Below are 288,358 nucleotides of genomic sequence, written 5' to 3' on the forward strand. Positions count from 1 at the left end.
GCCAACCAGCCACTGTGCACTGCATGCAAAACATAACAAGCGCAATGCTCATACAAAGCCCTGTTTAATCTATGAAACAAGTTATTTTTTAAGCCTGGCCTTAAAGTGTCACGTAGTATCAGTATTATTGTAGTGGGAGATGATTATAGCAGTTGGTATAACTTGCATGTTTTCTTCTTTGCCACCTGGCTAGTACTATGTGTCTGTCAGCTATTTGTTGAAACGCTACAGTCGTTGCATCCTGTTCTTTATGGCATCCATAACATGTTTATGCCAAATTTGAACTGGTTCTGTGCAATGACTGTAAAATTTAAAATAAAAATATAGGTCATCAAACTTCTTTCTTTGTAAATTGTATTTTTATATTACCCATATGTGGGGATTTTGAATACAATTAAAACTTTTTACTTGATCACCTTCCGTGTCTTAAAAGTTTATGTATCTAAATTTAACATGCAATTTAGTCAAATGTCTGTTTTGGATAATTTAACAAGATAATTACAATTTTCGACAAGTGTTTGTGAGGATGCATGTTTTTAAAGTATGTTCTATTTTGGATATCTTTGAGGTAGTTGCAAATTTTAACAGACTTTTAACTAGGATTTTTATAATTTTACTGCCGTAGAGAGATACAAGAGTTTATTAACTTATGGATCAACATGTGTGTGTGTGCATGCATCTGTGGGTGTGTGCATGCCCACCTCTATCTCTGACATGCCTGGTCTGATCCCATTCAAACTTCACACATATGTCACAATCATTTTTATGCTTAAAATGCATCAAGTATTTCTGCTATTTCAGAATCAGATCTTGTTTGTTTATGGATGGACTTCATTCAAACTTGATTCATACATTGAAGAATGCAGATGCTGTTCTATAGCCATGTCTGCCATACTATGGTTGATTGCAATCAAACTTTACAACTACATTATACATCATGACATTCGTTCCTTGTTTTTATTCAAAATGGCCGACTCATTTCAGTTTTGTTTACTAATGATCTAGCAGGGACTCTGTCATGACGTGACGTGACTTTTTAAATTCAAACTTTCATACATTCCTTTCATACTTTTAATGGAGATACCTGAAAAAACAACTGTTTTACCCTCAAAATGACGCAATTGTTATTATTCAGTGCATCACACTTATTGATAGCTGCACCATATAAGTTCAAAATCATTTACATTTCCATACACAGGTATGTCATCTGTAAAAAAAATAAACTCTATTCTAAACACATTTTTAATATATTACATATCAGAAATTTTGCTTTCTTACTCATATATTTGTATTGACTTTCTACTTTCATAACAATGTATATTTATTACAGAATTCTCTGTTCTCAAGATGTATGTATTTTGCTATTCAATGAATAATCTTGTATTATGTATTGTTGTATAAATTGATTTGATGGTTTGGTACTATCGTAGTTGATTCCCATTACTCATAACCAATCATTGTAATAAGCTGCAATTCATTTACATCATTCCTAGTTCAGGTTTCAATCAGACTGTTTTGAAACACTATATGAGAAATCAAGAAATAAAACACTTTTAATGACATGAAATATGAAGATTAAAGATTTCTATTAAACTTGAATTCAATATTTCATCACTGTCCAGAATTATGCTCACATTCTCTCATGTGATGTTAAAATTTGGATTAATAGGCCTAAAGTAATGTTTCTGGTCGCACCAAAAAAAAAGTGAACTTTGTTTTCTCTTATTTTGTTTCTGTGCCTGCCTTCAGTTGATAAATTGAGTAAACCTACAATATTTGTGAGGCCTTACTCCAAAACAGATTGACAATACGTCATACAATGTCTTAAAACTATACATACAAGGTGAAGAAATGATATTTTATAGACTGTGTGAACCTAATTTCTGTGTAAATGTTGCATCTACAAACAGGACCTGTCTGGTTAATAAGGTGAATTCCAGTGTAAATATTACCTTTACAAACTACATGTGTGGTTAATACAGTAAATGATTTATTTATTTATGAGAATGACATAATTAAAAGAACACGGTGCATATATTTTCAATTCAAATGAATTCAAGAATTTGTCTATATGATTCAGTATTGACTGGCTCGTGTTGAACAACAAGAACGTGCAAATTATGATTCTCCGAAAATTCAAATAAATTAATGTAAAGAATGCTGGGAAATTCAACTATAAATGGCATTGGACTTCACAAAGTGCACGTCATGAAACATTCTCTCTTGTGAAATAAAATCGGTTTACTGAAAGAACGTAAATCAGCAATTATGTGGTAAGCATTTTTTTATTGGTTTTTAAAGGGGATGCATTATTAGATTTGTTTACTTTGATATTTATCGAATAAATTTGTGTGAAATGTGAAGTTCAGAGTGACTTGTTTATTGCATTCAAAAACCTAATTGATTATGACAATAGCTTTCAAAATAAGGTTAATTAACTTTCATTAGTGTGTTATTGTGTGTGTGTGTTATTGTGTGTGTATTAGATATATTTGCATAATAGTCTAGTAGGAAATAGGGGTCCCCATGCACCCCAATGATATATTTTTTTAACTTATATTTTTTGAATCCTCAGGATGTCTAGTACAGGAATTTTGATGTTCCCATTGCCAAATTTTGTCCCATGACGTACGTCACTAGGTGGCCATTTTGACGGCCATCTTGGATTTTTACAGAAAACAATCGGTACAACTATTGAACTAGTCATCCTACAGAAACAAACAAATTTAGGCGAGGGTTCTTCGAACCCACCTATTCACATAGTTCATACCCACCATAGACTCCGGTCAGTCAAAATGACTATTTTGAACTGTAGGCATTAATCAGCGATTCTGCCGGTGACGGAGAGATAGAATCCAGGTCAGGGGAAGCCCCATGACCTCAAGATTCTTTTACCCCTTACGTCACGAACGGCAACGCCATAGGCAGCCGTCCATCACTCTGGTTCCTTTCTCTCCGCTTCAAGGACTTAGACCAACGCGACGGAAAGAGTGGGGAGGTTGGGGGGGGGGGACCCGGAGTCTATGGTGGGTATGAACTATGTGAATAGGCGGGTTCGAAGAACCCTCACCTAAATTCACTACGTTCAATTACCCACCATAGACTCCGGTCAGTCAAAATGACTATTTTGAACTGTAGGCAGAGTCAGACACCGATAGGTGGCAGGTTTTTCCGGCAAACAGAAAAAAAAAAAAGGAGAATGATGAAAGACTTTCCCCCAGTCCGGGATGAAAAACAAACCCAAAGACCTAAGTTAAGACCCAAGAAGGGTGGTGTCTTACCTTGCCTGTGCTGTCCCAGAAGCAAGAAGCCAATGCTGCTGTGGTGACAGGGTTCGGTGTGCCCGAGAAAGCTAGACCCAAGCCGAACTCGGGGGTGATAAGCTTGAAGTAGGACCGAAACAGTTCGCATGAGGGCGTAGGTCGACAGAAGCGAAACCTGGGAGCTTCCAGGAAGTGCTAGTGGAACAGACAATCTGCCCGCAAAAATGCAGAGACTGACTTATCGCCTATGCGCAGAGGCCCCTGCAGTCGTTCGGGCTGGGTCAGCAAACAAGGCCTGACCCGCTACGACGGGACCTAACCTGAAGAGACCCTGCTCAATAGATTGGGTGTCTCCTAGGTAGTAGTTGATGAAGACGTTCTGCGTTCTCCAGAAGCCTGCCCTCAGAATGTGTTTGAGGGGGGCACCTGACGCTAGCGCTAGTGAGTTAGCAATCGCACAGACCTCATGTTCTTGTACTTGGTGTCTCTGCAAGGTCTGTGTTGAGGAGGATAGTGTATTATAGCCCTCCAGTACAGTCGCAGTAATCCACCTGGGGATGGAAGTCAGGGAAACCGGCTTATCCCGCTTGTCAGGGCCGTAACACAAAACCATGTGTTTGGTTCCCCGTCTAGAAAACCTGGTACGGTTCTCGTAGCAACTCAGCGCTTGGACCGGGCAGAGAAGCAACTCCTCCTGATCTTCCGGACTGACAATATTTGCCAGCCGGGGGATGACGATCGGTTGAGGATCGTGTCCTGGGATTTGGTTCTTGGCGAGAACCCGATTCGTGTCTTAGTACAACTTGATCGCCCATAAAAGCGGCACAACCGTCTGCAAAGGATAGTGCGCGCCTAGCTTTGACCGGCGCCTACCTGAGGCGAGGGCCAGTAGGAAGACTATTTTCCACCTCAAAAAATTGAGTGGTGCTGATTGGAGAGGCTCAAAAGGCGGTCTGCTTAGAGCGGACAACACAGCCGACAAGTCCCAGTTGGGCAGTTCCCTTGCATGGGGTCTCAGCATCTGGAAAGCAGTAAATAGTCTCCTAATAGTAGGACAATCGGTTAGTCTTGTTCCCGTACGTTTGAATGGTGGGGCACAAGGCCAACCTGTAGCCAACGATCGCTGCGTAGGACAAACCCACTTCGTCAAACAGGTGGACGAAGGAGCCTGCTACCTGGCCAATAGAGGGATGGTATCGATCAATCTCCCTTCCGCTACACTAACCAGTGTATGCTCGCAGCCTAGAAATGTAGGCTGCATTGGTGGAATCCCTGTTCGCCCTGGCCAGGACGTTGGCAGCCCGCTCAGATAAAGCTTTCGTATGGGCGGGTCTAATGAGAGCCTCTATGCGGGTAAGTGATACCCGCTGGGCTCGTGGTAGTGCGCCATCTGGTTGGGACGGCATGTCCGGTAAGTCCGGAAGCACTGCTGGTGTTTCGACTATCGTTTCCAACAGAAGTGGAAACTAGGCCCTGTTCGGCCAATTGGGTGCAACCAATGATAATATGCAGGTGTGCACCTGTCGAAGTCTTCTCCGGTGCCCGGTGGACTAGCGGGAAGGGAGGAAAAGCGTACACAACTAAGTGGATCCGGGGGGTAGCAAAGCGACCCTGGCCCAGGCTCCTGGAGTCAGGAGTGTTACGTACGTCGGGAGCTTGGTGTTCCGGGGTGCGGCAAACGGTCTAACCTTGGACCGTCCACAGCCGAAACAGCCTGGAGGCTACCCACTGGGGTATCAGCCACTCCGTGTTCTGGAGACGGAGTCGCCCTGAAAGGGCGTCGCCAGACTGTTCCTCACCCCTGGAAGGTGGTGTGCGGTTAGCTCCCCATTGTATTCCAGGCACCAAAGGAGGATTTTGCTCCGCTAGGACTGACAATGATGGGGAATGCGTCCCCCCTCCTTCTTGAAGGAGACCACCGCTACGTTGTCTGTGCGGAGCAGGACTCTGTGGTCTCGAACTATGGGTAGAAAGCGTGGTAGTGCTAATTGTACACTGCTCACAGTTTGAGCCGGTTGATATGGTGGTCCCAAAACTATGCGGGAGCCATATCCTTGGGCTTGTTCGTCCAATAGATGCGCTCCCCAACCCTGGGGGGAGGCATTTGTTACCAGAGTCATACCTGCGGCGAGCGGGTCCAAGGGGGCCCCTCTGCCCGAGGTTGGTCAGTGACGACCACCAGGGCAGGGCTTCCTTCACTTGGTCCGAGATTGAAACCCGTCTATCTAGTTCCCATAGGAGAGCTCGGCGTTATAACAAGTGTTATACCGGGCGGCTGCGTAGTGCGGCCTGGGGAACGACCCTGGGAGGGACACCGAGGGAACGCTGACTAGGCATTCGGCTAGGCTGCTTAGCGCTAAGCAATATGCTTGAAATAGCTAAGCTAAGCTTACCTCTGTGTCAAAACTCCATGCCCAGGGACACCAACTGCGCGTTGGTTCGAGGTGGGACTTGTCGATTTACTAACGAGCCCAGCTGGTGAAGTAAATCCTGTGTTAGCCTGATGCGTTTGGCTATTACCCCTTGCCCGGGTTGTTGGTAACCATTAGTCTGGGTACGGATTGAGGTGTACCGACATCTGGTGAAGCAGCAGCACTACCTGTTTCATCCCTCTGGTGAACACGTAGGGCGCTGTGCCTAACCCGAACGGAGGGGGGGCACCGAAGTTTGAATACTTGGCCCAGCTGGGCGATTCGAAGGAGATGGCAACTCGCTAGGTGCATCGGTACGTGCAGGTAGGCCCCGCTTAAATCTAGCGGGGCTAGCCAGTCAAAACGGTGGATGGAGAGAAGAACCCTGAATGGTGTCTCCATGTGGAACCGATCGAGGGGCACGTACTGATTCAATCTGTCTAGGTCCAAAACTGGACGCCTGCCATTTGTAGATTTGGTACTACGAACACATTTGGGTAGAAGCCTGGACTTAGTTCCGGCTGATGTACCCTGTGTATGGCGTCTTTCCCCAGCAAACTGCTACTTCCTGTCTGATTGCTTCCGCCTTGCGGGAGTCCCCTGGCAGTGCCCAACAGGGGAGACACTGACGGGGGGAAGTGGAGATTTCAGCGGTATGCCGTAAATGGATGTCACCACCTGGGAAGGTCCAGGGGTCGGTCACCCACCGTCTCCAAACTGGACTACACCGGCGCAATCTGTGTACGACAGGGATGTGTGGCCATGTGTTCGGCAGTTGCAAGGGGGGAGGGTGCTCCCTTCCCCCATGAGGCGAGTTCCCCAAGGCCTGAAGTAGTCACTAAGTTGTGACCTGGCCACTCACCGAACACGTGCCTGTCTCCCCCGGTTGCAGAGGTGAGCGTCAAACATGCTTCCCCTGCTGCCGGGTAGACATCCGCCCAGAGAGGGTGAGGAGCCACCACCTGGCTCTTACCTCCCTGGGGGCACGCCACTACCCTTCCCTCCCATGGAAGGGTATAAGCGCTTGCCTCCTGGCTGACTCTGGCTAGCGGGCAATGCCCTAGGGCGTTGTGTTTTCTGTGCTTGGGGTGCCCTCCGCTTGCCCATGGCAGGACCAACTGGCTAGCGGATTCAATCTGAACCCTCTGATTCATTGCACTCCGAAGCTCCGAGACTGTACCCACCATTCCCTGAACAAAGAGGGTGGAGGGTGTCCAGTCTGCGTCACTGAGGTGGGGGACGTACCCCAGCTCAGCTTGTCGGCGAAAACACGTGCGTCTAAGGCCGCGTCTCGTAGCCCAGTAGTGGCCCTGGCCAAGCGAGCCAGGCAACACTAGGGGGTGTCGCACGTAGATGTGCGGTGGCCCACCAGTAAAAAAGTCGCCTGGTCTAGGAGGCTGGTGCGTTCTGCCTCCAAGGTCACCAGAGTGCTGGGCACGCATAATAATACGCTCAAGCAACTCTGCCCTCAGGGCTAGATGGGTCGTCCTCAATTGGCAAAGACACCCATGGAACGCAGCTATCCCCCTTTGCCCGGTTTGCCAAATTCGTGGTACCGGGGTCTGGGGAAGGAGCCTTGGAATCCTGTTGGGGGCGCGTTTTGGTCTCATCCCACGCTATGGGGTCTGATCCCGAAACACACCGACTGGGTAGCGTTTGGTCCAGTGGGAAGTGTTGCCTAACGTTATCCCCACCCGGGGGCCTTAAGCATTACATCCTCCGTGGCTGACCAACGCCGCCCATCAACACCGTTTGCGTGCTCTGCGCCCCACTCCGCACTCAGACGGACAGGGGAGAGATGTGCCGACGGGGTTGCTTTGGATCCCGACGCCCGTGATCCCATAAGCGTTGAAGCAACCTTAGGTGGTCGCTTTAGGATCAAGGGTGGGCGTATATACATCGTATCACTGGGAACGATGATACTCCGCCTCACCCCAAAAGCGTGGCTCACCGAGTCATACAGATGGAAGACTCTGAGGGACCGCCCGGAGTACCGGCTGTATCCAACGCGAGCGAACGCGTCTCCTTTAACTTAAAATATGTGAGAGGGAGCGTGTTCGACTGTGCGTCTCATGACAGGGTCGGTTCCCTCTGGGGACGCCCGTGGGTCGGTAAGAAAGGAGTCAAAACCCACAGCGGGGACCGGACACAAGGATAAATTCGTTACCGTTGTACCGTTACCGCGTGACGAACCCTAGCTGGCTGAAAGTGGGGGGGGGGGGTCAACGCGTGCCCTGCCCTGAAAGCCCTGCCCCGAGATCGGAGACTTGGCTGCCAGCACCCCGTTGGCATTCAGTGCCCGCCGATCCAGAGAAGGACCGGTGTAATTAGCCTGAGCCTCGGCCACCCCCCAAAATAGTGGGTGAGCCGTGACTGGGAACGGGGGTTCCCCGGAAGAGACGTGTTTGAATGCAAACATGCTTTCGTGTCTCTTCCTGCTTGCCCACCGAGGGGACACAGTGGAGACAGCTCGCTCCGACTGCGTCTGATCTACCCGGCCTGCCAGGGACGCAATTGCCCCGACAGTCCTTCGACCAAAGCCCTCAACTCGGAGGCAAACTCGGCGCCGTGCGAGGAAGGGTCCACGAAGAGACCCGCAACGGGCCCCATAGGAGGAAAGCCTCCAGGGGCACAGCCTCGCTGCAGCCGGTAAAATCGGGTAAAAAACACCCCCTGAAAAAACAGACTGTGAGGATGCCCTCCGATCAGGAGGGGAGACCGAGAAAATATCGGTACCTCCGCCGTCGGGCCTCTTACTCGACGTCCCGGTACATGAAGTACCGGTAGCCGAGCGTGAGGACTTTCCACTCATGCAAAACACGCAACTCACTTTAACCGATTTGTTTACTGGACGCACGACCTTGCTGTGACGCGGTCAGTGTCAGCGATTTTGATGGCTCTGAAAGAAAATCTCAGGCCTCAGAACTCCAGTGAAAAAAACACGCTTTCACGCAAAAAAACCCCCGGAACCCACACGTAGCCACGACAAAGCATCTCGGATGCGGGTTCTATGCTGGTAGATTCTGAATAAACCACTGTACGGTCGGCTCGAAAGACGAGGAGACTGGAAGAAAAAGGCAGCGAGCCTTGGAGCTGTCATTACATCGATATATTGCTAAATACATTAAAAATAAAAGACGACATGCATGAGGGAGACGAATTACAGTTGTAAAAGGTGCCGCCATGAAATCAACATGTGACTACGTAGTGGCGCCGGATTTTGATTTCTTTGCTGTGGAAAATACTACACACAAAGGGGAAAATGACACGAGGGTAAAAAAAGACAAGGAAAACTTATCCTACCAGCTACCATGTTGGATGCCGAGCAGCGGCAACAACCCAAGCTATAAATCCGGACAGGAAAAAAAGCAGGCGATCCAGCAGAGCTCGCTAGATTTCATCTCCACTCGAGGCGGAGAGAAATTAAGAGTGATGGACGGCTGCCTATGGCGTTGCCATGTGGCCTCGGTCACGTGGGTTCGTGACGTAAGGGGTAAAAGAATCTTGAGGTCATGGGGCTTCCCCTGACCTGGATTCTATCTCTCCGTCACCGGCAGAATCGCTGATTAATGCCTACAGTTCAAAATCTATGGTGGGTAATTGAACGTAGTGAATACATTTTTCCATTTAATTTGGACATGGGGAAATTCAATGAGAATGTTATTTGTATGATATAAAAAAAAAAAAATCATTTAAACCTGCAATAACTATTTCAAACTGTGTATAATTTTCAATAAAATGTCCGCATCGTAACATATATTCAACCTGACCAGTAACAATGATAAACATGTCATTTAAGTATATGCATATCTGATTCACACATTTCACTGTCACGCAATCTAATGCGATCCACGTGTAGAGTGCATGTATGTGCATGCATCGATGTACACATGTATTATTGCGCACGCATCGATGCACACATGAATTATCGCACACCCAGGCTGTGAAATGACGATTTTGTGCGTCCAAAGTGTAGTGAGTTTTTGTTGAAATAAGGCATGTTTGTGTTCTCAGTACATTAGTTTTCCAATTTTGGCGTAATAAACCTTTCCATTTATTTAAAGTGGTATAATTTTGCATTGTCAACCAAGGCGATCATAGCCTCTTTCATTGGGTCAACAAAACTGAATAGTCACCTCTATTGCAGTAACCATGTGTATATCCAATTTGTTTCTGTAATACAGAAGATATTTTTTTAGGATTCACACTACCTATTAATCCACAGGCACACAACAAGTCTGGTGCTGGTTGTGATAAAATCAGGTAATAGATTGGATTGTATAACCAAATTAGTAACATTTATACCAAATTGCATGGTATTTCAAAGCAATATTTTTTTCTGTCTTCAGAGTTTGGTGTGGTGTAAAACATATAGTAATCGGTGGTGGTGCTTGTGAACTAAACAATCTTAGCTAGTATAGAACAATAGTGTAGTGGTAGACAAACATGCCTAAATCTAGTAAGCGTAAGAGAGATAATGGTAGTGTGTCTAAAGATGTACACAAGCGTCCTCATGTAAGATGCATTTTGCATTTCATCATGGATATTTCACACCATTTAGTAAAATTAAAGGATCTGCAACAGACAAGCTAGCTCAGCTGCATGATATTCGTGACAAACGACTTTGTGAACCCAGAGATTCAAGAAATAAAATGGATGATATATGCAGTAACATTCCAAGAAGTCTTGTTGGTGTTAATTTAGACCAAATTGGCTATCACAGAGGCGGCTACCAAAACTTCACTAAAAACAAAGATCGTCTGAAGAGTTCTAATATGCCATCACGTTCTCCCCTAAAACCATCTTCTGTCATGTACATGTTCCCTCCAGAATGTATCTTTTGTGGAAAGCAGGAAGTTAAAGTATTAGGAAAAACTGAGCGATGTAGTAAATTCCCTGTATTTAAGGACAAGAGTGGAAACCTCTATGAACCAACCTGGAAACAGATAGAGTCTAGAGCACTAGAAGTGGGAAATATCTGTCTCCATCGGATGGTGCAAGATGAAGACTTGTTTGCACGAGAGGCAAATTCCCACCAGTCATGTCGCAAGTCATTCAATTTGCAGTATGTTAATCACATGCGTGATAAATCCCAATAATCTAGTTATGTGTACAACACAGAGCAAGGTCGCATCGCTGATGATCATCTCAAGGCTTTCAATACTGTATTTGATTTCATCAAGGACTGTGTAATTGAACAAACGGAGGTTGTGCAGCTAACATCACTGCGTCTTCTTTACATACAAGAGTTGGAAAGACATGGGTTTGCTAATCCAGCTTATAGGAGTGAGAAGCTAAAGGATTGTCTTGAGAACCATGACATTCATAAATCAATTGCCTTTGCAAAGGTCAATCCAGGTGACAAAGGCTGTATCACCTATAACCTGGTGTACAGTACCAACATGTCTGTTGCAGATGCAGTGACATATGCATATAAGCTTGGATCAAAAGACAAGTACCATGAAGTGGCCAGGCTTCTTCGTACTAAAATGAATCAAACATTCAATCAGTTACAACCACTTCCTTGGCCTCCTACAGCAGATGATCTTGAGTTGCACTCACCAGACGCACTTCTTCCCACTGAGTTAGTCAAGTTTCTTAATATCTCTGGTGATGCTGACATGGGTATATGTGAGAAGACTAGACGTATAGTGCTTTCAATTGGCCAGGTATGTAATATTAAGTCTGACACGTCTTAGTAATAATGTTATCCATAATTTTATAATAGTTTTGTGTCATTCCAGTTTCTCTTATTTTTTTTTTTTTGCAGGATATCTGTCGAGCTGTAACAAAAGGAGAGTGGAATTATCAAAACACTTCCTTCTTCATACGACACATGTACCGCAGTAGACAGCTCACTACTGTTCTCAACAGACTAGGTCACTGTGAGACATATGACTTCAGCTTGGAACTTGAGACTGCACTAACTCATGCTATTGATGAGGTTTCCACTTCCCTCACTCCAAAAATAATCACTGGTGAAGGGAATGATATGTTTCATCTTGAGTGGAACAACATGAACAAAATAACAACAAACATGCATGGCTCTAATGTCGTAAACAGTGCTGGTGGAATCATGATACAGGAGGTGAAACCAGGATTAGATGTAACCAGCCAAGATTGAATACTTCCTCTACTTCAATGAAGCAAGATACGCTCATAGAAGGTTGACACTCCTGAAACACTGATACCAATCCACATCTATAGTCGAGTGAGACCAAAATTTCCTGATGGAGCTGTGTTTACTCAACCCATGGTAAATAAAGAAGTGTACTTGAAGTGTATTCAAGAGTATCGAATCTGGTTATTTGCATGGGTTGTTGGAAGCAGTGGAGAAAAACAACTCATTCCAGGATTTGGTGGTTTTATGTCAGCAACTGGTGTCAAGCCTTCCAAAAAGTCAACCATCGATTACTTCACCCCAATTAATCAACCCTTCACCGAGTACTCTGTCATTAAGGAGCTGCTAAAGAGGTCTGAGGAGGCTACCATGGAGGTGGGAAAGGAGTATGTCCTCAACACATTCGACCTTGGAGGTTGCATGAAGGCACTACCACTAATTTGGAAGTTTCCAGATTAATACAAGATACACATTGTCACAATAGGGCTGTTCCACACTGGGATGAATTACATGGACATGGTAACTGGTCGCAAGTGTAGACGCTCAGGATACTCTGAAATACTAATTGGAGCTGAACTCATCACAAGTGGCTGCCTAGTTAGTGTGTTGAAAGGGAAGGCATACGCTTAAGCTCTCTTTTGTCTGAAAACTGTCAGTGAAGTCATGGAACGATTGTTGATTGAGCAATTCATTGAAGAAGAAGAAATTGAGATAACCAATCCTGCAGTTCTACTCAATCTTGTCCAGTCATGTAGTCGTGAGACCCTCAACCTTGCTTTGCAGGACCCCTCTACTCTCACCGTCCTTGAGAAGTATGTTGCCTATGAAGACAAAGTATGTACAGGCCACCTTGGCAAGACAGCAATCTTTTGGCTTAGTGTGATAGACCATGCACGTCTTATTCTAATGCTGCAGTATTCTGTGAAAACTAACAACTTGACTCTCTCTGGTAGGGGAGGATGAAAAGCTGACAAATAAATCAAAAGTGGATCTTTCCAGTAGGGACGATCTTGTTCCACATGTTGCATGTGTAAATTATCGGCTTGCCATCTTCAAGTGAGCTGACAAGTCTTTCTACTGGTCCCCCAAACCATATGATCCAGGACAGGGCTGGGCGAAGAATGAGAAAGGTATCTTGGAACCATTGTGGTCATGTGGTCCGATCCTCCCTTCTTCTCTAATTGACTTGCTGGTGAAAACTGTAGATGACGATCAGGAAGAAGAAGAAGAGGAGCAAGAGATTGATTATGAAGATTTTTTAAGTGATGACGACTAAATGATGACATTACCAAAACCTGTAGCGAAAAAAAATATATCATTTTTCTGTCAACTTTTATGTCAACTAAACTATGCTTTTGTGCTTTTCACTAACTTTAGTTTACAGATATACTGGTGAATAAATATTGTTTTGTATACATAATATTGTGTACTTATTTTTACTACTTATGCTAATTGACCAAAAAAGATATCTTGGCCTTTGGGCATTTATACTGCTTCAATATTAAAAATAACATTCTCCTTGTCCCCATGTCCAAATTATATGGATAAATGCATTTGTTTGTCTCTCTGGGATGTTTGGTTCAAAAGTTCTACCGATCATTGATTTCTGTAAAAAAATCCAAGATGGCTGCCAAAATGGCCACCAAGTGACGTCATGGGACAAATTTCGCAATGGGAACATAAAAATTCGTGTACTAGACAACCTGACGATTCCAAAAATATAAGTTAAAAAAATATATCATTGGGGTGCATGGGGACCCATATTTCCTACTCGACTATAATATGATCATCATTCGATGCCAAATACAAAATTGAATTCAAAATCGGATAAATAATTAATACAAAGTTGATGAGTCATGATTGTAGCAGCCATATCTGTACAGTACTGGCGATTTGGTAAATCTGCACGAGACCGAATAAGACGCCAATTATATTGCAAAACAGGAATTTGTCGTATCTTTGTGTATTCTTGTACAAATCTGAGTCAAAATCATGGATATATCTCATTCTCATTGCGTATTTTCATCACCAATTTGCTTTCCATGTTCACATTATTTCATCTCGTATTCATGTTTTCATTATCATCCATTTGTAATAGTGAAAAAGAAGTAAACTGATATTAACTGTAGATCTTTATTCAGGAGCACAATGTTTGTCTTTGGGCATTGGCAAAATCAGCTAAGCCCACAGAGTAACAGGAAGTATCTACTATGAGTCTAGTGTCAGTATATCCCCTGTGTGTTCTTTGACAAGCATTTTTATATGTAGAATCATGTGACCTCATGATGTCACCACGATGCTCAGAATAAGTAAATGTGATTGGTTAGTATATTAAAACTTGCCAAATAAAGAAGGCTATACAGTCAAGGCATGCACAATACATTGGAATGTTATCTCATAGATTAATCAAAGAAGGACGCTGGTGTCCCACCTCAATATCCTAAATTTGCTGTCTGCTTGACATACAATCGGTCAGCAGCAAGGGAGCAGATATCACCAGTAACTCCAGCTGACCTCATATCCCTCTCAACTGCCTCCTTCCATCTTGTCAGGTGCCTTACTCTATTCTGCCGGCCGCCTACGTTTTCTGGATTCCAATCCACCTGGGCCCTAGGTAGTCTCTCTCGCCCCATACGACATACATGTTCGAACCATCAGAGTCGCCTTTGCCGCAATCGTGGGGAGACTGGTGGCTGTTGAGTTCTCTGCCTGATGGCTGAATTCCGTACTCGATGGAACCATCGTACTCCCAGGATCCTTCTGAGGCACTGATTGTCAAAGGCATGCAGCTTGTGTTCTTTCGTGAGGGTGGTAGCCCACGTCTCTGCTCCATACAGTAGTGTGGTGATTATCACAGCATTGTATACGCGAAGTTTAGCCTTCAGGCTGGTTTTACTTCTCCACACTTTACTCAACTGCGCGTATATACATGGCTAAACCAATTAGTAAAGAAGCAACATTTGAACCAATATCTGATAAATCCAAGTCATTTACTTGCACACTTAATCCAAGTAACTTAATAAATATAATGGTTATATTTAATTAATTAGGTAAAGACTTTTATAGACTACATAGATAATTATGCACACGAACAGAAATAAATGCAGATATAGCAACTCCTGTAGTATCAGCAACACTAGTAACACTCATTGAGAACTCTTTGTGTTCAGGTTTCACCTGGAAAACAAATCAAATCATGAAATCCCATTAAATCAGCAGATATACACAATTAGTGAAATATGTCATTGAAAATGTTTGTCGTAGGGATATCAACTTTATCCTCACATAACTTGTTTGCTTGCTAATCTTAAAATATATTGAGTGTATAACTGCATACATGACTTACTTCCTTACTAATCCTAAAGAATGTATTGACATATGCAGCACCTCCAAGTAAACCTTCATAGAATATAAGTCCAAATATTATCCATATACTCGGTAAAAAATGAAAGAAGATTTGTAGGAGCATCAGAGCAACATTGCCAAACTGTAGAGCAGAGCAAAACAACATAGGTGAGAACATAATTCAGAGTGAACATCAGTGCAACATTGACAAACTGTAGACAACATAGGTGAGAACATAATTCAGAGTGAACATCAGTGTAACATTGACAAACTGTAGACAACATAGGTGAAAACATGATTCAGAGTGAACATCAATGCAACATTGCCAAAGTGTAGACAACATAGGTGTAAATACGATTCAGAGTGAACATCAGTGCAACATTGCCAAACTATAGACAACATAGGTGAAAACATGATTCAGAGTGAACATCAATGCAACACTGCCAAACTGTAGACAACATAGGTGAAAACATGATTCAGAGTGAACATCAGTGCAACATTGACAAACTGTAGACAACATAGGTGTAAACATGATTCAGAGTGAACATCAATGCAACACTGCCAAACTGTAGACAACATAGGTGAAAACATGATTCAGAGTGAACATCAGTGCAACATTGACAAACTGTAGACAACATAGGTGTAAACATGATTCAGAGTGAACATCAGTGCAACATTGACAAACTGTAGACAACATAGGTGTAAACATGATTCAGAGTGAACATCAATGCAACACTGCCAAACTGTAGACAACATAGGTGAAAACATGATTTAGAGTGAACATCAGTGCAACACTGCCAAACTGTAGACAACATAGGTGTAAACATGATTTAGAGTGAACATCAATGCAACACTGCCAAACTGTAGACAACATAGGTGAAAACATGATACAGAATGAACATCAGTGCAACATTGCCAAACTGTAGACAACATACGTGTAAACATGGTTCAGAGTGAACATCAGTGCAACATTGACAAACTGTAGACAACATAGGTGAAAACATGATTTAGAGTGAACATCAGTGCAACATTGACAAACTGTAGACAACATAGGTGAAAACATGGTTCAGAGTGAACATCAGTGCAACATTGACAAACTGTAGACAACATAGGTGAAAACATGATTCAGAGTGAACATCAGTGCAACATTGACAAACTGTAGACAACATAGGTGTAAACAAGGTTCAGAGTGAACATCAGTGCAACATTGCCAAACTATAGACAACATAGGTGAAAACATGATTCAGAGTGAACATCAGTGCAACATTGACAAACTGTAGACAACATAGGTGTAAACAAGGTTCAGAGTGAACATCAGTGCAACACTGACAAACTATAGACAACATAGGTGAAAACATGATTCAGAGTGAACATCAGTGCAACATTGACAAACTGTAGACAACATAGGTGTAAACATGATTCAGAGTGAACATCAGTGCAACATTGACAAACTGTAGACAACATAGGTGTAAACATGATTCAGAGTGAACATCAGTGCAACATTGCCAAACTATAGACAACATAGGTGAAAACATGATTCAGAGTGAACATCAGTGCAACATTGACAAACTGTAGACAACATAGGTGTAAACATGGTTCAGAGTGAACATCAGTGCAACATTGACAAACTATAGACAACATAGGTGAAAACATGATTCAGAGTGAACATCAGTGCAACATTGACAAACTGTAGACAACATAGGTGAATACATGATTCAGAGTGAACATCAGTGCAACATTGACAAACTGTAGACAACATAGGTGTAAACAAGGTTCAGAGTGAACATCAGTGCAACATTGACAAACTGTAGACAACATAGGTGTAAACATGATTCAGAGTGAACATCAGTGCAACATTGACAAACTGTAGACAACATAGGTGTAAACATGATTCAGAGTGAACATCAGTGCAACATTGACAAACTGTAGACAACATAGGTGTAAACAAGGTTCAGAGTGAACATCAGTGCAACATTGACAAACTGTAGACAACATAGGTGTAAACATGATTCAGAGTGAACATCAGTGCAACATTGACAAACTGTAGACAACATAGGTGTAAACATGATTCAGAGTGAACATCAATGCAACACTGCCAAACTGTAGACAACATAGGTGAAAACATGATTCAGAGTGAACATCAGTGCAACATTGACAAACTGTAGACAACATAGATGTAAACATGATTCAGAGTGAACATCAATGCAACACTGCCAAACTGTAGACAACATAGGTGAAAACATGATTCAGAGTGAACATCAGTGCAACATTGACAAACTGTAGACAACATAGGTGTAAACATGATTCAGAGTGAACATCAATGCAACACTGCCAAACTGTAGACAACATAGGTGAAAACATGATTTAGAGTGAACATCAGTGCAACATTGACAAACTGTAGACAACATAGGTGAAAACATGATTCAGAGTGAACATCAGTGCAACATTGACAAACTGTAGACAACATAGGTGTAAACATGATTCAGAGTGAACATCAATGCAACACTGCCAAACTGTAGACAACATAGGTGAAAACATGATTTAGAGTGAACATCAATGCAACACTGCCAAACTGTAGACAACATAGGTGAAAACATGATTTAGAGTGAACATCAGTGCAACATTGACAAACTGTAGACAACATAGGTGAAAACATGATTCAGAGTGAACATCAGTGCAACATTGACAAACTGTAGACAACATAGGTGTAAACATGATTCAGAGTGAACATCAATGCAACACTGCCAAACTGTAGACAACATAGGTGTAAACATGATTTAGAGTGAACATCAATGCAACACTGCCAAACTGTAGACAACATAGGTGAAAACATGATTTAGAGTGAACATCAGTGCAACATTGACAAACTGTAGACAACATAGGTGAAAACATGATTCAGAGTGAACATCAGTGCAACATTGACAAACTGTAGACAACATAGGTGAAAGCATGATTCAGAGTGAACATCAGTGCAACATTGACAAACTGTAGACAACATAGGTGAAAACATGATTCAGAGTGAACATCAGTGCAACATTGACAAACTGTAGACAACATAGGTGTAAATATGATTCAGAGTAAAGTGCAGTGCAATGTTATTACAATGAATGTTCTGGTTTCTGCTGTACAATTAAGTCCCCAGTGGCTATTTTTAGTCATCAGTTCTAATTCAGATTATTCAAATTTGACTACAACAAACTATAATTGGGCTAAAATGAATTCTGAAATGTAAATTCTTTAGAAATAAAATAATCATTTATAAACAACATGTCAGAATCAGAAACAGTAACATAAGTGGAAACACATGTTGGCAAGCCTTGCGTAGAGCTAGATGATATAGAAGAATAATACTTTCAACAAACCTGTAAAATTGATAATATCCATATATTCTTAAATTGGACAAGATTGACAGATGACCTTGATATGAACACGCCAATCTGGTAATCTACTTGGTACCTGGTAAATATTAATAACAATAATTAATAACACACGGTAATATGTCATATATAGCAAACAAATTGAATTGTTGGTCAACGAAAAAAAATGTTGAGTTGCTGACTATGAAGCCAGTCTTGTTGATTACAAAGCCATTATTACTAATTACAAGGTCAGTAATGCTGATTACAGGGTCAGTATTACTAATTACAATGCTAGCATTGCTGATAACAAGAACAGCATTGCTGATTACAAGTCAGTATTACTAATTACAAGGCTAATAACAAGGTCAGTATTACTAAATAAGGTCAGTATTGCTGATTACAAGGTCAGTATTGCTGATTACAGGGTCAGTATTACTAATTACAAGGCTAATAACAAGGTCAGTATTACTAATTACAAGGTCAGTATTGCTGATTACAGGGTCAGTATTACTAAATACAAGGCTGGTAATGCTGAATATATGGTCAGTATTGCTGATTACAGGGTCAGTATTACTAATTACAAGGTCAGTATTGCTGATTACAGGGTCAGTATTGCTGATTACACAGCCAGTATAACCAATTACAAGGTCAGTGTTACTAATTACAAGGCCAGCATTCCTGTTTACAAGGTCAGTATTGCTGATTACAAGGTCAGTATTGCTGATTACAAGGTCAGTATTACTGATTACAAGGTCAGTATTACTAATACAAAGTATAGTATTACTTATTATAAGGTCAGTATTACTAATTACAAGGTCAGTATTGATAATTACGAGGCTAGTATTGCTGATTACAAGGTAAGCATTACTAAATACAAGACTAGTATTGCTGATAGAAAGTCTAGCATTGTTCATTACAAAGACAGCACTGCTAATTACAAGGTCAGTATCGATAATAACAAGGTCAGTATTGCTGATTACAAGGTCAGTATTGATTATTACAAGGTCAGTATTGCTGAATACATGGCCAGTATAACTAATTACAAGACTAGTATTACTGACACAAAGACTAGAATTGTTCATTATAAAGACAGTATTACTAATTACAAAGTCACTATTGCTGATTACAAGGTCAGTATTACTAATTACAAGGTCAGTATTGATGATTACAAGGTCAGTATTACTAATTACAAGGTCAGTATTGATAATTACATGGTCAGTATTGCTGATTACAAGGTCAGTATTGCTGATTACAAGGTCAGTATTGCTGATTACAAGGTCAGTATTGCTGATTACAAGACTAGTATTGCTGATTACAAGACTAGTATTACTGACACAAAGACTAGAATTGTTCATTATAAAGACAGTATTACTAATAACAAGATCACCATTGCTGTTTACAAGATCAGTATTGATAATTACAAGGTCAGTATTGATAATAACAAGGTCGGTATTCTGATTACAAGATCAGTATTGATAATTACAAGGTCAGTATTGATAATAACAAGGTCAGTATTGATAATAACAAGGTCGGTATTCTGATTACAAGGTCAGTACTGATAATTACAAGGTCAGTATTGATAATAACAAGGTCAGTATTGCTGATTACAAGGTCAGTATTACTAATTACAAGGTCAGTATTGCTGATACAAAGACTAGCATTGACTTACCATCTATACTGCTCAGAATGAGTCAACCAAATATCCTCAAAATAAACCAACTCAAACTAGAAAACAAAAACAATATCCTTATTGCATCAAATAATATGACAGAAAGCTGTTGCCTAATCCTGACAAATATGGATTATCAAAGTAAATTTCACAAATGCAGTAAATGAAATGCAGCATAGATACATCACATAGAACATAGCTATGAAGTAAATGAAATGCAGCATGAACACATCACATAGAACATAGCTATGAAGTAAATGAAATGCAGCATAGATACATCACATACAACATAACTATGAAGTAAATGAAATGCAGCATGAACACATCACATAGAACATAGCTATGAATTAAATGAAATGTAACATGGATACATCACATATAACATAGCTATGAAGTAAATGAAATGCAGCATGGACACATCACATAGAACATAGCTATGATGTAAATGAAATGCAGCATGAATACATTCCATAGAACATAGCTATGAAGTAAATGAAATGCAGCATAGATACATTCCATAGAACATAGCTATGAAGTAAATGAAATGCAGTATGGACACATCACATAGAACATAGCTATGAAGTAAATGAAATGCAGCATGGATACATTCCATAGAACACAGCTATAAAGTAAATGAAATGCAGCATAGATACATTCCATAGAACATAGCCATGAAGTAAATGAAATACAGCATGCATACATCACATAGAACATAGCTATGAAGTAAATGAATTGCAGCATAGGTACATTCCATAGAACATAGTCATGAAGTAAATGAAATGCAGCATAGATACATCACATAGAACATAGCTATGAAGTAAATGAAATGCAGCATAGATACATCACATAGAACATAGCTATGAAGTAAATGAAATGCAGCATAGATACATCACATAGAACATAGCTATGAAGTAAATGAAATGCAGCATAGATACATCACATAGAACATAGCTATGAAGTAAATGAATTGCAGCATAGATACATTCCATAGAACATAGCCATGAAGTAAATGAAATGCAGCATAGATACATCACATAGAACATAGCTATGAAGTAAATGAAATGCAGCATAGATACATCACATAGAACATAGCTATGAAGTAAATGAAATGCAGCATAGATACATCACATAGAACACAGCTATGAAGTAAATGAAATGCAGCATAGATGCATCACATAGAACATAGCTATGAAGTAAATGAAATGCAGCATAGATACATCACATAGAACATAGCTATGAAGTAAATGAAATGCAGCATAGATGCATTCCATAGAACATAGCTATGAAGTAAATGAAATGCAGCATAGATACATCACATACAACATAGCTATGAAGTAAATGAAATGCAGCATAGATACATCACATAGAACATAGCTATGAAGTAAATGAAATGCAGCATAGATACATCACATAGAACATAGCTATGAAGTAAATGAAATGCAGCATAGATACATCACATACAACATAGCTATGAAGTAAATGAAATGCAGCATAGATACATCACATAGAACATAGCTATGAAGTAAATGAAATGCAGCATAGATACATCACATACAACATAGCTATGAAGTAAATGAAATGCAGCATGGACACATCACATACAACATAGCTATGAAGTAAATGAAATGCAGCATGGATACATTCCATAGAACATAGCTATGAAGTAAATGAAATGCAGCATAGATGCATCACATAGAACATAGCTATGAAGTAAATGAAATGCAGCATAGATACATCACATAGAACATAGCTATGAAGTAAATGAAATGCAGCATAGATACATCACATAGAACATAGCTATGAAGTAAATGAAATGCAGCATAGATGCATCACATAGAACATAGCTATGAAGTAAATGAAATGCAGCATAGATACATTCCATAGAACATAGCTATGAAGTAAATGAAATGCAGCATAGATACATCACATAGAACATAGCTATGAAGTAAATGAAATGCAGCATAGATGCATTCCATAGAACATAGCTATGAAGTAAATGAAATGCAGCATAGATGCATCACATAGAACATAGCTATGAAGTAAATGAAATGCAGCATAGATACATTCCATAGAACATAGCTATGAAGTAAATGAAATGCAGCATAGATACATCACATAGAACATAGCTATGAAGTAAATGAAATGCAGCATAGATGCATTCCATAGAACATAGCTATGAAGTAAATGAAATGCAGCATAGATACATCACATACAACATAGCTATGAAGTAAATGAAATGCAGCATAGATGCAACACATAGAACATAGCTATGAAGTAAATGAAATGCAGCATAGATACATTCCATAGAACATAGCTATGAAGTAAATGAAATGCAGCATAGATACATCACATAGAACATAGCTATGAAGTAAATGAAATGCAGCATAGATGCATTCCATAGAACATAGCTATGAAGTAAATGAAATGCAGCATGGATACATCACATAGAACATAGCTATGAAGTAAATGAAATGCAGCATAGATACATCACAAAGATCATAGCTATGAAGTAAATGAAATGCAGCATAGATGCATCACATAGAACATAGCTATGAAGTAAATGAAATGCAGCATAGATACATTCCATAGAACATAGCTATGAAGTAAATGAAATGCAGCATAGATACATCACATAGAACATAGCTATGAAGTAAATGAAATGCAGCATAGATGCATTCCATAGAACATAGCTATGAAGTAAATGAAATGCAGCATGGATACTCACAAAGATCATAGCTATAACATTGACCAGTTATGCTAATCATAACTTAACATGACCAATCCCACTCTCCGTCGACATTGCCTTTTCTATAAAAAAAACTTACAATTGTTGAATGAAGTATTAATCAATAATTTCAACTCCTTCTTTGGATATTACAAATATTAGGCATTACTCTAATCAAGCTTTGAACCACATAGACCATACTAGAAACCACATAGACCATACTTGAAATCACATAGACCATACTAGCAACCACATATACCATACTAGCAACCACATAGACCATACTAGCAACCACATAGACCATACTAGAAACCACATAGACCATACTAGAAACCACATAGACCATACTAGAAACCACATAGACCATACTAGAAACCACATAGACCATACTAGCAACCACATAGACCATACTAGCAACCACATAGACCATACTCACAACCACATAGACCATACTAGAAACCACATAGACCATACTCACAACCACATAGACCATACTAGCAACCACATAGACCATACTAGCAACCACATAGACCATATTAGCAACCACATAGACCATATTAGCAACCACATAGACCATACTAACAACAACATAGACCAAACTGGCAACAACATAGACCATGATAGCAACCACATAGACCATACTAGAAACCACATAGACCATACTAGCAACCACATATACCATACTGGCAACCATATAGACCAAACTGGCAACATCATAAACCAAACCGGCAACAACATAGACCATACTAACAACCACATAGACCATACTAGCAACCACATAGACCATACTAGCAACCACATAGACCATACTAGCAACCACATAGACCATACTCACAACCACATAGACCATACTAGCAACCACATAGACCATACTCACAACCACATAGACCATACTAGCAACCACATAGATCATACTAGCAACCACATACATAGACCATATTAGCAACCACATAGACCATATTAGCAACCACATAGACCATACTAACAACAACATAGACCAAACTGGCAACAACATAGACCATGATAGCAACCACATAGACCATACTAGAAACCACATAGACCATACTAGCAACCACATATACCATACTGGCAACCATATAGACCAAACTGGCAACATCATAAACCAAACCGACAACAACATAGACCATACTAACAACCACATAGACCATACTAGCAACCACATAGACCATACTAGCAACCACATAGACCATACTAGCAACCACATAGACCATACTAGCAACCACATAGACAATACTCACAACCACATAGACCATACTAGCAACCACATAGACCATACTAACAACCACATAGACCATACTAGCAACCACATAGACCATACTAGCAACCACATAGACCATACTAGCAACCACATAGACCATACTAGCAACCACATAGACCATACTAGCAACCACATAGACAATACTCACAACCACATAGACCATACTAGCAACCACATAGACCATACTAACAACCACATAGACCATACTAGCAACCACATAGACAATACTCACAACCACATAGACCATACTAGCAACCACATAGACTATACTAACAACCACATAGACCATACTAGCAACCACATAGACCATATTAGCAACCACATAGACCATACTAACAACAACATAGACCATGATAGCAACCACATAGACCATACTAGAAACCACATAGACCATACTAGCAACCACATAGACCATACTAGCAACCACATAGACCACACCAGCAACCACATAGACCATATTAACAGCCACATAGACTGTGACAGTAACAACATAGACCATACTAACAACAACATAGACCATGATAGCAACCACATATACTATACTAGCAACCACATTGACCATACTAGCAACAACATAGACCATACTAGCAGCCACATAGACCATACTAGCAGCCACATAGACCATGATAGCAACCACATAGACCATACTAGCAACAACATAGACCATACTAGCAGCCACATAGACCATACTAGCAGCCACATAGACCATGATAGCAACCACATAGACCATACTAGCAACCACATAGACCATACTAGCAACCACATAGACCATACTAGCAACAACATAGACCATACTAGAAACCACATAGACCATATTAGCAACCACATAGACCATACTAGCAGCCAAATAGACCATACTAGCAGCCACATAGACCATGATAGCAACAACATAGACCATACTAGCAACCACATAGACCATACTAGCAACCACACAGACCAAACTGGCAACAACATAGACCATACTAGCAACAGCATATATATCATATACTTACCAAGCCTTGATTTATGAAATACTCAGCCACATAAACTAACATCAAAGGCAACATGTATTTTAGTAATAGTTTCTGAAATTTAATAGAAATATTTAACAATAGTTACAAAAGATATTATGCGAATATGTACTTGATAACCCTTCGCTATATGGCATATAATCTGGGTTATAGAACAAGACCGGAGACTTCGCTATATGGCATATAATCTGGATTATAGAACAAGACTAGAGACTTTGATATATGGCATATAATCTGGGTTATGGAACAAGACCGGAGACTTCGCTATATGGCATATAATCTGGATTATAGAACAAGACTAGAGACTTTGATATATGGCATATATTCTAGGTTATAGAACAAGACCAGAGATTTCGCTATATGGCATATAATCTGGATTATAGAACAAGACCGGAGACTTCGCTATATGGCATATAATCTGGGTTATAGAACAAGACCAGAGACTTTGCTATATGGCATATAATCTAGGTTATAGAACAAGACCAGAGACTTTGCTATATGACATATAATCTGGGTTATAGAACAAGACCAGAGACTTCGCTATATGGCATATAATCTGGGTTATAGAACAAGACCAGAGACTTTGCTATATGACATATAATCTGGGTTATAGAACAAGACCAGAGACTTCGCTATATGGCCTATAATCTGGGTTATAGAACAAGACCAGAGACTTTGCTATATGGCATATAATCTGGGTTATAGAACAAGACCAGAGACTTTGCTATATGACATATAATCTGGGTTATAGAACAAGACCAGAGACTTCGCTATATGACATATAATCTGGGTTATAGAACAAGACCAGAGACTTCGCTATATGGCATATAATCTGGGTTATAGAACAAGACCAGAGACTTCGCTATATGGCCTATAATCTGGGTTATAGAACAAGACCAGAGACTTTGCTATATGGCATATAATCTGGGTTATAGAACAAGACCGGAGACTTCGCTATATGGCATATAATCTGGGTTATAGAACAAGACCATAGACTTCGCTATATGGCATATAATCTGGGTTATAGAACAAGACCAGAGACTTCACTATATGACATATAATCTGGGTTATAGAACAAGACCAGAGACTTTGCTATATGGCATATAATCTGGGTTATAGAACAAGACCAGAGACTTTGCTATATGGCATATATTCTAGGTTATAGAACAAGACCAGAGACTTTGCTATATGGCATATAATCAGGGTTATAGAACAAGACCAGAGACTTCGCTATATGGCATATAATCTGGGTTATAGAACAAGACCAGAGACTTCGCTATATGGCATATAATCTGGGTTATAGAACAAGACCAGAGACTTTGCTATATGGCATATAATCTGGGTTATAGAACAAGACCAGAGACTTTGCTATATGGCATATAATCTGGGTTATAGAACAAGACCAGAGACTTTGCTATATGGCATATAATCTGGGTTATAGAACAAGACCAGAGACTTTGCTATATGGCATATAATCTGGGTTATAGAACAAGACCAGAAACTTTGCTATATGGCATATAATCTGGGTTATAGAACAAGACCAGAGACTTTGCTATATGGCATATAATCTGGGTTATAGAACAAGACCAGAGACTTTGCTATATGGCCTATAATCTGGGTTATAGAACAAGACCGGAGACTTTGCTATATGGCATATAATCTGGGTTATAGAACAAGACCAGAGACTTTGCTATATGGCATATAATCTGGGTTATAGAACAAGACCAGAGACTTTGCTATATGGCATATAATCTGGGTTATAGAACAAGACCAGAGACTTTGCTATATGGCATATAATCTGGGTTATAGAACAAGACCAGAGACTTTGCTATATGGCATATAATCTGGGTTATAGAACAAGACCAGAGACTTCGCTATATGGCCTATAATCTGGGTTATAGAACAAGACCAAAGACTTTGCTATATGGCATATAATCTGGGTTATAGAACAAGACCAGAGACTTTGCTATATGGCATATAATCTGGGTTATAGAACAAGACCAGAGACTTTGCTATATGGCATATAATCTGGGTTATAGAACAAGACCAGAGACTTCGCTATATGGCCTATAATCTGGGTTATAGAACAAGACCAGAGACTTTGCTATATGGCATATAATCTGGGTTATAGAACAAGACCAGAGACTTTGCTATATGACATATAATCTGGGTTATAGAACAAGACCAGAGACTTCGCTATATGACATATAATTTGGGTTATAGAACAAGACCAGAGACTTCGCTATATGGCATATAATCTGGGTTATAGAACAAGACCAGAGACTTCGCTATATGGCCTATAATCTGGGTTATAGAACAAGACCAAAGACTTTGCTATATGGCATATAATCTGGGTTATAGAACAAGACCGGAGACTTCGCTATATGGCATATAATCTGGGTTATAGAACAAGACCATAGACTTCGCTATATGGCATATAATCTGGGTTATAGAACAAGACCAGAGACTTCACTATATGACATATAATCTGGGTTATAGAACAAGACCAGAGACTTTGCTATATGGCATATAATCTGGGTTATAGAACAAGACCAGAGACTTTGCTATATGGCATATATTCTAGGTTATAGAACAAGACCAGAGACTTTGCTATATGGCATATAATCAGGGTTATAGAACAAGACCAGAGACTTCGCTATATGGCATATAATCTGGGTTATAGAACAAGACCAGAGACTTTGCTATATGACATATAATCTGGGTTATAGAACAAGACCAGAGACTTCGCTATATGGCATATAATCTGGGTTATAGAACAAGACCAGAGACTTTGCTATATGACATATAATCTGGGTTATAGAACAAGACCAGAGACTTCGCTATATGGCCTATAATCTGGGTTATAGAACAAGACCAGAGACTTTGCTATATGGCATATAATCTGGGTTATAGAACAAGACCAGAGACTTTGCTATATGACATATAATCTGGGTTATAGAACAAGACCAGAGACTTCGCTATATGACATATAATCTGGGTTATAGAACAAGACCAGAGACTTCGCTATATGGCATATAATCTGGGTTATAGAACAAGACCAGAGACTTCGCTATATGGCCTATAATCTGGGTTATAGAACAAGACCAGAGACTTTGCTATATGGCATATAATCTGGGTTATAGAACAAGACCGGAGACTTCGCTATATGGCATATAATCTGGGTTATAGAACAAGACCATAGACTTCGCTATATGGCATATAATCTGGGTTATAGAACAAGACCAGAGACTTCACTATATGACATATAATCTGGGTTATAGAACAAGACCAGAGACTTTGCTATATGGCATATAATCTGGGTTATAGAACAAGACCAGAGACTTTGCTATATGGCATATATTCTAGGTTATAGAACAAGACCAGAGACTTCGCTATATGGCATATAATCTGGGTTATAGAACAAGACCAGAGACTTCGCTATATGGCATATAATCTGGGTTATAGAACAAGACCAGAGACTTTGCTATATGGCATATAATCTGGGTTATAGAACAAGACCAGAGACTTTGCTATATGGCATATAATCTGGGTTATAGAACAAGACCAGAGACTTTGCTATATGGCATATAATCTGGGTTATAGAACAAGACCAGAGACTTTGCTATATGGCATATAATCTGGGTTATAGAACAAGACCAGAAACTTTGCTATATGGCATATAATCTGGGTTATAGAACAAGACCAGAGACTTTGCTATATGGCATATAATCTGGGTTATAGAACAAGACCAGAGACTTTGCTATATGGCCTATAATCTGGGTTATAGAACAAGACCGGAGACTTTGCTATATGGCATATAATCTGGGTTATAGAACAAGACCGGAGACTTTGCTATATGGCATATAATCTGGGTTATAGAACAAGACCAGAGACTTTGCTATATGGCATATAATCTGGGTTATAGAACAAGACCAGAGACTTTGCTATATGGCATATAATCTGGGTTATAGAACAAGACCAGAGACTTTGCTATATGGCATATAATCTGGGTTATAGAACAAGACCAGAGACTTCGCTATATGGCCTATAATCTGGGTTATAGAACAAGACCAAAGACTTTGCTATATGGCATATAATCTGGGTTATAGAACAAGACCAGAGACTTTGCTATATGGCATATAATCTGGGTTATAGAACAAGACCAGAGACTTTGCTATATGGCATATAATCAGGGTTATAGAACAAGACCAGAGACTTCGCTATATGGCATATAATCTGGGTTATAGAACAAGACCAGAGACTTTGCTATATGACATATAATCTGGGTTATAGAACAAGACCAGAGACTTCGCTATATGGCATATAATCTGGGTTATAGAACAAGACCAGAGACTTTGCTATATGACATATAATCTGGGTTATAGAACAAGACCAGAGACTTCGCTATATGGCCTATAATCTGGGTTATAGAACAAGACCAGAGACTTTGCTATATGGCATATAATCTGGGTTATAGAACAAGACCAGAGACTTTGCTATATGACATATAATCTGGGTTATAGAACAAGACCAGAGACTTCGCTATATGACATATAATCTGGGTTATAGAACAAGACCAGAGACTTCGCTATATGGCATATAATCTGGGTTATAGAACAAGACCAGAGACTTCGCTATATGGCCTATAATCTGGGTTATAGAACAAGACCAGAGACTTTGCTATATGGCATATAATCTGGGTTATAGAACAAGACCGGAGACTTCGCTATATGGCATATAATCTGGGTTATAGAACAAGACCATAGACTTCGCTATATGGCATATAATCTGGGTTATAGAACAAGACCAGAGACTTCACTATATGACATATAATCTGGGTTATAGAACAAGACCAGAGACTTTGCTATATGGCATATAATCTGGGTTATAGAACAAGACCAGAGACTTTGCTATATGGCATATATTCTAGGTTATAGAACAAGACCAGAGACTTTGCTATATGGCATATAATCAGGGTTATAGAACAAGACCAGAGACTTCGCTATATGGCATATAATCTGGGTTATAGAACAAGACCAGAGACTTCGCTATATGGCATATAATCTGGGTTATAGAACAAGACCAGAGACTTTGCTATATGGCATATAATCTGGGTTATAGAACAAGACCAGAGACTTTGCTATATGGCATATAATCTGGGTTATAGAACAAGACCAGAGACTTTGCTATATGGCATATAATCTGGGTTATAGAACAAGACCAGAGACTTTGCTATATGGCATATAATCTGGGTTATAGAACAAGACCAGAAACTTTGCTATATGGCATATAATCTGGGTTATAGAACAAGACCAGAGACTTTGCTATATGGCATATAATCTGGGTTATAGAACAAGACCAGAGACTTTGCTATATGGCCTATAATCTGGGTTATAGAACAAGACCGGAGACTTTGCTATATGGCATATAATCTGGGTTATAGAACAAGACCAGAGACTTTGCTATATGGCATATAATCTGGGTTATAGAACAAGACCAGAGACTTTGCTATATGGCATATAATCTGGGTTATAGAACAAGACCAGAGACTTTGCTATATGGCATATAATCTGGGTTATAGAACAAGACCAGAGACTTTGCTATATGGCATATAATCTGGGTTATAGAACAAGACCAGAGACTTCGCTATATGGCCTATAATCTGGGTTATAGAACAAGACCAAAGACTTTGCTATATGGCATATAATCTGGGTTATAGAACAAGACCAGAGACTTTGCTATATGGCATATAATCTGGGTTATAGAACAAGACCAGAGACTTTGCTATATGGCATATAATCTGGGTTATAGAACAAGACCAGAGACTTCGCTATATGGCCTATAATCTGGGTTATAGAACAAGACCAGAGACTTTGCTATATGGCATATAATCTGGGTTATAGAACAAGACCAGAGACTTTGCTATATGACATATAATCTGGGTTATAGAACAAGACCAGAGACTTCGCTATATGACATATAATTTGGGTTATAGAACAAGACCAGAGACTTCGCTATATGGCATATAATCTGGGTTATAGAACAAGACCAGAGACTTCGCTATATGGCCTATAATCTGGGTTATAGAACAAGACCAAAGACTTTGCTATATGGCATATAATCTGGGTTATAGAACAAGACCGGAGACTTCGCTATATGGCATATAATCTGGGTTATAGAACAAGACCATAGACTTCGCTATATGGCATATAATCTGGGTTATAGAACAAGACCAGAGACTTCACTATATGACATATAATCTGGGTTATAGAACAAGACCAGAGACTTTGCTATATGGCATATAATCTGGGTTATAGAACAAGACCAGAGACTTTGCTATATGGCATATATTCTAGGTTATAGAACAAGACCAGAGACTTTGCTATATGGCATATAATCAGGGTTATAGAACAAGACCAGAGACTTCGCTATATGGCATATAATCTGGGTTACAGAACAAGACCAGAGACTTCGCAATATGGCATATAATCTGGGTTATAGAACAAGACCAGAGACTTTGCTATATGGCATATAATCTGGGTTATAGAACAAGACCAGAGACTTTGCTATATGGCATATAATCTGGGTTATAGAACAAGACCAGAGACTTTGCTATATGGCATATAATCTGGGTTATAGAACAAGACCAGAGACTTTGCTATATGGCATATAATCTGGGTTATAGAACAAGACCAGAGACTTTGCTATATGGCATATAATCTGGGTTATAGAACAAGACCAGAGACTTTGCTATATGGCATATAATCTGGGTTATAGAACAAGACCAGAGACTTTGCTATATGGCCTATAATCTGGGTTATAGAACAAGACCGGAGACTTTGCTATATGGCATATAATCTGGGTTATAGAACAAGACCAGAGTCTTTGCTATATGGCATATAATCTGGGTTATAGAACAAGACCAGAGACTTTGCTATATGGCATATAATCTGGGTTATAGAACAAGACCAGAGACTTTGCTATATGGCATATAATCTGGGTTATAGAACAAGACCAGAGACTTTGCTATATGGCATATAATCTGGGTTATAGAACAAGACCAGAGACTTTGCTATATGGCATATAATCTGGGTTATAGAACAAGACCAGAGACTTTGCTATATGGCATATAATCTGGGTTATAGAACAAGACCAGAGACTTTGCTATATGACATATAATCTGGGTTATAGAACAAGACCAGAGACTTTGCTATATGGCATATAATCTGGGTTATAGAACAAGACCAGAGACTTTGCTATATGGCATATAATCTGGGTTATAGAACAAGACCAGAGACTTTGCTATATGACATATAATCTGGGTTATAGAACAAGACCAGAGACTTTGCTATATGGCATATAATCTGGGTTATAGAACAAGACCAGAGACTTTGCTATATGGCATATAATCTGGGTTATAGAACAAGACCAGAGACTTTGCTATATGGCATATAATCTGGGTTATAGAACAAGACCAGAGACTTTGCTATATGGCATATAATCTGGGTTATAGAACAAGACCAGAGACTTTGCTATATGGCATATAATCTGGGTTATAGAACAAGACCAGAGACTTTGCTATATGGCATATAATCTGGGTTATAGAACAAGACCAGAGACTTTGCTATATGGCATATAATCTGGGTTATAGAACAAGACCAGAGACTTCGCTATATGGCCTATAATCTGGGTTATAGAACAAGACCAGAGACTTTGCTATATGGCATATAATCTGGGTTATAGAACAAGACCAGAGACTTCGCTATATGGCCTATAATCTGGGTTATAGAACAAGACCAGAGACTTTGCTATATGGCATATAATCTGGGTTATAGAACAAGACCAGAGACTTTGCTATATGGCATATAATCTGGGTTATAGAACAAGACCAGAGACTTTGCTATATGGCATATAATCTGGGTTATAGAACAAGACCAGAGACTTCGCTATATGGCCTATAATCTGGGTTATAGAACAAGACCAGAGACTTTGCTATATGGCATATAATCTGGGTTATAGAACAAGACCAGAGACTTTGCTATATGACATATAATCTGGGTTATAGAACAAGACCAGAGACTTCGCTATATGACATATAATCTGGGTTATAGAACAAGACCAGAGACTTCGCTATATGGCATATAATCTGGGTTATAGAACAAGACCAGAGACTTCGCTATATGGCCTATAATCTGGGTTATAGAACAAGACCAAAGACTTTGCTATATGGCATATAATCTGGGTTATAGAACAAGACCGGAGACTTCGCTATATGGCATATAATCTGGGTTATAGAACAAGACCATAGACTTCGCTATATGGCATATAATCTGGGTTATAGAACAAGACCAGAGACTTCACTATATGACATATAATCTGGGTTATAGAACAAGACCAGAGACTTTGCTATATGGCATATAATCTGGGTTATAGAACAAGACCAGAGACTTTGCTATATGGCATATATTCTAGGTTATAGAACAAGACCAGAGACTTTGCTATATGGCATATAATCAGGGTTATAGAACAAGACCAGAGACTTCGCTATATGGCATATAATCTGGGTTACAGAACAAGACCAGAGACTTCGCTATATGGCATATAATCTGGGTTATAGAACAAGACCAGAGACTTTGCTATATGGCATATAATCTGGGTTATAGAACAAGACCAGAGACTTTGCTATATGGCATATAATCTGGGTTATAGAACAAGACCAGAGACTTTGCTATATGGCATATAATCTGGGTTATAGAACAAGACCAGAGACTTTGCTATATGGCATATAATCTGGGTTATAGAACAAGACCAGAGACTTTGCTATATGGCATATAATCTGGGTTATAGAACAAGACCAGAGACTTTGCTATATGGCATATAATCTGGGTTATAGAACAAGACCAGAGACTTTGCTATATGGCCTATAATCTGGGTTATAGAACAAGACCGGAGACTTTGCTATATGGCATATAATCTGGGTTATAGAACAAGACCAGAGACTTTGCTATATGGCATATAATCTGGGTTATAGAACAAGACCAGAGACTTTGCTATATGGCATATAATCTGGGTTATAGAACAAGACCAGAGACTTTGCTATATGGCATATAATCTGGGTTATAGAACAAGACCAGAGACTTTGCTATATGGCATATAATCTGGGTTATAGAACAAGACCAGAGACTTTGCTATATGGCATATAATCTGGGTTATAGAACAAGACCAGAGACTTTGCTATATGACATATAATCTGGGTTATAGAACAAGACCAGAGACTTTGCTATATGGCATATAATCTGGGTTATAGAACAAGACCAGAGACTTTGCTATATGGCATATAATCTGGGTTATAGAACAAGACCAGAGACTTTGCTATATGACATATAATCTGGGTTATAGAACAAGACCAGAGACTTTGCTATATGGCATATAATCTGGGTTATAGAACAAGACCAGAGACTTTGCTATATGGCATATAATCTGGGTTATAGAACAAGACCAGAGACTTTGCTATATGGCATATAATCTGGGTTATAGAACAAGACCAGAGACTTTGCTATATGGCATATAATCTGGGTTATAGAACAAGACCAGAGACTTTGCTATATGGCATATAATCTGGGTTATAGAACAAGACCAGAGACTTCGCTATATGGCCTATAATCTGGGTTATAGAACAAGACCAGAGACTTTGCTATATGGCATATAATCTGGGTTATAGAACAAGACCAGAGACTTTGCTATATGGCATATAATCTGGGTTATAGAACAAGACCAGAGACTTTGCTATATGGCATATAATCTGGGTTATAGAACAAGACCAGAGACTTTGCTATATGGCATATAATCTGGGTTATAGAACAAGACCAGAGACTTCGCTATATGGCCTATAATCTGGGTTATAGAACAAGACCAGAGACTTTGCTATATGGCATATAATCTGGGTTATAGAACAAGACCAGAGACTTTGCTATATGGCCTATAATCTGGGTTATAGAACAAGACCAGAGACTTTGCTATATGGCATATAATCTGGGTTATAGAACAAGACCAGAGACTTTGCTATATGGCATATAATCTGGGTTATAGAACAAGACCAGAGACTTTGCTATATGGCATATAATCTGGGTTATAGAACAAGACCAGAGACTTTGCTATATGGCATATAATCTGGGTTATAGAACAAGACCAGAGACTCATTGACCTTAACTCTGTATGTGTAAACTTTGAATGTGATCAGTCAGTGCAGGCAAGTCAAACATACATACAGACAGTACAGTACAGACCCAAAAGTGGATACATGTGAATACAGAGATCAAAACACAAGTCCCTGCTTTTAACGCTGTTTGAACAGCTACTAAAAAATTGTACTCTGAAATTAATATGAGGTTATTACGAGAATACCTCAAAGTATGCATGGAGACAGTACAGCAAGAGTATTGACCGATGTACAACGGAGGTTGATGCGACGGCGTACTGTTTTCGTGCATACTTTAAGGTATTCTCGTAATAACCTTAATACTATACATCTTTTCCTTCCAAGGATCCACCATGGGAATGCTGAAATCTAAAATCCAGAATCAGCAAACTTCTTTGTGTGGAGTCTGGTAAAACATTAATTTGTTAACCTTTGGTTACCTTGAAATGTAAATTTGTTGACTTTGAAATGTTAATTTGTTTACCTTAAAACAATAATTTGTTTACCTTGAAAATTTTAATTTGTTTACCTTAAAACTATAATTTGTTTACCTTGAAATGTTAATTTGTTTACCTTGAAATGTTAATTTGTTCACTTTGAAATGTTAATTTGTTCACTTTAAAATAATAATTTGTTTACCTTGACAACTTTCATTTTTTCTGTGAATGTAAATGTAGGTGTTATCGTCCCTTCCATTAAAGGTTGGACATCTTCCTGATTGGCAGACCTAACATTACTTGGATGTCTTGTCAGTAAACCCCAATAACTGAAATGGAAAAACTAAATACTAACCAGGGGTGGATATAAACCATTATATACAGACATATATGAAACACAGATATCTACTTATATCGGTATTGCTATTTACACACTTATTATATATAAATAAGCTTTACTTCACTAAAAACCAAAAAAGAAATGTCAAATTTTTTTAAAGATGTACCTAATAAAGCAATTCTATTCTATATAGATCCCATGTCAGGACAGACATATATACATGTACACTCCATATCAGAACAGTCATATATTGTTGTATGTTTATTGAACATAGATAATGTAATTCAATGCATTATTTCGTGCCAAATATAATATACTATACTATACTATACTATATACGCCCCCATGTCAGAACAGTCATATATACACCCCATGTCAGGACAGTCATATATACATCCCATGTCAGAACAGTCATATAAACACCTCATGTCAGGACAGTCATATAAACACCTCATGTCAGGACAGTTATATAAACACCTCATGTCAGAACAGTCATATATACACCCCATGTCAGAACAGTCATATAAACACCCCATGTCAGGACAGTCATATAAAAAACCCATGTCAGGACAGTCATATATACACCCCATGTCAGGACAGTCATATATACACCCCATGTCAGGACAGAAATATATACACCCCATGTCAGGACAGTCATATATATATACACCCCCATGTCAGGACAGTCATATATATACACCCCATGTCAGGAAAGTCATATATACACCGCATGTCAGGACAGTCATATATACACCCCATGTCAGGACAGACATACATACACCCCATGTCAGGACAGTCATATATACACCCCATGTCAGGACAGTCATATATACACCCCCATGTCAGAACAGTCATATATACACCCCCATGTCAGGACAGTCATATATACACCCCCATGTCAGGACAGTCATATATACACCCCATGTCAGGAAAGTCATATATACACCCCATGTCAGGACAGACATATATACACCCCATGTCAGGAAAGTCATATATACACCCCCATGTCAGGACAGTCATATATACACCCCCATGTCAGGACAGTCATATATACACCCCATGTCAGGACAGTCATATATACACCCCCATGTCAGGACAGTCATATATACACCCCATGTCAGGACAGTCATATATACACCCCATGTCAGACATTTAAAGTGCCTGTGCAATGCCCACCCACACGCTTCCCATTTTAGATCTGTGCCCCACTGAAGTGGGCAATTATTGATTTTTTTGCTGAAAATGATTACTCGTATCCAAGTAAATTTGAGATATTTCCCGTGCTGTAGCCACGCCCACCTATCCTGAAACGGTCGACTGTTTCCGGATTTCCGACTCTCGCCGAAAGTGCGCCACCAAATGCAAAAATATGAGAGGAAGCCATACCCCTGGGCCGTACTTTTATATCACTGTGTCATTCAACGTACAACTGTACTTTTAAATGATATACATTTTTTAATCGGCGTTTCTTTTGTCTATTTTATTTTATTTTTGAGAGAGCAAATTTTTAGAAGTTGTTTTCACAACAAACTTTTATGATGGTTAAACGTTGTGTTGTGGGCGGTTGCAGTAATGCGTATAGTCATAGTGTAAGTATTTCCACGTTTCCAATCGATTTGAAGGTGCGAAATCGGTGGACGAAAGCCACGAAAATAACGAGAAAAGGTTGGGGTGGACTTCCTCGTAACAGCGTCATATGAAGTGTCCACTTCACCTCAGATTCTTTTTTTTTTTTGGAAAAACTGTCCTTGTCCATGACAAAACAACTAGGTTTTAACGAGAAATGCCGACAATACAAAACGTTTTTGAAAAAATAGATTCCGGACCAGCCCATGATCACTGAGACTGATTTCAGAAGGAAGAGAGACGTCGAGTATGTGTTTCAAATGATTTGATTTTTTTGCGATCCTGATTATCGCTTTATAGAGACCACCTGTGTTATGTAAAAAGGTAGCAGTAATTTTGATAATGACACGAAAACGAAGCGTCGGACAAACAGGAAATTACGCAGCTCTCAGGCTGTTTTCATTTTCGCAGGCTAAAAGTGTCTGAATTGTTTGGTTATTGGTGTTGAATGTCGAATTCACACCTTTGTTGCCTTTACTTGCAGCTTGATGGCGTAATAATTTACGGAATAAAAATCCGGGCTTGAGCTGTCAATGTATTTTTTTAATATGATGTCATAATCATGAAAATCACGCTAAATCCACTCTGAATTTGTATGTATGTGAGTCGCTCTCAATAATTTTTGTTATCCAATTAAACGCCGCCATTCACGCACTTGTCCCCCTCATGACCCGATGCGTTCACCCATTACAATGCGGCAGTCATTTATTCAGTAACTGTGTTTTGTCATTTTTTTAAAATTATTTCTCTATTTTATAAATCAATAGTGTCTAGTAACCTGCTAAATAACAAGACGATTCAGCCGTCAAATTCGATTTTGTCCAATGCCGGAGTCCAGCGACAGTGTACAAACGTGCTCCGGTGACGGTGACGACCACGGTGACTAGCGACACCAGACCGGACATATTTCGCATCTGACTCAACCCCATGCAACAAACTTGATACTATGTGTTCATTATGGTCCATTCTTCCTCGACGAACAAGTACATAAGTGGCAATTTAGTCAAAGACGAGAAAACAGCACAAGAAATTTGCCTTATTTACACGTATCGGCAATGCAAGCTGCCCAGCGACTTCCCCTTCTGACGTCACAAGGGGAATTTCTGTATGCAATGAGAAGCTAATGAGGAGCCTCGTTTTAAAATACACAAAAATAAAGTTTCCGTAGACTGAGTTAAAAACACATTTTTTCACTTAAAAAAATTATTTATGCTTAGAAACATAAAAAATAATAATATTTATGTATCAATTGATAATTTTAGGCGTGAAAATAGCAGCCATTTCACAGGCACTAAAATTTGTACTTGTATAGCTCTTACTTGAGGGCGCTGCAAATACACTGTCAAGTAACTAAATGATAATTCTATATAAGATATGTTGCCATAGTTACCTAATTGTTTGAATAACAGGTACAATTAACATTATTAAAACAGTGTGTTTTGGTGTAATGCCAATTTCTGTTAAACCAGCGTAGGATAAAGCACCAAATATTCCAGCACCTCCTGTGCCTGACGAAAATGTAGAAACAACATTCCTAGAAAATAATTAATATAAAAATTATATAAAACAAGTCATTGTTAATGACATAGTCCCTGTTGGAATTAGAGGGAATGTTATTCATGCCAAAAATATTGACCAAAATCATAGTTAGTAATAGTTAGTAATTGAGAATGAATAAATGGCTTGTCTAGTATCAACAGAAATTAGATGTATTAAATGACTTTTCCAAAATCAAAATATATATGGTTTCAAAATTGAATTTCATTTGTCCAGGCTCAAGTACAGAGATGTGTTAGTATCATCAAAAAACAAGGTTGCAGGCAGTCACTCATCTTTGATCTGATTGTCAAACTAGTTATCATGCACAGAGAAAAAAAAGCATGTCATAGATACATTTAAAAAAAAGATGGCAGCCAGTTGGTCATTTTGGATTTGAACACAAAACGAATCATAGTAAACATGTATTTCAACATGTATAATGTTTGTATCAAATTTGAACGAAAACAGACAAACCCTGTCCAAAATACCACATTTTCCAAAAAACAAAGTGAATGCCAGTCGGCCATCTTTAATCTGATTATGAAACAAACTGACAGGAGCATGTATTCCTATATTTACGATGCATGTGCCAAATATGAATAGAAATGGTCCAAAAGCCTTGGATATATAGTAGTATCATCAAAAATTTACAAAGCATGCATAAATACCACATTTAAAACAAGCAGCCTATCGGCTGAGATATCTCCGCTGTTAGCAATGCACATTTCAATTAAAGAACTGAAGACATCATTAGAAAATGAACAATATGAATAGTATCAAAGCAATCGGACTTACAAGAAGTCGAAAATATCACTTTTTACCAAAAATTACAAAAATATTCACCAAAATAAATAGAGAATTGAAGATATCATCACAAAACAAACAAATCTGAGAGAGGTCCACATGTAGTACCTATATATGTAATATCAAAGCAATCGGACTTACAGTTTTCAACAAGAAGTCGAAAATATCATTTTTTACCAAAAATGACAAAAATATTCACCAAAATTAGAGAACTGAAGATATCATCACAAAATGAACAAATCTGAGAAAGGTCTACATGTAGTATCTATATATGTAATATCAAAGCAATTGAACTTTTGGTTTTTAACAAGAAGTCGAAAATATCACTTTTTACCAAAAATTACAAAAATATTCACCAAAATTAGAGAATTGAAGATATCATCACGAAATGAACAAATCTGAGAGAGGTCCACATGTAGTACCTATATATGTAGTATCAAAGCAATTGGACTTGCGGTTTTTAACAAGAAGTCGAAAATATCACTTTTTACCAAAAATGACAAAAATATTCACCAAAATTAGAGAATTAAAGATATCATTACAAAATGAACAAATCTGAGAGAGGTCCACATGTAGTACCTATATATGTAATATCAAAGCAATTGCACTTGCGGTTTTTAACAAGAAGTCGAAAATATCACTTTTTACCAAAAATGACAAAAATATTCACCAAAATTAGAGAATTGAAGATATCAACATGAAATGAACAAACCTAAGAGAGGTCTACCCAAGGTACATATACACCAAGTATCAAAGCATTCAGGCTTGTAGTTTTCAAGAAGAAGTCGAAAAAGTAAAACATTGACACGGACGACGACTGACAATCACTCATATGATAAGCTCCGCTCGACAAAGTCGACAGCGGAGCTAAAAACAGAATGGCTGGCTGCCAGTCAGCCATCTTTGATTGAATCAGTAAACCACTGCATCTGCTTATGTCCCAAATGAAGTACATGCAAAAAAAAATGCACATGTAAATAGAGATTTGGTCCACAGAGTTCTGAAATATGACTTCAGATGGACGAACAGACAGACAAAGACCAAAGTAAAAAAATAAAATTATTAAAACTAACAAAATAATAATTATAAATGACTTAGTACATTTTTCATGCCTTTATTTTGAACACAAATTTTTCTTGAAATTTATTGCCAATGGTCACACATTATCATGGACCTTCTTATGTATGCATCTGTAACAACAAAATGAGCATATTGATGGACTAGGTCACAAAAGAACAGATTTTTTTGGTAAATAATAAATTTTGAAATATGGAATTCTAAATTTTAGAACACATTTTCAAAACTGATGTAAACAAAGTACTTAGAGAATATAGATGTAATAGAATGATCTTAACTTACTTATCATATAATGCTGTCAGACTTAGAAATGTGACCTCACCAAATCCTGAACCAATACTTGCACAGGCAACACCTACAAACAAACATGAATACATTGAATACCTTGTCTTTTTTAATTTCTTTATTAGATTATATTTTTGTAAGGTAATTCTCTCAAATAGTGCAGTTGCAGCTATTAGTTTCTAAAGTGATTATTTCCAGTTAATTTGTAAATGCCTCAATGTTATCACAGATTAAGCTACTCATACATGCAGCGGAGTATATTTCTAAGCCCCTCTCTAAGAGAAAATAATTAACAAACAATAAACGCACTAGAAATGACACAAGAGACTGATATGCGAGAAAAGTAGGGGGATCGAGAGCCTCAGCGTGCAAGCGTCTCTTGCAGATGACACCAGTTTAGCCTACATTATGTTAATGAAAAGTTGACTGGTGCGACTAATAACAAAACTGAATACCGGTATATACTATTCAGAGGTAAAAACACAAAAATAGCGACTTTTAGGAGTTTGACAATTACTCTACCATTGTTTAACAGCTATAATATACTTGACATATACAAACAACATCAGTTACAATTAGCCTTTATGGACATTTTCCTAATTCTATATCACAATTCTTTCATCATATAGCCAAACCTTATCATACTAGATTTGAAACCAATTTACTCATTTCATTAAAAATACTTGCCCAAACTCTGGAACCAGCTACCACAGAATATATATGACATTACATCAAGGAAATTAATCAAGTTAAAAATGAAAGAAAAATTAATTCAATAATCCTTATTTATAAATATTATTATTAGCTCCATACATATATATATACAGTTTCAGGTTATTATAAATCACCCTCTAATACAGTGTAATTCATTTGTTTCTGAGGAATCAGACTAGATTAGCTAACGACTATTTCTGGTTCCTATTTTACTTATTTGTAATTGATTCTTTTAATTTTTTTTGTAAATTACAAGTGTACACTATTAGGTAAAATAAATATTTGATTGATTGATTGATTGATTGATTGATTGATTGATTGATTGATTGATTGATTTTACAATATACTGGACTCACCTATAAGATTAATCCAGACAGGTTTGGTTAGACCAACTATGAGTAAACTTGCAGTACTAAACAAAATACAGACAGCAATACGGATACTACAGAAAAAACATAATTAATTGAACATTTATTATATAACTTATATTACCAACAATAAAACTCCATACTATAATACATTGAGATCAGTAGAAAATTTTGTACCTATACGCAATCCTATGCTGGAAGAATGGAGCTGTTGCCTTGACTATAAGCCCAGGTAAAATATCAGCCAATAAGATCACCTGTAAGAAATATAATATACTAAATACATATCAGCCAATAGGATCACCTGTAAGTAACAGATAAGATGAATATCAGCCAATAGAATACTAACATAGTAAACTGAACACAAAGTTGAAATTAGTTTCTTACAGTAAATTTTGTTAAAATACTTACCCCAGTAGACATGGGATTACATTCAAATCTATGTTGCCTTGGTGACAGTAGTGTTGCTTCAGATGTGGACTGAAATATTAACAAGTCATTGTTAATGACATAGTCCCTGCTGCAATTAGTGGAAAATTCATGCCTAAGATAAAGTAATATGGATAATAGACTGATCTAGTATCAATAAAAATCGGATTTATAACATGTATTTTAAATTTGCAACCTAATATATGATCACAAACTTTATACTTCCATTTGATAATTCTCATATTTATGTAATTTTTGTATCCAAACTCAAGTAAAGTACATATCTCCAGTATCATGAGTGTGAACTAGCTTATTTGTTACGGTGTTACCCAATGACACTGTTTCTAACAATGTTTTCATGGTGGGAAATTAGGGCACTTTACAATTTAATGAGAACGAAGCATAAGTCAAACATGAATGTGTACCAAGTAACATATAATGCATCTTTTAGAATATACAACTAGAAATTAAAGATATCATTATGACAAATATTATTCTTTATGGACTGGATACGGCTTTTGCGGCCCGAGGTCGTGCGGCGGAAGCGCCCAAGCTTGTGAGGGCGTGTAAGCCGTACGATCGAGGGCAGCAAAAGCCGTATCCAGTCCATAAAGGTTTTATCATATACCTTATATGAAAAAAAAGTCTTTAGTTATGTTATTTTTCGCTCGTCTGGCCCAAAAGAAAACCTATTCGATTTCATCCGGGTTTTGATACGGGCCTTTTTACTGGTGCGGATTTATACGATGGATTCTCTCACAATAGACCGGTACCGCATGACGTCAGTGACAGGGATCTATAGACAAACTAATGTCACCAAATATATCCACAAATTACATTTTAATGAAACATCAAATGAACATAAGTTTATAACAATATTTTAACGGTAATAAATACGAACTCATTATAAACTTTCTTTCTTAAGAATGGACACTACAGTCCAGCTAAGTTGGTCATTTACTAACCGTCCGACAACGGACGATTTCTTGGAGCTGATGTTGTAGCCACAGGTAAAGACGGGTGAAGACACGTTAATTTCACAGTTGTTAAAAACCTTAGTCAGTGAACGAGAAACAATTGCTTGACAAGAAGCAGTTTGGTTTACAGTTCCAGATTCTGGCGTAACCAAGAATATCTGAAATGTGCCGACGATCTTCCGTTGAGATACAGTATCGTCAGACAGTCAGCTGGCATCGGTGTCACTGGGTGTATCCCGCGACACCGATGCCAGCTAAATGTGAGTATTGTAGTGCTGTAAACTTGACACATTTTTGTGACCAGTTATATTTATGATTGATTGTGGTGGAATGCCGGCTTTCGTCAGGTTAATAATGAGTCCAACTTGTGTTTTCGGTATATTTTCCATCCACAGAATAATATCGTCAGCCATTATCGAAGCGCAGACGCAAATTACGCGCATTGTTTATAAACAGAAAGTAGTTCCAGGAAAAAGACGCGTTTACCAAATATGGTAAACGGGGCCCGGGCGTGATATGGAAAATTATTGCACGGCTCGCGCATCGGGATTCCCATAGCGTTACAAGGCCGGGCAATACGAGGTATATGATAAGACAGAGTTCTGCCCAAGATGCAGGCATATAAAATATTGTTTTACCTAAAATGACAGAAATAATGATCATAACAATGATCAAGTCTGTGAGAAGTCCAGCAGGTTTTTCAAGAAGTCATAAATTTTAAAAACTTGACGCAAAGTATAGCTCTGATCGATAAAGTCAACAGTAAAGCTAATATGTGATGAATTAGGTAGCCACCCCACTTCATGTGACTCTCCCTACACTGTTAAAGTGACACCACTCTACTTTTCAAGTGACACTACCCCTCCAGAATACTTACATTTTTATCAACAGATAATATATCATGAGCAGCACTCAACATAATCACGTAGGAATAATTATTACATAATCCAAAAATCCTGGAATGAAAAATAAAACATTATATTATTATGCTTCAATAAGATTCTTCAAGAAAAACTAAACAAGCTGAGATAGCTCCGCTGTTAGCAATGCACATTTCAATTAAAGAACAGAAGATATCATTAGAAAATGAACAATATTCAAAATTCAAAAATATCATTTTTCACCATAAATTATTGTGGTTTTTAACAAGAAGAAAATATCACTTTTTACCAAAAATGACAAAAATATTCACCAAAATTAGAGAATTGAAGATATCATTATGAAATGAACAAATTTGAGAGTGGTCCACATGTAGTACCTATATATGTAATATCAAAGCAATTGGACTTGTGGTTTTTAACAAGAAGGTGAAAATATCACTTTTTACCAAAAATGACAAAAATATTCATCAAAAAAGAGAATTAAAGATATCATCATGAAATGAACAAATTTGAGAGTGGTCCACATGTAGTACCTATATATGTAATATCAAAGCAAGTGGACTTGCGATTTTAAACAAGAAGTTGAAATTAGGCGAGGGTTCTCCGAACCCGCCTATTCACATAGTTCATACCCACCATAGACTCCTTTCAGTCAAAATGACTATTTTGAACTGTAGGCATTAATCAGCGATTCTGCCGGTGACGGAGAGATAGAATCCAGGTCAGGGGAAGCCCCATGACCTCAAGATTCTTTTACCCCTTACGTCACGAACCCACGTGACCGAGACCACCTGCCAGCGCCACAGGTAGCCAACCTTCACTCTGGTTCCTTTCTCTCCGCCTCGAGGACTTAGACCAACGCGACGGAAAGAGTGGGGAGGTTGGGGGGGAACCGGAGTCTACGGTGGGTATGAACTATGTGAATAGGCGGGTTCGAAGAACCCTCGCCTAAATTCACTACGTTCAATTACCCACCATAGACTCCGGTCAGTCAAAATGACTATTTTGAACTGTAGGCAGAGTCAGACACCGATAGGTGGCGGGTTTTTCCCAGCAAACAGAAAAAAAAGGAGAATGATGAAAGACTTTCCCCCAGTCCGGGATGAAAAACAAACCCAAAAACCTAAGTTAAGACCCAAGAAGGGTGGTGTCTTACCTTGCCTGTGCTGTCCCAGAAGCAAGAAGCCAATGCTGCTGTGGTGACAGGGTTCGGTGTGCCCGAGAAAGCTAGACCCAAGCCGAACTCGGGGGTGATAAGCTTGAAGTAGGACCGAAACAGTTCGCATGAGGGCGTAGGTCGACAGAAGCGAAACCTGGGAGCTTCCAGGAAGTGCTAGTGGAACAGACAATCTGCCTGCAAAAATGCAGGGACTGACTTATCGCCTATGCGCAGAGGCCCCTGCAGTCGTTCGGGCTGGGTCAGCAAACAAGGCCTGACCCGCTACGATGGGGCCTAACCTGAAGAGACCCTGCTCAATAGATTGGGTGTCTCCTAGGTAGTAGTTGATGAAGACGTTCTGCGTTCTCCAGAAGCCTACCCTCAGAATGTGTTTGAGGGGGGGCACCTGACGCTAGCGCTAGTGAGTTAGCAATCGCACGGACCTCATGTTCTTGTACTTGGTGTCTCTGCAAGGTCTGTGTTGAGGAGGATAGTGTATTATAGACCTCCAGTACAGTCGCAGTAATCCACCTGGGGATGGAAGTCGGGGAAACCGGCTTATCCCGCTTGTCAGGGCCGTAACGCAAAAACATGTGTTTGGTTCCCCGTCTAGAAAACCTGGTACGGTTCTCGTAGCAACACAGCGCTCGGACCGGGCAGAGAAGCAATTCCTCCTGATCCTCCGGACTGACAATATTTGCCAGCCGGGGTATGACGATCGGTTGAGGATCGTGTCCTGGGATTTGGTTCTTGGCGAGAACCCGATTTGTGTCTTAGTACAACTTGATCGCCCATGAAAGCGGCACAACCGTCCGCAAAGGATAGTGCGCGCCTAGCTTTGACCGGCGCCTACCTGAGGCGAGGGCCAGTAGGAAGACTATTTTCCACATCAAAAAATTGAGTGGTGCTGATTGGAGAGGCTCAAAAGGCAGTCTGCTTAGAACAGACAACACAGCCGACGAGTCCCAGTTGGGCGGCTCCCTTGTATGGGGTCTTGGCGTCTGGAAAGCAGTAAATAGTCTCCTAAAAATAGGACAATCGGCTAGTCTTGTTCCCGTACGTTTGAATGGTGGGGCACAAGGCCGACCTGTAGCCAACGATCGCTGCGTAGGACAAACCCACTTCGTCAAACAGGTGGACGAAGGAGCCTGCTACCTGGCCAATAGAGGGATGGTATCGATCAATCTCCCTTCCGCTACACTAACCAGTGTATGCTCGCAGCCTAGAAATGTAGGCTGCATTGGTGGAATCCCTGTTCGCCCTGGCCAGGACGTTGGCAGCCCGCTCAGATAAAGCTTTCGTATGTGCGGGTCTAATGAGAGCCTCTATGTGGGTAAGTGATACCCGCTGGGCTCGTGGTAGTGCGCCGTCTGGTTGGGACGGCATGTCCGGTAAGTCTGGAAGCACTGCTGGTGTTTCGACTATCGTTTCCGACAGAAGTGGAAACTAGGCCCTGTTTGGCCAATTGGGTGCGACCAATGATAATATGCAGGTGTGCACCTGTCGAAGTCTTCTCCGGTGCCCCGTGGACTAGCGGGAAGGGAGGAAAAACGTACACAACTAAGTAGGTCAGCGGGGTAGCAAAGCGACCCTGGCCCAGGCTCCTGGAGTCAGCAGGAGTGTTACGTACGTGAGGAGCTTGGTGTTCCGAGGTGCGGCAAACGGTCTAACCTTGGACCGTCCACAGCCGAAACAGCCTGGAGGCTACCCACTGGGGTATCAGCCACTCCGTGTTCTGGAGACGGAGTCGCCCTGAAAGGGCATCGCCAGACTGTTCCTCACCCCTGGAAGGTGGTGTGCGGTTAGCTCCACATTGTATTCCAGGCACCAAAGGAGGATTTTGCTCCGCTAGGACTGACAACGATGGGGAATGCGTCCCCCCCTCCTTCTTGAAGGAGACCACCGCTGCGGTGTCTGTGGGGAGCAGGACTCTGTGGTCTCGAACTACGGGTAGAAAGCGTGGTAGTGCTAAGTACACTGCTCTCAGTTCGAGCCGGTTGATATGGTGGTGCGGCCTGGGGAACGACCCTTCGAACCGAGGTCATCATTCCGATGATCCGCATTAGTTCACGGAGGGACACCGAGGGAACGCGGCTAGGCTGCTTAGCGCTAAGCAATATGCTTGAAATAGCTAAGCCAAGCTTACCTCTGTGTCAAAACTCCATGCCCAGGGACACCAACTGCGCGTTGGCTCGAGGTGGGACTTGTCGATTTACTAACGAGCCCAACTGGTGAAGTAAATCCTGTGTTAGCCTGATGCGTTTGGCTATTACCCCTTGCCCAGGTTGTTGGTAACCAGTAGTCTGGGTACGGATTGAGGTGTACCGACATCTGGTGAAGCAGCAGCACTACCTGTTTCATCCCTCTGGTGAACACGTAGGGCGCTGTGCCTAACACGACCGGGGGGGGGGGGGGGGGGGGGCACCGAAGTTCGAATACTTGGCCCAGCTGGGCGATTCGAAGGAGATGGCAACTAGCTAGGTGCATCAGTACGTGCAGGCAGGCCCCGCTTAAGTCTAGCGAGGCTAGCCAGTCAAAACGGTGGATGGAGAGAAGAACCCTGAATGGTGTCACCATGTGGAACCGATCGAGGGGCACGTACTGATTCAGTCTGTCTAGGTCCAAAACTGGACGCCTGCCACTTGTAGACTGGACGCCTGCCACTTGTAGATTTGGTACTACGAACACATTTGGGTAGAAGCCTGGACTTAGTTCCGGCTGATGTACCCTGTGTATGGCGTCTTTCCCCAGCAAACTGCTATTTCCCGTCTGATTGCTTCCGCCTTGCGGGAGTCCCCTGGCAGTGCCCAACAGGGGAGACACTGACGGGGGAAATGGAGATTTCAGCGGTATGCCGTAAACGGATGTCACCACCTGGAAAGGTCCAGGTATCGGTCACCTGCCGTCTCCAAACCGGACTACACCGGCGCAATCTGTGTACGACAGGGATGTGTGGCCATGTGTTCGGCAGTTGCGAGGGGGGGTGCTCCCTTCCCCCATGAGGTGAGTTCCCTAAGGCCTGAAGTAGTCACTAAGTTGTGACCTGGCCACTCACCGAATACGTGCCTGTCCCCCCCGGTTGCAGAGGTAAGCGTCAAACATGCTTCCCCTGCTGCCGGGTAGACGTCCGCCCAGAGAGGGTGAGGAGCCACCACTTGGCTCTTACCTCCCTGGGGGCGCGCCACTACCCTTCCCTCCCATGGAAGGGTATAAGCGCTTGCCTCCTGGCTGACTCAGGCTAGCGGACAACGCCCTAGGGCGTTGTGTTTTCTGTGCTTGGGGTGCCCTCCGCTTGCCCATGGCAGGACCAACTGGCTAGCGGATTCGATCTGAACCCTCTGATTCATTGCACTCCGAAGCTCCGAGACTGTACCCACCATTCCCTGAACAAAGAGGGTGGAGGGTGTCCAGTCTGCGTCACTGAGGTGGGGACGTACCCCGGTTCAGCTTGTCGGCGAAAACACGTGCGTCTAAGGCCGCGTCTCGTAGCACAGTAGTGGCCCTGGCCAAGCGAGCCAGGCAACACTAGGGGGTGTCGCACGTAGATGTGCGGTGGCCCACCAGTAAAAAAGTCGCCTGGTCTAGGAGGCTGGTGCGTTCTGCCTCCAAGGTCACCAGAGTGCTGGGCATGCATAATAATGCGCTCAAGCAACTCTGCCCTCAGGGCTAGATGGGTTGTTCTCAATTGGCAAAGACACCCATGGAACGCGGCTATCCCCCTTTGCCCGGTTTGCCAAATTCATGGTACCGGGGTCTGGGGAAAGAGCCTTGGAATCCGGTTGGGGTCTGATCCCGAAACACATGGACCGGGTAGCGTTTGGTCCAGTGGGAAGTGTTGCCTAACGTTATCCCCACCCGGGGGCCTTAAGCATTACATCCTCCGTGGCTGACCAACGCCGCCCATCAACACCGTTTGCGTGCTCTGCGCCCCACTCCGCACTCAGACGGACAGGGGAGAGATGTGCCGACGGGGTTGCTTTGGATCCCAACGCCCGTGATCCTATAAGCGTTGAAGCAACCTTAGGTGGTCGCTTTAGGATCAAGGGTGGGGTATATACATCGTATCATTGGGATTGATGATACTCCGCCTCACCCCAAAAGCGTGGCTCACCGAGTCATACAGATGGAAGACTCTGAGGGACCGCCCGGAGTACCGGCTGTATCCAACGCGAGCGAACTGCGTCTCCTTTAACTTAAAATATGTGAGAGGGAGCGTGTTCGACTGTGCGTCTCATGACAGGGTCGGTTCCCTCTGGGGACGCCCGTGGGTCGGTAAGAAAGGAGTCAAAACTCACAGCGGGGACCGGACACAAGGATAAATTCGTTACCGTTGTACCGTTACCGCGTGACGAACCCTAGCTGGCTGAAAGTGGGGGGGGTCAACGTGTGCCCTGCCCTGAAAGCCCTGCCCCGAGATCGAAGACTTGGCTGCCAGCACCCCGTTGGCATTCAGTGCCCGCGGATCCAGAGAAGGACCGGTGCAATTAGCCTGAGCCTCGGCCACCCCCCAAAATAGTGGGAGAACCGTGACTGTGTTTGAATGCAAACATGCTTTCGTGTCTCTTCCTGCTTGCCCACCGAGGGGACACAGTGGAGACAGCTCGCTCCGACTGCTTCTGATCTACCCGGCCTGCCAGGGACGCAATTGCCCCGACAGTCCTTCGACCAAAGCCCTCAACTCGGAGGCAAACCCGGTGCCGTGCGAGGAAGGGTCCACAAAGAGACCCGCAACGGGCCCCATAGGAGGAAAGCCTCCAGGGGCACAGCCTCGCTGCAGCCGGTAAAATCGGGTAAACCACCGCCTGAAAAAAACAGACTGAGGATGCCCTCCGATCAGCGGGGGAGACCGAGAAAAATATCGGTACCTCCACTGTCGGGCCTCTTACTCGACGTCCCGGTACATGAAGTACCGGTAGCCGAGTGTGAGGACTTTCCACTCATGCAAAACACGCAACTCACTTTAACCGATTTGTTTACTGGACGCGCGACCTTGCTGTGACGCGGTCAATCTCAGCGATTTTGATGGCTCTGAAAGAAAATCTCAGGCCTCAGAACTCCAGTGAAAAAAACACGCTTTCACGCAAAAACCCCGAAACCCGCACGAAGCTACGACAAAGTATCTCGGATGCGGGTTCTATGCTGGTAAATTCTGAATATAACCACTGCACGGTCGACTCGAAACACGAGGAGACCGGAAAGAAAACGGCAGCGAGCCCTGGTGCTGGCATTACATCTATATATTGCTAAATACATTAAAAATAAAAGACGACATGCATGAGGGAAACAAATTACAGTTGTAAAAGGTGCCGCCATGAAATCAACATGTGACTACGTAGTGGCGCCGGATTTGATTTCTTTGCTGTGAAAAATACTACACACAAAGGGGAAAACGACACGAGGGTAAAAATGACAAGGAAAACTTATCCTACCAGCTACCATGTCGGATGCCGAGCAGCGGCAACAACCCAAGCTATAAATCCGGACAGGAAAAAAAAAGGCAGGCGATCCAGCAGAGCTCGCTAGATTTCATCTCCACTCGAGCTCCACTCGAGGCGGAGAGAAATTAAGAGTGAAGGACGGCTACCTGTGGCGCTGCCAGGTGGCCTCGGTCACGTGGGTTCGTGACGTAAGGGGTAAAAGAATCTTGAGGTCATGGGGCTTCCCCTGACCTGGATTCTATCTCTCCGTCACCGGCAGAATCGCTGATTAATGCCTACAGTTCAAAATAGTCATTTTGACTGACCGGAGTCTATGGTGGGTAATTGAACATAGTGAATATATCAATTTTTACCAAAAATGACAAAAATATTCACCAAAATTAGAGAATTAAAGATATTATTACAAAATGAACAAATCTGAGAGAGATCCACATGTTGTACTTATATATGTAGTATCAAAGTAATTGGACTTGCGGTTTTTAATAAGAAGTCAAAAATATCACTTTTTATCAAAAATGACAAAAATATTCACCAAAATTAGAGAATTGAAGATATGATCATGAAATGAACAAATCTGAGAGAGGTCTACCCAAGGTACATATACACCAAGTATCAAAATATTCAGGCTTGCAGTTTTCAAGAAGAAGTCGAAAAAGTAAAACACTGACACGGTCGACGGACGACGACGGACAATCACTCATATGATAAGCTCCGCTTGACAAAGTCAACAGCGGAGCTAAAGACAGCTATCCTAAGTTAGAATTACATTCAGACTTTCTAACATGTAAAATCTTCACAGACAATTACTGTGTTTTAATCTAGTTCTGTTATCATTTGAATATGGAATGATTGTACTTGCTGTATGGAAATCCTGCTATGAAGAATAACAAGCAGACTGTTGGCTGAGATAGCCCTGCTGTTAGCAATGCACATTTCAATTAGAGAATTGAAGATATTAGTCATCACAAAATGAACAAATCTGAGACGGACTACCTGAGGTACCTATATGTATAACATAAAAGCAATCAGACTTGCGGTTTTTAACAAGAAGTTGAAAACATAGTTGAACTCTGGTGACCTTGCCCTTGGTTATATAATATAATTCCCTTTAACATATTTTGTTTCAATATAAATATGCATTGTCATAATTAATTTTGAGTACAAACAAGTTTTGGGGTTGAACCAACAGTGGGGAATCAGTCTACCGAATGTCCTTTAATGATGTAAATATCTTACAAAAACATTGGTGCCTTATTTGTTTAATTATTTTAAGGGACATAATTTCCAGTTTTATTCAAAGTAATTCAGATATTTTAGTATAAAAATGAATGCCTCATCGCAAAAAAAAGTGCTGCATTTAGACGTGAATAGATTCATAAAACATGCAAGATAACATAAAATCTTAGCTGGCTTTTGTCCAAGTATTTTGTACAGCTGTCTGTCAAAAATTAATGATTCACTGAGACAAATATGAACTGCCTCATTGTGTGACTACTGTATTATATGAAAAGTAAAAAAAAACACTCTTTATGAATAGCTATCATGTTGCAAGCTCTGCTTTGTATGCAAATCAACTTAAATAGTTGGTGTCCAGTGGAGGGAGAAGTCAACAGTACTGTTGCCTCCTGAGAAACTACATCTTCAAACACTGCAATCTCTGAAGTGCGTTTTTAAACTAGTATTATAAAAACTCTATCAATAATCATTCTGTTCTAATAGCTGAAACATATTCCTGTGAGTTTTCATTTGTCGAATGAACTGTTTGTCAAATACAGAATACATATATTTTAGAATAATTTTCTTTTTAAAATGTGGATGAAATGTTTTGCTTTTAATGTATTTTTTATGTATTGTTTTTGATTTGATAACTTTTGACTAAACAGATTTTCTATTAGCTTCAGATCTTGATCAAAGTTTGGCACCCAGTTCATAGCAGTGCTTATATTGATTTTCTGACATCTTGTTTTCTGTAAAGATTTTATTGGTAGGTTTGCAAATGTGTATCAGACTGTGTAATCTCTCCATGAGTTGGTTTTGAAACCCAGTATGGGATTCTGAGATACATTACCAAGGATATTATTACAAGATAAATCATTTGCTTCATTGAACACATACAACAATGCATATTTCCACTGAGATCAGTGACCTTTGATGTGTATCACCAGTGATCAGTCAAGTAGAAACAGTCAAAATATTTTATCAGATTTTCTCAATTTTTGCATGATATTTTCATACAGGACATCTGTTGTTCAAACTCAGGGAAGACTTTATACTGATCAATAAGGTGACCAAGTTTGATAAAGTTTGGAATAGAATTAGTAAAGTTATTATGCACACAATAACAATTATTAACGACGACGACAACGACGACGACGACGACGACAACGACGGACAAAATTTTTCCCTTAATATACCTTTCCCTTCCATCTTTGATGGTACGGGCAAGGTAAAAATGACTAAAATTTTCATCAAAATCAGAGAATTAAAGATATCATCATGAAATGAACAAATCTAAGAGAGGTCTGCTCAAGGAACATATACACCAAGTATCAAAGCAATAAGGCTTGAAGTTTTCAAGAAGAAGTCGAAAATGTAAAAAGTTAACACGGACAATGAAGGACAATCACTCATATGATAAGTTCCGCTCAACAAATTCGACAGTGGAGCTAAAAAAATATTAAAAATATATACAAAGAATGAACAGGCTGATAATAACAAGAAATAATATTTCAAAGCAAGTAAAGCATCATCCTTGCGTGGTCATGACAAGTAAAATAGTAGACTGGTAGACTTGTAGAACAGTAACTGGTAGAATAGTAATATAGTAGAATAGTGGTAGATGTAGATTAGTAGACTGGTAGATGTAGATTAGTAGACTGATAGATGTAGATTAGTAGACTGATAGATGTAGATTAGTAGACTGGTAGATGTAGATTAGTAGACTGGTAGATGTAGATTAGTAGACTGATAGATGTAGATTAGTAGACTGGTAGATGTAGATTAGTAGACTGGTAGATGTAGATTAGTAGACTGGTAAATGTAGATTAGTAGACTTGAAGATGTAGATTAGTAGACTTGAAGATGTAGATTAGTAGACTGGTAGATGTAGATTAGTAGACTGGTAGATGTAGATTAGTAGACTGGTAGATGTAGATTAGTATACTTGAAGATGTAGATTAGTAGACTGGTAGATGTAGATTAGTAGACTGGTAAATGTAGATTAGTAGACTGGTAGATGTAGATTAGTAGACTGGTAGATGTAGATTAGTAGACTGGTAGATGTAGATTAGTAGACTTGAAGATGTAGATTAGTAGACTGGTAAATGTAGATTAGTAGACTGGTAAATGTAGATTAGTAGACTGGTAAATGTAGATTAGTAGACTGGTAGATGTAGATTAGTAGACTTGAAGATGTAGATTAGTAGACTGGTAAATGTAGATTAGTAGACTGGTAAATGTAGATTAGTAGACTGGTAGATGTAGATTAGTAGACTTGAAGATGTAGATTAGTAGACTAGTAAATGTAGATTAGTAGACTGGTAAATGTAGATTAGTAGACTGGTAAATGTAGATTAGTAGACTGGTAAATGTAGATTAGTAGACTGGTAAATGTAGATTAGTAGACTGGTAAATGTAGATTAGTAGACTGGTAGATGTAGATTAGTAGACTGGTAAATGTAGATTAGTAGACTTGAAGATGTAGATTAGTAGACTGGTAAATGTAGATTAGTAGACTAGTAAATGTAGATTAGTAGACTGGTAGATGTAGATTAGTAGACTTGAAGACGTAGATTAGTAGATGTAGATTAGTATACTTGAAGATGTAGATTAGTAGACTGGTAAATGTAGATTAGTAGACTGGTAAATGTAGATTAGTAGACTTGAAGATGTAGATTAGTAGACTGGTAAATGTAGATTAGTAGACTGGTAAATGTAGATTAGTAGACTAGTAAATGTAGATTAGTAGACTGGTAAATGTAGATTAGTAGACTGGTAGATGTAGATTAGTAGACTGGTAAATGTAGATTAGTAGACTGGTAGATGTAGATTAGTAGACTTGAAGATGTAGATTAGTAGACTTGTAAATGTAGATTAGTAGACTGGTAAATGTAGATTAGTAGACTGGTAAATGTAGATTAGTAGACTGGTAGATGTAGATTAGTAGACTTGAAGATGTAGATTAGTAGACTGGTAAATGTAGATTAGTAGACTAGTAAATGTAGATTAGTAGACTTGAAGATGTAGATTAGTAGACTGGTAAATGTAGATTAGTAGACTGGTAAATGTAGATTAGTAGACTAGTAAATGTAGATTAGTAGACTGGTAGATGTAGATTAGTAGACTGGTAGATGTAGATTAGTAGACTGGTAAATGTAGATTAGTAGACTGGTAGATGTAGATTAGTAGACTGGTAAATGTAGATTAGTAGACTGGTAGATGTAGATTAGTAGACTTGAAGAATAATGGACTCATACAATACTAGAATACCAGTATTAGTAAACTTGTAGTAGACACACTTTGAGTGTCCACTCTGTTCATTCAGAATATTTGTTCCAATTCAGATGAACATTTATAACTTTTATATTTCACGATTATTTTGATGTGTGATAATCAATTAAACATTTATTTGGAGAGCTTGTTTCTGGAGTTATAGAATGGTACAGAAACCTTGAAACTCTATACATTATTCATCAGGGCCTATAATGGTACAATGTGGGGATATTTTAAAACTATTTGTAATTTATTAAAAAGTTAATGTTTTTCCTGGATATTTATCTATTACCCGGGGCAGCTAAACATACTGTACTCATATTTACTCAGATCAAAAACACAGTCAATACATCCCTTAGATGGTGATGTTCACTGATAAGGGGAACACTGGAGGGCTGAAAGTCCAAATAATTCAATCAATAATATTTATCATTATACATCTGTTACCATAACGGCATAAGCGTGCCATGATTTTGAGATATTTTATGGGGTATTTTCATCCTACCATATTAGGAAATGGGAATTCCAAATACGGAATGATTATGCGCATAAATGTCCGCTAATAATAAAAACAAACATGGCTGCCAACAGTTTGACCAGAATCTGTTCTAAACTTTTTGAATTTTGACATTCCCATGATATATCCTTGGATGGAAAAGATGTATAATAAGATTATTACGAGAATACCTCAAAGTATGCACGAAAACAGTATAGCTGGAGTATCGACCGACACGCAGCAGAGATCATTGCACGGCATACTGTCTGTACTGTCTATTCTCGTAATAACCTTATATTATTTTTTACTGGTACACCCGAGGTGAAAAAGAGTTATTACATGATAAGTTATTTTCTGAAAGTCAATAAAACACAATTGCATGCATCAATATCACCTGATCAGTATTTGTTTAAAGACTACATGTCTCTACTTTTCAAACATCTTAGTATTGAAATTGACAAAAATGGTCAGAAAACTTAAAATTCTGCAATTTGTTTTAATGAACTAAATTTAGGGATTGGTGAGAATTTGTGTATCTTCTGGTACCCTTGGAATTTTAATTTTTACAATTTAAGGTAAGAAATTGATAGTTGAATTCAACTCTGTATGGATATTAGAGTGGCTTATTATCAGACAAAATTTATGAATTAATATATTTATTAACCAATACTTACCAAAATGCAATCAGATTCCTTGCACTTTCTTTTACTATAAAATAAACAAATGTAGAAAAATGGCAACTGCATCTGAGTATGACAATGTCTGTTTCTGTATACATGTAATTGATAATTTCATCATGTGACAATTAAATAATGAGTTCAGATAAGCTCCACAAAAGTTTAGAGAGAATTTGAAAAAGAAATACAAGCTGGCTATCGGCTGGCTTTGCCATTTCATAATGATAGATTAACGGTTGATTTGATAAGTCATTTCTACCTGCTTCACTGCCAGGAACATGATTTTTAAGGTGAACAAGGAAATTTCAGTTCGTTCCCCACCTCTCGTCTGACTGATACTCATGGTCCCACATGTGCAGAAACTGCCACATGTAAGACTCGGCAGATGCAACCTTTTCATATATACTTATTATTATCATTCTCAACAATATTTTCAACTTATTGTTTGTATTATTTACATGTGTTACTGTGTTACTAATTTGACAGATAACTGTGCACAATTTAGATATGTGTCAGTTTTAAAATCTATCTAAATGTTAAGTTAGGATTGGACCGTACTATTTATGTGTATGCACCACTATTTACTTTAAATAATGTTGAATATGTATCCTAACATGTATGATATATTTACTAAATTTGAACAAAGCATTACCAAGATACAACATTACAAGAAAAAAAGAGACTGATTACAAACCACATCAAGGTTACGACTCGGTTAGCCTCGCTCAACTGGCTCATAACCAGTCTTGTGATTGGTTTTTGACAACTTCTGAAAAGGCCACGCCTCCAAATGTGTTGTTCGTTTTGGGCAAACCGTTAATTATTCATAAATGGAGTCAATTTGTGTAGTTTTCTTTATTTATTCTGCAGATATCGGTAAAATGTAGGTAAGGCTTTGGCGAAATTTGAAAAAGCAACTAATATTCTTCAACCTGGTATTTTTTTTTAGATTTTATTTTTCATTTTTTTTGACTGTTTTTTTCAGTTTAAAAAAAGTGAGCTGGCTGGAGCCTTCATCCCTTGTCTATTTCTTACATTAGATACCAGCCGATACCCTCCCCCCGCTCATAGGGAGTGCGTACAGTTTATCATAGTTCCTGGCCTCCCTGTGGTGAAACCCTGGTAACTGCAGTCCTTAGATTAAGGTTACACCCTGTGGGTTACACCACAGTCAGCTGACTGTAAGTATCACGGCCCTACGACAAACACTTGTATTCTTGTGGTTTATGGTTACAGGGAGGTCAGGATCGAAATCAGAACGCACATGAATATATCAACAATAACTTACCTATAATTCTACTTTGATTCGAAATGAAGTAGCCGTCATCGACATCAGATTGATGACGTTCTGATATTTCATCGTTTTCTTCAAGTTCATTGTCAAATTCCCCTTTCTGTATACTTGTGTTATTCTGCGAAAAGTCGTCCATTTTCAACTCAACTTCATTTCGCGGAATTAGTTCCATCTAAACTAATATCGTCCCAACTACATGAGGGATTTATACCAGTAACACACAAAACAGCTGACAATTTCATGTTTTGAATGCCGCCCTCGACGACGGAACTGAATTACAAAGTTAGAGGGCGCAGTTATAGCCGTTCCTTTCAATCGGCTGTTCATTTACCATTCAAAAACTATAATCTCCTCAAAAAATCTGGGTTTTAAAAAGTGTCAAAAAATGTAAATTTCCTTTAACGTTGTGTCCTATTAAATTGTTCTAAAATAGCCATTTTTGACAAATATTAGGGCATTGTCAAGTTTCTCAGAATACGTCACAGTAACACACAAAAAGATGCTATTGTATGATGCCATTGGAAATTAGCATCATTATTTTACATAATTTAATGAACATTGTCATGTGATTTATGATCAACTTTTTTTCAAAAATTATGAGTAGGTTTCTACTTTTATCTACCTAGTCAACAAGCGCAGTGTGCAATGACGTCATTATTGTCTTGGTGACAGTCACGGTTCTCCGATTTTAGTGAATATTTATTGTATATTTATTTATTACTATCTATAACTGCTCTTACGATTGTATATGTATCGTATTTGTTCTATTAAAAGCGCATATAAACAGAAATTACATTTGTAATTGGATTACTTTTTTATCATCGTTGTGAAGAATACTCACGATATACAACGTACGACAAATGATAAACGTCTACCAAACTGATTATTACATATTTTCACCATATGTAATCAAACCAAGTTGTGTGATATGGTGGAAATATTTTACCATAGCAACCAATGTAAACAGACTCGATAATCGATTTGTTATGGGTGCTTGACTTGTGTTTTGTCCGAAACGTAGTTTCATGACCCATGAAGTTTTTAACTCTAATTTGTGAACAGCATAAAATAAAATTATCGTGTAAACGGCAAGAAAATCTGACCATTTCTCATAATGGTAGCGAACAACCGTACACTGTTAAAAATAGATGCTCGAAGATAACTAATAGTTTTGCCTCCATGAGCTACAGTCTGAGATGCCTGAGTGACTCCATCTTCGGTAACAGTGGTCGATAGAGGGCGGACATCATTCTCACCTGGTATTATGATAGTGGTTGACACCGTTACGATGTTAATAAAGTTACCAATTTACTATAGTGTGTTGTTGTAAATCAATCCTGACATTCCATGTACGACCGGCACTATACTACAATATGATGCACAAGCTACAAGTTCGACATAGCAGTACAGGTAAGTTGGACAACTCATTGCTAGATATACATACATATACCGGTTTGTTGGGCTAAACTGAATGCCATCGACACTTTCTTAATTTATTCAACGAACCATGCTGAAATCAATAACAACGTATAATGCTGTTCCAAAGCGAACCATGGGCGTAGCGTGCATAAATAGAACATGAAACGAGGTCGTTCCATTTGTAGGATATGTTAACGCGAGTGTCGAGCCAGCAGACCCGGTGCATATACAGGCGATCTCAGATCTATTATCACGTTGACACCGTGTGCTGGGTACTACTGCAAAAATATCACATAGCGGTGATTTGAACATTGTTTTTACATGACTTTGACCCGAGTAGTGAAACTAACAGCTGTCTGAACTTTACTCTAAATAGATTTATACGGACTTGAAACAAGATGAGACATGTTCGCGAGGAATGTTGTTTATTGGTTTTCTATTGTTATTATTATAGCCTTGTGTTTTCTGTATATACAGGACAAGGCATGCATTTTATTAGTATAAAACACCCATGATATTCTTACAAGAAGAGTTCTGAAGTCAAAATAGAAATCACTGTCGGTAAGCTGTTTACTTTCATATGCTTTCTCGCGAGATTCCGTCAACGGACGTGTTATACATGGAGGGCATGTTGGTGTTCTCCTGAATACTTCACTAATATTTTCCCAATATCAAATTATATATTTGTCCCTCCCTAATCGATAGTCCACCGTAGTCTGGTTGACCACGCCCACTTTCATATACCTTGGTCGAAAGTTGGCCACGTTCACATTTAACGCCTAGGTCAAGTGAGCTGACCTCAATCACACGCTATAAATTGTGATCCTAATGACTTTGTGACTAAAAGACACAACATTCACCATTCATCTTCTTTCTATTTATAATATTGGGAATAGGGAACAAGGCGATATCATATAATACGGAACGTGGTGGTACAAACACAATAGCGATTTGTTTAATAGCATAGTTGTCAAATCTTATCACAAATACACGATCGTGTATCTAGGCTTTGTTGTTTGGACATACTTGCGTTGGTTGGCTTCAAAAATACATTTGGCTCCATTGACCCAATAACGCGATTAATTTTATGATATACATCGTAGAGACTTTCTTGTATGTATGTGTAAGTAGATTACGTTCCCACTTTGTATTATACGTAGAACACCGCAGATTATTCACCGACCACCGTGAGTAATAATAAAATCAGTTTGGCAACAAATCCTAAATTTGGGAACACCGAACTGACTTCTTGACAGTAACAATGTCATGGTATTTAATCACCAAATCAAATACGATTTTATTTTTTATTGGTGTAATTTGCATGTTTTAGGGCATCGTTAAATTCGATTCCGTGATTCTGAAGCATAAGATTTTTTATGAATTGCACCAACCCAAAACATTTTAATACATAATAAGAGACATCGAACGATTTTCTGCAGGTCTCACAAAGTGGAAATACAACTGTGTAACATGTATAACTGTGTAATTAATGACCATGAAGACAAGTTAATGCACAATCCCGGTGTAAACCAGGCCCGGTCGAACACGTATATATTCGTGCGACATCCATTAATGTATATATTGCAATCAGTGGCGTTGACTGTCCATTGTATGTGCACATTTACCCAGAGAAGAGATCTTCTCCTTTTTGGCGTTCAGTCCAAATCTGGGGTAATATTTGAACTATACCGAGGGTCACGGATCTGGTGAAACAACCACCGTTGTTCTTGAGAAGTTTGATACATCGTTGTTCGTACTCACCTGAGTGATGCTTTGTGTTCACATATATCTTGTTTCACTGTTGTGGTAGCGAATGACCTCGAACTAAATTTTAAAAGAAAGTATATGCCTAGCTAATTGTCTCTCTAGTTATTTGATTCGGTGAAAGCATGAATATATCACGTGACTTCGTTCAAATTTTATTTTTATATCGTCTAATATCACATTGACATTCCTTGTCAATTTTATTTTCCAAAATGATTTACGATTTACATGCACCATGCTGTACAAATACATAGAACTGTTGCTTTTTAGTTTGGTCTGGTTCATTCGTTAATAATTTGTTGCACGTACCTGTTATTACACATAAACTGTCGACACAGTTTGGATATTTTACCCACAATGCTTTTAGAAAACAGTAGCCATCCTATTTGTCTAATTTCAGAACATTTCTTGCACGAGTTATCGGTGATTGTTTTAAAGATCACGTGCAAGACAAGGAACACGTGACTGATATGCTATTTTTTGTCTCTCGTAGAATAAAATGGATGATTGGAATCATAGTATTTACAATGGCACGTCACTTACCCTGTACAATATGGGATTACAAACGTTTCCCATAGAACTATGCAACCGTACATCTCTCATCAATATCCGTATGATCGGAAACAGTCTCACAGATCTACCTGTGCAGTTTCGCAATTTCCAGGAAGTCATCTGGTTGGACATTAGCGAGAACGATTTTCAGGAAATACCATCACCAGTTATTGAACTGAGCTGTCTGAGATCAATATGGGCAAAATATAATAGAATTCAATATATTCCTTTCCAGATTTCAAGGTTGCATAATTTAATATCGTTGTTTCTCTACTCCAATGATCTGGAGTACATCCCGAATGGTATCCTGGCATTAAGGCAGTTGGAATACTTGGATTTAGCTTATAACCGGATTACTGACATCCCAGATGGTATCGCTAACCTTACTAATTTAACCGCTTTAGATATGCACGGTAATTTCTTGGAAATCATTCCTGATGCGATATGTGAATTATTCAATCTACAAAAACTCAGCTTTAGGAAGAACGATATTATTTCGCTCCCCGCCAACTTTGGACGAAAACTGTCTAAACTACAACATTTAGATTTGAGTGAAAATAAACTTGTCACTCTGCCGGATTCAATCTGTGATTTGGTATCTTTAGAAAGTCTATACTTAAATAACAATCATTTACAGAGTCTGCCGTTTTTGATGGGATGGCGCAGTCTTCCAAAGTTAACTCTAATCGAAGCCAACTATAACAACTTAGTCGAACTTCCCCAGGGAATATTCATGTTACGAAGGCTGAGGGCGCTGTTTGTAAAACACAACCAGATTGAGATGCTTCCAAAATACGTTGACCGCAAAACCACAGCCCTTCAGAAACTGATTGCAAGCGACAACCAGATATCAGTCATTCCAGTAGCCATCAACGACCTTATCAATTTGAATGAAATACAGTTAGATAAGAATAAAATTACATCGTTACCAAAACAGTTTGGTTGTACTTTGCCGTGGTTGGAGATATTGTGTCTGGAACATAATGAAATTACTTCCATCCCAGAAAGTATCGGTCGCGTTACCAGGCTGTTAACATTTCTTCTAAACAACAACAATATCGGCAGTTTACCGGGAAGCTTCGGAAAACTTCGACGTTTACAAACCTTAGACATTAGCTATAACAAGATTGCAAAGATTCCGATATCATTTAAAGATCTACGAAGTCTAGTCGATTTGAGGATACAAGGAAATAAGTTTGACAGTTTACCCGTCCAGCTGTTAGAAGAACTGATGGCACACAATCTGAAATACTTGGACTTAACAACTGAGTCTGCGCAGACCGATAACTATGTATCGGAGAACCAAGGTGACGACATCATTCTTCCAAACTCATGGCATATTCAGTATTATTTACAAATGACTAAAGTATCCAACATTCTCATGTAAAGGGTTAACCATTACTAATTAAATCGGGAAAGTCGTCACCTGCGCATGCGTCAAATGGCCATAGCGTGTCATTGTGTGTTGTTATCGTCGCTTGGGACCTTGCTTGGGACTGAATTCCTGCGCGTGCGCAGGTGACGACCCTCCTGCTTTAAACGTGATATTACAATCAAATGTGAATCATTTGTCCTCTTTCTTTAGCTAAATCTTCAGTTCTAGGCTGCTGTTGGTGGACACATTTGTTTTACTGCATTAACAATTCTAGTAATCGTCAGATCCTGGACACCATAGTTTTTGGGACAGGAATCCTAGTACTCCATTCACCAATATTTCAAGTTGTCACGTGACATATATTGACCGATTCACATCTTATTATTTGGATGTACTGTATTACGACCAGTGTTACAATATCAATTTATTTGTAATATGTTTATATTTGGTAGCTTTGGAGGACTCCGACGTTATGACTGAAGATGACATGGTTTCAGTCGGCGAAGCAACTGCGTCACAGTGAGATAGCCGAGGCAGAGTCGACCGGGTTTAGTATTACCACAGTACATGTTAATTATTTCATGGGTTGACATGAACGAACAGAGGAAAAGAGTAATACTACGTGAACAATAATGTATTTTGGGGGTGGGGTGGAGAGGGCGGCGTCTAACATTTAAATTTCCTAAATTAACATCTAAGTGTCGGAATATTATTCACGATCCTGATTGCAAGTATGATGACTGTGTATATAGAGGGCGCTGTATCATAATAGTCATCTTCCAGTTATGCAACCGCGATGCGACACGTGACGTATTCGTATAGGTTGTCGGATATTTGTGGGAAATAATTCAACTATAACTATGTACTAATAATACCACGTGACTAATACGTACTACTACGTCATGGATTGAGATCTTATCCGAAAACAAAATGTATAAATGTATAGCGGCATGAATGACTATGAGCAAAGCAGCGCATTGAGGGCGCTATCAGGTGTAACCATAGCATTACGAATACAATCATTACGTGAACCAAAGATTATAACATTTCGATGTATAAATATTTATAATTTTATGATCGTTTCATATTTATATATTGATTTCAGGATGAATATATTACATATTTATTATTCTATGTTATTATAATATATCTGTGTTATTATTTGTTTATAAATAAATATTAATTTGAATTGCATTAAACATAAATAATACAATTCCGGTTCTTTGTATTTATTTCAAGTGATACGATTGGATCTATAGTTGTTATATTGTACCACAGTCCCTGATGGACTGTGATTGTACACATTATGGGTATATTAAATACAAGGAGCATGTGAAGCAGGTAGACAGAGCTACGTCACGATTACAGTCGTTGCTAGGACGAATCATAAACAAGAACAGACAATGATTTTTCAGATTAACAATATTCCATTGTTGAAATTGACGTTCATCACAGACTTCTGTTTTGACGTTGTTGACTACGAATGACAAATGACGTTCTAATAAAATGAATAAATTGTTGCAACTTGTAATATTTCGGAATATGGATGTGTATCTTGCAATAATGTGTGTATACGGCATATAAGCATTGCAATTCCAGAGTTCTAATTGGCCAATTCAAGACAGCCATGGTAGAAATTTCGTTAGTTAGGAATATATATCCCGTCATGAATATGATTATACTAGGCTTTATGTGCTGCTTGTGACGTCAGAGATTCGAATTGAACATGTCCGTTCTTAAAACTCGTGCGCCCTCACAGTTTCCTATAGGAGAAGAACTCAGAAAGAGGCTTATGGGTGAAGAACTTTTTCGGGGGAAGTCATAGAAAACCATTCTCAGTTCCTTTCTCACAGAAACCTGTACGAATGCCGTACTTATAAAAAAAAAAGGCCTATTTAACATGTGTTCACTACATCAAACGTTATTTCAGTTGAACCTGTCTTTTTGAGTCAGTGGCTTGATTACGTAACGGGAAGAGCGTCTGCATACAATGGCGATGCGAATTTGCCAAGTTGCGAGTTCAAATCTCGTATTCCATGTTTCTATGTTCGTATACGTGCGTGTAATTTCGATAGTGGACAACAAAAAGACTTTTGCCTAAAGCTTTTAAATTAGAAATACAAGTCTAGTATATCATCTTTTGTAAAAATGTATTTTCAAAATAATGAGGTTTGCATTCATGGATTTCAATGTGATCCAGTGATATAAATGTAGTATGAAACCTACACATATAAGTACTAGGCCGGAACATGACAGGCTATCGGTACGGTTGTATCGGCTTCAATTTTAAATTCCTCTGAAAAGTACGTCGCTTTTTACAGCGATCCCACCCACCGGTCACATTTTGAGGTCAATCGTGTAAGTACTGTAGCTGTCAGTCAGTCCTGGAAATCATTATAATTAATTGTTGTAATTTAACAAAAATCCAATGCTTGCAAAAACAATCTCCTCGTTCGCTTTTTCCTAAAACATCTAGATCTCATTGTAGTCAACTTTGACCTAGTAGTATAGTGACTTGTATTGGTACTACAATGATAACTGTCTCAATTTGAACACCTACGGTAATTCTTACACTCTGCTACAAGTCTAACCAGGTTATTCCCGTGCACCGCACAGGGGATCAGTTGCTGAAATATCGCCACCAACGGTCTATCAAAAAAAAGCAGTGAAAAGTTTAGTAAAACTGGTTGACATACAGTAAGTTGTCGCACTGAATGATGGTCTACATGGGTCCCATACGATGTATAAAGCGCAAGGAAAATAAATTGTTTTTTTTCACCGAAATTCGAACAGGTTAAGTGAAACCACAGGGATCCCAGGAACTATAATCAACTTTACGCACTCCCTATGAGACAACAAAAACAATGGAGAATTAATAATTAATATTTTAAACAATAAGGATGAAAACATTATAAATGATTTGTTTATATACGATATTATTTAATTAAAAGTGAAATAATTAAACCAGCTGCTTTAGACAATACAAATCACCATTTTTTGTCTAGAAATTTGAGCGTTTTGTTTTGATTTTCCCCGTGTAGTTAGTGTTCGTTATTTTTCATATCTTTAGAATTTATTGTTTTTATTGTAAAACCCTCAAATACGGGGTATGATAGCAATACAGGTTCAATTCTATTCTATTTGATTCTATTCTATTCTATTCTATTCTATTCTATTCTATTCTATTCTATTCTATCCGCCAGCGGAGCTCGGTAACAATGCATTCTGGATTTTTGACCTCTGTGACTCAGATTTAAATCGTGATATGTATTTACACAAATCAGAATCAATGTATACGCCTGTACCAACGTGTTACTATGGCAATACGTTCCACATGGCGAGGTGTAGACGTGAACAAAATAAAATCCCATGATCCATTGCACGACTAAATTTATAACATTGAATGTAGACTCGAATAAAATGGTAACAACGACGTTATTATATGTAGATGCTATAGAATTCCTCTCAGTTTATTCCGATATGAAGCAAAGTAAGTCGTCATCGCGTGGGACCCACATCGAACCATGTATATCACGTGACGGAATCGTCACTAACTAATTTAATGAGTGTTATAAATTTATAAGTTATAAGATCACGTGATTTTCTTAGAAGCGTAAGGCAAGATACTAGCTTCGTTTTCGTGCCATTGTGCCATACAGTTGATATCGTATTGGGAAAGTTGAATAAATCCAATGTAAGAACCAATCAATGGGGAATTGACTTGATGGAAAGTCTTCGTACTTGCATACCAGTTCGATTAAAACGGAAACTACATTACGTTTGCGAGTCTACTGTAGTAAACAGTAATACAATGTACGGGTGGACAGGTAGGCTGACGTTTGACCTCGATCTCTCCCCTGTGGGCGATGCAAATTACTCGAGACCTGCCACGATTGACATAGATAAGGAGACTGCTTCGGATCGGTGTCATGACATCCCACCATCTCCATTCAGGCCGTATAAAAAGTACACAAACGAGTTTGGTACCGGCAACGATCACTGAAAAAAAACAAAAACATGTAAAGTCTGTCCGTTACCATGGATACGTGAATTATTTACTGTCACGTTTCCCCCAAAAAGTCAGAATATTTATTGACTTTATAACGGAATGAGTACAATAGAACTGAGTGTAACGTAAAGTTTATGATATTGACTTAGTTGGGAGAACGGTCAACTTTAAATGCTTGTCTTTTCCCAATTCTTTGTATACTTTGATTTGATTCAAACTATAGAATCTGGCGACTCCCGCTCACCATTCTTTGTCAGTGTGTTCTTTTCTCGTTTCTATTTTCAATTAACAACAATCGTTTGTGTGATTGCAATATGAATAGTGATTGCCCAGTCTAGGTCACGCGGTGGTTGATGAGTGTTGACAACGCATACTGTGGTGTGCGTACACACACAACGCCACATTACTATGGGATTCAGCAGCAGGTTTGTCAACTGTGCTTTAATAACAGGTGAGTTACTGATGCATTGTAGTTATTGTACATTTTAGTACAATTATACAAGGGTATTGTCAGATAATGAACGAAACCCTCGACTAAATTCCAAATATATTACCGTTATACTGTGAGTCGTCTCTGTGAGTACCTCTTGGCGCCATCACTGTGAATTTGGTTCATGAAGAATCAACATCAATGTCAGATGACATCGTGGATCATATACAAATTGGTAAAACAAAATAAACCCACCGTGATGATTACTAAAAAGGATTTAGTAACCGTACATGAGTGAACTATCGATAATAAAATGAAATAGCGCCCTGGTTGTAAGACACACAAGTTTGGCATTTTAAACTGTTTGCATTGTGGGTGGGAGTACACAGTGACTCTGACGCTGACAAAAATGTGCACCAATGTAGGGACCATTCTCATACAGAAGGAAATCTGTTAAATGACCAAACTACATTACACGTATATAAATTGATATTGAGTTTGAACAGTCATTAAAGTTAAACAGAATAAGATCCATCGTATGATGGTAACTCGAAAGGTCACTTAGAACAGTGCTAACATCGATCAGTATGCCATTTTAAGGTCTTACTAGTATTTGTCTTATATAATGTGTTGAATTGTTACGTGATTTGATTATGGCTGACTTGAAAAGCAACCGCTTTTAAGCTTTAAGAAATTTATATATTTAATATGTTGTAACAGGTTGTCATAGTAATATGTTGTTAGCATAACTATACATGGCATGAGCTTAAAATGGCGAAATGTACACGAGGAGGTGGGTGTGGTTATGTTATATCATTGTATAGTTTCATGCTTAAGTGAAAGCTGATGACCTGTATAGCGTTTATTGTACAGTGTCGTGCTTACGCGAGGGCTGTTGACTTCTATTGCTGTTATTGTGCAGTGTCGTGCTTATGTGAGGGCTGTTGACTTGCATTGCTGTTATTGTACAGTGTCGTGCTTATGTGAGGGCTGTTGACTTGTATTGCTGTTATTGTACAGTGTCGTGCTTATGTGAGGGCTGTTGACTTGCATTGCTGTTATTGTACAGTGTCGTGCTTATGTGAGGGCTGTTGACTTGTATTGCTGTTATTGTACGGTGTCGTGCTTATGTGAGGGCTGTTGACTTGTATTGCTGTTATTGTACAGTGTCGTGCTTATGTGAGGGCTGTTGACTTGCATTGCTGTTATTGTACAGTGTCGTGCTTATGTGAGGGCTGTTGACTTGTATTGCTGTTATTGTACAGTGTCGTGCTTATGTGAGGGCTGTTGACTTGCATTGCTGTTATTGTACAGTGTTGTGCTTATGTGAGGGCTGTTGACTTGTATTGCTGTTATTGTACGGTGTCGTGCTTATGTGAGGGCTGTTGACTTGCATTGCTGTTATTGTACAGTGTCGTGCTTATGTGAGGGCTGTTGACTTGTATTGCTGTTATTGTACAATCTCGTGCTTATGCGAGGGCTGTTGACTTGCATTGCTGTTATTGTACAGTGTCGTGCTTATGTGAGGGCTGTTGACTTGTATTGCCGTTATTGTACAGTGTCGTGCTTATGCGAGGGCTGTTGACTTGCATTGCTGTTATTGTACAGTGTCGTGCTTATGTGAGGGCTGTTGACTTGTATTGCTGTTATTGTACGGTGTCGTGCTTATGTGAGGGCTGTTGACTTGTATTGCTGTTATTGTACAGTGTCGTGCTTATGTGAGGGCTGTTGACTTGTATTGCTGTTATTGTATAGTGTCGTGCTTATGTGAGGGCTGTTGACTTGTATTGCTGTTATTGTATAGTGTCGTGCTTATGTGAGGGCTGTTGACTTGCATTGCTGTTATTGTATAGTGTCAAGTATGAGTGGTGCTAAAAAAGATTTAGTAAAATGATTCAATTCACAACAAATGAATGTTTCTAATGTTAGCCAATAATAATGTAATAATAATTTTATTGAATAAATAATATTAAAAGTCAAAACAGGCATCTTTCTCCAAAATAACAGACTGTTATGCTACAATGACCAGAGCGGGCGTTTTGGCGTAGTACTTTTCGACCGTTTGATAGTGTTTGACGTATGGTTAGGTTTGTTATTCCAATGGACCATCTCATTTGATATATTAGTTGAGTTGCCGCAGTCTGAGAAATTTCTAATCTAACATTGGTCAGACAATGGATGGTTTCTAAGTGACACTTTAGAAGTATGTACTAGGATAGTAGAACAAACAAACATCTAAGACCAAACATCATAAAATGTAAATGCGTAAATAATGTCCCACTTATGGACTTCACGTGACTTTTCAGTAGGCCGTCTGACACGCAGTAATTGCATAACATGCATGGAGATTAGGATTAATTTTATCTCTGATCACTTAATATCTCATGCGCGTGGGTTTTTCAGAATATAATCCGATGTACCTTGTACATTTACGTGATGTATTAAGTGATTATTCGTCAGAGGTCAACTTTATTGGATTGACCCTACAATAAATTGCCTTATATTATCGGTACTTGGGTTCGTATCGACTGGAATGTCTGATTATACGATTGTTTGACTACGCACGTGGGAGTCGCCCAGTTCTGGTCCGTACGGACACTGAGTTTTCAATTGAGTAATGGTTCCAAGAATAATAATCCCAAATATACTGTCAGTAATGATTTGATAGTGTATTATAGCCATGGTACGTGTGTATATCGGGTGCACACTGCATAGTATAATGTGCCGGTATTGATATGATAGTGTATTATAGCCATGGTACGTGTGTATATCGGGTGCACACTGCATAGTATAATGTGCCGGTATTGATATGATAGTGTAATATAGCCATGGTACGTGTGTATATCGGGTGCACACTGCATGGTATAATGTGCCGGTAATGATATGATAGTGTAATATAGCCATGGTACGTGTGTATATCGGGTGCACACTGCATAGTATAATGTGCCGGTAATGATATGATAGTGTAATATAGCCATGGTACGTGTGTATATCGGGTGCACACTGCATGGTATAATGTGCCGGTAATGATATGATAGTGTAATATAGCCATGGTACGTGTGTATATCGGGTGCACACTGCATAGTATAATGTGCCGGTAATGATATGACAGTGTATTATAGCCATGGTACGTGTGTATATCGGGTGCACACTGCATAGTATAATGTGCCGGTATTGATATGATAGTGTATTATAGCCATGGTACGTGTGTATATCGGGTGCACACTGCATAGTATAATGTGCCGGTAATGATATGATAGTGTATTATAGCCATGGTACGTGTGTATATCGGGTGCACACTGCATAGTATAATGTGCCGGTAATGATATGATAGTGTATTATAGCCATGGTACGTGTGTATATCGGGTGCACACTGCATAGTATAATGTGCCGGTATTGATATGATAGTGTATTATAGCCATGGTACGTGTGTATATCGGGTGCACACTGCATAGTATAATGTGCCGGTAATGATATGATAGTGTATTATAGCCATGGTACGTGTGTATATCGGGTGCACACTGCATAGTATAATGTGCCGGTATTGATATGATAGTGTATTATAGCCATGGTACGTGTGTATATCGGGTACACACTGCATAGTATAATGTGCCGGTAATGATATGATAGTGTATTATAGCCATGGTACGTGTGTATATCGGGTGCACACTGCATAGTATAATGTGCCGGTAATGATATGATAGTGTATTATAGCCATGGTACGTGTGTTTATCGGGTGCACACTGCATAGTATAATGTGCCGGTAATGATATGATAGTGTATTATAGCCATGGTACGTGTGTATATCGGGTGCACACTGCATAGTATAATGTGCCGGTAATGATATGATAGTGTATTATAGCCATGGTACGTGTGTATATCGGGTGCACACTGCATAGTATAATGTGCCGGTAATGATATGATAGTGTATTATAGCCATGGTACGTGTGTATATCGGGTGCACACTGCATAGTATAATGTGCCGGTATTGATATGATAGTGTATTATAGCCATGGTACGTGTGTATATCAGGTGCACACTGCATAGTATAATGTGCCGGTATTGATATGATAGTGTATTATAGCCATGGTACGTGTGTATATCTGGTGCACACTGCATAGTATAATGTGCCGGTATTGATATGATAGTGTATTATAGCCATGGTACGTGTGTATATCGGGTGCACACTGCATAGTATAATGGGCCGGTAATGATATGATAGTGTATTATAGTCATGGTACGTGTGTATATCGGGTGCACACTGCATAGTATAATGTGCCGGTATTGATATGATAGTATATTATAGCCATGGTACGTGTGTATATCGGGTGCACACTGCATAGTATAATGTGCCGGTAATGATATGATAGTGTATTATAGCCATGGTGCGTGTGTATATCGGGTGCACACTGCATAGTATAATGTACCGGTAATGATATGATAGTGTATTATAGCCATGGTACGTGTGTATATCGGGTGCACACTGCATAGTATAATGTGCCGGTATTGATATGATAGTGTATTATAGCCATGGTACGTGTGTATATCGGGTGCACACTGCATAGTATAATGTGCCGGTAATGATATGATAGTGTATTATAGCCATGGTACGTGTGTATATCGGGTGCACACTGCATAGTATAATGTACCGGTAATGATATGATAGTGTATTATAGCTATGGTACGTGTGTATATCGGGTGCACACTGCATAGTATAATGTGCCGGTATTGATATGATAGTGTATTATAGCCATGGTACGTGTGTATATCAGGTGCACACTGCATAGTATAATGTGCCGGTATTGATATGATAGTGTATTATAGCCATGGTACGTGTGTATATCTGGTGCACACTGCATAGTATAATGTGCCGGTATTGATATGATAGTGTATTATAGCCATGGTACGTGTGTATATCGGGTGCACACTGCATAGTATAATGTGCCGGTAATGATATGATAGTGTATTATAGCCATGTTACGTGTGTATATCGGGTGCACACTGCATAGTATAATGTGCCGGTAATGATATAATAGTGTATTATAGCCATGGTACGTGTGTATATCGGATGCACACTGCATAGTATAATGTGCCGGTAATGATATGATAGTGTATTATAGCCATGGTACGTGTGTATATCGGGTGCACACTGCATAGTATAATGTACCGGTAATGATATGATAGTGTATTATAGCCATGGTACGTGTGTATATCGGGTGCACACTGCATAGTATAATGTGCCGGTATTGATATGATAGTGTATTATAGCCATGGTACGTGTGTATATCGGGTGCACACTGCATAGTATAATGTGCCGGTAATGATATGATAGTGTATTATAGCCATGGTACGTGTGTATATCGGGTGCACACTGCATAGTATAACGTACCAGTATTGATATGATAGTGTATTATAGCCATGGTACGTGTGTATATCGGGTGCACACTGCATACTATAATGTGCCGGTAATGATATGATAGTGTATTATAGCCATGGTACGTGTGTATATCGGGTGCACACTGCATAGTATAATGTGCCGGTAATGATATGATAGTGTATTATAGCCATGGTACGTGTGTATATCGGGTGCACACTGCATAGTATAATGTACCGGTAATGATATGATAGTGTATTATAGCCATGGTACGTGTGTATATCGGGTGCACACTGCATAGTATAATGTGCCGGTATTGATATGATAGTGTATTATAGCCATGGTACGTGTGTATATCGGGTGCACACTGCATAGTATAATGTGCCGGTAATGATATGATAGTGTATTATAGCCATGGTACGTGTGTATATCGGGTGCACACTGCATAGTATAATGTACCGGTAATGATATGATAGTGTATTATAGCCATGGTGCGTGTGTATATCGGGTGCACACTGCATAGTATAATGTGCCGGTAATGATATGATAGTGTATTATAGCCATGGTACGTGTGTATATCGGGTGCACACTGCATAGTATAATGTACCGGTAATGATATGATAGTGTATTATAGCCATGGTACGTGTGTATATCTGGTGCACACTGCATAGTATAATGTGCCGGTAATGATATGATAGTGTATTATAGCCATGGTACGTGTGTATATCGGGTGCACACTGCATAGTATAATGTGCCGGTAATGATATGATAGTGTATTATAGCCATGGTACGTGTGTATATCGAGTGCACACTGCATAGTATAATGTGCCGGTAATGATATGATAGTGTATTATAGCCATGGTACGTGTGTATATCGGGTGCACACTGCATAGTATAATGTACTGGTAATGATATGATAGTGTATTATAGCCATGGTACGTGTGTATATCGGGTGCACACTGCATAGTATAATGTGCCGGTAATGATATGATAGTGTATTATAGCCATGGTACGTGTGTATATCGGGTGCACACTGCATAGTATAATGTGCCGGTAATGATATGATAGTGTATTATAGCCATGGTACGTGTGTATATCGGGTGCACACTGCATAGTATAATGTGCCGGTAATGATATGATAGTGTATTATAGCCATGGTACGTGTGTATATATAGTGCACACTGCATAGTATAATGTGCCGGTAATGATATGATAGTGTATTATAGCCATGGTACGTGTGTATATCGGGTGCACACTGCATAGTATAATGTACTGGTAATGATATGATAGTGTATTATAGCCATGGTACGTGTGTATATCGGGTGCACACTGCATAGTATAATGTGCCGGTAATGATATGATAGTGTATTATGGCCATGGTACGTGTGTATATCGGGTGCACACTGCATAGTATAATGTGCCGGTATTGATATGATAGTGTATTATAGCCATGGTACGTGTGTATATCGGGTACACACTGCATAGTATAATGTGCCGGTAATGATATGATAGTGTATTATAGCCATGGTGCGTGTGTATATCGGGTGCACACTGCATAGTATAATGTGCCGGTAATGATATGATAGTGTATTATAGCCATGGTACGTGTGTATATCGGGTGCACACTGCATAGTATAATGTGCCGGTAATGATATGATAGTGTATTATAGCCATGGTACGTGTGTATATCGGGTGCACACTGCATAGTATAATGTGCCGGTAATGATATGATAGTGTATTATAGCCATGGTACGTGTGTATATCGGGTGCACACTGCATAGTATAATGTGCCGGTAATGATATGATAGTGTATTATAGCCATGGTACGTGTGTATATCGGGTGCACACTGCATAGTATAATGTGCCGGTATTGATATGATAGTGTATTATAGCCATGGTACGTGTGTATATCAGGTGCACACTGCATAGTATAATGTGCCGGTATTGATATGATAGTGTATTATAGCCATGGTACGTGTGTATATCTGGTGCACACTGCATAGTATAATGTGCCGGTATTGATATGATAGTGTATTATAGCCATGGTACGTGTGTATATCGGGTGCACACTGCATAGTATAATGTGCCGGTAATGATATGATAGTGTATTATAGCCATGTTACGTGTGTATATCGGGTGCACACTGCATAGTATAATGTGCCGGTAATGATATAATAGTGTATTATAGCCATGGTACGTGTGTATATCGGATGCACACTGCATAGTATAATGTGCCGGTAATGATATGATAGTGTATTATAGCCATGGTACGTGTGTATATCGGGTGCACACTGCATAGTATAATGTGCCGGTAATGATATGATAGTGTATTATAGCCATGGTACGTGTGTATATCGGGTGCACACTGCATAGTATAATGTGCCGGTAATGATATGATAGTATATTATAGCCATGGTACGTGTGTATATCGGGTGCACACTGCATAGTATAATGTACCGGTAATGATATGATAGTGTATTATAGCCATGGTACGTGTGTATATCGGGTGCACACTGCATAGTATAATGTGCCGGTATTGATATGATAGTGTATTATAGCCATGGTACGTGTGTATATCGGGTGCACACTGCATAGTATAATGTGCCGGTAATGATATGATAGTGTATTATAGCCATGGTACGTGTGTATATCGGGTGCACACTGCATAGTATAACGTACCAGTATTGATATGATAGTGTATTATAGCCATGGTACGTGTGTATATCGGGTGCACACTGCATAGTATAACGTACCAGTATTGATATGATAGTGTATTATAGCCATGGTACGTGTGTATATCGGGTGCACACTGCATAGTATAATGTGCCGGTAATGATATGATAGTGTATTATAGCCATGGTACGTGTGTATATCGGGTGCACACTGCATAGTATAACGTACCAGTATTGATATGATAGTGTATTATAGCCATGGTACGTGTGTATATCGGGTGCACACTGCATAGTATAACGTACCAGTATTGATATGATAGTGTATTATAGCCATGGTACGTGTGTATATCGGGTGCACACTGCATAGTATAATGTGCCGGTAATGATATGATAGTGTATTATAGCCATGGTACGTGTGTATATCGGGTGCACACTGCATAGTATAATGTGCCGGTAATGATATGATAGTGTATTATAGCCATGGTACGTGTGTATATCGGGTGCACACTGCATAGTATAATGTGCCGGTAATGATATGATAGTATATTATAGCCATGGTACGTGTGTATATCGGATGCACACTGCATAGTATAATGTGCCGGTAATGATATGATAGTGTATTATAGCCATGGTACGTGTGTATATCGGGTGCACACTGCATAGTATAATGGGCCGGTAATGATATGATAGTGTATTATAGTCATGGTACGTGTGTATATCGGGTGCACACTGCATAGTATAATGTGCCGGTATTGATATGATAGTGTATTATAGCCATGGTACGTGTGTATATCGGGTGCACACTGCATAGTATAATGTACCGGTAATGATATGATAGTATATTATAGCCATGGTACGTGTGTATATCGGGTGCACACTGCATAGTATAATGTGCCGGTAATGATATGATAGTGTATTATAGCCATGGTGCGTGTGTATATCGGGTGCACACTGCATAGTATAATGTACCGGTAATGATATGATAGTGTATTATAGCCATGGTACGTGTGTATATCGGGTGCACACTGCATAGTATAATGTACCGGTAATGATATGATAGTGTATTATAGCCATGGTGCGTGTGTATATCGGGTGCACACTGCATAGTATAATGTGCCGGTAATGATATGATAGTGTATTATAGCCATGGTACGTGTGTATATCGGGTGCACACTGCATAGTATAATGTACCGGTAATGATATGATAGTGTATTATAGCCATGGTACGTGTGTATATCGGGTGCACACTGCATAGTATAATGTGCCGGTAATGATATGATAGTATATTATAGCCATGGTACGTGTGTATATCGGGTGCACACTGCATAGTATAATGTGCCGGTATTGATATGATAGTGTATTATAGCCATGGTTCGTGTGTATATCGGGTGCACACTGCATAGTATAATGTGCCGATATTGATATGATAGTGTATTATAGCCATGGTACGTGTGTATATCGGGTGCACACTGCATAGTATAATGTGCCGGTAATGATATGATAGTGTATTATAGCCATGGTACGTGTGTATATCGGGTGCACACTGCATAGTATAATGTGCCGGTAATGATATGATAGTGTATTATAGCCATGGTACGTGTGTATATCGAGTGCACACTGCATAGTATAATGTGCCGGTAATGATATGATAGTGTATTATAGCCATGGTACGTGTGTATATCGGGTGCACACTGCATAGTATAATGTACCGGTAATGATATGATAGTGTATTATAGCCATGGTACGTGTGTATATCGGGTGCACACTGCATAGTATAATGTGCCGGTATTGATATGATAGTGTATTATAGCCATGGTACGTGTGTATATCGGGTGCACACTGCATAGTATAATGTGCCGGTAATGATATGATAGTGTATTATAGCCATGGTACGTGTGTATATCGGGTGCACACTGCATAGTATAACGTACCAGTATTGATATGATAGTGTATTATAGCCATGGTACGTGTGTATATCGGGTGCACACTGCATAGTATAATGTGCCGGTAATGATATGATAGTGTATTATAGCCATGGTTCGTGTGTATATCGGGTGCACACTGCATAGTATAATGTGCCGGTATTGATATGATAGTGTATTATAGCCATGGTACGTGTGTATATCGGGTGCACACTGCATAGTATAATGTGCCGGTAATGATATGATAGTGTATTATAGCCATGGTACGTGTGTATATCGGGTGCACACTGCATAGTATAACGTACCAGTATTGATATGATAGTGTATTATAGCCATGGTACGTGTGTATATCGGGTGCACACTGCATAGTATAATGTGCCGGTAATGATATGATAGTGTATTATAGCCATGGTACGTGTGTATATCGGGTGCACACTGCATAGTATAATGTGCCGGTAATGATATGATAGTGTATTATAGCCATGGTACGTGTGTATATCGGGTGCACACTGCATAGTATAATGTGCCGGTAATGATATGATAGTATATTATAGCCATGGTACGTGTGTATATCGGATGCACACTGCATAGTATAATGTGCCGGTAATGATATGATAGTGTATTATAGCCATGGTACGTGTGTATATCGGGTGCACACTGCATAGTATAATGGGCCGGTAATGATATGATAGTGTATTATAGTCATGGTACGTGTGTATATCGGGTGCACACTGCATAGTATAATGTGCCGGTATTGATATGATAGTATATTATAGCCATGGTACGTGTGTATATCGGGTGCACACTGCATAGTATAATGTGCCGGTAATGATATGATAGTGTATTATAGCCATGGTGCGTGTGTATATCGGGTGCACACTGCATAGTATAATGTACCGGTAATGATATGATAGTGTATTATAGCCATGGTACGTGTGTATATCGGGTGCACACTGCATAGTATAACGTACCAGTATTGATATGATAGTGTATTATAGCCATGGTACGTGTGTATATCGGGTGCACACTGCATAGTATAATGTGCCGGTAATGATATGATAGTGTATTATAGCCATGGTACGTGTGTATATCGGGTGCACACTGCATAGTATAATGTGCCGGTAATGATATGATAGTGTATTATAGCCATGGTACGTGTGTATATCGGGTGCACACTGCATAGTATAATGTGCCGGTAATGATATGATAGTATATTATAGCCATGGTACGTGTGTATATCGGATGCACACTGCATAGTATAATGTGCCGGTAATGATATGATAGTGTATTATAGCCATGGTACGTGTGTATATCGGGTGCACACTGCATAGTATAATGGGCCGGTAATGATATGATAGTGTATTATAGTCATGGTACGTGTGTATATCGGGTGCACACTGCATAGTATAATGTGCCGGTATTGATATGATAGTATATTATAGCCATGGTACGTGTGTATATCGGGTGCACACTGCATAGTATAATGTGCCGGTAATGATATGATAGTGTATTATAGCCATGGTGCGTGTGTATATCGGGTGCACACTGCATAGTATAATGTACCGGTAATGATATGATAGTGTATTATAGCCATGGTACGTGTGTATATCGGGTGCACACTGCATAGTATAATGTACCGGTAATGATATGATAGTGTATTATAGCCATGGTGCGTGTGTATATCGGGTGCACACTGCATAGTATAATGTGCCGGTAATGATATGATAGTGTATTATAGCCATGGTACGTGTGTATATCGGGTGCACACTGCATAGTATAATGTACCGGTAATGATATGATAGTGTATTATAGCCATGGTACGTGTGTATATCGGGTGCACACTGCATAGTATAATGTGCCGGTAATGATATGATAGTATATTATAGCCATGGTACGTGTGTATATCGGGTGCACACTGCATAGTATAATGTGCCGGTATTGATATGATAGTGTATTATAGCCATGGTTCGTGTGTATATCGGGTGCACACTGCATAGTATAATGTGCCGGTAATGATATGATAGTGTATTATAGCCATGGTACGTGTGTATATCGGGTGCACACTGCATAGTATAATGTGCCGGTAATGATATGATAGTGTATTATAGCCATGGTACGTGTGTATATCGGGTGCACACTGCATAGTATAATGTACCGGTAATGATATGATAGTGTATTATAGCCATGGTACGTGTGTATATCGGGTGCACACTGCATAGTATAATGTGCCGGTATTGATATGATAGTGTATTATAGCCATGGTACGTGTGTATATCGGGTGCACACTGCATAGTATAATGTGCCGGTAATGATATGATAGTGTATTATAGCCATGGTGCGTGTGTATATCGGGTGCTCACTGCATAGTATAATGTGCCGGTAATGATATGATAGTGTATTATAGCCATGGTACGTGTGTATATCGGGTGCACACTGCATAGTATAATGTACCGGTAATGATATGATAGTGTATTATAGCCATGGTACGTGTGTATATCGGGTGCACACTGCATAGTATAATGTACCGGTAATGATATGATAGTGTATTATAGCCATGGTGCGTGTGTATATCGGGTGCACACTGCATAGTATAATGTGCCGGTAATGATATGATAGTGTATTATAGCCATGGTACGTGTGTATATCGGGTGCACACTGCATAGTATAATGTACCGGTAATGATATGATAGTGTATTATAGCCATGGTACGTGTGTATATCGGGTGCACACTGCATAGTATAATGTGCCGGTAATGATATGATAGTGTATTATAGCCATGGTACGTGTGTATATCGGGTGCACACTGCATAGTATAATGTGCCGGTAATGATATGATAGTGTATTATAGCCATGGTACGTGTGTATATCGGATGCACACTGCATAGTATAATGTGCCGGTATTGATATTATTTCGAGGCATTGCTCAGATAAATGAAACTGCAGCTTTCATTTATATGATAAATGAGGTCCGTTGATAGCATAATAGCACATGCTATAAGAGCCTACTTTTTCCCGACAAATCTTGCCATGGCAAATGACGTAATTTTATTACCAGTTGTTCGAATTATTCTGAAATATTGACGGAAATTACACGATACGCGGACAACGCTATCCTCGGGCGGACATCCGGGCATTTTCACCTCCTGGCAACCCGCGGCGGTGAAAACAAAGGCCAAAAACTCACAGAAACTCTTCTGAACAGTGTAACAAGATTAGCTCTACGTGTGTAACATATATATATTTGGTTGCTTGGGATTACTTCAAAGTTGAGTTTGTGTTGTTTTCTCGAATTTTCACCGACTCGACCGTCGTTCCACAGCAGCGCGCACAGAGCCCATAGAAATGCATGTACAGTGGTGCGCGTCGTAGCAACGTGGAACGTCTTGTGACGTAGCTCCGCCCCCGAGGATACAACGCGGGTCGACGCGTTGTATCGTCACCGGAAGCGCTGTCCCAGCACAATCGGTGTAGAAGACGCCGAACTGCAGCGTCATTGGGGTCGACGTTTATAGTGCGCGCGCGATTGTGAAATGAAATTTCTTATGTTTGGTATGGCGGAAATGGACGGTTTTCGGGTCTCTATATGGCGTTTCTGGCATATTTCGGTGGCACGGCACATAGGTATCAGCATAATAGTCGCTTCTCCGTATTTCAGTTTTGAATTAACAGGGGAATGTTTAAAGTACCAACATTATTTTGTTGTGTATCATTTTTTATGAATGCAGAGTTTTTTGTGAAATCCTTATTTTTACACGTGGCAGGTGCAGATTTGCAAAGATTTTTAGTCTCGTCTCTATTGGCTTGTTTTACAACTGTTTGTTTCTGCATAGCTGGTGTAAATTTTACGTGGGTTGAATCAATCTCTATCCATATGGCAGATACAAACCAGCTATTGTGTGTGTTATATAAGTTCAATCAGAGGTACATTACTTGGGGTTTGTAATTACGGTGACATGATACCAAGATCCCGTCACAATCTCGCTCTCGCATAAGCGTTCCAACTCAGAAAAAATGCGAATGCGCATGCCCGAGGTAACTAGGATACTGGGATGTCCAGGTGGATCAAAATAGCTGCCCACGATATGACGGATTACGAGAACTATATTTTCTGTACATTTTCGATGTATTACATTTTTCGCTATGATGGTGACAAGAAAAGTTTATTTTTTTCATTACAAACCTTGAACATTGATATGCGTCATGTCAGAAGGTCGTAGCCTCAGTCTCGCTATCTACGAGAAGAGACTTGAATGGAATCTTGACATGATGTCACCATACAGTACAATGCGAGTTGCAAACCCCAAGTAATGTACCTCTGGTTCAATGTATTACTAGCTGCTTTGCAAGTGTTGCCAATTAATTGCAGAAACGTTATAATTTTCAGACTTAGTATAAGTTTACGATGATTTGTCTTTCGATTTTACCTAGCAGTCACATCTCAGTGAATACCCGAGAAAACAATCCACCAACAACCAAGCATATTACCAAGAATGTACGTTATAGAAAATATCAAATGAAGTGAACTAGCATGTTCAGATGAATGGACTAGGTGGCGCTAAAACAACTATTTGGTTCACAACAACGCAACCTTCAAGTGTATATTTGTTTGGAAAACGTTATCGACACTTTTAGTAATATATACCACTAAACGTATTTACTAGTTGCAGATTATACTCCTAAATGTACAAATCACGTAAATTACCTGACTCAAATATTTTCTCCTAAAACACACAATTATCAGCGAGCGCCCGGGCAAACCACGGAGTGTACTCTCTATCAGTCACGGTTTCAACACGACACAACCACAGTGAGCTGGCATACCAGTGATAATACAATAAATGCGATTAATCTACCGTTGTTTACTATTTATTTTATCATCACTTGTACTTGAGCTGACTGTCACGTTGGGGGCAGCCACGTGATGATATCCGTATATTGGCCTGATTAAACTACCTTCTGTGAAATTAAGAAATGGTTTATTTTTAAATCTACCATTTCCATATTTGGAAACAATATATGGAAGCGACAATTTGGGCTCTAATGAGTGAATGAGCATGTTTAAGTAATTTAGTTTGATAATCTACCTGATAAGAAATTATGTGATTTATCATAATATATAAAATAGTATTTTTTTTATGAATTAGTAAGAACTTGATTTACATGTAATAGTCACAGTCAAGTCATGGTGTTTTGCTACACGAAACTTTACCATAATCAAACACAAATACTATTTCAACATTTTCAAAAATACAAAAAATTATGACTGTTCTAATTATTAAATTTGTTGATTATTATTATTATTATTATTATTAGAATTTACATTGCTCCTCTTAACTAAATCTCGAATACGGTTATCAAAAATGTAATTCATAAAAGTGTTACTTTAGTAAGTATTAGATCGTGTACTGTTACTTGTAATCAGTTTTTATTTCATTATTTTATTTCATTTCAGCCTAGTGAATTTGGATAATGGAGAACCATTGGTTATATGGCAGCAGGACACCGAGTACTTCGAACAGAAGTCGACGCACTGCACGCTCTGTTAGAAGTGCCAAAGGAAGCCGTTTACGAAGTCGTCATGGACGATATCTTTCTACACGAGAAAATGACACACAGGAAGCGGAAGAAGAAGACGCCCAATCACCACCAAGATACGATGTCACGTGCAAACCACATGGTCTAGCAGTGATTATTGCTGTGGAAAATTACAACAGAGACGAGGACTACAGACTAAGTCGTGAATTGCCGACAAGACCCGGTACTCAAGATGAAGTCGGTAAGAAGTTACAAATGTTTAGTGCTCCAAGCTGTTTCCACAAAGCCTCGGATTAAAACGAATGACATTGGGTTAGACAAAATACTCACCCAAAGTTACATAAGAGAATATCTTTATGAATATTAATTTAACACTACGAGTTGGTGCCCTGGAATCGATGTTGGAATCCCGCCAATAACACCTGTTAACTTCATAACACTTTGGTTCGTATGTCACCATGACAACAGTGGCAAAAGCAAAAATTTAAAAGCGATATTATCCATGCATTATACATTTATGTGTTACTATAGTAACGTGTGAATTTATGACAATCTTGCAGCGTTGCGCATTCTACCGACAAATATAGATCCAAGCAACTAGTCATCAGACAAGTATTTGGTCCGTCAAGTCTTAAACGATGATTCCTATTGTGAACTGAACATTTCTAAAAACAAAGGCATATTTTTGAAGATACTTTATTCATATATCATTGCATTTACTTATTTGTTGTAATTTGTATTTGTATTGAGTAACACAATTCTCCTGCTCACCCCAGTTTTCAAATTGGAAATCCCTTACCGTATTTCCATACTAAATTGTGTTTTTTTTTTCTCAACAGCTCGACTTCGTAGAATACTGGAAGATCTCGACTACACGGTACTGGTCTATCCCGACCTGACAGCATGTCAACTTAAAATGAAATCTGACATGATTGCTGAAAAGGATCATACGTCATACGATTCCTTTATTTGTTGTGTTCTGTCACGTGGCACAAATACACATGTGTACGGATCGAATGGAATTCCTGTCAGACTTCATGACTTTATTGGGAATTTTACCGGAAGTCGATGTCCTTCACTTGGTGGCAAACCCAAATTATTTTTTGTCGAATCTCATCCTGCCCCGAAAGTGAGAATTGATCGAATGCACGATGTTACGCACGTGTACGGAGAAAAACTACGAGTCAGATTTAGCGGATATCATTTGGATCTGAAATGTGATTTCATTGACTCTGATCCAGTAGTTGACATGGAAACCGACCCAAGTGACTTAGATTTTCTTGTTGCAAAATGTGTGTGGAAATATCGGACCAGGTATCCTCCTCTTGGGTCTTCATTTTTGACCCGAGTTGCGCATGCGCTAGAAAGAGCCAATAGTAAAAGAGATATGTTCCCTGCCATCAACGAAGCTGTTACCGCGTTTAAGGATGAAATCGGTGAAAGTGAGGCAAACGTAATGCTGACGTCAACACTTCGTAAAGAGCTTTATTTGAGAACAAATTGCAGAGCGAAAAGTGTGACATTTCGTGATTGAAAGGAGAGTTCCCACAATTCCAGCCATGTTGTCACGTGACACTGTACAAGTAGACAGTCTACACAAACACACTATATACTGTAAAGGGAGTAATTATTCACTGGGTTTTAATTTGGCTTATTTCGCTGACTGGAAAATGCGCTAAATAAAACCCAGTGAATATGTAAAATTTAGCATAGAACACATTATCTAAATGACAAAACCGTGAATTTAAAACCCACTGAATATGCCTGAAATGATAAATCAGTGAAATTTAAACCCAGTGAAAATTAGTCATTTTACAGTATGATGTCAAGGTCCCATAATGCATTAGTCGCATGCGATGAATCATTCGAAATATTGTAGCAAATTAATTAGCCCATACACAGATTGAGAGGACGCAACATTTTACAGTACGTCAGTGTTAGCCTGAAACCACGTGACGTTGTGAGAGTAAACGATATTTACATTTGGTAAGTTGAGTTCACTCAACTGTTGACAACCGAGTTTTGTCTAATCTTACAACACAGTAGATCAAAGGTTATGGCTTTCAGACTACATACAAGTTTCTACAAGTAAATAACACCTGATACTCAGTAAAGAGAAAATATTATTAATTCAAGTAAATATTTACTGCATGTATGACTTGAACGTACGGCATGACTACTTGTCTCGTTGACAACAATATCAACTCGCCGATGGAGCGATACAAGGGATATAGTTTTGCGCGATGTAATTCATAGTTTTAGTTTTGTACGATATAATTCATGGTTATATTTTTATTTTTGTGCGATCTCTTGACGAAATACATTAGTTGTTACTATTTACTTATTGGAACTACTTTGAATACTAAGTATGTATGACCACGCATGTAAACACGCTACAGCGCCCTCTTGTGACACATATAACCAACTTGATTAAAGCAATATTTTTTAGCACAGGCAGTGTTTTATTATGTATTTTCTATACATATCAATGTAGATTCTCTTGTTCTAGGATACCATGGGTTGACCCCTAGCATAAAAAGGCGAGTTTTTGAAACCTACCCAGCAGCCGCGGGGAGGCCAGTCTACTTAAAAAGAATCCACCAGGTATATCGATCAAAATGACGGTTTATTGATTAATATAAACGTGTTTATGAATAGCCCTCTGTATTTTAAAACTACCTCGGTTAACAGTACTCTGAATTGTGATAGATTTATTGACACGGAGGTTGGAAGGGTTCAAATATTGTGATAAAAAAGCAGACAATCTGCATAAAATACCACTTAACGCGGTACAAACAACAAAAAACGCCATTTGTCCTTTGACCCACACGTTTGAATTACGATAAATCAATACAGACTTGTGAGGTTGTTGGGGAGAGGTCGATTTGACACCAGTGTAAAGATTAAACAGATAAGAATATATTTACCGGATTATATAAAAAATAACTACAGTGAAGTTGATAGGTACTAGTATAGTAGTCGAGGATAGTGACGTCTAGCTGAGAAAAGTACAGCTTATTGACTACTCAGGTTTGTTACGTCATACCTATATTCCGTTCATTCCTATTACTGAGAATAGTGTTACTGTATATACATTATATTATAGTCTTTCCATGAGTATTCGTTTCAGCCACCTCTGTTTTAGGACCGTAAATATCATCGTACGGGCTATATTATGTGAAAGAGGCGGGTCCGTGGGAAGGGTGGCCTGGTGGAGCATTGTAAATCCCCACAAACTTCCAGACTCAGGCTGTTCGATAATTAAACAGGAGCGCATATTTGAAGTTAAGACTGCAAACGATCCGTGTTGATGCATGTTTGCGTGTATTATATGGGGATAGGGTTACGCTCGTGCATAATAGTCGTTCATTTCTAGTAGGAACTGTACAGATACAAATACAGCCAGCAAGAACGCCAATTCGTACGTTGACACAGACACATTACCACGGTAAGAAAAGTATATAAAAGCCGCGCTCTCAAAATAACCAAGTGAAATGGTGCATGGTCCAATTTTGCCAACTTGAAGATTACGGGAAATAAAATAAAGTGATTTTCATGGCGTCCGAATGCTGGCGATTGTTTCGATTTCCTAGCAGACTTTTATTCCAATTCTATTTTCAAGTGTTTCAATTGTGTTAAGTCTGTAGATTCAAAAAGAATCACGTCTTCCACAAATCACTGCGGTCGGCCAATCTGTGAAAATCTTTGAACATTTCGCACAAATTATTCAGACATTAAAATAATTCCCATATTAATAGTCCCATGAGAGAATATAGCTGTAAATATAATGATCTTACATTCATTTTACTCGTCGCCATGGGACCTATATCGAACACAACACGAGGACCACCACCGAGTCGTGTTATGTTCATTCACTTAGACGTTTGTGTTAAACCCAAGATTTGGGTGACTACAAAATATGGATGTAAAGTATGAAAGCAGCGTGAATTGACGAAGAAAACCTCCACGCAACTTTCTGGAGCGCAACCCCTAGCTAAGTTCTGCGGTGCAGATAGACCGCAGGCGTTCTCCATGGAGGAACTTTTCATTACGTAAACATTTTCTGAATGTAATGGCAACTGTTTTGTGTTTTGCCAAAGTTTTATGGATATATTCATCCATAAAAATCAAATTAAAAAAAGACCCATTTTGGAGATTATTTCAAATTTGGGAGAGTGGAAGTCGATGTAAGTGGTTTTTGTGTCTAGAAAGGGTCGTAAATGAAATTACGGCAAGAATCAACTAAAGGTAGATGCTATTATATTTGTCGAGGAGGTCGGTTGGAATCTGCAGTGAGATTAGTTATTATCGTATGTTGCTTGTGTGCACCGTAATAATGACTGCCGGTACGTTATTTCCTCCCTGTTAACGATATTCGGGTCACATTAATGAATATCACCTACTGGACGGACTGTATTTCTTCTAAAAGAGAGATGTTTTTTCTTAATTCCCGTTGTACCTTCTTTAAATACTTAATGTTTTAGTTATTGACTCGCGCGTTGCACCTTCAGTGAACCAGCATGACGTCACGGCGGCAAAAAACTGAAGAAAGCGTCATTTTATTTGCAAGCCAGTGATTTGTCACACTATACTATTGGAGAATGTCTGTCATTACTTGCTTGCTCAGCATGTCTGTATTGTCAACGATCTGACAATATCAAATACGCTGAGTTCCTATGTGAGTGAAGGACAATTAAATGTCAACGGCAGCTGGATAAATTAACATCGTATTACCATGGTGACACAATATCGTCCATCACATAACACGAATGTGTCATGGAAAAAGCTAACTCAACTTGACAATGAATTAACTTAGTAATGTCAGTAAGTTTTAACTCCTAACTTAACAGTGCCTGCATAGACACTGTACATGAAAGCGGTCTTTATATAACAGCGTCCTCTTGTGCCGCATCGGAACGTGCTGTAAGATACGTGTTAACAAAGAAATACGAACTTTTCGCAGTCGGCGCCTACAGTGACGCTGGGATAAGACCCCGGAGGAAACCAACCCGATAAAAGTATAACTGGCATTCGCTGATCCTGTTAGATGGTAATTGGGAAGAACACAGGTATATACACTGTGGATACGACAGATTACATAGGTGAGTGCGGTCACGTTGGACCCCTTGTCAGAACCGTGGCACATACTAAACGCTCCCAGAAGTGAGACAAGTTTGGTAAGAGAAATAGAAACATTTTATCGTACGGCTTATACTGTATCTCAGTGTGCAGGCGAGTAGGTTGTCATGGCATGGTCGCCGTGTGGCAAAATAGGCCAGACACGCGTGGTTCCGCTGAGACGGTGGATATACGAAATATCACATATGTGTTAGATGCATAGAGGTATTATTCTACGTATTTTCAGTCACGTTCGTTGCTAAATACATATGTAAGTATTACTATCATCATAGCGCAGTTGTCGACGTTGCTATGGAAACGTGAATTTATACAACAGTAATGATATGAACAGGAAAATACTAGAAAATATGTTCGTGTTTAGTTTTAACAGTGAGTTATACTCAATCACATTGTCAGACTTAGATAGGTGGATCATGGGAACGAGCCTCGGCTGTATATTTTTACTTGAGAGATACTTTTTGAAACGCTTTACCTGGCTTTAGTTCACTTTGCCTAAGGAGAATTCCATTTTACTCGGAATTAAGACTGCGCACAATGCTACATACACTTACATATGTACTGGTAAGTATACGTATCTGTTCGCCTTGGGCAGATACATATTTAGCTGACACCGTGTCACTGTTTTTTCGCTCACTACGTAAAGTATGTGGCCATTGTTATTAAATGAACATATCACAGTTCACTACACGTTGCCAAAGTCGATTAAAATATATCATTTATTGTCCCGATGAAATCAACAAGCAGAAAATGGAGTTGATTTCCACGTCCGCACAGAGAGAAAAAAACATGATATTTGACCCATAAGTGGAATTCATTATTGCTACGCAACTGGGTTAAGTCGGAGAAAATCCAGTCGGATTATAGTCTTTCATTAATTGTCTTCTAAAATACCTCTCTGTTATTTTTAGTGACATGCTGACAAGTAAGACGTTAATAGTCACTCTGTTAAGATTACAACAACGATATAAGTACAACGTTCACACAGGATGATGAATTCGGACCAAGTTGTGGTGTACGATTACAATAATGCTAAGGGTTCTACCGAATTAGACAGTGCAGGGATGGATCGCACGGTGTTAACGTCTCGTGGAGGTCGAAGTGATAGTCCACAGTACGCAATGAATAGAAGCCTTCGTGGTTTGGCTGTTATTATCGCTAATGTACATTTCAACAAAGACCCGGATAATCCAAGCAGTGTACAGTTAAAGGATTTACCAAATGTCAAGTATGAAGCGGGTAAGTTACACGTTTCCGGCATGCTTTGCCTGCTGGCCACGACTATCAAAGTAAAGAAGGTGGAATGTTGTAAACCCAGCACTTTAATTTACTGAATTTGGCGAGGCACCAAAAATGCGCAGCGATAAAAATTAAACTGTTTACATGTACAACCAATTTGCATTTCGTCCACAGCATCCACAGAATGCATTTCGTTTAAATCAGTGGCGTTTCCTATTTATCCATCCACCATAAGTAATGTTGATTAGAAAATATGAAAACTTGTTGGCTATAGATAAAATATATTTGGGAATTAACCCGGTACCGGAATACGTCACCGTCGTCGTCATACTTTGTTTAACACATGCCATTAGAATGTCCGGAATACTCCGAATAATACCGAATAATACCGAGAACTACAGCTTCAAAACATCGGAAATATCGGAATATCTGCATTTTACGTCAAACATTACATTGCCACGGTATTTTGAAAATATATTAAACTTCGCATCTGTCACGGTTTTGTTTTGTTTGATTTATTATTAGTAGATCATTAAAGCGGCAATAGCTATAAATAGTGATCCTTATTCTCCAATTTTTATTTTTAATAAATTATTTCCTGTGCCAATTTGTAACGTTCATCGACGAAATGTGGTTCCTAAAAGCAAAGCACACGCACTATATACCGACGTTTTACATTAAAGACTGGTAGTAGTCGCGCCACGCATGCGTGAGTTATATGGGTCTCATATAAACAAAGATGGCGACTTTAACTGTTGCGCAGATCAACGAGTACAAACTGAGACGTTGCGAAGCTTTAACTAGGTATTTTAGATGGTTGGTAATTAGTGCAAGTCGCGCCCAGGTAAAACCTCATACTTGTGATTTCCATTAGAAGAGCGCATTGGATTGTGGGAAAATCAATGTTTATCAACACAAATGTCGCACATGCGCAGCGCGACGACTGCCGCGCTTTAAATCACTTGTTAGTGAAAAAAAAAATGACGCAGGGTTGTCTTCAGCTCTCTGTTGAAATCAAGTTTTGTCAAGCGAACCTTAGGATTACGATACAAAATGACAGTTTATCGGGGCTAATCCTCTCTCTGATGGCCTATTACTGACAATTTTATGAGTCATTTCTCTTAATATTGTGCGTCGTGCATCATAATTTTCACAGGTCCATCACGTGACCGATTTTAACGAAATGGCGTCTACTCGACCTTAAGCCTACGTAACACATTTTCAGTGACATTGGCCTTGTTTAGGGTCACTTCGCCCATGCAATTGTGTATAAAACAATATTTGGGTAAGATTCGGTCATCTTTATGAGGTCATATTCAAACATAACAGTTCATATAGTGTGTGGAGAACTTTGTTGAAATCATTTCACGATCACTTTACCGGATATCCGCATTTACCGTCGTTATATCGGATATTACGTCACCATTTCAAGTACTAGTATCCGAAAATGTGTGTCCCGTTATTGACAATGACGTTCGTTACAGAATATTATCCATCTTCGACGGGAAACCTGTGGATAGTAATATCTTGAATTATTTAATGACAATTATGTAATTCAAAAAGAAATTGCAGGTAGAAAAACATGAGAATATCTCATTATTTGTAAAAAAAAAAAAAAAAGAGCGGGCCAGTTGTTACATTGTGAATAATCAATACATGAAAAAGGACAAATCGGCGGAACTTGCATTATGTTAATAATAGAAACAAACCAACAAACTAAATTATTAGACTTATTCCGCTATTGCACTGAGAACAACTTGATTGATATTATGGTAAATTCACTCATCATCAAAGCGGCGAGTGTTAACGAGTTAATATCACAACACATGTTCCAAATACCAGTATTATTGGGTTGTCTCCAATCTAAAAACATAAACACAAAACGCAGCAATCAGACGTGGCTTTTACTAGTACATTGTTTGTAGTTATATACAAGAAATCGTATAAACGGCGCAGTCCTGAATCATGTCATAGTTATTGATATGACCGCGTCACGTGAGGTAATTACCTTTGTTGGCTGTAATGGGAATCTCTGATAGTTGCACGTGTACAACATATACAGTGCTTACCACGTGCACATTAAAAACCCATACAGCTATAAACGGCGTCGTTAAAATGAATTAAATGCGCATGACGTCATGGTGAAAGAAATCCTTTGTATGGATTATTGTAATTTATTCGCAAAGCATTGCCACTCATTATAACCATGTACGATATTATAGGCCCCTGGATCTGTATCTTATTGATATCCCTGGATCTGTATCTCATTATATATCATAAGATATGTATCTCACGATATGATATGACACGACACGATACAATACAATACAATACGATAAGATATTTTATTTGGAACGCGCAGTAATGTAATGTCCAAAAAAGCAAAAGACATTCACTACAAGACTAAAACAATGTTGGAAAAGATAAACTTAAGTTGTCACAACTGGGGAGAATTTCTAAGAATAGATCGTCAATACTGAAATTTGTAAAAAGTGGCTCATAAATAGAGAAATTTCTTCCTACATTCTTAGATGATTCTATTTTGACAATGAAATAGATAATGTTTTTCATCTCCAATCTTGTTACAATCATAGATTTTACATAGTCTTTCTTTTCTCTTAATCTCTGAATGTCTCCCAGATTCAACTAGTAAGAAATGTGCCGATACTCCAAACCTTGTCAGAGCAATCCTGTGTTTTTTATTTGTAATGCCATCTCAATATTTTCTTCAACTTAGGCCACACTGATTTATTTTTATGGATGACATCCTCTGAAGACCCCAAAACTAATGCGAGAGGACGAAAAAAAAAATCCTGCCAAAAAAAAAAAAAATGTTGCTAAAATCACAGGACTACGGAGCTATTATTACGAATTGAACCGCAGTGTATCAAAAAACAACAAGTCTTAATTTGTAGGAGGCACATGTTGATGTACACATTTCGTACTGTATTACTGTCACAGGTATCATCACTTTTGATTTTGAAAAGGCAAGAGGATAAGGCAGATGTTAGCTTTGCCAAAGGCATACACATCAACTCAATAATAAAGAAAAATTTACTGTGTTGTATTGAAAAAAAAAAAATGAACAATAAGTTTGTCAACAGCAACCTGGAAATTAACTTCTTTGACATTCAAACTACAGCTTTGAAAGTGACACTTCAGATAGACTAAGTGTAGACACAAATGCTCTAGAACTACTTCAACTATGTAACAAATTATAAGAGGCTCGATATTGTAAAAAAACACCAACAGAGAGTCAACAAAAATTTGAATGCAGAAAATTATGTACATGTATCTTGATGAAAATTTGTCATATGATCAAAATATTACTGACTGTGTGTGCAAGTAAATTATCCTAATCAGAAAATGAAAAAAAAAAAATAATAAGGAACTTTTCTTCACCCCAAAAGGGGACTTCGGCTGTGGGGCTTTTGTTGCAGTTTTGTCGACTTCAATGCAGACAAAGCAACCGAACTGACTTGTCGTCTGACCGACTTTTAGGCCACCATACACCTCCATTCCTCTCCCATTCCGCTCATCGTACAGCTGTGTAAACGTCATACCTCCCAGGCCAACGTCAATTGCAGTCCACAACAATCCCTCCCTTATACCTCTGAACTTTTATGCTTACGTATTTTGGTGGTGTGGTCGCCATATTGGATCATTTATGAAAAAATTGGCATGTTTAGAGACAATTTCCTTCCCATAGGTCTTTGCGCTTTACGTAACGCGCATCTAACTGTGCGAAGTTTGGTTTTGAGGTAGTCCAAAACGAGTTTTACGACAAGTCGGCGCTTTGCGACAATATGAGTCGGCAAGTTCAGGACAGAAAACCGTTCTGTGGAGACTCGTCGTCGGAGATTTTTTTTTTTTTTTTTTTTTTTTTTTATGCGCGCGCGGATGTCATCCATAAAATTAAGTCGGTGTGACCTTATTTATCATTCCAAATTTCTTTGTTGAAGTCTAGTTTTTTGTTTGCACCTTTTGCACCCTCCGTTATGCATCTCATTATATACCCCTGGATGACATGAAAGTCACAAGCTATGTGCCCGATAACGGTTTTAGACCATAAATTGCTAGATCGAATAAAAAACTAAAAAAAAAAACGAACTGCGTCTTTAATTATATTTTGACATACCAATAATTGCATAATTGTGTTGTTTTTCTTGTTTGTTTTTCCAGATCAACTGTATAGTCTCTTCACAGCACTTGGATACATTGTTTGTATCTACCCGGATGTGACGTCAGAACAGTTGATACAAAAGTCAGAAACTTACAGTAGAAAGAATCACAGTGCATACGACTCGTTCATTTGTTGTATCATGTCACGTGGTACAGCTGCGCATGTCTACGGCAGTGATGGTATTGCTGTGAGTTTACAAGAATTCATCGACAACTTCACTGGTTGCAGATCACCAACTTTACACAATAAACCTAAACTGTTTTTCATAGAGTGCTTTCCCGGACACAAAGTAAGGTCAGAACATGTGTTGAATCATAGAGAATGGATACACATTGCATTTACTGGCTACTCTCTCAATTCGAGCTGCGAGGTTAAGTTGTCAAGGCAACTGGATACGGATTCTCTGCAGACGGATGATCCCGACTTTCTATTGGCTAACTGCACCTACGCAGGCAAGACTGCCCCTGTCAACGAATCAACTTACATGTTGCATTTATGTGATGATATTAAACGCAGGTCACGTGATACGCACGATGTTTTGAAGATTATAAATGACTTGCACATGGAGCTTTGTCACTATGGTGACAGTAGATCTAAAATATGCCTCTCACTCAAATCTACTTTGAAGAAGTTGTTTGTTCTCAAGAGTTCACCGCAGAGGGCGTGTCACGGCAAATAAACATTACTTTACGAAGAAATTTTGTAGTTAACTTAGCACACTTTCTTGCCTGCTCGTTACAAACATTCCCTGACAACTGACGAAAACCGCAACCATTCCTCTTGGCTGGTACTAGCAACGACTGAATGAGAAATTGAGAGAGCTGAACTACCATGTAATAATAGTATAATAATGGGATATTCCTACCACTGAGGGCGACAGCCAACGCGTACTACTAGGATTGTATGTGAGTTAAAAATAGTCAGTAATTATTGAACTAACCAGAAAGCAATAAACTTTTTTTTATTGTCAGTCATTTTACATTTAAATCACAGTCATGATTCGTCTGGTAAATAATGAACACCGAGAGATTCATAATGTTAATATTTGTGTTTCAGACCAAGTTGTTCCCATAAAGACAGCTGTCTCTGGTGACCTGGGACAGGATTTTTTTCTGTTCTTCATTCCATTTTTCACCAAAAATGTTATATAACACAGTTAAACAGCAACGCTCATGTCAGACAACAAACAAATTCAAACATCAGCCGGGTTAGGAATTTCTAAGAAATCTGCCTTTCCTTTAAGTAGCGCCCTCTGGCGACAAAATGCGGCTGTGATGTCGAAATTACGTGGATTGTTGAAAGCTTGCAATGTCGTTCACAGTGACAACTGTATTTAGTCATGATTTTTTGTATCGATTACAGATCAATATGTTTTCTACGCCTTAATATTAAACTTATTTGCATCACGAAAATGCTTCGTCGTTAGAGAGCTCTAATTAGTGTAGCTCTGAATGAATATACTGTAAAGGGATTAATTATTCACTGGGTTTTAATTTGGCTTATTTCGCTGACTGGAAAATGCGCTAAATAAAACCCAGTGAATATGTAAAATTTAGCATAGAACACATTATCTAAATGATAAAACCGTGAATTTAAAACCCACTGAATATGCCTGAAATGGTAAATCAGTGAAATTTAAACCCAGTGAAAATTAGTCATTTTACAGTAGTTTTTGTACCAAAGATTTTACTATATTGTAGGGTACAAGGTTATACTTTACTTTATTTATTGTACTTTATTCTGTAATTTATAAACTAATCAGAAGACAAGCAATTCAGGAAGAATAAATCTACACGACTCGATTAATTTACTCGCCTCTGACCAAAACTTTATATATGTAACCCAATACTAAGTTGTGGTGTTTCTAATACCAACAACCTGTCTGCCCTTAGATGTACTTGTCATGACATTATAAGTGTTACCGTTCTTCTCTTGTAAACATATTACAAAGAATGAATCCTTAGGATATCGTCTCCAACTTTTGTCACACTTCCAAGTCTTACATTACCCTAAGTTATCACCAATGCAATTGTTTATAGACATCTGACACGAATGAAAGAAATACAGTATTCTATTGAATCCATAAACTTAAGTCATGCATCAACAGTATAGTTTTAAAGACTCTAATTTACTTGACTTTATTTCTGTTCTTCCTGATATATATATATATATATGTTGTTATTTCTGCTGATACAGCTTCCAATAATATAGTTTTTGTTTTTATATAATTGTGAATGCCTCATTAAGGCACTTGGGCGTACTTATTATAATGCATGGTTACAAACTAATAATGTACAATATTTTGTTTGTATGGTAACAGTGAGTATAAAAGTCATGCAATGCAATAATGTATCTGAATATTTTGAGTGAAAAATACTTGCTACATCTTAGGTGTGAACAATTCTGACCAAAAGTGGACAAGAAAAATGAAGTCATCGTAACAACACACAACAAAATTAATTAATATTCATTTCCTTAAATAACACTATATGTACTGTAGTAATATGTTACTGTTATGTTTCTCATGTTTTATTCAATCCAATAATTGTCATTTCCTTTTTATTTTCTTCACAGTACTCATTTGAATCTAAAATAAAGCATTTATTTACTTAGCAGTCACATGACCACATAAAGGTTGTAACTAATGTTACATAGATTTTTAATTAGTGTGAATATGAGCTTTCATAAAATATATAGTTTGATATTCTTTTATGATAATTAGTGTGAACACTTTTGATTTCTACCCTGCATACCATGATAAAATAAAGATACAAAGTAAGAACATTGTAAATCAAGCATTTTTCAAAACAAATATAATTCTACTTAATTTTTTAAGACTGGTAATGACATTATCAGTATGCTAGAGTGACAATGTATTTGACAAATGTTGTCATCTCATTAGAAAATTCTAAGAAAAAAGACATGAATGTCACAGTCCCAGTTATTTAATTATAAAATACACATGTTAAAATAATACATGGAACATCTGCAAACATACATGTCTCATACATGCTCAAGAAACTGCATTCATAAATCTGAGTAAACCTTGATGTACCTTTAATAACAACTTGACTTCTTTGTTAATTCAGGTCTTTGTATATTACCAGGACCTGGGCTTGTTTCATTATCACCACTATAATTCCCATCAAAATGTAGCCCTGACACCCCTCTACATTTTCTACTGAGATTGGTAATGGTATGACCCATCTGTCACTGATTTAGATCAAGGAATGACCAGGTCATGACATCACTAAAATCCTAGCATTACAATCTATTAAAGCTAAATATTTATTCTGAGCATGCTCAGTTGTTCTCTCAGTACAGTGCGAAGAGGTAGTTTTGGATGAAAATCGTGAAAACGACCCACTTAGGATTTTCAGATCTGGAAAAAAAATTACATGCATAATCGACAGAAACTTGTTCATCAACCTGCCAAGTTTTATTGATATCTGTTGTTGTTGGAGACATAAATAGGGGTGGACGGAAGGAAACCAGAAATAATAGTCACCTTTCAGGCTATGCCTGAACAGGGACTAATTAGTTCAAAACAAAAGGTTCAATTGAAATTACAGGCACATATATGAACAAATAAAACACAAAATTCAACTCCCTGTTACACAACATCACACTGCCCCAAAAAAGACAGTATGAAATAGCCTGTAGTGAATGTGCACATACAATGACGAGTTGGATATGCACAATTCTCTGACATCACAATCAATGTAAAGAAGATATGCACAATTCTCTGACATCACAATCAATGTGAAGAAGATATGCACAATTCTCTGACATCACAATCAATGTGAAGAAGATATGCACAATTCTCTGACATCACAATCAATGTGAAAAAGATATGCACAATTCTCTGACATCACAATCAATGTGAAGAAGATATGCACAATTCTCTGACATCACAATCAATGTGAAGAAGATATGCACAATTCTCTGACATCACAATCAATGTGAAAAAGATATGCACAATTCTCTAACATCACAATCAATGTGAAAAAGATATGCACAATTCTCTGACATCACAATCAATGTGAAGAAGATGTGCACAATTCTCTGACATCACAATCAATGTGAAGAAGCCCATTATTATCATGGTCAGAACACATCAATGTTTTGATTTCACTGAGCAGTTAATCTGTCTCATCATTGTCAAATGAAAAACACATACATTTTGAGGATTCAAATAAAATACATGAATGAGTAAGTCACAAATAAGTTGAAAACAAATAAATCCATGAATACAAGAATTATTGATAAAAACTAGATTTTATTTTCCTGCTTTTATGTTACAGTGGAGAATTTAAAAAAAGACTGCCATCAAGGTTGCAACAGATGAAAATTCATTTGTGAACCAGACATTCTCTAAACACTACTAAGCAAACTACTATAGTATATATCATATAGTGCATCTGCTGTTAGTACCAGTGTTTGTTAGTACCAGTGTTTGTTAGTACCAGAGAGGTACACATGTAGTACCTATATATGTAATATCAAAACAAATGGACTTGCGGTTTTTAACAAGTAGTTGAAAATATCACTTTTTACCAAAAATGACAAAAATATTCACCAAAAATAGAGAATTTGAGATTTTGACATGAAATAAGAAAGAACCATCCAAGGTACTAGCATATCAAATTTGAAAACATTCTGACTTGCAGTTTCGAAGAAGAAGTTGAAATTGTAAAGTTGACGCCAACGGACAATCAGTAATATGAACAGCACCGCTGTGTCGACTTTGTCATAGATGTCTTCCAGTCTTCTAGTCTTACAAATGTTCTGAGTAATTTACAGGTCATTCAAATTACTGAAAGTACTTAAAAATAGTTTTTCAATAGCCAGAATAATAAAAAACTACAATAGCAAAATTGACAGCCAGATACTGTCAGGTAATACACACTACTGTGTCTGCCAATATCTAAACTTTCAGAAGATGTATAGTTTGTTATAGCAGCATGCTTAGTAATTTGTAGAGAATGTCTTAATCACAATTCAATTTTCATTTCACGTATTGCTACCTTATAATATAAATATAGTTTCTCTGCTATAAAAATGACTGTTGAGAATAGTCTACAATGCAATAGTTAACTAAAAGTAAATGAACATGACAATACGATCGGAAAGCCTTCTAAGCAAATTGCTAGAAAAATATTACATAATGAAAAATTGAAAATCTGAAAGTACTCGATGAAAGTACTACATGGTCACATGACTGGAGAGTGAAGGCACTCCCACTATCCCAGAAGCCTTTGCTTCACCTTGCATCTAAAATAGTGAGTCATTTATCACAATGAATGGCTCACCAACAGTGATTGGTCACTGAGTGTAGAGGATAAATATGAAATTACAAATGGGAATTGTTCCCTCCAAATAAATACTCAAAATAAACTAAAATAAAGCAATATATCTTTGGAAATTGCGAAAATTAAATTCACAAATAATTTAATAATACTCTTCTTCATCAGGATAACCCCTTTCGTTAGTTCAGTGATTTGTAATTGGCCATTTATTTATAAAACATAATGTTATTGGTTGTGAATCAAAACACGGATGTTTTGACAGTTTAAGTACAATGAAATCTCTTACTGGAGGTGAGAAGGTACTAAACAACAACTCTTTAGTACCCTATTACCGTAAAATCTGTATTAGAAGCCGTATCCCTAATAGAAGTCGCTACCATTAATTTTAAATAATTGAGAACCAAAAATTCATCATTTCTCATATGTTTAGATGCTCTAATACAAGCTGCGTCCCCTCTGTTTCTTTGTACAATTTTAATAGAAGCTGCAGTTTCTAATACAAATTTTACAGTATCCAAAATGGCAAGTCAACAATAAATGAAGGCAACATATACAATTACTTTTAAAATTTCCTGAAATACAGTTCCTGGATGTTGATATACTAATTATTTTCATTTTAATTGATTCCACATATATCACAATTTAAATAATGTTTAACAAGAATGGTAAAACAAAATGGCTGACACAATAAAATACCTGCTACAACAATGCAGTTACTATGTATTTTATCCTCTTCTATTTAAAAACTGTATTTTCTCTATTTGAAGAACATAAAAAATAACAAACACATTTTTCTCACTAATACATGGTATTTTTATGACATTACTGTAAAATATGCTAAGTAAATATGCGTATGTTATTGCTCATACACTCAGTTTACAGAATTTTCAGATGACTAGACTCAGAATAAACGTATTACAAAACAGAAATGGAGTGAGAAAAAACTTCCAAAACTGAAACATTTTTTAAACCTGTCAACTTTCTCATAGACTAGCTTATTGAAAAAAACCCTCTATAAACAAAAAACAGAAACATAGGTATGGTGTTCTGTTTAGCAGGTTTATACTTTACCCATTGCAATTGCAAATGTTATAATATTCACTACAACAGTGTGGATAAGAATTCCATTGTTTAATGACATTTTACTGTAGCAATTGGGTGATTTGATGGTTGGGTGATTCGATGGTTGGGTGATTTGATGGTTGGGTGATTTGATGGTTGGGTGATTTGATGGTTGGGTGATTTGATGGATGATTTGATGGTTGGGTGATTTGATGGTTGGGTGATTTGATGGTTGGGTGATATGATGGTTGGGTGATTTGATGGTTGGGTGATTTGATGGTTGGGTGATTTGATGGTTGGGTGATTTGATAGTTGGGTGATTTGATGGTTGGGTGATATGATGGTTGGGTGATATGATGGTTGGGTGATATGATGGTTGGGTGATTTGATGGTTGGGTGATTTGATGGTTGGGTGATTTGATGGTTGGGTGATATGATGGTTGGGTGATATGATGGTTGGGTGATTTGATGGTTGGGTGATATGATGGTTGGATGATTTGATGGTTGGGTGATTTGATGGTTGGGTGATTTGATGGTTGGGTGATATGATGGTTGGGTGATATGATGGTTGGGTGATGGTTGGGTGATATGATGGTTGGATGATTTGATGGTTGGGTGATTTGATGGTTGGGTGATTTGATGGTTGGGTGATTTGATAGTTGGGTGATTTGATGGTAGGGTGATTTGATGGTAGGGTGATTTGATGGTTGGTGATTAGATGGTTGGGTGATTTGATGATTGGGTGATTTGATGGTTGGGTGATATGATGGTTGGATGATTTGATGATTGGGTGATATGATGGTTGGATGATTTGATGGTTGGGTGATTTGATGGTTGGGTGATTTGATGGTTGGGTGATATGATGGTTGGGTGATTTGATGGTTGGGTGATTTGATAGTTGGGTGATTTGATGGTAGGGTGATTTGATGGTTGGTGATTAGATGGTTGGATGATATGATGGTAGGGTGATTTGATGGTTGGGTGATTTGATGGTTGGGTGATATGATAGTTGGGTGATTTGATGGTAGGGTGATTTGATGGTTGGGTGATTTGATGGTTGGGTGATTTGATGGTTGGGTGATTTGATGGTTGGGTGATTTGATGGTAGGGTGATTTGATGGTTGGGTGATATGATAGTTGGGTGATTTGATGGTAGGGTGATTTGATGGTTGGGTGATTTGATGGTTGGATGATATGATGGTAGGGTGATTTGATGGTTGGGTGATTTGATGGTTGGGTGATTTGATAGTTGGGTGATTTGATGGTAGGGTGATTTGATGGTTGGTGATTAGATGGTTGGATGATATGATGGTTGGGTGATTTGATGGTTGGGTGATTTGATGGTTGGTTATTTGATGGTTAAGAGATTTTGAATTATCCATGGCCACATATGGCCACATAACCAATATCAAATAAAATATGTAATACATATAGTTTTTCTGTGGGCTAACACTCTGGAAACACAAAATTGGTCTAAATTTATAGGTTTTGTAGGTTTGGCATTGTAGTTGAATCTAAATATTAAAACTATATACATTAGTAAGAGTACATACTGGGAAAACCACATTAAGTACACTATTATTTTGTTCCTTGCATGAAGAAATATGAAAGTGCAACTGTAGTGAACACTTATCTCACTATATTGCATTGCTTCAGTCGCATTTCCACAGAAATATCCATAAATATACAAAATGTCGCTTTTATTATTAAATTATTTCACATATAGACCATTTATTTATTCACTGTATTTACTGTCACTGATTGAAAATAATAAGGAAGACTGGAGAATAACATGCCATACCATCCTCATTACAAGTAATACCGTGGATACAAGGATCACCCTCATTACAAGTAATACCGTGGATACAAGGATCACCCTCATTACAAGTAATACCCTGGATACAAGAATCACTCTCATTACAAGTGATACCCTGGATACAAGGATCACCCTCATTACAAGTAATACCCTGGATACAAGAATCACTCTCATTACAAGTGATACCCTGGATACAAGGATCGCACTCATTACAAGTATTACCCTGGATACAAGGATCACCCTCATTACAAGTAATACCCTGGATACAAGGATCTCCCTCATTACAAGTAATACCCTGGATACAAGGATCACTCTCATTGCAAGTAATACCCTGGATACAAGGATCTCCCTCATTACAAGTAATACCCTGGATACAAGGATCACTTTCATTACAAGTTTAATGGTAAACTGGTCTAGTTTCAATAATATTCTCTTCTATTGTTAATAAACTATCATTGGTAATAGTCCATGCATTTTATCACAGTGATCTTTGTTGCTTTAATGTTCTTTGTATTGATCAGACTGTACCTTAAATACATATTGCAACATTCCTTGTTGTCGTGTTCATTCCTGCTGACTGAACTTATTCTTGTTACCTTCGTTGCGACATTCTCTTTTGTTGTTTAGATTGTACATTGGTCACAGGCATCTGACCTGACATCTTTCCCAATAAATTACACACTATTGCAGACTGAGAGCAAAGCAAAATAAAAATCAATTTATACAAATTTACAACAGATGCTTATGATGACATGAGATGATATTGACAGCCACATCTTATGTACTGAGATTTAAAGAGTTAGATGTGATATCATAGTCAGTCTCTACTGTGTCAAAAGTTAGGTTATTATATCAAGTCAATCTTGACTATGTCAAGAACTGGGTTACGAAATGCCAGTCAGTCTCTACTGTGTACATCACATAAACTACTAAACCATCAACCAAAGTGTGTTTACTTACCCACACAACAATTAGTGATCATATGTATTGGTCTGCCCCAATAAGAACAGTTTTTACAATCATATAAAATAGTCTGCACCAATGAGAACAGTTTTTACAATCATATAAAATAGTCTGCACCAATGAGGATATAATGTTACAATCATATGAATTCAACTACCAATGACTATGGTTATAAAACTGAATATTGACCAATGAGAACAATTTTTTTTTGTTTTTGTTTTTTTGAATAAATTTTTGTGCTGGGCGACAGTTTCTGGGCATTGAATGTCACTGTTGTCTCTTCTGACTTTTTTTTTGTATGTGCAAATTGCAAGTACTAGTGCTGACACATAGTGTAACAATGAACAAATGTTTCACTCATTGAAGCAACTCACCTGCTTTGTTTTGATTGTTATTGTGACTGGTCGGCCATCTTTTTTGGAACGAAGTTTGAAGTGTGCTTTATTTACTGCACATTCCCATTTCAAAACATCATAGCTTGCTGAGTAAATCATTTTCTGTGAAAAATAAACACAAATAAATTTCAATAGATGTTGCACTCTTAAACTGAGTAGAGGTATATTGAGAGGGGGGGGGGCATTGAATTCACATAAAATAAGGAGATATAAATTGTGCATTTTATAATTTGGGATGAGGGTTGAGAGTGAAAAGTAATTCTACATTCACACCTGTTAATAATATCTTTAATGTTTGATGCCAACCAGCCTTTTATTCTAATGAATAAACAAATCACATCTCCTGAATCTAGACCAATTAACTTACTTTTGTCTCACTCATATAAGCAATAATGAGGGTAAATTGAATCTGATGTAAACAGTGCCCTCTATAATTGTATCAAAAAACACTTACCCTTGTCTCATCTCGTATAAGATGTAATCCAAGTGAGTTAATTCCATGTAAACAGTGCCCTCTACAGTTCTATCTAAAACACTTACCCTTGTCTCATCTTGTATAAGATGTAATCCAAGTGAGTTGATTCCATGTAAACAGTGCCCTCTACAGTTCTATCTGAAACACTTAACCTTGTCTCATCTTGTATAAGATGTAATCCAAGTGAGTTAATTCCATGTAAACAGTGCCCTCTACAGTTCTATCTGAAACACTTACCCTTGTCTCATCTTGTATAAGATGTAATCCAAGTGAGTTAATTCCATGTAAACAGTGCCCTCTACAGTTCTATCTAAAACACTTAACCTTGTCTCATCTTGTATAAGATGTAATCCAAGTGAGTTAATTCCATGTAAACAGTGCCCTCTATAGTTGTATCTAAAACACTTACCCTTGTCTCATCTTGTATAAGATGTAATCCAAGTGAGTTGATTCCATGTAAACAGTGCCCTCTACAGTTCTATCTGAAACACTTACCCTTGTCTCATCTCGTATAAGATGTAATCCAAGTGAGTTGATTCCATGTAAACAGTGCCCTCTACAGTTCTATCTAAAACACTTACCCTTGTCTCATCTTGTATGAGATGTAATCCAAGTGAGTTGATTCCATGTAAACAGTGCCCTCTATAGTTCTATCTAAAACACTTACCCTTGTCTCATCTTGTATAAGATGTAATCCAAGTGAGTTGATTCCATGTAAACAGTGCCCTCTACAGTTCTATCTGAAACACTTACCCTTGTCTCATCTCGTATAAGATGTAATCCAAGTGAGTTGATTCCATGTAAATAGTGCCCTCTATAGTTCTATCTAAAACACTTACCCTTGTCTCATCTCGTATAAGATGTAATCCAAGTGAGTTGATTCCATTTAAATAGTGCCCTCTATAGTTCTATCTAAAACACTTACCCTTGTCTCATCTTGTATAAGATGTAATCCAAGTAAGTTGATTCCATGTAAACAGTGCCCTCTACAGTTCTATCTAAAACACTTAACCTTGTCTCATCTTGTATAAGATGTAATCCAAGTGAGTTAATTCCATGTAAACAGTGCCCTCTATAGTTGTATCTAAAACACTTACCCTTGTCTCATCTTGTATAAGATGTAATCCAAGTGAGTTAATTCCATGTAAACAGTGCCCTCTACAGTTCTATCAAAAACACTTACCCTTGTCTCATCTTGTATAAGATGTAATCCAAGTGAGTTAATTCCATGTAAACAGTGCCCTCTACAGTTCTATCTGAAACACTTACCCTTGTCTCATCTTGTATAAGATGTAATCCAAGTGAGTTAATTCCATGTAAACCGTGCCCTCTACAGTTCTATCTGAAACACTTACCCTTGTCTCATCTCGTATAAGATGTAATCCAAGTGAGTTAATTCCATGTAAACAGTGCCCTCTACAGTTCTATCTAAAACACTTACCCTTGTCTCATCTTGTATAAGATGTAATCCAAGTGAGTTGATTCCATGTAAACAGTGCCCTCTATAGTTCTATCTGAAACACCCTTGTCTCATCTCGTCCAAGATGTAATCCAAGTGAGTTGATTCCATGTAAACAGTGCCCTCTACAGTTCTATCTGAAACACTTACCCTTGTCTCATCTCGTATAAGATGTAATCCAAGTGAATTTATTCCGATGTGGACAGGTATAGGATTCCTTCCGCCCTGCGGAGGAGGAGCAAAGCCAAAGAAGAATGCTGATCCATAGGCACGGAAATTATTTCTACAATAGTCCAAATACATCAGCTGAAGTTTCTACAGAGAAATAAAGTGCAATAGATTAAGGATATTTTCCTCTTATGGTAGAGCATATTAAGAGAATGGACAGTAGATTATAGCAAATATTATCTATGTATGGTCTAAACACTACACAAAGTGCAATAACAATATGACTCAACACATAAATAGAATTTATGCTATAATTACATGTACATTTCCAACAACACCAAAGTTAACACACACACACACACACCCACACACACACACACACACACCAACAACACCAAAGTTAACACACACACACACACACACACACACACACACACACACACACACCAACAACACCAAAGTTAACACACACCTTTCAAAAAACAAAGCAGTATTTTATTTATTTCTATTCCAAACGTGCCTTCCAGACAGGTGAGAATGTATTGTGACTAATACTACAGCACAAATAATCATTAAAGATCAAGTTTATTAACATTTACAGCATTATTACAAGCCATTGTAACAGATATTGGCATAGAGTGTACAGCTTTAGCTGTGTGTTATTTTTCCTTATTTTGGCGCCAGCTAATCATGCAATATGAAAACCCAGGGAATATGCAAAGTCAATAATAGAATATAATGTTTTCTCCAGTAACTAGTGAATTTAAAACCTAGTGAATATCCCTGCAACTTTAAATTCACTAAATCTGAAACCAATAGATATTTTCCTCTTTACAGTGTATCACATGTCTTTCCTTACCACGTTGTCTTTAACTCCTTTGGCAGTGATTACTTTATGTTGCTGTGCTATTTTATGAGCCCAGTTGATACTCTTTCCACTGTGAGATCTTCTCATTAGCTTCATGGCAGGAATAAAATGTCTCAGATTTATGTTACTAAAAAGAAAGCCAAACAATAATAATATGCTAATGATATAGCTAGCAAACTAAAAGAGATCAGAAGTTTAACCCAGTGAGTTCAAGAGCAAAAACTAGTGTACGAAGGATTTCAAGAGCAAAAACTAGTGTGCTAGGGAGTTCAAGAGCAAAAACTAGTGTGCTAGGAAGTTCAAGACCAAACACTAGTGTGCTAGAGAGTTCAAGACCAAAAACTAGTGTGCTAGGAAGTTCAAGACCAAACACTAGTGTGCTAGAATGTTCAAGAGTAAAAACTAGCGTGCTAAGGACTTTAAAGTACAAAAACTAGTGTAATAAGGAGCGAAGAGCAAAAACTAGTGTGCTAAGAAGTTGAAGAGCAAAAACTAGTGTGCTAAGAAGTTGAAGAGCAAAAACTAGTGTACTAGGAAGTTAAAGAGCAAAAACTAGTGTGCTAGAGAGTTAAAAAGCAAAAGCTAGTGTGCTAGGAAGTTAAAGAGGAATCAAAGAAAGCTTAGAAAGAATTCCCATGTGCTGAGAGTATTGGAGACACATTAAATATAATTCAAAATTACTTGTACTTGATTGAGATAGTGATGGAAAAGCTGAAAACTAATAATGCAAATCAGAAAATTATAATATGAACAGATTTGAGTGTAAAACTGATTGGAACCAAAAAAAATTATGAATTATTATGCTAATTAGGGAATTAAAATAAACAGATTTTAACCCCAAACTAATCTGGTTTGTACATTGTCCTAGAGCATCTTTGTACCAAGTTTCATTGAAATGGAATAATTAGTACTTTAGATATCAGTGTGATAGCTTAAAAGTGGTTAATTATGCAAATTAGTAATTAATATGTACAGATTTTAACCCACAATTATTCAGTCTATTGTCCCACAGCATCCATGTACAAAGTTTCATTGAAACGTGATGATTAGTACTTGAGAAATCAGTGTGAAAGCTGAAAATTAATTAATTAATTATGCAAATTAGGTATTTAATATGCCCAATTATTTACCCTAAAACTAATCAGGTCTTTGGATAGTCCTGAAAGATCTATGTACCAAGTTTCATTGAAACGTGATGATTAGTACTTGAGATATCTGTGAAAAAGCTGAAAATTAACTAATTATGCAAATTAGGTAATTAATATGCACTGATATTACCCTAAAAACTATCAGGTCTGTGCAGTGTCCTATGACATCTATGTACAAAGTTTCATTGAAATGTGATGATTAGAACTTGATCGGTGGAAAAACCAAAAATTCATTAATCATTATGCAAATTAGGTAATTAGTAATTAGGTAATTTTTACCAAAAACTAATCAAAACCTAGCATTAGTTCAGAGCATCTATGTACCAAGTTCCATCAAAATCCAATGAGTGGTTGTTTAGATATCAGTGGAACAGTCAGGGAACAGCTAAAAATTAGCTAATTATCATGCAAATTAAGTAATTAATATGCATGGATTGTTACCAAAAACTAATCAAACCTGCGCACAAGTTCAGAGCATCTATATACCAAGTTTCATCAAAATCCAATGAGTGGTTCTTTAGATATCAATGGAACAGTAATAAAACAGCTAAAAATTGGCTTATTATCATGCAAATTAGGTAATTAATATGCATGGAATTTCACCAAAACCTAATGTGCTAGGGAGTTCAAGAGCAAAAACTAGTGTGCTAAGAAGTTAAAGAGCAAAAACTAGTGTGCTAGGTAGTTAAAGAGCAAAAACTAGTGTGCTAGGTAGTTAAAGAGCAAAAACTAGTGTGCTAGGTAGTTAAAGAGTAAAAACGAGTGTGCTAAAAAGTACAAGAGCAAAAACTAGTGTGCTAAGGAGTTCAAGAGCAAACACTAGCGTACTAGGGAATTAAAGAGCAAAAACTAGTGCGCTAGGAAGTTAAAGAGCAAAAACTAGTGTACTAGGAAGTTAAAGAGCAAAAACTAATGTGCTAGGGAGTTAAAGAGCAAAAACTAGTGTGCTAAGAAGTTAAAGAGCAAAAACTAGTGTACTAGGGAGTTAAAGAGCAAAAACTAGTGTGCTAGGAAGTTAAAGAGCAAAAACTAATGTGCTAGGGAGTTAAAGAGCAAAAACTAGTGTGCTAAGAAGTTAAAGAGCAAAAACTAGTGTGCTAAGAAGTTAAAGAGCAAAAACTAGTGTACTAGGGAGTTAAAGAGCAAAAACTAGTGTGCTAGAAAGTTAGAGCAAAACAATCAAAATCACTGATAGTCAAATATATTCATAATATAAACTTACTTTAAAAAACCTGATTTGTGTTTCTTAGAATCATAATCTCCATAAATGATCTGAAAACAAACATTATCTATTCATTTGGGGGTTCCTTAATTGATTGCATTTGCATGTTCATCATTTGTGCAGTTGTGGATATCGTATTACCTGGAGTCAACAAACCGGAAGGTAGGACAGATTTTGAGTGTTCCAAACACGCAGAGTCGCAGTGCACAGAACATCATTGTTTCCAGCTCGCAACATAAAAAATCCCCTGGAATAAAACTGCCATCATCTTTCATACCAGCCTCTGAAAATTTACACACTATTCTACCTAAGCAAGAATAACGAGCATGCAAATTATCTTTGGCTATAGCGTAATATTTACATATTTTTGCGGATATTTTGGAAGTTGAAAAACTATGACAAGATCATATTTTAAAAATCATTTTTTTCAACTGGAAATCCATGTTTCTCAGCCATTTTAAATAGTTTTTCTCGCCACCCACATTCACTCCGCTATCTTTAAAAAACTGTTCAAAATATGCCGCTGACTTCTTCCGGGTTGCATGTCTACCTGTGCTCTTTTGCTAGGTTATTAAATAGACTACATCGCGTCTGACGATAATTTGGGAATTGGGATGCAGAGAATGAATGATAATTGTTGGGTGCAGTGAAACTTGGTTGAAAATGTCAAACTATCCCACAATGCATTACTCTTTAACATGTACTTCAATTCAACTCAAACTCCCACAATGCATTGTCATCTGCTCAGTAACATGCTTAGTAGAAAAGAATATTGAATTTAACTAAAATTCCCACAATGCAATGCCTTATGCAAATCTAAAACTCAGTTCACACTGACCTGCATCAATATTGCTGCTAAAGATATTGCATCTTCATCTGTAGCTGGGTACATTGACTTTAACACATTTACTAGGCACTCATCAAATAGCAATTTTATAGCCTGAGGATCCTTAACCTGTTAAAAATTCAAAAACCACTTAACTTTATGCATAATCAGCAGTGATCACTTACTGCTTTTCAAACACATATAGACTATACTATTATGTATAGAGGGGTGATAGGCATTCAAGGGTAGGACATGCTACAGGAAGAGAAAGTTATAACTAGTTCTGACTGAATGAACACATCACAAGATGTTGCAAACCATTGATTTCATCAGAAATTTATGCAATTTGTTGATCAAAGAGTATTTTTGATGATGCCACTGTCTTAAAGCTGCAATAGAGTATATTTTGTTTGTAGCATGCAACAATTACAGTATTCACAAAATATTCAGATCAGATGTCAAGTACGGAGCAAATTCTGTTGTGATTGATTTTTCTTCCAACAATCATGAATGCCACAACTACTGATTTTGGTTGACAGCTCATGTGTGCCCACATAAATACACAGCTAAGCAAGAAGAACTTTGTATCTAAAAGATAACTTAATGGCAACATTTAGTTACTTTTGTAAGTTTTGGGTTCACTTTAAACAAGTTAGTACCATATGATTTAAAACAAAAAAATAAAAATAAAAGCAAATAAATCCCATCCATGGTATTAGTAAGGCAAGGTGATAATATAAAACACACACAGGACATGACATACACACATAGGACATGACATATACACACATAGGACATGACATCTACACACATAGGACATGACATCTACACACATAGGACATGACATCTACACACATAGGACATGACATCTACACACATAGGACATGACATCTACACACATAGGACATGACATCTACACACATAGGACATGACATACATACATAGGACATGACATCTACACACAGAGGACATGACATATACACACACAGGACATGACATCCACACACATAGGACATGACATCTACACACACAGGACATGACATCCACATGCATAAGACATGACATGAAATAAAAATACACCAAATGCTTGAAATATGAACATATGCACCTGCGATGCTCAGCAATGTACAAATGTAGTCTGGTGCATTTATCAGAAAAAGTTAAAACTTAAACAAAAGAAAGTGAATCATTCAACAAAAAGTTATGAATAATAGATGCAAAAGAAGTATTGCCAATTTGAATTTAGAATATGCAAATCTGAATTTAGGATATGCAAATTTGAAGTTGCAATATGCAAGATAGAAATGAAAATGTACAAATCTGAAATGAGGATATGCAAATTTGATGGTTAACTCATTGAAGAAAAGAGCAGCCCCTCCTTGAACTACATAGTGGAGGAAGGCATGAGAAAATTTGTAGTTCTTTATACGATCTTAATTAAAAAGACCTACTACTATGGAAAAAATATTATACTGCATTGACAGTTGTAATCATAGTGGTATGTTATTAGGAATGACTAATTTTACTTTATTTTTGATATTAGTGGAAGGAAATGTGCAACATTTAAAGTGTTCCCAAACTATATCCCAAACATACCTTATTTTCAACCGATAAGGCTAACCTAGCATCTCGTCGTAAATACAATCGTGGCTTCTCAGCCTCAGGTTTGTAGTTAGTTAATTGTTTAACAATAATGTCCCATGATTTCATGTGAAGTAAAGGCTTATGTTCCGCTCTCATTTGTAAATCTGAATAATATTAATTAAAAAGATAGTCTGCTTAATGTCATTCATGGGTTATAAACCCATTACACCATACAATAACAGGTTATAAACCTATTATTTCAGTCATTCATGCATTATTTAATAAACCTTCACAACAAAGATGTGTTGTATTATGAAAACAACTTACTTCATACAGCAGTTTTGGTATTTGATAAAACAAATGAATTTTTTAAACTGTCCATGCCAGTATGTATAATGCCAGCACATCTTTAACTGTCCATGCCAGTATGTATAATGCCAGCACATCTTTAACTGTCCATGCCAGTATGTATAATGCCAGCACATCTTTAACTGTCCATGCCAGTATGTATAATGCCAGCACATCTTTAACTGTCCATGCCAGTATGTATAATGCCAGCACATCTTTAACTGTCCATGCCAGTATGTATAATGCCAGCACATCTTTAACTGTCCATGCCAGTATGTATAATGCCAGCACATCTTTAACTGTCCATGCCAGTATGTATAATGCCAGCACATCTTTGATGAGAAGGCCAGTAACCATTTATCACCTACCTTCAATTCAAGCTTCAATGGAATTAAAGCATTTCTTCTCAAGAACAGATATGGTTTTTGTCGTTCTGGTTTATGATATGAATACTGTGATATGGTGTTTTCCCATTCCCTGACTTCCATCACTGGTTTATGTGAGGACCTTAATTGTAATTCTAAATGCACACAGTGAGCAAGCAAGGAGTAAACTAGGGAGCCAATGTGCAATGAATACATGCAACAACCAATTACAGTTATTAAAATAAAGACCCCTTATGTTCTATTGTAAAAACATGCACTCCTTAGGTTAAGGCGAAATATTATTATACAGAAGTATGTTGAGATATATGACAGGAAAGTAGTTGTTATATACTAAAAGACATAAAATATATTTCAATTTTGAGTATTTTGAGTTTTTGCAATTATTGAGGAGACAAATGTTAGTTAGTTGGAATGTGCAAGTGCCCTGTATACTCATCAGTGTATATTGTATGACTCAACCATGAATAAATTCAAGGTACTTGTCCGGAGATGTTGATAATGAAGATGGGTGTACCCTCAACAATAAAGTCTGATACCTGTAACTGTCAAAGTCTGGTACTAGTAAGTGAACATTGGCAAGGTCTGGTAATAACAAGTGACCCAGTCTGGTAACCGACATTGGCAAAGTCTGGTAATAACAAGTGACCCAGTCTGGTAACCGACATTGGCAAAGTCTGGTAATAACAAGTGACCCTAGTCTGGAACACATTATTGGCAAACTGGTACTAGCAAAAAAACCCTAGTCTGGAAACCATCAGAAAAATCTGGTACTAGCAAGTGACCCAGTCTCGTACCTGTCAGTGGCAAAGTTTGATGATAAAAAAGGTCCCCAGACTTGTAGAGTATGATTAATAACTTACGTAAATTCTTTGAAGCGATCCATATTGCAAAGAGATGTTCACAACCATTGGGTAAATCAAGTTGCTATGGTGATAACAGAAAGAAAAAACATCATGCTTATATGATATGATACAAATAATACTGCATCAGTGACTTCACCAAGCAATAATGGGATGCAGTATTCAATTAAAAGAACCCTTACCCTGAGTAATTGATGGACTGTTGTATTATTCCCAGAGACTAAATCCAGGACGACATGAGAACTATCCAGATCCAGTAAATGAACATCTATCTTGGGAGCCTACGAAGTAAGGTAAGTTAGGGGTTAGAAAATAAGTTTAGCATCCAGAATCCACCCAGAGCTTACCCATCAGTTGCCTCATACCATCCAGAACTTACCCATCAGTTGCCTCATACCATCCAGAACTTACCCATCAGTTGCCTCATACCATCCAGAACTTACCCATCAGTTGCCTCATACCATCCAGAACTTACCCATCAGTTGCCTCATTCATCCAGAACTTACCCATCAGTTGCCTCATACCATCCAGAACTTACCCATCAGTTGCCTCATACCATCCAGAACTTACCCATCAGTTGCCTCATACCATCCAGAACTTACCCATCAGTTGCCTCATTCATCCAGAACTTACCCATCAGTTGCCTCATACCATCCAGAACTTACCCATCAGTTGCCTCATACCATCCAGAACTTACCCATCAGTTGCCTCATACCATTCAGAACTTACCCATCAGTTGCCTCATTCATCCAGAACTTACCCATCAGTTGCCTCATACCATCCAGAACTTACCCATCAGTTGCCTCATACCATCCAGAACTTACCCATCAGTTGCCTCATACCATCCAGAACTTACCCATCAGTTGCCTCATACTATCCACAACTTACCCATCAGTTGCCTCATACTATCCAGAACTTACCCATCAGTTGCCTCATTCATCCAGGACTTACCCACCAGTCTTTTCATGCCATCGAGGAGTTACCCACCAGTCTCTTCATACCATCTAGGACTTACCCACAAGTTTTCATTCATCCAGGACTTACCCACCAGTCTCTTCATACCATCCAGGACTTGCCCACCAGTCTCTTCATACCATCGAGGATTTACCCACCAGTCTCTTCATACCATCCAGGACTTACCCACCAGTCTCTTCATACCATCCAGGACTTACCCACCAGTCTCTTCATATAATCCAGGACTTACCCACCAGTCTCTTCATACCATCAAGGAGTTACTCACCAGTTGTCTAATACCATCCAGGACTTACTCACCAGACTCCTCATACCATCCAGGAATAACTGACCAGTCTTCTCATCCATGCAGGACTTACCCACCAGTCTCCTCATCCATCCAGGAGTTACTCATCAGTATCCTTATTCATCTAGGACTTACCCACCAGTCTCTTCATCCATCTAGGACTTACCCACCAGACTCCTCGTGCATCTAGAACTTACCCACCAGTCTCCTCATTCATCCAGGACTTACCCACCAGTCTCCTCATCCATCGAGGACTTACCCACCAGTCTCCTCATCCATCCAGGAGTTACTCATCAGTATCCTCATACCATCCAGGAATTGCCCACCAGTCTCTTCATACCATCGAGGATTTACCCACCAGTCTCTTCATACCATCCAGGACTTACCCACCAGTCTTTTCATACCATCCAGGACTTACCCACCAGTCTCTTCATATAATCCAGGACTTACCCACCAGTCTCTTTATACCATCAAGGACTTACCCACCAGCCCCTCATCCATCTAGGACTTACCCCACCAGTCTCCTCATCCATCTAGGACTTACCCACCAGTCTCCTCATCCATCCAGGAGTTACTCATCAGTATTCTCTTCCATCTACGAGTTACCCACCAGTCTCTTCATCTATCTAGGACTTACCCACCAGTCTCCTCATCCATCTAGAACTTACCCACCAGTCTCCTCGTCCATCTAGGACTTACCCCACCAGTCTCCTCATCCATTCAGGACTTACCCACCAATAACCTCACACCATCCATGATTTACCCACCAGCCCCTCATCCATCCAAACCTTACCCACCAGTCTCCTCATCCATCCAGGACTTACCCACCAATAACCTCACACCATCCATGATTTACCCACCAGCCCCTCATCCATCCAGGACTTACCCACCAGTCTCCTCATCCATCTAGGACTTACCCCACCAGTCTCCTCATCCATTCAGGACTTACCCACCAATAACCTCACACCATCCATGATTTACCCACCAGCCCCTCATCCATCTAGGACTTACCCACCAGTCTCCTCATCCATCCAGGACTTACCCACCAATAACCTCACACCATCCAGGATTTACCCACCAGTCTCTTCATCCATTCATCATTTACTTACCGGCCTCCTCATAGCATCCCTCAGTAGTTTGGAGACAGCTTCCCATTCATTTTGTCGGCATTCTTCACACAGATGTAAGGGAGTTTTACCATCCTTGTCTAGAGCTCCCTAGATAGTAACAAAATAATTAAAAGAATGAATGCTATATTGTAAGCTTGTTTGCAGTACACAGATTCCTAAACTTTAAAATGAGTGACATGTGCACAAAGCTTGTTTGATGCATTATAATGACTGTGACTCACTAGCATTGAACAAAAAATAACATTAATAATTGGATTGTAACCATAGAAGCAAGAGTTGAGTCTCTTACAAATCAGACAGGATTGTCTATTTGTTTAGGATGAAATCAGTGAATCTTGTTGGTTGAGATTAGCTAAAGTGTCACAATCGGATTTATATGGCCTGAGACCCATATCAAATATGACGTCAGTGGTTTGTTAATTTTTGAGGGTCGTAACAAATTTGGATTTCAATGATGCATAGCAACATGGCAACAAAGCTTAGAGGTCAATAGAATAGTTAAGTATCTCTCTTTTGTCAGTTATGGTAGTGTGGCATCTAGTCCTGTTCATGTACAATTTAGTCTAAAAATTCATGTCTTATTTTCAAAATTACGAAATGTTTTAATGTTACCAAAACATTTTTAGATAAGTAAATTTTTATATGAATTAGGTTTTTTGATTGCGTCAATAAGACGTCAATATCACTATTTAATGTTGCGTCATTTGGTTTATGTCAGTGACGCATAAAAATGACTTATTAGACACACTGCCTGGCATATATAAACAAAAGTATTAGAATAATAAATTAAACTTAGTAACAAGCCTATGCATGTATGACTTTTTATTTATGTATACCTTATCTATCTCTTGGTGTGCCAGTAACAGTTGAACTACCTTGGGATATCCTCTCATTGCTGCAAAGTGAAGTGGTGTTGAACCGTTCTCATTTCTATAAAACAACAATAAAATTAATTGAATTTAATTGCATAGTGTAAATGTAAGTATGGTTTGACACAAAAAGTAGTGCTATAACCAAGAATAATTACCATTCAGACAACTGAATACTAACATAATTGCCTGAACAGATTATAGTGAATATATTGGAAACATACATTTCAAACAAGTGAGATTAAAATGTCATGCCCTAAAAAGTTATTTATTGGTGATCTGCTGCTAGGATTGCCCTTATAATCACTTGTGTGTGGGTGTGTGTATGTATCTGTGAGTGGCATCTTCACATATTAATTCTTCTGGCAGGCAGGTCATACCTCCACTTTAGTTAGACGATAAAATTGAAAAAAAAATTCTTGGCCCACTGCCACCATGACAGCAGCCAAAAAACATGTCAAATGTATCTCCTCCTACAAATCTTGGTTAAAAACCATATCTTATTCTACTCAGCTTAAGTGGGGAAACATTTGCCAGGACTGGTTTTTTAACTTTTGGGGGGTGGGGAAAGCGAAACTGGGCCAATATTTGTCAAACTGACAAGCAGGTCACACTTGCACTCTAGAAAAGTGGACAAATTTAAAAAAAAAATAATTTGATTGTAGCTTCGTGCAAATGTATCCTCATACAAATCTTTGATTCAAAATCTCATTCTAATTTGCTTGAGTGTGTGCCTAAAGTTACTATTTTGTTTTTCGAGTCACTACCATGGCAACACCTGAAAAGTTATTTTTTTTAGTGGGGCGGATCACCAATCAGCCTATCAGCTTGTTAATTAGTGGGGCGGATTACCAATCAGCTTATCAGCTTGTTAATTAGTGGGGCGGATCACCAATCAGCTTATCAGCTTGTTAATTAGTGGGGCGGATTACCAATCAGCTTATCAGCTTGTTAATTAGTGGGGCGGATCACCAATCAGCCTATCAGCTTGTTAATTAGTGGGGCGGATCACCAATCAGCTTATCAGCTTGTTAATTAGTGGGGCGGATCACCAATCAGCTTATCAGCTTGTTAATTAGTGGGGCGGATCACCAATCAGCCTATCAGCTTGTTAATTAGTGGGGCGGATCACCAATCAGCTTATCAGCTTGTTAATTAGTGGGGCGGATCACCAATCAGCTTATCAGCTTGTTAATTAGTGGGGCGGATCACCAATCAGCTTGTTAAATAGAAGTTATAAATGACAAGCAAGGATATTGTAGTGGATATAAGACCTACCTGGGTAAAATTAGCATATTTGAAGGCAGATAATAACTGAGCGTACGTACACAAATGAAGCAAACAAGCAGCCTGTCGGCTGAGATAGCTACGCTGTTAGCAATTCACATTTCAATTAAAGAACAGAAGATATCATTAGAAAATGAACAATATGTATAGGCTCAAATCAATGGGACTTGCTGTTTTCAACAAGAATTCAAAAATATCACTTTTTACCAAAAATGACAAAAATATTCATCAAAATTAGAGAATTGAAGATATCATCATGAAATGAACAAATCTGAGAGAGGTCCACATGTAGTACCTATATATGTAATATCAAAGCAATTGGACTTGCGGTTTTTAACAAGAAGTCAAAAATATCACTTTTTACCAAAAATGACAAAAATATTTACCAAAATTAGAGAATTGAAGATATCATCACAAAATGAACAAATCTGAAAAAGGTCCACATGTAGTACCTATATATGTAATGTCAAAGCAATCAGACTTGCGGTTTTTAACAAACGGTTTTTAACAAGAAGTTGAAAATATCACTTTTTACCAAAAATGACAAAAATATTCACCAAAAATAGAGAATTTGAGATTTTGACATGAAATGAACAAATCTGAGAAAGAACCATCCAAGGTACAAATTTGAAAACATTCTGACTTGCAGTTTTAGAAGAAGAAGTTGAAATTGTAAAGTTGACGACGACGGGCAATCAGTAATATGAACAGCTCCGCTGTGTCGACTTTGTCGACAGCAGAGCTAAAAAGTCAGGGGTCACCAGCCCTTTTTCAAGAAATTGATGGTTGTATTTTAGTGGAAAGTCTCCATTTTGACACTATTATAACACTTTTACCTCAGGTTCCTATGGTAGTGATATTATGCAATATCTCAAAATCTAGCCTGGTGACATGGGCTGACAAAATCATATATTGTTAATGATGGAGTACTTTATTTTGTTATTCTGAATTATTTAAAAAATCTTGGTTTTAAAAAGTGTCAAAAATGCATTTTTCTCTAACAATGTGTTCTATGGAATTGTTTTAAAAATAACAATTTTCAAGAAATATTAGGACACGTTTCTCAAAAAGCTTAACTGTAATACACAAAATAATGCTATTTCATTGTACCATGAGATATTAGCTTCATGATTGTACATAATAAACTAATGAACATTGTCATGCGATTTATGACCAATTTTGTCAAAAATTATGACTAATAAATATTACTTACTCTACAGTTGGTGAGCATCTTCCTTGTTGTAATATTACTTTAACTGTTTCACTTTTACCATACCTATAATAACAATATAGTTCATTTATTACATACCTTCAGACAAGGTCATATTTCTTCTATTTATTTAGGTATAACTTTACAATCAACTGGAAAGTTCCAAGAAACAAGACAACATTTAGCAGACAAAGCTACTAGAGCAATGTATGCACTGTTGAAAGCAATGCCAAGAGAGACTGACTGTAGAACATTTATGCACCTTTTTCAGATATGTATTAAACCAATTTTGTTATATGGATCAACAACTTGGGGACATGACATACTAGACAATAACAGATGGGACAAAACACCAATTGAACAGTTACATTTGAAATTCTGCAAAAAAATACTAGGTGTGAGTAAATTCTCCTCAAATGCAGCATGCAGAGCTGAACTTGGTAAATTCCCATTACTTATAGATATTCAGGAAAATCTTATTAAATACTGGTATTGTATTAGTGCTTTACCAGACAGTAATATTACAAAACAAGCCTTTGAAGAACAAAAACAACAAAATTTAAATTGGTTTACAGCAGTAAAAAACATGGTCTCCGAAAATATTACAAACTTGTCCTTGTCTGTCTTACATGTACCTCAAAAATTACCACACAGTAAAATAAAAAACATACAAAAAAACATCCAACAAAGGTATGTAGAGTTCTGAAAGTTGAGTGTAACAAATGATAATAGAAAACTGAGAACGTATATAAAGTTTAAAGACTCGTACACTTTTGAACCATATTTGCTTTTATGTAATCTGAAACATAAAATCTTATTGACTCGTTTCAGAATAAGCAGTCATGTATTAGAAATAGAGAAGGGTAGACATACCCAATCCAAAATACCTTTAGAAGACAGAATCTGTAAGCAATGTTCCCAGATCAAAATTGAAAATGAAGAACATTTCTTCATGGAATGTCTTAGGTACCAAAAAGAAAGACAAAAGCTATTTAATAATATCAGTATTCCAGAAGAATTGAAAAGTGATGACCAGATATTTAAATATATTATGAGTTCAAGAGAAGACGTACTAATAAGACAAGTTGGTGAATACTTATACAAAATATTTGAAATCAGAAATAACAATAACTGACATTTTACTTTAGTTATATATGTATTGTACTTTATTACTAACATTTTATTGCTGTCAACCAATGGAAATTATTTCTAAGGATGCAATAAATTCATTATTATTATTATTATTAATTTAATAACTAATATATGGTATGTGTACTCACATTCATACATGGTATGTGTAATCACATGCATACATGGTATGTGTACTCACATGCATACATGGTATGTGTACTCACATTCATACATGGTATGTGTACTTACATGCATACATGGTATGTGTACTCACATGCATACGTGGTATGTGTACTCACATGCATACGTGGTATGTGTACTTACATGCATACATGGTATGTGTACTTACATGCATACGTGGTATGTGTACTTACATTCATACGTGGTATGTGTACTTACATGCATACGTGGTATGTGTACTTACATGCATACATGGTATGTGTACTTACATGCATACATGATATGTGTACTTACATGCATACATGGTATGTATACTCGCATGCATACATGGTATGTGTACTTACATGCATACATGGTATGTGTACTTACATGCATACATGGTATGTGTACTTACATTCATACGTGGTATGTGTACTTACATGCATACGTGGTATGTGTACTTACATGCATACGTGGTATGTGTACTTACATGCATACGTGGTATGTGTACTTACATGCATACGTAGTATGTGTACTTACATGCATACATGGTATGTGTACTTACATTCATACATGGTATGTGTACTCACCTGCATACATGTATGTGTACTTACATTCATACATGGTATGTGTACTTACATGCATACATGGTATGTGTACTTACATGCATACATGGTATGTGTACTTACATGCATATATGGTATGTGTACTCGCATGCATACATGGTATGTGTACTTACATGCATACGTGGTATGTGTACTCACATGCATACATAGTATGTGTACTCGCATGCATACATGGTATGTGTACTGACATGCATACGTGGTATGTGTACTTACATGCATACATGGTATGTGTACTTACATGCATACATGGTATGTGTACTTACATGCATATAGTATGTGTACTCGCATGCATACATGGTATGTGTACTGACATGTATACGTGGTATGTGTACTTACATGCATACGTGGTATGTGTACTTACATGCATACGTAGTATGTGTACTTACATGCATACATGGTATGTGTACTTACATTCATACATGGTATGTGTACTCACCTGCATACATGTATGTGTACTTACATTCATACATGGTATGTGTACTTACATGCATACATGGTATGTGTACTTACATGCATACATGGTATGTGTACTCGCATGCATACATGGTATGTGTACTTACATGCATACGTGGTATGTGTACTCACATGCATACATAGTATGTGTACTCGCATGCATACATGGTATGTGTACTGACATGCATACGTGGTATGTGTACTTACATGCATACATGGTATGTGTACTTACATGCATACATGGTATGTGTACTCACATGCATACATAGTATGTGTACTCGCATGCATACATGGTATGTGTACTGACATGCATACGTGGTATGTGTACTTACATGCATACATGGTATGTGTACTTACATGCATACATGGTATGTGTACTTACATGCATATAGTATGTGTACTCGCATGCATACATGGTATGTGTACTGACATGTATACGTGGTATGTGTACTTACATGCATACATGGTATGTGTACTTACATGCATACATAGTATGTGTACTTACATGCATACATGGTATGTGTACTCACATGCATACATGGTATGTGTACTCACATGCATACATGGTATGTGTACTCACATGCATACATGGTATGTGTACTCGCATGCATACATAGTATGTGTACTCGCATGCATACATGGTATGTGTACTTACATGCATACATGGTATGTGTACTTACATGCATACATGGTATGTGTACTTACATGCATACATGGTATGTATACTTACATGCATACATGGTATGTGTACTTACATGCATACATGATATGTGTACTCACCTGCATACATGGTATGTGTACTCACATGCATACATAGTATGTGTACTCGCATGCATACGTGGTATGTGTACTCGCATGCATACGTGGTATGTGTACTTACATGCATACATGGTATGTGTACTTACATGCATACGTGGTATGTGTACTTACATTCATACATGGTATGTGTACTCACATGCATACATGGTATGTGTACTCACATGCACTCGCATGCATACGTGGTATGTGTACTCGCATGCATACGTGGTATGTGTACTTACATGCATACATGGTATGTGTACTTACATGCATACGTGGTATGTGTACTTACATGCATACGTGGTATGTGTACTTACATGCATACGTGGTATGTGTACTTACATGCATACATGGTATGTGTACTTACATGCATACGTGGTATGTGTACTTACATGCATACATGGTATGTGTACTTACATGCATACATGGTATGTGTACTTACATGCATACATGGTATGTGTACTCACCTGCATACATGGTATGTGTACTCACCTGCATACATGGTATGTGTACTCACATGCATACATGGTATGTGTACTCACATGCACTCGCATGCATACGTGGTATGTGTACTCGCATGCATACGTGGTATGTGTACTTACATGCATACATGGTATGTGTACTTACATGCATACGTGGTATGTGTACTTACATGCATACATGGTATGTGTACTCACCTGCATACATGGTATGTGTACTCACATGCATACATGGTATGTGTACATACATGGTATGTGTACTTACATGCATACATGGTATGTGTACTTACATGCATACATGGTATGTGTACTCACATGCATACATGGTATGTGTACTCGCATGCATACATAGTATGTGTACTCGCATGCATACGTGGTATGTGTACTCGCATGCATACGTGGTATGTGTACTTACATGCATACGTGGTATGTGTACTTACATGCATACGTGGTATGTGTACTTACATGCATACGTGGTATGTGTACTTACATGCATACGTGGTATGTGTACTTACATGCATACATGGTATGTGTACATACATGCATACATGGTATGTGTACTCACATGCATACATGGTATGTGTACATACATGCATACATGGTATGTGTACTTACATTCATACATGGTATGTGTACTCACCTGCATACATGGTATGTGTACTCACATGCATACATGGTATGTGTACTTACATTCATACATGGTATGTGTACTTACATGCATACATGGTATGTGTACTTACATTCATACATGGTATGTGTACTCACATGCATACATGGTATGTGTACTTACATTCATACATGGTATGTGTACTTACATTCATACATGGTATGTGTACTTACATGCATACATGGTATGTGTACTTACATGCATACATGGTATGTGTACTCACCTGCATACATGGTATGTGTACTTACATGCATACATGGTATGTGTACTTACATGCATACATGGTATGTGTACTTACATTCATACATGGTATGTGTACTCACATGCATACATGGTATGTGTACTTACATTCATACATGGTATGTGTACTTACATTCATACATGGTATGTGTACTTACATGCATACATGGTATGTGTACTTACATGCATACATGGTATGTGTACTCACATGCATACATGGTATGTGTACTCGCATGCATACATGGTATGTGTACTGATATGCATACGTGGTATGTGTACTTACATGCATACATGGTATGTGTACTTACATGCATACATGGTATGTGTACTTACATGCATATAGTATGTGTACTCGCATGCATACATGGTATGTGTACTGACATGTATACGTGGTATGTGTACTTATATGCATACATGGTATGTGTACTTACATGCATACATAGTATGTGTACTTACATGCATACATGGTATGTGTACTTACATTCATACATGGTATGTGTACTCACATGCATACATGGTATGTGTACTCACATGCATACATGTTATGTGTACTCGCATGCATACATAGTATGTGTACTCGCATGCATACATGGTATGTGTACTTACATGCATACATGGTATGTGTACTTACATGCATACATGGTATGTGTACTTACATGCATACATGGTATGTATACTTACATGCATACATGGTATGTGTACTTACATGCATACATGATATGTGTACTCACCTGCATACATGGTATGTGTACTTACATTCATACATGGTATGTGTACTTACATGCATACATGGTATGTGTACTTACATGCATACATGGTATGTGTACTCACATGCATACATGGTATGTGTACTTACAATATACTTTAAACTATTTAATTTTCGCTGCTAGAAATATTCACGATTTCAGGATCGTGCAGCATTTGTGAAAACAAAATTTTGCGAAAGTCACTGAGACTCCATGTTGTAGGACCACAGAGAAATTGTCACTGTTCAAAACTTGCGGGATTTGTGAATTGTGATGACAAAATGTTGGGAAAGTCACTGAGACTTCACTCACTGTAGGACCACAAAGAAATTGTCATTGCTACATGTACAATGTTTTGGGAAAGTCACTGAGACTTCACTCACTGTAGGACCACAAAGAAATTGTCATTGCTACATGTACAATGTTTTGGGAAAGTCACTGAGACTTCACTCACTGTAGGACCACAAAGAAATCGTCATTGCTACATGTACAATGTTTTGGGAAAGTCACTGAGACTTCACTCACTGTAGGACCACAAAGAAATCATCATTGCTACATGTACAATGTTTTGGGAAAGTCACTGAGACTTCACTCACTGTAGGACCACAAAGAAATCGTCCTTGCTACATGTACAATGTTTTGGGAAAGTCACTGAGACTTCACTCACTGTAGGACCACAAAGAAATCGTCATTGCTACATGTACAATGTTTTGGGATGTTCACAGACTCATAAATGTTGTTACTCGCAAAATTAAAACAGTTTACAGTATAGCTGATCTGGTGACATAGAAATCAAAGTAAGATACAAGCCATCAATATCTGCAGGAAACAATGAAAATGAACAATGTATTGAATTTCCATACATACCAACAACTGTAATGTATTGGTGTCCATGATTCTTTGTCTTGTTGGTGAGGATTATAACCATCAGATAGTAGTTGTTTTATTCGTGGTATATCTCCTTCCAGGGCTGCACTATGTAGAGGGAATTCATCAACCCAACTTTTACTGAAAATAACAAACACATGATTATAGTTGTAACATGAAATTAGACAGAGGGTTTTCAACCTGCCTATTCACATAGTTCATAACCACTATAGACTTTGGTCAGTCAAAATAACTATTTTGAACTGTAGTCAGACGCCGAGAGATGGTGGTTTCTGAGCAAAAACAGAAACAATAAAGGGTGTCCCAGCTCGGGACAATATTCCCTACTTACGACCGCCACCTAGTTAAGACTAAGACAAACGGTGTTTTACCTTGCCAGTGTCGTCCCCATAACAAAAGCAACTGCTGATAGGGTGACAGGGTCGGCATGCCCAAGGACGCTAGACCCAAACCCAAATTCTGGGGTAACTAGCATTCCAAAGAAAAGAAAAGAGGCCGAAACAGTTCTGCAGTTTGGCAAAAATGCCCTAGGTGTCAGCACTTGCAATTTGCACATACAAGAAAAATGTCAGGAGAGACAACAGTGACAATCAATGTCCAGGAATGTTGCCTGGCACAAAAAAAAGGAGCGCTGATGGGAGAAACTTTTCCGCACAAATCTGTAGAAGAGACTACTCTATCGACTTCGCGCAGGAATCCCTGCAGTCATCCAGGCCAGGTCAGTAACCAAAGTCTGACCCGCTCCGTAACAACGGAACCCACTCTAAAAGAACCCTCCTCAATGGTTTGGGTGTCTCTTAGGTAATAACTGTTGAAGATGTTTGCGTTCTTCAGAAGCCTGCCCTCAGTACATGCTCGAAGGGGGCACCTGATGCAAAAGCGAGTTAGCGATCGCATAGACCTCATGTGCTCGTACTTGATGTCTCTGTAGACCCTGTGTCGAGGATGCCAGATGGTCGTAAACCATAAAATAAAACGGACGTAAAACAGTCATTTTGACTGACTGGAGTCTATGGTAAGTAATTGAAGATAGTGAATTGTCTGGCAAAACATTTCTTGTCAACATACCTAGTCAATCATATCTTGTTAACAAGCCTAGTCAATCATATCTTGTTAACATGCCTGGTCAATCATATCTTGTTAACATGCCTGGCAAAACATGTCTTGTTAACATGCCTGGCAAAACATGTCTTGTTAACATGCCTGGTCAATCATATCTTGTTAACATGCCTGGTCAATCATATCTTGTTAACATGCCTGGCAAAACATGTCTTGTTAACATGCCTGGCAAAACATGTCTTGTTAACATGCCTGGTCAATCATATCTTGTTAACATGCCTGGTCAATCATATCTTGTTAACATGCCTGGCAAAACATGTCTTGTTAACATGCCTGGCAAAACATGTCTTGTTAACATGCCTGGCAAAACATGTCTTGTTAACATGCCTGGTCAATCATATCTTGTTAACATGCCTGGTCAATCATATCTTGTTAACATGCCTGGTCAATCATATCTTGTTAACATGCCTGGTCAATCATATCTTGTTAACATGCCTGGTCAATCATATCTTGTTAACATGCCTGGTCAATCATATCTTGTTAACATGCCTGGCCAATCATGTATTGCCAACATGCCTAGTCAATCACATCTTGTTAACATGCCTGGTCAATCATATCTTATTAACACGCCTGGCAAAACATGTCTTGTTAACATGCCTGGCAAAACATGTCTTGTTAACATGCCTGGCAAATCATATCTTGTTAACATGCCTGGTCAATCATATCTTGTCAACAAGCCTAGTCAATCATATCGTGTTAACATGCCTGGTCAATCATATCTTGTTAACACGCCTGGCAAAACATGTCTTGTTAACATGCCTGGCCAAATATGTATTGTCAACAAGCCTAGTCAATCATATCTTGTCAACAAGCCTAGTCAATCATATCTTGTTAACATGCCTGGTCAATCATATCTTGTTAACATGCCTTGTCAATCATATCTTGTTAACATGCCTTGTCAATCATATCTCGTCAATATGCCTGGTCAATCATATCTTGTTAACATGCTTGGTCAATCATATCTTTTTAACATGCCTTGTCAATCATATCTTGTTAACATGCCTTGTCAATCATATCTCGTCAATATGCCTGGTCAATCATATCTTGTTAACATGCTTGGTCAATCATATCTTGTCAACATGCCTTGTCAATCATATCTTGTTAACATGCCTTGTCAATCATATCTCGTCAATATGCCTGGTCAATCATATCTTGTTAACATGCTTGGTCAATCATATCTTGTCAACATGCCTTGTCAATCATATCTTGTCAACAAGCCTAGTCAATCATATCTTGTTAACATGCCTGGTCAATCATATCTTGTTAACATGCCTTGTCAATCATATGTTGTTAACATGCCTTGTCAATCATATCTCGTCAATATGCCTGGTCAATCATATCTTGTTAACATGCTTGGTCAATCATATCTTGTCAACATGCCTTGTCAATCATATCTTGTTAACATGCCTGGTCAATCATATCTTGTTAACACGCCTGGCAAAACATGTCTTGTTAACATGCCTGGCCAAATATGTATTGTCAACAAGCCTGGCCAAATATGTATTGTCAACATGCCTAGTCAATCATATCTTGTCAACAAGCCTAGTCAATCATATCTTGTTAACATGCCTGGTCAATCATATCTTGTTAACATGCCTTGTCAATCATATCTTGTTAACATGCCTTGTCAATCATATCTTGTTAACATGCTTTGTCAATCATATCTAGTTAACATGCCTTGTCAATCATATCTTGTCAACATGCTTGGTCAATCATATCTAGTTAACATGCCTTGTCAATCATATCTTGTTAACATGCCTTGTCAATCATATCTTGTTAACATGCCTTGTCAATCATATCTTGTTAACATGCCTTGTCAATCATATCTCGTCAATATGCCTGGTCAATCATATCTTGTTAACATGCTTGGTCAATCATATCTTGTCAACATGCCTTGTCAATCATATCTTGTTAACATGCCTTGTCAATCATATCTTGTCAACAAGCCTAGTCAATCATATCTTATTAACATGCCTTGTCAATCATATCTTGTTAACATGCCTTGTCAATCATATCTTGTTAACATGCTTTGTCAATCATATCTTGTCAACATGCTTGGTCAATCATATCTAGTTAACATGCCTTGTCAATCATATCTTGTTAACATGCCTTGTCGATCATATCTCGTCAATATGCCTGGTCAATCATATCTTGTTAACATGCTTGGTCAATCATATCTTGTTAACATGATTTGTCAATCATATCTCGTCAACATGCCTTGTCAATCATATCTTATTAACATGCCTTGTCAATCATATTTCATCAACATGCCTTGTCAATCATATCTTGTTAACATGCCTTGTCAATCATATCTTGATAACATGCCTTGTCAATCATATCTTGATAACATGCCTTGTCAATCATATCTTGTTAACATGTTTGGCCAAACATGTCTTGGTAACATGTCTGGTCAATCGTGCATTGTCAACATGTCTGGCCAATCATGTATTGTCAAAATGTGTAGTCAATCATGTATTGTCAACATGTCTGGTCAATCATGTATTGTCAACATGTCTGGCCAATCATGTATTGTCAACATGTCTGGCCAATCATGTATTGTTAACATGTCTGGCCAATCATGTATTGACAAAATACCTGGTCAATCATGTATTGTCAACATGTCTGGCCAATCATGTATTGTCAACATGTCTGGCCGATCATGTATTGTCAACATGTCTGGCCAATCATTTATTGTCAACATGTCTGGCCAATCATGTATTGTCAACATGTCTGGCCAATCATGTATTGTCAACATGTCTGGCCAATCATGTATTGTCAACATGTCTGGTCAATCATGTATTGTCAACATGTCTGGCCAATCATGTATTGTCAACATGTCTGGCCAATCATGTATTGTCAACATGTCTGGTCAATCATGTATTGTCAACATGTCTGGTCAATCATGTATTGTCAACATGTCTGGCCAATCATGTATTGTCAACATGTCTGGCCAATCATGTATTGTCAACATGTATTGTCAACATGTATTGTCAACATGTCTGGCCAATCATGCATTATCAACATGTTTGGCCAATCATGTATTGTCAACATGTCTGGCCAATCATGTATTGTCAACATGTCTGGCCAATCATGTATTGTCAACATGTCTGGTCAATCATGTATTGTCAACATGTCTGGCCAATCATGTATTGTCAACATGTCTGGCCAATCATGTATTGTCAACATGTCTGGCCAATCATGTATTGTCAACATGTTTGGCCAATCATGTATTGTCAACATGTCTGGCCAATCATGTATTGTCAACATGTCTGGCCAATCATGTATTGTCAACATGTCTGGTCAATCATGTATTGTTAACATGTCTGGTCAATCATGTATAGTCAACATGTCTGGCCAATCATGTATTGTCAACAAGTCTGGCCAACCATGTATTGTCAACATGTCTGGCCAATCATGTATTGTCAACATGTCTGGCCAATCATGTATTGTCAACATGTCTGGTCAATCATGTATTGTCAACATGTCTGGTCAATCATGTATTGTCAACATGTCTGGTCAATCATGTATTGTCAATCATGTAATATCAAAGCCTAACATGCCTAGTCAATCATATCTTGGTAACATGTCTGGTCAATCATGTATTGTCAACATGTCTGGTCAATCATGTATTGTCAATCATGTATTGTCAACATGTCTGGTCAATCATGTATTGTCAATCATGTATTGTCAACATGTCTGGTCAATCATGTATTGTTAACATGTCTGGCCAATCATGTATTGTCAAAATATCTGGTGAATCATGTATTGTCAACATGTCTGGCCAATCATGTATTATCAAAATACCTGGTCAATCATGTACTGTCAACATGTGTGGTCAATAATGTACTGTCAACATGTCTGGCCAATCATGTACTGTCAACATGTCTGGCCAATCATGTATTGTCAACATGTCTGGCCAATCATGTATTGTCAACATGTCTGGTCAATCATGTATTGTCAACATGTCTGGCCAATCATGTATTGTCAACATGTCTGGTCAATCATGTATTGTCAACATGTCTGGCCAAACATGTATTGTCAACATGTCTGGCCAATCATGTATTGTCAACATGTCTGGCCAAACATGTATTAATAACATGTCTGGCCAATCATGTATTGTCAACATGTCTGGCCAATCATGTATTGTCAAAATACCTGGTCAATCATGTATTGTCAACATGTCTGGTCAATCATGTATTGTCAACATGACTGGCCAACCATGTATTGTTAACATGTCTGGTCAATCATGTATTGTCAACATGTCTGGCCAATCATGTATTGTCAACATGTCTGGCCAATCATGTATTGTCAACATGTTTGGCCAATCATGTATTGTCAACATGTCTGGCCAATCATGTATTGTCAACATGTCTGGCCAATCATGTATTGTCAACATGTCTGGGAAAACATGTATTAATTAATAACATGTTTGGCCAATCATGTATTGTCAACATGTCTGGCCAATCATGTATTGTCAACATGTCTGGTCAATCATGTATTGTCAACATGTCTGGCCAATCATGTATTGTCAACAAGTCTGGCCAACCATGTATTGTCAACAGGTCTGGCGAAACAAGTCTTAATAACATGTTTGGCCAATCATGTGTTTTACATACCCTAGAAAAATTCATTTATTTAATGAAAAGTAGTGACAAAAATAGAAATAAGCTATTACTGATTTTAGTCACAAACCTTTTACTTTGAGAAATGAGCATTCTCTTCTTAATTATTTTAGTCATTTTGATACATATTGCTATACTTTCTAAGGATGCAATAAGGATATTATTATTATTACCACATTGGACCTACTATAATGACTGTGAAGTCAACACATAGATCATGCTTACCTAAAACTAGTTTCTGATGGTGGTGTTATTCTCTCATAGTTTGGTATACCAAGACCGTAAAAGTGATTTTGAACAACATGGTCTACAGAACAAAACCGATTGATCTCCTAAAATGTAATAAATATATATGTATGAAGGTAATCAGTACTGCATCACACTTGGACAAAATCAAACAAGAAAATGGTACTGCATCAGAGTTAGTCAAAATCAAATGAATAATTGGTACGTCAGACTTAACAAGCAAGCAGCCTCTCGGCTGAGATAGCCCCGCTGTTAGCACTGCACATTTCAATTAAAGAACAGAAGATATAATTAGAAAATGAACAATATGTATAGTATCAATGCAATGGGACTTGCTGTTTTCAACAAGAATTCAAAAATATCATTTTTCACCAAAAATGATTGTGGTTTTTAACGAGAAGTTGATAATATCACTTTTTACCAAAAATGACAAAAATATTCACCAAAATTAGAGAATTACAGATACCATTACAAAATGAACAAATCTGAGAGCGGTCCACATGTAGTATCTATATATGTAATATCAAAGCAATTGGACTTGCGGTTGTTAACAAGAAGTTGAAAATATCACTTTTTACCAAAAATGACAAAAATATTCACCAAAATTAGAAAATTAAAGATATCATTATAAAATGAACAAATCTGAGAGAGGTACACATGTAGTACCTATATATGTAATATCAAAGCAATTGGACTTGCGGTTGTTAACAAGAAGTCGAAAATATCATTTTTTACCAAAAACGACAAAAATATTCACCAGAATTAGAGAATTGAAGATATCATTACAAAACGAACGAATCTGAGAGAGGTCCACATGTAGTACCTATATATGTAATATCAAAGCAATTGGATTTGCGGTTTTTAACAAGGAGTCAAAAATATCACTTTTTACCAAAAATGACAAAAATATTCACCAAAATTAGAGAATTAAAGATATGATCATGAAATGAACAAATCTGAGAGAGGTCTACCCAAGGTACATGTACATATACACGGAGTATCAAAGCATTCAGGCTTGTAGTTTTCAAGAAGAAGTCGAAAAAGTAAAACATTGACCCGGACGACGACGACGGACAATCACTCGTATGATGAGCTCCGCTCAACAAAGTCGACAGCGGAGCTAAAAAAAGTAATCAGTATTCCATCTGATTTTAGACTGTAGGTGTAAAGATACTGTGAAATATGTCTTTTTAGCTAGCATGTTATCTGTAATTTCACTAATTCAATAAGTCGCTAATTTAAAAGAAAGTTATTGTTTTACAATTAGATTGTTAGCACTCTAGCTTAATTAAAATACTGTTAATACATGCATTGACCCAAATTCACTAGAATTACATATAGCTATTTTAAAGTGTTTCACAGTAGTTGGCTGTCATCAAAACAAGTGATCAGATTTCCTCAATGTTTACACAACAGATTTATTTCATGTTGTTGTTCACATAACCCAGATTACAGTCCTTCAAAGGTTTTGAGACTGTGCCCAGATAAAAAAGAACTGCTTTTTTGTACAAACCATTAGTTACTATATTAAATATAAAAAAATGCTATGTATTAATAAGATGGGTACTTACATGTATGGTTGTTAAGAATTATAAGGACATTATTTCTCATTTTATGAATATTGCTTTAAAATGTTAGAACCACACAAAAATATGATGAGTAACATTTAAACATGTACTGTATAAAGTTGTAAATCAAAATGATTTCATAGATCGGTGATGTTTAGTTTGAAAAGATATGCCAATAAATAGAATATGTTAATTAAAATTAAGAAATCCACTGCGAATAATAGTTTTGTTGATAAATAATAATGGTTTGCTTTTTCAGAGTCAATTCACACATACATAGGTGCAACAAAGTCACCGTAATCCAACAATACAATTTAACATGACACATTTTCTGTTTTAGTCGAGTACTTGTGGCAAGTATTGACCCCACCATTCTTGTGCACAACAAACTTTAATTTTAGTGAACGGTTCATCTGATTTTTTAATTTTAACTAATAAAATCAATACTTCTCTCGGTACAATTATTAATTCGTACCTCAATAAGAGGAAGAGATTTATGTTTAAGAAATGCATTTTTGATGTAATTAGCAATGAATCAGATGTGATCATCAACCTATTAAATATACTGAATTTCGATCCCTGAATACTATTTCTTCTACATGAGAGGCAAATGTGAGAAATGATTTCATTAATTTGTACATGTACAAAATTGGGTGGTAGTTGGTCATGTAAAAAATGATAATATTTACTTTTCATAAAATGTTCCTGTGACAAAATGTTGTAGGTATATACTATGCTGTATCCTGGGTAAAATACTAAACATGCTAAAAAAAGTATCTACATTTCTTTTCTATAATTACTTTCAACAGCATGCATACCATTTCCAGAGGTTACTTTAATTTATTAACAATGATTGTATTTATTTATTTATTTATTTATTTATTTATTTATTTATTTATTTATTTATTTATTTATTTATTTATTTATTTATTTATTTATTTATTTATTTATTTATTTATTTGTTTGTTTGTTTAGTAAGTTTACTTTGTACTATCACATACTTCAACTACATGTATCTGGCTGTTATGCAATATACATAATGTACATCTAATCTAGTCTTGTTATCATCCTATTGTTTTATGGGTCCTCTCTACAATAGTTTGATAATGCCTAGATTTCGCTAGTGAAAATATCGTATTTAATGTTATGTTGAATGAACTTTATATTGATCTGAGAAAAACATGTGACTAGGCTAATAGTAATAAACAGATTTGTTACTGTCTTACTTTTCAAAATATTTCATTAAAATTTTAAAATAAAAGTGAAACAAGTATCTGAGTTATTGCAACATCCCAGAACCACAGAGACTTACTATATTTGCACTGCTTTGGTAAATCAGCATAAAATACAGAGAAATTACAGTGTACATGCACAAATACAACAAATTACAGTTTTCAGTAAATAAATTCCGACTGAATTAACTTTATTTCAATAACTTGTAATTTACTTTTTTTATATATTTTAGTTGTTGGAATACTGAGCACCTTTGATTGTATAAAGTATATAACGGATATTTATGAAAAGATTTATAGATCGAGAAAAATATGACGTAGTTACGGTTATGCACTATTCCAAGTCATATAATACTCACCGGGTCAGAAAAAGGCAGTTCACAATGAAACACAGGATTAATAACAGTAATGTCACATAGGTCATACGTCTTCATGTGTTTTAAAGCATCTTCAGCTGAGCATCGTGAATCTGATTGACTTATCTCAGTTACATACACAGGGTTTGTCACATGTACTTTGACTTTGTAACGTTCGTCTGACAGGGAATGCGATGAAGTCGACGCCACCGCCGCTGCCATCTTAGACCAAAAACGTTGAGTTTAGTCTGAAGGCACTCGTAATTTTAAAATGTTACGTATAGTTTGTGCGATGTTATCCCCCGATTGGCACTATCTCTGTACTTTAGTAGAATGTTTCACAATGAACAAGTAGAACAGGAGTAAATTCCGAGATTTTGAACACATGTTAGTACTGGATGTAGCGAACACGGAGTACCGATAGGTATGGTTGGGTGTGGTCGCTTAGATCTCAGCAAATATCCGACCTTGGTTAGTCCATTAATGTTGCAATGATGGTCCAATGATATATGCATGTTTCTACGTAAAATCTGAAATCATACCATTCCTAAAAAAGAAATAGCATAAAGTTGAATTTTATAGGTAGTAAATGAACACACAATAACTATTTAAAACTTCCGCGCAACGCGAAGGCTCCGGCATGCAGTGACATTTAACCAAGTTATAAGAGATTAAAAAACACAAATCAAATGAAAGTACTAGTGCATAACACGCCTTTCTATTACCTGACGAGAAACAGTTACAATTTTTCAAAATAAGTCAAAATATCGCAATCAAAACAAAAATACAATCGCGACTTCAAAACACATCACCATTTTGTGCACTGGCAGCTGGGATACATCAGGGTGAAAGGTTATGTTGTGTCATGTGACTGTCATGTGACAGGTGGCTAATGTTTAATGGCGTGACGCTCAGTCTGTGCCCAGCCAGCTTGTTATAAATAGTCAGACGTTGTCGCCAAATCACCATCCGCCATGTGAAAGGGTGTCGATTACTGTTTAAGAAGGTAAGAAACAACTAAGAATATGTCAGACGTGTCAAATTTGCAATAAAACTCGTTTGATTTCGAAACAAATTGCAATTTGTTTCACACTGAACACAGCTAAGTACTGCTATTTGCTGTAATGCAAGGGTTCAGATTGTTTTAGTCACATACATCGGCTTTATCATTATTATATGACATGACGACAGTCGGATCAGCGTACCAAGAATTTTCAATGTATATATGACTTTGTTTGCATAAATATTACCAACGCCACTGTCGATTGACACTGTTTTCTTCAATAATGGTGGCATAGTATTTTCATATTCCATGACCTCAATTGACCTAGACGATTTATTGTGGGATACAGTAGACCATTGTAATGACACAGAGTCTCCGTGAGGGACGCCATTACATAACACGTTACAGTCCATACAATTTTGACTCATTTATTTTGTGAATACTTACATGGGTTGGGTGACTGTCGACCTTCTGAATATTCATAACTTGTCCTCATCTGTTACATATCAAAAATTACCACACAGTAAAATAAAAAAACATACGAAAAAACATACGACAAAGGTATGTAGAGTTCTGGAAGTTGAGTGTATCAAATGATAATAGAAAACTGAGAACGTATATAAAGTTTAAAGACTCGTACACTTTTGAACCATATTTGCTTGTATGTAATCTGAAACATAAAATCATAATGACTTGTTTCAGAATAAGCAGTCATGTATTAGAAATTGAGAAGGGTAGACATACCCAACCCAAAATAGCTTTAGAAGACAGAATCTGTAAGCAATGTTCCCAGATCAAAATTGAAAATGAAGAACATTTCTTCATGGAATGTCTTAGGTTCCAAACAGAAAGACAAAAGTTATATAAATATTCCAGAAGAATTGAAAAGCAATGACCAGATATTTAAATATATTATGAGTTCAAGAGAAGATGTGCTAATAAGACAAGTTGGTGAATACTAGTACAAACTATTGGAAATCAGAAATAACAATAACTGACATTTTACTTTAGTTATATATGTATTGTACTTTATTACTAACATTTTATTGCTGTCAACCAATGGGAATTATTTCTAAGGATGCAATAAATTCATTATTATTATTATTATTAATTTAATAACTAATTTATTATTTATTACAAATAATTTAAAAATCTGAACATAAAAGTATGTTAACTAAATTATTTGATTTATTATATCCTCTCATGTTTCTCTATTTGTATCACTCAATATAAAATTTGTTTATTTTGGAAATACATGTATGGTATCAATGGGAACTATTTTAAACACTGCCCCGGTAATGTGTACCAGTTATGATTTCTGTAAAATTCTGTATTTAATTTAAAGATCAAAATAATTTGTACATAAATGAAAATCCCCTGTTATTTGCTAAATGTATGTGTGCAATAAAGGCACAGTTTATACATTGAGAAGTTATTATGAAATATAAACCTTAACCTTAGTACACATATCTATCTGAAAGGTGGACCCAGACAGCATAATGTAGTGATTCTAACGCTCACTGGACATAAGCAGTTTCTTGGTATGTTTTCATTGCCTAGGTATTTTCTGTTTAATTTAATTACATCCAAAATATAATTAGAAATGTCATATATCGCTAGTTGTCATTTTGGATGAATGTCCTTGAAGCTATTTGTGAGAAGCTTGAACTGTAATGTGTGTATCACAATGCTAATGTTCAGTCTGCAATATAGTCTGTAATGTGTGTATCACAATGCTAATGTTCAGTCTGCAATATAGTCTGTAATGTGTGTATCACAATGCTAATGTTCAGTCTGCAATATAGTCTGTAATGTGTGTATCACAATGCTAATGTTCAGTCTGCAATATAGTCTGTAATGTGTGTATCACAATGCTAATGTTCAGTCTGCAATATAGTCTGTAATGTGTGTATCACAATGCTAATGTTCAGTCTGCAATATAGTCTGTAATTAACTCAACAAAAATGACTGTGTATGTTTGCTTGTTGTCACATTACATGCTGACGTGGTATTCATATCTGCTATACATATAGGCTTTCAGAAGACAAAATGTAAATTTCATTTACTGTCCAAATTATTTAACTTCTTTGTTTTAAATCAATTTCACTGTTATTTAATTTTGCATTTTCTCTTGGTTTTAATTTCGTAAATTTCAAGATCATTAGGGCAATAACAATTTACAGTGGACAAATTTTTGCTGAAATGTCTTTTTGTATGGAATTTATTTTCACTGATTTTTGATGAATTGAATATAAAATATAGGAAAAAAGGTTTATTCGCTAGATTTTATTTTCACTAAATCATTCTTTTTGTATTTTACTGTATGTTAGTTGTACAGCAGTTGTTGTAAATTTCTTATAGAATCCTTTAATCTGTGAATGTAAGGTTTTTGTACATTGTCAATAAATTCACAGCTATCATTTGCCAGTGAGGGTTGTAATTCAGACCAGTTAAGACTGCTTTGTAAAGTGAACAAGTATTGACCTATGTCATATTAACATGCAGATGTAACTAAATATATAGTGTAAGTTGAGTAATTCAGGTCATGGCCTAGATTTAAGATTACTTTGCTGTATATTTTCTTGTTATTGGAGTTTTAGAAAACTGCTGCAAGTTTGTACAACCTTAAGTATATTAGGATTTTAATATGCTCAACATTCCAAGTATTGTTGTAAATCTCGTTACCCGGTAAATGGAAAGTGGAAGTATACATTCAATAATTTATGACCTTCAATTTCTAGGAATAGACTCTGTTTGTATACTGATATCTAGTCCATTAGTGATAACAAATTCAGGGGTCAGTCAAACTTAAATTTAAAAATCACAAAATAAGTTTCCAATTTTGTCTAAAATTTGTAGCTAGCTGATTGATTGGGAATTGTCTGTGGCGAATGAATGAATTTGATTTCCTTAGCTACCAAAATAATGCCAACTTAGAGGGCATGATGTTTAATAATAAATATATTGATGGGCGTGAGATTTCTCCAACTATAATAAAAGTAGTACTTCTGTGTTTGGTCTTGTACTTCTGTTTAGACCAATGAAGTATGAAATGTGCTGTACAAATATCATTGTTTCACAAAAACCATACTGTATGTGTAAGTCATGACATACTATTAGTAAATGTAACAACCAACACATGGCTGAAGACGATTAACTTACACTGTGGGTGTGTGGGATCATATTCATTCAATGAAATTACCTTATACTATTTAGTGGGGTTTAGTCATGTGCCCAGATGATTTGACACATGTTGTCTCATTGTTTGTGGTTAATACACAGGGAGTTGGACAAACTTATATATTTTAATAAATTATTAAATAATAAAATGTTATTTAACTTTTCTTTTACCCCTCCCTCCTGGTATCGATTTCAAGTAATCACTGATCTTTGTTTATACCACTCAGTCTTTATCATAATCTTTATTTAACAATACTTTTCCTTTTTTTATTATTCTTTGTTACCTGCTAATGACTATATGCAATTGTTAATGCGTGATGTACACACAACATTCACACCCTATTATAGTAAAATAGTATTTACCAGGAAGGGAACATTTTATTATTTAATAATTTATTAAAATACATAAGTTTGTCCAACTTCCTGTGGTTAATATAACTAATAGAAAATGACTCAACAATAGTCATTGTCTAGATCCCATGTGATATTGTGCAACTCTATATTTAGCCTGCAGGAAATGCCCACCAATATAGTACATGGTAGATATGTAAGTTAGTGTCACTGTTAATTTGAGATTATTCTGCAGGTAGGTAACAGTGTAACATAAATTATTTTCACGTGATGGGATGACATTATTGTTGTTGCAAATTCACAAAATAACATTTTAAGACCAAATTTGATGTTTTCAATACTGGGTAGGAAGGCATGTGTTTTTAATGTCACTTTATTAGTCCCTGTTTGGACGCAGTCCAAAAACGGGACTTATGTTTTGACCTCCGTGTGTGCGTGCGTGCGTGCATGTGTGCGTCCGGACCTGTATCTTAGAAATGCCTGGACCAATCGCAATCAAACTTCACACATACATCACGCATGATATTATACATATTATACATGATATTATACATATTATCAATTTGTTTCACGATCTGATTTAAGATGGCCGAATGGCGGCCATTTTTGTGCTAAAAATCATCAAAATCAAGCATTTCCCAGCTGTTTATAGATGGATTTTGTTCAAACCTTGTATATACGTTGGACATTATAGGACCTTGATGCACAACATGTTGTTTTACGATCTGATTTATGATGGCCGAATTGCGTCCATTTTTGTGCTGAAAAATCCTAAAAATCCAGGATTTCTCGGCTGTTTACAGATGGATTTTGTTCAAACTTTGTATATACATTAGACATTATGGGCCCTTCATGCAAATCATTTTGTTTTTCAGATAAGATTTAAAATGGCCGGCTGGTGGCCATTTTGTTTTAATGAATGTGGTTCTCGTGCCATATCTCTGACTTGTTTTGACTGATTATGTTTAAATTTTAAATATTCATTATACATCATGTCATAGATAAACAGATATATTGGTTCGACGATCATATTCAAAATTGCCGAATGGTGGTCATTTTTGTGCTAAAAAATCATCAAATATCAAGCATTTCTGGCATTTATGGATGGATTTCAGTCAAACTTGGTACATACATTAGACATTACTGGTTCCTGATGCACGTCATTTTATTTGTCAGATTGGATTCAAAATGGCTGACTGGCGGCCATTTTGTTTTAATGATTGGGCTTCTGGAGCCATATATCTTAAACGCTTTGACTGATTATATTCAAATTTTATATATTAGTTATACATCATGTTATATATATACATGTATTCAAAATGGTTGATTTTGAATGCTGTTCCAGAGCAATATCTCTCAATATGGACAAGTACTTGTTTGACGATCAGATACAAATGTCAATTATTTTAATGTTAAAAAATCATATTTCTGACATGGTTATATTCCAGCTATATTACTATAAACAAAACTATATATCTTAAATTTGATAACTAACGGGGACTGTGCCATGCATGGCTTGTTTCTTTATGTTATTAATGAGCTAAACTCTAAAGTTTTGTTTTGGGCTACCAAACAAAGCCATGGAATCCAATTTATACTAATTCAAAATTATTGAAATAGCACATTTTAAACCCCAAGGCCAAATGATAAGACCTGTATCTACATATATGGTATCTCAATATTACTCACTTGATACAGAAATATTTTCACTTATATTGCACAGTATTTAAATTTCTGTTATTTATTGTTTGTTTACTTATCCTGTACATTACAACATGTACATGAATTTACAAACTGGGTCTTTAACTGAGAAATGTTTCAATTGACTCTTTAAATGTTATTGGACTGAATGAGGTACACTGGGTGTTTTCACAAAGCTTTATCTTTTTTCTCACCAAGTAATTTATGTTTCTCAGTGAATTTTGGAAATGTTGAGAAACTTGTTATTCTCTTTTATTTTGTATTATGTTTTTAGTTTTGTTTGTCAAATGCTTAAATTTTGTTCCCCTTTTTAAATAGTGGCAGTCATCGCACAGTGGTGTTCAAATTTTATGTAAATAAACAATGTATCAGTACATTGTATATTACACATGTTATGTATGGGTCTACGAGGCTCGCCAACCACTGCTCTTTAAAGTTAAGGTCTTGTATATTTTCCCACCTGGTAATTATTGCGTAATTACTTTATTTTTTTTTAATTTTTATTGTTGTGCATATTAATATATAATTTTCATGCATCATAAATGTAATAATATCATATAATTTTATTTACCATTTTAACAAGGCATGAAAATAATTATTCATAGTGGGACATGTGTCAATAATCTAGTAAGGTGTATCTATCTTACATTTTTTTTTCTCAGAAATTGAACAGTAGTGAAACAGTAAGATAGGAAAGCACTACCATCACACATGAGACTAATGAGACTACAAGTAAAGGTGTCTGACATGATGTAAGTGTCTGCTTGATGTGTTAGCCTGTATGTGGCTTGTTTACTGCCAAACTATATTACAAATATGAAGGTGGATAAAACGATATCACATGATGAGAACAGTGACCAATCACCATACAATACCAATCCACATGTCAATATCTGTAATACTTTTTGGAGACCTAGTTTAACTTTTCATCCATACAAACATGGAAGTCAGACTTTAGTTGAGTTTGGATCACTCTGGCCAGAAGGTGAAGATTTACAAGTGCTGGTACGAGATGTCTTTGCTCAATCTGCTCTACGAGAGGCTGTTATTGAGTGTGCTAAGTTAGTATTAAGGTGTGGACCACTACGAGTGTTGAAAGAGTTGCTGAGATGTAGAATTATTGGTGAGTTGATTATTTTTACTATTGACCCCCATCCAGACAAAGTCTGTTTCATCACAATTTAAACTTGACACATACATCATGTATCAGTTTCATGATCCAATTCATTATATGGTTCTATGAGAATGATTTTGAAAATAAAAATGCATCAAAATCAAGCATTTTGTTCAAATTCATACTAAGTTGAACTTAATCATGCTATACAAGAATACTCAAAATTTCAGGTCATTTGCTACAGCGCCCTCAATCAAGTCTCCAAAATGTGCATTTAAGCAAGAAAAAAAGCCCAAAAAAAAGCCTCACCCCATTTTTGAAAAAGCAATTCACCAGAACATTCTTATTTTGTGAGGTCTTAAATAATTATTATTGTTCATATTTCTACATGTTTTGTTACATGTTAAGCTGGAAAGTTGCACAAAGTGTTATATTTTTTACATTTCTTTTTTTGGGACAACAAATGTTCCTGATCAAAATTTTCACCTAAATATTAGATGAATTATTTTCTTGACTAAAAATTTTTTGACAGTGGTTATGAAAAGATTAAGGAATGCAAAATTCTCATTCAAATTGTGTACAACAATATTATTTATTTCTAGTATCTAATGTAGACTAACAAAGTATAATCTTTGACAATTCCTTTTGATTACATGTATGTTCTACCCTCACCCCAATTGTACATTATGTGTTAAGCAATATGGTTGAAAGAAACAAACAGGGACTATGTCATGTTTTGAATCTAAGATGCCATCAAATTTGACAAAAAATTATAAACAGATGTAATGCATACATCTCACTTACATTTCTGGACATGCATTTATTTCAAGTTGTGATTTCAAATAACATTTCAGTTTACATAATAAGGACTGTGTCATTTTCAATGACTTGTTATCAGTGGTAAACCCAGACAGAGGTGTTACATATACATAGATATACTGTTTCTATCTGCCATGTAGACGTGATATTATATCAGTAGTATACAAATGTATTGCTATATCTAATGTGTCTACAATTACACATATCTAGTGACATTATAATCTATCTGGAATGGCATTTAATATTAATTTATTTTGAAAAACACTATTTGTATTTGTGTGGAAATATGTACTGTTATATTATTTGATTGTGTAAAGTAAAAAAATATAATTTTTGTTATAAATGTCGATATCTAATCAAGTAATGTTTTGTTCACAGGTCTAAGTCAGCGATTTGAACCAGTGGGAAATACAATGTTACATATAGCTTGTATTGCTAGGAACTATGAAGCTGTTGACTTCCTAGTCTCATTAGGAATTTCAACAAGAGCAACAGATAGACTTGGTATGTTTGTACTGGGGTCAGAGGTCAGAGGGCATAAAGTTATTGGCACCATTACATAGTTCATATAATCACATATTATTACTGCACATATTCTGATACAGTTTTTGTAATGTAATATTTTGTGTTGCATTGCATCCTGTTCAAGTTAATGCCAGTTACATTGACATCATCAATGTGTCATAGCTTACTTAGTAACAGAAATCAAAGAAATCATTGATCTCAAGATTAACTAATATTATTTTTACTGGCCCAGTCATGTATCAGTAAACAATGAAGAAAATTTACTGAGGATATCAGACATTTCCATTTTTAAATAGGGGTGGAAGTGATTAGTTGGAGGGACTAATTACTCACACTATCAATTAATTGTATACCTTGCTATTTATAATAATAATAATAATAATGAATTTATTGCATCCTTAGAAATAATTTCCATTGGTTGAACAGCAATAAAATGTTAGTAATAAAGTACAATACATATATTTATATGATGGCTTTTGTCTGTATTTATTTTTTCAATTTGAAGAAATAAAATTTAAAATCAATTCAAATTTGTATTCCCAATTTTGTATAAATACAATAAATACTCCAGAAACAGTGCAGCACATACCTCACATTAAAACACAAACATATTTTAATATATCTATGTTTATACTAACTTAGTGTTCTCTACAGTTCAGATTGTATTTTAGGTTTTGACATGACCACAGCAATGAGATTTTTTGCCAGTAATTTATGTTACAAGATGTAGAATAAAAAAAATGGACATTCATATTATGATTACATTCATTTTATTATTTTAAGTTTTTATTCATGAATCTACAACTTAGGATAAAACTAAAATGCATATTTTGAAACTGCCATATTATGCTAAAATATAGTAAATCTATCTTTTTTTAAATTTATTAATTTAAATTATTATTTATTTTGTTTTAATTAACAGTATTTTATTGTTTTTTAGCATTTTTACATGGCAGTGCATCAAAATATTTAAACAATAAAATACTGTAAATTAAAACAAAATAAATACATAATAATTTAATAAATTTAAAAAAAAAGTCAGTACCGTACATCAGATTTGAATCAGAATGTGGTAGAACAAGTTGAGAAACAAACTTTCCAAAATAAAATATCACCTTTTAATTATCATTAATAATTCAGTTCATGTTTAATCAAGATGGGTATAATATTTTATTTTACAGGTAGAACAGCTGACCAAATATGTTTTTGTAGTAGAACTAAAAAAAGTCTGCAGATAAGAAGTAGTACTCCACTGAATAGACCACCTACACCTGCATCACTGCAAGACAAAGATACTTTATTTACCTGGGTTAAAAGTGGTAAAAATTATGACGAAATTCAAATTAAATTACAGGTAAATAAATATAAGAGTAACTTTTTAAGAATAGTACTTACAAGCGATGTGCTCCATACATGCAAGGAGCATTACCTCTTGGAAATGTTTGCTCCCAATTCAAATTTTGGCATCCACTTTGCATAGAATTTCCATAGTATTTCCAATCCATGTAATGGTAAAATACCATCTTATTTAAAAACATAGCAAATGATACCAATATGTCAATTTATTCAAACCTTGCAACAACAATATTCCCATGACAATGATGAAAAACATATTAAACCAATAAAAAAAAAGACACAAGCATTTTTTGGACCTCCATAGTTCCTTAATTTGACTGTTGACCTCATAATTTGTTCATCTTCAGTAATATGAACACAACATGAATGAAAAGATCAACATCAACTGCAGTAGGTAGCACACATTAATTGTTTTTCTTTTTTAATTATATTTGATTCCAGAGTTTAGAATTTAGTGTTAATCAAGAAAAGAATTCCACTGGTGATACACTTCTACATACTGCGGTCAGAGTTGGTAAGAACTGAATATGCCGTTTGATTAACCCATTGACCTTTGAACCCTAGCCTATATAGCATGACATTCATTGTAGCACCATTACTGTTTGTAACTATGATGATGTATTTGCTAATATATGCAAAGTAATAATATTCTGATATGTTAATGTTAAATTTGACACTTATATGATATGCTAATATATGCAAATTTGATATGCTTGGTCATATTTGTAAATTCTGGTTATATGATATGCTAATGTTGGCAAATTTGAGTTATGTTATTTGTTAATATATGGTAATTTACCAGTTATGTGGTATGTTAATATATGGTAATTACCAGTTATGTGGTATGTTAATATATGGTAATTACCAGTTATGTGGTATGTTAATATATGGTAATTTACCAGTTATATGGTATGTTAATATGTGGTAATTTACCGGTTATGTGGTATGATAATATATGGTAATTTAACAGTTATGTGGTATGTTAATATATGGTAATTTACCAGTTATGTGGTATGTTAATATATGATAATTTACCAGTTATGTTGTATGTTAATATATGGTAATTTAACAGTTAGGTGGTATGTTAATATATGGTAATTTACCAGTTATGTGGTATGTTAATATATTATAATTTACCAGTTATGTGGTATGTTAATATATGCAAATTTAACAGTTATGTGGTATGTTAATATATTATAATTTAACAGTTATGTGGTATGTTAATATATGGTAATTTACCAGTTATGTGGTATGTTAATATATGGTAATTTAACAGTTATGTGGTATGTTAATTATATGGTAATTTAACAGTTATGTGGTATGTTAATATATGGTAATTTAACAGTTATGTGGTATGTTAATATATGCAAATTTAACAGTTATGTGGTATGTTAATATATTATATTTTACCAGTTATGTGGTATGTTAATATATGGTAATTTAACAGTTATGTGGTGTGTTAATATATGGTAATTTACCAGTTATGTGCTATGTTAATATATGATAATTTACCAGTTATGTGGCATGTTAATATATGGTAATTTAACAGTTATGTGGTATGTTAATATATGGTAATTTACCAGTTATGTGGTGTGTTAATATATGCAAATTTAACAGTTATGTGGTATGTTAATATATTATAATTTACCAGTTATGTGGTATGTTAATATATGCAAATTTAACAATTATGTGGTATGTTAATATATTATAATTTAACAGTTATGTGGTATGTTAATATATGGTAATTTACCAGTTATGTGGTATGTTAATATATGATAATTTACCATCTTATGTGGTGTATTAATATATGGTAATTTACCAGTTATGTGGTATGTTAATATATGGTAATTTAACAGTTATGTGGTGTGTTAATTATATGGTAATTTAGCAGTTATGTGGTATGTTAATATATGGTAATTTAACAGTTATGTGGTATGTTAATATATGCAAATTTAACAGTTATGTGGTATGTTAATATATTATAATTTACCAGTTATGTGGTATGTTAATATATGGTAATTTAACAGTTATGTGGTGTGTTAATATATGGTAATTTACCAGTTATGTGCTATGTTAATATATGATAATTTACCAGTTATGTGGTGTGTTAATATATGCAAATTTAACAGTTATGTGGTATGTTAATATATTATAATTTACCAGTTATGTGGTATGTTAATATATGCAAATTTAACAGTTATGTGGTATGTTAATATATTATAATTTAACAGTTATGTGGTATGTTAATATATGGTAATTTACCAGTTATGTAGTATGTTAATATATGCAAAATTATGTGATAACAAATTAATGATTTGTAAAAGTATATCTGCATTGATGGGCTACTAATTGTCATTTTGCCTACAGGAATATCCCAGTTAGCTTTGATTCTGTCTTTAGTTTACATACAATATGCAGAGGTGGAAGAATACACAAGATATGGGATGACTCCATTATGTATCGCTGCTGAGTGTGGATATTCTGTTATAAGTGAGGTAAGAACACATAATATGGTTTAACTCCATTATGTATCACTGCTGAGTGTGGATATTCTGTTATAAGTGAAGTAAGAACACATAATATGGTTTAACGTCATTATGTATCACTGCTGAGTGTGGATATTCTGTTATAAGTGAAGTAGGAACACATAATATGGTTTAACGTCATTATGTATCACTGCTGAGTGTGGATATTCTGTTATAAGTGAGGTAAGAATACATAATATGGTTTAACTCTATTATGTATCACTGCTGAGTGTGGATATTCTGTTATAAGTGAGGTAAGAATACATAATATGGTTTAACTCTATTATGTATCACTGCTGAGTGTGGATATTCTGTTATAAGTGAGGTAAGAACACATAATATGGTTTAACTCTATTATGTATCTCTGCTGAGTGTGGATATTCTGTTATAAGTGAGGTAAGAACACATAATATGGTTTAACTCCATTATGTATCACTGCTGAGTGTGGATATTCTGTTATAAGTGAAGTAAGAACACATAATATGGTTTAACTCCATTATGTATTACTGCTGAGTGTGGATATTCTGTTATAAGTGAGGTAAGAATACATAGTATGGTTTAACGTCATTATGTATCACTGCTGAGTGTGGATATTCTGTTATAAGTGAGGTAAGAACACATAATATGGTTTAACTCTATTATGTATCACTGCTGAGTGTGGATATTCTGTTATAAGTGAGGTAAGAAAACATAGTATGGTTTAACTCCATTGTATGTATTACTGCTGAGTGTGGATATTCTGTTATAAGTGAGGTAAGAATACATAGTATGGTTTAACGTCATTATGTATCACTGCTGAGTGTGGATATTCTGTTATAAGTGAGGTAAGAACACATAATATGGTTTAACTCTATTATGTATCACTGCTGAGTGTGGATATTCTGTTATAAGTGAGGTAAGAAAACATAGTATGGTTTAACTCCATTGTATGTATTACTGCTGAGTGTGGATATTCTGTTATAAGTGAGGTAAGAACACATAATATGATTTAACTCCATTATGTATCACTGCTGAGTGTGGATATTCTGTTATAAGTGAGGTAAGAACACATAATATGGTTTAACTCTATTATGTATCACTGCTGAGTGTGGATATTCTGTTATAAGTGAGGTAAGAAAACATAGTATGGTTTAACTCCATTGTATGTATTACTGCTGAGTGTGGATATTCTGTTATAAGTGAGGTAAGAACACATAATATGATTTAACTCCATTATGTATCTCTGCTGAGTGTGGATATTCTGTTATAAGTGAGGTAAGAAAACATAGTATGGTTTAACTCCATTGTATGTATTACTGCTGAGTGTGGATATTCTGTTATAAGTGAGGTAAGAACACATACATGTAATATGGTTTAACTCCATTATGTATCACTGCTGAGTGTGGATATTCTGTTATAAGTGAGGTAAGAACACATAATATGGTTTAACTCTATTATGTATCTCTGCTGAGTGTGGATATTCTGTTATAAGTGAGGTAAGAATACATAATATGGTTTAACGTCATTATGTATCACTGCTGAGTGTGGATATTCTGTTATAAGTGAGGTAAGAATACATAATATGGTTTAACGTCATTATGTATCACTGCTGAGTGTGGATATTCTGTTATAAGTGAGGTAAGAATACATAATATGGTTTAACGTCATTATGTATCACTGCTGAGTGTGGATATTCTGTTATAAGTGAGGTAAGAATACATAATATGGTTTAACGTCATTATGTATCACTGCTGAGTGTGGATATTCTGTTATAAGTGAGGTAAGAATACATAATATGGTTTAACGTCATTATGTATCACTGCTGAGTGTGGATATTCTGTTATAAGTGAGGTAAGAATACATAATATGGTTTAACGTCATTATGTATCACTGCTGAGTGTGGATATTCTGTTATAAGTGAGGTAAGAAAACATAGTATGGTTTAACTCCATTGTATGTATTACTGCTGAGTGTGGATATTCTGTTATAAGTGAGGTAAGAACACATACATGTAATATGGTTTAACTCCATTATGTATCACTGCTGAGTGTGGATATTCTGTTATAAGTGAGGTAAGAACACATAATATGATTTAACTCCATTATATATTTTTGTTGTCAGGTTTTGATTTGTTGCCTTGGTGCCAATCCTAACAGTGTCAATCCCAGTAATCGATGGACACCATTACACTATGCTGCCAGAAATAACAAGTTAGATGTTGTCAAGTAAGTGGTCCTTGAACATGTTAATTTTGTTTTGTATAAAACAGCTATATATCTCAAGGAGCAATTGAGTGTTTTGGATGAGCACAAAACAGTTGACCAAGAAGATATCAATTAATGCACCATTTTACCAACTTTACCAATTGCATATATTAAGTGTAAGACCAGTCATAGATTTGTCACCTCTGAACTCAGTCATTCTAAAGTTATACAAGATAGTTACTGTATGAGCTATCTGTCACAATCTTTGGTGCCCCTGGATCTCAAGGACTCGTACCTATATATACACCAATGAACCCAGCAAGCCAACCACTGTTGAGCTCTGTGGTAGAAGAAATGACATACCAGTTTTGAGTACTTATAATGATAATAATAATGATAACATTTTCTTGAGCGATGCATCACACACCATTATACATGAATACAATTTTTTAACAATTTTTAACTATGCTGTCAACTTTGTCGAGTGGAGCTTATCATATGAGTGATTGTCCATCGGCGTCCGTCGTCCGTGTTAATGTTTTACTTTTTCGACTTCTTCTTGAAAACTACAAGCCTGAATGCTTTGATACTTGATGTATATGTACCTTGGGGAGACCTCTCTTAGGTTTGTTCATTTCATGTTGATATCTTCAATTCTCTAATTTTGGTGAATATTTTTGTCATTTTTGGTAAAAAGTGATATTTTCGACTTCTTGTTAAAAACCAAAAATTCAATTGCTTTGATACTGCATGTAGACCTTTCACAGATTTGTTCATTTCGTGATGATATCTTCAATTCTCTAATTTTGGTGAATATTTTTGTCATTTTTGGTAGAAAGTGATATTTTCGACTTCTTGTTAAAAATTGTAAGTCCGATTGCTTTGATACTATACATACTGTTCATTTTCTAATGATGTCTTCAGTTCTTTAATTGAAATGTGCATTCCTAACAGCGGAGCTATCTCAGCCGATAGGCTGCTTGTTTTATATAAAAATAAAAGTTTTAAAATACTTTGAAAATAACTTTAAATTACCATTAAAATCCGAACTGTCATCTAAACAGATGAGTTTTCAGACCTCTCTTAAAAAATATTGATTGACTGACGAATGGAGAGTGGGAAATCATTTCACAAAAGGGGGGCATATTTGCTAAATGAACACCAACCATATGTTTTTTAGTACATTGAATCTTGTCTTTTCAATATCAAAATATCAGTGTTAGATGACCTGAGGCCAAATCTGATTAATATGGTGCCCCAAATGGCCATCAGTTACAAAATGGACTTCAAGATTACGGACTGAGCTAGAAAGATTTATGTCAGATTCTCAATGAGTTCAACATTTCAATGTACTTTTTAAAGTAACATGAAAAATGAATAACTTGCCAGGGTTGAGAATCAACATGTTCGATTTCAGCCAGGCCAGAATATTTTCAATACATATCTGGATGAGATTATTTGAATCAGATTGTTTATTACAAGTTACATATAGCATACAATCAATATCATAATGGTTAAATATGTCCTCAAGGCCATATGAAGTGTAAACAGAATCGGACCAAAGACGGAGCCTTGAAGATCACAGAATAACAAATTAGATGGTGACGATGATAATAAGGAGTCAAATGAGATATTGAATGAACGATCTGTAAGATAGTAAATGAATCATTGTAGAACTGTGCCTGTAATACCAAAATGATGTTGAAGATGATGAATTAGAATAGAGTGATCAAAGGTATCAAATGCGGAGGAAAGAACGAGCCTGACAAACATAACGTCTTTTTCAATGTTAAGTGCTTTCATTATATCATTATGAATCTTCAATATCGCAGTTTCTGTACTGTGTTCTCCAAACAGCACATGCTCGAATTCCATGTAAATGAACAATGTATTTTACATATGTCGTGTACGTCGCTATGACTCCCATTTCGAACAGGACCTGGCGCGACGAGCATCTCCCTTTAAGCAGCTGAGCAGAAGCATGAATCTAGAATCACTAAAAGTCATCACAAGAGGGCGCTGTATTCAATTTCAAGTCTCAACATGGGCATCATAAGTTATTCATACCTTTGTTTCATTGAAGTGTTTTAATCAAGAGGGGTGCTGATGTGAATCTAGAAAGCATTGATCTTATCAGAGCAGATGATTATGCAAAAAAATATGGACATGAAGATTGTGTTGATGCCATAGTAACTAAACGAATACAGAGATGTGAACTCCTTAGCAACAGGGCTGAAAATGTAAGTTGTCAAAATCATTGATATTTTCCTTATAGTTTTATAACATATAATGAATACATAATTATATTTGCTCTAATAGGAATGCACACAAACCTCAAAATTGGGATCTTGGGATGTACATATCATGCATATATCTTGTGCATATTATGCATATACACTGTATCATGTGCATATCATGCATATATCATGTGCATATCATGCATATATCATGTGCATATCATGCATATATCATGTGCATATCATGCAGGAATCATAATGATAGACAATTCAATTGACTAAGGTCGGATATAAGTAGATATCCCATGAATTGACTAAGATCTAACTCTAAGACTAAGAGTAGCATATTACCTCAAAATATTCTGATAGAACTTGATACAAAATTATCCAGATGAAATTATATTATGATAACTACTTGTAAAATAATTATTATAAATAAAAGTTGTGTTTGAAAATTGCATGTAGGATTTGCATGTAGGAAAGTGATTCCTTTTGTATTCAATTATCAGTAAACACCCAGAAACTCCTCCTAATATCTCCTACATGTAGTTCTCATTGCATGGCTCTAATAACAGATATTTTCAATTGATGTGATGAGAGTTGTATGCCCTTATCTCATTCATCCTTGAAAAATAAATTTGACAAAAGTTTCTGTTTGTTAGGAATCACACTCCTCCTCTCTGTTTCAAGTAGAAGACGATGAAGGACTTGACCATTTGGTGAGAAAATAATTTCTCATTTTAATGAATAAAATCAAATTTGAATAATGTACATTTGGTGTGAGAATAAACATAATAAATATGATTATTACACTTATTACATCATCCTTTATCATACATCAGTTCTGTGCATCTTCAGATTGCCAATATAATTTTTAAAACATCTTGAATATGTAGCACTCTTTTTATCTTGATAGAAGGAAGGCTACAATGTATATGAGGAGAAAATGTCTGTTATCATTGTTATCATTGTAGAGTCAATTTTGTTACTCTTGCCTAAAATAATTATTTTTTAAGTACCGTATTTACCGTATTTAGGTATTTACTGATAATTTCTTTTTCAATCTTGGACCAGCTGGACATTATTTCCTAATACTATAAACGGTACTGTACATTAGGCAAAGATATGCATCTTGTCAATTTGTTTTCTGAAATAGATGTGTGTGAACAGCTTTTGACTTTCAATCTAAAATTATTAAATTATCATTAAATTTGTAATTTTTCATGAAAATTTCATATTTTCGTAAATTCTACAAAAATCCTTAAAATAATCTTGTGACATGGATGTTCCTATATAACATGTGTCTTTACTGATGCATTGTAATTATAGTATGAAGTCAAGATAAAGTGAAGATGTTTATTGTTGTCTTTGCCACTGTTGTTGTCATGGTTAACATTAAATGCAAACATTTTTGTATTTTAGGCACAGTTAAAGGAGCATGATCTGAGGGAATCTGATTTATTTCTTGTTGACAACAAAGGAAGAACTTTATTAATGGTGGCTGCAGAGTATAACAGGTAACTATAGCAACAACATTATATTGGTAGCTGCAGAGTATAACAGGTAACTATAGCAAAAACATTATATTGGTAGCTGCAGAGTATAACAGGTAACTATAGCAACAACATTATATTGGTAGCTGCAGAGTATAACAGGTAACTATAGCAACAACATTATATTGGTAGCTGCAGAGTATAACAGGTAACTATAGCAACAACATTATATTGGTAGCTGCAGAGTATAACAGGTAACTTTAGCAACAACATTATTATTGGTAGCTGCAGAGTATAAGAGGCAGTTATAGCAACAAATGTTATTAGCAGTGGAGTATACATGTACAAGTAACTATAGCAACATACATTGTAGTAGTGGAGTATACAGGTAACTTTAGCAACAGTAGTTATTATTGGTGATGGAGATTATAACAGGTATTATAAAATATAGCAACAAATGTTACAATGAAGGCAGCGAAGTATAGCAATTGTGAATCAATCAATCATAATAAGTTCTGTTCAAAGGCGTTGAGAGAGTTATTCCATGCTGTAGGCTTGAATAAATATGTTTTGAGTTGACTGACATGTCAGTTGGAAGGGTGTTCCAAAGTTGAGGAGAATCATGGGAAAACATTACTAGTATGTGTTATATTATGTTAATCAGCAAATATCTGGCACTGATGTGTTCCCATTATTGCTTCACTTTGTGTGTATCAGGATCATAATATATAAACACTTGAACGAATACTGATGTTATTTATATGTACATAGTATGTCTGTACATAAATGTGGTATATCTGTACATGTATGTGGTATATCTGTACATTAATGTGGTATATCTGTACATGAATGTGGTATATCTGTACACGTATGGTTAAATGTATATCTGTACATGAATGTGGTATATCTGTACATTAATGTGGTATATCTGTACATATATGTGGTATGTTTGTATATTTTTGTCCCAGTTACTGCACTTTTGAGACTTGTTTGGTGAAATGATCCTGTGGATGAAGACAATTTCTTTAACCCTCGGAATGACAACTTTTTGTAACCTCTCACAAAATAAATCTTATACCTTTTCTTGGGTGGTACTTGTATAGGTTTGACTTTTTCGCAAACATTTTCTATCTCTTATAATCTGGTAATGCTATATTTTCATTTATGTATCTCTACTTGTTATTTGACAATCCAGGGTAGATAATCTTCGGTTACTACAACAATTTGAAGGATGTCCTATCAACGCACAACATCCATGGGTGAGTCTCTCATTAATATTTAGTTATTTATGAAAAACAAAAATATTTAAAATGAGGTTGAAGTAATTGCAAAGACGCATAGTTATTAGATTAGGGTCAGTCAATGCTATGATTCAGTACTGCCAGAATGCATAGTATGCAATATTGGAAATATACCCTATTTATTCTGTAGCCCATACACTTACCTAAATCACACAAGGTAATGTAATTTTTGGTTTATATGTAATTTTATTAAAGAAGATGTACTTCAAATTCCATTCTATACTGTTTACATCCAATGTAAATAATTGTAATAATGACATCATAACACTTATGGACACATCACTTTATATATGGTTAAATTCAGGTGTATAATATAGAATTACCATAGAGACATCAGTTTATGTATGGTTAAATTCAGGTGTATAATATAGAATTACCATAGAGATATCAGTTTATGTATGGTTAAATTCAGGTGTATAATATAGATTTACTATAGAGACATCAGTTTATGTATGGTTAAATTCAGGTGTATAATATAGAATTACCATAGAGACATCAGTTTATGTATGGTTAAATTCAGGTGTATAATATAGAATTACCATAGAGACATCACTTTATGTATGGTTAAATTCAGGTGTATAATATAGAATTACCATAGAGACATCAGTTTATGTATGGTTAAATTCAGGTGTATAATATAGAATTACCATAGAGACATCACTTTATGTATGGTTAAATTCAGGTGTATAATATAGAATTACTATAGAGACATCAGTTTATGTATGGTTAAATTCAGGTGTATAATATAGAATTACTATAGAGACATCACTTTATGTATGGTTAAATTCAGGTGTATAATATAGAATTACCATAGAGACATCACTTTATGTATGGTTAAATTCAGGTGTATAATATGGAATTACTATAGAGACATCAGTTTATGTATGGTTAAATTCAGGTGTATAATATAGAATTACCATAGAGACATCAGTTTATGTGTGGTTAAATTCAGGTGTATAATATAGAATTACCATAGAGATATCAGTTTATGTATGGTTAAATTCAAGTGTATAATATAGAATTACCATAGAGACATCAGTTTATGTATGGTTAAATTCAGGTGTATAATATAGAATTACCATAGAGACATCACTTTATGTATGGTTAAATTCAGGTGTATAATATAGAATTACCATAGAGACATCACTTTATGTATGGTTAAATTCAGGTGTATAATATAGAATTACTATAGAGACATCAGTTTATGTATGGTTAAATTCAGGTGTATAATATAGAATTACTATAGAGACATCACTTTATGTATGGTTAAATTCAGGTGTATAATATAGAATTACCATAGAGACATCACTTTATGTATGGTTAAATTCAGGTGTATAATATGGAATTACTATAGAGACATCAGTTTATGTATGGTTAAATTCAGGTGTATAATATAGAATTACCATAGAGACATCAGTTTATGTGTGGTTAAATTCAGGTGTATAATATAGAATTACCATAGAGATATCAGTTTATGTATGGTTAAATTCAAGTGTATAATATAGAATTAACATAGAGACATCAGTTTATGTATGGTTAAATTCAGGTGTATAATATAGAATTACCATAGAGACATCACTTTATGTATGGTTAAATTCAGGTGTATAATATAGAATTACCATAGAGATATCAGTTTATGTATGGTTAAATTCAGGTGTATAATATAGAATTACCATAGAGACATCACTTTATGTATGGTTAAATTCAGGTGTATAATATAGAATTACCATAGTAACATCAGTTTATGTATGGTTAAATTCAGGTGTATAATATAGAATTACTATAGAGACATCACTTTATGTATGGTTAAATTCAGGTGTATAATATAGAATTACCATAGAGACATCACTTTATGTATGGTTAAATTCAGGTGTATAATATAGAATTACCATAGAGACATCAGTTTATGTATGGTTAAATTCAGGTGTATAATACAAAATTACCATAGAGATATCAGTTTATGTATGGTTAAATTCAGGTGTATAATATAAAATTACCATAGAGACATCAGTTTATGTATGGTTAAATTCAGGTGTATAATATAGAATTACCATAGAGACATCAGTTTATGTATGGTTAAATTCAGGTGTATAATATAGAATTACCATAGAGACATCACTTTATGTATGGTTAAATTCAGGTGTATAATATAGAATTATTATAGAGACATCACTTTATGTATGGTTAAATTCAGGTGTATAATATAGAATTACCATAGAGACATCAGTTTATGTATGGTTAAATTCAGGTGTATAATATAGAATTACCATAGAGATATCAGTTTATGTATGGTTAAATTCAGGTGTATAATATAGAATTACCATAGAGACATCAGTTTATGTATGGTTAAATTCAGGTGTATAATATAGAATTACCATAGAGATATCAGTTTATGTATGGTTAAATTCAGGTGTATAATATAGAATTACCATAGAGATATCAGTTTATGTATGGTTAAATTCAGGTGTATAATATACCATAGAGACATCAGGATTGTTGACACAAATGTACCCAGTAGTTGATCTTTATGTAACAGTATATTCAATAGGAATGCAAAATTATAAATAAAATGTTTTCATCAACATTTCATCAGAACTCAATGAACAATGCAGTCTATCTCAACCCATGGTGCTATCCAGGATAATTCCATTTCATATATCATGCAATGATAGCAACGAACCGGTAGAGAAAAGGAAGCAGTGTTTTTACAGCATCCTGACAGAAAACTAACTCTAAACTGAGTGATGTAAAGAAATAATTTGTATGGTTTTCTACCTTCTTCTCTCTAACCTATGTTCCCTGTGAATTGATGTACTTATAATTGTACAATATTTATTTCTTCAGACTGGTAGAACATCACTATCTATTGCAGCCAGGAATGGTAATGTTAGATCAGTACAGGTATTATTACAGAGTTCAGCAGATCCATCAATCAAAGACATTGATGGATATCTACCATTGCATTATGCATGTAAATATAATTATCATAATGTTGCACAGACAATTCTACTCTATGATACAGGACTCACTGTAAGTGTCATTTACATTTACTTTCATCATACACATCCAATATTATGCACTTTACATGTATTTCATAATCCTCTATAATTAACACACTGATAAACCAGTTAATGAACGCAGTCACAGTCAGCTTAGACCATAAACCACCTTGGTTGATTGGAGATATTATTAGTATAAGTGTATAAAACTGACCAGTGAATGGAGAATATTTTGACTTCCATCGTTCTGGTTAAGCCAGCCCATTGTTTATGAATTTTGAATACATTTTGTATACCTAATAAGCCAAATTGACATATTTGCAACTATTTGCATGGAATAAATTTTGCCTGGAGTCTTTTTACCACTTATGACTTAAAGCTAAATCATATTTTGTGCAAATATTTACAGGGTTTGGAAGCTGCATTGAAGTATTGCAACGACCCTGATATGCGTGAATTCATCAAAAAATCTATGCATAAAAGACAAAAACAGATTGTCAATCCAGCATTATTTGAGTGTGCTGCTAATGGTAATGCTAATCGTTTATATTGTACGTTGGAAGACGGTGACGATGTCAATCCAATTACAGGGGCTGGTGATTGGCCGCTTATGGTGGCTGCTGAAAATGGACATCTTGAGGTTATTAAAATGCTCTATGAGGTAAGAAATGAATAACAATTGATAGTTCAGCTTTGTTGAATCAATTTGTGTTACCATAAAAATAAGTCATATTTCAATGATTCTGCAAAAAATAAATGCAAATTTTCGGATGACCATATTTGGCAACTGACTTCCTCATTTGGTTATGACATGCTTTAAAAAAAAATTGATGTCATATTATCAAACAAATTTGTTACATTATTATCCATATTTGGTATACAGCCTTCTTATTTGGATTCCCATATTTGGTATTTATTTGTCACTCTGAGATCCCTTATATGGTAATTATTTCCTATGTATGTATGTTTGTTTATTAGAGGGGCGGTGATGTAAGTCGTCGTCATCCTGCCACGAATGCTACAGTATTACATGCAGCATGTGCTAGAGGACACCTGGCAGTCGTCAATTGTTTACTATATTTCTGTAAACGAGATGGATTACTAGGTCCAGGAAAATCTGATATTTCATTCTACCAGGAGTTGGACATCAATGCTATGAACAATTCAGGACTGACTGCTTTACAAATGGCTGCAGCTAAAGGTAAGATGTTTTATTTTACCAGGAATTAGACATCAATACTATGAACAATTCTGGACTGACTGCTCAATTGCTTTGATAATTGGTTCAATCTTGGGTGAAGGAATCTCCAGTTCTCTAGTTTTGATGAATATTTTTGTCATATTTAGTAAAAAAATGTTGGCTTGAAAACTACCAGATGAATTGCTTTGATGCATGAGATTTGTAACAAGATTGTAATTGTCATGGCAACAATCAAATAAACTACCATGGTAATGATGATTGTAGAAACACTAAAAAGCATGGCAAATAGTGAATACACGTATTTTATCATTTTGAGGAAAACATTAATTCTTCAAAAACAGCTGTAGTATTCGACCATTATGTCACTTGCACTTTGAAATACCACTATAATTTAATTTTAATATAATTGTAGGTTTCAGTAAAGTGGTGAAGTCTCTTTTGATGAAAGGTGCTAGTTCATCTGTTCTGGATGCAAATGGACTTTTATATAAATGCAGTGAATTTGAAGGTGTTCAAGTTTTGATTGAAACACATCGAAAAGAAAGAGCCATGAAAATAATGTCATTGATCAGAGATAGGAAGGGTTTATTTAAACTCATGAAAGTCTGGAAGGTAAGGTTTGGGCTAACCATACAATCAGTGTTATGTTCATTACACAAAACATATATTTGGGCAAATCACATAAAACATTGTCCAGTAAATAAATACTGACTATTTTCACCAAACTGTCAGAACTGTCAGAAGAATGGCACTGATAACTTGTATATGCAAATGAAAGGTTTTCAAAACAAACTGAGATGAGCTTTAATCATGTCTTTAACTGACAAACTCATTTTTTTTTTTTTAAATGTGTGTTCTCATCAGGCACTTGTCTACTTTAGTTTCATCACCAGTTCCCTTTTTTCATCAAAAAATTTATAAAATAGTCCCGTTTATAATTTGCACTTTTCTTAAAAGATTGGGTCAAACATTGCCAAATTTTTTGTCAGTAAAAACTGAAAATTGACTCAAATTTTGTCTGTTGGGTCCAGAATTAGGGTTCATTTTCAGAAATATTGAAGAATATAAAAAATTTGGGGGAGAAAGTCGGGTAGTGAAAATGACAGGAAATCATTTCAACTTGTAAATTACAAAATAACCACTAATAATCAACAAAGAATTGATTCTAAGTTATAGTTTCTATTTTCTGGCTCTAACCTTGGTTTTTGACTCCCATGTGCGAAGCACAAAATGGGAGTCTTTGCAGTTAGTGTGTCTGTATGTGTGTATGTGTGTATGTGTGTATGTGTGTATGTGTGTATGTGTGTATGTGTGTATGTGTGTATGTGTGTGTGTATGTGTGTATGTGTGTCCGACTGTTCCACTGCTATCTCAAGAACCATACATCGGTTTTTGATGAAACTTGGTGCATAGATGCTCTGGGCCAATGCGCAGATTTGATTAGGTTTTGGTAAAAATCCATGCTCGTTAATTACCTAATTTGCATGATAATTAGCTAATTTTTAGCTGTTCTATGACTGTTCCACTGATATCTAAAGAACCACTCATTGGATTTTGATGAAACTTGGTACATAGATGCTCTGAACATATGCGCAGATTTGATTAATTTTTGGTAAAAATCCATGCATATTAATTACCTAATTTGCATGATAATTAGCTATTTTTTAGTGGTTCCATGACTGTTCCACTGATATCTAAACAACCACTCATTGGATTTTGATGAAACTTGGTACATAGATGCTCTGAACTAATGCTAGGTTTTGATTAGTTTTTGGTAATAATCCGTTTATACTAATTACCTAATTTGCATAATGATTAGTCAATTTTCGGTTTTTCCACTGATATCTCAAGTACTAATCATCACATTTCAATGAAACTTGGTACATAGATGTCATACGACACTGCACAGACCTGATAGTTTTTATGGTAATATCAGTACATATTAATTACCTAATTTGCATAATTAATTAATTTTCAGCATTGATATAAGTAGTTAGCATTACATTTCAATGAAACTTGGTACTTACATACTCAAGGACTATGCAGAGATTGATTGTTTTCGATAAATATTTGTGCATATTAATCACCTAATTTGCATAATTAGTTAATTTTCAGCTTTTCCACGGGTATCTCAAGTACTAATCATCGCATTTCAATGAAACTTGGTACATAGATCCTTTAGGACTATGCAGAGACCTGATTAGTTTTAGGGTAAATAATTGTGCATATTAATTACCTAATTTGCATAATTAATTTTCAGCTTTTCTACTGATATCTAAAGTACTAATCATCACATTTCAATGAATCTAGAATTATGCAGACCCAATTAGTTTCCGGTAAATATTTGTGCATATTAATCACCTAATTTGCATAATTAACCAACTTTCACACTGATATCTCAGGTACTATACATCACATATCAATGAATGTACATGGATGCTGTAGGACAATAGACAGACCTGAATAATTGTGGGTTAAAATCTGTACATATTAATTACCTAATTTGCATAATTAACCAATTTTAAGCTTTCACACTGATATCTAAAGAACCGTAAAAACTCCAAAATTTCGACCGGTTTTAAATAATTGGTGTTAGAAATGTGACGTGTTTTTAGTCAAAATTAAGGTGCATTTTCGGACGGTCGAATTTTTCAGAATAGAAATCAGCAAATGAAAAAATGGGGATGATAGACAGTGTGCTTCATTAGTTTTTAAAAAATGCAATGTCCGTCAATTGACGTAAACTTCCCCATGTTTCACGGTAAAAGCAAAGGTCGTGGCCGAGTTGTAACTCAAAATCTAAACAAAGTCATCAATCAGTGAGTATTATGACAAGCAAAACAAAACATCAAGACGCGGAAAAGAGGTCAGCACAAAACTAATAGGTCAAAAGACAAAGCTGTCTCGCACTACCTAGGAAAACTTGCGAATGTTCGAAGTACAGGTACCCATTGGACAAAAGATACATGGAAGTTTAGCAAACTATCTCCCCGACCCAGTGCAATGTATCCGGTTAGAATCAAAGCTCACGTGTCCCTTACTTGAGGGACCAAATTCTGCCGTAAATTCGCCCTTGGATTAAAAAATAAAATGGGATTTAAGAAAATAAAATGGGACTTTTAAGGTGTATTTTGGCGTCATTTTTCGAACATTTCAATCAATCCTGCCGGCTAAAATAGAGTAAGTTTTACCGTAGTCATTGGCGTCTGTCTATTCAAGAGTACACGTGTATGATTGTTATCGTGACTAGCGTGAGCGGGTAAGCTTCCTTTCGAGAATGAGCTGTTATCACTGTGAACAATGTTAAATTATTCTTCAGATGACCAGTTAATTTTTTAAAAACAACTAATTTTTTTATTTAAAAAAAATCATGCCGTTTTTGCATCTAAATCCAAGCCAAAATATCGTACTACAACATCAATCTCTTTTGCATTGCGTTCAATAACATTAACATATTTAAATAAGCTATGGTAATTTGAACACGTTGGCATCATCCAGCTTTTTGATTGGTTAATTAGCGATTTGACCTATTTGACCTAAGAGAACATGGCGGATATCCTACAGCATCAAACGTTTATACGAGACCGGAATCATTCGCTTACGATGAAACTAAGTTGACTTTTATTTGTATTTCATAACCATTCAACAAATTTATTTTGTGTACATTATTATAATCACTACTGAGTACAGTAATAATCAACAATTCAGAAACGCAGCATGCCGAGATTTTTGTGTTCGTTTTTATTTGAAACTTCGTTTATTTAGAATATATTTTTGTTACCAATAAAATAAAAATCTCTCAGTCAATCAGAAACCCGGATTCATGCCTTCGAGGAAGGTCCCGTTTGAACGCTCACATCGGGTTTTTTTTCGTTTGGGGGAAAACTAAAACTGGTCGCAATTTTCGAATAAGAATGAGTCGGCAATTTTTAGTGGAGTCGAAAATTTGGAGGTAAATAAAACACCGAAACCCGGCAAATAAATAGGCGATCAAATTTTTAGAGGGGTCGAAATTTTGGAGTTTTCACGGTACTAATTATTCCATTTCAATGAAACTTAGTACAAAGATGCTCTAGGACAATGTACAAACCTAATTAGTTTGGGGTAAAAATCTGTTCATATTAATTCCCTAATAAGCATAATAATTCATAATTTTTTGGTTCTAATCACATTTCAATTAAACTTGGAGACATAGATTTTCTGTTACATTGTGCAGACCTCATTAGTTTTACACTCAAATCTGGTCATATTAATTTTCTGATTTGCATAATTAGTTTTCAGCTAAGTAATTTCGAATTATATTTAATGTGTTTCCAATACTCTCAGCACATGGGAGTTCTTTCTAAGCTTTCTTTGATCAATATTTTTTATGGTCAGTGCACAGTCCCACTATAGACGTAAAGGAACTGTGATCAGTGTGACTCTATTTCGTATCCTAGTTGTGTGCCTTTCTCTTATTATTGACTTTAGCAGTTTGTATATACAGTTGATATTTGCATTTAATCTTTTTTCAGCCTCGATTTGATCACAATTTACGTGATTTAAAAGATGATTCACCATTGATGGCTGCTTGTTACTATGGAAGGGTTGATGTTGTCAGGTTTTTAGTGCAATCTGCAATTCACCGACAAGTGGAAGATGGTAACATGGACAGGTAAGAATTCAAATGTTAAAATTATGTATCCAATGATAAAAGAAAATTACTATATGAAGTTTGCATGACGAATTTGACCAATTTCACCCTTTTCAGCAAATATTAGATTTATATTTTTAATAGTAACAAAAATATTAGTGTAAACATTGCGCTTGCTAAATTGATTAATAAATACATCAACACCTCAATTCATAGATGCATTTGATAGTGTTTACTTTGTTTTTGACTTCCATGTGCGATATACACATTGGGAGTCTTTGCAGTTAGTGTGTCAGTATGTGTGTCTGCGTGTCTGCGTCTGCCTATTCCACTGATATCTCATAACCATACAAGAACTGATTTTTGATGAAACTTCATGCATAGATGCTCCAGGCTAATGTGCATATTTGATCAGGTCTTGGTTAAATCCATGTATATTAATTAATTTTAACTACCTAATTTGCATGATAATAAGCTAATTTTTAGCTGTTCCATGACTGTTTTAATGATATCTAAGAACTTCTCATTGCATTTTAATGAAACTTGGTACATAGCTGCTACCAATACATGTAATATTACATATCACTGGTGATAGATATCCTATCTTTTGTAACATGGTGCTTTGTGTGACCCTGTCTGCTTAGGTCTGTTTAAATTGATGTCTAACAGTACTGGCCTGTTTGGGATTGATGATTCGTTTTGTGTTTTGTATCTCTGTACATGAGCCTGGACAAATGAAATTCAGTTTTGATACAAAAAAATGCATGAATAGCATATCCTGTTTAGTTTCTGACCATATATTACGATTTTGGAAACTTTTTATACCATTCAAGTTATATTATTCTATGAGGAACATTGAGATTATTACAGTACATGTTGTAGTTGTGATGACTTTTTTAGTCTGTATTTTCTTTGCAAAATGCTTAGATAATATATTATTGCATTGTTTCAAGACTTCTATACTCACTTTTTCCAAGCAAGTTAGTTAGCATCGTTAGTTTACTATCAATCTATACATTTGTAATATTTAATCCATGTTCTCTATGGACAAGGTTGTAACAGTTACGCTATGTTTTAATAGTTGGGATTGCTGTGAATTGTGAACCATGTTCTCTCCTAGTAAATGGGCATTGTTGAGAACAATTAAACTAGTAAATGAGAACTGTTTGGAACACAAAAAAAGTACTTTCTTTGTAAATTCTGAATGAAAACCGTCTGTTACTGCATATTATAAAATTTCAAGCATGGTGATGGAAGACCACATCTTACATCTCAGTCTTTATCTTAGTAAAACACAGCATTAAAAGTAAACTCTAAACTTAAAATGATTCCCCTTCTATGCTAGACAATAAATTCTAATTTTTGTATTTGCAGTAATTGGATTCCTGAAAACTCTGATGATTCCGGTGCGTATGTAGATAATAACTCCTCAACTATGGTTATATCGAGATATCTAGGTAAGAAAAACAATTTACATCATTTGTTATCACATTATTTGTACTCATTGTATTATTTTTTGTTGTCATAAACCGATAAACACATATGTATATTTCTAAAAATTTAATAAAAGTTATTATTAGGTGAGTGAAATCTCTGACCATTCAAATGGATGCTTATAAGTTCCTACAAAGTCAAGTCAAAAAAGGTGACTACATGGATGTAAAAATGTGCATATTTTATTAGCCCTACAAATTCCAGATATTACAGTGCTATTTCCATCAAATAAATGTGAAAGAGAAAATTTAGGAAATTGCTTTCGTGGAAATGAATGTCTCTGTAATTCCCTTATTGCATTAAACCCTACCTTGGCAGCCATTTTGAATTCGAAAATTGGAAAAATAGATAAAGGTTCCTAATTTAAACAGTCATGCAAGTAGCATACCACAAGCTTTTTTTTGGGGGGGGGGGGGGGTTAAAACAGCAAAACTCAGGGAATAATTTAGCAAAATCTCAAGAAATTCCTGTATGTTGCACCCTCTAGTGACAATGGGCTTGCTTTAAGGAAGGATGAAAAGAAGTCTCTTCACAGTGCCCATAATACTTTTATGTGCAATGAACTCTTTGTCACTTTTTTGAAGTAGTAACCCTTGACAACAAAAGGCTTCCAGAAGAAGTTGTGTAATCCTGAGTAGTAGTTTCACATAATTGTAATACATTGTATATCCTTGCTAAGCAAGCAACTTGTGTAAAGTGTATGAAATTGGTTTGCCCTTCTGTTGGTTTTATAGTTGATCAGAGCAGAGCTGTTCATATTACTGTCTATTGGCATCAACTTTACATTTTTAATTTCTTCTTGAAAACAGCAAGTCCATTTTCTTTGATACTTGATATGTACCTTTGATGGATCTCTCTCACATTTGTTCATTTCGTGAAGATATCTTCAAATCCAAGTTGTGACATCGCATAACAGCTGACCCAAGGCACAGCTAGGCAGTAAAACAAATGCACTCATGAAGTTCTCTTTCAATAAAAAAAAAATGTTAAATGACAAATATTGAACAACTGAATCTGGTTGATATGGTACTTAAAAAAACCACACCAAATCAAACTAAGTAAAAATTACAGTAAATATTGCAACCTGATTCAAAATTGGTGACAGATGGCCACTTTAATTTGTCACTATATCTCATATTTTGTGATTTCATTAAATATCCAAATATTTCGACATGTCTCAATGATTCAGTGGCAAATGTTTTGATGTGAGCTACACTGTAAATGTTTTATAATGACTTAAGGTTGTATATTTGTAGGTACACGTACTGATGTGAGCTCAGCATCTGAACACAGTGACACAGAGAGTACATTTATGTATAATAATCCAAGACGTTGTAAGACACCATCTGGTTTACTACAGTCTGGTGAATTCAATGCATCTGGTAACTTTTCAATGAGAAACTGGTTCTATAGAGTGAGTCCTATGTTGAAACTACCCTACAGCCCTGGTAACTCAGACACAGATGAAATGGCTGGTGAGTGTAAAAAAAATAAACAAATGAGGCACCAAGTTGGTTGCAGAATGCTACCACCAGACAAATATCAAATATGCTACAAAATATAATATTTCAATTTACCATGCCTATGTCTATAGAGGTAACACAAGAATGCTATCATTATCATTAAAATAAATATTCTTACGAAAGGGGTGTGGTAACTTGAGAGAAAAAAGGCAACAGTTATTTATAAATTTTAAATATCGTATGACTGGAAGGTATTTTCTCTCATTGTTGCAGCTTTGTGGATTGAAGTTTCTTTGAGACTTCACATTAGTTCAATTATTACCATATCTGAAGACGTTTCTTCTTATTAAAACAAAGTTACTGATTTGTAAATTTAATGTAATTTTTCGTTATGTTTTTTAATTTACTTGTTATTGTTCAGTGCACGGAGAAGCAGTATATTTAGTGTGTGATTAATAAGTTATTGTAATAAATAATAATAAATTTATGTTGTTACTTTGTTTCAGCTGTAGCCGCCGCTGCCAGGCATCAAAGAGCCATTGATCCCAAAAGAGAGTTTAACAGACGTGAACAGGCATTTCAAGAAGCTGTTGGTCCTGACTCAGATCTTAGGAAAGATGAAATATATCTAACAAGTTTTAGTGAGCATAATAATCCACCGTACAATCTATCAGCTGGTAAGTAGTAACACAATTAATACCATATACAGTGTATTGTCATGTATGTCAGTAACATTGAAATAGTTGACCATCATTCTTTTTTGGTTGTGAATCAAATTCTGTTCTTTGTTATAGTATTTTAATAACAATTTCAGTTGTGACAGTGATTTCCTTGTGGTTAGCAGGAATTTGCTGAGGTTAAAATGAGTTAAATATCAAGTCCAACTTATAAAAAATTAGATTCGGATGGAAATTAGTACTAGTCTGCTATTTTAATAATACCTCCAGTACCAGAATATGTCACCTTTGGGGTCATTAGGTGCATTAGAAACTCATTAGAAAGTAATAATGTGAGATATTTGGATTTCTAAATACTAAATGTAACTAGTAATCTTATGTTGTATTGATTTCAGTATTAAAGAGGATTTTAAATCACATATGTGACTACAACAGCAGAGATGGTTGTACAGCATTACATCGTGCAGTGGATTGTAACAATGAAAATAAGTCTTTGGAAATAATATCGTTATTACTAGATAAAGATAGATCATGCATTAATATTCAGGATTTCAGTGGGATGACTCCTCTACATCTTGCGTGTCTACAACAAAAGAAACAAATTGTTAAATTTATTACTGTAAGTTGTCATTGGTTGTTTAAGCTGAGCATGTAATACTGATTTAAGTCTGTTGTACTTTGCACTGTTCATAGGAAAACCCCTGAATCACACTGATTTATTTATGTGCACTGAATCACACTGATTTATTGTACCCTGAATCACACTGATTTATTGTACACTGAATCACACTGATTTATGTATGTGCACTGAATCACACTGATTTATTGTACACTGAATCACACTGATTTATTTATGTACACTGAATCACACTGATTTATTTATGTACACTGAATCATACTGATTTATTTATGTGCACTGAATCACACTGATTTATTGTACACTGAATCACACTGATTTATTTATGTACACTGAATCACACTGATTTATTTATGTACACTGAATCATACTGATTTATTTATGTACACTGAATCACACTGATTTATTTATGTACACTGAATCATACTGATTTATTTATGTACACTGAATCACACTGATTTATTTATGCACACTGAATCACACTGATTCATTTATGCACACTGAATCACACTGATTTATTTATGTACACTGAATCACACTGATTTATGTATGTGCACTGAATCACACTGATTTATTCATGCACACTGAATCACACTGATTTATTTATGCACACTGAATCACACTGATTTATTCATGCACACTGAATCACATTGATTCATTTATGTACACTGAATCACACTGATTCATTTATGTACACTGAATCACACTGATTTATTTATGTGCACTGAATCACACTGATTCATTTATGTACACTGAATCACACTGATTCATTTATGTGCACTGAATCACACTGATTCATTTATGTACATTGAATCACATTGATTCATTTATGTACACTGAATCACACTGATTTATTTATGTACACTGAATCACACTGATTTATTTATGTGCACTGAATCACACTGATTTATTTATGTGCACTGAATCACACTGATTTATTTATGTGCACTGAATTACACTGATTTATTTATGTACACTGAATCACACTGATTTATTTATGTGCACTGAATTACACTGATTCATTTATGTACACTGAATCACACTGATTTATTTATGTGCACTGAATCACACTGATTTATTTATGTACACTGAATCACACTGATTTATTTATGTACACTGAATCACTCTGATTTATTTATGTACACTGAATCACACTGATTTATTTATGTGCACTGAATTACACTGATTCATTTATGTACACTGAATCACACTGATTTATTTATGTGCACTGAATCACACTGATTCATTTATGTACACTGAATTACACTGATTTATTTATGTACACTGATTTATGTGCACTGAATCACACTGATTCATTTATGTACACTGAATCACACTGATTTATTTATGCACACTGAATCACACTGATTTATTTATGTACACTGAATTACACTGATTTATTTATGTGCACTGAATCACACTGATTTATTTATGTACACTGAATCACATTGATTCATTTATGTACACTAAATCACACTAATTTATTTATGTACACTGAATCACAATGATTTATTTATGTGCACTGAATTACACTGATTTATTTATGTGCACTGAATCACACTGATTTATTTATGTGCACTGAATCACACTGATTTATTTATGTGCACTGAATTACACTGATTTATTTATGCACACTGAATCACACTGATTTATTTATGTACACTGAATTACACTGATGTATTTATGTGCACTGAATCACACTGATTTATTTATGTACACTGAATCACATTGATTCATTTATGTACACTAAATCACACTAATTTATTTATGTACACTGAATCACACTGATTTATTTATGTGCACTGATTCACACTGATTTATTTATGTGCACTGAATCACACTGATTTATTTATGCGCACTGAATTACACTGATTTATTTATGTGCACTGAATCACACTGATTTATTTATGTACACAGAATCACACTGATTTATTTATGTACACTGAATTACACTGATTTATTTATGCACACTGAATCACACTGATTTATTTATGTACACTGAATAACACTGATTTATTTATGTACACTGAATCACACTGATTTATTTATGCACACTGAATCACACTGATTTATTTATGCACACTGTATCACACTGATTTATTTATGTGGACTGAATCACACTGATTTATTTATGTGCACTGAATTACACTGATTTATTTATGTGCACTGAATCACACTGATTTATTTATGTGCACTGAATTACACTGATTTATTTATGTGCACTGAATTACACTGATTTATTTATGTGCACTGAATCACACTGATTTATTTATGCGCACTGAATTACACTGATTTATTTATGTGCACTGAATCATACTGATTTATTTATGTGCACTGAATCACACTGATTTATTTATGCACACTGAATCACACTGATTTATTTATGCACACTGTATCACACTGATTTATTTATGTGCACTGAATCACACTGATTTATTTATGCGCACTGAATTACACTGATTTATTTATGTGCACTGAATCACACTGATTTATTTATGTACACAGAATCACACTGATTTATTTATGTACACTGAATTACACTGATTTATTTATGCACACTGAATCACACTGATTTATTTATGTACACTGAATAACACTGATTTATTTATGTACACTGAATCACACTGATTTATTTATGCACACTGAATCACACTGATTTATTTATGCACACTGTATCACACTGATTTATTTATGTGGACTGAATCACACTGATTTATTTATGTGCACTGAATTACACTGATTTATTTATGTGCACTGAATCACACTGATTTATTTATGTGCACTGAATTACACTGATTTATTTATGTGCACTGAATCACACTGATTTATTTATGCGCACTGAATTACACTGATTTATTTATGTGCACTGAATCATACTGATTTATTTATGCACACTGTATCACACTGATTTATTTATGTACACTGAATCACATTGATTCATTTATGTACACTAAATCACACTAATTTATTTATGTACACTGAATCACACTGATTTATTTATGTGCACTGAATTACACTGATTTATTTATGTGCACTGAATCACACTGATTTATTTATGCGCACTGAATTACACTGATTTATTTATGTGCACTGAATCATACTGATATATTTATGTGCACTGAATCACACTGATTTATAAGCACACTGAATCAAAACTAATTCAATAATTGTCATATTTTCATTCTTTGACAGGATTTAGAGTATGTTGATATAAATATGAGGACATTGGAAGGTAAACTGCCAGAAGAAATGACGACGAACAAAACAATACAAAAAATGGTTTTACATGCGAGGGAATTACAGCCATACAAGTAAGTAGTGGTAGATGTGATTGTTATGAATGTATGTATGCCATGCCATTACATGTAGAATACACCACTGGCTCATATGCCATTACATGTAGAATACACCACTGGCTCATATGCCATTACATGTAGAATACACCACTGGCTCATACATGTATGCCATTACATGTAGAATACACCACTGGCTCATATGCCATTACATGTAGAATACACCACTGGCTCATATGCCATTACATGTAGAATACACCACTGGCTCATATGCCATTACATGTAGAATACACCATTGGCTATATCATTACATGTAGAATACACCACTGGCTATGCCATTACATGTAGAATACACCACTGGCTATGCCATTACATGTAGAATACACCACTGGCTATGTCATTACATGTAGAATACACCACTGGCTATGCCATTACATGTAGAATACACCACTGGCTGTGTCATTACATGTAGAATACACCACTGGCTATGTCATTACATGTAGAATACACCACTTGCTATGCCATTACATGTAGAATACACCATTGACTATGTCATTACATGTAGAATACACCACTGGCTATGTCATTACATGTAGAATACACCACTTGCTATGTCATTACATGTAGAATACACCACTTGCTATGTCATTACATGTAGAATACACCACTGGCTATGTCATTACATGTAGAATACACCACTGGCTATGTCATTACATGTAGAATACACCACTGGCTATGTCATTACATGTAGAATACACCACTTGCTATGTCATTACATGTAGAATACACCACTTGCTATGTCATTACATGTAGAATACACCACTGGCTATGTCATTACATGTAGAATACACCATTGGCTATATCATTACATGTAGAATACACCACTGGCTATGCCATTACATGTAGAATACACCACTGGCTATGCCATTACATGTAGAATACACCACTGGCTATGTCATTACATGTAGAATACACCACTGGCTATGCCATTACATGTAGAATACACCACTGGCTGTGTCATTACATGTAGAATACACCACTGGCTATGTCATTACATGTAGAATACACCACTTGCTATGCCATTACATGTAGAATACACCATTGACTATGTCATTACATGTAGAATACACCACTGGCTATGTCATTACATGTAGAATACACCACTTGCTATGTCATTACATGTAGAATACACCACTTGCTATGTCATTACATGTAGAATACACCACTGGCTATGTCATTACATGTAGAATACACCACTGGCTATGTCATTACATGTAGAATACACCACTGGCTATGTCATTACATGTAGAATACACCACTGGCTATGTCATTACATGTAGAATACACCACTGGCTATGCCATTACATGTAGAATACACCACTGGCTATGTCATTACATGTAGAATACACCACTGGCTATGTTATTACATGTAGAATACACCACTGGCTATGCCATTACATATAGAATACACCACTGGCTATGCCATTACATATAGAATACACCACTGGCTATGCCATTACATGTAGAATACACCACTGGCTATGTCATTACATGTAGAATACACCACTGGCTATGTCATTACATGTAGAATACACCACTGGCTATGTCATTACATGTAGAATACACCACTGGCTATGCCATTACATGTAGAATACACCACTGGCTATGTCATTACATGTAGAATACACCACTTGCTATGCCATTACATGTAGAATATGCCACTGGCTATGTCATTACATGTAGAATACACCACTGGCTATGCCATTACATGTAGAATACACCACTGGCTATGTCATTACATGTAGAATACACCACTTGCTATGCCATTACATGTAGAACCACTGGCTATGCCATTACATATAGAATACACCACTGGCTATGCCATTACATGTAGAATACACCACTGGCTATGCCATTACATGTAGAATACACCACTGGCTATGTCATTACATGTAGAATACACCACTGGCTATGTCATTACATGTAGAATACACCACTGGCTATGCCATTAGATGTAGAATACACCACTTGCTATGCCATTACATGTAGAATACACCACTGGCTATGTCATTACATGTAGAATACACCATTGACTATGTCATTACATGTATAATACACCACTGGCTATGCCATTACATGTAGAATACACCACTTGCTATGCCATTACATGTAGAATACACCACTGGCTATGTCATTACATGTAGAATACACCACTGGCTATGCCATTACATGTAGAATACACCACTGGCTATGTCATTACATGTAGAATACACCACTGGCTATGTCATTACATGTAGAATACACAACTGGCTATGCCATTACATGTAGAATACACCACTGGCTATGTCATTACATGTAGAATACACCACTGGCTATGTCATTACATGTAGAATACACCACCGGCTATGCCATTACATGTAGAATACACCACTGGCTATGTCATTACATGTAGAATACACCACTTGCTATGCCATTACATGTAGAATACACCACTGGCTATGTCATTACATGTAGAATACACCATTGGCTATGTCATTACATGTAGAATACACCACTGGCTATGCCATTACATGTAGGATACACCACTTGCTATGCCATTACATGTAGAATACACCACTGGCTATGTCATTACATGTAGAATACACCACTGGCTATGCCATTACATGTCAAATACACCACTTGCTATGCCATTCCATGTAGAATACACCATTGGCTATGCCATTACATGTAGAATACACCACTGGCTATGTCATTACATGTAGAATACACCACTTGCTATGCCATTACATGTAGAATACACCACTGGCTATGTCATTACATGTAGAATACACCATTGACTATGTCATTACATGTAGAATACACCACTGGCTATGCCATTACATGTAGAATACACCACTTGCTATGCCATTACATGTAGAATACACCACTGGCTATGTCATTACATGTAGAATACACCACTGGCTATGCCATTACATGTAGAATACACCACTGGCTATGTCATTACATGTAGAATACACCACTGGCTATGTCATTACATGTAGAATACACTACTGGCTATGCCATTACATGTAGAATACACCACTGGCTATGTCATTACATGTAGAATACACCACTGGCTATGTCATTACATGTAGAATACACCACTGGCTATGCCATTACATGTAGAATACACCACTGGCTATGTCATTACATGTAGAATACACCACTTGCTATGCCATTACATGTAGAATACACCACTGGCTATGTCATTACATGTAGAATACACCATTGGCTATGTCATTACATGTAGAATACACCACTGGCTATGCCATTACATGTAGAATACACCACTTGCTATGCCATTACATGTAGAATACACCACTGGCTATGTCATTACATGTAGAATACACCACTGGCTATGCCATTACATGTAGAATACACCACTTGCTATGCCATTCCATGTAGAATACACCATTGGCTATGCCATTACATGTAGAATACACCACTGGCTATGCCATTACATGTAGAATACACCACTGGCTATGTACACTCAAACAGTTCAACACAACTTTATTATAGGTATAAATGCTTTTTTTTTTTTTTCAGGCCATTAAGTCTTCCAACACCCCCTGGTAGTAGTGTTGGTGGAGCCAGTATTGATTTTGACAGACTGACTGATAGATTCAATGAATTATTAAGAAGTCATGACTCATTTTAATTATCCCAACACAATAATATACTACAAAACAATGTTCTCACCTACAGAATATCATTTGAATGAAACACTGGATTCTGCCGTTATCAAGGGGAGTTTAACCTTTGACCTAAGCACTCTCATCACACATGACATCTAATCATACATATTTACTTTTTCACCAATGTGCCCTCTACCAGAAATGATTTGTAAGGATACCAAGTCAAAATGGAATAGAGTCAGTTTGTTAACTGCTAGGGAAAAAGGTTTCCAAGAAAAAAATTAAATTTTATGTTAATGTATAGGCAACCAGATTTTCTACATTTTACACTTATTTTATTTAAAAATGTGAATTACAAATTCTGTATAAGTAAGATGTATTTCAAGATCGCTATGTCAATGTATGACAATGCGTCAATGAAGCTACATCACAAGTATTGCATCATATGTCAATGAAGCTACATCACAAGTATTGCATCATAATGCATCATATGTCAGTGAAGCTACATCACAGGTATTGCATCATACTGCACCATATGTCAATGAAGCTACATCAGAGGTATTGCATCATAATGCATCATATGTCAGTGAAGCTACACCACAAGTATTGCATCATAATGCATCATATGTCAGTGAAGCTACATCAAAGGTATTGCATCATAGTGAACCATATGTCAATGAAGCTACATCAAAGGTATTGCATCATAATGCATCATATGTCAGTGAAGCTACACCACAAGTATTGCATCATAATGCATCATATGTCATTGAAGCTACATCACAAGTAGTGCATCATAATGCATCATATGTCAGTGAAGCTACATTACAAGTATTGCATCATAATGCATCATATGTCAGTGAAGCTACACCATAAGTATTGCATCATAATGCATCATATGTCAGTGAAGCTACATTACAAGTATTGCATCATAATGCATCATATGTCAGTGAAGCAACATCACAGGGGTTGCATCATAATGCATCATATCAGCTAAGAGGACACACTGCTCTTTACTCATATCAGATTACTCCTAATTAACTAATTCTATCACAATTACATTTGGATTGTTGTCATTTAAATGCTCTATTTTTTGGTAAAATGCATTTTTTCTCACACATTTCATGTTTTTAAAAGTAAACTGCGTCTTAGTAATTTTCAGTCTCAGCATTGTGAGTTACAATATGCAAAACTAACTTTCTAACTCTGGTTTTAGAAATTGTAAACACAGAATCCCATGGCTGAGTTGAAGCTAAAACTAAAGACATAAGATCCATGCATGACTACACCCAATTAAGCGTCTTACCATACTTACATATTACCCCCTTTCATCACAACTCATGCTCCCAGCATACCCATCTATTCAATACTTTCCAAATGGAATAACCCATATCTATCATCTAGACAAACACAATAATATGGCTACTACATCCTATTATCCAACATGTTGCTCAGATTCTCACATTTATAGTATTCACAACTCACACTATTTAGCTTATCATAGCATTATATAGTAGAATGGCTCTTATGCATTTTCTCTATTATACGTACTATGATGGCTTGATATTACTAAATTAAATGATAATTCAGTATTACCACTGATATGATGTTGATATCTACAATAGTGCAATACTTGCATACTTTCTACTCAGCTGGCTTAGGACAATGAGGGCTGAGAATTCTCTCTGAAGATTTGTTAGAATTTTAATTTTATTTAATAAATGAAGTAAGAACATATTAAAAAAGTCAATTTTCCTTGCTAATTGTAAAGCATATTCACACAGTTCAAAGGTCAAACTGTAGTAGTCTGAATGTCAAACTATTTCATATGAATGCTTAGTGTCGATCTGTTAATTATTTGCTCAAATTTAAAAGGATTTCTTTCTAATTTCAACTAAGTTATGATTAACAACTGAATAATATTTATGAAAACAAACATTGAACATTATTTCAATAATTCATACTTATACTGCATCTTATCAACTATGTTGTGCATCTTATCAACTATGTTGTGCATATTATCAACTATGTTGTGCATCTTATCAACTATGCTGTGCATCTTATCAACTATGTTGTGCATCTTATCAACTATGCTGTGCATCTTATCAACTATGTTGTGCATTTTATCAACTATGCTGTGCATCTTATCAACTATGTTGTGCATCTTATCAACTATGCTGTGCATCTTATCAACTATGTTGTGCATCTTATCAACTATGTTACATTGATATTCTGAGGCTTACTGCTTGTATTTTCAGGTATTTCATAAACACTCGTTGTAGCAAATAACTCAATAGTTTGTTTAGCTGCATTCATGAATTTATCCTAGGTGAACCTTTTAATTATTTATGAATTTTTGTAAGTTTGCAATGCCATTATATTAGTATTCAGTGTAAACTCTGATGTTGCTTGGTTTGCTAGAGAGCTAATATTTTGATAATTACATCTTGTTTTTTTTCTGTAAATAACCTTTATTTATACTCTAGATATAAAAATTAATAAACTTATAAAGTTTGTGTGTACATGTATTTTTTTCTCCCCCCCCAAAAAAACTAACTTGTCATTGTTTACATTGTACCAAGACTCTCCTGAGATCTTTGCTGACAGCTTTGCCATTTTCATTTTTCAATGCTTTGATTTGAGCACTTTTGAATTTTTCTGACTTGATTTCACAGCTTGTAACTCTGCAATGTACTAAAATTCACATATCATTTGTTTGATTTATACTCATTACATTGTTTTACTTCAACAAAAAAACAACAACAAAAAACAAGGGTTTAATACGAACATTTATGGATACACGTATCTAGTTGCGCTATGATTCTGTGCCATCGAGAAAATTCATACTATGTCCGATTCTGGGTTCAAGCTTATTAAAAATGATAGAAAACGTCGACGAAATTATTATAGCCTGTTTATCAATGCAATCAAGATATTTTCACATAAAATACTATTATAACATTTGTAGGGGCATCGAATAGAGCGAAACTATTGCCTAATAGTTGGACTATCATTCTACGCCATTGAAAAACAATGCAAGGTTGTTTTATAGGACGCAATCTTGGTCTACCGTTCCGTAGTTGAAACTATGTTTCACAGACTTCATTGTACCGCTCATCCCTTCGGGTCCACTTTTTGTATTTCATCATGCGATTTCATCAAGTTTCGATTCCAACACATTTCGATTCCACAATTGTGTTTCTCTGTACGAGTACTAGTATTTTATAGTGAATCCATTGTTTACATTTCGTCCAGACAATTACGTGTACAGAGAATATAAAAACACAGTCGATATATAACAAAACCACGCGTGTTCTTGGCAGACACAATCGGAATTCGCATTGTTTCATAACTCTAATATATTGTATGATCTCACAAAATTGTAGTCACGCGACAGGTGCAACCCAACAAATTAAGCAAAATTTCAAGATTTTATTTATTTACTTATTGACTCTTAGTAATTGATAGATAGTAAATGTAATTGAACAGCAATTGCTTAGAATGTTAATCAAGTTGATTTGCTACAATAAAGATTGTTTCGAAACATTCCCGACACACCCGGACTTCAAGTCGAACTTCGAGTCACGTGTTCTGTTTAACTGTTTTCGTTTTTATGATTCGACCACTAAAATCATACCCATGATAATGACCTTTCAAAATGTAATTTCCGTTTTTCTTCTAATAATTCAGCCACTCAAAAAGATGATGTTTGTTTTCATTGTTTCGGAACCTTAGAATTACTAGGATGTGTTATCGGGCCCTATTTCACACGCAATGAGTGTTTACAAACACTTTCAGGTAGCAATAAATTTACCGATATTTACTATATCGGGCCACCATATTGAAACTTAACAAAGACATGTGTCTAATATTTTAATTTTCCGCCATACAATAGAGAAGGGGACAAGGGGGGATAGCTGGTACAGGTTACAGAAAATAAAAAATGCATTTTACGTTTTTACAGGAAATAAAATGGAAAGTTCCATTTACAGTAAAAATAGGTTTTTACACTTTACAAATTAAGCAAATTCCTAATTACATTTTTACAATTTGTGTTTAAGAATCAAAGTTTGAAATTGCGCACGAATTACGGCATTTTAAAGTGGAAAATGCTTTATATGCTTACAAACAATAAGATCTTTGTACAAATTACGAACGAATAAAATAGCTGATTACATTTTACAACTTGGCCATGATGTCTACGAATTTACGTTTTTTATTTATTTGAATTACCTTATTACGAAAATAAAAATAATTGATTACCACTTACGGAAATACCCCTTGCCGACCCTCAATAATTGCAATGTTGGGGGTTATGTGAATCGAGGACAAAACAATAGGTTTTTCTTCTCACCATCGAGTTTGAAAGCTACGCCTAGTGCATTGTTTTGGCAACTGTGTGCATCGGTAAAGAGGGCCAAATATGATATAATAGAGAAATGTTCAAATATCAAATTAAAGTTTGTTTTGAATCTCGTAATGTCCGCCCACCAGAGGGCACTATCGGGCATACCCCGGTTTTTTTTTTCATTGGCCAATCCGTCCGTCCGCGCGCGTCTTCCGTTTGTTGTTCTCTGCGCGTATTCTAACGGTTCAATGGTTGTCACCTCGCAACCGTGGACGCACTGGCCTATCTTTACACGTCATAGACTACGTTTGTTCTCGCAAAGGTCATTTACTTTCTGAACGGTTGTATGAGAATATTTTTGAAAACAACGGCAGCCGATTTACACTCATGTCGTCGGCCAGTCGGCGTGGCGGAATAATGTTACAAATGCCTCAACCCACTGAAGGCGTGTCATCAACGGATTTATTAGTTCAACGCGCTTCATTCGTCGATGAATATCGGAGCAATCGAACCCCGCCACACCCCAACACCGTCGCCGATAAACCGGATTTTGCAATGGAAACGCCACGACCACCACGCCGAGGAAAACGAACGTCTCTAAAAGTAAGCAGTTTGTCTCCTCGGTATAAAAAAAGTATATGTACAATAGTGACAACCACGAAAACTTTAAATAAAAAGAAACGTGATCACGGGCTAACAGAACAACAGGTAGAAGGTATGTCAAGTTACTTTTTATGTCAAATTGGGGAGGTTTTATTCGGTGCATTGGCGTTCCAAACCAATTTTAACTTATTTCAAATAAGGTATGCTCGAAATATATGTGCAAATTTGTTGTCTGTAACAAAATGGGCTTGAAAAACAAACGACACTAATTATTTACGTAGAATTCAGAATTAACGAAATCGAATTACGTAGGAGTAAACCCCAAACTAAACCAGTAGAACAATCTGTGCAAAAATGCAAATCTAATACTGTTGACAATGAAGAATATTTCATACCAACTTGTATTTCAAAAATAAAACGCATATAAATGTGACGCAGATTTCGGGACGTGACTGCGTTGTGTGATTTTTTGTGTTATAGACTTCTGCGATCACATAAAATAAATAAATAACAGAGACGGGGCTTCAATGCTCTGGAGGTAGTGGAAAGTTCTTTATTCACTTGCGACATCATCAATGGCAATTCCTGCATAGAATGACGCCATATTGGGATCAAAAAGTAAAAATACGGAAGAATACATTAATACAGAATTCTCACTTGACAGGTTGTTGGCAATATGCACTGCAAATATGCACATATCGAATAGTCACAAAAGTTTCTCAAAATCATAGTTTCAGAATACACAGCATGCATCCCAATGTATTTCTTAGCTACCTGGCATCAATAGGCCAGCTGATCACTGACAACAAAGTCCGAAAATGTCTAAATAAATCTATGACAATTTTGGTTGTCAAGGACAACGGTACGCTATACATTGGGATACAAACCTCATAAAAACATATATCAACAAATGTAAATAACTGGGAAAATATGAGACATCCCATCCTCAAAACTACATCTGAGTGTTATCTAAACTCTGGCAGTAACAGATTGATCAGATTCAGCAATGGATGGCAAAGTTGTACAGTAAATATATTCAGATTAAATCTGCATATGAAAACAACACTGACCTGCATAGAATGACGCCATATTGGGATGAAGCCTGTACAGGGTTCACCACTTGAGGGCGCTTTCCCAATATCTGCTCATATCTAATGCATTGAGTCAGATACTTTATAATGGGTTAGCATACATTAAACTTTGTTTAAAAAAAAAGCAAGATTGTTACATAAAAAATAAATAAAAGGAATAAATAATAAGTTCATGGTCACACACTCCTCCTGTTTAAAAAAACGGTGTCCTCAGCGTTTGCTTTAACGATCTAACTAACAACTACAAAAATTAACATTGGAACTTCAAAATATTACAGTAGTTACGCTCACCATGTAATTGGAAGAGTGAACAGAAGAGAGTACTCGAAATTTAAACTTCAATAACAGGATTAATACAAGTTTCTGGAGTATTACTTCCTACAACTCCAGCTACGAGAGACATAATATACGATCCTAATCTTTTTGGGGAATTTCGCTGTCTCTGAGGGTATCTATGACAGGTGGTAGGCCTTTCTGGTACATCAAAATTACAATTTACATTAAAATTACTGTCTACAGTTCTAGGCAAATCTGATGAAGAATTATACTGCTGAGGAGTTGATATGTCTGGTTTTGGCGTTAAAGTATTATTGGTTTTAGAAGATTCCTGTATACGTGTGGAGGTTTGTGTATTTAAAGGCGATGGTATAGGGCTATCAAGTGAAGCATTATGTGAAACCAGGTCTTGTATTAGAAGGGTGTCATTGTTGTGGTGTTCCATTAGTGGTGAGGCTACAAGCGCAGGACTAACACTGACTTCTACTACATCTCCTTCTGAATCAGAGTTGTTGGCTGATATGCTTACATCCTCTGCAGTGGTGATGGATGGATCGGTAGTAGTTACATGAGGTTGGTGGAGCTTGATGTCTGTGTTGATTGGTAGGAATGAGCAAGGTTTGAGTAAATTGCGGTGGACTGTTCGTTCTTTGCCATTACCCTCTGATTTGATGACATAGACAGGTAGATCAGGTTGTTTCTTAACGATAACATAGGGGGTGTTTTCCCATCGATCACCTATTTTGTGTTTACCAGTTTCTTTTAGTTGTACAAGTACTCTGTCACCTGGAAGTAGTTGATCTGGCTGTGTCTTATGGTCATAGTGTTTCTTCTGTCTCTGCCTGGCTTTATCTGCATGAGCATTGGCCGTGCTATATGCCAGCTGTAACCTGTCACGAAGTGCTTGCACATAGTCAGAATACTCAACATGTTCGTTAGAGTCTGAAGAGGTATTGAAGATTAGGTCTACTGGAAGACGTGGATTGTGACCGAATAGGAGAAAGTAAGGTGCATAACCGGTGGACTCGTGACGTGTACAGTTATATGCATGGGTGAGAGTTTCAAGATGATCTTTCCAGTCCTGTTTCTCTGATGGGTTTAGAGTACCTAGCATGTTTAATAGGGTTTGGTTGAATCTCTCAGTCATGCCATTTCCTTGGGGATGGTATGGAGTAGTGTGAGTTTTAGTAATGTTGGTGAGCTTACATAGTTCTTTGATGAGGGCACTTTCAAAATTTCTGCCTTGGTCTGCATGAATACGTTGTGGAATTCCATACTGACACATGAAGTTCTTCCAGAGAACTTTTACGACTGTGGATGCCTTTTGGTTAGCAGTTGCGTATGCCTGTGCATACCTCGTGAAATGATCTGTGACGACTAAGATGTTTTCAATGCCTCCTTTTGATGGCTCAAGTGTTAGGAAATCTATGCAAATGAGTTCCATTGGTTCAGTGGTTCGAATGCTGACCAGGGGAGCACGAAATGTTTTAACTGCTGCTTTCCGCAAACAACAACGCTCACACTGCTCACACCATGCTTTTACTTGCAGAAACATCTGAGGCCAGTAATACCTCTTACGGATCAGATCTAAAGTCTTGTCAAAACCTAAGTGTCCCATCTCGCTATGTAATTTCTCAAATGCGATTTTTCTATACACGCATGGAAGGATCAACTGATGTATCTCGGCCTGATTAGGTGGACAAACTTTCCTGTAGATAACACCTTCTTTTATGGTCAATCTGTCCCACTGATGGAGCAATAACCTAGTCTCTTTAGACTCATCCCTTAGCTGTCGCTTGCTGGGTTTCCTAGTAGAGTCTCGAAGAACCTTTGCTCTGCCAACTGATGGATCCTCCTCCTGACACAACTTCAGTTCTGGACTAGTCATACCAGGTAATGTCTCTGAAGCAGCTGCAGCTTTTGTTACATGTCCAGTTGACTCAGACTCACAAATACGGTTCTTTGTTTTCTTCATTACACTGCATACAGCACGAAGTTTGTCAGATACTTCTTCTGGTGGCATTCTGGAAAGTCCGTCAGCATTGGCATTGCTTTTACCTGGCCTGTATTTGATCTCAAAGTTGAATAGGGATAGCTGTGAGACCCAGCGCTGGCCTGTTGCATCCAGCTTCGCCGTAGACATGACATAGACTAGAGGATTATTATCTGTAAGTACAGTGAAGTAGTTTCCATACAAGTAGTCTCGCAGTTTGTCAGTAACAGCCCACTTGAGGCATAAGAATTCTAGCTTGTGAGCAGGATATCTTGTCTCTGAAGGGGATAGACCCCGACTGCAGTAAGAAATGACTCTGTCTATTCCATCTTGTTTCTGTACAAGAACAGCACCCAGACCTTCCTGTGAAGCATCGGTCTGTACTATGAATGGTTGTGAAAAATCAGGGTAGCCCAGAATTGGGGCAGACAAAAGATTATGCTTAAGGCATTGGAATGCATCTTCACACTCATTAGACCAGTTGAATGGGGGAACTAACTTCTTGTGATCTTTTGCACAAGTCTTTCCCTTACGCTTCCTCCTAGGGTCTCCTGACGTGAGTCTGTACAATGGTGCTGCTATCTTACTGTACCCGTTGATGAACCGCCTGTAGTACCCTGTGAATCCAAGATATCTCAGAAGTTCCTTTCGATTCTTAGGATGTGGCCAGTCACGCACTGCCCGTAACTTGTCGGGATCGGTACTAATGCCCTCTGCTGACACTACATGACCAAGATAACCCACTTTTCTCCGGAGTAGGTTACACTTCTGAGGTTTCAGTTTCAATCCATGCTGACGTAATCTGTCCAACACCATTTGCAATCTGCTTAGGTGTTCCTCAAAGGTACTCGAGAAGATGATGATGTCATCCAGGTAAATTAACACGGTGGAAAAGTTCTGATCACCCAGGCAAGCCATCATAAGCCTACAGAAGGACGCTGGGGCGTTAGATAAGCCAAAAGGCATCCGGTTTGCCTCAAACAGACCCATGGGTGTTGTGAATGCCGTCTTCGGTTTATCCTTTTCAGCTATTTCCACTTGCCAATACCCTGAGGTGAGGTCAAGTGTTGAGAAGAACTTTGCATTCCCAAGTGATTCCAGTGCATCATCAATACGCGGAAGAGGGTAAGCATCTCTGATAGAACGCTGGTTGAGTTGTCTGTAATCAATACATATTCTAGGAGTGCCATCTTTTTTCCTAACAATCACAATTGGTGATGCATACGGACTCCTGCTTGGCCTTATCACTCCTGCAGTCTCCATGTCTTCAATGTGCTTTTTGATTTCCTGATATTGAGCAGGAGGGATGCGACGTGGTGGCAAGCGAAAGGGCTGGTTGTCCACCAGTGGTATCTCATGCTGAATGGTTGTCGTTCGTCCATAGTCTAATGAGTGTTTTGAAAATACATCAGTATTTTTCAACAACAGCTGCTTTAGTGCATTTAGCTGACTAGGACTATCAACAGCAGCACTGCTTAAGTCAACAGGGGGAAGATTGTTCTCTGATGTTTCAGCCATGCTATGGCACTGCAACAGAGGACTGGAAGATACTTTAAGTTCGCTGCCTAGAGCCATTGTAGGTTGCCGTGTAGAGAACTCTTCTTCACTGATTATCGCATGCAGCTCTGCTACACAAGTCTTGGGCCAGATAACAAAAGGTTTTGAGGAATAATTACATGCCCTTACATTGGTGTGTCCATCCTCCACATCAGTCACCACTTTTCCAATTGCTAAACCATCAGGCAGTACTCTAGTGCGTGGGCCTTCGATGAGGGTAGTATACATTGACTTTGCTGGTCCTTTGGGAACCAGGCAAGGGATGTGAACTTCTTCCCCAGGAGGTATAGTCATGGGTCGACGGCCACTGTATTTGGCTTGTCCAATGAATCCCGTTTTACCACCTAGTTCCACTTTCCATATGTCTTTGTATGCTGAGTACCATACCTCCGAGGACTGTTTGACACGACTGTGGTAGCAACGACCATGAAAGGCTCTCAAGTCATTTTGGCTAGTCCTGATGACATTTGTTCCAATCAACAAAGGCACTTGTTCACGGTACTCAGTTGTAGGAACCACGAATGCAGGGACCCGTTTATATGTTCGACCTAGAAATGTCAAGTTCAAACGAATCACACCATAATGCGGTACATTTTGTCCTGCTGCCCCTTCAATGGTAATATTAGTAGATTCATGCTTCATACTGGATAGTTGAGGATGACTAGTGAGGAAAGCTTTGGTTATGGTCGTTACCTGTGAACCGGAGTCAACTAGTGTACGACAAACGATACCATTTACTTCCACCTCTGTCTCGTTCAAAGGCCCAACAAATTGTTGTACCACCTCCACTCCAGCTTGGTTCAGAGACGAATCTAACATAGATTGATTAGGGGGACAAGCTTTAACAACACCTGCGAAATGTCCCTCTTTCGCAGGCACTATTCGTTTAATGATTTTGGCGATGTAGATTTCGGTTGAAAGGATCGGTTGGCCGGAACATAGGTTGGGAGCGGTTTGGAACAGCATCCTCGAACTACATGACCTTTGTTACCACATCGATAACATGCTGTGTCCTCGGGCAACTGCTTCAAGGTTTTGTTTCTGGACGGTGCTGTTTTGTCATAGGTAATGGATTTGTTGTGCTGGATGGTGTCAGTGCCAATTGAAGGTTGATCGCTTTTGTTTATTTTCTGCTCCAGTTTGGCTAACCTGTCAGCTTGCTGCTCCTGACTCAATGCAATTTGCTGTAGCAGTTGAGTCACCTGGGTCATATTTTGGTCTTCAGGTGTGGATGATGTAACTTTAACTGGAGAATCATGAATTTCATTATTTCTCACCCAATGTGGTTGACTTTGTCCTTTCTTGGTTTTGGTTGATGTGGGTCTCACTTCTCTGGCCAGAAGTCGGAGCTCAGCTCGAAGCTCAGTGAAGGACATTTGTCTTGGCTTCATTGGTGCTAATCGTGAAAAAACTGTCTGGTCGTGTAGCCCTTTCATGAACTGTTGAGTGAGTTTATAGTCTCTGTCAGGGTATGGTTGTCCATGATGCACTTTCTCTTCTACCTTGCGTAGTAGATCTTCCAGGGCAATGGCATAAGATCCTGCAGATTCGTCCGCTAACTGTTGCCGCTCATAAAAGTTACCCATGGGGTCCATGGACAGTCCACCATCACCATACTCTGCTCGGAGCTCCTCAAAAGCACGGCTGGGAGACTGCTGACCGGGTGGTAGGTTAAGTACTAACTTCCGGGCTTCACCACTAAGATGCCTTACAATGGTAGAAAACTGTAGTGGGTCAGGCATCATCCCTGCTGCAAATAAATATTCCATGTCTCGGATCCAGTCTTCTACCAACACTTTAGCCTCTGGATGACCACTAAACACTGGAACACCACGTACTTGGTGTGATGATGTCAGTCTGTATTGCTGGGTTGGTTGTTGCTGAGGGGCTGGAGGTTGATAATATACTGGTGGGGATGTTTGTATTGGCGGGTAAGGTGTGGAATTATAATATGGTTGCATTGGGTTGGTTACCCCAGTCGGAGTATTTAAGGGATATGCAGGCTGTATAACTGGTGGGGTATGCATGTGGCTATGGTAGCCCGAGCTTGTCTGTGGCGGCAAGTCTGCAGTCGCTATGGTAACTGGTGTGTGGCCCTGTTGGCCTGGTGGTGTATTGGTATACTGCATAACAGGTGTGTTATCAAACCCTACTTGGTCAAATGTGATTAATTCGTTACTTGGAGTATGTTGCATGTTGGGTTGTATGGTTACTAAAGTTGCGAGCAAAAATCTAAGTTATACGCAAATTCTATACAATACAGAATATTCTTTTAAGAAATATGGATACACATTAAAGGCATATGCAATAGTTAAAGTAAACAGCAATCAAGTGTAGGAAACTAAGGTTTGCGCTAGTTAATGTACATCAAATTAAGATAAGTATTACTGAATAAATGTCAAGCTAGGCAAATATCAAGCACTATACTGATATAAATAAAAGCATATGCATTATAGGCAATACAGAAGCAAGAAATTATGACACTACTGCTTACACTAATATCCATGTACATAACACACTGCTGCAAAGGCCAGGTAATTTCAATTACATGCGATCTCCAAAAAAACTATTTTGCACTGACAAACTGTCAAAACACTACACACACTATAGCACTAACTATGAATAAGGACTAATGCCATGCATGTACATGTACAAGCAGAAAGTTACACAATGTGTACATGTGACATGTATAAACAAACGTTCAGAATATGACCCAAAAAAAAAAACAACAAAAAAAAAAATCAAGGGTCTCTAGGAAACTGTTCAAATATAGGTGAATAATAAATCTTGAGTTTACACTGCACTGGTCACTGTTCAATTTGACAAGTCAGTATAAACAGGCATGGTACAATATAGGCAGCTCAGTAAAACCAGCAACTGTATTAATTTGACACGATGAATGGTCTTCTTGGTCGTCACAGCAGCTATTCATTCACTTCTCAACAGCAGATAATAGCATTAAATGTTAATACAGACAAGGATACTGCTGGGAACTGCTTACTGTCCATTAATGAAAACCCAGATCCTGGTCTCGGCACCAGATGTGACGCAGATTTCGGGACGTGACTGCGTTGTGTGATTTTTTGTGTTATAGACTTCTGCGATCACATAAAATAAATAAATAACAGAGACGGGGCTTCAATGCTCTGGAGGTAGTGGAAAGTTCTTTATTCACTTGCGACATCATCAATGGCAATTCCTGCATAGAATGACGCCATATTGGGATCAAAAAGTAAAAATACGGAAGAATACATTAATACAGAATTCTCACTTGACAGGTTGTTGGCAATATGCACTGCAAATATGCACATATCGAATAGTCACAAAAGTTTCTCAAAATCATAGTTTCAGAATACACAGCATGCATCCCAATGTATTTCTTAGCTACCTGGCATCAATAGGCCAGCTGATCACTGACAACAAAGTCCGAAAATGTCTAAATAAATCTATGACAATTTTGGTTGTCAAGGACAACGGTACGCTATACATTGGGATACAAACCTCATAAAAACATATATCAACAAATGTAAATAACTGGGAAAATATGAGACATCCCATCCTCAAAACTACATCTGAGTGTTATCTAAACTCTGGCAGTAACAGATTGATCAGATTCAGCAATGGATGGCAAAGTTGTACAGTAAATATATTCAGATTAAATCTGCATATGAAAACAACACTGACCTGCATAGAATGACGCCATATTGGGATGAAGCCTGTACAGGGTTCACCACTTGAGGGCGCTTTCCCAATATCTGCTCATATCTAATGCATTGAGTCAGATACTTTATAATGGGTTAGCATACATTAAACTTTGTTTAAAAAAAAAGCAAGATTGTTACATAAAAAATAAATAAAAGGAATAAATAATAAGTTCATGGTCACATAAATAATGTACTTAGGAGAGATTTCCCATCAGGACAAACTTACTGACTGTTATATCCCAGACAAAAAATATAACCCATACTTACATATAATCATGGCACACCACAGATACATATATCGTTTGCTGATAACAGTTATATTTATTGTGTATTGATTTGTTAATTACAGCTTTCCGTGAAGTGTTTGACTTATTTGATAGCAATGGTGGTGGTAGCATTGATGCTGATGAGTTTTCTCAAGCCCTTGACAGTGTTGATATTCAGATACCACCAAATGAAATCGCTGAAATCATGGCAACTATTGATAATGATGGTAAGTCATGTGACTCAATTTGTAATACATCGCCAAGGCTTCACAAATAACTGATTTAAATCTTATTTATACCTTATTTTGAATTCATTCGTACTTATGATTTACATGCAGTATATTTATGATACATTTATTAATATATGCTTTAGTTATTTGCATAATGTTATTGTTATTATTCCGTTGCATAACTTTATATTTATTGTTATTTACTAAAATAGTTTTATTCACTTCTGACAGGTAATGGTGAGATTGACTTTGATGAGTTTTTGCTTTTAATGACGAACACCGAACGTTTTTTAGAAACATTTGGTAAGTAAAACTTAGTATTGATTCAAAATTTGTCTATTTAAATGAATCAAGATATTTTAGATGCAAGCAATCACTGTCAAAATACTTCCAAATAAGTGACTTTTCATCTGGTGCTATAATCATTACTGTAATAATCTTTTAAATGCGATAAGGCCAGACTTTCATTATCCCTTGTTTCGCCTCTCCGATCAATGATCTCACTTACAATTCTTTGAGAATCACACAAATCTAATGGAAAAAATTTTTATTTTTTTTCTGCCCTCCTCAAAAAAATTGCCTTATAAAAACTTGAGAAACAAGGAATAAAAAAAGTCTGGCCTAAGCTTTCAGGATAAAATGTTGACCCAATATTTTGTTCATTTTTATGTATTTTCTATCATTTTGGATAGTTAAGAAGATGTTCTGTTGGCTACAGACTTGATCAATATCACAAATTTAATAGAATATTATAATAAACAGGATGAGCCAGTGACAGTGCTGTCAATAAGTCGTCAAGCAGGAAGAATTCCACAATAATATCAGAAACAATAAAACATTTGTTCCTATATTTGTTGAGAACCAATTAACATACTCACCTCTGGTGATGGTTATTAGTCCCTGTTTGGACACGTCAGAAAACCGAGACATTCATCTATCTAAGCGTGCATCAAAAATGTTATCACGATGGTTAAATAAAATGGGCCCTCGAATTAGCACACAATGATTTTAGATACATTGAGCAGTGACACCTGCATGCACTGTGTTGCGAGGTTTATACAAGAAGTTTCTTGTTAGTGACAAATATTGATATATGTAAAGTTATCGTAATTTTAAAAAAATCAGCACCGAATGCTCAGTTGCATTTTGAGGATCAGCAAAACTTCAGGGTTGATGAACAAGCCAGACAGCAGTCATTTTTTTTCATTTGTGTAGTTCTGAAAAATGATTTTTCTCATGCTTCACTTTTGAACCCCAAATAATTAGAAATGCAATTATCTTTATTATGTGCGATGACTGCAGTAGTGCAAAATAATATTTTTTTGTCAATTTTGAAAAAAAAAAAAAATTAATTAATTCAACCTTATTATGTGTTGTTCATGTTTGGGGCCTAGACTTTTAAACATGTAAAACCATGATAGTTAATTTAACCATGGCTTACATAATTAAAATCACACTCTTAGCCAATCAGAATGACATATTACGACCATGTGAACTGAACTTTACATTGAATTTGACATCTCTTGAAAGTGGTAACTTGAGAGCAATTCCTGTTCCCAATTGCATGTTGAACCAATTGTCCAGCACGAATGGCAACCTTATTGTATAACTCCATCATGTATAATGACATTTTACAGTAGCATCTTATTAACATGATTACTTTGTATAAAATTCTATACTTAATTGTTGTTACTAGAAACACACTATTTATTTTATGTATTTTATTTGTTTAGTTGAAAATAAAGATGGCTCAACTATCGATCCAAACCACAGAGAGACCCTGTTATTTGATGCACTCACACAGTTTATGAAAAAATCTGCATTGAAAGCTATGGATGAAATTGTTTGGTAAGATATTATTTAATTTGACCGATGTAAGCAAGTTATGTAAGCTATTCTTTGATTGGACCTTCGCTTCAAAAGATTATGAGTAAATAAAATTTGATTGGACTATAATGTCACAATGCAATCTGTTAATGTTAGCTCTGATTTGATTAAACTGTTATGTCAGAATGCAATGTGGTAATGTAAGCTGTTACTTGATTGGACCATTATGTCAGAATGCAATGTGGTAATGTAAGCTGATACTTGATTGGACCATTATGTCAGAATGCAATGTGGTAATGTAAGCTGTTACTTGATTGGACCATTATGTTAGAATGCAATGTGGTAATGTAAGCTGATACTTGATTGGACCATTTTGTTAGAATAACATCTGGTAATGTTATAGCTATAATTCGATTAGAACAAGATGACTGATTTTAACTGAAATGAATTTTCAATAATGCAAACAAAGCAACATGAATTTAAAATATTAATATCTAATAAATTATTCATGACTTGTATTTTATAGTTACTACAAGACCAAATATAAAAAAGCTCAGATACCACACGTTGTTGGGCACTATGCTGCTGGGGCAAGACTAATAGGACTGACTGAGAGAGAACTTATCAGACATCTTGAATTATTGAAAGCAAACCATGCAGGTACGATACCTTTTTGAGTTCACTCTGTGGTGCCACCAATCCCATTCAATGCCAACCAGGGGTTGTTATGTAGGTAAGATACCTTTTTGAGTTCATTCTGTAGTGCCACCAATCCCATTTAATACCAACCAGGGGTTGCTGTGCAGGTAAGATACCTTTTTGAGTCACTCTGTAGTGCCACCAATCCCATTTAATACCAACCAAGGATTGCTGTGTAGGTAAGATACCTTTTTGAGTTCACTCTGTAGTGCCACCAATCCCATTCAATGCCAACCAGGGGTTGCTGTGTAGGTAAAATACCTTTTTGAGTCACTCTGTAGTGCCACCAATCCCATTCAATGCCAACCAGGCGTTGCTGTGCAGGTAAGATACCTTTTTGAGTCACTCTGTTGTGCCACCAACCCCATTCAATGCCAACCAGGCGTTGCTGTGCAGGTAAGATACTATTTTGAGTCACTCTGTGGTGCAACCAATCTCATTCAATGCCAACCAGGGGTTGCTGTGTAGGTAAAGTACCTTTTTGAGTTCACTCTGTGGTGCCACCAATCCCATTCAATGCCAACCAGGGGTTGTTATGTAGGTAAGATACCTTTTTGAGTTCATTCTGTAGTGCCACCAATCCCATTTAATACCAACCAGGGGTTGCTGTGCAGGTAAGATACCTTTTTGAGTCACTCTGTAGTGCCACCAATCCCATTTAATACCAACCAAGGATTGCTGTGTAGGTAAGATACCTTTTTGAGTTCACTCTGTAGTGCCACCAATCCCATTCAATGCCAACCAGGGGTTGCTGTGTAGGTAAAATACCTTTTTGAGTCACTCTGTAGTGCCACCAATCCCATTCAATGCCAACCAGGCGTTGCTGTGCAGGTAAGATACCTTTTTGAGTCACTCTGTTGTGCCACCAACCCCATTCAATGCCAACCAGGCGTTGCTGTGCAGGTAAGATACTATTTTGAGTCACTCTGTGGTGCAACCAATCTCATTCAATGCCAACCAGGGGTTGCTGTGCAGGTAAGATACCTTTTTGAGTCACTCTGTGGTGCCACCAATCCCCTTCAATGCCAACCAGGGGTTGCTGTGTAGGTAAGATACCTTTTTGAGTCACTCTGTAGTGCCACCAATCCCATTCAATGCCAACCAGGGGTTGCTGTGTAGGTAAGGTACCTTTTTGAGTCAATCTGTAATGCCACCAATCCCATTCAATGCCAACCAGGGGTTGCTGTGTAGGTAAGATACCTTTTTGAGTCACTTTGTAGTGCTACCAATCCCATTCAATGCCAACCAGGGGTTGCTGTGTAGGTAAGATACCTTTTTGAGTCACTGTGTAGTGCCACCAATCCCATTCAATGCCAACCAGGGATTGCTGTGCAGGTAAGATACCTTTTTGAGTCACTCTGTAGTGCCACCAATCCCATTCAATGCCAACCAGGGGTTGTTATGCAGGTAATATACCTTTTTGAGTTCACTCTGTAGTGCCACCAATCCCATTCAATGCCAACCAGGGGTTGTTATGCAGGTAAGATACCTTTTTGAGTCACTCTGTGGTGCCACCAATCCCATTCAATGCCAACCAGGGGTTGCTGTGTAGGTAAGATACCTTTTTGAGTCACTCTGTGGTGCCACCAATCCCATTCCATGCCAAACAGGGGTTGCTGTGTAGGTAAGATACCTTTTTGAGTCACTCTGTGGTGCCACCAATTCCATTCAATGCCAACCAGGGGTTGCTGTGTAGGTAAGATACCTTTTTGAGTCACTCTGTAGTGCCACCAATCCCATTCAATGCCAACCAGGGGTTGCTGTGCAGGTAAGATACCTTTTTGAGTTCACTCTGTGGTGCCACCAATCCCATTTAATGCCAACCAGGGGTTGCTGTGTAGGTAAGATACCTTTTTGAGTCACTCTGTGGTGCCACCAATCCCATTCCATGCCAACCAGGGGTTGCTGTGTAGGTAAGATACCTTTTTGAGTCACTATGTAGTGCCACCAATCCCATTCAATGCCAACCAGGGGTTGCTGTGTAGGTAAGATACCTTTTTGAGTCACTCTGTAGTGCCACCAATCCCATTCAATGCCAACCAGGGGTTGCTGTGTTGGTAAGATACCTTTTTGAGTTCACTCTGTGGTGCCACCAATCCCATTTAATACCAACCAGGGATTGCTGTGTAGGTAAGATACCTTTTTGAGTCACTCTGTGGTGCCACCAATCCCATTCAATGCCAACCAGGGGTTGCTGTGTAGGTAAGATACCTTTTTGAGTTCACTCTGTGGTGCCACCAATCCCATTCAATGCCAACCAGGGGTTGCTGTGTAGGTAAGATACCTTTTTGAGTCACTCTGTAGTGCCACCAATCCCATTCAATGCCAACCAGGGGTTGCTGTGTAGGTAAGATACCTTTTTGAGTTCACTCTGTGGTGCCACCAATCCCATTCAATGCCAACCAGGGGTTGCTGTGTAGGTAAGATACCTTTTTGAGTTCACTCTGTGGTGCCACCAATCCCATTCAATGCCAACCAGGTGTTGCTGTGTAGGTAAGATACCTTTTTGAGTCACTCTGTGGTGCCACCAATCCCATTCAATGCCAACCAGGGGTTGCTGTGTAGGTAAGATACCTTTTTGAGTCACTCTGTGGTGCCACCAATCCCATTCCATGCCAAACAGGGGTTGCTGTGTAGGTAAGATACCTTTTTGAGTCACTCTGTGGTGCCACCAATCCCATTCAATGCCAACCAGGGGTTGCTGTGTAGGTAAGATACCTTTTTGAGTCACTCTGTAGTGCCACCAATCCCATTCAATGCCAACCAGGGGTTGCTGTGCAGGTAAGATACCTTTTTGAGTTCACTCTGTGGTGCCACCAATCCCATTTAATGCCAACCAGGGGTTGCTGTGTAGGTAAGATACCTTTTTGAGTCACTCTGTGGTGCCACCAATCCCATTCCATGCCAACCAGGGGTTGCTGTGTAGGTAAGATACCTTTTTGAGTCACTATGTAGTGCCACCAATCCCATTCAATGCCAACCAGGGGTTGCTGTGTAGGTAAGATACCTTTTTGAGTCACTCTGTAGTGCCACCAATCCCATTCAATGCCAACCAGGGGTTGCAGTGTTGGTAAGATACCTTTTTGAGTTCACTCTGTGGTGCCACCAATCCCATTTAATACCAACCAGGGATTGCTGTGTAGGTAAGATACCTTTTTGAGTCACTCTGTGGTGCCACCAATCCCATTCAATGCCAACCAGGGGTTGCTGTGTAGGTAAGATACCTTTTTGAGTTCACTCTGTGGTGCCACCAATCCCATTCAATGCCAACCAGGGGTTGCTGTGTAGGTAAGATACCTTTTTGAGTCACTCTGTAGTGCCACCAATCCCATTCAATGCCAACCAGGGGTTGCTGTGTAGGTAAGATACCTTTTTGAGTTCACTCTGTGGTGCCACCAATCCCATTCAATGCCAACCAGGGGTTGCTGTGTAGGTAAGATACCTTTTTGAGTTCACTCTGTGGTGCCACCAATCCCATTCAATGCCAACCAGGGGTTGCTGTGTAGGTAAGATACCTTTTTGAGTCACTCTGTGGTGCCACCAATCCCATTTAATACCAACCAGGGGTTGCTGTGCAGGTAAGATACCTTTTTGAGTTCACTCTGTGGTGCCACCAATCCCATTTTATACCAACCAGGGGTTGCTGTGTAGGTAAGATACCTTTTTGAGTCACTCTGTGGTGCCACCAATCCCATTCAATGTCAATCAGGGGTTGCTGTGTAGGTTAGGTACCTTATTGAGTCACTCTGTGGTGCCACCAATCCCATTCAATGCCAACCAGGGGTTGCTGTGTAGGTAAGATACCTTTTTGAGTCACTCTGTAGTGCCACCAATCCCATTCAATGCCAACCTGGGGTTGTTATGTAGGTAAGATACCTTTTTGAGTTCACTCTGTAGTGCCACCAATCCCATTCAATGCCAACCAGGGGTTGCTGTGTAGGTAAGATACCTTTTTGAGTCACTCTGTAGTGCCACCAATCCCATTCAATGCCAACCTGGGGTTGTTATGTAGGTAAGATACCTTTTTGAGTTCACTCTGTAGTGCCACCAATCCCATTCAATGCCAACCAGGGGTTGCTGTGTAGGTAAGGTACCTTTTTGAGTCACTCTGTAGTGCCACCAATCCCATTTAATACCAACCAAGGATTGCTGTGTAGGTAAGATACCTTTTTGAGTTCTCTCTGTAGTGCCACCAATCCCATTCAATGCCAACCAGGGGTTGCTGTGTAGGTAAAATACCTTTTTGAGTCACTCTGTAGTGCCACCAATCCCATTCAGTGCCAACCAGGGGTTGCTGTGTAGGTAAGATACCTTTTTGAGTCACTCTGTAGTGCCACCAATCCCATTCAATGCCAACCAGGGGTTGCTGTGTAGGTAAGATACCTTTTTGAGTCACTCTGTAGTGCCACCAATCCCATTCAATGCCAACCAGGCGTTGCTGTGCAGGTAAGATACCTTTTTGAGTCACTCTGTTGTGCCACCAACCCCATTCAATGCCAATAAGGCGTTGCTGTGCAGGTAAGATACTATTTTGAGTCACTCTGTGGTGCCACCAATCTCATTCAATGCCAACCAGGGGTTGCTGTGCAGGTAAGATACCTTTTTGAGTCACTCTGTAGTGCCACCAATCCCATTCAATGCCAACCTGGGGTTGTTATGTAGGTAAGATACCTTTTTGAGTCACTCTGTAGTGCCACCAACCCCATTCAATGACAACCAGGGGTTGCTGTGTAGGTAAGATACCTTTTTGAGTCACTCTGTAGTGCCATCAATCCCATTCAATGCCAACCAGGGGTTGCTGTGTAGGTAAGGTACCTTTTTGAGTCACTCTGTAGTGCCACCAATCCCATTTAATACCAACCAAGGATTGCTATGTAGGTAAGATACCTTTTTGAGTTCACTCTGTAGTGCCACCAATCCCATTCAATGCCAACCAGGGGGTTGCTGTGTAGGTAAAATACCTTTTTGAGTCACTCTGTAGTGCCACCAATCCCATTCAATGCCAACCAGGGGTTGCTGTGTAGGTAAGATACCTTTTTGAGTCACTCTGTAGTGCCACCAATCCCATTCAATGCCAACCAGGGGTTGCTGTGTAGGTAAGATACCTTTTTGAGTCACTCTGTAGTGCAACCAATCCCATTCAATGCCAACCAGGCGTTGCTGTGCAGGTAAGATACCTTTTTGAGTCACTCTGTTGTGCCACCAACCCCATTCAATGCCAACCAGGCGTTGCTGTGCAGGTAAGATACTATTTTGAGTCACTCTGTGGTGCCACCAATCTCATTCAATGCCAACCAGGGGTTGCTGTGCAGGTAAGATACCTTTTTGAGTCACTCTGTGGTGCCACCAATCCCCTTCAATGCCAACCAGGGGTTGCTGTGTAGGTAAGATACCTTTTTGAGTCACTCTGTAGTGCCACCAATCCCATTCAATGGCAACCAGGGGTTACTGTGCAGGTAAGGTACCTTTTTGAGTCACTGTGTAGTGCCACCAATCCCATTCAATGCCAACCAGGGGTTGTTATGCAGGTAAGATACCTTTTTGAGTTCACTCTGTGGTGCCACCAATCCCATTCAATGCCAACCAGGGGTTGCTGTGTAGGTAAGGTACCTTTTTGAGTCACTCTGTAGTGCCACCAATCCCATTTAATACCAACCAAGGATTGCTGTGTAGGTAAGATACCTTTTTGAGTTCACTCTGTAGTGCCACCAATCCCATTCAATGCCAACCAGGGGTTGCTGTGTAGGTAAAATACCTTTTTGAGTCACTCTGTAGTGCCACCAATCCCATTCAATGCCAACCAGGGGTTGCTGTGTAGGTAAGATACCTTTTTGAGTCACTCTGTAGTGCCACCAATCCCATTCAATGCCAACCAGGGGTTGCTGTGTAGGTAAGATACCTTTTTGAGTCACTCTGTAGTGCCACCAATCCCATTCAATGCCAACCAGGCGTTGCTGTGCAGGTAAGATACCTTTTTGAGTCACTCTGTTGTGCCACAAACCCCATTCAATGCCAACCAGGCGTTGCTGTGCAGGTAAGATACTATTTTGAGTCACTCTGTGGTGCCACCAATCTCATTCAATGCCAACCAGGGTTTGCTGTGCAGGTAAGATACCTTTTTGAGTCACTCTGTGGTGCCACCAATCCCCTTCAATGCCAACCAGGGGTTGCTGTGTAGGTAAGATACCTTTTTGAGTCACTGTGTAGTGCCACCAATCCCATTCAATGCCAACCAGGTGTTGCTGTGTAGGTAAGGTACCTTTTTGAGTCACTCTGTAGTGCCACCAATCCCATTCAATGCCAACCAGGGGTTGCTGTGTAGGTAAGATACCTTTTTGAGTCACTCTGTAGTGCCACCAATTCCATTCAATGCCAACCAGGGGTTGCTGTGTAGGTAAGATACCTTTTTGAGTCACTCTGTAGTGCCACCAATCCCATTCAATGCCAACCAGGGATTGCTGTGTAGGTAAGATACCTTTTTGAGTCACTGTGTAGTGCCACCAATCCCATTCAATGCCAACCAGGGATTGCTGTGCAGGTAAGATACCTTTTTGAGTCACTCTGTAGTGCCACCAATCCCATTCAATGCCAACCAGGGGTTGTTATGCAGGTAATATACCTTTTTGAGTTCACTCTGTGGTGCCACCAATCCCATTCAATGCCAACCAGGGGTTGCTGTGTAGGTAAGATACCTTTTTGAGTCACTCTGTGGTGCCACCAATACCATTCCATGCCAACCAGGTGTTGCTGTGTAGGTAAGATACCTTTTTGACTCACTCTGTGGTGCCACCAATCCCATTCAATGCCAACCAGGGGTTGCTGTGTAGGTAAGATACCTTTTTGAGTTCACTCTGTAGTGCCACCAATCCCATTCAATGCCAACCAGGGGTTGCTGTGCAGGTAAGATACCTTTTTGAGTCACTCTGTGGTGCCACCAATCCCATTCCATGCCAACCAGGGGTTGCTGTGTAGGTAAGATACCTTTTTGAGTCACTCTGTAGTGCAACCAATCCCATTCAATGCCAACCAGGGGTTGCTGTGTAGGTAAGATACCTTTTTGAGTCACTCTGTAGTGCCACCAGTCCCATTCAATGCCAACGAGGGGTTGCTGTGTAAGTAAGATACCTTTTTGAGTCACTGTGTAGTGCCACCAATCCCATTCAATGCCAACCAGGGGTTACTGTGTAGGTAAGATACCTTTTTGAGTCACTCTGTGGTGCCACCAATCCCATTCAATGCCAATCAGGGGTTGCTGTGTAGGTAAGATACGTTTTTGAGTCACTCTGTAGTGCCACCAATCCCATTCAATGCCAACCAGGTGTTGCTGTGTAGGTAAGGTACCTTTTTGAGTCACTCTGTAGTGCCACCAATCCCATTCAATGCCAACCAGGGGTTGCTGTGTAAGTAAGATACCTTTTTGAGTCACTTTGTGATGCCACCAATCCCATTCAATGCCAACCAGGGGTTGCTGTGTAGGTAAGATACCTTTTTGAGTCACTCTGTGGTGCCACCAATCCCATTCAATGCCAACCAGGGGTTGCTGTGTAGGTAAGATACCTTTTTGAGTTCACTCTGTAGTGCCACCAATCCCATTCAATTCCATCCAGGGGTTGCTGTGTAGGTAAGATACCTTTTTGAGTTCACTCTGTTGTGCCACCAATCCCATTCAATGCCAACCAGGGGTTGCTGTGTAGGTAAGATACCTTTTTTGAGTTCACTCTGTGGTGCCAGCAATCCCATTCAATGCCAACCGGGGTTGCTGTGCAGGTAAGATACCTTTTTGAGTCACTCTGTAGTGCCACCAACCCCATTCAATGACAACCAGGGGTTGCTGTGCAGGTAAGATACCTTTTTGAGTTCACTCTGTAGTGCCACCAATCCCATTCAATGCCAACCAGGGGTTGCTGTGCAGGTAAGATACCTTTTTTGAGTTCACTCTGTGGTGCCACCAATCCCATTCAATGCCAACCAGGGGTTGCTGTGTAAGTAAGATACCTTTTTGAGTCACTTTGTGGTGCCACCAATCCCATTCAATGCCAACCAGGGGTTGCTGTGTAGGTAAGATACCTTTTTGAGTCACTCTGTGGTGCCACCAATCCCATTCAATGCCAACCAGGGGTTGCTGTGTAGGTAAGATACCTTTTTGAGTTCACTCTGTAGTGCCACCAATCCCATTCAATTCCAACCAGGGGTTGCTGTGTAGGTAAGATACCTTTTTGAGTTCACTCTGTGGTGCCACCAATCCCATTTAATACCAACCAGGCATTGCTGTGTAGGTAAGATACTTTTTTGAGTCACTCTGTGGTGCCACCAATCCCATTCAATGCCAACCAGGGGTTGCTGTATAGGTAAGATACCTTTTTGAGTTCACTCTGTAGTGCCACCAATCCCATTCAATGCCAACCAGGGGTTGCTGTGTAGGTAAGATACCTTTTTGAGTTCACTCTGTGGTGCCACCAATCCCATTTAATACCAACCAGGGATTGCTGTGTAGGTAAGATACTTTTTTGAGTCACTCTGTGGTGCCACCAATCCCATTCAATGCTAACCAGGGGTTGCTGTATAGGTAAGATACCTTTTTGAGTTCACTCTGTAGTGCCACCAATCCCATTCAATGCCAACCAGGGGTTGCTGTGTAGGTAAGATACCTTTTTGAGTTCACTCTGTGGTGCCACCAATCCCATTTAATACCAACCAGGGGTTGCTGTGTAGGTAAGATACCTTTTTGAGTCACTCTGTGGTGCCACCAATCCCATTCAATGCCAATCAGGGATTGCTGTGTAGGTAAGGTACCTTTTTTAGTCACTCTGTGGTGCCACCAATCCCATTCAATGCCAACCAGGGGTTGCTGTGTAGGTAAGATACCTTTTTGAGTCACTCTGTAGTGCCACCAATCCCATTCAATGCCAACCAGGGGTTGCTGTGTAGGTAAGATACCTTTTTGAGTTCACTCTGTGGTGCCACCAATCCCATTTAATACCAACCAGGGATTGCTGTGTAGGTAAGATACCTTTTTGAGTCACTCTGTGGTGCCACCAATCCCATTCAATGCCAACCAGGGGTTGCTGTGTAGGTAAGATACCTTTTTGAGTTCACTCTGTGGTGCCACCAATCCCATTCAATGCCATCCAGGGGTTGCTGTGTAGGTAAGATACCTTTTTGAGTCACTCTGTGGTGCCACCAATCCCATTCAATGCCAACCAGGGGTTGCTGTGTAGGTAAGATACCTTTTTTGAGTTCACTCTGTGGTGCCAGCAATCCCATTCAATGCCAACCGGGGTTGCTGTGCAGGTAAGATACCTTTTTGAGTCACTCTGTAGTGCCACCAACCCCATTCAATGACAACCAGGGGTTGCTGTGCAGGTAAGATACCTTTTTGAGTTCACTCTGTAGTGCCACCAATCCCATTCAATGCTAACCAGGGGTTACTGTGTAGGTAAGGTACCTTTTTGAGTCACTCTGTAGTGCCACCAATCCCATTCAATGCCAACCAGGGGTTGCTGTGTAGGTAAGATACCTTTTGTGAGTTCACTCTGTGGTGCCACCAATCCCATTCAATGCCAACCAGGGGTTGCTGTGTAGGTAAGATACATTTTTGAGTTCACTCTGTGGTGCCACCAATCCCATTTAATACCAACCAGGGATTGCTGTGTAGGTAAGATACCTTTTTGAGTCCCTCTGTAGTGCCACCAATCCCATGCAATGCCAACCAGGGGTTGCTGTGCAGGTAAGATACCTTTTTGAGTTCACTCTGTAGTGCCACCAATCTCATTCAATGCCAACCAGGGGTTGCTGTGCAGGTAAGATACCTTTTTGAGTCACTCTGTGGTGCCACCAACCCCATTCAATGCCAACCAGGGGTTGCTGTGCAGGTAAGATACCTTTTTGAGTTCACTCTGTTGTGCCACCAATCCCATTCAATGCCAACCAGGGATTGCTGTGTAGGTAAGATACCTTTTGTGAGTTCACTCTGTGGTGCCACCAATCCCATTCAATGCCAACCAGGGATTGCTGTGCAGGTAAGATACCTTTTTGAGTCACTATGTAGTGCCACCAATCCCATTCAATGCCAACCAGGGTTTGTTATGCAGGTAATATACCTTTTTGAGTTCACTCTGTTGTGCCACCAATCCCATTCAATGCCAACCAGGGATTGCTGTGTAGGTAAGATACCTTTTGTGAGTTCACTCTGTGGTGCCACCAATCCCATTCAATGCCAACCAGGGGTTGCTGTGTAGGTAAGATACCTTTTTGAGTCACTTTGTGGTGCCACCAATACCATTCCATGCCAACCAGGTGTTGCTGTGTAGGTAAGATACCTTTTTGAGTCACTCTGTGGTGCCACCAATCCCATTCAATGCCAACCAGGGGTTGCTGTGCAGGTAAGATACCTTTTTTGAGTTCACTCTGTGGTGCCACCAATCCCATTCAATGCCAACCAGGGGTTGCTGTGTAAGTAAGATACCTTTTTGAGTCACTCTGTGGTGCCACCAATCCCATTCAATGCCAACCAGGGGTTGCTGTGTAGGTAAGATACCTTTTTGAGTCACTCTGTGGTGCCACCAATCCCATTCAATGCCAACCAGGGGTTGCTGTGTAGGTAAGATACCTTTTTGAGTTCACTCTGTAGTGCCACCAATCCCATTCAATTCCAACCAGGGGTTGCTGTGTAGGTAAGATACCTTTTTGAGTTCACTCTGTGGTGCCACCAATCCCATTTAATACCAACCAGGGATTGCTGTGTAGGTAAGATACTTTTTTGAGTCACTCTGTGGTGCCACCAATCCCATTCAATGCCAACCAGGGGTTGCTGTATAGGTAAGATACCTTTTTGAGTTCACTCTGTAGTGCCACCAATCCCATTCAATGCCAACCAGGGGTTGCTGTGTAGGTAAGATACCTTTTTGAGTTCACTCTGTGGTGCCACCAATCCCATTTAATACCAACCAGGGATTGTTGTGTAGGTAAGATACTTTTTTGAGTCACTCTGTGGTGCCACCAATCCCATTCAATGCTAACCAGGGGTTGCTGTATAGGTAAGATACCTTTTTGAGTTCACTCTGTAGTGCCACCAATCCCATTCAATGCCAACCAGGGGTTGCTGTGTAGGTAAGATACCTTTTTGAGTTCACTCTGTGGTGCCACCAATCCCATTTAATACCAACCAGGGGTTGCTGTGTAGGTAAGATACCTTTTTGAGTCACTCTGTGGTGCCACCAATCCCATTCAATGCCAATCAGGGATTGCTGTGTAGGTAAGGTACCTTTTTTAGTCACTCTGTGGTGCCACCAATCCCATTCAATGCCAACCAGGGGTTGCTGTGTAGGTAAGATACCTTTTTGAGTCACTCTGTAGTGCCACCAATCCCATTCAATGCCAACCAGGGGTTGCTGTGTAGGTAAGATACCTTTTTGAGTTCACTCTGTGGTGCCACCAATCCCATTTAATACCAACCAGGGATTGCTGTGTAGGTAAGATACCTTTTTGAGTCACTCTGTGGTGCCACCAATCCCATTCAATGCCAACCAGGGGTTGCTGTGTAGGTAAGATACCTTTTTGAGTTCACTCTGTGGTGCCACCAATCCCATTCAATGCCATCCAGGGGTTGCTGTGTAGGTAAGATACCTTTTTGAGTCACTCTGTGGTGCCACCAATCCCATTCAATGCCAACCAGGGGTTGCTGTGTAGGTAAGATACCTTTTTTGAGTTCACTCTGTGTTGCCAGCAATCCCATTCAATGCCAACCGGGGTTGCTGTGCAGGTAAGATACCTTTTTGAGTCACTCTGTAGTGCCACCAACCCCATTCAATGACAACCAGGGGTTGCTGTGCAGGTAAGATACCTTTTTGAGTTCACTCTGTAGTGCCACCAATCCCATTCAATGCTAACCAGGGGTTACTGTGTAGGTAAGGTACCTTTTTGAGTCACTCTGTAGTGCCACCAATCCCATTCAATGCCAACCAGGGGTTGCTGTGTAGGTAAGATACCTTTTGTGAGTTCACTCTGTGGTGCCACCAATCCCATTCAATGCCAACCAGGGGTTGCTGTGTAGGTAAGATACATTTTTGAGTTCACTCTGTGGTGCCACCAATCCCATTTAATACCAACCAGGGATTGCTGTGTAGGTAAGATACCTTTTTGAGTCCCTCTGTAGTGCCACCAATCCCATGCAATGCCAACCAGTGATTGCTGTGCAGGTAAGATACCTTTTTGAGTCACTGTGTAGTGCCACCAATCCCATTCAATGCCAACCAGGGGTTGTTATGCAGGTAAGATACCTTTTTGAGTTCACTCTGTGGTGCCACCAATCCCAATCAATGCCAACCAGGGGTTGCTGTGTAGGTAAGATACCTTTTTGAGTCACTCTGTAGTGCCACCAATCCCATTCAATGCCAACCAGGGGTTGCTGTGTAAGTAAGATACCTTTTTGAGTCACTCTGTAGTGCCACCAATCCCATTCAATGCCAACCAGGGGTTGCTGTGCAGGTAAGATACCTTTTTGAGTTCACTCTGTGGTGCCACCAATCCCATTCAATGCCAACCAGGGGTTACTGTGCAGGTAAGGTACCTTTTTGAGTCACTCTGTAGTGCCACCAATCCCATTCAATGCCAACCAGGGGTTGCTGTGTAGGTAAGATACTTTTTGTGAGTTCACTCTGTGGTGCCACCAATCCCATTCAATGCCAACCAGGGGTTGCTGTGTAGGTAAGATACCTTTGTGAGTTCACTCTGTGGTGCCACCATTCCCATTTAATAACAACCAGGGATTGCTTTGTAGGTAAGATACCTTTTTGAGTCCCTCTGTAGTGCCACCAATCCCATTCAATGCCAACCAGGGATTGCTGTGCAGGTAAGATACCTTTTTGAGTCACTGTGTAGTGCCACCAATCCCATTCAATGCCAACCAGGGGTTGTTATGCAGGTAAGATACCTTTTTGAGTTCACTCTGTGGTGCCACCAATCCCATTCAATGCCAACCAGGGGTTGCTGTGTAGGTAAGATACCTTTTTGAGTTACTCTGTGGTGCCACCAATCCCATTCCATGCCAACCAGGGGTTGCTGTGTAGGTAAGATACCTTTTTGAGTCACTCTGTGGTGCCACCAATCCCATTCAATGCCAACCAGGGATTGCTGTGTAGGTAAGATACCTTTTTGAGTCACTGTGTAGTGCCACCAATCCCATTCAATGCCAACCAGGGATTGCTGTGCAGGTAAGATACCTTTTTGAGTCACTCTGTGGTGCCACCAATCCCATTCAATGCCAACCAGGGGTTGCTGTGTAGGTAAGATACCTTTTTGAGTCACTCTGTAGTGCCACCAATCCCATTCAATGCCAACCAGGGGTTGCTGTGCAGGTAAGATACCTTTTTGAGTTCACTCTGTGGTGCCACCAATCCCATTTAATGCCAACCAGGGGTTGCTGTGTAGGTAAGATACCTTTTTGAGTCACTCTGTGGTGCCACCAATCCCATTCCATGCCAACCAGGGGTTGCTGTGTAGGTAAGATACCTTTTTGAGTCACTATGTAGTGCCACCAATCCCATTCAATGCCAACCAGGGGTTGCTGTGTAGGTAAGATACCTTTTTGAGTCACTCTGTAGTGCCACCAATCCCATTCAATGCCAACCAGGGGTTGCTGTGTTGGTAAGATACCTTTTTGAGTTCACTCTGTGGTGCCACCAATCCCATTTAATACCAACCAGGGATTGCTGTGTAGGTAAGATACCTTTTTGAGTCACTCTGTGGTGCCACCAATCCCATTCAATGCCAACCAGGGGTTGCTGTGTAGGTAAGATACCTTTTTGAGTTCACTCTGTGGTGCCACCAATCCCATTCAATGCCAACCAGGGGTTGCTGTGTAGGTAAGATACCTTTTTGAGTCACTCTGTAGTGCCACCAATCCCATTCAATGCCAACCAGGGGTTGCTGTGTAGGTAAGATACCTTTTTGAGTTCACTCTGTGGTGCCACCAATCCCATTCAATGCCAACCAGGGGTTGCTGTGTAGGTAAGATACCTTTTTGAGTTCACTCTGTGGTGCCACCAATCCCATTCAATGCCAACCAGGGGTTGCTGTGTAGGTAAGATACCTTTTTGAGTCACTCTGTGGTGCCACCAATCCCATTTAATACCAACCAGGGGTTGCTGTGCAGGTAAGATACCTTTTTGAGTTCACTCTGTGGTGCCACCAATCCCATTTTATACCAACCAGGGGTTGCTGTGTAGGTAAGATACCTTTTTGAGTCACTCTGTGGTGCCACCAATCCCATTCAATGTCAATCAGGGGTTGCTGTGTAGGTAAGGTACCTTATTGAGTCACTCTGTGGTGCCACCAATCCCATTCAATGCCAACCAGGGGTTGCTGTGTAGGTAAGATACCTTTTTGAGTCACTCTGTAGTGCCACCAATCCCATTCAATGCCAACCTGGGGTTGTTATGTAGGTAAGATACCTTTTTGAGTTCACTCTGTAGTGCCACCAATCCCATTCAATGCCAACCAGGGGTTGCTGTGTAGGTAAGATACCTTTTTGAGTCACTCTGTAGTGCCACCAATCCCATTCAATGCCAACCTGGGGTTGTTATGTAGGTAAGATACCTTTTTGAGTTCACTCTGTAGTGCCACCAATCCCATTCAATGCCAACCAGGGGTTGCTGTGTAGGTAAGGTACCTTTTTGAGTCACTCTGTAGTGCCACCAATCCCATTTAATACCAACCAAGGATTGCTGTGTAGGTAAGATACCTTTTTGAGTTCACTCTGTAGTGCCACCAATCCCATTCAATGCCAACCAGGGGTTGCTGTGTAGGTAAAATACCTTTTTGAGTCACTCTGTAGTGCCACCAATCCCATTCAGTGCCAACCAGGGGTTGCTGTGTAGGTAAGATACCTTTTTGAGTCACTCTGTAGTGCCACCAATCCCATTCAATGCCAACCAGGGGTTGCTGTGTAGGTAAGATACCTTTTTGAGTCACTCTGTAGTGCCACCAATCCCATTCAATGCCAACCAGGCGTTGCTGTGCAGGTAAGATACCTTTTTGAGTCACTCTGTTGTGCCACCAACCCCATTCAATGCCAACCAGGCGTTGCTGTGCAGGTAAGATACTATTTTGAGTCACTCTGTGGTGCCACCAATCTCATTCAATGCCAACCAGGGGTTGCTGTGCAGGTATGATACCTTTTTGAGTCACTCTGTAGTGCCACCAATCCCATTCAATGCCAACCTGGGGTTGTTATGTAGGTAAGATACCTTTTTTAGTCACTCTGTAGTGCCACCAACCCCATTCAATGACAACCAGGGGTTGCTGTGTAGGTAAAATACCTTTTTGAGTCACTCTGTAGTGCCATCAATCCCATTCAATGCCAACCAGGGGTTGCTGTGTAGGTAAGGTACCTTTTTGAGTCACTCTGTAGTGCCACCAATCCCATTTAATACCAACCAAGGATTGCTATGTAGGTAAGATACCTTTTTGAGTTCACTCTGTAGTGCCACCAATCCCATTCAATGCCAACCAGGGGTTGCTGTGTAGGTAAAATACCTTTTTGAGTCACTCTGTAGTGCCACCAATCCCATTCAATGCCAACCAGGGGTTGCTGTGTAGGTAAGATACCTTTTTGAGTCACTCTGTAGTGCCATCAATCCCATTCAATGCCAACCAGGGGTTGCTGTGTAGGTAAGATACCTTTTTGAGTCACTCTGTAGTGCAACCAATCCCATTCAATGCCAACCAGGCGTTGCTGTGTAGGTAAGATACCTTTTTGAGTCACTCTGTAGTGCCACCAATCCCATTCAATGCCAACCAGGGGTTACTGTGCAGGTAAGGTACCTTTTCGAGTCACTGTGTAGTGCCACCAATCCCATTCAATGCCAACCAGGGGTTGTTATGCAGGTAAGATACCTTTTTGAGTTCACTCTGTGGTGCCACCAATCCCATTCAATGCCAACCAGGGGTTGCTGTGTAGGTAAGGTACCTTTTTGAGTCACTCTGTAGTGCCACCAATCCCATTTAATACCAACCAAGGATTGCTGTGTAGGTAAGATACCTTTTTGAGTTCACTCTGTAGTGCCACCAATCCCATTCAATGCCAACCAGGGGTTGCTGTGTAGGTAAAATACCTTTTTGAGTCACTCTGTAGTGCCACCAATCCCATTCAATGCCAACCAGGGGTTGCTGTGTAGGTAAGATACCTTTTTGAGTCACTCTGTAGTGCCACCAATCCCATTCAATGCCAACCAGGGGTTGCTGTGTAGGTAAGATACCTTTTTGAGTCACTCTGTAGTGCCACCAATCCCATTCAATGCCAACCAGGGGTTGCTGTGTAGGTAAGATACCTTTTTGAGTCACTCTGTAGTGCCACCAATCCCATTCAATGCCAACCAGGCGTTGCTGTGCAGGTAAGATACCTTTTTGAGTCACTCTGTTGTGCCACCAACCCCATTCAATGCCAACCAGGCGTTGCTGTGCAGGTAAGATACTATTTTGAGTCACTCTGTGGTGCCACCAATCTCATTCAATGCCAACCAGGGGATGCTGTGCAGGTAAGATACCTTTTTGAGTCACTCTGTAGTGCCACCAATCCCATTCAATGCCAACCTGGGGTTGTTATGTAGGTAAGATACCTTTTTGAGTCACTCTGTGGTGCCACCAATCCCATTCAATGCCAACCAGGGGTTGCTGTGTAGGTAAGATACCTTTTTGAGTCACTCTGTGGTGCCACCAATCCCATTCCATGCCAAACAGGGGTTGCTGTGTAGGTAAGATACCTTTTTGAGTCACTCTGTGGTGCCACCAATCCCATTCAATGCCAACCAGGGGTTGCTGTGTAGGTAAGATACCTTTTTGAGTCACTCTGTGGTGCCACCAATCCCATTCCATGCCAACCAGGGGTTGCTGTATAGGTAAGATACCTTTTTGAGTCACTCTGTGGTGCCACCAATCCCATTCAATGCCAACCAGGGGTTGCTGTGTAGGTAAGATACCTTTTTGAGTCACTCTGTAGTGCCACCAATCCCATTCAATGCCAACCAGGGGTTGCTGTGTAGGTAAGATACCTTTTTGAGTTCACTCTGTGGTGCCACCAATCCCATTCAATGCCAACCAGGGGTTGCTGTGTAGGTAAGATACCTTTTTGAGTCACTCTGTAGTGCCCCCAATCCCATTCAATGCCAACCAGGGGTTGCTGTGTAGGTAAGATACCTTTTTGAGTTCACTCTGTGGTGCCACCAATCCCATTTAATACCAACCAGGGATTGCTGTGTAGGTAAGATACCTTTTTGAGTCACTCTGTGGTGCAACCAATCCCATTCAATGCCAACCAGGGGTTGCTGTGCAGGTAAGATACCTTTTTGAGTCACTCTGTAGTGCCACCAATCCCATTCAATGCCAACCAGGGGTTGCTGTGTAGGTAAGATTCCTTTTTGAGTTCACTCTGTGGTGCCACCAATCCCATTTAATACCAACCAGGGATTGCTGTGTAGGTAAGATACCTTTTTGAGTCACTCTGTGGTGCAACCAATCCCATTCAATGCCAACCAGGGGTTGCTGTGCAGGTATGATACCTTTTTGAGTCACTCTGTAGTGCCACCAATCCCATTCAATGCCAACCAGGGGTTGCTGTGTAGGTAAGATACCTTTTTTGAGTTCACTCTGTGGTGCCAGCAATCCCATTCAATGCCAACCAGGGGTTGCTGTGCAGGTAAGATACCTTTTTGAGTCACTCTGTAGTGCCACCAACCCCATTCAATGACAACCAGGGGTTGCTGTGTAGGTAAGATACCTTTTGAGTCACTGTGTAGTGCCACCAATCCCATTCAATGCCAACCAGGGGTTGTTATGCAGGTAAGATACCTTTTTGAGTCACTCTGTGGTGCCACCAATCCCATTCAATGCCAACCAGGGGTTGCTGTGTAGGTAAGATACCTTTTTGAGTTACTCTGTGGTGCCACCAATCCCATTCCATGCCAACCAGGGGTTGCTGTGTCGGTAAGATACCTTTTTGAGTCACTCTGTGGTGCCACCAATCCCATTCAATGCCAACCAGGGGTTGCTGTGTAAGTAAGATACCTTTTTGAGTCACTCTGTAGTGCCACCAATCTCATTCAATGCCAACCAGGGGTTGCTGTGCAGGTAAGATACCTTTTTGAGTCACTCTGTAGTGCCACCAATCCCATTCAATGCCAACCAGGGGTTGCTGTGTAGGTAAGATACCTTTTTTGAGTTCACTCTGTGGTGCCAGCAATCCCATTCAATGCCAACCAGGGGTTGCTGTGCAGGTAAGATACCTTTTTGAGTCACTCTGTAGTGCCACCAACCCCATTCAATGACAACCAGGGGTTGCTGTGTAGGTAAGATACCTTTTTGAGTCACTCTGTAGTGCCATCAATCCCATTCAATGCCAATCAGGGGTTGCTGTGTAGGTAAGATACCTTTTTGAGTTCACTCAGTAGTGCCACCAATCCCATTCAATGCCAACCAGGGGTTGCTGTGCAGGTAAGATACCTTTTTGAGTCACTCTGTGGTGCCACCAATCCCATTCGATGCCAACCAGGGGTTGCTGTGTAGGTAAGGTCCCTTTTGATGTACCTTTTTGAGCCACTCTGTAGTGCCACCAACCCCATTCAATGCCAACCAGGAGTTGCTGTACAGGTGAGATATGGATGTATAAAAATGTTGATCTATCAGTGAAAATGCATTGTAGACATTGTATTCATAGTTCATAATGTGTAAATTGCATATAGGTTTTAAAACTCAGCAAGCATTTTCCTTAACAACAGTTGTAACTTAACCAACTTAATTTGTTATATGTGTCCAAGATACAGACAACTTCATAAAGTTATGGTTGAAATCTTCCTGTCTGAAATAGGTGGACAGGCCTTAATTAACTCCCACATAAAAATAATATTGCAATATGTGCATTGACTCTACATTAGGGATTCTATATATTTCCTATATAACCCCTGTTTAATTTGTTGCCATATTTCATGTTGTTCTAGGTGAAAATCAAAATAGTCCATATGCTCAACCGCTGCATATTTTTCTTACTAAGAAGAAGACTAAATCTCAAACTGTACCTAGAAGAAAAAAGTGTGGCCGAATCATGCTTCGTATCAATTTTGGACTACATTCGCCCCAGGCACAGCTGCCAACTACACATGAACAATTACCTGATTGTGAAAAGGTAAGTATAGTTTTAGTGAAGATGTCCCAGCTGCTGTATCTTTCCACAAACTAATAGTGTACATGTGTATGTCAGGATTAATTGTTAGAAGGTGTTGCACCTTGTTGAGTTGTGTTTTGTTAACATATAACTGTTGTGATGTATTAGCATACTGTTGTGATGTGATAACATACTGTTGTGATGTGTTAGCATACTGTTGTGATGTGTTGGCATACTGGTGTGATGTGTTAGCATACTGTTGTGATGTATTAGCATACTGTTGTGATGTGTTGGTATACTGTTGTGATGTGTTGGCATACTGTTGTGATGTGTTGGCATACTGTTGTGATGTATTAGCATACTGTTGTGATGTGTTGGTATACTGTTGTGATGTGATAACATACTGTTGTGATGTGTTAGCATACTGTTGTGATGTGTTGGCATACTGTTGTGATGTGTTGGCATACTGTTGTGATGTGTTAGCATACTGGTGTGATGTGTTGGCATACTGTTGTGATGTGTTGGCATACTGGTGTGATGTGTTAGCATACTGTTGTGATGTGTTGGCATACTGTTGTGATGTGTTGGCATACTGTTGTGATGTGATAACATACTGTTGTGATGTGTTGGCATACTGTTGTGATGTGTTGGCATACTGTTGTGATGTGTTAGCATACTGTTGTGATGTGTTGGTATACTGTTGTGATGTGATAACATACTGTTGTGATGTGTTGGCATACTGTTGTGATGTGTTGGCATACTGTTGTGATGTGTTGGCATACTGTTGTGATGTGTTGGCATACTGTTGTGATGTGTTGGCATACTGTTGTGATGTATTAGCATACTGTTGTGATGTGATAACATACTGTTGTGATGTGTTGGCATACTGTTGTGATGTGATAACATACTGTTGTGATGTGTTGGCATACTGTTGTGATGTGTTGGCATACTGTTGTGATGTGTTAGCATACTGGTGTGATGTGTTGGCATACTGTTGTGATGTGTTGGCATACTGGTGTGATGTGTTAGCATACTGTTGTGATGTGTTGGCATACTGTTGTGATGTGTTGGCATACTGTTGTGATGTGATAACATACTGTTGTGATGTGTTGGCATACTGTTGTGATGTGTTGGCATACTGTTGTGATGTGTTAGCATACTGTTGTGATGTGTTGGTATACTGTTGTGATGTGATAACATACTGTTGTGATGTGTTGGCATACTGTTGTGATGTGTTGGCATACTGTTGTGATGTGTTGGCATACTGTTGTGATGTGTTGGCATACTGTTGTGATGTGTTAGCATACTGTTGTGATGTGTTGGTATACTGTTGTGATGTGATAACATACTGTTGTGATGTGTTGGCATACTGTTGTGATGTGATAACATACTGTTGTGATGTGTTGGCATACTGTTGTGATGTGTTGGCATACTGTTGTGATGTGTTAGCATACTGTTGTGATGTGTTGGTATACTGTTGTGATGTGATAACATACTGTTGTGATGTGTTGGCATACTGTTGTGATGTGTTGGCATACTGTTGTGATGTGTTGGCATACTGTTGTGATGTGTTAGCATACTGTTGTGATGTGTTAGCATACTGGTGTGATGTGTTGGCATACTGTTGTGATGTGTTAGCATACTGTTGTGATGTGATAACATACTGTCGTGATGTGTTGGCATACTGTTGTGATGTGTTGGCATACTGTTGTGATGTGTTAGCATACTGTTGTGATGTGTTGGTATACTGTTGTGATGTGATAACATACTGTTGTGATGTGTTGGCATACTGTTGTGATGTGTTAGCATACTGTTGTGATGTGTTGGCATACTGTTGTGATGTGTTAGCATACTGTTGTGATGTGTTGGCATACTGTTGTGATGTGATAACATACTGTTGTGATGTGTTGGCATACTGTTGTGATGTGTTAGCATACTGTTGTGATGTGTTAGCATACTGGTGTGATGTGTTGGCATACTGGTGTGATGTGTTGGCATACTGTTGTGATGTGTTAGCATACTGGTGTGATGTGTTGGTATACTGGTGTGATGTGTTGGCATACTGTTGTGATGTGTTGGCATACTGGTGTGATGTGTTAGCATACTGTTGTGATGTGTTGGCATACTGTTGTGATGTGTTGGCATACTGTTGTGATGTGTTAGCATACTGGTGTGATGTGTTGGCATACTGTTGTGATGTGTTAGCATACTGTTGTGATGTGTTGGCATACTGTTGTGATGTGATAGCATACTGTTGTGATGTGATAACATACTGTTGTGATGTGATAGCATAGATATTGAATCTTTAGTTTCAAGACTCAATTCAAGGTGGCCAAATGGCCAACATTTTAATCTCTGAAGTCATATATGATTAGATTTTATTCAAACTTGGTACATATATTGGACATAATGAGGGCTTTATTTTTCATTCAATTGTGAGTGCACATCAAGATCGAATTTAAAATGGCTGACTGGTGACCATTTTGTTTTAACAAATGCTGTTCCAGAACCATATCAAATTTTATGTATGCATTGTGTCACACATTATATGCACATGCATTTGTTTTTCATATTCAAGAAGGGATGGCCAAATAGTGACCATTTTAATGTTAAAATGCATCAAATATAGCATTTCTGCCATTTGGGACACAGATCTCTGTCATAAATAGTCAGCTGTTGTTCAGATTTGGTACATAAATCAGAGATACAAGCAACTACAAGATTCTTCCTAGATGCTAGTCTATAAGCATCTGAAGAATTATCTGAAATGATCATTATATAAGGCAGTTACATTATATGTGTGTTCGCTTCTGTAGAACAATCAACATTTACTCATCAAGAAAACTAAGCGTATACCAAGTGAACATATTCCACGCCTTGGAGCCACGAATCAGAGGTTAAAGGTCGCTGAAATCCACCTTCCACAAATATACCAGCGGAAGAAGGATGCTACAATGTTAACCTATGATGATTTAAAGAAAATAAGAACCAGTGTAAGTGTCAGATTTTTTTTTACAATCAGTTTCCTTAATTGTTAATTGTGATGAATTATTACTGACTGAAATTGTTAGATTCAAAAAATATGATATAAATACTTAGTAGATCTCTGCTCACACAGTTTAAAAAGTAATTTGTCAGAATTCAATATGTACCCATAATTTTAAATGTAATAAATTGGAAAGATCTAGCATTACAGTTTTACGCTTTAAATTTAAAAGGTAACTTTGTTGCAAATTACAAAAGTCAGAAAGATGATCGCATTACAATATTAAAAGTATATTTGTCTCAAATTATATAGGTTTGAAATATGATCGTGCATGATTAAATGAACTACAATTTAAAAATTATGTTGTCTTAAATAAATAAGTCAGATAGATCTCGCATTACTATATTACGTCTGAATAAATTTTAAAAGTATGTTTGTTTCAAATAAATAAATCCAAAAGATCACACATTATACATGTAATATTATGTTTAAAAGTGCATCGGCCTGGAATTGAACAAGTCTGAAAGATTGAACATTATTAAATGTTATGTTCGTGAAATTCAAACAAGTCACGAATTAAACAAAGTGGATAAATTATTACATTGCAATAACATTTAAATAGTAAATATGTGTGTTATTAAATAAGTTGAAATTTTTGCACACTAATAAATATTCACATGATCGAATATTAAATATCTAATTTGCATAATAATACACTCACAGTTGATACACATGGGGTGTACAATACTAGTACTAAACTAACATGACTAATTTGGAGTTACATCTTTGTATATCACTCACCTAATTTACATTAATTGGATTATTTGCTGTCCCAAAGGTATTTCCAGTATTTACTCTTAGGTTTTACACATGCCTGTTTAGTTTATGAATAAATTCTGTGCTTATTAATTACTTAATTTGCACAAATTAGCCAGCTTTCTGTTACCTCATCAGAAACTTAACATGAATGAAATATAAACATATGTGGTGTTGGGTTTCCACAGACTTGTTTAGTGTACGGATGGTGTTTCTGCATAGTACACCTAATAATTTAAAAATAAAAATTTATTCTATTTGTTTGCAATATTTTTAGTTATATTTTTATTAGTGATCTGTGAATCTGATATTCTTTGATCTTAAAAAGCTAAGGTACATTAGTCAACATGTTTAATAGGCTAGTCTTAAATGTGATCGGGTAATGTTAATTTATTTTATGCTTCAGGACACAAAAGATTTTTCTAAGTCTTCTTTAATCCATGATGTTTGTGAATTGGCTGAGCAGTTTGTAATTGGACTATAAGCTAGCATGGCTCTTCACATTGCACTGCCAGTTTTTAGCATATATTATGAGTATAAGCTAGCATGGCTCTTCACATTGCACTGCCAGTTTTTAGCATGTATTATGAGTATAAGCTAGCATGGCTCTTCTCATTGCACTGCCAGTTTTTAGCATATATTATGAGTATAAGCTAGCATGGCTCTTCACATTGCACTGCCAGTTTTTAGCATATATTATGAGTATAAGCTAGCATGGCTCTTCTCATTGCACTGCCAGTTTTTAGCATGTATTATGAGTATAAGCTAGCATGGCTCTTCACATTGCACTGCCAGTTTTTAGCATGTATTATGAGTATAAGCTAGCATGGCTCTTCTCATTGCACTGCCAGTTTTTAGCATATATTATGAGTATAAGCTAGCATGGCTCTTCACATTGCACTGCCAGTTTTTAGCATATATTATGAGTATAAGCTAGCATGGCTCTTCACATTGCACTGCCAGTTTTTAGCATGTATTATGAGTATAAGCTAGCATGGCTCTTCTCATTGCACTGCCAGTTTTTAGCATGTATTATGAGTATAAGCTAGCAAGGCTCTTCTCATTGCACTGCCAGTTTTTAGCATATATTATGAGTATAAGCTAGCATGGCTCTTCACATTGCACTGCCAGTTTTTAGCATATATTATGAGTATAAGCTAGCATGGCTCTTCTCATTGCACTGCCAGTTTTTAGCATATATTATGAGTATAAGCTAGCATGGCTCTTCTCATTGCACTGCCAGTTTTTGGCATATACCCGGTATTATGAGTATAAGCTAGCATGGCTCTTCACATTGCACTGCCAGTTTTTAGCATATATTATGAGTATAAGCTAGCATGGCTCTTCACATTGCACTGCCAGTTTTTAGCATATATTATGAGTATAAGCTAGCATGGCTCTTCACATTGCACTGCCAGTTTTTAGCATATATTATGAGTGTAAGCTAGCATGGCTCTTCACATTGCACTGCCAGTTTTTAGCATGTATTATGAGTATAAGCTAGCATGGCTCTTCTCATTGCACTGCCAGTTTTTAGCATATATTATGTGTATAAGCTAGCATGGCTCTTCTCATTGCACTGCCAGTTTTTAGCATGTATTATGAGTATAAGCTAGCATGGCTCTTCTCATTGCACTGCCAGTTTTTAGCATATATTATGAGTATAAGCTAGCATGGCTCTTCACATTGCACTGCCAGTTTTTAGCATATATTATGAGTATAAGCTAGCATGGCTCTTCTCATTGCACTGCCAGTTTTTAGCATATATTATGAGTATAAGCTAGCATGGCTCTTTACATTGCACTGCCAGTTTTTAGCATGTATTATGAGTATAAGCTAGCATGGCTCTTCTCATTGCACTGCCAGTTTTTAGCATATATTATGAGTATAAGCTAGCATGGCTCTTCACATTGCACTGCCAGTTTTTAGCATATATTATGAGTATAAGCTAGCATGGCTCTTCTCATTGCACTGCCAGTTTTTAGCATATATTATGAGTATAAGCTAGCATGGCTCTTCTCATTGCACTGCCAGTTTTTAGCATATATTATGAGTATAAGCTAGCATGGCTCTTTGCACTCATTGCACTGCCAGTTTTTAGCATATATTATGAGTATAAGCTAGCATGGCTCTTCTCATTGCACTGCCAGTTTTTAGCATATATTATGAGTATAAGCTAGCATGGCTCTTCACATTGCACTGCCAGTTTTAGCATGTATTATGAGTATAAGCTAGCATGGCTCTTCTCATTGCACTGCCAGTTTTTAGCATATATTTTGAGTATAAGCTAGCATGGCTCTTCACATTGCACTGCCAGTTTTTAGCATATATTATGAGTATAAGCTAGCATGGCTCTTCTCATTGCACTGCCAGTTTTTAGCATGTATTATGAGTATAAGCTAGCATGGCTCTTCACATTGCACTGCCAGTTTTTAGCATGTATTATGAGTATAAGCTAGCATGGCTCTTCTCATTGCACTGCCAGTGTTTAGCATATCTTATGAGTATAAGCTAGCATGGCTCTTCACATTGCACTGCCAGTTTTTAGCATGTATTATGAGTATAAGCTAGCATGGCTCTTCACATTGCACTGCCAGTTTTTAGCATATATTATGAGTATAAGCTAGCATGGCTCTTCTCATTGCACTGCCAGTTTTTAGCATATATTATGAGTATAAGCTAGCATGGCTCTTCTCATTGCACTGCCAGTTTTTAGCATATATTATGAGTACAATGTATAAGCTAGCATGGCTCTTCTCATTGCACTGCCAGTTTTTAGCATATATTATGAGTATAAGCTAGCATGGCTCTTCACATTGCACTGCCAGTTTTTAGCATATATTATGAGTGTAAGCTAGCATGGCTCTTCACATTGCACTGCCAGTTTTTAGCATGTATTATGAGTATAAGCTAGCATGGCTCTTCTCATTGCACTGCCAGTTTTTAGCATATATTATGTGTATAAGCTAGCATGGCTCTTCTCATTGCACTGCCAGTTTTTAGCATGTATTATGAGTATAAGCTAGCATGGCTCTTCTCATTGCACTGCCAGTTTTTAGCATATATTATGAGTATAAGCTAGCATGGCTCTTCACATTGCACTGCCAGTTTTTAGCATATATTATGAGTATAAGCTAGCATGGCTCTTCTCATTGCACTGCCAGTTTTTAGCATATATTATGAGTATAAGCTAGCATGGCTCTTTACATTGCACTGCCAGTTTTTAGCATGTATTATGAGTATAAGCTAGCATGGCTCTTCTCATTGCACTGCCAGTTTTTAGCATATATTATGAGTATAAGCTAGCATGGCTCTTCACATTGCACTGCCAGTTTTTAGCATATATTATGAGTATAAGCTAGCATGGCTCTTCTCATTGCACTGCCAGTTTTTAGCATATATTATGAGTATAAGCTAGCATGGCTCTTCTCATTGCACTGCCAGTTTTTAGCATATATTATGAGTATAAGCTAGCATGGCTCTTTGCACTCATTGCACTGCCAGTTTTTAGCATATATTATGAGTATAAGCTAGCATGGCTCTTCTCATTGCACTGCCAGTTTTTAGCATATATTATGAGTATAAGCTAGCATGGCTCTTCACATTGCACTGCCAGTTTTTAGCATGTATTATGAGTATAAGCTAGCATGGCTCTTCTCATTGCACTGCCAGTTTTTAGCATATATTTTGAGTATAAGCTAGCATGGCTCTTCACATTGCACTGCCAGTTTTTAGCATATATTATGAGTATAAGCTAGCATGGCTCTTCTCATTGCACTGCCAGTTTTTAGCATGTATTATGAGTATAAGCTAGCATGGCTCTTCACATTGCACTGCCAGTTTTTAGCATGTATTATGAGTATAAGCTAGCATGGCTCTTCTCATTGCACTGCCAGTGTTTAGCATATCTTATGAGTATAAGCTAGCATGGCTCTTCACATTGCACTGCCAGTTTTTAGCATGTATTATGAGTATAAGCTAGCATGGCTCTTCACATTGCACTGCCAGTTTTTAGCATATATTATGAGTATAAGCTAGCATGGCTCTTCTCATTGCACTGCCAGTTTTTAGCATATATTATGAGTATAAGCTAGCATGGCTCTTCTCATTGCACTGCCAGTTTTTAGCATATATTATGAGTACAATGTATAAGCTAGCATGGCTCTTCTCATTGCACTGCCAGTTTTTAGCATATATTATGAGTATAAGCTAGCATGGCTCTTTGCACTCATTGCACTGCCAGTTTTTAGCATATATTATGAGTATAAGCTAGCATGGCTCTTCTCATTGCACTGCCAGTTTTTAGCATATATTATGAGTATAAGCTAGCATGGCTCTTCTCATTGCACTGCCAGTTTTTAGCATATATTATGAGTATAAGCTAGCATGGCTCTTCTCATTGCACTGCCAGTTTTTGGCATATATTATGAGTATAAGCTAGCATGGCTCTTCACATTGCACTGCCAGTTTTTAGCATATATTATGAGTATAAGCTAGCATGGCTCTTCTCATTGCACTGCCAGTTTTTAGCATATATTATGAGTATAAGCTAGCATGGCTCTTCTCATTGCACTGCCAGTTTTTGGCATATATTATGAGTATAAGCTAGCATGGCTCTTCACATTGCACTGTCAGTTTTTAGCATATATTATGAGTATAAGCTAGCATGGCTCTTCTCATTGCACTGCCAGTTTTTGGCATATATTATGAGTATAAGCTAGCATGGCTCTTCACATTGCACTGCCAGTTTTTAGCATATATTATGAGTATAAGCTAGCATGGCTCTTCTCATTGCACTGCCAGTTTTTAGCATGTATTATGAGTATAAGCTAGCATGGCTCTTCTCATTGCACTGCCAGTTTTTAGCATATATTATGAGTATAAGCTAGCATGGCTCTTCTCATTGCACTGCCAGTTTTTGGCATATATTATGAGTATAAGCTAGCATGGCTCTTCACATTGCACTGCCAGTTTTTAGCATGTATTATGAGTATAAGCTAGCATGGCTCTTCTCATTGCACTGCCAGTTTTTAGCATATATTATGAGTATAAGCATGTATGTAAATGTGTCGAAATGGGCGTAGTGCGAGTGGTTAGTGCTAGTAGCACTAATCCGAAAAAGTACTAGATCTAGTGCTAAAATGGCACTAGATCTAGCGCTAAAATGGCACTAGATCTAGTGCTAAAATGTGCACAGTGCGAGTGGCATTGTTATCGCATTGTCAACGACGTCGAATAATAGGAGGGGCATCAACAACCACTTTCATATGCAAACTGCAAACAGTATAAAACATTGGCAATATGCGTGAGATGTCCATAATAATACTTTCTTTATATAATACCGGATTCTGCCGTAAATTCGCCCATCCGAAAAATCGCCCTGGGGATTTCACGGCTGATGTGCGCTTATTTGGGGTTCAAAATATAAAAAAAAAAATAATCAATTAGTTTGGGGGGACATTTTCATTGTATCCAACTACACAGACTTTCTACGCCGTGAGTTGGGCCACCCAAGACGAAAGAAACTATTGCAGAATTAACAATAATTAATAATTATTGCTGAATTAAAAAGTAGACCACCTGAAATGTCATTAAAGTGTCGCCCAGTGTCATTTTTCAAATACATTTGTTTTTATTTTATTGGTAACAAAAGTATATTTTAAACGACGTTTCTAATAAAAACGAACACAACTGCATTAACAATCCCGGCAAGCGATCACAGATGCTCAATCCGGACATGCTACGTTTCACAAACGTTGATTATTAGTCAGTAGTGATTATAATAACGCAAAAAAAAAAAAATCGATAATTTTTATGAAATTCAAATAAAATTCAACTTAGTTTCATCGTAAGCAAATGATATAAACGGTCGATGCGGTAGGGTATCCGCCATGCGCTTCTCTTGCATGAGTTGAGCTAATAGGTCAAATCGCAAATTAACCAATCAAAATGCCTTGCCGTTTATTCGGTGTTATTTGCTTACTTTACTTCCTATGTCGACAGCAACTATGAGTTTAAAAATTATTTCTCAGTACTTATTCACTGTTAAAATGCTGTACCATTACTTTCACCATCCTACTACAGCCAGATCTGAAGGCCTTTGCCGCATTCTGGCCATGCTGTGTGGCGCGTATCGCGTGGACGGGTTTCACGTTCTCTGCACGTAATAAGCTCGGTTATTAAGCATCCTTTTTTGGGGATGCCCGGTGGCCGAGGGGAAGACGTGTAGTGGCGTGAAGCTAGGCGATTAGGTGCCGTACGCGAGCGCCGGTTCGAGTCACGCACGCAGTACGTATTTACTATAATTAGACATAGTCTTTACCTTGCCGTTTATTCGGTGTTATTTGCTTACCAATCAAAATGCTGGACGATGCCAACGCGTTCAAATCATCATAGCTCATTTAAATATGTTAATGTTATTGAACGCAACGCGGAAGAGATTTGCCGATGTTGTAGTACGCTCTTTTGGCTTGGATTTTGGTGGGAAAATGGCATGATTTTTTTTTAAAATAAAAAAATAGTTGTTTTCAAAGATGAACTTAGCATAAGAAGAATAATTTCACATTGTTTACAGTGATAACAGCTCTTTGTCCAAACGGAGCTTACGCTAGTCAAAATAAACACGCTCTTGAATAAAAACTTAAATAGACTGATTTAGGCGTCAGGAACGATTGAAATGTCCGATAAATTACGACAAAATATTTTAAAAAATAAATTTAAAAACTGCCGAAAAATCGCCCTGGACGATTTCTTGGTCCCATTTTTTTTTAACGCGACCATACACTGGGTTTGTTTAGCTGTGAGGGTTAAAATACGTATTTCACAACCGGAAATTCAACAGATGAACTTGTTACTTCACATGTTTTAATTATTAGCAACTGTAACAAGAACAAGATTTCGAGAGTCTACAACAAAAAATCCTAAGGGCTTCTAAAAAATATTATTGCAGAGAAAGTGTCTAGACATACATAATATGATCACGTTAAAAAAATAAAAAATCGGCGAGGTTACATCATATTCCGTTAGTTCCTCCATGATACAATGTAACAACAGGATTGCGTGAAAATCGCAGTACACGCACAACCCACCAAGCTTTACTGGGACCCGGGACTTCCCCACAATACCATTTCATACAGTATATCTATTCACAATTTGTAAAAATTGCGCAGTTCGACCTGCAGTTTCACTGTTTCAGCTAGTTTCCCGGCCGATCGCGTTGTTCCAAAGGTCTATTAGTATTACGACAAACGTGGACAATGACATTCTCAATTTTCCCACTGTAGCACATTTCCAATGAATGAAAGATACAACAATTTTACGTAAATATTAATTTATTTTCAGAGAATCACGGGATGTCTTGACGTCGTTGACAACGCAATATCAATGCCACTCGCACTATGTACATTTTAGCACTAGATCTAGTGCCGTTTTTGCACTAGATCTAGTGCCATTTTAGCACTAGATCTAGTACTTTTTCGGATTAGTGCTACTAGCACTAACCACTCGCACTATGTCCATTTCGACAGATTTACATACCTCGTATAAGCTAGCATGGCTCTTCACATTGCACTGCCAGTTTTTAGCATATATTATGAGTATAAGCTAGCATGGCTCTTCTCATTGCACTGCCAGTTTTTAGCATATATTATGAGTATAAGCTAGCATGGCTCTTCTCATTGCACTGCCAGTTTTTAGCATATATTATGAGTATAAGCTAGCATGGCTCTTCTCATTGCACTGCCAGTTTTTAGCATATATTATGAGTATAAGCTAGCATGGCTCTTTGCACTCATTGCACTGCCAGTTTTTAGCATATATTATGAGTATAAGCTAGCATGGCTCTTCTCATTGCACTGCCAGTTTTTAGCATATATTATGAGTATAAGCTAGCATGGCTCTTCACATTGCACTGCCAGTTTTTAGCATGTATTATGAGTATAAGCTAGCATGGCTCTTCTCATTGCACTGCCAGTTTTTAGCATATATTATGAGTATAAGCTAGCATGGCTCTTCACATTGCACTGCCAGTTTTTAGCATATATTATGAGTATAAGCTAGCATGGCTCTTCTCATTGCACTGCCAGTTTTTAGCATGTATTATGAGTATAAGCTAGCATGGCTCTTCTCATTGCACTGCCAGTTTTTAGCATATATTATGAGTATAAGCTAGCATGGCTCTTCACATTGCACTGCCAGTTTTTGGCATGTATTATGAGTATAAGCTAGCATGGCTCTTCTCATTGCACTGCCAGTTTTTAGCATATTTTATGAGTATAAGCTAGCATGGCTCTTCACATTGCACTGCCAGTTTTTAGCATATATTATGAGTATAAGCTAGCATGGCTCTTCTCATTGCACTGCCAGTTTTTAGCATATATTATGAGTATAAGCTAGCATGGCTCTTCTCATTGCACTGCCAGTTTTTAGCATATATTATGAGTATAAGCTAGCATGGCTCTTCTCATTGCACTGCCAGTTTTTAGCATATATTATGAGTATAAGCTAGCATGGCTCTTTGCACTCATTGCACTGCCAGTTTTTAGCATATATTATGAGTATAAGCTAGCATGCCTCTTCTCATTGCACTGCCAGTTTTTAGCATATATTATGAGTATAAGCTAGCATGGCTCTTCACATTGGACTGCCAGTTTTTAGCATATATTATGAGTATAAGCTAGCATGGCTCTTCTCATTGCACTGCCAGTTTTTAGCATGTATTATGAGTATAAGCTAGCATGGCTCTTCACATTGCACTGCCAGTTTTTAGCATATATTATGAGTATAAGCTAGCATGGCTCTTCACATTGCACTGCCAGTTTTTAGCATATATTATGAGTATAAGCTAGCATGGCTCTTCACATTGCACTGCCAGATTTTAGCATGTATTATGAGTATAAGCTAGCATGGCTCTTCTCATTGCACTGCCAGTTTTTAGCATGTATTATGAGTATAAGCTAGCATGGCTCTTCTCATTGCACTGCCAGTTTTTGGCACATATTATGAGTATAAGCTAGCATGGCTCTTCACATTGCACTGCCAGTTTTTAGCATATATTATGAGTATAAGCTAGCATGGCTCTTCTCATTGCACTGCCAGTTTTTAGCATATATTATGAGTATAAGCTAGCATGGCTCTTCTCATTGCACTGCCAGTTTTTGGCATATATTATGAGTATAAGCTAGCATGGCTCTTCTCATTGCACTGCCAGTTTTTGGCATATATTATGAGTATAAGCTAGCATGGCTCTTCTCATTGCACTGCCAGTCTTCAGATACTAATGATTTGTTGTTACATTCTTTGCAGGTTGATGATGCTACCACAGAGTATTACAAACACATGTCTGAGGTGAAACGAAAGGAATTAATCAAATATTGGAATAAGCTTGTTCCATGTGCTATACCATCAAAACGACTTAGAGATCAATTCATGAAAGTATTCTGTGCTTATTCTTCAGCTGAACACTATACGTTCTTATGCGAACCTCATGATCTCGTAGCACCCGCGAAATAGCAACTTTTACTGTCATACTGAGATGTATATATTCTTCATTTGTTTAATTGAAGACAATAAAGACATAGTTTTAAAGATTGTCTGAAACCACAATACATCGTTTGTCCTAAGTCAATATGTTTAATGATACTGCCCTAAACCAGGATGTGACATCCTGTGTTCTGTATCTTACTTGGCCAATCAGACAATACCTGCTGTATTAATAATACAATCAGTGCCGTCATTTTGTCTCAGAACAATTGTACTAGATACTACATGTATTTGAGTAGTGCATTGTCTGCAATTTACATAGTCACCATATAGTTTATTTACCTCAGTGATTCACTGACTGGAAACTGAGTACCACACTCAGTACGAACAAGTATAATTGATTTGTTAGCTCTCACTTTATTTGTGATAACACGATAAACCATGATTTTACTGAAAATATATAAGATGGTCGCAAACCAAAGAAATAATGTAGTGGTTAATTAATGTTTAAGCATACAATGTATGTACATGTACAATGTATGTAAAACACAGTGGTGTCTGACAATAAAATTTGGATAGCACAACAATGTATATTATTAAGGACCTGTTTATAATGATTCACTGCTGTTAAACTACAAATATTGCACAGATTCAATGAGACACATGTTCTTTCTTTGTTTAGGCTATATCACACAATATGACGATACAGGTATCAAATCCACAGTCAAGCAATTAATTTGTTATTCATTGTGAATAATGGTGGAACAACACAATGATGGCATTGTTTGCTAGGGACGTGCAGCAAATCTGACGTCGCTAAATATAATTTTGATCTAAAGTACAATTCAATTAACACGATCTAAACATTGCATTTATCATTGGAAACACATTGTCATCCTTTACAATTAACACTTCTATCAGTGTCCAACTTTAATATGGAGAGTGTACACGGAGGGGGATGGAGTGCGGCAAGTTACAGACTTCACTGGTAGCATAGTGGTTGTTTCATCAGACTCATGATCGGTAGACCCAAGTTCAAATTGACTTTGAGGGAACCTTGGTTGAGGTCCGCAGGTGCTTGTGTTCGACCGGGCCTGGTTGACACCAGGATAGAACATTACAAATTGCCATTTGACAGACTGCCACACTGCCACAGTCATGTAGTCCCAAACATGAATATGACTTCTGTGGCAAAATGCACTATGTGTTGTCACTAGTACTTGCAATTTGCACATACATACCCAACGACCCCGACTATTTTTCTATCTGGTGGTAATGAGGTCAGGGTAAAGGTATTATTTTCTTTCAGGGAATTTATCTCATCTCTCATTGCTCCCTTCCAATACTCACAATTTGGTGATTCTATAGCTTCCTTATAAGTTTGAGGAAAATCAGATACTCTATTGCAATAATCAATAGTGGACATTAATTGATCATCATCCTCAAAATCAGTAACATAATCATTCAGATGTGGCGGGGGCTTTCTTTCCCTCTCAGGATATCGTACACTTTTGTTGCACGTTTCTAAAGCTACCCCAGTCCCAGTATCATTTTTAGGGTCTCCTATAGATTCAGCTCCCTCTCCAGAATTAGGTACCTCATCGGGCTCATATCCCTCTATGGACTGGCCATTATTACTCTCTGACCTACCAACACAAGGCGATTTGTCACTACTGACATTACGTCTTAGTATGTAGTCATCTTCATTTGACAAACAATCACTGTGTGCGTTCATTTCACTAATAGAAGTGTCCTCTCTAATTAATTTCACAACTCTATATTTAAATATTTTGCCAGTTTCTGGGAAATACACTAAATACGCTGGGCTACCCTTATCATATCCCACAAAAATCCCCTTTGTACATAGTGTATCTAGTTTCTTAGCATTCTGTTTATATGCATAACATTCGGATCCAAATACTCTCATATTAGACAAGTCAGGCTTACGGCCTGTTAGAACAAAGTATGGCGTTTGATTTATACGCTTATTAAAACAGCGATTTCTTATGTATGCAGATGCCATTACTGCATACGGCCACATTTCTTTACTTAATTTAGACTGAGTGAGTAAACACCTACCTACCCATTTCAAATAGGGTTCTCCAGTGTCGCTCAGCAGTTCCATTCTGATGAGGGGAATAAGGCGCAGAAGTATCATGCCTTATTCGGTTCTTTTCAAGAAGCACATTGAAAGCTCTTGAAGTAAATTCTGAACCATTCATTATCTGACCTAATACATTTAATATTGCCAAATGGGGCAGAGTCGGATAAGAACCTTTCAGTAGCAGCCACAGTATCATTTTTACCTTTTCAGAAAGTATACAAACACGGTCCCAGAATAATCATCAGTGAACACCATGGCGTATCTAAAACCCTCTTTAGAGATTGGGTCTATCGGTCCCGATAGGTCAGTATGTACCAACTCTAATGGAGTAGTTGAGCGAACACATGGTTTTCTACTTCTACCTTGGGTCATTTTGCCAAGCACACAAATATCACAATCATCTGGCTTAAAAGTTTTACCAGTTATCTTCATACCCTCAACTACATTTTCTAATCGCAAGATATCATCATTATTACAGTGACCCATTATTTTATGCCAACTTTTAAGATCACACACATAACTAACAGTGTCAGTGTCCTTACATGTATTAAGAAAGTACAGTCTGCCATGTTTTTCAATGTTGAACTTTGTACCATCTCTGTTGATTAACTCGGCAGAATCTGGCTGAAATGTCACTGTAGCACCCTTTTCAGTCGCAGCTTGAACAGAAAAAATGTTCTGAGGATATGATGGAATATACAATGCATTCTTCAGTGATACATTAACACAAGTACCATAAATATCCATGATTGACACTTTCACGTCACCTCTCTTAAGTGCAATATTTTTGGACTTGGTACCATTCGCCAACTCAATATAATGTTTATCAGGCTTGAATGACTCATCAAAATGAGTGAATTTCGATTTATCTGTGATGATATGCGTTGTTGCACCACAGTCTACTAACAGCATGTCTGGCTGTACGCCACTCATATTATCAATGTGTTCTTTGGCCTTAAATGCAAAAGAGTGTTCATGTTCATCATTTGCGTCACCTGTTTGAACGTCAGCAACATGACCCACCTTGTCTTTATTTTTGCGACACGTATTTTCGTTATGCGTGGAATTTCGGCAGATTCTACACCACAACTTATTTTTGGGTTTTCTACATTTCTGGGCTCTGTGTCCAATCTTACCACAATTGTAACATGCACCCATAAACCTTGGCGATAAGTTTGTGTTCACATGTTCTGCATTCACTGTCTTCATAATCGAATCATCACAAGTCGCACTTCTGGCACGCTCAGTATCTTCAAAACTGCGTAACACTACTTTGAATTCACTGAATGTCTGCTTTTTATCATTCTGGGTAATAACTACAATAAAGGGTTTGTAATTATCTGGCAAACCTTTCATTACCATAGCAATTAGAAGACTATCACCCACAGTTTCTCCAGCATTTTTTAATGCTGCCACTGCAGTCTCCGCTCTTATGACATAATCGGTTACAGACTCGCTTGACTGCTTCACGAGCGACGTCAATTCAGTGTATAATGCTATAGGACACGCGGTTTACCTGTACCTGCATAGTGAGTTCTCAGAATTCGTAGTGCTTTTCTGCCATCGTCCGAAGCATCTCTCATCACAAGGGAAAGACTCTTGTCATCAATAAATTGAATCAGCTCAGCAAAAGCTTCCTTGTTCTTGGCTTCGTCCACCTCCTCGCCTTCCGGTTTCAAGATGGTTTCTTTCAGTTTCTGTAACAGAGAAATTTGACTTCCCATTGTTCATATTTCCGTTCATCCCCATCGAACATCAATCGCCCATATCTTCCATGAAGACCTGTACTGGGCCCATAACCTGTCACAGGAGCGGGGTTAGCCATGATGGGGGAAATAATCAAAGATATTATAGTCGGGAAAATAAACTACATCAACTATAAGTTCGCGCCATTAACCGGAAGTAGAACTTGAACATCCGGGTACTTTTATTATATCCAACTGTAGGTGGCGCTAGACTGCACCTGTATTTGGCTGGTTCCCGCCTCAAGTGTCATGGCGTACCAAGCCACAAGAGGCCGGTAACTAGTAACGGTTCTGGCATTCTGATTGGTACATCACTTTCTCGTTGCTTGTTCCATTTCCCTTAGTTACCTGACGTCAGCGCTTACGCTTGTGGCTGTTCAGAGGTTTCCTTTTGTTTTCGAAAGTTGGGCGAATAAAAAGAATTGTTTCTTTTGTTATAAATTTGCACAGAACATATCAAATCTGTAAATCTAAGCAGGCAGTATGTATGAGCATGGCTTTATTGTAGCATTACAGACACGTTTACGCAAAACGGAACTTGGAATGTTTTCAAATTACGTCACCCAGTCGGGTTCCTTCCGGCCGGAAAACCGGCCCAAATGGAACAATATGGCGATTACTAGTTACCTGCGTCCTACCTGCCATTCGCAAAGGACGCCGGGAACCAGCGTACTGTATCCCCGGGGGCGGACATCCAGGCATTTTCACCGCCTGGCAACCCGCGGCGGTGAAAACAAAGGCCCAAAACTCGCAGAAAACGGTACTTTGGGGGTGATTGTTGAGACTCCTCTGAACAGTGTAACAAGATTAGCCCTAGTGTGTAACATATATAAATTTGATTGTTCGGGATTACTTCAAAGTTGAGTTTGTGTTGTTTTCTCGAATTTTCACCGGCTCGACCGGCGTTCCACAGCAGTGCGCAAAGAGCCCATAGAAATGCATGGTACAGTGGTGCGCGTCTTAGCAACGTGGAACGTCTGTGACGTAGCTCCGCCCCCGAGGATACAGAATTCTTAAAGCACAATACAATTTAGATCACAGCTACATTCTAACAGCAAGTGCTGATATGTAGTGCATTTTTGCCACAGAAGCCATATTCATGTTTTGGGACTACACACATGACAGGGCTGTGTGGCCATCTCTATCACATGGCAATTTAAATCGCTATCCTGGCGTCAACCAGGCTCGATCGAATAGAAGCACCTGCGGACCTTAAAGTGACTGTGCAATGCCCACCCTCACGTTTCCCATTTTAGATCTGTATCCCACTGAAATGGGCAGTTATTGATTTTTTTGCTGAAAATGATTACTCGTATCCAAGTAAATTTGGGATATTTATCGTGTTGTAGCCACGCCCACCTATCCTGAAACGGTCGACTGTTTCCGGATTTCCGACTCTCGCCGAAAGTGCGCCACCAAATGCCAAAATGTAAGAGGAAGTCATACCCCTGAGCCGTAATAACACTGGTCATTCAGTATACTTTAAACGATATACATTTTTCAGTCGGCGTTTTTTTTTTCTTTTTTTTTTTTCTATTTTTTTTTTTTTTTTTGAGAGAGAGAGTTTTTAGAAGTTGTGTTGTGGGCAGTTGCAGTGAAACGTATAGTCATAGTGTAAGTATTCACACGTTTCTAATCAATCCGAAGGTGCGACATCAGTGGACGAAAGCCACTTAACCTCAGATTCAATTTTTGGAAAAACTGTCCTCGTCCATGAAAACAACAACAACTAGGTTTAAAGAGAAACGTCGACAACATAAACCTGGCGCAACACTTTTGAAAGAAATAGATTCCGGACCATGATCACCAAGGCGGATTTCAGAAGAGAGAGAGACGTCCGGCAAGTGTTTCAAATGAGTTGACTTTTTTGTGATCGTGACTATCGTTTTATAGAGACCATTTAGTCCCTGTTAAGTAAAAGGTAGCAATAATTTTGATAGTGACACGAAAACGAAGCGTCGGACAAACAGGAAATTACACAGCCCTTACACACTGCTAATTGTTTTCATTTTCGAAGGCTAACAGTTTCTGTCACACCTGAGGTTTTGATGACATAATTGATTTATACAGATATAGTTGCATCTGTATTTTATTAATGAGAGGTGTCACAAGCGCTGTGTGTGAGAATGCTGTGTGAGTGCAGTATGCAATACACCGATCTAATTATGGCTATAGTTCGTTGACCTTGGCATAGCAACGGTCGATACGCGGGAACTAGAAACCGTAGTTACAAGGAACGGCACTAGACGAACCTAAGAGGAAACACACCCAAACTAAGGTCATCCTCCATAAGGCTTGTAGATCAGCAGTGACTACTCTTGATTGGCTGGCAGATTGCCTAACGGAGATTTCTAAAAATAGGAGGACTAGCCAGAAGAAAAAGAAGGAAAAGTACCGTTGCGTTGGAAGATGGCGACGTGTGGGACGTAACTTGAGTTCTCTCGAAAACATACTGGACATGCTATCGTTTGAACATTGGTTGCTGTAAGTGAGACCGGACTTTGATGATCAGTTGTTGGAAGGTGCGGTACTGCTGATGTTGGCAGCGTTGGAGAAGAATTGTCCTCGGGACGCGTGTCAACATTGAAGTGGAATTGTCGTCGGGACGTGTGATATTGTCAACGTTGAATTGCGTGCATTGGTTGCAAAGGCAGGGCTATCGACATTCGCAGATACGTCGAGTTGCACCAGTTCATTAAAGGTCGGGTAAGCATGGCGTTTACCGCAGTTCGTGAGTTTGGGAATTGACTCTTAAAGTACGAAACATTTTATTGACTCTTAAAGTTGTTTTCCCTTACTTCAAGGCTTGAACTATCATTATTTCGGCTAGCCCTGAGTACAGTCCTGTAGGTTGGCCTCCTTCCGCTGATCATTCGGTCCCCCACAGTCCTGAGGAGTCGCATAGACTGGGGATTCGACACCCGCCTACAAATTTATGGCGGAGAACCATTCTGCAGTTTACATGATTGTAACCAGCTAAAACATCTATAGATCAAATCCAGCGATCACAAACACCCTTTTTGTGGCCGAAAAACGAACCTACAGCACTGGAACGTGGGCAAAAACTAGTTTTACGCAACGAAACAACGTTTTGTTTATAAATACGTCAAGAACAAGATGGCGGCGTATACTTTCGGTTGACGTTGGAAAATGTCGATTTGATCGACTAGAGTGGGAAATCGTATGTAATTTCACTTCCAGTTAAGGCATTCAGAATAGTTAGATGTGACGACCTGCTTATTTTTTAACTGCAAAGCTGAATGCCTCTTAAATCGCCCAATACATTCCTTCACAATAGTGTCGAATCCCTGCTCTATGCGACTTCTCAGGACTGTGGGGGCCGAATGATCAGCGGAAGGAGGCCAACCTACAGGACTGTACTCAGGGCTATATTTCGGCTTACACATGTGTGATAGAGTTTGTGTGAGTGTGAATTGACATATGCCATCACTTGTTCTGATTTGCAGCCGACTAAATTTTAGTTAGGGCTTTTCGTTTGTGCTTGTCTGTTGACTTGTCATTTTATTAGTGTTAGGGCGATTTGTGTCCTGTAAAGTTGGATAATTTGTGGCGACCTATTTGGCGGCTTTTCGTGGAGCGTTGCCATAGTAACCTATGATAGACGAGTGAACGCATGGCAATTATTGAATGGTAAGATTGTTTGTTGCGACATATCTCATTATCTACACAGTTGTAGGTTTTGTTTGTGTAGATTTATACTTTGTCGCTTTTTGATGTACTTGCGTTGTGGATGTTTTTCTATGTACTTTTACTGTACAGAGTATAGTTTTTCATGTATATAGTGATAGACATTTAACAGTTTTCGATAGCAGTGTATTTCTTTCATGGAATTTGTGCTTTAACTAGTCTATGAATTTGTTGAATACCAGGCTTAGAGTTTATAGATTGTTTATACAAATATTGTGATGCAATGTTTATGTTGTTTTTCATTTTAATATAATACTTGTTTTCATGATTGTGTTCTGAGCTGTACAGTAGTTGACCGATTGACTTGTGCGATTGACAGTCTGTTGTAGTTTATATAGCGAAATAACAGTGGTCAGAGTATAAATACTGCTCAGTTAGTTAATAAGAGTTGATGTTGTATTTTGCTTAGAGGTGCACCCGTTAGTGTGGTTGATAGTGCAAATTACTGTTAGTGATGGTTTACGCTAGTTTTTATATTGTTAAGCTAATTACAGTGAGTGTGTACGCTGAGGTCGTATAGCAGCATACGTGTTAGTGTTTTATTTCTATGTTATGTAATATTGGTATATGCAGATAACCATTGATGTAATTAAATTGTTTGTGAGATTGATTTATGATTATATTTGTTTTACTACATGCCTGTGGATATCACATTCGTGAAGCTGCTGTGCTGCCTGGATACCATAGAAACCAACATTGTTGAATTGTTGTGTAAAGTAGACATTCTGCCGGCGAACTCTGTTTATTTACACGTGATAAGCTTTCTGGTCAGTCGGTATGTCTAGTAACGGTAGAGATGACGAAAGCACGACGCTTGAAGGTGAGCAGGAATACAGACTTGAGATAGACCATATTGAGAGTAGTGGTCATGGTAATGGTAATGATGAGATACCTGCACTGGGTGGTGGCCATGATGGGATCTCTGGTAAGAAATCGCATATAGTCACTCTTGATAGATTATCTGAGAGAGGCGAAGAGTCTGAAGAAGTCTGTGCTTTGAAGCGTGAACTGGAGTATGAAAAGAGACGGAGGCGGCGAGCAGAGCTTGATTGTAAGGCAATGTCAGAGTGTGACAGGGAAGCAGACGAGGTGAACAGACATCCGTCAACACAAAGGTATAGACGTGATTGCAGTACTGAACATGGTAACGCATGGGGGTACGAACGCAATAGTACTCCAAAGAGGTATGAGCGTAGCAGTAATGCAAGACATGGTGAAACAAGTGCGCCAATGTACTTGACACAGAGGTCTAGGCTTTCGACTTTTTCAGTCTTGACCCCGCAAGAAAGGGTGACGTTGAATTTGAAGTGTGGAAACATGAGGCAATGTGGTTCCAAGAAAGTAATTGGGAGGCTCCATCGGTGGTCTTACAGGCAATAAGAACATCGCTGCGTGGACGGGCAGCACAGTTAGTTATGGCAATGGGAATGGATGCTATGGTTGAGGAGATTTTAGACAAACTGGAAAGCAGGTTTGGTGAAGTAGAAAGTGGTGACAATTTGTTAGCACGTTTCTACAGTAATAGCAACCAAAAGGAAGGCGAGTCAATAGCAGACTTTGGCAACAGACTAGAGTTAGATTTAGAAATGGTATGCAAACGTGGTGGGTTTGCTTATAAAGATATGGATCACACGTTGAGAACTGTATTCTGGAGGAAACTTGCTAATGACCAGGTGAGAGAAATAGCGCGGCATGGTTTCAGAGAAGCTAGATCATATGATGCATTGCTGCGAGTTGTGAGAAATGCAAAACAGGAAGTGCATGAACGGGCTGATATGAATCATGGGAAGAAGCGAACTCCAGCAATAAAAGTACACCAGCAGATGACCGAGGGGTGTGATGAAGCAGATGAAGAACAGGTCGATGTGAGAAGCGACGGAAGCAGCCACGAAGGCAACTAAAGCTATCCAGAAGGTTATGTTACCGTTAGAGCAGCTACTGAGCCGTGTGGGAGCGCTTGAGTTGCAATTGGCTGACATGAAGGTGAAGGAGGATGGGCGATCAGCCAAAGGCAATGTTAGTGAGGAAAAGACAAAGTCTGTGAAGAGGGGGCCTGCTTCAATTGCAAAGAGCTTGGCCACATATTGAGGAATTGTTCTCACAAAAAGAGAGAGATCCAGTGCTACTGTTGTGATGGCTATGGACATGTGATGCGCGATTGCCCGGAGAGGAAGTCCAAGGATAACAACCAAGGCAAGAACAGTGACAGGGCAAGTTGTAGACCACATTGTGAGAAACTGGCACGAAGGAATAGAAGAATCAGACATGATAAGGAGAATGGCAGGGTGAGGTGCGATGACAGTTTGCAAGGTGCACCAGATGCTAAGCCACTTTTGGTGCAGACACAGGTTAGAAAACGTATTGTAGGGTCATCACCTGTAGAGACTGTTTACGTAAATGGAGTGAGAGCACGCTGCTTATTGGACACTGGTTCTCAGGTAACGACTGTTGGTGAAGGCTTCTATCGAAAGTTTCTGCATGACTGTTCTATTCAACTGGCGGACAAGACGTACCCTTCCTGGGGTACACGAGGCGGATATAATGATACCTGCTAGGATATATTGTGGTCGAGAGAAGCATGATGCACTGGTGCTTGTTGTGCCTGATAGTGAATATACTAAAAGGGTGCCGCTTACTCTTGGTACGAATGTGTTGGATCTGTGTAAGCATTTTCAGATGGTTGGGAGAACAGAATATAAGGTCCAGAGTGCAAGAGTGTCAGTAGCTGGTAAAACGATCTTGCACACCTTGGAAGTCCATAACCGTTTTGTGGGTCCTCGTGGTCAGCTGGGTGATGTGCATATTTTGACAAATAGACCAGTGATGGGGCAACATAAAAGTGGCATGAAAGGAGATAAGTATGTTGTTGCTGTAGAACCAACACCAAGTTTGAGTTGTGCAGTACTTGAGGGACCCCTAGTGATAGTGATGGAATGCAAGAGTGAGTCATCACGTCTACCAGTGTGATTGTATAATGCAACAGCGAAAACAGTGGCTGTCAGACCGGGAAGTGTTATTGGCAAAGCTAGCGCAGTGATCAGGGTTGGAGATGTCTGCCAGAGTACCAGTTGTGATGAATCTTAAGTTGGTGAAGGACCTGTATTCACAGTGGGCGGTGTTAGGTTTGACTTGTCCAGGTCACCTATTAATAAACCTCAGTTACGCAGAGTTAAGGAATTGTTCAGTGACAGCATTGAGTCATTCTCCAAGCATGACAACGATCTGGGTGAGTGTGATTTGATTCGCCATAGAATTCATCTGACTGATGAGACCCCCATAAGAGAATGGCACCGGCGGGTCCCTCCTGCGATGCATGAGGAGCTGCGTAATGTTATAAAAGGCATGAGGGAATGTGGAGTGATAAGGGAATCAGACAGTCCCTGGGCAGCGCCAGTGGTGATGGTGGCTAAGAAAGATGGTACGACAAGGTTGTGTATCGACTATAGGAAGATTAATGCGAAAACTATTCGAGATGCATATGCTTTGCCATGGATAGAGGAGAGCCTTGATGCACTAAAGGGGGTCAAATGGTTTTCTACCATCGACTTAAAGAGTGGTTATTGGCAGGTCTTAATGGATGAGCGAGTCAGGGAGAAAACTGCTGGCCATTATGAGTGCAACCACCTGCCCATGGGTTTGTGCGGCAGTGCAAGTTCATTTCAGAAAGCAATGGAGAAGTGCTTGGGTGATTTGATCAACAAAACATGCGTTGTATATATTGATGATGTGGTGATTTTTTCACAGTCATTCACAAGCCATTGTGAACATCTGAAGGAGATCCTAGGGAGACTGAAGAGTAACAACTTGAAGGTCAAGGCAAAGAAATGTGAGTTCTTTTGTAAAGAAGTTCATTACTTGGGACACATAGTTTCAGAGGAAGGGGTAAGAACTGACCCGGTCAAGACAGAAGCCATGAGAAATTGGCCAGTGCCGAAGAATGGTAAGGAGGTGAAGACCTTCCTTGGTATAGCTGGGTACTACCGTCGTTATGTGGAAGGCTTTTCCAAGATTGCTAAGCCATTGAATGCTTTGACTGTAGGACTGTACACACAGAAAGGAAAGAACGATGGTAAACCATGTAAAGTGAAGATGCCAGACTTTCTTTGGACCCCTGAGTGTCAACATGCATTTGAAACTCTGATCGATAGGCTGACGACTCCTCCAGTGTTGGCCTATCCGGATTATGATATACCTTTCGAGCTGCATACAGATGCCAGTCTTTTAGGTTTGGGGGCAGCTTTATAACAAGAGCATGATGGGATACAGCGAGTGGTAGGATATGCGAGTAGAGGATTTTCTAAAAGTGAGCGAAAGTACCCCGCTCATAAATTAGAATACTTAGCGCTTAAGTGGGCTGTGACGGAGAAGATTGTTGGACTTTAACTTCAGTATTGAGTACCGACCAGGGAAACTTGATGGGGATGCAGATGGCTTGTCGAGACACCCAATTCAAGGGTACACAACAGACAGCGTAGGAAAGCCACGTTGGTTGGATTGGTTACGCCAGAGGAACGTGAGCGTCGCTCACTTAAATCTGATGAAGTACCTGCAGTATGTCAGAGTGGGCTGCTGGACACTGTTCCAGCAATTGAGGTGATTAGTGCATCAGTAACTGCTGTTATGCCTGATGCTATAGAGAGCTGTAAATCACTATCTACTGTAACAATGGAAAAGTGGAAGGAATTGCAATTAGCAGATCCAGTGGTTGGTAAGGTGTATGAATACATTTTACGTGGACATAGACCTACTGCGAGAGAAAGGGACTTAAAAACTCCACCAGTGTTGCCGGCGTTGAAGGAATGGGGGAAGTTATGTATTCGTAATGGTGTCTTGCACCGGCGAAGGACGGATATAGATGGACGAGTGGTTTATCAGCTGTTCTTACCCTTTACAGAGGAACAGCTCCAGAGGCCACCCACGATGATGTAGGACATTCGGGGCAGGACAGAACCATGGAGCTATTGAGAGGCCGTTTCTACTGGCCTAAAATGGCTGAAGATGTTGTCAGAAAAATCACAGCTTGTGAGCGTTGCAGTCAGAGGAAATTATCGGCTGAAGGGAAGACACAGGCGCCGCTGGTGTGCATCAGAACTACGTATCCATTACACGGGACCAGACAGCCAGGACTACAGCTGAAGCTCTGGTAACGCATTTTGTTAACCATTGTGGGTTTCCAGCTCGCCTGCATTCAGATCAAGGCAGGAACTTCGAGAGCAGTGTGATATGCAGTCTGTCTGATGCAATGGGGATTGTAAAGTCACGTACTACTCCCTACCATCCCCAGGGCAATGGTCAGTGTGAACGCTTCAATCAGACCCTAATAAATATGTTAGGTACATTGTCCGATGAACAGAAGGCTGATTGGAAACAGCATGTAGGTGCAGTAGTTCATGCCTACAACTGCACGAGGAATGAGGCAACCGGTTATTCGCCGTATTACTTGATGTACAGAAGCCGCCCAAGGTTGCCAGTAGATATCTATTTAGGACTGGAACCAGAGGATGATGAGGTAGACAATGTTGAAGAGTATGTAGCTAATCTTAAGGAAAGGGTGAAGTCGTCGTATCAACTAGCATCTGAAAAGGCGTTGAAGAAGGCTCGGTATCATAAGAATCATTATGACTGAAAAACCTGTGAAGCATTGTTGGAGCCTGGTTAGTCCCGATATTCCTGTGTATGTAGTTGAACCTGAAGGCGGAGGTAAACGCTGTACTTTGCACCGAAACCTGCTATTACCTTGTTTTGCATTGCCTTCACCATACGTTGAAAGGCTGATGAAAAGGGCTAAACAGATGCGATCTCCCAGGGAAAGAAGAATGAGAACCAGATCAAGGAGGCCATTAGTTGAGTCGAGCTCTGACACAGAAACTGACCCAATTGAGTCTGAGTCTGATGAGTGGATCGTGGTGCGGCATACCCATGAATCAGATTTTGATGGCTTGCGGCGTTCCAGTAGGGAAGGTAGCCGAAGTCACTATGATGTACTAGATATGCAATGTGATATAGTCAACGATGTCAGTGAGATAGAAGTTAGAGATGTTGAAGTGAACGATGAGGCTGAGAATTAGCTCTCAGAGAAGGCAGCCTCTGTAGATGTACCACTAGTAGCCGATAGTGCGGTTGGTGAAACTGATGCAGCAACAGTTGTACCCCGAAGATCTACAAGAGTGAGAAGACCCTCAGTACAATATCGTTTTGACATGTCACATCGAGTAGCTGACAGTGCGCTAATAGGGAGTATGAGACAGTTAGAGGGAGTAGTTGACAGGGAGAACGTAGTTGAGAAGTCTATTGGGTGCTATGAGAAGATGAGAGAGATGAAAAGACTCACCAGGCAAGATAATCATTTCCATCTATTTGGAGGTAACACCCATGTGAGTAGACTTGAGGTTTACTAGGGAATAGAGGACCTTGCGCTGGTTGTGTAGCGATGGTAAAGTCATGCCCTCCAGCATTTTGGGTGATGGTGAATCCATGATGTGAGATGGTCTGAAGGTGCAGTTAGTTTGACAGTAACATGTTATTAAACTGTGCATGTATCTCAATTTTTCATTAGGTTGTAGAAGCTATTACTTAATGGATTTATGAAGTGTTTGAAGGTTAAACGATGGGTTAGGCTTTCTTTTGGTAGGGATAGTTATTGTAGATTGAGAGATTAGAGTAGTGACAGTGATTCAAGTTGGAGAAGACTGAAGATCGACTGAAGTCGGCATAGAAGACTAAGAAGAGTTGAAGATAGAGCTGAAGTTACCTTGAGCGTTGTCGACCGACAATTCTGGGCTTTCCAGAATTGCTGCGGTCGGGGACGACCTTGGGTTTGGGAGGGGAGAGTGTCACACCTGAGGTTTTGATGACATAAGTGATTTATACAGATATAGTTGCATCTGTATTTTATTAATGAGAGGTATCACAAGCGCTGTGTGTGAGAATGCTGTGTGAGTGCAATATGCAATACACGGATCTAATTATGGCTATAGTTCGTTGACCTTTGCATAGCAACGTTCGATATGCGGGAACTAGAAACCGTAGTTATAAGGAACAGCACTAGACGAACCTGAGAGGAAACACACCCAAACTAAGGTCATGCTCGATAAGGCTTGTAGGTCAGCAGTGCCTACTCTTCATTGGCTGGCAGGTTGCCTAACGCAGATTTCTAAAAATAGGAGGACTAGCCAGAAGAAAAAGAAGGAAAAGTACCGTTGCGTTGGTACATTTTATTGACTCTTAAAGTTGTTTTTCCTTACTTCGCGGCTTGAACTTTCAGTATTTCGGCTTACACATGTGTGATAGTTTGTGTTAGTGTAAATTGACATGTGCCATCACTTGTTCTGATTTGCGGCCGACTAAATTTTAGTTAGGGCTTTTCGTTTGTACTTGTCTGTTGACTTGTCATTTTATTAGTGTTAGGGCGATTTGTGTCCTGTAAAGTTGGATACTTTGTGGCGACCTATTTGGCGGCTTTTCGTGGAGTGTTGCCATAGTAACCTATGATAGACAAGTGAACGCATGGCAATTATTGAATGGTAAGATTGTTTGTTGCGACATATCTCATTATCTACACGGTTGTAGGTTTTGTTTGTGTAGATTTATACTTTGTCGCTTTTTGATGTACTTGCATTGTGGATGTTTTTCTATGTACTTTTACTGTACAGAGTATAGTTTTTCATGTATATAGTGATAGACATTTCTCAGTTTTCGATAGCAGTGTATTTCTTTCATGGAATTTGTGCTTTAACTAGTCTATGAATTTGTTGAATACCAGGCTTAGAGTTTATAGATTGTTCCTACAAATATTGTGATGCAATGTTTATGTTGTTTTTCATTTTAATATAATACTTGTTTTCATGATGGTGTTCTGAGCTGTACAGTAGTTGACTGTTTGACTTGTGTGATTGACAGTCTGTTGTAGTTTGTATAGCGAGATAACAGTGGTCAGAGTATAAATACTGCTCAGTTAGTTAATAAGAGTTGACGTTGTATTTTGCTTAGAGGTGCACCCGTTAGTGTGGTTGGTAGTGCAAATTACTGTTAGTGATGGTTTACGCTAGTTTTTATATTGTTAAGCTAATTACAGTGAGTGTGTACGCTGAGGTCGTATAGCAGCATACGTGTTAGTGTTTTATTTCTATGTTATGTAATATTGGTATATGCAGATAACCATTGATGTAATTAAATTGTTTGTGAGATTGATTTATGATTATATTTGTTTTACTACATGCCTGTGGATATCACATTCGTGAAGCTGCTGTGCTGCCTGGATACCATAGAAACCAACAAAGATACACATACGGACACCCCTGAGGTTAAAACGGTTTTAACGAATTTCTGTTAACCCCTCCCCTTGCCAGTCCCTTTCAGGTGGCTAGCCAGGTCTTGTGTGTGGTGAGGACGAGGGAAGGGTGACACAAGGTTCCCCCAAAGTCGCATTCAATAGTGTATGACTTTCGGCCAGTGGAATTGGCCATTCAATTGAGTTTGTGGTCCACTTACCCAGGGTAGGGGTTGACCCTTTAGGTGTTCAGCCTAATGTAGGATTTGAAGTTGGGTCTACCGATCATGAGTCTGATGCAACAAACGTTATGGTACCAGTGATCGGTCGACAATTTCTTCAAGAGATGTGTGACCCAAGATGAGACATAGGTTCAACACTTTGACCCAGAATCAAAAGAGCAGAGCAAACAATGGACACCCAAGGTGTCACAGTCGCCCAAGAAGTTCAAGCAAGTTACATCAGTCGGCAAGGTGAGATTTTCGGAGTCATCACGATTGACTACTTGCAAAAGGGTCAAACATTCAATGGAGAGTACTATGCTTTAGAACTGCGACAGTTAAGAGCAGCAAGCAAAGAGAAAAGGAAAGGAAAGCTTCGAGCTGGTGTACTGTTGCTCCAGGACAATGCACCTGTCCACATAGCACAGGTGGCAGCGACAGCAGCAACCAAATGTGGCTTTGAACTCCTATCTAACATTTTCAACTCACCTGACCTGGCACTGACTTCTACCTTCTATCTGTAACGTTTTATGAGGAAGGCCGAGAACTTATTGATCATGTAAACTGTATTCAACATGGAGGCACACACTTACAAAGTCAACACACATGCTTGTACATATATGACTGATGATATTTGCTATATTTGTTTTATATTTGTGCAATAAATCATTTTATTCTGTGTTGTTTATTCTTGACAATTTCAAAATACAGAGAATGTGAAGTTACTGCAAACACGAGAAACACATTTTTGCAAATCAGGAAAAACATGAAATTATTTAGCACTAAAAGTCTAAATTGTATTCTTGAGACATAGTGTACATAATATTTTTATCAAGTGTGAACTCTCAGAAATCGAATCGGTTCAAACACTTTTGGCAAGGCAAATCACTTGTTTACAATAACTAAATTAAGCATGTTTAAACATACAAATATGGTAATGCCACAACGCGATTGTCGAACACTTCCAGTGCTTGTGACATCTCACATGGCTATATGTAATAATGAGCTTTAAACAGTGAACCATGACTGCAAAGTTATGTTTATAAAAGGGGGAATATTGTCTTGCTCTGTGAGACGAAACGTTTAAATCCAACATTATTTTTTTAGTTATTATTATTAAAGCGCTACAGTCATTGAGCAGCGCATGTCCAAATTTCAGTAAACAGTGTATTTTAAATGCATACTAGTATACATCGCTATAAGCTCCATATCATCTTTAACTGACAGTGGTTTCAAAAGTAAACAGAAGCGTCATTTTGTCACCTGATTAAAAACGTTCTAAAGTTGCTCCACACCGGATCTCGTCAGAAGTGAATGTTCGTCATTATGATAAGCTAACAAACATCTGTATTTAACACTATGCTGCTTGTATTACAATCCTTCATAATATTGATTTGCTGCAACAACAGCTTAAGTTAAACAATTTAGTGGGCAATCAAGCTGGAGCCAATAGCGATAAGACCTCATAGAAGTTATGGGGGAATAACAAATAAGGTAATAATTATATTCATTAATACATTTTAAATAAAACAAAAAGGATTCACTTTTGAATGATGTGTTTGTCAAAAATCTAACCCAACACATATCTGCTCGTTCCACTACTAATAAACCTAATTCATCCATTCCATACTATCTACCCACCATTTCATCCGACCAATCAAACCACGTAGCCATCCGCCAAACCACCCACTGCATTCTTCTCACCCACTAATTAATCTGCCCACCAAACCTGTCCAACCATGGCAGACACACCCACCTTCTATCCACTGATCAATTCATCCACCCAACCTCTCCGTCAACTCATCTGCTCATCCACCAAACCATCTAGTATATTCTATTCACCAATAATTATAACCCGACCAGTCAAAATATGTAGTGCCTCAGAAGGCACATCACCAAAGTATCCCGTCCATCCTGTCCAGCTATCTGACCAGTCAAACCATACGGACAACCATGCACTTCACCAAAGCATTAAGTCCATTCTGTCCAGCCATCTGACCAGTCAAACCATGTAGCTACCCACCTCCTATACAATCCAGTTTTAATTCTATCCACCAACCAATTCATCTATTGCCCACCAACCAGACCATTTAGTACATATGCACACATAAATTCATGCTATCATCCATCAAACTATTCAGTACATTCTATTCAATCACCAATCCAACAATTCAAAACATGCAATGAGAAGCCCAGCTCATCAAACCATCCAGTCCATTTCATTCACTCATCTAACCAGTAAACCATGTAGCCACACACCCCAAACAATCCATTCTATATCCATTCACCAGTATTAATCCCCATCAATGTATCCACAAACCAGTCCCTAATCTCAACGATTAATTCTAATTATTATCTAAAATTTATTATTGGACTGAGCAATAAATCTGTATCATCTGTTAAATTCAGTGTGATGCACCTCTAATCAAAAAATAGTACAGCAAAACAGATCTCAATTACACATCCTTTCACTAAAATACACCACTCTTAAATATTTTCACCTGTCACATCCCTCTTCCTACTGCCTTTCTCGCACATCTACTCTCTTACATCCAGATATGCTTACACTAGTCCATTGTGTTTCTACTGGGACATTCTAATTTGTTGCGAGAATGTAGATATGATAAATAGAATTACTGTTTACAGGTGAAAATAGAATTATCCGAATTTCTCAAGTTTTTTTAACCAATATAGAATTGTATCATTTTGCATAGAGTTACATCATTATTTGAATACTATATAATATTTAGAATTACAGGAATTATCCTGTAAAATCACATGAACGTTTTCAAATTACTTCAAGCAGTTAGTGGTTTATAAAGTGTTAAAATATTGACTATTTATATGTCTACAATGTGTGTCTGTGAGTGCAGCTACTATATACACTGAGTAATATGTCATCAATGAAACATGAAAGAAAGTCATGTAAAGAAAGTGTATACATAACGGTTGGAGATTACAAATTAATTGCAAAGTGAACAATAATCATTCTTTTCGCTTTGAAAAGCTTTTAAATCAAGTAATGCATTAGAGAATATAGTTAAATAGCATAAAAACTAATTATTCATGGCAACCACTCTTCTACGTGAATGTGCATAAACTAATGTATATTAGCATGGTTCATATTCATTGCTGTGTTTGCTATTTTAGTAGAGAAAAATACAGGCATGTTCAAAATGATTGCATTAATGTCTTATACTAACTGATTTATAAATTCCATATATGGAAAGATTATGTGGTTTACACATGCATGGTATAATTTAGCCACATAAACTCTAAATAAATTCCAAATATAAGTAATTTAATATAAATGTTTACATAATATTCTGTAACTGTGTTTATCGTATCGTACATTACTTAATTACTATGTAACAACTGATTAGATGTCTCAATAGTGATTTGAAATATCCAAATATTCGATTTGTAAATGTGGCATAACTGAGTTTGTTTGTTTAGTCATAATAAAATATGTGATCCCCACGAAAAATTGAAAAAATTATTGCTTTGAGTAAATGAGAAAAACGATATCAACAAATGAGACATCGTTCATTTAATATATTGCCTAAATATAGTAAAGAAGGAAAACATGTAAATATTGAATTGTCAAAATATACTGTAGGTAACATGTGATGTCATCACCACTGTAGGTGGCATGTGACGTAATAACCATGTTAGGTGACGCATCACGCTATCACAATGTGCAGTTTACGTTTACACGACCTTTTAGTAATTTGTATAGAAACAAACTTTGAAAGTTCTATGACAGATAGAACACACTAGGTGGTATTCTTAGCTGACGTCATAGACAATGTTCAACTTCTAAATTAATTCTTCATACAATCTGTGCCATTTTACGCAATCAAATCCATCATCTCCGAGCAGCCTTCTTGTTTTTGACGTAGTTGTGCACATGGTGGTTGCAATGTGGCACACTTCTGTTGCATGTGTAAAAGGTCATGGTATGACCTAGACATCTTTGACGGCTTCCATTTCTTTGTTGATTTCTTCAATTTCTTTAGTTATATCTTCATCAAGTTCCTTATTATCAAACACTTTCTCGTTGTCTTTTTTCTCACTCTCTTGTAACTTTTCCGTACTTTCTGTTTCATTCTTTTCTTTGATACTTTCCAGCTCATTATTACCGTTTGTATCCATTTTCGAATCTTTTTCGTTCTTTTTATTCTTTTCTTTCTCTTTCTCTTTCTCCTTTTCATCTTCGGCGTCTTCCTTATTACCAAAACTAGTGATATCATCTTTGATGTCGGAACAATCCCATATTTTGAGACTTCCGTCGTAGGAAGCCGTGTAGAGCTTCCCGCCATTTATCTGAAATATACAATAGAAAGTCAAACTTCTATGCATTCTGAAATCTTCTTAATGTTTGCTATTTGACGTTTCTTAGCAACGCCTCTCAATAATCGACCCTTTGAATATCTCACAGGACGTAGTACAATTAACAGAAAATGTAGATATAAATAGATCATTTGTGGGTTTGTATCATGTGCTTGATTTGTTCGAGGATACCATCTAATTCATCATCTTTCTTATCCCTGCTAAATCCCGTTTCCTTGTTCGTCCTCGTTCATATCGACTTCATATGATGTGAGTGAACATCACAGACTAGCAAAATCAAGTTTATTTCTAATAATTGAAGTATTACAGTTATGGATATATGGCTGTCGTTTGTAACCCGCCGTTTACTCAGGTTCATAGTTCATACGTTATGACATAATTATAAATATGACGTGAGTGTGTATTTAGAGCAAATAGTAACCTCACATTGCTACTGCTATGTCTGAATAGATAGCGGTTGTCATATGTGCATGGGTGGCTACTGCTATTTTTTAATAGAAAACATATCGATTGATTCACTGAAGTAATGACACGGTATCATTCAAGCACTCAAATTAACTACATTCTATGTAAAAGAATAAACCCCAAATAGAATTATGTAAGTGATTGACTTACCGCGATTGCTGTGATTACAAATTCATGTCCTTTCAATGTTCGTTTTAATGCGCCAGACTTGGCATCATAAACTCTGGCCATTTTATCCCCACATCCAGTATAAACTGAAATACAAATGTCATAGCTATAGTGATTTGGTTCTAAACATGGCATATGCGATATGGTTACGAATACGATGTGGAATTTGCAAAGAGAACGACGTAATTTTATATTGTATGAACTCATTATTTATAATAGGATAATGCCTTTCCGATTTCGACATTGTGAAGTTCTTTTTTTCCAACCTGTAAACAACTGATTTTGACAAAAAAAATCATCAGACTATATTGAGAGTAATTCATTCACACCAATAATAATTACCATAAATTACCGATTACATGTGAAAAATAAACACAAACCATAATTTGCTATATTCTCTATTTTTGTCTTAAATTATGACTGAAAGAAGCTGAATGAAATTAAACGATATATATAGTGTGTTCAACAACTCATGTATGAACAACAATTTTAATAAATATGATTTTACTTAAAAATACTATATTTTATTTATTATTGAAATGTTATATGTTCAAATGTTCAAAACGTTTTTATGCAACTACTACATTACATGGTTGGTTGTTTAATTTTGAATTCCCCGCTTTGAACACTAGCTGCAAATGAACTAAATCACAATGGGTAAATGATGGCCATGGTTTACTGAACTGCTGATAACAGTTTGCAACTACTGTCTGAATTGCGTATGTTTATTTTCAGAGGCAAAATACAAAAACTACACATTATCAAAAAAAATAAAAATGTGCTCACACATTTTGAGAAACAGCGATAAGTTTTCAATTAACTGACCAAATGTCATCTTCATTGCAAAGTTTGAAAATAAGTGACCTCGAACCTGAGGGCATTGAGATAAATGAACTTAATTCGGGTCAATTTGACTTTAATTGATTTTTAGACTTGTTTTTAATATTTTGAGACGTTCAAATTGTATAGATGTTCTAGGATTTCTTTTTCGCATAAAACAGGGTTTGTATTTAAGGCACGTATCTCCTCGGAACGTACGCGGGTTACATTTTGGCAGACAATTTACGCAATAATATGCTAAGTAGTAGACACGTGACACCCACGTGTATGTCCGAGTGCATTCAATCCGTCATATCAGAGTGTAACCAATTCTGTTGATTTCCAAACACCAATTAGTAACCACGTCATACTCAAGTGTATCCACTTCTCTTCGTATTAAATGTTGCTTTAAGTTGAAGCTTACCTAAGCCTTCCTGCACTTTCAGAGTGTTAATACTGTGTCTATGACCGAGGTACGTTCTTGTACAGTCAGCAAACTCCGTAACCCAGCATTTGGCTGTTTGATCTGAGCTACCGGTGTACATCAATTTATTGGTTACCTGCAAAAACAAAGCAAACAGTAAAAAAAAGATAAAAAGGGCTTATCGTAAAGTATGTGTTCAAATTTCGCTATGTTTATCGTTAGGTATGTGTTCAAATTTTGCGATGTTTATCGTAAAGTATATGTTCAAATTTCGCGATGTTTATCGTAAAGTATGTGTTCAAATTTCGCGATGTTTATCGTAAAGTGCGTGTTCCAATTTGACGATGTTTAACGTTAAGTATGTATTTCAATTTCGCGATGTTTATCGTAAAGTATGTGTTCAAATTTCGCAATGTTTATCGTAAAGTATATGTTCAAATTTTAGGATGTTTATCGTAAAGTATATGTTCAAATTTTAGGATGTTTATCGTAAAGTATGTGTTCTAATTTCGCGATGTTTATCGTAAAGTATGTGTTCAAATTTCGCGATGTTTATCGTAAAGTATGTGTTCAAATTTCGCGATGTTTATCGTAAAGTATGTGTTCAAATTTCGCGATGTTTATCGTAAAGTATGTGTTCAAATTTCGTGATGTTTATCGTTAAGTATGTGTTGTGTTCCAATTTTACGATGTTTATCGTAAAGTATGTGTTCAATTTTCGCGATGTTTATCGTAAAGTATATGTATAAATTTCGCGATGTTTATCGTAAAGTATGTGTTCCAATTTTATTATGTTTATAGTAAAGTATGTATTCAAATTTCGCGATGTTTAGCGTAAAGTATGTGTTCAAATTTCGCGATGTTTATCGTAAAGTATGTGTTCAAATTTCGCGATGTTTATCGTAAAGTATGTGTTCAAATTTCGCGATGTTTATCGTAAAGTATGTGTTCAGATTTTACGATGTTTATCGTAAAGTATGTGTTCAAATGCCACATAAACATACAGCGCGTAGCCTCGCGACGACCATCAAAGTATCGTATATAGTTTACAGTTTGTTAAATATGATGTTATATGTGAGACGAACTTCATTTCTATTCTGCAAGTTTTCACATCACCATGGAAACGTGACCCAAATTAGTCTAGTTATGTTTTATTACACATGGTTTTACACAAAACATTTTTTGTATTTTTATTCGGGCTGGTAAACATTTTTCTTATTTTACAGTTTTCGCATATTTCATCTACAAATAAAAGCATGACTGCAGCAACCATTTTTTAATAAGAAGCGTTATGGCGATAACAAGTGTGTATTAATACATTGGAGGATACGAACGGATGCAGTGCGTGACCTGTTTGTAGATCATCAGTATTGCCATCTAATTCCAATGCCCGTCACATGGCTGAGTTTACTTGCGCATACGTGCAACCAAATAAGGTAATATTAAGCACTGGTAACAACCCGGATGTGCACATCACTATGCAGGGCCTTCATTTCCACTTGAACGACGCTATGTCATATTTTACGCTCGAAATAACTGCAGTATATTGTTGTGGCGTGTTTTAACTGCTTATCACGTACAAAAATACTATATAGAAATTACAGGAAATTAAAACACTATTTTATTATTTCGCTTGTTGCTATATAAATATTTGGTTTCCATGACGTTTTTGACAATATAAAAGAAGTGAAATTGTTATAAATTAATTATTCATATGCGTGACTTTCATTATTACATTGCTCAATTATATTTTATAGTTGGCTGCATATTGCAAGTCACGTGCGATGACGACAGTGTTGTCGTGTTAAAATAAACGGGTGTATCTAGGCAAATATTCATAATCTTTATTGCGAATATAGCAAAATAACCAATATTTCCAGCATCCCTCATTATAACACATCATAACGTGTTATTATTATTTATTTATTTATTTGTTTGTTTGTTTGTTTATTTATTTTATTATTTTGTCATATGTGGAATTACATTCCCACATTGTAAATACATTGTAGATAAATAAAAAAATGGATGATGAGAACTACATGCAGCCGTGAAGACTTCTACATTATTACTTAATAGTTATTTAGGACTACGATTACCAAATATTATCTTCAATATATCATACATTATTACTTGACTTGTAAGTATATAAATGAATGAGAGATTGCCAGCCTCAGGTATACAGGATGTTTTTTTCATTAGAAATTATAATTATTTTATGTGATTATACTTCTAAATAATTATACATCTCATAATGTTTTGGGAGCACAGTGCACCTCGATTTTTGGATAACAGAAGTCACATATTCTTTATTCTAAATTTATGTTATTACATTTACTAGATTATATTTTTAATATTATTACTAAATTAGTTTTTGAAGAGCATTCAGTGAATAAATGAGATAAGTTGAAAATATGAACACAGCACAATATGAGTAATGACATGTATTTTCGATATATATATATTCATTTTAGTTTTGAGCTCTTCGTACATATTATTGCGATCACAAACCCATAACCTTTATATAAACATTTATAAATTACATAACTCAAAATAAAACGAGAGGTTTCTATTGGCGGATGGAATTGTATGTTTTTAAATGATGACATTGCGCACTGCGCTCTTTGGTTGCCTTGCCGTTTCGACCGCCATTAAAGTTGACAAATATTTATGAAATCAAGTGAATGGTTTTGTGGACGTGATAGTATATAATTTTCTTTTCGATATCTGTCAGCAAATATTCTCAGAATTTGTGAGACGAGACATTCTTACGTGATATGAGTAAACGCAGTTGTCGTGGAAACCACACGAGTGATAGAAGTTTGTTTATTTTCTGGTGCACGTGATATTCCGTGTTTCCGTTTCCATAATGCGATAGATATCACACGAGTGCATAGTGCGATAGGTATCACATGAGTGCATAATGCGATAGATATCACACGAGTGCATAATGCGATAGATATCACACGAGTGCAAAATGCGATAGGTATCACACAAGTGCATAATGCGATAGATACCCCACGAGTGCATGGTGCGATAGATATCACACGAGTGCATAATGCGATAATATCACACGAGTGCATAATGCGATAGATATCACACGAGTGCATAATGCGATAGATATCACACGAGTGCATAATGCCATAGATATCACACGAGTGCATAATGCCATAGATATCACACGAGTGCATAATGCGATAGATATCACACGAGTGCATAATGCGATAATATCACACGAGTGCATAATGCCATAGATATCACACGAGTGCATAATGCCATAGATACCACACGAGTGCATGGTGCGATAGATATCACACAAGTGCATAATGCGATAGATATCACACGAGTGCATAATGCGATAGATATCCCGCGAGTGCATGGTGCGATAGATATCACACGAGTGCATAATGCCATAGATATCACACAAGTGCATAATGCGATAGATATCACACAAGTGCATAATGCGATAGATATCACACGAGTGCATGGTGCGATAGATATCACACGAGTGCATAATGCGATAATATCACACGAGTGCATAATGCCATAGATATCACACGAGTGCATAATGCCATAGATACCACACGAGTGCATGGTGCGATAGATATCACACAAGTGCATGGTGCGATAGATATCACACGAGTGCATGGTGCGATAGATATCACACGAGTGCATAATGCGATAGATATCACACGAGTGCATGGTGCGATAAATATCACACGAGTGCATAATGCGATAGATATCACACGAGTGCATGGTGCGATAGATATCACACGAGTGCATGGTGCGATAGATATCACACGAGTGCATGGTGCAATAGATATCACACGAGTGCATAATGCAATAGATATCCCACGAGTGCATAATGCGATAGATATCCCACGAGTGCATAATGCGATAGATATCACACGAGTGCATAATGCCATAGATATCACACAAGTGCATAATGCGATAGATATCACACAAGTGCATAATGCGATAGATATCACACGAGTGCATGGTGCGATAGATATCACACGAGTGCATAATGCGATAATATCACACGAGTGCATAATGCCATAGATATCACACGAGTGCATAATGCCATAGATACCACACGAGTGTATGGTGCGATAGATATCACACGAGTGCATAATGCAATAGATATCACACGAGTGCATAATGCGATAGATATCACACGAGTGCATGGTGTGATAGATATCACATGAGTGCATGGTTCGATAGATATCACACGAGTGCATGGTGCGATAGATATTACACGAGTGCATGGTGCGATAGATATCACACGAGTGCATAATGCGATAGATATCACACGAGTGCATAATGCGATAGATATCACACGAGTGCATAATGCGATAATATCACACGAGTGCATGGTGCGATAGATATCACACGAGTGCATAATGCGATAGATATCACACGAGTGCATAATGCGATAGATATCACACGAGTGCATGGTGCGATAGATATCACACGAGTGCATAATGCGATAGATATCACACGAGTGCATAATGCGATAATATCACACGAGTGCATGGTGCGATAGATATCACACGAGTGCATAATGCAATAGATATCACACGAGTGCATAATGCGATAGATATCCCACGAGTGCATAATGCGATAGATATCACACGAGTGCATAATGCGATAGATATCACACGAGTGCATAATGCGATAGATATCACACGAGTGCATAATGCGATAGATATCACACGAGTGCATGGTGCGATAGATATCACACGAGTGCATAATGCGATAATATCACACGAGTGCATGGTGCGATAGCTATCACATGAGTGCATAATGCGATAGCTATCACACGAGTGCATAATGCGACAGATATCACACGAGTGCATGGTGCGATAGATATCACACGAGTGCATGGTGCGATAGATATCACACGAGTGCATGGTGCGATAGATATCACACGAGTGCATGGTGCGATAGATATCACACGAGTGCATAATGCGATAGATATCACACGAGTGCATGGTGCGAATGATATCACACGAGTGCATGGTGTGATAGATATCACACGAGTGCATGGTGCGATAGATATCACACAAGTTCATGGTGCGATAGATATCACACGAGTGCATGGTGCGATAGATATCACACGAGTGCATAATGCGATAGATATCACACGAGTGCATGGTGTGATAGATATGACACGAGTGCATGGTGCGATAGATATCACACGAGTGCATGGTGCGATAGATATCACACGAGTGCATGGTGCGATAGATATCACACGAGTGCATAATGCGATAGATATCACACGAGTGCATGGTGCGATAGATATCACACGAGTGCATGGTGTGATAGATATCACATGAGTGCATGGTGCGATAGATGTCACACGAGTGCATGGTGCGATAGATATCACACAAGTGCATGGTGCGATAGATATCACACGAGTGCATAATGCGATAGATATCACACGAGTGCATAATGCGATAATATCACACGAGTGCATGGTGCGATAGATATCACACGAGTGCATAATGCGATAGATATCACACGAGTGCATAATAACGGTTTGTTACAGTTTGTTGACAATGTTCATTCATGCATACCCAAATTTGCATCAAGCAATTTGAGTTTCGCAGTGACGTCACGAGTATACTGAATAGAATACCTTATCTAACATCGTACTTGGACAAGGATACCGCACAACATTGGAATTCAGACATTTGCCGATGCTACATTTCATTCCGACCAGACAATGTTACTTTTTACTGCTTTGGGATGTCAATTAATTATTTGTAATATAATATTCAATGCACAAGGAATTAAATGTGTTTTAGTATATGTCCCTCGTGACTACAATAAATTGAGCGATTGATTAATTAAAGAATACCCCCCCCCCCGACATATCACCAATAACTCGGCAACCGTAATATAATAATTATCTGCATATCATTAATATTCATAATGTCAAGCATGGTATGTTACTAATGAACATTCATCAATCAACTCAATTGTTTTTAATGGATGCGTCTAATAATATGTCAATTGTTTTATGTTCTTACATAATCCAAGTGAAGAGTACAACTCCCTATGGCATTTTGTGATAAGCGAACGCCCTGAATTGGAACCAAAGATTTCTAGATCAATAACATACAATAAACTAAGCGGGTGATTTGTGATGAAACGTAGCATGTATCAAGTATCAAGTGAGATTTATAACAATCATTGGTCTATTGTCATTCTATGCAAAAGATTACGTAACACACGTACGATGTGACAGTGACCGTGACACAACTGTAGACAAGTATTCTTACAGATGTAGACATGGTTACGTGCTTTATATAGAACATCTTTTAGCAAGCAGTGATATCACAATATGATACAAAACGCGTAAATAAACTTAAAAAATAAGTTTGTTGCATACAGATCTTTTTACATATTTTTGAACTGTATTTTTTAGAATAGTTTTAAACATTGGAATGTGACCTTTCACCCAATAATTGTAATAACAATCATAGTACCTCAGTCTATAATTTCAACATAACATCTCACTATGTTGTTATGATGGAAGGATGTATCCATGGCAACCTGATGATGTAAACATCGCTGTATCCGTTGCAACTCGCAATGTAAACAAATACGTGCGAATCAAGTTGAGTAGATATTTACGCTGTGTGCAATCGATATTAGTATGCCTATTGTAAAATCGATAGTTTTAGAAAACATGGCAAACTGCGTCGAGAATATATTTACTATGTTTATCTTGGATATTGATATTTTTATTCTGTTATAACATCTGTTGAAATTGATCTGATGATTATTCATCTTCACTTCAAATACTGTGTCACGTGATAGCCAGCAAGATTGTAATTCAACTGAATCACTTTAAAATTTCTTTACGCCTGCGTAATGTGTTCAATAGATGAGAACTGCCGATATCGAGGAGTTTCTGACTTAAAAACGCTTCGAACCAAGAGGGGAGGGGGATGAACCACACGCACTCACACACAAAACAATAAGCTATTTTGATGTTCAGCCCATCTTATACCAAATACCCCTAATAATAAAATACCAACTGCCATTTGTTCTCGTTGTTTGAATAATCAATATCATTTACATATTAGTTTCTACACAGTTTTGTGTAAACAACATTGAAATGATGAATGGAACAACGAATACCCGGATGTTAATTGCACGGCATATCTGATAGACGCATTTTTCACCACTCACAGCATTGCACAGGGTTCGACTACCGGATATTGTCAATTAATTAAAAAAGAAATCTTTAATAAAATTATGAAGGAAGTTGCACTCTTAACTGTTATCAATGGAGAAGTCCGGGTAAATTCTATGGGAGTTTAAGAATTCTGTTCGGATAGTTCCCGCATACCCCCCATTAGTTAGCGTTATTCCCCCGGATATGTTGTGTCACCATGCAGACAGGTGGAGGCAACAGGAGGATAGTATGAGTGACCTTGCCATTAGGTGGACAGACGCATAGTGGATTCATTAGGCGAATAGATTATCACCAGGCGGAAAGGCTAGGTCCCATCCGGATAAGTTGTGTAACCGGACGTAAAGGTTGTGCTATTGGAGAATAGATGGAAGGTCTCACCAGGCAGGTCTCATGTGGTGCCACTAGGCGGTTAGGGTACGGAATTCATGCCACTTACTACCATAGTAGCGTCAATTCTCTCCTACAAACCTCTAATGGTACTTTCTTATGTCTGTTGACGTCATTCTAAAGGGGAATTCTGTGGGATTACATAATGCATCGTTGCAAACTTATATGAACGGTATTCAATTCATTCATACAAACATTCCCTGTCATAAAACCCGAAAACTATATATAGTAATATATACAATATAGTGGTTTATATAGTGGTTTAGTTAATATTACTTTGTTTTTTCGATGAAAACTTCATCACAGTAAATATGATTATCCTGACAATAAATATTTTAAAGTATCACCGGAAAAAAATCACTACTAGTTGTTGTTCGTGAAATCGTATGTAACACCTTGTGAACCATGTGAACGCGATTGCCACATGCAATTGTGGCGCGAAATAATGTCTGATTACCTCAGTCTTCCTAATCATACTCCCCGACACCCCTTCCATGCATAGAGGAAGTTATGAACATTGGAATTAACTATAATGATGCAGAAATGGACGTCTCTTATTTAGTTTTATGCGTCGTTCAAGATGGCGGTCCCCATATAGTAAATATCGCATTTATTTTATTATATCAGGTGTGCGCCAGCTGATTGTGGTTACCACATTCGTACAGTAACAATTGAAACATCATATATACTATTCACGTACAAGCTCCCACTGAGTAAAAGGTTTCCTATAATATTAAATATTACAGATTTTGCATTGGAAACATGGCTTATTAAATGTAATGATTCACACATTTTTATCTAAATTCCCATCCTCTGATCCATTCACCAATTTTAAACTAAATTCTCAACTTCTGATCCATTCACCCATTTTTACCTAAATTCTCAACTTCTGATCCATTCACCCATTTTTACCTAAATTCTCAACTTCTGATCCATTCACCCATTTTTACCTAAATTCCCAACTTCTGATCCATTCACCCATTTTTACCTAAATTCCCAACTTCTGATCCATTCACCCTTTTTTACCTAAATTCCCAACTTCTGATGACCCATTCACCCATTTTTATCTAAATTCCCAACTTCTGATCCATTCACCCATTTTAAACTAAATTCCCAACTTCTGATTCATTCACCCATTTTTACCTAAATTCCCAACTTCTGATCCATTCACTCATTTTTACCTAAATTCTCAACTTCTGATCCATTCACCCATTTTTACCTAAATTCCCAACTTCTGATCCATTCACCCATTTTTACCTAAATTCTCAACTTCTGATCCATTCACCCATTTTTACCTAAATTCCCAACTTCTGATCCATTCACCCATTTTTACCTAAATTCCCAACTTCTGATCCATTCACTCATTTTTACCTAAATTCCCAACTTCTGATCCATTCACCCATTTTTACCTAAATTCCCAACTTCTGATCCATTCACTCATTTTTACCTAAATTCCCAACTTCTGATCCATTCACCCATTTTTACCTAAATTCCCAACTTCTGATCCATTCACTTATTTTTACCTAAATTCTCAACTTTTGATCCAATTCACCCATTTTAAACTAAATTCCCAACTTCTGACCCATTCACCCATTTTTACCTAAATTCTCAACTTCTGATCCATTCACCCATTTTTACATAAATTCACAACTTCTGATCCATTCACCCATTTTTACCTAAATTCCCAACTTCTGATCCATTCACCCATTTTTACCTAAATTCCCAACTTCTGATCCATTCACTCATTTTTACCTAAATTCCCAACTTCTGATCCATTCACCCATTTTTACCTAAATTCCCAACTTCTGATCCATTCACTCATTTTTACCTAAATTCCCAACTTCTGATCCATTCACCCATTTTTACCTAAATTCCCAACTTCTGATCCATTCACTCATTTTTACCTAAATTCCCAACTTCTGATCCATTCACTTATTTTTACCTAAATTCTCAACTTTTGATCCAATTCACCCATTTTAAACTAAATTCCCAACTTCTGATCCATTCACCCATTTTTACCTAAATTCCCAACTTCTGATCCATTCACCCATTTTTACCTAAATTCCCAACTTCTGATCCATTCACTCATTTTTACCTAAATTCCCAACTTCTGATCCATTCACCCATTTTTACCTAAATTCCCAACTTCTGATCCATTCACCCATTTTTACCTAAATTCTCAACTTCTGATACATTCACCCATTTTTACCTAAATTCCCAAAAATGGGTGATCCATTCACCCATTTTTACCTAAATTCCCAACTTCTGATCCATTCCCCCATTTTTACCTAAATTCCCAACTTCTGATCCATTCACCCATTTTTACCTAAATTCCCAACTTCTGGATCCATTCACTCATTTTTACCTAAATTCCCAACTTCTGATCCATTCACTCATTTTTACCTAAATTCCCAACTTCTGATCCATTCACCCATTTTTACCTAAATTCCCAACTTCTGATCCATTCACTCATTTTTACCTAAATTCCCAACTTCTGATCCATTCACCCATTTTTACCTAAATTCCCAACTTCTGATCCATTCACTTATTTTTACCTAAATTCTCAACTTCTGATCCATTCACCCATTTTAAACTAAATTCCCAACTTCTGATCCATTCACCCATTTTTACCTAAATTCCCAACTTCTGATCCATTCACCCATTTTTACCTAAATTCCCAACTTCTGATCCATTCACTCATTTTTACCTAAATTCCCAACTTCTGATCCATTCACCCATTTTTACCTAAATTCCCAACTTCTGATCCATTCACCCATTTTTACCTAAATTCTCAACTTCTGATACATTCACCCATTTTTACCTAAATTCCCAAAAATGGGTGATCCATTCACCCATTTTTACCTAAATTCCCAACTTCTGATCCATTCACCCATTTTTACCTAAATTCCCAACTTCTGATCCATTCACCCATTTTTACCTAAATTCCCAACTTCTGATCCATTCACTCATTTTTACCTAAATTCCCAACTTCTGATCCATTCACCCATTTTTACCTAAATTCTCAACTTCTGATCCATTCACCCATTTTAAACTAAATTCCCAACTTCTGATCCATTCACCCATTTTTACCTAAATTCCCAACTTCTGATCCATTCACCCAATTTTACCTAAATTCCCAACTTCTGATCCATTCACCCATTTTTACCTAAATTCCCAACTTCTGATCCATTCACCCATTTTTACCTAAATTCCCAACTTCTGATCCATTCACCCATTTTTACCTAAATTCCCAACTTCTGATCCATTCACCCATTTTTACCTAAATTTCCAACTTCTGATCCATTCACTCATTTTTACCTAAAGTCCCAACTTCTGATCCATTCACCCATTTTTACCTAAATTCCCAACTTCTGATCCATTCACCCATTTTTATCTAAATTCTCAACTTCTGATACATTCACCCATTTTAAACTAAATTCCCAACTTCTGATCCATTCACCCATTTTTACCTAAATTCCCAACTTCTGATCCATTCACCCATTTTTACCTAAATTCCCAACTTCTGATCCATTCACCCATTTTTACCTAAATTCTCAACTTCTGATCCATTCACCCATTTTTAGCTAAATTCCCAACTTCTGATCCATTCACTCATTTTTACCTAAACTCCCAACTTCTGATCCATTCACCCATTTTTACCTAAATTCCCAACTTCTGATCCATTCACTCATTTTTACCTAAACTCCCAACTTCTGATCCATTCACCCATTTTTCAACAAATAATAATAAAGTTACTCTTATTATTGAACGCAGCCATCTGTTTTAATTCTCTGTAATTACGGACCACGCATAAATGTACAGATCGACTGAAAAACTAGAGATAGGAAACTAAACTAAACTAAAATACGTAGGTAGATTAGCTTGGTAACCTTCTGATGTGATAACGCAATATTTCATATTATATTTCACCACTGTGTCACACTTGTAATGCACGAATGCGATTGATTGAGAGGTAGTCTAAAACACCTGATATACCACGGTTTTCTGTGTTTAGAAGAAATTCACAAATGAGAATAACACACAGTAAGGTTAAATCTTTCTGTCAACTGAAATCGACACAAATATTATCATCCGCTCCGGACATCGCGCATAGTGAGAACAATAAATTCACAGAATTACCCAAACGACGCTAAAAATGTGAACATCTGAAGCGTCTACTTGATATGCGTTAATAATTGATATTAATTGAAATTTGTTAAAATTGAACAGCGCATTATTGTGACACTAACACCCGAAATATGCAGTATGTAATTGTCTTGGGATAAAGAAATTATAAACTTATCATTAAATTCCAATTTATTTTTGGTTTAATATCAAGCGACATGTTTATTGACTAACGTTTTCACATAATTAACCTGTCATAATCATTTTTACTTGATTTACCCTTTCATTTTCTTTATTATTATTATCCAATTCCATGGCAACGATAAATGCAATAACTCAATGTTATTGTATTTACATGGAATGACAGTCATTTACCGATGGGCTGAATCTAGTATTTTAACTATAGAAATTACACGTTAAATTATTATGACTGTTTTACATAATGTTGTCACCACCTCAGTGACAGTACTGATAAACCCTGATTACATGTGTTTTTATTTATCATAGGTTATATATTTTTGAATTATATCATAATGATATACGGTTACTTGTGTTTCTATATCGAAGTACACGCATGCGCTATCATGGACTATTCATTCATTTCTAAAAACAGTATTATAAGTATGTTTTCGTTGAATTTGGGCATGTGACGTCACGACCTGACTTTCAAGACGTACAATTACTCCATCCACGCTTGCAACTCTAACTAGACATTTCCCTTCATTTCACACACGGAAGTTATTAAAATAGAGGAACATTGTTGAGGATGTGACATTGGTTTCAAATATTTACCTTCAGCTCCACGCTAATACATCCTGTTCGAGATTACGGAAATTAAAAATCAATCAAAAAATAATAAAACACGAAAATATCATAACGATGTGTAGTAAATTCGCATGTGAATTGAGTTGATTTAACGTAGGTCAGTACAATGTTGGAAATGGCACGGTAACACAATGCTATGTATTGGGATGCAAACTCTAGAAACAGTCACTTATATGGTCATTTCCATTTGCCATATCTATGAGTAAAATCATACACATGGGTAAATAGATGTTTTTGTAAATAAATATATTGATTTAATTAAAAAAAACACGTTATAATTAGGCCGTATCAGACATATATCTTAATTTTAAAGAACACTTTCAGTATATTGACTAAATTCCACGTTCGAACAGCAGTCTGGCCAATAGAGTGACACCAGCTCATCTCAAAACTGTCATGTCACAAACTTCATTTTGTTATTACTGACCACTAGTAAACACTTTCATTTTGCCAAATATACTGTCAAAAAACGCAGTGCCAAACGTAGAACGGAAAACAGCATGTCGACTAGTATTTGAATATCAACGGAATTCTAATGAATAGGTGCATCAATTAATTTTATTTGCGAAAGGTGCATTCATTCCGTTCTCGTACAATTTAATGCAGTTTCTGCATGAATTAACAGATATTTAAATTCATTCTACATGGTAAGGTACATGGTGTGGTTTGAACAGACTAGTACTAGTTCTGCACATTTTGTTCTCAAGAAACTATTAATGACGTGCATTAAAATTAATGTTTTCTTTATAATTGAAGTAAATTGTGAAACAGCTGATTTTATCTAAACATATACAAGGCGTTGGTGTCAAGTACATCGTGTTGACGCAAAAAGAGTAGAGTCTGAATGTGGGCCTTAACATTAACAACACACTCATTAGTTATTCATCAAATTTAGTGCGTACAAGATATCGTGTAAATGTAATTACTCTTGCCAGTGATTACTTGACTCTAGGCTGTACTGCTAATATCACTGATATTAATGACATGTCAACTGAACTATGTATACACATTAATATCAAAATGCACTGTCAATATTTGGAGTAACACAGACATATTGAATAGAAATGATATTAGGGTTTCATATTTCTATATTCTTGTTTCAGTAAACAAATTAACGTGTTGCAGATAAAACTACAACGGATCACAAAATGGCACGCACGTACATGTACGCAAATTATTTGTTGTTTCTGTTTGTCTGTTTGTCTGGTAATTATGGTTGATGTTTATACAGTAATTCGTATGAAGCACGTCAAATTAGAAAGCGTTGTCATTAACATGAAACAAATCAGGAAAAAGATATTGATAACATATTTGTTACACACGTATCCATACTGGTATTCTCAGCGCCAATTATTTGACCGGCAACATTGAAACAAACTCTGGCAAATTATCTCCCACGATTATAAAGCATTGTATATTCAAACTATGTTTAGTGTAAATGCATTATTACAATTTATGTTGTCAACAATGCATTGTATAATCGAACTATGTTTAGTGTAAAGGCATTATTACAATTCATGTTGTCAACAATGCATTGTATATTCAAACTATGTTTAGTATAAATGCATTATTACAATTCATGTTGTCAACAATGCATTGTTTAATCAAACTATGTTTAGTGTAAAGGCATTATTACAATTCATGTTGTCAACAATGCATTGTATATTCAAACTATGTTTAGTGTAAAGGCATTATTACAATTCATGTTGTCAACAATGTATTGTATATTCAAACTATGTTTAGTGTAAAGGCATTATTACAATTCATGTTGTCAACAATGTATTGTATATTCAAACTATGTTTAGTGTAAATGCATTATTACAATTTATGTTGTCAACAATGCATTGTATAATCGAACTATGTTTAGTGTAAAGGCATTATTACAATTCATGTTGTCAACAATGCATTGTATATTCAAACTATGTTTAGTGTAAATGCATTATTACAATTTATGTTGTCAACAATGCATTGTATAATCGAACTATGTTTAGTGTAAAGGCATTATTACAATTCATGTTGTCAACAATGCATTGTATATTCAAACTATGTTTAGTATAAATGCATTATTACAATTCATGTTGTCAACAATGCATTGTTTAATCAAACTATGTTTAGTGTAAAGGCATTATTACAATTCATGTTGTCAACAATGCATTGTATATTCAAACTATGTTTAGTGTAAAGGCATTATTACAATTCATGTTGTCAACAATGTATTGTATATTCAAACTATGTTTAGTGTAAAGGCATTATTACAATTCATGTTGTCAACAATGTATTGTACATTCAAACTATGTTTAGTGTAAAGGCATTATTGCAATTCATGTCCTCAACTGTAGGTGGTATAATCAAACTATGTTTAGTGTAAAGGCATTATTACAATTCATGTTGTCAACAATGCATTGTATATTCAAACTATGTTTAGTATAAAGGCATTATTGCAATTCATGTTGTCAACAATGTATATTCAAACTATGTTTAGTGTAAAGGCATTATTACAATTCATGTTGTCAACAATGTATTGTATATTCAAACTATGTTTAGTGTAAAGGCATTATTACAATTCATGTTGTCAACAATGTATTGTATATTCAAACTATGTTTAGTGTAAAGGCATTATTACAATTCATGTTGTCAACAATGTATTGTATATTCAAACTATGTTTAGTGTAAAGGCATTATTGCAATTCATGTTGTCAACAATGTATATTCAAACTATGTTTAGTGTAAAGGCATTATTACAATTCATGTTGTCAACAATGTATTGTATATTCAAACTATGTTTAGTGTAAAGGCATTATTACAATTCATGTTGTCAACAATGTATTGTATATTCAAACTATGTTTAGTGTAAAGGCATTATTACAATTCATGTTGTCAACAATGTATTGTATATTCAAACTGTGTTTAGTGTAAAGGCATTATTACAATTCATGTTGTCAACAATGTATTGCATATTCAAACTATGTTTAGTGTAAAGGCATTATTACAATTCATGTTGTCAACAATGTATTGCATATTCAAACTATGTTTAGTGTAAAGGCATTATTACAATGCATGTTGTCAACAATGTATTGTATATTCAAACTATGTTTAGTGTAAAGGCATTATTACAATTCATGTTGTCAACAATGCATTGTATATTCAAACTATGTTTAGTATAAATGCATTATTACAATTCATGTTGTCAACAATGCATTGTTTAATCAAACTATGTTTAGTGTAAAGGCATTATTACAATTCATGTTGTCAACAATGCATTGTATATTCAAACTATGTTTAGTGTAAAGGCATTATTACAATTCATGTCCTCAACTGTAGGTGGTATAATCAAACTATGTTTAGTGTAAAGGCATTATTACAATTCATGTTGTCAACAATGCATTGTATATTCAAACTATGTTTAGTATAAAGGCATTATTGCAATTCATGTTGTCAACAATGTATATTCAAACTATGTTTAGTGTAAAGGCATTATTACAATTCATGTTGTCAACAATGTATTGTATATTCAAACTATGTTTAGTGTAAAGGCATTATTACAATTCATGTTGTCAACAATGTATTGTATATTCAAACTATGTTTAGTGTAAAGGCATTATTACAATTCATGTTGTCAACAATGTATTGTATATTCAAACTATGTTTAGTGTAAAGGCATTATTGCAATTCATGTTGTCAACAATGTATATTCAAACTATGTTTAGTGTAAAGGCATTATTACAATTCATGTTGTCAACAATGTATTGTATATTCAAACTATGTTTAGTGTAAAGGCATTATTACAATTCATGTTGTCAACAATGTATTGTATATTCAAACTATGTTTAGTGTAAAGGCATTATTACAATTCATGTTGTCAACAATGTATTGTATATTCAAACTGTGTTTAGTGTAAAGGCATTATTACAATTCATGTTGTCAACAATGTATTGTATATTCAAACTATGTTTAGTGTAAAGGCATTATTACAATTCATGTTGTCAACAATGCATTGTATATTCAAACTGTGTTTAGTGTAAAGGCATTATTACAATTCATGTTGTCAACAATGTATTGCATATTCAAACTATGTTTAGTGTAAAGGCATTATTACAATTCATGTTGTCAACAATGTATTGCATATTCAAACTATGTTTAGTGTAAAGGCATTATTACAATGCATGTTGTCAACAATGTATTGTATATTCAAACTATGTTTAGTGTAAAGGCATTATTACAATTCATGTTGTCAACAATGTATTGTACATTCAAACTATGTTTAGTGTAAAGGCATTATTACAATTCATGTTGTCAACAATGTACTGTATATTCAAACTATGTTTAGTGTAAAGGCATTATTACAATTCATGTTGTCAACAATGTATTGTATATTCAAACTATGTTTAGTGTAAAGGCATTATTAAAATTCATGTTGTCAACAAAAATGTATTGTATATTCAAACTATGTTTAGTGTAAAGGCATTATTACAATTCATGTTGTTAACAACGTATTGTATATTCAAACTATGTTTAGTGTAAAGGCATTATTACAATTCATGTTGTCAACAATGTATTGTATATTCAAACTATGTTTAGTGTAAAGGCATTGTTACAATGCATGTTGTCAACAATGTATTGTGTATTCAAACTATGTTTAGTGTAAAGGCATTATTACAATTCATGTTGTCAACAATGTATTGTATATTCAAACTATGTTTAGTGTAAAGGCATTGTTACAATGCATGTTGTCAACAATGTATTGTGTATTCAAACTATGTTTAGTGTAAAGGCATTATTACAATTCATGTTGTCAACAATGTATTGTACATTCAAACTATGTTTAGTGTAAAGGCATTATTACAATTCATGTTGTCAACAATGTATTGTATATTCAAACTATGTTTAGTGTAAAGGCATTATTACAATTCATGTTGTCAACAATGTACTGTATATTCAAACTATGTTTAGTGTAAAGGCATTATTACAATTCATGTTGTCAACAATGTATTGTATATTCAAACTATGTTTAGTGTAAAGGCATTATTACAATTCATGTTGTCAACAATGTATTGCATATTCAAACTATGTTTAGTGTAAAGGCATTATTACAATTCATGTTGTCAACAATGTACTGTATATTCAAACTATGTTTAGTGTAAAGGCATTATTACAATTCATGTTGTCAACAATGTATTGTATATTCAAACTATGTTTAGTGTAAAGGCATTATTACAATTCATGTTGTCAACAAAAATGTATTGTATATTCAAACTATGTTTAGTGTAAATGCATTGTTACAATTCACAAAAATGTGTTGTATGTGTTCAACTCAGGATGTGCGTCATAAGTGGACAGTTAAAACATAATTGTATAATAATAATCTGTTCATATGGTAACAATCAGCTAATTATGAAATTTGCACTTTTCATTGAACTGACTTGTTACAAACAGAAATGACGAAATACATCTACAATGTCAATTGTTTGTCTGTTCTTAGAATATAGCAGTAGTACTTGTTTGCGGCGATAACGATTCATTGTGTCAAATTTGTTATGAATGTCCCAATATCAATGCTTTGCTGATCCACATCAGGACTATTGCTGGTCGCCCCACATTCCCTGATTCAGCCATTCATCTAAGGTGGTCACATGCCTTTATTTCTAAACAAGCTTATCAACTGTTCATTTACATTGTTGCCACGGCAAAGATGTCAATTCATCTCAGTCGCAGGAATATACGTCAAGACATGGGAACTACTGATCCACTGGATATTTTTAAACATCGTACGCTGTCCAGGCTTATCTTAGAGTTTGAGTACTGCCGTTTAACTAATCGGTTACATGCGTTTGCTAACATTTGGGCTGTTGGGGTGCACTATGCAATCGAGATGGAGAAGCACTCAATATCTGTATATAATCGGTTTTCACTCCCGCTTTGCGGAACATCTGGTTACGAACTTCACGGTGAGTCTGGCACCGAGCATCAAGTACGCTACGTAGGGTGGTACACGCATTTACATGCTGCCACGTTGATCTTATGATCTTACTTACTTTTAATTAAAGACCTTATAACAACACGTTTCCTTGTAGTCAGTTATTTACCCGTAGTGTGGTCCACGTAGTTTTTATACATTGTAGTGTGTTTTATTTCTGCTTAAGGATTGGTAGATGGGTCGTAACCCCTTTTGGTGAGAACCAGAGAGTCTGGCCTACCTGCAGGAGCCCTTTGTTTAACGTTCACGTTATTGTTTGTTAATTAAGTTGCGTTGTTGTTTTTGTCCGACTGCGATTGAAAAATCACTTATTTTCTTCTTTCTTTAAAAAATGACCATCTGGACTAAAATACATTTACAAAAAAATAAAAAAATAAATATAAATATAACTTGGAAAATATGAATTGTACAGAGTGAGATTTAACAATTTCAAAAATATAATAAAATAAAAAATTAAGAATATATGTTTACAGATCCCAAATTGGGGGTAAATTGCAGTCATCCACGTCAATCCGCTATTCTCGATTACAATGTTGTCATGACTACTACGACAGGAATCGAATCTTTGGGCAGACCAGACAACAATGGAACTACATGCCAGATTAGGCATACATGTTAAAACCACAAAATAATAACTAATTTAGCTGCGTATAAAGCCGCCCTTCACCAACGATACACCTCACGCAGCACAGACAGAACTAAAATATGTTATAGTAGTAAAATAAGTAATTATCCATTAGTAATATTACAACTAATTCATCAAATCATTTTGCCCATGCTGAGTAACAATTGGGATATGTTAGTTTTTAACACATTATTCGCCCTGTGTATTGGTAACCATAGAAATACTGAAGAAGTTGAACAAAATATTACTGCGACTTATTCAGCTAACGCATCCGTTACGTCATTATTGTTAAATACCAGAAATGTCAAAATAATAGCTCGAAGAAAGCTTCTTGTAATTATTAATTTGGAATACATACATTGGGAAAAAATGACTGCATTTTTCTAGGTAAATTAAACATAACATTTGACCTTGGTTGCCATGGCGCCCATGAGCTATCATATGCACAGGAAATAGTTACATTTTATCAATTGCAATACAATTCTCTTTAATCTTGTGAACGACGAAGAATCACATCACCATGGAGATGTCGCCAAGATACTGACAGTTTATGTACATAGATTGGCGTTTGCCATGTCTACAGACCATTAATGATATCTACGTGTGAACAGTAAGCGTGCACTAAGTAATGTTATTTTTGAAGGCCACAATTTTATGTTTTGAAACGCTGAAAGCAAAGATAAATATATTTGTGAACAAAGTAAAATATGCGTAAGAGGGAATGTATCCATTTATTCTTGCAATATTTCACAGTGGTTGAAATACGAACGGTGTTTTATGTACTTACTGTACTGTATCTGAAATAGTTATACTTCTGATGTCAGTGTTTGTAAATTATTTTAAATTTAACTCGGAATAAATTGTTTTCTCTCACCATAAGTGTTTTTCATGCAACATCCTATTTCAATTTGTAAATAGCATACAGAATATAACAAAAACACGTCTTTATCCAGTGCTGCAATGATTTAATTATATACTATTCAAATATATGAGTTATGTTATCGTTCTTTCACTAAGTTATCATGCGTACAGCCGCTAGTGGTCTGTCTTTACGGATATAGCCGCTAGTGGTCTGTCATTACGGATATAGCCGCTAGTGGTTTGTTTTTACGGATATAGCCGCTAGTGGTCTGTCTTTACGGATACAGCCGCTAGTGGTCTGTCTTTACGGATATAGCCGCTAGTGGTCTGTCTTTACGGATATAGCAGCTAGTGGTCTGTCATTACGGATATAGCCGCTAATGGTCTGTCTTTACGGATACAGCCGCTAGTGGTCTGTCTTTACGGATATAGCCGCTAGTGGTCTGTCATTACGGATATAGCCGCTAGTGGTCTGTCTTTACGGATATAGCCGCTAGTGGTCTGTCTTTACGGATATAGCCGCTAGTGGTCTGTCATTACGGATATAGCCGCTAGTGGTCTGTCTTTACGGATATAGCCGCTTGTGGTCTGTCTATACGGATATAGCCGCTAGTGGTCTGTCATTACGGATATAGCCGCTAGTGGTCTGTCTTTACGGATACAGCCGCTAGTGGTCTGTCTTTACAGATACAGCCGCTAGTGGTCTGTCTTTACAGATACAGCCGCTAGTGGTCTGTCTTTACGGATATAGCCGCTAGTGGACTGTCTTTACGGATATAGCCGCTAGTGGTCTGTCTTTACGGATATAGCCGCTAGTGGACTGTTTTTACGGATATAGCCGCTAGTGGTCTGTCTTTACGGATATAGCCGCTAGTGGACTGTCTTTACGGATATAGCCGCTAGTGGTCTGTCATTACGGATATAGCCGCTAGTGGTCTGTCTTTACGGATACAGCCGCTAGTGGTCTGTCTTTACGGATATAGCCGCTAGTGGTCTGTCTTTACGGATATAGCAGTTAAAGGGGTGTCTGCACAACTCAACCATGGGACAATATTGTTTATGAGACATCATTCTTTGTACCTCTCGTAGTTTGTTTCTGATTCTAAATATTATCCGAGGCAATGTGGGTAGTTTTCTGCTATTAAAGCGGAGGGGTCGTCGCCTGTGCGGAATTGAGTCCCAATCGACGTTTATAACGCACGCTAAAAACTCAAAGGTTCTAGGGGAGACGCTTGTTTGTAAACAACTGCACGCCATGGCTGTTTGCCGCACCCCAAGGTGACGACTGTCCCGCTTTAATGTAAAATAAAAGCGTTCTTAACACATTAAACATGGTGGTATTTGCCGGACGCAGTAATGAAAACCAGTGCATATGCGCTTCAAATTACCTGTACAAATTTACATATAGGTAAATATAGAGTTGCCTTACACGTCATCTACAGCTGTGCTGTATGTCATATAAAGCTGTGTTATACGTCATCTACAGCTGTGCTGTATGTCATATATACACTTGTGTTATACAGAGGCTAAGCCCCTTTCACGCACAGGAAAATTAACAACACACATCAATCAATATTACTGTTCGGAAAATCGTGACATATTCGTGTTATAAAAACATAACAACGAGCAAAGCATGTGGTCACATGACAAATACATATTTAAATGAATGGACTTTGCAATTAAGGCTGAGTAAAGCATACTGTGTTGATCGATAATTGTACTGTGGCCAACATAGCATGGTATATATTAACCTTGACTCCACCCACCACCATTAGACACTAACTCAATATCGTTAGAAAACACTCTATATGTAATTAAAATGGCTTAATAAATCTCAAATATGAACTGTTGACCCCATCAATGACCTTATAGAGAAAGCTAACTTATCTATCACAAACAGTATACCTCTATAACCTTTCTATATTGGAAAATAGTTAGTGGCATCTATTTTTGTTTTAGTCTGTAATGGGGTACGTCTATCGTTGTTTTAGTCTATAATAAGGTTTGTCTATTGTTGTTTTAGTCTGTAATGAAGTGCGTCTATTGTTGTTTTAGTCTATAATGAAGTACGTCTATTGTTGTTTTAGTCTATAACAAAGTGCGTCTATTGTTGTTTTAGTCTATAATGAGGGACGTCTATCGTTGTTTTAATCCATAATGACGGACGATAATTGAGGTTTTAGTCTATAATAAGGTTCGTCTCTTGTTGTTTTAGACTGTATTGAAGTACGTCTATTGTTGTTTTAGTCTGTAATGAAATGCGTCTATTGTTGTTTCAGTCTATAATGAGGGACGTCTATTGTTGTTTTAGTCTATAATGAGGGACGTCTATTGTTGTTTTAGTCTATAATGAGGGACGTTTATCGTTGTTTTAATCCATAATGACGGACGATAATTGAGGTTTTAGTCTATAATAAGGTTCATCTATTGTTGTTTTAGTCTGTAATTAAGTGCGTCTATTGTTGTCTTAGTCTATAATGAGGGACGTCTATCGTTGTTTTAATCCATAATGACGGACGATAATTGAGGTTTTAGTCTATAATAAGGTTCGTCTATTGTTGTTTTAGTCTGTAATGAAGTGCGTCTATTGTTGTTTTAGTCTGTAATGAAGTGCGTCTATTGTTGTTTTAGTCTATAATGAGGGACGTCTATCGTTGTTTTAATCCATAATGACGGACGATAATTGAGGTTTTAGTCTATAATAAGGTTCGTCTATTGTTGTTTTAGTCTGTAATGAAGTGCGTCTATTGTTGTTTTAGTCTGTAATGAAGTGCGTCTATTGTTGTTTTAGTCTATAATGAGGGACGTCTATCGTTGTTTTAATCCATAATGACGGACGATAATTGAGGTTTTAGTCTATAATAAGGTTCGTCTATTGTTGTTTTAGTCTGTAATGAAGTGCGTCTATTGTTGTTTCAGTCTATAATGAGGTTCGTCTATTGTTGTTTTAGTCTATAATGAGGGACGTCTATCGTTGTTTTAATCCATAATGACGGACGATAATTGAGGTTTTAGTCTATAATAAGGTTCGTCTATTGTTGTTTTAGTCTGTAATGAAGTGCGTCTATTGTTGTTTTAGTCTATAATGAGGGACGTCTATTGTTGTTTTAGTCTATAATGAGGGACGTCTATTGTTGTTTTAGTCTATAATGACGGACGATAATTGAGGTTTTAGTCTATAATAAGGTTCGTCTATTGTTGTTTTAGTCTATAATTAGAGGCGTCTCTCTTGTTGTTTTAATCCATAATGACGGACGATAATTGAGGTTTTAGTCTATAATAAGGTTTGTCTATTGTTATTTTAGTCTATAATTAGAGACATCTATCGTTGTTTTAATCCATAATGACGGACGATAATTGAGGTTTTAGTCTATAATAAGGTTCGTCTATTGTTGTTTTAGTCTATAGTTAGAGGCGTCACTCGTTGTTTTAATCAGCAACGCATGTCGCTGGCGTTGGTACAATAGATTGAGTTCAAACTTTCGCAATAATAGCATATTATTACTGGTCACGTGACGTAATATTGAGACTAAATGAAAGTGGGACACTGTTACACAGAAACCATTTGATCGACAATTTTGTGCCATCGAAACTGGGTATATGCTATATCCCCAATTCTTTTTAGCTCGTCATTTCGTTTTTGCTAAACAATGATATACATTGATGTTTATATATGTTTTAAAGACGGATGAATATGTAGCTAATAATTTAAACATGAATATAGCGGTGTAAGTCGAATATTGTGATACTGTTCATCCGAGTAGAGCAAATTAGTAACCTAAATATCACCGTGATAGTAAGGCGTTTTTTTCTAATTTAAAAAAAGAAGAAGATGGATTGCGATTTTATTAATTAATTAATTCATTAATTTATTTATTTATTTAACTGAAGGGCTGAGTTACTATATCAGAATAATTTTTATGGAGGCTTATCACACTCAAAAATAAAACATATCAAATAAGATAATAAAACACATGAACATAAAAAACAAGTCAGGTTGGTACTTACTTGTAAACAAAGAATGGATGCTTTGTGTCCTTCGAACACTTTGAAAGATTCACCTGTAGCGATATTCCAACTTCTGATGGTACAGTCGGCACTTCCAGTCAGCAAAATGGTCCCCGTTGGATCAGCTGCTAAACATAAAATGGCACCTTTGTGTCCTTTGAAAGTAATAAAACAATTTCCCGAATCCATGTTCCAAGATTTGGCTGTTGCGTCTGCACTACCAGTAATTAGAATGTCTTTGTTATAGTCCATGTCTAGTACGTCATCTTTTAGGGCATCTTCTGCCGGGATATACATTAATGGTGTCACTCCCCGTTTATGTCCACGAAATATATGTAATAGTTCACCGTCGTCGGGATCCCAGCACATAGCCGTACGATCGTACGAACTTGTAAATAAGAAATCACCAGTACAAATTAATCGGGTAACTGGCGCAGCGTGTCCTTCAACAAGAACTTCGCATTTACCGGTGTCAATATTCCATTTACGGACCTTCTTATCAGAGCTACCAGTGTAGACATATTCCGCAAACACCTGTATACATGTGATATATCCCGTGTGTCCTTTAAGAACGTGTTTTGCTTCATTTGTCTTCAAATCCCATATTATTGCAGTGTTATCATCAGCACCTGTTACGATCACCTTTCCGTCTTCGCTCATAGACATGCAATTAATACCGTCCGTGTGTTCTTTCAGCGTATGCAACAAGTATGTCTTCTCTTTCTTCTTTTTTCCATTTTTTCTCTCTCTTCCATCATCGCTTTGTTCACTTCCAGCACTACGCGCCCTTTTGGATCCCCCGCTTCCCATGTCGAATCACCGTCCTCTAACACGGTAAACGAATGTGTTCAGAACTACTAATACACCTTACGGTACCTGTACTTCAACGGTATATGATATGTTGATATGTTACTGCTACGATGACGAGAACCGCCCGGGGTGAATCGGCGATCACGTCACGTCCTTAGGGGTAAATGGAAGCTTCACACACGATCCGATCCGATTTTCTAATATGAATGAGTGGTACACTTACCGATATTTAGGAGATGGAGACGACCATAAAATAATGTCAAATTAGGTTCCCAGACAAAAATATACGCATAATTTTGAAAGGTTCTGCGTCATATGTTTAAATGGCGGTCAAATAAAAACCTGTCTGCTAGCTGTATTGCCCTATGTGCTCAAAATCGATTGGAATTGCTCTACACTTAGCGTAATTAGGACATGTCTATTTTATGAGGAGGGGCGTCAGGTATATCCGCGAGGGATGCACGTGACTTGGCATTGTATTACCATGGTACCGGCGTTACGACCGACAAGTAATATATTAAAAACAATCATTTGTCAGCTCTGTTGATTCAATGACACATATGTGCGTGACACTGCGAAAATTAAGCTTTCAAAATGGCTAACAAAATCGACATTAAACGAAGAAAAGTACTGATGCAGATCAATAAGTTTTTGTTTTTAAAGAATTGGCCGGAATAACAATAGAAGCTACTAATTTAAATAACAATATTTTATATTTTGCATAGCCAGTAGTTTCTCTAAATAATCAATCTCCATTGATCGGCTAAGTGGAGATGTGTTTCAGTTGCCATAGTGACTGTAGTAAACGGTTGCCAAACAAAGTGGCAAGTGAATGAATGGCTTACATTGGACTCAGCTGTAATTGCACACGTGACCCTGACTAATAATATAAACTGCACCTACATCCATACACGCAATATGACAAGCCCAATAATAATCACATTACACACTACAGTTCCATTACTTCTAACGAACATTAGTCACAATACTCTACTCCAACCAAGATAATGGCGGTCTACATGGGTAAACACAGACTATCAAGTTTTGAAATAAATGATAGTTTCAGGCGATGACATCATATCCATATCACCCCATAAATACATATAATTGTGTTGACGAGTTTATGACACTCGGATAATATTCCGTGAATCTATTGATGATAGTACTATGTAACACGTTATGCATTGTATTGTGCTTACTATGTTATAACATAACATAATAATGATTCATATATACTCTTACCAATGATAACTATCAATAACTAAACACACACGAGGATAATTGACTAAGTGTAATATATATTAGTCATTATGATGACATGAAATAAACTATTAACTGACAATAACTGATATTCATGATTAGCTGTACGATATAACAACTGATGAACCATGACCATTGCCTTTTCTATATTTGGTTGTTACACGGCAACACAAGATAACAAATGCTATGATAATAAGCTGTTTTCAAAAGATATTGGGTAATATATATTGGCTGTTACGTAGCAATAACAGATAACCAACTATAATTAAATGGTATGCAATAACAGCTGATAATAAAATATATTATGTTCTCTATAATTTGTTTTTAGCTGATAACAAACAATATTGTTTTCTTCGTTTCGGCTCGAAACTCTTAATTCGTATGCAACGTGCCGTGTTTTGTTATTCTGTGCACGTTTGGTACGTCAGTTATCAGTTCCATCAAGAGCTAAGTCAATAGAATGAACAGTCAATGTCAAGAGAGTCGCCAATGTGTTAAAAGTGAATTAGGTACTGGCAAATCAAATTATGCATACTAGGTATGTCTCGAACGCATGCTTTTTGGTTCATTTAGTGTTTTTCTATGGACTTAGCAGTCACCAAAACCTAATATTACATGTAATAACGTAAATAAGCCATCTTTAATATTTTCTCGTAAATGCATGTTGGCTCTTCCCTCTCTGGATATGAATAGAATATTTACTGTTGTACCCAAGATAGGAGCTAAACACAAAACACAGAGAAAAGTTTATAATCCAAGTCCATTTGGAAAAGTTTTAAGCAGAAATTTTCTAATGCATAATTATCTGTTACTCAATAACAATACTACGTCCCTGTCACAGTGTAAGGCCTGCTTATCGCAATTGAGAGGGCCTCCCACAGAACGCACACTAACACTGGACAGGGGGTTCTTTCACTGCTAGTATGGGGTAGACAAGACAATAGTACTGGAAATGAAATACACATACATCAAAATATCAAGTTAAAGCTCCAGGCTTTAATACCTCTCAAAATAATTACAAGGTAGAGAATTGGGATATGAGGGGGAAGAGCTGACCCAATTTATGAGGAGAGAACATGAGAAGAGATAGCTTAGAAGAAGATATTACGTAGGCTTATAGTTCCAGTTGCATAGTGTCGCATACGACTTATTTACCACTTCCGTGTCACTGAGAATGTTCTAGAACCGTACTGTGTCTGGGTGGAATATTCTAGATTTTTTTTAGAAACTGGTTGAATAGGTAATAGAACACTGTAGGAGGCAATAGAAGGGAATGGAACATTCTAGAAATTTGTAGTAAGTTCCAGACTCATTATGTATGATGATGTAATGGTCTATTTATAGACAGTGTGGGTATATATAAGGGAGTTGTTCAGCACTGAGTTCAGATCGGAGATCTCGTTGAATTGTATTGAAGTTTAAGTATCTAGTCATTGGAGTAGTGGAGTTTTACCGCGTTATTGTACTTGATGTTTGCAGAGTATAATAATACCAGTACCAATTGAAACCTCATCTGTTGGCTGCGTGTTCGTATTTTATCATCGCCGACAGGGAAGTCTTTTTGTTACTGTTGCCATTTTGGTATTTGAACCATCACACCTGTACTATACCAATTACGGTAATATTACGTTGCATGTGACACATAGTAAGGTTGATACTAACAGTGACAGAACCCCCTGTCCAGTGTGAATTCTGTGGGTGGCCCTCTCAATTGAGATAATCAGGCCTTACACTGTGACAGTCCCCATAAATAGGCTGTGTGCAATAACAACATAAATCAATTGTGTGTAGCTGTTACACAGTTAAAGATAACAAACGATTTTGTGTTCTCTTCAATTCTCTATAATTAGCAATTACATAATAACAACAATTGAATAAAGGTATATCGTTCTCTATAATTAAAGGAAAAGTCAAGCCAAACAATATTAATGACCCCCAAGAAAAAGCTCCGCAAATGTAGGAGAATGCAATTCACATTTTTTATATCATTTTTCATTCTCCAGATATTCAACTTTTCATCAAAGCAAACGCTTATACGTAAAGTATGACATCATATAATCTGATGTCTGAAATTGAGAAAATGATTTCATCTATAACTTCAAAAGTTTAACTTCAAATTGGCTGAAAGTTTAGAACATGTAAGCATATATGTACTGAAGAAATAGTGTTAAAATCACAAATATTGTCATTTTAACTGTTGCGCAATATTATATGCTAACCAAAGTTAGTATTTTGTTTATAATTAAGAGATACAAACGGGAAACAAAACGATTCTCAATAATTGGTTGCTATGCGATATCAACCAATATCAAACGATATCGTGTTCTGCACATTTAGATATTGTGTTATCCACAATTAGTCGTTAAGCATTAACAACATATAATAATAACTGACAGAAGGCTCTCTATAATTAGCTGCTGCGAAATAATGACCGATAATCAGATATATATTTTTCTATCAATTTAGCTGTTATGCAATAACAACAGGTAATTCATTACATGGCCTGACTGATGTCAAGACTGATGCTCTGACTGGTGCCCTGACTGATGCCATGACTGATGCTTTGACTGATGCTTTGACTGATGCTTTGGCTGATGCCCTGACTGTTGCCCTGACTGATGCCCTGACTAGTGCCCTGACTGGTGCCCTGACTGATGCCATGACTGATGCCCTGACTAGTGCCATGACCGATGCCCTGACTGATGCCCTGACGGTGTCCTGACTGATGCCCTGACTGCTGTTCTGACTGGTGCACTGACTGATACCTTGACTGATGCCCTGACTGGTACGATGACTGATTCCCTGACTTATGCCCTAACTGATACCCTGACTGGTGCTCTGACAGACGCCATGACTGATGCCCTAGCAGATACTCCCTGAATGGTGTCCTTACTGATGCCCTGACTGGTGTCCTGACTGGTGCCCTGACTGGTGTCCTGACTGGTGCCCTGACTGACGCCCTGACTGATGCCCTGACTGATGCCCTGACTGGTGCCCTGACCCCTGTCCTGTCCGATGCCCTGACTGGTGTCCTGACTGGTGCCCTGACTGACGCCCTGACTGATGCCCTGACTGATGCACTGACTGATTCCACAACTGGTGCCCGGACTGGTACCCTGACTGATGCCTTGCCCAATGCCCTGACCGGTGCCTTGTCTGATGCTCTGACTGATGCCATGAGTGATGCTTTGTCTGGTACCCTGACTGATGCCCTGACTGATGCCCTGACTAGTGCCCTGACTGGTGCCCTGACGGGTGTCCTGTCTGATGCCCTGTCTGATGACCTGACCTGTGTCCTGACTGATACCCTGACTGGTGTCCTAACTGGTGTCCTGACTAATGCCCTGACTGATTCACTGACAGGTGCCCAGACTGGTACCCTGACTGATGCCCTGACTGATTCCCTGACTAGTGCCCTGACTGATGCCCTGACCGGTGTCCGGACTGATGCCCTGACTGGTGCCCTGACTAGTGTCCTGACTGATGTCCTGAATGGTGTCCCGACTGACGCCCTGACTGGTGTCTTGACTGGTGCCCTGACTGGTGACCTGTCTGATGCCCTGACCGGTGTCCTGACTGATGCCCTGACTGGTGTCCTGACTGCTGTCCTGTCTGATGCCCCGACCGGTGTCTTGACTGATGCCCTGACTGGTGTCCTGACTGATGCCCTGACTGGTACCCTGACTGGTGTCCTGTCTGATGCCCTGACTGGTGTTCTGACTGATGCCCTGACTGATGCCCTGACCCCTGTCCTGTCTGATGCCATGACTGGTGTCCCGACTGATGCCCGGATTGATGCCCTAAATGGTGTCCTAACTGATGCCCTGACTGATGTCCTGACGGTGCCCTGACTGATGCCCTGACCGGTGTCCTGTCTTATGCCCTGAATGGTGCCCGGACTGATGCCCTTATAGTGCCATGACTGATGCCCTGACCAGTGTGCTGACTCATACTCTGAATGGTGTCTTGACTTATGCCCTGACTGGTGTCCTGACTGATGCCCTGACCGGTGTCCTGTCTGATGTCCTGAATGGTGCCCTGACTGATGCCCTGACTGGTGCCCTGACTGATGCCCTGACCGCTGTCCTGTCTGATGCCCTGACTGGTGTCCTGACTGATGCCCTCACTGATGCCCTAACCGGTGTCCTGTCTGATGCCCTGAATCATCTCCTGACTGATGCCCTGACTGGTGTCCTGACTGATGCCCTGACTGATGTCCTGACTGATGCCCTGACTGATGCCCTGACTGGTATCCTGACTGGTGCCCTGACTGACGCCCTGACTGATGCCCTGACTGATGCCCTGACTGGTGTCCTGTCTGATGCCCTGACTGGTGTCCTGACTGATGCCCGGACTGATGTCCTGAATGGTGTCCTGACTGATGCCCTGACTGGTGTCCTGACTGATGCCCTGACTGATGCCCTGACCGGTGTCCTGTCTGATGCCCCGAATCATCTCCTGACTGATGCCCTGACTGGTGTCCTGACTGATGCCCTGACTGGTGGACTGACTGATGCCCTGACTGATGTCCTGACTGATGCCCTGACTGATGCCCTGACTGGTGTCCTGACTGGTGCCCTGACTGACGCCCTGACTGATGCCCTGACTGATGCCCTGACTGGTGTCCTGTCTGATGCCCTGACTGATGTCCTGACTGATGCCCTGACTGATGTCCTGACTGATGCCCTGACTGGTGTCCTGACTGGTGCCCTGACTGGTGTCCTGTCTGATGCCCTGACCGGTGTCCTGACTGATGCCCTGACTGGTGTCCTGACTGCTGTCCCGACTGATGCCCTGACTGATGCCCTGAATGATGCCCTGACTGGTGACCTGTCTGATGCCCTGACCGGTGTCCTGACTGATTCCCTGACTGGTGTCCTGACTGCTGTCCTGTCTGATGCCCCAACCGGTGTCTTGACTGATGCCCTGACTGGTGTCCTGATTGATGCCCTGACTGGTACCCTGACTGGTGTCCTGTCTGATACCCTGACTGGTGTTCTGACTGATGCCCTGACTGATGCCCTGACTGGTGTCCTGTCTGATGCCCTGACTGGTGTTCTGACTGATGCCCTGACTGATGCCCTGACCCCTGTCCTGTCTGATGCCATGACTGGTGTCCCGACTGATGCCCGGATTGATGCCCTAAATGGTGTCCTTACTGATGCCCTGACTGATGTCCTAACGGTGCCCTGACTGATGCCCTGACCGGTGTCCTCTCTTATGCCCTGAATGGTGCCCGGACTGATGCCCTTATAGTGCCATGACTGATGCCCTGACCAGTGTGCTGACTCATACTCTGAATGGTGTCTTGACTTATGCCCTGACTGGTGTACTGACTGATGCCCTGACCGGTGTCCTGTCTGATGTCCTAAATGGTGCCCTGACTGATGCCCTGACTGGTGCCCTGACTGATGCCCTGACCGGTGTCCTGTCTGATGCCCTGACTGTTGTCCTGACTGATGCTCTGACTGATGCCCTGACTGATGCCCTGACTGATGTCCTGTCTGATGCTCTGACTGGTGCCCTGACTGATGCCCTGAATGGTGTTGTGACTTATGCCCTTACTTGTGTCTTGACTGATGCCTTGACTGATGCCCTGACCGGTGTCCTGTCTGATGCCCTGACTGTTGTCCTGACTGATGCTCTGACTGATGCCCTCACTGCTGTCCTGTCTGATGCATTGAATGGTGTTCTGACTGATGCCCTGACTGGTGTCCTGACTGATGCCCTGACTGATGCCCTGACTGACGCCCTGACCGGTGTCCTGTCTGGTGCCCTGACTGGTGCCCTGACTGATGCCCTGACCGGTGTCCCAACTTATGCCCTGACTGGTGCCCTGACTGATGCCCTGACTGGTGCTCTGACTGATGCCCTGACTGGTGCCCTGACTGATGCCCTGACGGTACCCTGACTGATGCCCTGACCGATGTCCTGTCTGATGCCCTGACTGACGTCCTGACTGATGCTCTGACTGGTGCCCTGACTGATGCCCTGAATGGTGTTGTGACTTATGCCCTTACTGGTGTCTTGACTGATGCCTTGACTGATGCCCTGACCGGTGTCCTGTCTGAGGCATTGAATGGTGTTCTGACTGATGCCCTGACTGGTGTCCTGATTGATGCCCTGACTGATGCCCTGACTGACGCCCTGACCGGTGTCCTGACTGATGCCCTGACTGGTGTCCTGACCGATGCCCTGACTGATGCCCTGACTGATGCCCTGAATGGTGTCCTGACTGATGCCCTGACTGGTGTCCTGGCTGGTGTCCTGACTAATGCCCTGACTGGTGCCCTGAATGGTGTCCTGACTGATGCCCTGACTGGTGTCCTGACTGATGCCCTGACTGATGCCCTGACCGGTGTCGTGTCTGATGCCTTGACTGATGTCCTGACTGATGCTCTGACTGATGCCCTGACTGATGCCCTGAATGATGTCCTGAGTGATGCCCTGAATGGTGCTCTGACTGATGCCCTGACTGGTGCCCTGACTGCTGTCCTGACTGATGCCCTGACTGATGCCCTGAATGGTGCCCTGAATGGTGCCCTGACTGATTCCTGACTGATGCCCTGAATGGTGCCCTGACTGATTCCTGACTGATGCCCTGAATGGTGCCCTGACTGATGCCCTGACTGATGCCCAGACTGGTGCCCTGTCTGATGCCCTGACCGATGTCCTGACTGGTGTCCTGACCGATGCCCTGACTGATGCCCTGACTGATGCATAATTGGATTTTATGTTACATTACTAAGTATGACACTATTTTGATGTTGTTATATCGCTTGTCTGAGTGATCACGTCTGTGTATCTCTCACCATGAACTAAAGATTATTTGACAAAGATTCTTTCCCTGCCTAATGTTGTGTTACATCTGCATAAACACACGTGAAGTCAAGCAGAGGTCGAATGAAATACCTGTTTGCAATTTGATTCCTCAACCACTCATCATAACAGTGGCTCGCCAAATTAACAGGCATGTGTAAATCCATCAGATCCAAAGCTCAAATGACAATGTATTGAGAAGTAATAAGTTTATAACTGTTGGTTGCAAGTACCTAGTTTCTATGGCACCAGAACGCTGTTGTAAGGAACCAGTAATCTATTCTCTAACTAGCAAGGATGCGATTTCTAGCTAAATCACCCTCTCCCTTAGTGGGTTTCTTTGCAATTGACTGAATAGAATGTGGTTAGGAATGGTGTTAGTCTCATAGATATTTTACATTGTTCATATTCCATGATAATTCTCATTTATTCTACATAAACATAGATGAATCATTACTGAAATCGTCGTCTAAACTGGAATTTTGATGCAAAAAAATACAAGGAAGTCTGTGATGATTAGATTGTCCCCAACTGGGCTTGATAGTAATGGCAGAAAACTCTTGAACCTGTGCATTGTGATTGGTGTTTGCAAAATGTGTGTGATATTCCTTTGCAATCACCCCAAGGAAAGTGAACAGCAGTGTTTCTTGTGACTAACTACATTTGCCTGAGTCAGTAGGACTTCTGTAAAATGGATTAGCAATTCGTCTGTACTGGTGTAACTTTGTCATTGTATGAATCTATACACCTTGATTGTATTTTCCCCTGAACATTAGACTGCCAAATTGTACAGTGTCCATTGTAATGTATGTATTCATGATTGTACCAATGTTCATTTGTTAATCAATGGTACGTCATTGATAGGTCATGAATAAAGATAAGTCTTCAACATGGCGTCATAGTATTCACGACTCGTCAATTTTACACCCATACTGGAACGCCCACCATGCACAGATTACCATTTAGATTCAAATGATAGATTGAATGCTAAACAACAACAGCAGTAAATATATAGGAAAATGCCAGGGCTATTCGTATATAGTTGTCTTCTTATCATATCAAAATTTAGCTCAAAAATGACTCTTCCTTAGGTACTTTGCCTGGTTGGTACATGAATGGGCAGTTGTCTACTACTCCTACTGCAAACGCTCGGTTTCGTAGAGCATGCTCCGTGACACAGGGAGGGCTTCGTCATCATTCACCACCAATCATAAATGAAGTAGAAACGAGAAAGGCATTCTAAGTGAAATATGGTTAGTCTAGCAGAAACAACCTTGGTGTTGTAGTCAACAGAAAAGATGTATGTATACCTGACAGTTTAGGTGTCCACGTGATGGATTGAGATGTATGTATAACTGACAGTTTAGGTATCCTCGTGATGGGCTGAGATGTATATATACCTGACAGTTTAGGTGTCCACGTGATGGATTGAGATGTATGTATAACTGACAGTTTAGGTATCCTCGTGATGGGTTGAGATGTATGTATACCTGACCGTTTAGGTGTCCACGTGATGGGTTGAGATGTATGTATACCTGGCAGTTTAGGTGTCCACGTGAGATATATGTATACCTGACAGTATATGTGTCCACGTGATGGCTTGAGATGTATATATACCTGACAATTTAGGTGTCCACGTGATGGGTTTAGATATATGTATACCTGACAGTTTAGGTGTCCACGTGATGGGTTGAGATGTATGTATACCTGACAGTTTAGGTGTCCACGTGATGGGTTGAGATATATGTATACCTGACAGTATAGGTGTCCACGTGATGGGTTGAGATGTATGTATACCTGACAGTTTAGGTGTCCACGTGATGGGTTGAGATGTATGTATACCTGACAGTTTAGGTGTTCACGTGATGGGTTGAGATGTATATATAACTAACAGTTTAGGTGTCCACGTGATGGCTTGAGATGTATATATACCTGACAGTTTAGGTGTCCACGTGATGGGTTGAGATATATGTATACCTGACAGTTTAGGTGTCCACGTGATGGGTTGAGATGTATGTATACCTGACAGTTTAGGTGTTCACGTGATGGGTTGAGATGTATATATAACTAACAGTTTAGGTGTCCACGTGATGGCTTGAGATGTATATATACCTGACAGTTTAGGTGTCCACGTGATGGGTTGAGATATATGTATACCTGACAGTATAGGTGTCCACGTGATGGGTTGAGATGTATATATACCTGACAGTTTAGGTGTCCACGTGATGGGTTGAGATGTATATATATATCTAACAGTTTAGGTGTCCACGTGATGGCTTGAGATATATATGTACCTGACAGTTTAGGTGTCCACGTGATGGGTTGAGATATATGTATACCTGACAGTATAGGTGTTCACGTGATGGGTTGAGATGTATATATACCTGACAGTTTAGGTGTCCACGTGATGGGTTGAGATGTATGTATACCTGACAGTTTAGGTGTCCACGTGATGGGTTGAGATATATGTATACCTGACAGTATAGGTATCCACGTGATGGCTTGAGATGTATATATACCTGACAGTTTAGGTGTCCACGTGATGGGTTGAGATGTATGTATACCTGGCAGTTTAGATGTCCATGTGATGGGTTGAGATGTATGTATAACTAACAGTTTAGGTGTCCACGTGATGGGTTGAGATGTATGTATACCTGACAGTTTAGGTGCCCACGTGATGGGTTGAGATATATGTATACCTAACAGTTTAGGTGTCTACGTGATGGGTTGAGATGTATGTATACCTGACAGTTTAGGTATCCTCGTGATGGGTTGAGATGTATGTATACCTGACAGTATAGGTGTCCACGTGATGGGTTGAGATGTATATATACCTGACAGTTTAGGTGTCCACGTGATGAGTTGAGATGTATGTATACCTGACAGTATATGTGTCCACGTAATGGGTTTAGATGTATGTATAACTGACAGTTTAGGTGTCCTCGTGATGGGTTGAAATGTGTATATACCTGACAGTTTAGGTGTCCATGTGATAGGTTGAGATGTATGTGTACAGTTTAGGTGTCCTCGTGATGGGCTGACTTGTATGTATACCTGACAGTTTAGGTGTCCACGTGATGGGTTTAGATGTATGTATAACTGACAGTTAGGTGTCCACGTGATGGGTTGAGATGTATGTACATTTGATAGTTTAGGTGTCCACGTGATGGGTTGAGATGTATGTATACTTGATAGTTTAGGTGTCCACGTGATGGGTTGAGATGTATGTACATTTGATAGTTTAGGTGTCCACGTTTAGCGATCAGGGTTTACTAATATCTAACACAAAATATTGACTCTATCCAATATGAAAGATTTTATTTAATGAATTGTCAAACTCTGCTGCCAAACGCTAGAATGATTCTTAATTTGGGGCGGGAAATACAGTCAGCAATGCAATAACTGGGTCTTCGCTGTGCTTATTCATCGCAACCGTTCTAGGCTACGCTTTGATGCTCATATGAACAGAATAACCAATCTCTTGTCAATCTCCTGTCATCACGATGGTAAGGTAGCCTATAATTAGCTGTTATGCATTATAATGCTCTCCATAATTATCTTTTATGCATTATAATGTTCTATATAATTAGCTGTTATGCAATATAGTGTTTTTTATAATTAGCTGTTATGCATTATAGTGTTCTATATAATTAGCTGTTATGCATTATAACGTTCTGTACAATTAGCTGTTATATATTTAATGTTTAACAGCTAATTATATAGAACATTATAACGCATAACAGATAATTATATAGAACATTATAATATATAACAGCTAATTGTACAGAACACTATAATGCATAACAGCTAATTATAAAAAACACTATATTGCATAACAGCTAATTATATAGAACATTATAACGCATAACAGATAATTATATAGAACATTATTAGTGTTCTATATAATTAGCTGTTATGCATTATAATGTTCTATATAATTAGCTGTTATGCATTATAACGTTCTCTACAATTAGCTGTTATATATTATAATGTTCTATATAATTATCTGTTATTCGTTATAATGTTCTATATGATTAGCTGTTAAACATTATAATGTTCTATATAATTAGCTGTTAAACATTATAATGTTCTATATAATTAGCTGTTATATATTATAATGTTCTATATAATTATCTGATATGCGTTATAATGTTCTATATAATTATCTGTTAAACATTATAATGTTCTATATAATTAGCTGTTAAACATTATAATGTTCTATTTAATTAGCTGTTATATATTATAATGTTCTATATAATTATCTGTTATGCATTATAATGTTCTATATAATTAGCTGTTGTGCATTATAATGTTCTTTACAATTAGCTGTTATATATTATAATGTTGTATATAATTATCTGTTATGCATTATAACGTTCTCTACAATTAGCTGTTATATATTATAATGTTCTATATAATTATCTGTTATGCGTTATAATGTTCTATATAATTAGCTGTTAAACATTATAATGTTCTATATAATTAGCTGTTATGCATTATAATGTTCTATATAATTAGCTGTTGTGCATTATAATGTTCTATATAATTAGCTGTTATGCATTATAATGTTCTATATAATTAGCTGTTATACATTATAATGTTCCATATAATTAGCTGTTATGCGTTATAATGTTCTATATAATTAGCTGTTAAACATTATAATGTTCTATATAATTAGCTGTTATGCATTATAATGTTCTATATAATTAGCTGTTGTGCATTATAATGTTCTATATAATTAGCTGTTATGCATTATAATGTTCTATATAATTAGCTGTTATACATTATAATGTTCCATATAATTAGCTGTTATGCATTATAATGTTCTATATAATTAGCTGTTATGCATTATAATGTTCTATATAATTAGCTGTTAAATTATCACATTAAGCGGACTGCTATTTGAAAGTATGTGTTTATTGTTTGTTCAGCAACCTGACTAATACAGACACGAATTTAAATTCGACCTTAATGATCAATAAGTACGTGACTAAATAATTTAATTGTCACACGCAACGTAATATTACCGTAATTGGTATAGTACAGGTGTGATGGTTCAAATACCAAAATGGCAACAGTAACATAAAGACTTCCCTGGCGGCGATGATAACATGCGAACACGGAGCCAACAGATGATGTTTCAACTGGTACTGGTATTATTATACTCTGCAAACATCAAGTACAATAACGCGGTAAAACTCCACTACTCCAATAACTTAACTCCAATACAATTCAACGAGATCTCCGATCTGAACTCAGTGCTGAACAACTCCCCTATATATACCCACACTGTCTATAAATAGACCATTACATCAGCATACATAATGAGTCTGGAACTTACTACAAATTTCTAGAATGTTACATTACCTATTAAACCAGTTTCTAAAAATTCCACCCAGACACAGTACGGTTCTAGAACATTCTCAGTCATACGGAAGTGGTAAACAAGTCGTATGCGACATTAATGAATAATTTAATTTCGAATGGAGCGTAAATGACCTGAAAATTAAAAACTATTGAAAAGCCAGGGGTGATTAATTAGAAACAAAATAATGTAATACATTATACTAACACAAAGCGGTCACTGAACTACTCCATCGACTGCAAACAATTACCGGTATTGGTTATCAGTTTATTTTCACTAATTAATTACATTATATATGCTAAACACGTGAAGTCATTATTTATGTATAAAAGTTTGAACCCTAATTAAAGTCGCGTTATTTGATAACACATCTAAATTGTGTATCATAATTTTTGATAAGGGCCATTAAAATGTGTGGTAATTATACATTTATAGAGAGGATTTACTAATGAGTACAAGATGTATAGGGTTCAATGCATACGCATCTCATTAAAACGGTAATAGCTGTAACTATCGATCTTTTTTCCTCCGTTTTATTTTTAATAAAACATTTCCTGTGTCAAGCGAACCTCAGGGATTATGGTATAAGATGAAACCTTTATTGGGGCCTTTGCAAAATGTTTAAAACGTTGCGATCTTGAATAGCTAAGGCATGTTATTAATGATATTATATATTTATGATAATTGTCCCAAATTGTCATGGTTCCCACCACCTGATCGATTTCAACAAAATGATGACTACTGGATCCTTAGTTTTCACATTGCATTTCGCGATATTTTTAGCTTGTGTTTGGTCACTTCGCCCATGCTATGTGTCTAAAACAATAATTCGGTAAGATTTGGTTATTTTTAATTGGTTATATTTAAATAAAAAAATGTTCAGCTATTGCCGCTTTAAAAAATCCATGAAAATAGAATCAAAAATGGGAAATAATTGAATCATCGCGAAAATTGCACAATTCTGATTTTACCGTTTTTTCTTTTTTTATTTTTGGTAAAACAATAAGACTTGTAAGCAAGTCTAAGTGCAGGGTAAATGCTGAAGAAGTAAACACGTACAAGTTCGAAAACATCCTTAAATACACGAAGTTTATGTCCATGTTTTCTACCTATCAGTCTCTTTTTATTATTTTTTAATAATAGAGTATCAGTATTATATAAATTGCAACCTCATAGCAACGTTAGCGAAAATGACAATATTACGTTACTATGACAATCACATACAGTAAATGAAAATAACACTTTATTATGACGGCAACATAAGTAGAGAACATAAACTACTTTTCGCACACAATCCGTGGTAAAAAAAACATCCAATCACACCTGAAACCGTTTTTGTACTATTTACTATACCCCTTTCGTCTAATATTTAAAGGCAACATACCTAATTACACGAAGAACATAGAACACTTTTCCGGGGGTATATAAACGGAAATTGTCACCTAACTGGAAGACCGTCGCTGATTGGCTCCTGAGTTGAATAACGATTTCGGTTTGAACAACACCCGGGAAAGAGTTCACTTGCAAAGAATTTTTCCATACAAAAACGACGAATTCGGCCGAATTTTGTTAGCGTTTGACGTATCCGAGGCGTTCGATCGATGAAATTACATACACCAATTAGCCTATCAAATCATCTGGTTGTTGTTAACCAATGTTATTTTTCACGGCTTCTTATTCAGGAACGCGACGTGCGAGGGCGTACTTCAATTAATTCCACTGTTAGACTCGTGTGTGAAGCTTTGTTTATTGACGAGTTCCGTTAACTTGGGCAACTCTCTATAAACACGTCGAAAGCGACGTCTGAGAACATTGATGGAAATCATGAAATGACAAATCTGTGTGTTTTGGCTTTGTTTACATCTATTTTGTAAGAGTTTGAGCTGGCCAACATGTTTTTCTGGTCAGAATTCTATTACATAGAACGTGGTTTCAACAAATTGAAACAATATTTTGATCTCTGTAACCAGTTTTTTTTTAAAGAAATTCAATCAAACGCAAACATTGTGGTCAATGGCATTAGTGGTTTCACTGATGGCTGACGCAAATATTCCCACAATTTCCTCAAATTGGATCACAAAGTATTGGGAAATAATACCTATATAGAATCAGAAAATCTACAAATCGTAGAGTGTCCACCATCAGAAAAATAGTATAGTGGAGGAGTACATCCTTCATTAATATGTTTATCAAGAAGACATCAAGCAAACGCGTGGTGGCGCCCTTTAATACACATATTTCGAATATAGACAAATAAGTGATCACGATCCAGAAAACTCAAATATCACAGTATGCGCTGTGTAACACACGATTGAACATCATTTACTATCAGGAGACACCATGAACATGTACGCTATTAAATACATATTTTAGCTGTTATTATTAATTAAAAAAAATGGGCTGAAATAAATATTCAAATGTAGGACTTTCGCATAATTCAATCATATCTCAATAGTTTAACAAATTTTAAATATTGAATAATAAAAAGTGGTCAGCAATACGAACATACTAGAATATTCAAATCACAATTCAGACAATATTCGGACCTAGTCTTGCCACTATTTACCACGACCTGCACACGTCATCGTAAGAAATGATAATATCATAATTCTATTTCAACAAAACCTATTTTCTGTTCGATTGGAATAAGATTTCGACTAAGCTCATTATTTGTTTTTTTTATATGATTGCGCCCCCTGTCGTTGGTTTGCTATTTATTTTGTTTCTCATTGGATTTATTTACCTCCTGTAACGTTGGAAACTGCTTAGTGTTACTGAACCAGATAGACAGACACGTTAACACGACATGTTAAGAATGTTACGTAAACTGAACCATACAACAGTCACAGCAATAAACAATAAACATCGTTTTTTAAAATAGACTACTGATTAAACTGTCATATATTTATTTAAAAACTATTAGCGAAATTATTCAGTCCTATTGTTTTTATTACTACATCAGAATCCCGAAAAACTTTTATTGTTATAGATATGGGTGATCTATCATGATTGCAGAAACACAGTAATCCCAACTATAATTTTTTTATTTATGATTCGCAGTTAATCTAGTTAATGGTAAGTGGACGTTTTTTTACATAAATTTAGTGATGTTTGCAGTTCTCGAACCAACACCGTTGTTGTGTTCTTACCGAATCATTCTTTTGATCATTTTTGTCAAATATCATATATTATTATATACCTGTCACCGTAATGCCAAAAGTTACAGCCTGCCGTGATTTAGCGGTATTTTACGAGGTATTTTCATCCTACCATATAAGAAAATGCTGTACTGTCTTTGTGCATACATTGAGATATCCTTGTAATAACCTCATATTCCTTCACATGTGATATTAGGGGTGTTTACACGTAATTAATATGTAACTAACCAATTATCATGTAATTCATATTTACGTATTCTAGTATCAGAGTGTGTTCACATTTAGGTTTTATATGTGATAATCTTGTTAATACGGTACCAAAAAAAAAATTAGCGGGTCATCAGTATAGAGCACGTTATACCTTGAGTGGGAGAAAAGAATAATGCAATTATTCAGTAAATTGTATTGACATTTACTTCCGATATTTTGAACTACGACCTTCGAGTCACAGTCATACCCAAATTTGAAAACATCGTCTATCTAGTTTAACCGTCTATAAATTCTATTTGCGTCAATAAAATCAAGTGAAAGCTCATTTCCGATGAGATAATAAGAACAAGTCACGTGGTGTGTGGAACAACCAATCATGTTACGTCGTCGATAAAAAAAATTATTTCAATTATAGACTTCATTTTATACATAATTATTCTGTTACGATCGCGTTCACATTATTTCGGCATGCGGAAACAAAAAGCCGTATTGCTGTGTAAGGTACTTGTGTTGAAGACGAGTAGTTACGAACAAGCATCATTAACCAGCACACCATGCGAGTTGTAGGTGCAATAATAGTATACATATTATTAGTTGTTTACAATAAAACGAAAGTCACGTGACACACATGACTTGATGATGATTATGAGAGAATAATTCTGTAAGAAATTGTATTTTATTTCAGTCCTTAAACATCCGATAATTATACAGTCGCGTAGACGGCAAGGTTGTTTGCCATAGTCCACACAATAAATAGAATTTACCATAAGTGTAATAAATGACTAATATTTACAATTTCAAGCTCGGGAAAAATTCAATAAAAGTATACAGACCGGATACATCATAATGTTTGATATTTGCCATGTGAATCATAGCATATATGAAATATCATCAATAATGACGTCATCATGTAATCATGACAAATACTGTCTATCAGGATAGAAGCAAACTCATGTTATTACATTCGTCTGACATTTGAACCAAATAATAATAACTGACTAAACTAGTAAATTGTAATCTATGTACATGCATTTAATCGCATTTTGTAAACGTTTTAATTTAAACTCAGGATTCCACCCATCTTAGGTTCTAATCTGAAAACACTATTCGGGTCGTTAATAAACACTGACACTTGATCCCACACGATTAAAATGTGTAAGTATACGGTGTACTGCGCATGACCAAGATTAAACATTATTATACATTGTGTTGTCAGATTTTTTCTAGCTCATAAAAACATATCAGACATACGTATTTCACCTATATGTTTTCACTGTAACGATGTACAAAGTGCACAAATGATATGCCGTGTCGCATTGTAGTGATGGAAGTGGTACACAGTGTGTTATATGACATATGTAACATGTACATATTAACATGTTATGTCACATTGTAGTGATGGAAGTGGTACACAGTGTGTTATATGACATATGTAACATGTACATATTAACATGTTATGTCACATTGTAGTGATGTAAGTGGTACACAGTGTGTTATATTACATATGTAACATGTACATATTAACATGTTATGTCAAATTGTAGTGATGTAAGTGGTACACAGTGTGT

At 37.7% G+C, this 288,358-nt stretch overlaps 8 protein-coding genes across 11 annotated transcripts; 5 read left to right on the plus strand and 3 right to left on the minus strand.

Annotated features, from left to right (window-relative positions):
* Positions 1–13,909: 13,909 nt before the first annotated feature.
* On the minus strand, positions 13,910–58,661 carry LOC102804725 (battenin-like). The gene is made up of 14 exons (XM_085495901.1): positions 58,407–58,661; positions 57,116–57,149; positions 44,854–44,932; positions 42,982–43,050; positions 42,748–42,827; positions 42,559–42,644; positions 41,486–41,558; positions 39,174–39,317; positions 36,020–36,146; positions 25,165–25,236; positions 20,169–20,224; positions 18,503–18,596; positions 15,142–15,282; positions 13,910–14,972 (listed from the first exon to the last, which is right to left on the minus strand). Exons 1-14 carry the CDS (start codon positions 58,582–58,584, stop codon positions 14,856–14,858), a joined length of 1,350 nt encoding a protein of 449 aa, XP_085352027.1. The 5' UTR covers positions 58,585–58,661; the 3' UTR covers positions 13,910–14,855.
* A 991-nt stretch (positions 58,662–59,652) lies between these two features.
* On the plus strand, positions 59,653–64,735 carry LOC102804812 (uncharacterized). 3 transcript variants are annotated; one of them, XM_006825756.3, is made up of 4 exons: positions 59,653–59,822; positions 60,309–60,392; positions 62,089–63,454; positions 63,975–64,735. In XM_006825756.3, exons 3-4 carry the CDS (start codon positions 62,095–62,097, stop codon positions 64,043–64,045), a joined length of 1,431 nt encoding a protein of 476 aa, XP_006825819.3. In that variant the 5' UTR covers positions 59,653–59,822; positions 60,309–60,392; positions 62,089–62,094; the 3' UTR covers positions 64,046–64,735. The 3 variants fall into 3 exon arrangements, with proteins under 3 accessions (XP_006825819.3, XP_085351721.1, XP_085351722.1); XM_085495595.1 differs by having other exon boundaries at positions 62,089–64,735; XM_085495596.1 differs by lacking the exon at positions 59,653–59,822 and having other exon boundaries at positions 60,033–60,392; positions 62,089–64,735.
* A 3,126-nt stretch (positions 64,736–67,861) lies between these two features.
* LOC100367542 (uncharacterized) lies at positions 67,862–85,457 on the plus strand. Its single transcript, XM_085495588.1, has 3 exons — positions 67,862–67,982; positions 83,382–83,705; positions 84,304–85,457. The coding sequence occupies exons 2-3, from the start codon at positions 83,399–83,401 to the stop codon at positions 84,996–84,998; spliced, it is 1,002 nt and encodes a 333-aa protein (XP_085351714.1). The 5' UTR covers positions 67,862–67,982; positions 83,382–83,398; the 3' UTR covers positions 84,999–85,457.
* Positions 85,458–88,360: 2,903 nt separating this feature from the next.
* On the plus strand, positions 88,361–94,701 carry LOC102803078 (caspase-8-like). Its single transcript, XM_006822377.2, has 3 exons — positions 88,361–88,566; positions 89,512–89,839; positions 94,022–94,701. The coding sequence occupies exons 2-3, from the start codon at positions 89,590–89,592 to the stop codon at positions 94,699–94,701; spliced, it is 930 nt and encodes a 309-aa protein (XP_006822440.1). The 5' UTR covers positions 88,361–88,566; positions 89,512–89,589.
* A 3,580-nt stretch (positions 94,702–98,281) lies between these two features.
* LOC102801335 (krev interaction trapped protein 1-like) lies at positions 98,282–134,826 on the minus strand. The gene is made up of 16 exons (XM_085495948.1): positions 134,721–134,826; positions 133,999–134,542; positions 130,819–130,925; positions 124,832–124,972; positions 118,669–118,731; positions 116,136–116,229; positions 115,279–115,386; positions 113,094–113,192; positions 112,912–112,975; positions 111,330–111,481; positions 109,746–109,862; positions 108,908–108,957; positions 106,529–106,664; positions 105,652–105,816; positions 103,547–103,669; positions 98,282–102,900 (listed from the first exon to the last, which is right to left on the minus strand). The coding sequence occupies exons 2-16, from the start codon at positions 134,215–134,217 to the stop codon at positions 102,802–102,804; spliced, it is 1,737 nt and encodes a 578-aa protein (XP_085352074.1). The 5' UTR covers positions 134,218–134,542; positions 134,721–134,826; the 3' UTR covers positions 98,282–102,801.
* A 3-nt stretch (positions 134,827–134,829) lies between these two features.
* On the plus strand, positions 134,830–176,362 carry LOC102801213 (uncharacterized). 2 transcript variants are annotated; one of them, XM_085495945.1, is made up of 22 exons: positions 134,830–135,001; positions 140,893–141,353; positions 142,542–142,667; positions 143,870–144,042; positions 144,486–144,558; positions 146,412–146,539; positions 148,670–148,773; positions 150,836–150,992; positions 151,652–151,708; positions 152,412–152,506; positions 153,678–153,741; positions 156,628–156,813; positions 157,192–157,443; positions 157,761–157,983; positions 158,396–158,595; positions 162,498–162,637; positions 163,991–164,073; positions 165,367–165,585; positions 166,080–166,250; positions 166,646–166,869; positions 170,080–170,198; positions 173,766–176,362. In XM_085495945.1, exons 2-22 carry the CDS (start codon positions 141,047–141,049, stop codon positions 173,875–173,877), a joined length of 3,213 nt encoding a protein of 1,070 aa, XP_085352071.1. In that variant the 5' UTR covers positions 134,830–135,001; positions 140,893–141,046; the 3' UTR covers positions 173,878–176,362. The 2 variants fall into 2 exon arrangements, with proteins under 2 accessions (XP_085352071.1, XP_085352072.1); XM_085495946.1 differs by lacking the exon at positions 151,652–151,708.
* Positions 176,363–186,927: 10,565 nt separating this feature from the next.
* LOC102801028 (uncharacterized) lies at positions 186,928–223,003 on the plus strand. The gene is made up of 8 exons (XM_085495877.1): positions 186,928–186,951; positions 187,739–187,916; positions 188,151–188,222; positions 189,653–189,767; positions 190,273–190,406; positions 209,435–209,619; positions 212,415–212,591; positions 222,704–223,003. The coding sequence occupies exons 1-8, from the start codon at positions 186,928–186,930 to the stop codon at positions 222,908–222,910; spliced, it is 1,092 nt and encodes a 363-aa protein (XP_085352003.1). The 3' UTR covers positions 222,911–223,003.
* Positions 223,004–242,383: 19,380 nt separating this feature from the next.
* On the minus strand, positions 242,384–270,368 carry LOC100373850 (uncharacterized). The gene is made up of 4 exons (XM_006813203.3): positions 269,169–270,368; positions 245,157–245,292; positions 243,896–243,999; positions 242,384–243,253 (listed from the first exon to the last, which is right to left on the minus strand). The coding sequence occupies exons 1-4, from the start codon at positions 269,976–269,978 to the stop codon at positions 242,894–242,896; spliced, it is 1,410 nt and encodes a 469-aa protein (XP_006813266.1). The 5' UTR covers positions 269,979–270,368; the 3' UTR covers positions 242,384–242,893.
* Between the last annotated feature and the right edge of the window lie 17,990 nt (positions 270,369–288,358).

This window comes from Saccoglossus kowalevskii, chromosome 22 (genome assembly GCF_978046115.1).
Source record: "Saccoglossus kowalevskii chromosome 22, keSacKowa6.1, whole genome shotgun sequence".
In the NCBI taxonomy this organism is placed as follows: Eukaryota; Metazoa; Hemichordata; class Enteropneusta; family Harrimaniidae; genus Saccoglossus; species Saccoglossus kowalevskii.

What these genes read in the sequence shown, in the direction of transcription:
- LOC102801213 (XM_085495945.1), top strand. Translation starts at nt 141,047, where the DNA reads ATGAAGGTGGATAAAACGATATCACATGATGAGAACAGTGACCAATCA. An exon ending in TTATTAAAATGCTCTATGAG is followed by an intron (nt 157,444 to 157,760) that starts GTAAGAAATGAA and finishes TTTGTTTATTAG; the next exon opens with AGGGGCGGTGATGTAAGTCG. An exon ending in AAATTGTTAAATTTATTACT is followed by an intron (nt 166,870 to 170,079) that starts GTAAGTTGTCAT and finishes ATTCTTTGACAG; the next exon opens with GATTTAGAGTATGTTGATAT.
- LOC102803078 (XM_006822377.2), top strand. Translation starts at nt 89,590, where the DNA reads ATGATGAATTCGGACCAAGTTGTGGTGTACGATTACAATAATGCTAAG. An exon ending in AAATGTCAAGTATGAAGCGG is followed by an intron (nt 89,840 to 94,021) that starts GTAAGTTACACG and finishes TTGTTTTTCCAG; the next exon opens with ATCAACTGTATAGTCTCTTC.
- LOC102801335 (XM_085495948.1), bottom strand. Translation starts at nt 134,217, where the DNA reads ATGGCAGCGGCGGTGGCGTCGACTTCATCGCATTCCCTGTCAGACGAA. An exon ending in AAGGAGTTAAAGACAACGTG is followed by an intron (nt 105,817 to 106,528) that starts GTAAGGAAAGAC and finishes ATTTCTCTGTAG; the next exon opens with AAACTTCAGCTGATGTATTT. An exon ending in TTATACGAGATGAGACAAGG is followed by an intron (nt 103,670 to 105,651) that starts GTAAGTGTTTCA and finishes TATTTTTCACAG; the next exon opens with AAAATGATTTACTCAGCAAG.
- LOC102801028 (XM_085495877.1), top strand. Translation starts at nt 186,928, where the DNA reads ATGACGCCATATTGGGATCAAAAA. An exon ending in ACGTTTTTTAGAAACATTTG is followed by an intron (nt 188,223 to 189,652) that starts GTAAGTAAAACT and finishes TTATTTGTTTAG; the next exon opens with TTGAAAATAAAGATGGCTCA. An exon ending in TAAAGAAAATAAGAACCAGT is followed by an intron (nt 212,592 to 222,703) that starts GTAAGTGTCAGA and finishes CATTCTTTGCAG; the next exon opens with GTTGATGATGCTACCACAGA.
- LOC102804725 (XM_085495901.1), bottom strand. Translation starts at nt 58,584, where the DNA reads ATGGAACTAATTCCGCGAAATGAAGTTGAGTTGAAAATGGACGACTTT. An exon ending in GTAATCCCATGTCTACTGGG is followed by an intron (nt 42,828 to 42,981) that starts GTAAGTATTTTA and finishes TATTTCTTACAG; the next exon opens with GTGATCTTATTGGCTGATAT. An exon ending in TGTCTGGATTAATCTTATAG is followed by an intron (nt 41,559 to 42,558) that starts GTGAGTCCAGTA and finishes GTTTGTTTGTAG; the next exon opens with GTGTTGCCTGTGCAAGTATT.
- LOC100373850 (XM_006813203.3), bottom strand. Translation starts at nt 269,978, where the DNA reads ATGGGAAGCGGGGGATCCAAAAGGGCGCGTAGTGCTGGAAGTGAACAA. An exon ending in GAAAGTGCAGGAAGGCTTAG is followed by an intron (nt 244,000 to 245,156) that starts GTAAGCTTCAAC and finishes TTTGTATTTCAG; the next exon opens with TTTATACTGGATGTGGGGAT. An exon ending in TTGTAATCACAGCAATCGCG is followed by an intron (nt 243,254 to 243,895) that starts GTAAGTCAATCA and finishes TGTATATTTCAG; the next exon opens with ATAAATGGCGGGAAGCTCTA.
- LOC102804812 (XM_085495595.1), top strand. Translation starts at nt 62,095, where the DNA reads ATGGATGATTGGAATCATAGTATTTACAATGGCACGTCACTTACCCTG.
- LOC100367542 (XM_085495588.1), top strand. Translation starts at nt 83,399, where the DNA reads ATGGAGAACCATTGGTTATATGGCAGCAGGACACCGAGTACTTCGAAC. An exon ending in CGGTACTCAAGATGAAGTCG is followed by an intron (nt 83,706 to 84,303) that starts GTAAGAAGTTAC and finishes TTTTCTCAACAG; the next exon opens with CTCGACTTCGTAGAATACTG.